Source organism: Festucalex cinctus, chromosome 5 (assembly GCF_051991245.1).
Source record: "Festucalex cinctus isolate MCC-2025b chromosome 5, RoL_Fcin_1.0, whole genome shotgun sequence".
NCBI lineage: Eukaryota > Metazoa > Chordata > Actinopteri > Syngnathiformes > Syngnathidae > Festucalex > Festucalex cinctus.
This window is the reverse complement of record NC_135415.1, coordinates 27,664,913-27,953,270: the sequence shown is the minus strand read 5'-3', so window position 1 is coordinate 27,953,270 and position 288,358 is coordinate 27,664,913. Positions and strand designations below refer to the sequence as shown.

The 288,358-nt window shown below is 40.9% G+C and overlaps 11 protein-coding genes and 4 long non-coding RNA genes across 30 annotated transcripts in view; 8 read left to right on the top strand and 7 right to left on the bottom strand.

Moving 5' to 3' along the window:
• Positions 1-17,072, bottom strand: part of LOC144018664 (breakpoint cluster region protein) — a 33,691-nt gene extending 16,619 nt beyond the window's left edge. Inside the window, exons 1-5 of one of the 3 annotated variants that reach the window (XM_077521095.1) lie at positions 16,656-17,072; positions 14,702-16,440; positions 1,297-1,466; positions 323-427; positions 1-163 (exon numbers count right to left, since the gene is read on the bottom strand). The exon at positions 1-163 is cut by the window's left edge and continues 23 nt beyond it. In XM_077521095.1, the coding sequence (XP_077377221.1) occupies positions 1-163; positions 323-427; positions 1,297-1,466; positions 14,702-16,037 (1,774 nt within the window). In that variant the 5' untranslated portion in view covers positions 16,038-16,440; positions 16,656-17,072. Of the gene's footprint in view, positions 164-322; positions 428-1,296; positions 1,467-14,701 lie in introns of all 3 variants that reach the window. The other 2 variants (XM_077521093.1, XM_077521094.1) reach the window with 2 other exon arrangements.
• On the top strand, positions 16,813-31,535 carry ift81 (intraflagellar transport 81 homolog). Its single transcript, XM_077521096.1, has 18 exons — positions 16,813-17,713; positions 17,786-17,889; positions 17,994-18,174; positions 18,266-18,355; positions 18,545-18,610; positions 18,911-19,021; positions 19,819-19,903; positions 20,142-20,305; positions 20,397-20,492; positions 21,004-21,150; positions 24,786-24,935; positions 27,014-27,142; positions 27,450-27,539; positions 28,123-28,209; positions 28,425-28,496; positions 30,210-30,295; positions 30,554-30,599; positions 30,714-31,535. The coding sequence occupies exons 1-18, from the start codon at positions 17,570-17,572 to the stop codon at positions 30,894-30,896; spliced, it is 2,031 nt and encodes a 676-aa protein (XP_077377222.1). The 5' UTR covers positions 16,813-17,569; the 3' UTR covers positions 30,897-31,535.
• A 680-nt stretch (positions 31,536-32,215) lies between these two features.
• On the top strand, positions 32,216-57,569 carry atp2a2a (ATPase sarcoplasmic/endoplasmic reticulum Ca2+ transporting 2a). The gene is made up of 20 exons (XM_077520983.1): positions 32,216-32,745; positions 33,554-33,571; positions 33,659-33,741; positions 37,336-37,440; positions 38,477-38,615; positions 45,996-46,076; positions 46,224-46,309; positions 46,413-46,877; positions 48,206-48,294; positions 48,387-48,489; positions 49,984-50,115; positions 50,190-50,309; positions 50,386-50,604; positions 51,331-51,666; positions 53,166-53,386; positions 53,456-53,658; positions 53,745-53,830; positions 53,918-54,051; positions 54,150-54,267; positions 54,888-57,569. The coding sequence occupies exons 1-20, from the start codon at positions 32,628-32,630 to the stop codon at positions 55,164-55,166; spliced, it is 3,135 nt and encodes a 1,044-aa protein (XP_077377109.1). The 5' UTR covers positions 32,216-32,627; the 3' UTR covers positions 55,167-57,569.
• Positions 57,570-57,615: 46 nt separating this feature from the next.
• Positions 57,616-64,765, bottom strand: anapc7 (anaphase promoting complex subunit 7). The gene is made up of 11 exons (XM_077520984.1): positions 64,532-64,765; positions 63,684-63,870; positions 63,467-63,586; positions 63,145-63,256; positions 62,901-63,054; positions 61,978-62,120; positions 61,028-61,145; positions 60,634-60,830; positions 59,849-60,073; positions 59,622-59,772; positions 57,616-58,347 (listed from the first exon to the last, which is right to left on the bottom strand). The coding sequence occupies exons 1-11, from the start codon at positions 64,630-64,632 to the stop codon at positions 58,158-58,160; spliced, it is 1,698 nt and encodes a 565-aa protein (XP_077377110.1). The 5' UTR covers positions 64,633-64,765; the 3' UTR covers positions 57,616-58,157.
• Positions 64,766-66,475: 1,710 nt separating this feature from the next.
• On the top strand, positions 66,476-71,769 carry LOC144019538 (ubiquitin-conjugating enzyme E2 G1-like). 2 transcript variants are annotated; one of them, XM_077522673.1, is made up of 6 exons: positions 66,488-66,671; positions 68,264-68,366; positions 68,451-68,548; positions 69,089-69,267; positions 69,337-69,444; positions 70,304-71,769. In XM_077522673.1, exons 1-5 carry the CDS (start codon positions 66,629-66,631, stop codon positions 69,421-69,423), a joined length of 510 nt encoding a protein of 169 aa, XP_077378799.1. In that variant the 5' UTR covers positions 66,488-66,628; the 3' UTR covers positions 69,424-69,444; positions 70,304-71,769. The 2 variants fall into 2 exon arrangements, with proteins under 2 accessions (XP_077378798.1, XP_077378799.1); XM_077522672.1 differs by having other exon boundaries at positions 66,476-66,671; positions 69,089-69,444.
• A 533-nt stretch (positions 71,770-72,302) lies between these two features.
• rad9b (RAD9 checkpoint clamp component B) lies at positions 72,303-79,345 on the top strand. 3 transcript variants are annotated; one of them, XM_077522253.1, is made up of 11 exons: positions 72,303-72,437; positions 73,473-73,543; positions 73,625-73,756; positions 73,847-73,961; positions 74,066-74,165; positions 75,009-75,115; positions 75,243-75,352; positions 76,345-76,409; positions 76,484-76,600; positions 77,469-77,649; positions 78,676-79,345. In XM_077522253.1, exons 2-11 carry the CDS (start codon positions 73,532-73,534, stop codon positions 78,790-78,792), a joined length of 1,056 nt encoding a protein of 351 aa, XP_077378379.1. In that variant the 5' UTR covers positions 72,303-72,437; positions 73,473-73,531; the 3' UTR covers positions 78,793-79,345. The 3 variants fall into 3 exon arrangements, with proteins under 3 accessions (XP_077378379.1, XP_077378380.1, XP_077378378.1); XM_077522254.1 differs by having other exon boundaries at positions 72,311-72,425; XM_077522252.1 differs by lacking the exon at positions 72,303-72,437 and adding an exon at positions 73,039-73,126.
• Positions 79,012-88,475, bottom strand: pptc7a (protein phosphatase targeting COQ7 a). The gene is made up of 6 exons (XM_077522255.1): positions 87,928-88,475; positions 85,605-85,784; positions 83,310-83,508; positions 81,682-81,805; positions 81,462-81,591; positions 79,012-81,148 (listed from the first exon to the last, which is right to left on the bottom strand). Exons 1-6 carry the CDS (start codon positions 88,127-88,129, stop codon positions 81,090-81,092), a joined length of 894 nt encoding a protein of 297 aa, XP_077378381.1. The 5' UTR covers positions 88,130-88,475; the 3' UTR covers positions 79,012-81,089.
• A 1,140-nt stretch (positions 88,476-89,615) lies between these two features.
• On the bottom strand, positions 89,616-93,928 carry LOC144019429 (serine/threonine-protein phosphatase PP1-gamma catalytic subunit A). Its single transcript, XM_077522480.1, has 7 exons — positions 93,513-93,928; positions 93,148-93,279; positions 92,842-93,072; positions 92,606-92,710; positions 91,816-92,039; positions 91,482-91,616; positions 89,616-90,267 (listed from the first exon to the last, which is right to left on the bottom strand). The coding sequence occupies exons 1-7, from the start codon at positions 93,565-93,567 to the stop codon at positions 90,178-90,180; spliced, it is 972 nt and encodes a 323-aa protein (XP_077378606.1). The 5' UTR covers positions 93,568-93,928; the 3' UTR covers positions 89,616-90,177.
• A 2,790-nt stretch (positions 93,929-96,718) lies between these two features.
• cux2b (cut-like homeobox 2b) lies at positions 96,719-213,217 on the top strand. Of its 2 annotated transcripts, none has more exons than XM_077522238.1 (22): positions 96,719-96,908; positions 143,244-143,354; positions 145,392-145,439; positions 177,027-177,105; positions 187,130-187,270; positions 188,935-189,088; positions 190,997-191,073; positions 192,134-192,200; positions 195,738-195,786; positions 196,358-196,462; positions 198,905-199,096; positions 199,194-199,252; positions 199,339-199,387; positions 199,521-199,620; positions 200,524-201,147; positions 202,257-202,358; positions 203,348-204,180; positions 205,213-205,372; positions 206,600-206,905; positions 206,995-207,183; positions 207,808-208,084; positions 209,259-213,217. In XM_077522238.1, exons 1-22 carry the CDS (start codon positions 96,846-96,848, stop codon positions 210,052-210,054), a joined length of 4,581 nt encoding a protein of 1,526 aa, XP_077378364.1. In that variant the 5' UTR covers positions 96,719-96,845; the 3' UTR covers positions 210,055-213,217. The 2 variants fall into 2 exon arrangements, with proteins under 2 accessions (XP_077378364.1, XP_077378366.1); XM_077522240.1 differs by lacking the exon at positions 96,719-96,908 and adding an exon at positions 97,237-97,614.
• Positions 139,660-141,024, top strand: LOC144019386 (uncharacterized). The gene is made up of 3 exons (XR_013283655.1): positions 139,660-139,958; positions 140,397-140,627; positions 140,900-141,024. It is a non-coding gene; the product is annotated as an uncharacterized LOC144019386 (long non-coding RNA).
• LOC144019387 (uncharacterized) lies at positions 140,882-142,688 on the bottom strand. The gene is made up of 3 exons (XR_013283656.1): positions 142,274-142,688; positions 141,820-141,906; positions 140,882-141,738 (listed from the first exon to the last, which is right to left on the bottom strand). It is a non-coding gene; the product is annotated as an uncharacterized LOC144019387 (long non-coding RNA).
• On the bottom strand, positions 205,547-209,812 carry LOC144019282 (uncharacterized). Its single transcript, XR_013283615.1, has 3 exons — positions 209,242-209,812; positions 207,813-207,947; positions 205,547-207,159 (listed from the first exon to the last, which is right to left on the bottom strand). It is a non-coding gene; the product is annotated as an uncharacterized LOC144019282 (long non-coding RNA).
• A 929-nt stretch (positions 213,218-214,146) lies between the features above and the next one.
• Positions 214,147-234,381, top strand: mtmr3 (myotubularin related protein 3). Its single transcript, XM_077520967.1, has 20 exons — positions 214,147-214,318; positions 215,625-215,698; positions 217,604-217,664; positions 219,212-219,301; positions 219,504-219,620; positions 221,919-222,001; positions 222,277-222,443; positions 222,528-222,624; positions 222,917-223,030; positions 223,769-223,959; positions 224,364-224,495; positions 224,604-224,715; positions 224,987-225,182; positions 225,321-225,506; positions 226,353-226,523; positions 227,066-227,211; positions 227,643-229,197; positions 229,285-229,395; positions 229,963-230,051; positions 234,079-234,381. Exons 3-20 carry the CDS (start codon positions 217,662-217,664, stop codon positions 234,236-234,238), a joined length of 3,720 nt encoding a protein of 1,239 aa, XP_077377093.1. The 5' UTR covers positions 214,147-214,318; positions 215,625-215,698; positions 217,604-217,661; the 3' UTR covers positions 234,239-234,381.
• A 2,382-nt stretch (positions 234,382-236,763) lies between these two features.
• citb (citron rho-interacting serine/threonine kinase b) lies at positions 236,764-276,133 on the bottom strand. Of its 10 annotated transcripts, none has more exons than XM_077520959.1 (41): positions 275,828-276,133; positions 272,099-272,185; positions 271,444-271,587; positions 271,161-271,280; positions 265,467-265,637; positions 265,261-265,314; positions 265,128-265,181; positions 261,844-261,984; positions 261,304-261,429; positions 261,052-261,147; positions 260,763-260,879; positions 260,456-260,565; positions 259,599-259,782; positions 259,261-259,458; positions 259,104-259,157; positions 257,824-258,021; positions 253,724-253,917; positions 253,038-253,173; positions 252,839-252,943; positions 252,471-252,611; positions 251,964-252,071; positions 250,990-251,215; positions 250,587-250,745; positions 250,421-250,444; positions 248,927-249,088; positions 247,058-247,238; positions 246,812-246,900; positions 246,211-246,315; positions 245,936-246,105; positions 245,607-245,651; positions 244,440-244,520; positions 243,126-243,261; positions 242,882-243,021; positions 242,704-242,796; positions 241,803-241,911; positions 240,106-240,234; positions 239,762-239,842; positions 239,615-239,693; positions 239,370-239,543; positions 238,363-238,651; positions 236,764-237,564 (listed from the first exon to the last, which is right to left on the bottom strand). In XM_077520959.1, exons 2-41 carry the CDS (start codon positions 272,105-272,107, stop codon positions 237,541-237,543), a joined length of 4,956 nt encoding a protein of 1,651 aa, XP_077377085.1. In that variant the 5' UTR covers positions 272,108-272,185; positions 275,828-276,133; the 3' UTR covers positions 236,764-237,540. The 10 variants fall into 10 exon arrangements, with proteins under 10 accessions (XP_077377085.1, XP_077377083.1, XP_077377086.1 ...); XM_077520957.1 differs by having other exon boundaries at positions 251,964-252,083; positions 275,828-276,132; XM_077520960.1 differs by having other exon boundaries at positions 259,599-259,773; positions 275,828-276,132.
• Positions 237,954-238,782, top strand: LOC144018613 (uncharacterized). The gene is made up of 2 exons (XR_013283481.1): positions 237,954-238,233; positions 238,314-238,782. It is a non-coding gene; the product is annotated as an uncharacterized LOC144018613 (long non-coding RNA).
• Positions 276,134-288,358: the final 12,225 nt, after the last annotated feature.

The window sequence follows — 288,358 nt, the reverse complement described above, 5'->3', positions numbered from 1 at the left end:
CACACTGCTGGTAACTCCAGTCCTGAACACGAGGAAGCAGAGCATCGTAGAAGTCTTTATGGATCTCATGGAGCTCTGGCACTTTGAAGAAAATGGTCTCGATCTGCTGGATGGTCAGCATTGGTTGGGATGTCGTGGCTGCTGCCCTTAGAGGCTTCATGGGCTTTAACAGAACAACCATGAGGAGATAGTTTCAAATTCAAATCACTTGTCATTCAGAAACTGCCAAATCTTTGTTACCAAAAGGATCTGCTAAAAGTAAATAAAGATTGTACATGTACCAGCACAGTATGAGGAAAATGTGTGTGTGTGTTGCACATACAATCAAAAGTGCTTCTAGGTGGCTGAGATAGGACTCCTCACTGGCCAGGATTCCGGACAGAACCCACTTCCTCATCTCCACCTCTTTTTCCTGATCCAGCTCAACCTGACACCAACATGGACATGACCAAGAGAAAACATTGGAACACCGCAGTCTCCTGTTGACGGATGTGTCAAGTCTCATCAACTGACCGCACACGTGTGGCAACAAATATTGTTGTAAGATTAAGGACAAAGCATATTTTATTACACTCTGTAGGAGTTTTACATTCCACAGGGGCTCAGTCAGACATCCGCGCTATCTTCGAGAAGATAAATGCGTTTCAACACCAGGGCTTATTATTTCAACAGGTCAAATACATCAGTCATCTCGGTGCAAGCTATCATGGTGGTGCTACAATCTCAGCCGTTACAATTCCTTCATCAGTGTTGAAGACCACCAAGAAGATAATAACACACATACGAGACGAAGACAGAACCAAGAAGTCGACCGGGGTCTCATAACATGTGTTTGCTGTGTGTTCAATGCCCTGTATTATATTGAGATTCATTGTCATCTATAGGGATAGCATGTTGAAGACTGTATCTGCTCAAGTGCACCTTACAAAGAAAAATGATCTAATATCCCTGTCACAACTGATTAGTCAGACGAAGACTACCAAATATAAAGCCAATTACGAAATCAAGATGGGAAGGGTCCCAGGCAGTCCCAGGTTCTAAGCTCCGAGTGAACAATGGGTGGGTTTGCATCAGAGACTAAAAATGTCATCTGGAATAAAAATTGTGCCAAACAAATGATGCGAGTAGCCTGCAATGACAACCCCTGATTGGACAAACTGAAACTCGCAACACATACGGTACAGTATCCTCATCAATCAATTTTCTATAATGCTTGTCCTGTCAGGAGTCTAGGTTTGAATACGAGTGCGGACACTTTGGCTGGCGACCAGTCCATTGTGCAAGCAGTCAGCTTACCGACAGCGTCGATTCCAAGGAACCAGATGATTGCGTGTCTCGGCTGCATCGACTTTTGGAGCGAAGCTGTGGCGATGAGGACGGAGAGCCGGTGAGGGACAGAGCATCGGGACAAGATTGCTCTTCTGAGTGTTCCATTTCATAATTAAATGATGGAGGGGCCTCATTGTCTGTCAGAAATAAAAACAAACAAACAAACAAACGTAAGCCATGTAGCAATAACAGCAACAATGACATGTTTTAAAAAGTACCGGAAAAGATATTAAGAAAATTGCCTTGGTATGTCTGCCCTTCGGTATAATTGTTCATTTTAATGTTAATATTTATATTATATAAGTAGACACAAGCCGTAATGTAACACTGGTCAATGTGAATGTTTTGTGTCTAGGCTGATTTTATAGCTGGTAAAATTGCTTCACCAACATATCCAGAGAAAAAACACAGTAACTATCCAAAATAGCCAAATCATGTCTCATTATAATGTAAATTATTAAACTGTACTCCAAAAGAAGCAGCATATCACCTCTTTAGACCTTCACAACCCCGTGCCCTGCACAAATCTACCCAAAACCTGTGCCAGGCAATTAAAGCTTGTGCCAGGTGAGTGGATAAACAGACAATACACAAAGGTCTTATTTGCCTTGGATTGCAGTACTTCATCAGATCAAGGGCCACCAAATACAAAATTTGCATACAACATATTGTTGCTATGGTCCCTCAGTATACTTTACTGTAGAAATAGAGAAACAGTCACGCAGGAAAATCCCAAATCCCAACGTTAATGTACCCTAGGATTTGAAGATCAACGGGTATTGCAGCCTGTAATCACTACCACCCGTCCTTGAGTCACCAAGTCACCATCACTTATCTGAATTATCAGCATTATTTATGTCTTATGTCTGAGAGAGGGGGGGAAAAAAATCACAGCATGCATCCAGCAAAAGTAGTGGCAGGCTTGTAAAGAGAAGCTAATAAAAAGCTTGAAAACAGGAAAGAGAGGATTCCGGAAATCGAGGTAGGACAAAGTGTAGTCACCCGGGAGAGGCCAGGGAAACCGAACACATTTAACACAGTGACATCTCCAGAGACCTTGAGACAAAAGACTCCAACAAACAGCGGGAACCCAATAGAGAGGGAGAGAGATGTATTGACTGTGTGAGGAAGAAATGAGTACCGGCCAAGCCGCTAGCTTTAGTACACAGGGGAAGTCCTGTGTGAAAGGCCACTCTGTGTTCCAGCGAGATTATACATCAGCTCTGCCAATGGATGAATAACACAGCAGCCTCAGAGCCAAAAACGATCTCCTCCTATCTCTTATACATACCACACTAAGCACGAGGGGATATTCAATCATCCCCAAACAGAGTACTTTGAGGCTGATTTTCAAAACTTCAGAATCACTCGAATGTGAGAATAGGGGCACATCAAATAAATATATTTTTATTTGCAGTCATGATAACAAGAATTGCTACTGAGGAAGTGTCCAGGCAGCTCTGTCCGGGAAATTCAGCCATTCATCTTCAACATCAAAGCGGAAACAGGCCTTCTGCTCAAGGGCATCTTTTCATAAACACGTTCCACTCCCACCTACGGAGTAGCACGTATCGCATAGGTATAATGTACAATATTTACAGTACAGCTAACTGTGATTAAAAAAAAAAAGCTACCCGGTATGTTAAGCCAATCCCTTGCATGATTACTTGAGAAATGTGTTTCAATAATTTCATCCACAGAGTAGTCCAAAACACAGAAATGTAATTGTTTAGTGTCGGAAATTACCCACAGCATCAGTTCAGTTTTGTTTTCCGTAATACATTTCTCACTGCCATCATTTTTTCTATTATAAGTCACTTATCTGTTCTCCTTTTGTGAACTTTTCCAAAGGAGGAAAAACTCTTTTATTGCTTAACGTAGATACTTACTCATCCCTGAGGAATTTTGTTTACAATCTGTAAAAAGTCTTGACTACCATTACATATTTCAATGTTGATTGATGTGTAGATACCACAGCGAAGATATTACAGTTTTCACTCCCCTGCTATAAAAACAAATGCTTTTGCTGTTTTTATCTTGAAGGGTTCCAATGAGACCAGAACAGCAAAATCAACATACACTCTGAGAACCTATGTTGGTCTGTACTTTTTTTTTTTCCCCACAAACCATCCTGAAGCTGGACAGACATGTCCATGTCATCCCCGTCTCTTCCTACAGAAGCTCATAATGGTTTCAACCGTGCAATAAAACTGTAATAAATACTCTGTAATGACCTTACATAAGCGCTGAGCCCACCAGCTGTGGATCACAGCGAAGCTGTATTTGCTTCGGGCTTTGCCTGAACTCTGTAATTTTGTGTTTTTCAAGAATTTCATTGGCCGGCAATTTGGTTGAAATTATTCCTGGCCTTTCTGTGCTAAATACACAGACTTTGCTGTTTTTCCTTCACTTCCACCTTAAGTAGGCTACGAATAATACACCAAGGCAAAAAAACAGTGACTCAAGTTTCCACTCCCCCGTCTGGATATTGATCAGTCATGAGAAAACAGGGTTGTTTGCTTTATTTTGTGAAAAAGAGAAATGAACGGTGGAATTTTGGGTTATGCTATTGATGACAAAGCAAAGACATAGTCAAATCCCTAATCCTAATCCACGGAGATAAACTATGGTAGCGGCCAGCGACAGATGTACAACTGAGACTGTTACAAAACCAGAGATTAGGTCTCACACAGATAATCATTGGGTCTTATTTTGCCATGCCAACATCATCCTACAGCATTTAGATCCAAAGTGAACATTAGTGCTGATAAATATACAGATAATGCAGGCATCATACTACATACACATTGTTGAGCTAAACCTAAGTAAAAACATCATAATCAGCTATTTTGGATGAAAGCAAAATACATAAAATAGGACTCAACCAGTATGAAACTCAGCAATGAGGTTCATTGATTCAGTTTAGCAGCGAGAATATTGGCCTCCATAAACCCAGCACCAGGACACTGCACTGACAATTAATTGATCAGTGTGTTTATACCTCAGGCAGGGGCTTCTCTTGCATGCATTCAAAAATAAACATTAACTAGACAACATATCGATGGATTCAGCTAAGAACGTACGTACATTTGAATTTTGCGCAGAATTAAAAGAAATTTTAAAAAATTGAAGAAAAAGAATGACAGATGTTATGATTTTGTGTAAAGATCGTTATGATGAGAAAGGTTAAAACTCTGGAAAAAGTCATGTGTGGGTGTGTGATGTTAAAAGCTCAACAACACATTAAGGTCTGAGCTAATGGAGGCGCCACTGCACTTTGTGATCACTCGGAAATCTGTAGCGACTAGAAGAGCAAATGCACAAGCGGGGAAGTGAAGGCACGGAATACAAACGGTATTCTTTGTACTGTAGCTTTACCCACTTCATGGCACGTCCAATCCAAGTGAAGAAAAAGACATATTAAAAAGATCGATTTATGGTTTTATGAATTGTTATCAGGCTATGAAAAGGAAAATCGATTCAAAATGAGTAGCGGTAATCATATTTTCAGCCTTAACTGTGGGTGAGATTATCTCAGGTCATTTTTAGGACACAAGGCTCCACACACAATCATTACTCAAAAGCATTAGTGATCGACCGCTATGTTTTTTTTTCCAAGGCCGATATGACACAGATTATCCGTAATCAAGGAGACCATATAACCGATATTCAAAGTCATCACCATTTTTTTTAGAAGGTAAAAGATTTCAACAAATTCATAAATGAAAAGTTCCCTGTATCTCTGTGAGTGACAAATGCATACAAATGTACCGGTAGCTAATTTGGGGATTTCGTCAGGGTTTGTAAAAGGTATCAAAAGATCTTCACAGACAGTGAAAAATTGTCTGAATATGTTTCAAATGTCTTTGCGACAAGTAAAAACTGTCTGTGAACATCTTACAAATCCTAATGAAAACTCTAAATTCGTGGAAATAGTCGTTTTACGCTCCAGCTCGCTCCTGATCCAAATGAGGAGAGACAGTATCGGAAATGAATTGATGGATTGCTAAAAATTCTAAAGAATTTGTGGAATTTGAGCATTACTGATGCCTTGGATGACTGGTTAGCACGTCTGCCTCCCTGTGCTGGGGGTCAGAACATTGTTAAAAATAAAGATAGAGATACCATTTCGGCCCAAGTTGAGAGCTCACTAATAAACACAAATTTGATCCAAATAAAGCGTGATTAGAAAACAAAATTTCCGTGGTGGAAATAGCAGAGAATTGACTATGAATCCAAAGCATCCCCTGATCATGTGATACAATTACTTGACACTAGTGACAGGGCGGACACAGTCTGAGAAGACATTCGAGATCAACTGTTTTACAAGCTGCGCAAGGCATGCCAAGAGAGTAGTAAAATGGAATCTGACAGAAACTAATTGGAAGGTGCTTGTAACGTCATGTGGCTGGATCTGTAAATGCAATAGTCCCCTTTATGCTGTGGCAAACTGTTAAAATAATAGCCAAAACATCAGTCTGAGGCCTTAAAGCCACATGGCCTGTGGAGGCAAGCTAGGGCCACCCGCACATGCCTCTCATCTGCTGTTATAGGCCTGCCTAAAATTAGTGCCAGTCAGTCAGCGAACAGTATCGGTTAGAAGTAGGCCGCCCAGCCCAGCGCACCTACTAATCAGTATATAGAAATAGCTCAGAGTGGTGAGACCACTGCCTGTAATGTGCTTCATAGGAGAAATAATCAAAACCTGGAAGTTCCAATCTGTAAAAAGGAGGTCTACTAAGTATGACAAGAGGGTTAATGTGACATTAACTAGACAACATTAGAGATGTGGAGTTGATTTTGAAAAGAAAACAAATCTAGTGAAATACAGTCTTCCTTTTAATTGTTCGCTCATTTTCTTCATCCATGACGGACGCTGGTGAGGAGCATATCGTAGCTGACATTGAGTGAGAGGTGGAAAAAAAATTAAATTGAACTGAATTCTTGTGAATCGAAATCGAATCGATACCCAGCCCTAATTAAATAAGACGATAATTAACATTATCATTATCAAACAATCCTACTATTTAATACAAAATTGTCATAGTTGGCTCACGGCAATGGAATCACAAAAGTAGATATAACAGTGTTTTTAGCAACATAACATACTTTCAGGTCAGGGGGGTAAGATCAGGGGATTTAATTGTCAACTGAGGGCTTGGTATGTTCTTCACAAGACTCTTTTGTGATTGAGTGCTATATAAATAAACTGGACTATTCCATCTGACTTACTGCTCATTTTTTGCTAGTTCCCACTATAGTTAAGTTTGTTAGCTGTGAACAATTAGAGTTTCCCTTTTGCTTGTTTCTCAGGCATGCGTTTCCCCATTGCCTCACAGCCTCACATTTGCCTAAAACAAACTCTGTTGACTAGTAAAGCAACAAGCTTCACAGGTCAGGCTGTCGTGAGAGAGGTGAACTCATAGCACACTTAACATTTCATTATCCGTTCCCCGACCCCCCAACACACCCTGGAAGCAGCTGAGACATTCCATTAGCACTTGCCTGCCAGCCCGCAGCACAGAGGGCCCTTTGAGTGTGACCAAGGAGGGGAGCTGAGACGGCAGGACGAGAAACGCTGAGGCTGAGCACGAGGGACGACCACTGAGCCAGGGGACACAGGTCCACACGCTCATAAACATGCCAAAGATTTTTTTCCAATTATCTATGGCGTAAGTGTTTGAGTAAACAAGCTAACTGGGGGAGCTAGCGAGCATTGAGCACCACCTGGCTTAGTTTTTTTTTTCTGCAGTTTTTTTTTTTTTTTTTCAGATGAAGCAACACAAGGTGCCCATTCATATACTTTTGCTGTGAGAGCAGCTGGCAATGCCAGACCTGCTGTCATGATTGCCTGCCAGCTTTTGACTACTGTGCACTGTACTCTGCACAGAGGAACAGGTGTATCGTACTTACACACAGAAGCAGGACTGCCTTAACGTGACTGCTAATGACAGCACTTCCTCCGGTGGGCCAGCGTTTACCCGAGGAAAGGGAGCGGCTGCATTCTTCAACTTCCATGACTACTACTACACTTAAGATGCATGTGTCCTGGTACAATGATGGGTCTGTCTGGATTACTTTATGGGACCTCAAATATGAATGATTCTGTTATTGACTGAAAATAAGGACTTAGTCTAAAACCAGCTGATGGTATTGCTGGAGGGGGCCACATAGGACCACACACTTCCTAACCAGAAGTATGACAAAAATGCTAGGGTGTACCCCGCCTATTGCCCAAAGCCAGCTGAGATAGGCTCCAGCACCCCCCGCGACCCTTGTGAGGAATAAGCGGTCAAGAAAATGGATGGATGGATTTCAAATTTGCAAAACAAAAAATAAAAAATTCAATGTATTAGGCGTACTCATGTAGTATAGGGCAGTATATGAGCCAAAGTAAATGCAACTAAGAAATGTCCAGCATCTAGTGGCTAAAAGTGATATTACAACTTAAAACTAAAGTCAACACAAAAAAAAAAAAAAAGCGTAACAACTTAAACGGCTTAATTCAATGACTAACAGGACCTTGTAATCAGCTGAGTGACTTGGCCCAAGTGTCCAGTGCATGAGCGAAGCACAGAATAAAGACAAGGGAATCCCCAATGCTCGTCATCCCACATCATTTGGAAACAATCCGTTGTAAATTCCTACATTGACAGGAGCTTCTTTGATGCAAACTGAGGCCAAACGTCTGCCCTTGGTCTGCTACTCTACTATAACAGATGCACAAGTCCATGATAATGATCTCCCTTGTAATTTTAGGTATGCAAACACATGGAACTGGAACTGGCACACATCATTTAGTTTCCTCAGTGTATGACTCAGTAATTTATGTTTGTAATGTGCAACCACCTGACCTATGTTAAGACTTCCGCCAAGGTTGACCTGTTGACTGAAGATTAAAAATAAATAAATAAAATACCATGTATTTGTTGATTCTACTACAAACTATTGCAATTCACAAAAACGAGACATCTACTGCTGGCATTGAAAGAACTTGTGAAGTTCTGCATGAAGGAGTGATCTCTGTGACTTTAAATGAGACACAGGGTACACCATCCCTGGACTGGTGACCAGTTGTAGGCAAACACACCTATGGAGGTTTTTGTTTTGTTGTCGGTCCGGATAGAGGGAACGCCCACTTTTCATGTGGATAGAGACTGAGCTCTGCTGGGAGCGGGTAGTAACTGACACACCCACTAAAATGTTTTACATATAGCAAGATGCCAGAAGATGGCGGCAAAGCACGAGCAGAGTCTAAATGAAACTCCTCAACTCACATCAACATAGTTCAATGGCACCAAAATGTTGGCAGTAAAGCAATCATTTTGTCTAAAGAAGCACCTCAATTTACTTCACCATATGGTACCAAAGTAATAGATTACTGTTATTGCTTTTACACGAGTACAAAAACAGCAAATAGGTGACTTTTTCAGCAAATAATAGAGGATAGGATCCAAGGAAAATATGTCAATATGAAGAACTGCAAATATATAATATATATTTATATTCATTATTAGGGGTGTGAATTGCCTAGTACCTGACGATTCGATTCGTATCACGATTCACAGGTCACGATTCGATTCGATACCGATTAATCCCGATACGAATTTATAAGTCGATTGTTGCGATTTTTTTTCATTCAAATTTAGAAAATACTAATACTAATACAGTAAGCTTGTAGAGTGTAATATTTATATGAAAATGTATTATTTATTTATCTGAAATTTCAGTCTTATAGAGGTTGTAATCTGTTTCATGTTTGAACAGCATTAAAATAAAATATTAAGGCTTAATGTTCCGTTCATATAACATTCTTCCATGCTCAAGGTGTGAATCCTAACCCGAAGTCAGACATTTTGTTGAATATTTTTCCATTAAAAATGGAAGTTTAAAAATCGATTCACACACACACACACACACACACAAAAAAGGCAATGATGATAAGACGTTGAATCGGTAAGACTACCGAATGAACAATTCTGAGCTCTTAAAAAAAAAAAAAAAAAAAAAAAAAAAATCGATTTTTTTTTTTTTTATTGAATCGATTCGAGAATCGCGCGATGTAGTATCGCGATATATCGCCGAATCGATTTTTTTTTAACACCCCTATTCATTATGGTTTCTTATTCATATGCTAACCATCCGCAAAGTCTCATGGAAATCGACTGTAATCCCATTAAATAAAAAACAAACAACAAACAATACCTCTTGCATTTGTACATTTGCACTTGGCAGTGCAAGTTATTGTCATTGCCACAAGCTGTGACTATTTCACTTCAAACCTAAAATCGTCCACACGCCCAGACGCTTCTTCAAGCCGCTATACATAAAGCTTTTGCCACCGGCATTTAAGAGTCATGATGATGATGATTAATTATGGCAAAATAGACCCACCCGAAAGCTGGCCTCCTTAAAAGGACTAATAGCTAATCAGAAACGCTGTCTATATCGTAGCTTGACAATTGCCCCACATAACAACAACCCTAAAATCCCCAAAGTAAAATAGCACCAAAACTCTTCCCAACAAACAAATATAATGAATTTGCATGCTATTTTAGTGGGGAAAGAAAATACAATCCAATCAGGTCAAACATCAGCACAAACCAGCAAATCACAATATGATGCAACATTTAAAATCACCCAAGAATAATTCAATTTCCATGACAGAATTTGATACAGTGGATCAAAAACAAATCTACTAACTGTCTTGAATCAATACCATCTGAGTTCATCACAATTCACAACTATGACAAAATTTGTGCTACCGGTAACAACAGCAAACAATCAAAATTCTGTTTCTGCTCTATGAATCAATGAATGGCTTGGGTCCTGAATACACTAAGAAAATGAAAAGTGAATATAAACCCAATATGGCTCTGAGATCTGCAGACTTGGGTCAAATATTGCCACAAATGGAATTAGTTGATAATAGTAGTAGTAGAAGAAGAAGAAGAAGAAGAAGAAGAAGAAGAAGAAGAAGAAGAAGAAGAACTTTATTTCTCATACATTTTATTAAGGCCTTTTAAGCATTTTTAAAAGTCTTTGTTTACATCTTATTTTTGTGAAAATGTGTTATTTTAATAACTTTACTAAGCTACTAAATGTTACTAAATGTTTTAGGTGTTGTGCTTTTTGCTGTGTGAAGCATATTTTGAGTTGCCTTGTATATGAGAAGTACTGCTATATCATAAATCAAGATTCCTAAGAAGCCTGGCATGATGCAGAAAGTGTACATGTACACACAAAACATCCTGGACAGCCGCGTCAAGTAGGCAAACATCAGAAACACAGTGCATTTTATTAGGCTTTACCTAATACTTTCACCATGCTCAACTAAGCAGGGTACAAAACTTCTTTACAACAATGAGATCAAGGAAATATTTTTTTTTGCAGGGTGAAAACCACAATTATTTTTAATAAACAAAACAACACTTAACACTTTGTGACTGCTTTCTACATGTCCATAACCACATCAAAGGCCAGTTTATTGGAAACGTGCTTCAACCAACTCCCTGCCCAAATCTTAATCCAGCAACGTGTGCACAAATGTTATTACAACATCAGAAAGTGAATCCAGACATGTGGTAACTCATTATACAAGACACATGAAACAGCTGTGCCTTTATGTCAGCACTTAAGTCGCCTCTAGAGACAACAAGGGCGCCCACTGAGCCAGTAGCGTGAACATTTTCAACAGTTACTGTCAAACAAGCTGATGTGCATAAGCAGGGAAACTCCACTGATTCTACAGTCACATTATGGTCAAGTAAGTTGCAAGTCACAAGAAGTTCTCTGCCCATGAAAAAACATCTTTGATGAGTGAACAAGCACTCAGTTATACTGTCGCTCTCATGGAAATTGTTTCCGGACAAATAAAACACTCAAATGTCCACTGGAACTTTCAACCACATCGCCACAAGACCAGAGACAACACTCAAGGGAAGGCAGCAGAAAACTTTTAGAAAAGGCAAGAAGGTGGGCCCTTCTGTAATATGCCAATTAAAAACAACACAAATGATGTCTCAGTGATGTAATCAGAGCTGCCCAGACTTGCAGGCTACACATTTAGAAAAGAAACGAACTGAGGGCATGGCTGTAAAAGACTGTTTTCCAGGTGGGGTGGCACATAAGCCACATGGCGCCTTAAGAACATTGTAAAACGTAATGCATTTAAACCACAGATTACAATATTTAATGCTTTTTCTCAAAGAGCCGTGCGAGAAACTGGAAATGTTTTTGAGGGCCCCACCATCATACTAAACTCAATTGCGTTCAATATAAATTGACAGTATCTTTATAAAGGCAGTAAATGGCATTGTTTTGAAAAACTGTTAATTGTGGAGAACTTTATAAAGGGTATATACTGTGATTTGTTACAATTAGAACACAGGAATGTGTTAAATGTTTCAATTGTGAGAATAAAACAAGTATGTCAAATTTAAATTATACATACCGTTCTGTATGTGTATATACTGTATAGGAAAAAAAAACCAAACAAACCATCATTTAAAATTACATGCTTCATGTGTGTGTCGGTTTTTCCACATTTTTAAAATATCCTGACGTTCAGAGCAACAACTACTAACTCATAATCACCATTAATAGATGGGAGGAGTCTCAAATGATTATCATGGCAAATGTCTCTCTTCCCTCACCAATACCGGAAAAAAATGTTGCTAACGTGAGGACACAAGTCATTGCTTCCAAACACACTTTGCTTGCTCATGCTTGCTATTCAAGCTCACACACGGGAACCCTACAAACACACTGAACAAACCTCACGTTACAGCAAGAGAAGAAAACTTTCAAAATAAAAGCACCAAGATCATTTCACACTTCATTTTGACTTAATAACCTTTCAAGAGCCAGTCAGAGATTGGGGGCAGACTGGATGAGACCAAATCTGGGCTATGCTGATGCAAAGTTCCCTCATTATGCAATAATATGTCAATTTAAGATATTACGACTCATTTTGAAGTATTAATTCAAATGGTTTTGCCATCATGAAATTAAAATCATGTTTACAGCACAGACTGACAAATGAGAACGAAGGGAGATATAGAACCAGATTGAATAGATTGCACATTGCAGTCATGCCGGACGCGTGCTCTGCAATCTTACACTTCATACCGATTATATCATGCACGATCTGCCTGTTTGTCACATGCTTTGTGTCCGAAGAGCTTTGGACAGAATCACTTTACATAACACATTCTGTGCATCTGCCTAATCCAACTTGCAATGGATGATTTTGATGAGACAGAGGCAAACAGTTTCCTGTATCCCAATCCATCTTGCAGAATGTTCGACTTTGACTCTGATATACAGTACGGGGAATTACAAAACCACAACAATCAAAGTCTTTAACTATCTCCTGTCCATGACATCCCCAACTTGGTCAAACCACTCTGCTTATCCCACTTAACATTGTTATATTGTTACCATGTCAATACTTGGTCACAATGACAGATTCTACTATAGTGTTCACGCATAACAACAGGAAGCACTGATGGGAAGCATTTCGATCGGAAGCCGCGTGACACGTTTTAAGCCATTCAATCCTCTTTTTTTTTGAGTGAGTAGTCAAGGCTTTTCTCTACCCACCTCCTATGACAAAAGAGACTCTCTAAATTTATCACGCTAGACAAACCCCTTTAGGTTAATTACTCGGCACCAAGGACAACAACACTGATGGTGTGCTGACAGACACAAAAACATTCAGAGTGGACAAGCCGAAGTGACTGGGAAGCCGGGGGGCAGGAGCTGCCTCCGTCGTAGCCTTGCTGTGAGAGCATTCAGGCACTCACTGGGCCATGAGCAGAAGGGGCCGAAAAAGAGTGGAGGTCAGATTAAAAATAAAAATACTGTCAATCGCCATCAGTGATCAATGCATGACAATCCACGCACCTTTTTTTTTGTCCAAGCTATAACAAAGTAAAAAAAAAAAAAAAATCATTTCCCAGTGTTGTGTTGTGTTTAGCAAAAGCTGATTAAAGCTGCAAAGAATTAACATTCATGACCAGGCTTTGGGGAGAATGTGTCTTAATGCTCATTATTGTGTGAAGAATATGCAATTCATTAAACCGAGCCGAGCTTTTGTAGGTCACATCAGTCATCTCATTATATTTCCCTCCTCCGCAGGTTCACAGCATCAAGTGTTAAAAATAAACGGCATAATAATCCTGGCCAGAAAACATTTAGGTCTGGAGTTAGTGTGGTGGAGAGTTTGCAGATGGGTTTTAGACAACATTGTACTGCAACTTATTCTAGTGTAAGGTCATTTGGTGAAAACAGATTTCTTTCATTAGTGTAACTTTAATGTACTCTATCGTCACATTCTTGCCAGTAGCTCTGTTTCCATCCCTGCAGGGCCCCAGGTTAGTTGCTCCACCTTTTATCCTGGATACTTTGAGCACAAGATGACTTGCTCATCATTTGGTTAATTGATAATATACACAGATTTATTGGTGTCAACTAACATGTGATGTGTAAATGTTGCTTCTGTCTGCTTTCTTTTGAACAATTTGTGTTCAAGTTCAAAAACAAAATGAAGAAAAAAACACAAAATGTCTATTTGCCTTTGCCATTATTATTATCATCATCATCATCATTATTATCACGTGTTCTATTACTAGGCTCAGTAAGTTAAGGATTTTATTGAGTAATGTAAGTTTATTGCTTTTTTTCCAGCTTTTGTAGTCCTATTTTAGCAATTTTTCAGACACACTAACGTGTTTAATTCCTGCAAAGTAAAAGACAACATCACTTTCACAATTTGATTTGTAGCCCAGAGGAAGAAATTCGCAGTTAATCATCAAACAATGCCAAATTATAGTACCCATTCATATCTAGTAAAACCTTGCAAAACCAATAATATAGCAGCATGCTAGAAAAAAAAAATCACCTGAATTAGCTTACATTAGCTCTGTCAAAAGTGAACAAAAAAAAAAAAGAATGATTATATTTGCTGTTTTGTTTATTTTAAACGCGTTAACATATGACAACATAAGCAAAGAATAATAGGCTGGAAAAAAAAAGTTATTGTTATTCTATTCTGCAAAATATCAGAATATCACTGGCCTGAAATAACTTTCATTCAAAAAATACTAAATAAACCAGTGCAAGTACTGTGCAACACGTAAGGAGAAAAAAACAAAACAAGTAACATGGGGGAAAAAAATGCATACTTGATGATATACGTCTGTCTACGTATGATAAATGTTTTATTACTATAATGTTTAGAGAAGGGCTTTTGTCTAATGGGGAGGTATTAAGTGCTCCATATTGAACAAACACCCAATTAAGATTATTCACAAATATCTGAATTAGAAACTATATGTTTTACAAGCGAGAGTTTGCTTTGCAGACTTACCCAGATCACCTTGAACACTGTTGTCATGGGAGGTCCTGCTGGATGTGGTGGACTCCCCATCACTGGGCCAAGGTTGGCTTGCTTTATGTACTCTGCTCAGGTCACTCACTCCCACCTGCTGCTTCAGACGCTTTTGGGAGAGAGGCGTGGGTGGGCTGCTGCTGTCAAACGACTGCTGGGAAGGTGAGCGACTTTTGCCCCTGAACATTTGATCGGTTGTGGGACTGGGGGAAACATGGCTGGACTGGCTTGAGGAGAAGTCCTCTTCGCTGGATGTCAAGTTTTCATTGGAGCTGCAGTCTGGTGTGTACCCTCCTCCTTGTTCGTCATCAAAGCTGCCGGGAGAACCGGAGCGGCGAGGCCATGTCAGATGCATGTTCTCCTCGATGCTGTGGTCTCTAATGTGGATCACGCGAGTGTCCCCCTCAGTCATCATTCCACCGACATACACGCTGGTGTATGGTTGACACTCAGCTGGATGTGTCTCAGACTTTCCTCCCGTGGAATGGATCACACTGTCTTTCAGGAAGTGATGGGTGACCTCTGGTTCGTCATACGACCCGTTATAACCGCAGTTCCCCTCAGTGGATCGGCCCCGCTGAACACACTTGTTCATGTCTCCTGCGGTAGCTGATAGGTTACCTGGTACGGAATAAAGAGTCCTCTTGCGTTCCATCTGCATGGCCTGACAGCCAAGCGTGCTGATCTTGTCTGACACCTCCCTGTCGTTAACTTTGACCAGTCCTCGCTCGTAGTGGTACTCCATGTTCACGTAGAAGGGTTTGTCTGGTCCTCCCGTCACCGACAATCCTCTTCCATCTCCGGCTGTGTTTGAGTTGGCTCTCCTGATGCGCTCAAAGTTGGATCTGAGAGCCGCCACCGAACCCGGTCCCACTGGGAATTCGGAAATGTCGGCCTCTCGGCGGACAGGTGTCTCCCCATCCTTCTGTTTAGCACCCTCAACCCCTTCCTCTGAATGTGGTGTCCATTTTTCTCTCTTGTCAGGTGCTGTCAGTGGCTGCACTACTGATACGTCCTCTTTGTGAGGCATCTGGCTGTCTGGACCACTGGAAAGGGTTCCATCGCTTTCCTGAGGAAACCTTTTAAACCCCCATCGCTGGCCATCATAAGACTTTCTCTCTTTTGCAAGAAGAGTCTGCAGGTAAATCATCCTAAAGCGCTCTTTGTTTACTTCCTTCTCCAAGTGTTTGATGGATGTCTTACATTTGTCCAGCTCCTGTTCAATATCACACATAGAGTTCAGCTCCATGCATGGCGGATCAGAATTAGGGAACTGGGCTCTCCAAGCTTCCACAAATCCAACTGGTTCAACCATTGTTATTCTAGACAAATAATATTCACAAAAAAATTACAAGGAAAAATCCCTGCAAATATGCTGACCCTAACTCAGTATTGCCTGCAATCTCCATGGTGCAGTGAAAAGAAGAGGAAATGTGTGGGTCCACCTGATAATGAAGAAAAGCTTAGTTTTTACTTACAGACTCGTGGAAAACAACAAAACAAAAACAGTAATGGTCCAGTTTCTTTACTCCTTAGTGACAAGTCCCCTCCAAAAAAAGTGTATTGTTATCCTCGTGCTCTTTGCTTTAAACGTTTATTCTCCAGAGATCCTCTGTCATCGGTGTTTGCTGTCAAACTGACTCACAACACTGTTGGTATTTTGGCTCCTCGTCGAAAAGCAGCCACAGCAGAAGAGGCGGGGCATCCATGTGTGATTACTGTACCGTGCACACAATCACAATTATCACAGAGCAAATTCAAAAATGTAGATAATGCTAAACTTACTTTTTTTTTTTTTTTTTTAAACAACAGAGACTATTAAGAGAACAGTGAAAACGTCACACAAGTTTCGGAGCAATGGTGGAAGCAAAGAGAGTTGGTTTTGCGGTTGCTTTTGTTACCAGCCGAGGTAGAAAAATAACTTTTCACCTACCGTTTCTCTTCCATAAATTCCTCCCGCGGCTTTCCAAACAATTTGGAAACAACAGCACGTTATGCACGGAGCGGATTACGCTTGGCACTTCAAAGATCATTGTATTGTGTAAAGCTGGACTGAAGGAGGGGGGAAAAAAATCTCCAACATCGCCACCTGACGGTTCAAATTAAAGTTCAGACGGACACGACATGAGTGCTCAAGTACTACTCGTTTAGCGGGGCTAGCTGCCCTACGCAGAAGTGGTAGTTAGCTGTTCTGTGCTACAGTGAACGCGTGGGCGATTTGTTCTTAACTGACAGTTTTAAAAATATAGATACTTTGAGCATTTAAAGCATTTTTAAACTTTTATCCGATTGGCTACCAACCCGGAACACATTTCCTGTATCCAGGGCAACTGCACCAACGCGAAGAGATAGTGATGGATTCACGTTTTACTTAAAAGTCTGGAATTTTAAAAACTACTACCCAGAAAAGGAAACAAGTGCCCGTTCGTTAGCGCATCTGATTTTTTTTAAGAGCTACATATCTTGTATGGAACGTGGCATGTTGTATGCGTATTTTAACGAGCTTATTGGCGTGTTTGTGGATCTGATTAATTGCTCTGCATTTCATGCACCATTGTTTTGGAACAGAAAATAATTTATAAAGAAAAGGAACGCGTACTTTCAACGTATGGTGTTAAGCATGAAAGAAATCTGTGAGGCTTGGTTTAATTTAGCTAAGACAGCTACGGTTAAAAAAAGAAAAGAAAAGAAAAAAAGACTTGAAGTTCCGACGTATTCACTACATTTAAACGCACCATTAGTCTTTGGAGCCTGGTGTTGCATGCTAGCTCGGGTTAGCCAACGAACGAGACATAAATTGTCAGAGGTTTGTAGTAATTATATAGGCTACCTAAGAATCGAGGGACGATGAGTGAGCAACTAAAGTTTATTGTCGAACAACTGAACAAAGATCCGTTTAGGAAAAACTTTAATCTAATCACGTTCGACTCCCTCGAACCGATGCCGCTGCTGCAGATTTTAAATGACGTTTTAGCTGCAATAGACCCAAAGGTAAGCAATGTAACAAAACATTTGTCGTGCCATGCCAGTTAGAAATTTATAAATCGACGTTATTTATTTCAGCAAGCTATTGATATTCGCGAAGAAATGCCGGAACAAACCGCGAAGAGAATGTGTGCTCTGCTTGGAATGCTGAAATACAAACCACCTGGCAACCAATCTGAGCTGTAAGTTGTTGTGTTTACGGTTAAATGAAACAAGTTCAAACAACTAATATAAAAGCACACTTGTGTCTGTGTGGGACATTTTCCGACTCAATGTTTCTCCTCAGGAGCAGCTTCAGACAGGGACTTGTGGTTGGCAGCAAACCTGCAGTCCATCCCATCTTGCACTGGCTTCTGCAGCGGGTCCCAGAACTAAAGAAGAGGGCTTATTTGGCTCGTTTTCTTGTGAAACTTGATGTTCCTTCAGAGTTCATGGCTGATGAAGTCATCAGTGACACATACCATCAGGTTTTCATGCACCAAAATTCACTTCACTTATGAAAGAGGTCAGTGATTGCCTCAACAGCAAATGAGCTAAAGCGTATACATATGTTCTTAGTATGAAGAACTGGTGGAAGGATTTAAGACCAGTCACAAGGAATGCGAGCAGCTCAGGACATCAGGGTTTTCAACAGCAGAAATCAGAAGGGTAAATAACTTTTTCAATTAAATTTGTCTGTAAAAATTATCACCCTCAAATAAATTAATGTATCCTTATTTTCAATTAAAGACAATGAGGAAATAAATTTGCTTTTAGTTTTATGTAATTAGAACACTGTATCTGTTAAACTTTTTTTTTTTTTTTTTTCTAAACAGCATTTTTGTTTTTTCCCAACAGGACATTAGTGCAATGGAGGAGGAGAAGGGCCCACTAATTAAACGTGTGGAAAGGTTGAAGAAGAGGGTGAGTCAATTCCCCCAAGGGGCTATTTGCTCTTGTAATGTTCAGAGGGCTTTAGGCTTTGCAGAGGAATGAAAATATAACCCTTCTCATATATTATCAGCTTCTTAGTAGACGTGACAGGGATGTGACAGCTTATAAAGTTGTTTTGATAAGACAGCAAAGTAATGGGCTGTTGATCTGACACTCAAGTCATTCCAAAAGGTGAAACTTGACTCCGTATGTCGCATGGTTAAATTTGGAAGGTGGTGTCCATATCCAGATACTGTACAATCTTAAAGTGTGCACTCGTCTTTCCACTAGGTGGAGTCAATGTCCAACCATCAACAGATGCTGGAGCAGGCCAGGCAGCTGAGAGTTGAGAAGAAGAGAGAAGAGCATTTGGCCCACCAGAAGCAAGAACAAAAGAACCAAGTAAAGCTTTCTCAGTTATCATCACTATTTTGTCACTTTGGAATCATGCATCAATTAATAGGGGCGATCATCTGCATTTGCTTTATTTCCCTTGAGATTTATACAAAACAAGCACAACAATGTTTGGTATAAATTACATTACAACAACAGCTAAACACTTGACTCACTCGACATTAGTGTTGTAATAAAGCAGGGGTTCTGTGGACTCAGAAAAGTCACTGGTTTTCTGGAATGGATTATCTCGGCAAAAGAGAAGTGCTCACTATCACAGATTTAGACTGATTTGTGAACAATATTCGAGAGAAATTGTGATATTGTGTATGCGGAAGAAGTTTTCTATCTTTGCGTTCATCTCATAAAAAGATAGGAGCAAAAAGAAAAGTATTGCAATTATATTTTTGTTGGGTATATTTTATTGTCCAATGAAACAGCACCTTACATTTTTTCTTCTTCATTTTGTCTCAAAAACAATATTTCTCGGTTACTAGATATGCCTCAATATAATAGAGTGCAGGTTTGCTCCTTCTACTATGATGACTCCACTCATATCAAGAGACATTGGCTAAACCAATTTAAACGGGTGCATACAGTGTTTTTTTTTTTCTTTTTTTTTTTAACAGTGTTGTTTTATATCATTCATTCTTGCTTGGACCTTTAGCACACAAATATTCTTTAAATCCCATTAAATCATGCATGAAATAATATATTTTAGGGTAATTTGTAACAAACTTTGGATAAGAGTTTGATTGTACAATTTTGTCACTGGCCTTTGCTAATAATCACGCACTTGTTTTTAGTTGTTTCAGGCAGAGCAGAGGCTGCAGAGGTTGCAGCAACAGGTAAAAGACATGCGACAGGCTGCAGCTGATGCCAGTCCAGATAGTAAGTATTGTTCTCTGCGTCAGCAGGACAGAGAAGAAATTCACAGAATCATTCATAGAATTGCTATTAAAAAAAAAAAAGATGATCTGGTGCTGAAACGTCTTGTTTTATTCTTGTCCTTGTCACAGTATTTGTTGTGTGTGTATCCGAGTGCCAAAAGTAGCTACTTTCCAATTTGATAAATTGTCCATTTGAAATGCAATCACTTTCCAAACGTATTAAGCGTCATCTTCCCCAGGCTTAATGAAAAGGCTTGAAGAGGAGATCAAGTTCAACTCATACATGGTCACTGAAAAGCTCCCCAAAGAATCAGAGGCCCTCAGGCGTACAGTGCAGTACCTTCAGAAAGTGACATCAGAGCCCGCCATGGGTCACGGTGATCTCCAGGAGCTGCGGGACAAGGTCAGGCACAGGATGCCACTGAAATTAAGTCTGTATTCTTTTAACTTTGCTTAGCACATTTTTTTTTTAAAGTTGCTCTTTGCTTTTGCAGATTAAAGAAGTTGACTCTCAGATAAATCAGCTGATTGAGAAAAAAATGATGAGAAGCGACCCTATAGATGACAAGCTGACCCTCTACAGACAGCAGGTTTGGGACATTTTTGCTGTCTGGAATCTTTTACTCTTTTTGTGTAGTGTGCTGATCCCGGTATGCCAGGTTCTTAATATGTAATTCCAAATATGTGTACGCCAGTTTTGTAGCTGCTCTTTTTATTCATTTAAACATACAGTTGAATTTCAGTGGAGCCTGAAACCTTTCAGAAGCTCAGTGACTCACTTTCACTACAGGGCCCAACTTAAAATCTCTGTTTATGTCAAGGATCGCAAATTATTCTATATTACACCAAACATATCCAGGTGTGACTTAATGGCCCTCAATTTGTACACTGGGGCACAGTCGTGCATGAGTTGCTTTAAATTGCGACATTGATATCTCCAACATATCTTGTTACATGAAAAATTAAGATTCCGAGAAAATCCCTGAATCATTTTAATGATTATGAGATGTCATTACTCCCAATTTCATTCCCCCTGAGTTTTCAAATCAACTTGAAAGCCGCACATTTGATTATATTTCCATTGTAATCTGACTCTCACAGGCCTCCATTATCATCCGTAAGAAGGAAGCAAAAGCTGAAGAGCTGCAGGAAGCGAGGGAGGAGTTAGCGGCTGCGGAGCGGGAGCTGAAACATAGGACCGACGAGGCACTAGCCTCAAACGGAGAAGAGATCGTCCGGAGTGATGAGGTACACTTCTGCGTGTGTTTGCAGCAGGCACAGATTAATATATTTATTTTCTCAAACGAATCCTAATGTTGTGGGGCCTTTTCATGGACACATTTGAGAAGAGTTGGGAGTGAAGAGTTGCACAAGCAGTGGCCAGGAAACAATTACATGTAACTCTTATTTTGTATTTGCAATGACTGATAAGATCACTCATTTCCTTGTACTTTTGTGTATATATATTCAAACCACAGAAAACACAAAGTGCTATTTCTGGTCCTATCCAAACACGGACTGTTCACAGTCTTAACAGTACCCATCCCTTCTCCCCACTCACCCCCACATTCCCATAAAACTCTATTAATAGAATCCAACTGAGAAGAACCAGCACAAGAAACGGGACTGACCAAAATGCCTGGAAGTCACCTTTTCCCTAAATCTTTTGTGTACTCACTTTAAGTCAACAGAACTTTTTAAATAGACGTGGAGGCCAATAAAGTTTGGTCTTTATTTTATCGCACGGCAAGAGACTTCCAAACACGATGTGATGTCCTCTTGATGTTCTGTAAGATTACACAGAAAGGAAGGTACAATATAATTTGGCACATCCACAGCATAAAGCCAAATGTGTTCTCTGCATTGGACCCACACGCATGGTACATACCCATAACGGTGCGGCGGGTCGGCAAGTGGATCCCGACCATGTCAGTACTGTGGTCAAGGGAACTGGCTGGTAATCAAACAAAGATAACGGGGTTTATACACTGTGACAGCTTTGACAGGTCTATCAACTTTATTTATAACACTGTTTATAAATATATATAGAGAGCCACCAACGGATGAAGATTATAGATAATTTTACAGCCTAAAGTCTACAATTGCAGCAACTGTTTCCTGGTCGTCGTGTGCTCTACGCAGGGGAGCCGTAAGGAGGGAGAAAAGGGTCCATGACTAACGGGCCCTCGAATATAGCATTTTCAATTTGCCGCATTGTAGTAGTACGTCCCAAAGTGTTGTTTCTTCAGGTCGCCACAAATCCTTGGCTGTGGCCCTGCCTGAGAGGATGATGTCATTACTTGATGATTGTGCACATATTGTATGTACACTCTTCTGACTCTTGACATCTCTGACCTGCGACTGTGTAGAAGTGGGTGTTTTGTTTTTTGTTTTCCTCTTTCTCTCTCTCTCTGATCAAATCTGCATCACAGATATCTAAATGTAGCATCTAGCATAAGTTCACAAACACATTTGCCTTGGCCTCAACTATGCATTTTTGCAATTTCTGAGACATTACACCACTCAAATTGGATCAAATCAGATGTTTTGGCATTCGGATAAAAACATCTCTGCGTCTGAAAAATAAACAAATACAATTTAAATATCACTGTAACATATCTCCCAGCAGATTTATTCTCCATTCTATGTAAGCAATCATTTGAACAATACGGTGGAGACAATGTCTTTGTGGCCAATTTGATGAACTTATTCATGTACTGTAGTTTCATTTTGAGAGGAGAAATTTATTTACTGGGAAAATATGAATATTTTAATTTTAATTGATTACTCACATTACTTTTCAAGTATGCACGAGTTATTTGTAAACTTCCTTTTTTTGTCTGAAATGCTGAAAAGCAATCTGTTGTCGTAAGGGTCCGTTGGTCCTCTGCATAGGTAAAGTTAATGAAAAATGTGTTGTCCGGCACTGCTTACCAGACTCCCCCATAGTCGGGGCCATCGGCCACAGTGGAGATGATCACTTTATCAGCGGCATTTTCCATTCTGCTTGTTGTGTCATCACCTGCAAGGCTGCCATCCACAAACTGCAGTGAGATGCCTGCATCTGGTCAGCACTGGTTGGCCAGTAGCGTGTAAAGTTTATCAACTGACCACATCACACTGTTTAAATATAGTGGTGTTGTAGTTAAGAGGCGATTACCATTTTGTGTTTGGAATGCGTTCCTGATCTCCGTGTTGCTGGTCGCTTGTACTTTTGTACGATCGTGTACTTCATTATAGAGTGGTGAGCTGCTTCTTTGGTAACAGGATTCCTTTTGGGAACATACTGTCAGGAACACTATGGAGTATTATTCTGCTCTGTTAAGTCCTCTCTCAGCCACGACTGCCCTTGATGTCCTAAAATACACATAGAATATACTCTCTGAACCGTCCCTCCACCCCACTCTATGTCGAGCTTCTCGGGTCCCCAAAGGACATGAAGCACATTCTGTGTTTTCTGGGACTGTTCTCCCGTGTCCTTGTTCATTTATAGCTGCTCTTCATTGTGGAGGAGCTTCACTGTGTCCCGATGGACGGACAGACAGACAGATACTCTGGGTGGGGCCCAACTCCACTTGCAGCGGAGATTCTGCCAGATGGAGCTATTTGTTGGACGTAGCTTGGCTGAACAGATCGAGTGACCATGCCAGATCAGGCACGGGCCCCAGGGGCCCCCCGTCTGCTGTTTACTAAATCCTTTACTCTCCTGACCTTTATCTGGGTATTGGGCAGTATGCATCTACACTATGCGAGAAGTTACCAGGATCCTTTTTGACTAGTACAAAAGTTTGTTGTGTAGCTGCAGTCTGTTGTCTGATTAAAATCAGCCATGGGCAGGGTTTTTCCTGGCTCAAAATGAGGCAGAGGTGGTATCATCGTGACTATGATGGGTGACTAGTAACTACCGATACCAGGTATCAGTGCCAATACCAATCTCATTTTTCAGTTATTGGTACTCGCGGCGGTATCGGCCGTCCTCCTGCAGCCATTTTACAATCAAGGATAGAAATTATAAATTAGATGAATACAAAGTTGCTATTAATTTTAGCTTTTTTTTTAAACTGCAATAATTAAAAAGTCATCCACTAGTACATATTAAATTGTAAATATAGTTCTGCGTTGTTGTAAAACACTATTATGTTCATTGTATATACCAGGGTTCCCCAATTCCGGTCCTCGAGGTTCGGAGTCCTGTAGGTTTTCTATTTTTCCGCCTACCAACACACCTCATTCATATAATGAGCTCATCAGCGTGCCTGATAATGATCCTTAGCTTTAGTATCAGGTGTGTTGGTAGGCGGAAAAATGGAAAGACCTGCAGGACTCCGGCCCTCGAGGACCGGAATTGGGGAAACCTGGTGTATACTGTGTTTTTATGACTTTGGCGGTGGCTGGAGCGCGCCACCTCTGCCTCACAACCAGGAAATGGGCGTGTGCAACGGTTGCTCTATGATCTGTTTCTTCTTCGGTACATTAAAGTTTTTAAAAAAAAAAAGAAAGCTGTTTCTTTTTTGGTTTCAATCTTTAGGACTTTCCTGTGCACTGCTGTTGATATTGCGCCTCCAAAATGCGTTGCTGCCGTGCTCAATCAACACAGCTAGAGCGCTGTGTTGAGTGATATCAGTGGCTCAGGCTGGAGGTGGCCGCCTCCTGAATTTTGTAAACAGGAAAACCCTGGCTATGGGAATAATTAAAAAAAATCAAATCAAAACAATAAAATTCAATACACTCAACTTTTTGACCTCTTGACATTTTCTTGTATCATTCCCAACTAAAAGATGAATTCACAATTACTTTGTGTAATGTTAGCTGTAAAATCAAACAAGTTGACACTTGGCTGGCATCAACTCTACCGACTTGAATTGTCTTTTGTTTCCTTAAAGATGAAACGTTTGGTGGCGAAGCTGCGAAGCAGGGGTACAGTATACAAGAAGAAGCGTCAAGAAATTGCAGAGCTGAAGGCAGAGTATGGAGTTCTACAACGGACAGAGGAGATTCTCAAGCAAAGACATGAGGCTGTCCAAGAGAAACTGGTAAATACAAATTATCTCACGGGGATAAGGAAAATCTAAGCAACTTTTTATTGATAACATCCATCATTTGCTACTGATTAGCCAGTTCGGCACACAGCCTTAGTGGGGAGAAACATTGGGAAAAATGTGAAAGGGGCAGTGCGGGAAATGCTATTTCCCTTGCCCCAATGGCTGAATTGCCCTTGAGCAAGGCACTCAACCCCTAACTGTGGGCTGCCCATTGGCTGCCTCGCTCCAAATGTTCTGCTTGCATTTGATCTCCCCATTCACACTGGCCGTGTTAACACTAGCGTGCTGGAAGCTTCCTGGAAATTGCTTCACACCTCTTTGTGGTCCCAGCGCCTGACTTGTTGATAGGCTGTCTGAAAGAAGCCATGGAGAGTTGCTATTTCTGACAGCTGCATCTGCTGCCCCTGCTCTTTCTGCATCTCTCACTGGGAGTTGAGTTAAGCTAGGACAGTTTTCAATATCATCCTTTGGATCTGACGAGTTAGTAGCTCTGCAAAAGGAAACTGTTCTCTCCTTAAAGAAGACAATCGGGCTGATTTGCTAATGGTTTGCACGTGCAAAAATGGGCACATACTTGATTGCGCATGTAAACAGATGTAGACGCTGGTCTACTAACTGGATGCGCCATGCAACCAGGATCGCATCTGCAAAATGTGTTAAAATGCTGCGCAGTTCGTTTTGCTTTCACTACCAGCCATTTTAGAAAATTTCACAATTTTCAATACCCACGCGGTATTACGCTCAATAATTATATATAAGCCGAATCTACCAAATGACAAAATACTATAGAATGCTTTTTGCCCCGTCCCGTTCTTTTATAATTGACAGTAGAAAAATGTAGGTTTGCCAAAATGCCATTTCTCCCATGGACTCTGAAACTGTGTTTATTTCGTATAAAATGGGGCAATGATGTCATCTACCGGTGGTTGGGCATCAGTAAAGTTGTTTCCAAGTTTGACATTTGCAGTGGAGCATAATCAGATTCTTCCCATCTATCCCCACTCTGAAAAATTACAATTGACAAGTATACTTGTCACCGGGAGTGCATGAGTAATATAATGGATCTACTACTGTACTTGTTTGTTTAATTTCACACCTGGAGGTATTCCAGAGACCTATTTAATGTATTTGAATAGAAGTAATTTAAGTCTGTCAGCTTTTTTTGATATGTCCCCCTTTAATGCCTCCTGTACAATTATTTGTTAAACTGTGCACAGATCACGTAACATTTGCATAATAGTTGATGAGGAATGAAGGAAAGATAATGGACAATCTAGAATTTCACTCAGTAGAAAGCAGACTCCAAAGAAAAAAATTGTTTGTGACCAGTGTACAGTACCTTTTTATTGATTGATTGATTGATTGATTAATGGTTTCATATACTGTATGTTGTATGTATGTATGTATGTTGATTCAAACTATTAAATTAATCACTGTACCTTTTATCCACACATCATACCTTGATCAAAATGTATTATAGTCTTTGACAAAGTTTCAGGAAATTAGAGTGGCGTCATCATGCTACCTAAAAAAAAAAAAATCTACCCAAGAAATCAAAGCTGTTTGGTAATTGCCTTGGGTGATTTTTTCTCTCTCTCTCTCTCTCTCTCTCTCTCTCTCTCTCTCTCTCTCCCTCTCTCTCTCCCTCTCCCTCTCCCTCTCCCTCTCCCTCTCCCTCTCCCTCTCCCTCTCCCTCTCCCTCTCTCTCTCTCTCTCTCTCTCTCTCTCTCTCTCTCTCTCTCTCTCTCTCTCTCTCTCTCTCTCTCTCTCTCTCTCTCCTCTCCCTCTCCCTCTCCCTCTCTCTCTCTCTCAACACTGAGCACTTTATATTTTATCGAGGTTGAATCTTGTAATTAATTCCAAAACCTGCATGGGATGTTCTTTCATGTGGTATTTCTGCTGCCCAGCATGCTTATTCTCATGTCAAATTGACACTAAACAAACGGTAATGAAAATAATGATAATTCTGTCATAGCTGACAGTTGTAAATTATGCGGTCTCTGCCTTTGCTGCCTTGTTTTGTGTCATTAACTTAACTGGCCGCATTTCTCTGCCTTGTGTTTTTGAAGCAAACTCTGGAAGCCGAGAAGGGTATCTCCGGCTACAGCAACACTCAGGAGGAACTAGAGAGGGTGTCTACCATCAAGAGTGAGCTAGATGAAAAGAAGGGCCGCACGCTGGATGACATGTCTGAAATGGTAACATGACTATCGTGGCAACATCAGGATATTTTAGCAGTTTTTACTGCTTTAATGTACTGTATTAATGATGAAAGAACTTTAATTAATATTATATAGTCGGGGTGTCAAAATTAGTTTGTTAATTTGAATCCATTTGTTGATGTTCTCAGTCCAAAGCCATCTCTTAGAAATTTAATATCTCTTTTTTTTTTTTTACCCTGGTTTTGCTGTAATTGTATATTTATTATATACTGTATATTTATATATATATATATATAAAGAGGAGAAAAAAATCCTCTTTGTATTGTCGTCTCTGTTTTCATAGGTGAAGCAATTAAATTCAATGATAGTGGAGAAGAAGTCCACTCTCGCTCCAATTATCAAAGAACTGAGGTCACTGAGGCAGCAGTGCCAGGTGAGCATAAACATTTTAAATGCAACTATATGATGTACACTGTAATTCTTCATAATTATTATGATTGAGAACTTTCATTAAAGGATTTTATACATACAGTATGGTAAATTGCATGTGAAATAAACATTTAACATCAATGAAGCCACTGTGCTAAGCCATGAATCCATCTTAAATTTGGGATCAAATGGCTAAATGTATTAATCTATTACTGATTCCTCCTGGACTTCTGTATCATCTATTATCATGACAGGGTATTTTAACAATCGTTTACATGCTCCAGAAATAAAATGCTTGGTGGGAAAGCCCCCCACATTGCTCCGCTAAAGGCAGAGGATTAATTTTTCCTACACAGCGTTCCATCTTCCTCTTCAGTGGCTAAGGTCTACCAATGAAACACTGCAACCAAAGGACAGAAATAGACTTTGTAAGAGGCCATTGTTAGTTAAGTTGTTAGCTGTGTTTTGAGTGTGCTATAATTGGAAAGTGTTGAAATTGGTGTCTTGCTACGATTTTGTACAGAAAAATGATCTCTTTGTTTGTTTTGTGGGTGGAATAATGATTTCTGTTTGCATAATCATACCAGGTGTTAAATCAGGAATATGAAGAAAAGAAATCCCAGTACGAAAATTGTGCTGCTGGTCTGGAGAGCAACCGATCCAAATTGGAGCAGGTATAATTTCTGTTCTTCTGTACTTAAAAAGTGCCATTCTATTGTTTTTCTTTGTTCAAAAGTCATACTTGTGTTTCTTTGATGGGTGTGATATAGTGAATAATAGTTTGTAGTTGTTTCATATATATACGTTTTTCTATTTACATTAAATTCCTTATTTGTCTTACAGATTATTTTTATTAGATTATTGCAAATAACATTCTGATTCTTCACAGGAGGTGAAAGCATTGAGAGAGGAGACAGCACAGGAGGAAAACCGATATCATTACATCAACTGCAAGTCAGAGGCAAGAATAAGGAGCAAGCAGACACATGAGGCTGAAACCAAGTCAAACATTGCCAATGTAGACTTAAACATTTGATGCTTTTTTTTTGTATGAGGGCTTACCTCACTAGGCCGGGGCATAACCAAATGGTTTAGAAGGAAACCAGCTGTTATTTCTAAATTTTATAAACTTAAATACTGATGCTGACGTATTTGATAATCCTCTGAAGCCTCCCAAAACCTCAAAACAAAAGGACGACAAGTAGGATTAATAATTGTCAAATATATAGTTTTGATAACCAGAGTAAGCGTATGTGAACATGGGGTTTTATCCATCAATCCTTTTTCTATACCGCCTCTGGCCTATCCGGCAACGTAAATATATTACAAAAATGATAGATTTGATATGCAGTATTGCAACCACTCACAACTTTTATTCCTTTTCATTTTTTTATACATAGGAAATATGTGCAAAGCACAAGTGCACTTTATATTGTTGTAGTCTGAAAAAATATGTGCAAAGTTGTGAACACAAATTCCAAGCTGAAACTACAGTACGTAATGGGTTTATTGTTGGCATTAAAATAGCCAGCAAGCAAGCTAAAATACTGTCGATAACAATATAGTACTGCTGCATTAGTCAAGAATCACACTCCTATATTGTTTTCTCACAAGTAGAACAAAAAGTGAGTGATAGCTGCCTCACAGATGAGTTTTTATACATTTACACATACAATGCAGTGGAAAAAGTAAATCGTCCTCTTCTCAAATTCTTACTTTTTTGGCATAGTTTCTCCACTTTTGCATGATTTGCTGTGATCAATGGAATCATGAATTCAGATCTTTACCAGGAAATCCTTAGGGAGAATGTTCAGACATCAGTTCTTGACCTCCAGCTGAACTGCACTTGGATTCTGTAACAGGACTACAATCCAAAACACACCTCCAAGTCAATCTCTGAATGGCTTTAAAACAACGGAAGGTTTGGGAGTAGCATAGTCAATTTCTGGGCCAGAATCTTTTTGAAATGCTGTGGCATAGCCTTTTAAAAAAGTCAGTCCATCCTGAAAACCTTCCATTGTTGCTGAATGAAAGCAATTGTGCACAGAAGATTTTTGCTAAAATATCTCCACATATATGTGAAAGACTCATTGCTGGTTATATTAACACTTGATTTCACTTTCAGTTATTAGGGTTTGGGGTCAAGTACTTTTTCACACAGAGCCAGGTAGCTTTAACTAGTTTTCCCCCTTGATAAATAAAATCATTAATCAACATGTAAAAACTTGCCCTTTGACACTGTAGTGTATTAAAATGGCTGTTAATGATACTCTGCTGGACATCTGAGTCCACTAATATCTGTAGGTGGTCATTTGACCGAATCACTCCACACTATCCCTTATTTGTGTTACCTCTTAATTTGTCATAAAATTTTTACATTAATGAGTAATAGTTAACTTAAATAGATCTTTAGGGGAAAATATCTTGCAAGGTTATTGTCTCTTGGTTTGCTCAAACATTTTAGTTTACTGTGTCTGTGATTGGCCATCTGTGCAGAGACTGTTTACGATGCCTTCAAGGCTAGCTCGGAAAAACATGTTACAACAAGTTAAAAAGGTGTTGAATTGTTTGTGGGTGCGTGGGAATGACAAAGGGGACAGATTCGAAAAGTGTGTCCCCACCCTTCAGATACTGTCCTGCCAGTAAACATGAGCCTCCCATCTCTCTTTCACAGATCATTGAGATGCAAATACAGCGGGCGGCTGAGGAAAAGAAGGCATACGTGTCCTCTGATGTCCAGGAGAAGAAAAAAGCGATCAGGTGAGCGCGCTCAGTCAGGCCAACCAGCTGCTTGCAAGATGAATAACCTTTTATACCCTCCGGGAGCTCCTCTTACATCACAGTTGCGCTGCTGCCCCCTCATTATTTCATTACGCAAAGAGTCATCAGAAATGTCTTATCGCACATGATGGAACCGCTTGTATGGATTAAGGGTGCATGAGAAACCACATTGAAAACAGTGGGTGAGCTCTTTTGAATTTGCTATGGCCTGCATGTGAATTATACCTTTGTTTGTAGGGAAGTATACATGAAGAACATTGCAGATCAGGAGCTTCTTGGCAAGGTGAGATGTTTCACAATTTCTTAGGAAAATCATTTTCAGTAGATTCGTGACGATGTTTGGAAAAGATTAATATGCCATTTTATCTTTTTTTTTTTTTTCCCATGTGAACTGCAGAAGTTACGTGAGAAGCAGAAGCTGGTAAGAGAGAGCCACAGTGCTAACATGGAGCAGATGAAGATGTGGCAAGACTTGGAGCAGCTAATGGAGTGCAAGAGACAGTGCTTCATAAGAGTGCAGAATGAAGCATCTGTTGGTCAGGTCATCCAAGAAGGAGGAGGGGATAGGCTGGTGCTGTGAGGGCTAACATGCTTCCAAATGCATGTAAATCTACTTCCTTTTAAATCCTACTGTGCTATTGTTTATTTAATTTAATTGCTTTATGAAAATGCATTATGAGTGCTGTTTCACTATGAATGGGATATCGAAACCGTAACATTGGATTATTATAGCTTTCTGACATGATGAGCACAATACTCCATTTTATAATATGGTTTAAGATTTGCAGTGTTTTAACTCTCTGTGACCCAGCAGACTTTTTGACACATGCTGCTTATCCTTAATGTACTTTGGATCCAAGTATCCGGCGATAACACCACGCGTAGTGGCGTACCAGTGGCCGTCAACTATTTTTAGCAGGAATAACATGACCTTGGACTGTGTTTCTCGCCAATTTTGGAGATAAATGTTGTCATGTATACAATTAGCTAGTTATTCTTATTTGTAGAAATGGTTTTAAAAAAAAACACACATTTTGGATATACCTGTTGTGTTTTATTGAATGGTATGGGAATGTCATGACTCATGTTTCTTTTGACTGATTTTACATGATTTAAAAATGAATACACAATGTGCAAGAATGTAAACAAATGTTAGATTTTGACTATTGTAATGAGCATATATAATAATGATTTTACAATTAAAATATTAGAAATGGATTAAAAACGGTTTCATGTATTCATCCAGATTATCCGAGCGAGCAAGAACTGAGGTACACCGACACCGAATGATCACCTCATATCGACAAACAGCCATTCACACTGACATTCACTGATTCACAACATGCCACCTATCATTTTAAAGTACTTGCTGGACAAAGATCAGGTGCCCAGCGTTGATATGATTTATTTTTCTTATGCTTCATGTTCCAAGTATTGTCTTGAGCGAGGTTGCACTGCAGGGTATCTTTTTCTAATCTGCTGATGACAGTCTACGGATCAGGCTCTTGTGCCAAACAGACTGCTTGCATGTTGACGTCCAACTGTGGAGTATCATGTTATTTTTAAAGCATCTTCTTCTAAAGGGCCTTATTGAGCTGTGATAACAGGTGATGCACGCCATCCCTGTCAAGTTACATACAATGGTCGCTCCTGAAGAGCACGGCTAGGGCAAAGGGTTATGTAAATGTTCACCAACAAAATGACTGTGTTTTCAGTTTGAATGTATTTATGTTAGAAAAGTGACGTTATGTTTAGCAACACGTCCCATTGCGAATGAAATCGTTAAATGTTTTTAGAAGCTACGTGTTACTTCCGGGGTTTTGTGTTTCCCTGATTTGAGGTCAGGTGACTGCAGCCGTCCAATCAGGCGAGTCCACATGCAGACCCGCGGAGCAGCGCTTTGATAAAGGCAGGCTGTCAGCGACGCAATGGCTCACTCACAGGAAGCTGCGCCAAGCTGAGGCGGGATACAGCCCCGAAACATTCAGGAACAGTCTGGGCGAATGCAGTGCCATACGCAGGACACTCTAGTAGAAAGCCTCCCACCTTTTTTGGACATAACCGGACTCTCAGACTAATCTTCATCCCACCGGGGCAACGAGAATTTCGCTCACCGTAACAATTTTTTTTGTGACAGACTCATACAAGGGCGAAGGGGACGAATACGTTCACACGCTGTCGGTTGCTTCTCACGCGCTCAGTTGATAAACTCGTTATTCCATTATTTCCCAATTGGCTCTATTAGAGACTCCGGGGCACCTTACAGCGGTGTGAAGTGTGAATCTGCACGGGAAGGAGCCGCCAATCCGCCATGGAGAACGCTCACACCAAGAGTGTGGAGGAAGTTTACAGTTATTTCTGCGTCAATGAGAGCACAGGACTCTCTCTGGACGAGGTGAAACGACAGCGGGAGAAATGGGGCCTGAACGGTACGACACTCTAAACTTGTAATGTCACGCTGGTGCTGTGAATGAATGAATTAGCCACGTTAAACACGCGGACTCTCGAGTACGTATGTGGGCTAAAAGTCAACATCAGCCGGTCGGGTTACCGGAGCGACGTCAGCACAGGTGAACCTGAGGGCTTCCCATTTACTTACTTGGTAATGACCGCATTGTGACTTGTGGCCAAGGCCAACGTGTGTCACTGGCCACCGGATGAAAAAGTCCCAATATTCTGGAAGATTTGTTTTAGGTTTGTCATGGCCACATGGAACTATTCGCATACTGTGTGTGATGGTGAAAGATAGTGAATTGCCCACGTGCGTGGGCCCCCAACATGCATCTGAAAGTATTACACTGGTCAAACCATCATTACACTTTAATCTGTCTCATCTAATTCATTTTTTTTTTGTCTCTTTTGGTAATACCTGGTCCAAATCACTTTAGATCCCTGCTTGTCCACAATTTCCATTGTTACAACAGCTGTTATATCATATTTAGAAGTTCATGTAAAAAAGTATGATGTTTTTGTATTGTTTAAAATGTACTGTAGTCTAATTTAATGCATGCCCATGAGATACGATTGAGTAAGTAGTTGGGCTAAATGAGTTTTGACAGCTCACTTTCATTACTCATCGCTGCTGTTTGCCATAATGTCCTGAACTGTACTTGAAGTTCCTGTTTTTTAAGCGGAAGTAAAAGTCACGTGTCCATCTGCCTAAATATTTGACATATTTCTATTTCTTTTTTTTTGTATGTTCTATTCCATTCTTGGCATGCTCCCCTTGACAAATAGAATTACCAGCAGAAGAAGGTAATTTCATTGATATGCTACACTCTCAAGTCGTATTACAAATACCTCACTTTGAATGATTGTTTAATTATGCTGTCTTCCCTGTAGGGAAATCTTTATGGGAGCTTGTCCTTGAACAGTTTGAAGACTTGCTCGTACGAATTCTTCTGTTGGCTGCCTGTATTTCTTTTGTAAGTATATCAGTTCTTTTCCTCATCTCTTTGGGGTTTGAGTCCCATTCATGACCTTCTGGTGTTTATCATCGTAACCCTTGCCTGTTGTTCACACATTTGTGGTCTTAAGCACTTACAGGAGCCAGCCTTATATCCTGAAAATAGCCCCCTCTTTCCATGTCTTACTGAACAGTGTCGATGCGCAAGTGAAAATTGCAGACGGTATTAGCGTTGAGCCCTGTGTGTGATGAATGGCTGGGATATGGTGTAGGCAATGCATGGTGCTGACATGTGAACGTCTTCAGTTTGTGGAACTCGTCTGAAGTTACTTGCACATGTCGGGGAGTTAAAAACACTTGAAGGTTTTGTGATCCTTCTGAGGCAGAGTGACAACAGCTGAGTTGTGTCTGAGCTAACTTGGCAATAGAAAACGTCAAGCTCGAGATGTAATAACAACAATAATGTTAACACATTTAAAAATAATAAATACACAAACGTGAGATCACTGCGATTGGTTTGAAATATCGGGTGTTGGACTGATTTGGGAAGGCCAGTTTCTATTGTAGCATGACTGCTATGAATATGTGTGACCAACTTCACTTGACTCTATTAATATAATAACCTTTTTTAAGATCTACGTATGTGTACCTTGCGATTGGCTGACAACCAGTTCAACGTGTACGCCACCTATTGCCCGTAGACAGGTGGGATAGGCTGTAGCACGCCTGTGACGCTCATGAGGATAAGAGGTTTGGATAATGGATGAATGGTTCATAATTAGCCAAGGTGTTTTTAATTTAACTTTTTAGCTAGCACGTCTTGGGAAACCTGCTTTGAAATAATCCAGAATCCCTCGCCTCTAATGCCATTTCAAATCATTCATAAATGCTCATAGCAACCAATAAAAGTTAAAATACACTCTAACGTGACCCTTCGGCACGAAATTGACCAGAAAACATGTGTCATAACAACAACAACAACAGGGAAACTGGAAAAAAAAACACTGCGAAAAGGTAAGATGGGTTAACCGTCTTACCTTTTTGCAGTTCAGGAGTAGCGACCCGCCATTCCTGATTCCTAATGAAAGCAGTTGGATATAACCGTAGGTCAAGTAATCACTGATTATTTTACATGGCTGTAGTCTCATTATACTAGAAGTTGCCATGTTTCGCCACCATCTTTCTGCTACGGGTGCCCAAAGGACAACTTCGCGAACGTATTTAGCCCTGGTGGTACTTGCATCAAGTGTCGGGCCCAATGGGTCAGCCGCTGCTTACCTTCCACAGCTGGGGCCTGTAGGTGGCCATCGCTGGCTCCAGTGATTCTGGCTCCCTTCTCCCCCACCCTTACTAGCTTCTCCCGCTACCCACTCGTTAGCCACTCCAGCCTATGGCTCAGGCTAACTCCCGCTAGCCGCTCTCGTTTGCCGCGCCGGCTAAATCCGGCTAGCTCTGTCTTTTGGCGTCACTCGCCAGTTTGTCACAAATGTTCTCATGATTAATTCAGCTTTGTTAAACATTACAACCCTACCTGATATTTCTTATAACATGTCGGAACTGTAAATGAAACTGTCACTACGTTATTGTATACAGTGCCAAGGCATCATTTGATTCACTTTAAACTGAAATATAAACAAATATGGTGTCAGTATTTTGTCACTGGAAACTAAAATAAAGACAATACTATATAATGAAATTACTAATTGTTTGTCTGTTGTTTTGGCGGAGACACATGTTCCCGACAAAATATCCAGAATGTTCTTGAGGCAATAATAGGGGTTGGGCATCTATTTGTGAGGAACATGCATTGGTGGGAACAGGGAAGCAGACCTGAGTATGTGGGTTGCACTCTTGAACAATTTGCCAAATCCTCTCTGCAAATGGCAAACATTTATTTTGCTGATTCCATTGATTCTTGTTTGGCATTTGGTGGATTGAATGATTGAAGTTTGAAGAAACTATATTGGTAATTTTAATCATGCATGTATTTAACAGTCAGGAGCCTCAGTAGCATATGGACGAACTCACATACACACTGTGACACACAACAGCCTAGTACTTCTTACTCATGCTGTTCACCCGTGGACACAGTGCTGCGGGATGCCATTCCATTCTTTAACCAGCATTTGTCAAAGTGTTCAGTGGGTTTGAGGTCCTCTCATTTCCCAAATTCTGGTGGTAGTGGCTGCTAAATCCTGCTCCGTGTGGGCTACAGTCACCTTGGAAGATGGACTTCAGTCTCAGACTGTGGTGGCATTGCCACTGGATGCAGAAATTAGTCATCTGGATAGCTCTCTGCATTAAGATTATCTGGAATAAGAAGCCTGGTTTTCCAGTGAGACAGAAGCCACCCCACATCTTACTCTATCGGTCAGAAATCAGCATAGCGCCCTCCACATCTTCACTGTCATCGGTACAATCTGTACTCGTCACTAAACATTACATCGCTCGATATGTAAAGGGCAGATATGGCAGGCTTCGCTGTGTGCAGTCTGTTCTGGCTTGTCTGGCCAGAGAGACTTCGGCCATAGAGTATCCTGTGTGTATATTTAACCAGGGGTGCTCATAACAATTGTGGTACGGTTTTCACATGAGCACCAGAGGTTGTTATCTAGTGCTCAAGTTTTTTGGGGGGGTTTTCCCGACCCATCAACCCATCAACCTTATGGATGAACTTCTGGGAATCGATTGCGGAAATTAGAATCGATAGCCAGCCCTAGTTTTTCCAGGTTTATGTCAATGGAAATTGTCGTGTAAATATAAGCATTATAAACAAGAATATAACAATACCTCATTCATAGGATGGTGTCTATTAGGGAACTCTCAGCTGGTGTGTGTACAGCAGCCAGTCAGGTGATATGGAGGTATCAGTGGTTGCCCTGTGACAAGGGAACAGAGCCCTACTCAAGACCAAATTTGGGCCCTTACTGCTCAGTGTGTTCAGACCTAATATTTAACCTGTCGAGAAGTCAAATTCAAGCTGTAAAACATGAAATTTGCTTAAATAAACTGTTTCTCAAAATAACTAGCTACATTGAACCGAGAGATTGTTCAAGATTTAATGACTGCTTATCGATTCGAGACAATGACATACCGTTTGCAACCCACACAGCTACATGATTGATCAGTCATGCTTGGTTTGCTTGTTACTTTTCAACTTTTAAAACACATGTTGAGACAAGTGATGCCTCTTGGCTCACATTTACACAGCAACGCACTTGATTCCAATATTTTTTTAAATAATCGTGCCATCCATGAGTCAAATCTGGGATAATTTTATTTATGATAGCAATTTGGGTCACTGAATAAAGAGTAGACATTTAATGTTGAATTTCAGGTATTTATAATGTTGGCTGGCAACCAGTTCAGGGTGTACCCCGCCTACTACCGGAAGCCGCCTGGGATAGGCGCCAGCACCCCTCAGAACCTTGTGAAGAGTAAGCGGTTTAAATTAAGAGCATCAGTGATCTTGATACAGCAGAACTGCTTCCATTTACATGGAGTGAAATAATGCGGTCACATTTTCCACCAAAACCTGTTTTTCGAATGTGCTTATCACCTGTTTATGTTTAAAGCTTTTTTTCTTTTTCTTTTTTTCATGTGCTGGTTTTAGGTCCTGGCCTGGTTTGAGGAGGGAGAAGAAACTATTACTGCCTTTGTGGAACCTTTTGTAATTTTACTCATTCTTATTGCCAATGCGATCGTAGGGGTGTGGCAGGTGAGTAGTTTTCACACATTCACTTTTTGAACACGATGCAGTTTGTCCTCACACATCACTAGTGCTGTCACTAATGAATTTATTTTATTTTTTTTTTAGAAACAGTCTCTCCCATCTATGATTCCATCGATTAATTGACTAATCGCTCTCCCCCTATCCCCCCCCCCCAAAAAAAAGTTTTTTTTTTTAAACATTTTTTTTCGAAATTTTAAGTTAGTTTTTTATTTTATTTATCATTATTATTATTATTATTATTGAGTCCACTAAGGTTGAACGTGAGTTCAACGCACTGTATATAAAAAAATATATATAATTGTTAGGGGTGTGCCAAAAAATTGATTCATAAAAGAATCGAAATTCTCAATTATTAATCGAATCGATATTAATATCCAAGAATCGATTTTATTTAAATTAGAAATGAAGAAGAAGGGGAAAAGGCAGTTGTAGCCCACATGCTATTTTTGTGGGGGAAAAAAGTCACTTAGAATACAAAATTAATTAAATGTTTAAACAAAAACAAAAAAGACACTTTAATGTCTCTATTTTGTCTTGCAAAGCAGACTGGAGTCGATCATGACAATGTTGTGCATATCTGTAAATTGAAGCACAAATCATTTGTCAATCAAATAATTTTGAATCGAAAATCGTTTGACTCGAGAATCGAAAATCGATTCTGAATCGAATCGTAGACCCAAAAATCATAATCGAGTCGAATCATGAGACAGTCAAAGATTCCCAGCCCTAATAATTGTTTATTTTAACTCTTTCCAAATTAATTCTTGATTACAATGAAACATAAATATTTGAATAAATTATTGGCAGTGTTCAACGAAATACTTACTTTGTGCCACAGAGTGACAACCACTCACATAAACTGTCTCCACCAACGAAGTCCTTCCTATAACCTCTCCTTATAAGACTAACTTAACATTGCAATGCACTTTGAATGAGTGAAAATGTATGTGCTGGACTCATCACTCACCATTTTGTGAATGAATAAGTGTGTTCGCTAAATTGAGTTCATGCTGATTTTTAGGAACGTAATGCTGAGGATGCCATCGAGGCGCTGAAGGAGTATGAGCCTGAGATGGGCAAAGTTTACCGGCAGGACCGAAAGACAGTCCAGAGGATCAAGGCCAGAGACATCGTTCCTGGAGACATTGTGGAAGTTGCTGGTAGGAAAACCCGCCTTTTCCATGTTCATGTAAATATGGCAAAAGTGCATGCGTTATTAGTTATGTTACAAAGCATTTTCAGACGATCTTACAAGGTATCATGCACATTGTATTAAGGTACACTTTTACTCGTCTGTTTGGGTATAAGCATTCACATCGCATGTTGATGCTGCATGCTCAGTTGTGCTCATGCATGCTGATGTCCAGGCAACCCTCCCACACTTCTTACAAAAGGATCAATTGACTGACGTGTCTGTGGAATGCGGCTGCATTTGAGCGCTGGCATTATCTTGAAACGGTTTAACCCTTCGCCTCTGAAGTGATGCAAAATCTTTGTGTAGTGCTTGCTTTTATTTATAGCTAGTCATAGATGGTTTGGATTATGGAATGCTGTATTTATAGCAGGCACTGGTGAAGATGACAGGTGTCTGGTCTCAACTACGTACTATATGCCCCCTTTGTTTAGTTTTTGGCACACATGGTGGGTTACATGAATCTGTAGTAACCTTGAGAAGGGCAAATGTTTTGTACATTATTGTGCGGTACATGCATACAGTTCATTTGATTTTGTGGTGGCAGTTGTAGTTGCATGTAGAATCTCTTTGCTTTGATGTCAGCCGCTTGAGGTGTGTAAAAAAAAAAAAAAAGAAGAGCTCAACTCACTTCAAGATCTTTACAATATTCATTTTCATTAATTATGACGAATAGTGTTTTCCTGAACCTTCTGATGTGCTTAAGTTTGCTTCTGAGCCGAGGTAGAGGACATTGATGATTGCAGACTAGTTCACACAATGCCAACAATCAAGGATTTTTCCTAATTCGTGAGGATAAGCAGTTCAGATGATGGATGGATGGATTTGTTTCACCAGAGATAAATACTTACTGTCAGTATTTCATCCATATGAGTATTGAAGAAGTAATTTCTCAAGCAATTACAAATTGAAGCCCAATATAAGATAAGCACGCACGCGCACACGCACACTTTATCCAGTTTAGGGTCATGGGTGAGCCAGAGCCTATACCAGCTAAAGATGGTGTACACCCTGGATTATGGTTGAACATTTTTTTAAATATAATCAAATTTTTCAATTTGAATATCGCTGACGTCAGGCTGAAACTTTGTAAAAATAACACGGACACGTACAGAGCTGGTGGGTGAGTGGTTAGCACGTCCGCCTCCCAGTTCTGGGGACTCGGGTTCGAGTCCAGGCTCCGGCCTTCCTGGGTGGAGTTTGCATGTTCTCCCCGTGCCTGCGTGGGTCTTCTCCGGGTACTCCGGTCTCCTCCCACATTCTAAAGAAATGCATGGCAGGTTAATTGGGCGCCCCGAATTCTCCCTCGGTGTGCTTGTGAGTGTGGGTGGTTATTCGTCTGTGTGCCCTGCGATTGGCTGGCAATCAGTTCGGGGCGTACCCCGCCTACTGCCTGAAGCCAGCTGGGATAGGCTGCCTGAAGCCAGCTGGGATAGGCTCCAGCACCCCCGTGATCCTTGTGAGGAATAAGCGGTCAAGAAAATGGATAGATGGATGGACAAGCTCCTTTCCCATGTATTTTTTTTAATCAAACACAATAAAGTGATCTGTATTACCATTAACAAAATCAGATGCATTATACATAAATGTTTTGCTCATGTAGGTTAGATGAAAAAAAAAAACAACCCTGATTAAAACAGAGGTTTTATGCGTAGTTCATGTTTTTGGAGTGTGGGAGGAAACACGAGTACCTGGAGAGAAAATAGTTGATAAATGTTTCTCACTGATTTTAGTCCTGTGTATGTTTCCAGGTTACGCTTTGGTCGCTGGTGGCTTTCTGTCCTTTCCCAGATCTCAGTGGGTTGGTTCTGAGCTGGCTTTGAGGCTGTTGGGCTGGTGGGTGGCACAGCGCTGTGAGGAGGGGGGGCAAGGGGGGAGGCTCTCATCTGCTCCTATTGTGTCCAAGAGAGATGGCCTTATAGGGAAGCACTTTGTGGTGAAGCTCACCCCTCCATGCTCAATGCACAGTGACCCTACCCATCAGCGCTGCACCCTCCACTAGGATTCCAGACACCGTGGATAGTATTTGGCATTTAATGTGGTCTGCCAAGCGTCCAGTGTCACCGAGGGACTGCCTTTTTGGCAAACGTTCATGACTTGTCAGCAAGACTGAGATAAATGGCCTCATCTTGCTGACAGGCGCTGCCGGTTGGCGTTACATGCTCAACTTTTTATGTGTAGGTTTCGTCCAAAACAAGTATATGGAAAGAGAGAGATCACTTTAACGACGTTTGTGCCATAAATGTCATTTGTATATTTCTATTGTTGCCGTATTTTGTGGTTTTGTGTGTAGTCACTTCATTTAAATGTACAGCAGTCCCTCGCTACTTCGCGCTTCACTCATTGCGGATTTACTTTATCACAGATTTTTATTTGGGCTAACATAACGTAGTAAATCAATTCGTCTCTGTGTGGCCTGCGATTGGCTGGCAACCAGTTCAGGGTTTAAGAAAATGGATGGATAACTCTCTCTACTTTGTGGAAATTCACCTATTGAGGGCAGGCGTGGAACGTACATCACCCGCTTCTCCGTAATAGAGTAAATCAAATGTCTGTAGTGCAAATTTCTGAACATTTCTGATACTGGATTACACTTTTCTGTCTGTGAAAAGTGCTATACAAATAAAGCTTACTTACTTAGCACCCTGTTAATTTTGACAAAAGCTTCTGTGGTCTTAGTTTTTTTTTTTTTGCCATGGGAACCACAACACAGTTGCATGCTATGTGAAGGCTGAGCTGGCGGCTGCTTAAGATTCATAACGGCAAAAGGCAAAGCTGAGATCTCAAGGAGACCTTGCTGTTATTGCATAACACAAGTCAGATCAGTCCCAAATGGTTTTGCATCCAAGTCAACACGAGATGGAATTCAGTCATATTCTCAGTTGTACATAAACACTGGATTTTACTGATGAGATTTTTATTTTATTTTTTGGCTTTTTTTTTATTTTTTTTTTATTGCTGTTAGGTTGCTAGAATGATGCCGTTGCTTTGGCAATGAGTGAATCATTCTGCTTACGCTTTCTCATTGCGCACTCTTTATTTCCTGGACACTTGAGTGGAGGCAGGGTCCTGCTTATTCCATGTTGCTCAGTATAACATGAAGCAAAATGTTTGGTGTGCATGAGTTGCCTGGAAGTCCACATTTTTGTGGAGCAGTTAAACGGATCTGCTTATCCTTCATGGTCTTTCAAGGCTGTGAGTCAAAAATTGCTATTTTCACTTGATATAAATTAGAGGTTAATCGATTTATCAAATTCATCAACAATTATAAATTATATTTATAATAGACTACCAGTAGTTGTTTAGAGCCATGTTTTAAGATAAAAAAAAATAAATAAGTGTCCAAATAATGTGACTTTGGCTTCTTAACATTATTTATATTTTGCTTTCTGTAGTCATTCATGAAAGGCGGCTGATTATAATGGTTATGTAATACACTTCAAAACAAATACTCTAAAAACACAATGAAAAACAAAACAGGCGTTTAAGTGGCAACGCGCTTACGTCCCTTACACAGAGGAAGTTGGAGGCGGAAGCGAAGCTATTTGCATTTCAATGGGTGGACTGACACAACACAAGGCAAGCAGCATGACGTGCAATTGTTTTAACATGGACCTTGCTGTCCGCCAAGTTAACCAGGATGAAACTGTGTCGGATCCGCAACAAAGTAAAATTAACTTACTTTAATTAATTAATTTACTTTACTAACATATAGAATGGTCTCAGTCAATTATACCTACCGTCAATTTGTATGTTGTTTGTTTATTACCATGGCCAGAATTACCTTATACAGGCAGGGTGCTTGTAAGTTTTGCTTGTGTAGGGCACTTGGCACTGTGAGACATATGGCCAGTGTAGTACTGTAAGGGTCACATTTTGAGTCATGTGGATGAAGAATGTGACCAACGAACCTAACAGATGAATGGACGCTGCAATTAAATCTGTTCTTGCAGAATTACTCACGTTCCCTTGTTGAAGTTGAACCGCGAAAGAGGCACTTCTTGTAAGGATGTTTGTGTCCCTAAAACGAGACGGAAGATGACATTTTCATCTGTTGTTTTGATTGGTCAAAAAAAAAAAAAAGTGCAAAGATGCCGCATCGTCCAATCAGCTCGAAGTATTATACAGCAACTCCTTCCTTACCCGAACACATCTGCTAAGCTGAGTGAAGTCCCAGATTGATAATGTGAAGAACTCCCTTGAGTGAATCACAATTATCAGTCTGGCTTGTGAGGTTAGTTGATATAGGTCAACCTGCAAAAAAATTACTCCTCAAAATCATGAAGTTACTCCTTTGAGCCACAGATTCCCAGAATGTGTCAAAATGTGTGTTTGTTGCACATGTAAAAGTGAAATTAAAGAAATTGCAGTTAGCTGCCAATGCCAACGTGCATTTTCATTTGGAGAGCAAATTTTCATTGAGGTTGTTGTTGAAGGAAGGCTGCTTCGGAGAGCTGTCATGTCGACTGCTGTGTAATGGCCCTCTTGACTTGACAGAATGTCAACCTTTTGTCCTGCTGCCATCAGCACATGGACCTCAGCGGACCCTCCTGGCTGGCCCTGAGGAAGCCCGGCCGGCTCAACCTCATGCTGCGCCCGAACACACGGCAAGGGCAGGTGACAGTCAAAGCTGCCAGCTTACGTCGTGCCACCGCCTCGCTTGCTGTTGAAAGGTCTATTTAAAAGGCACCTCTGTGAGTCATACTTGGTGCAATGTTTCACCGAGCCTGAACTCTGTGGACCTCATCACCTGTTGGCAAACACAGAGGTGCAAAAGTGTGGATGGCTGATGAGATGCTTGGACCTCTACCAAGCAGGATGTTGACACAAAACGACAGCTGATTTACACACGCACTTACTCAGAGCAGGCCTGCAGTGTAACAAAGACCCGGGACAATCCCAGTGTTTCTTAAAAAACCCAAAACTCAGCTGCAGGAACCGTTATTGCAAAGTCCGTCTAAGCAGTCTTTCGTCAAAAGTCATGACTTGAAGACAGGAAGTGTTGCATAACCACAAGGATAGGCAAAAAAATGGCACGTAAGGTTAGGTCCTGTAACGAACTAAGAAACATTCAGTTTACATTATGGCGACGCCATATGGACAAAAGCAGTAATGCTATGCCTGAAGCAAGACGACATTTCCCATGAGGACAAGCACATTGCGTCGTTTTTGAGGTCACTCCAGCGAGCGTTGACATTCAAATTGACTTCTGTCTTTGTTATGAATGGGGAAAGGGGAAAGTGGCGTACACCATAAAATAAAATAAAAATTGTAGTTTTTTGTGTGGCAGTGTTCCTACCATTCTCCTCAAAGTTGCTTAGTGCCCGTAAAAATGATACAGACCCCCTCAGGCCATAGCAAAGGTACCATTTAACTAGTTGTAAGTCTGTTTCATCAAAGATGTTTTATTAAGGTGGAAATGTTCCTTAGTGCTACTTTAAGGTAACATAAATCAAATTTTAAAGTGGAACTTTGCAACTGACATTGATTGCAACAGTATCCATGCGTGCGTATATATATTATACCCATCCCAACGTGGAGTGTTGGTACAGTAGGCTGACCTATCCATGAGCCAGGATTAGTGACCTTCTCAGAAGTGAGGCTTTTATTGTTCTAGTGGTTCCGTGTTTGGATGCTACTGTGTTAGACGTCAGTCCTTCTGAGAAATGTTGTCTGTCTGGATTGGACAATGGCTGCTGACAGACTAACCTTTCTGGCACCACTGTGAGGACACTTAATGAGTTGCTAGTCGTCTACTTTCTCCAAGGGTCATATGTGGAAGCACCAATCCCTATGTGTTCAAGCGCACGGAACTGTAAAAAGGCTGAAAACAGACAGTGACAACAGTGAAAACAGACACTGGAATGTATTATGATGGTTTGTATTCTAAGTACAGTATCGAGTAAAGGGGCATGTCCTTTTGTCTCTTCTTGTGTTGTCGCATTGATGTGGAGACAGCTGCCATCATACGCCAGCATTTAAACCTGATCAGCGCATTGGGGAAGATATTGGAATACTTTTTCCATTTTTGGCTTTGTACATTGTTGGGCCCTTCCCTTCTCTAAAGGTCACATTGGTTTTATATTACAATAGTGCTTCCCTTGTATAGGCTCAGCGTATACAGTGGGATGAAAAAGTATTTGCCCCCTTTCCGGGGGTTTGTTTGCATTGTTGCATTTTTAGCACATTTTTTTTTTAATCCAAAATGTATATCTCTAATGTAATGTATATCTGTCAGTTAGGTTTGGATTTTTCCAACATTAATGGATTGAATAGTAATTTAAAAATGACATTTTATATTAAGTTGGATTTTTTTTTAGCGGTTGGAATTGATTTCCTGAAAAACCAAAGCATAATAAATGTTGACCCCCACCCCCAAAAAAAGTCTAACGGCAAATAGTTTTTCACTGCACTGTAGGTACTGTCTTGATGTCTACATGCTTACAAGGCATTCCTACAAATGTTTAGGTCTTATATTTGTTGTTGGACCATGGGGTGAGTATAGCCTTACACAGTATATCGTTTGAACTTAAGCCATTTCCCCAGTTTGTTATGCAGCGTTAGGAAGCCAAATTGGGTCGCCACAATCCCAAATTGGTCTTTTCCTTTGAGACAAGCCATTTATGGCTCACAAGTCCTCCATTTCCTCCTTCCTTTGGCTCTCTTTTGCCTTTCCTGCAGTGAAGTCGGCACTGCCCAAGGCCTTGTGACAAGCCCTCTGCAATTAGCTTCCACTTCCTCCATTTAGATTACATGACCACCAAATTACCACCTGCAGATTCTCGCTCATATCTGTTCAATTGGTTCATTTTGTTAGTAAAGACCAGGGGCTGGACTCGCTCCTACAAATTGTGCCAACGGTCAGCCAACGAATTCCGGCTGGATTCGTAACTTTATATGATGTATTTCCAGGGGGAAAGGGATGTTTTGTTTTGTTTTCTGGAAAATAAATGAAATGTGGCCTAAATGGTAAATGGAGACTTGAATTTGTAACTACGGAAAAGTGTTTTGTTTTGTTTTTTTTCTCTCTTTTCTTTTTTTCTCTTCAAATGGTTTAAGTTTCAAGTTTCTACCTTAAGTAGAATCTCACGTGGTATTATGGCCTTCCTGGGTGGAGTTTGCATGTTCTCCCTGTGCCAGCATGGGTCTTCTCCGGGTAAGATTTATATTACCCCCCCTGACCCCTGTGTACAAAGTTGGAGTAGGGTGGATCATTATCAGCAGGTACTGAACTCAAGGTGTCAGTATCAGTGGAAAAAGACAGATCGGAGCATCCCTCGTGGTTTTTATGTTACAGGAAAGTTGTTTTTGCACTCACATTTTATGGTATGATACGTTTTGCTTTCAGTTGGGGACAAAGTGCCTGCTGACATTCGTATATGTTCAATCAAATCAACAACTTTGAGAGTGGACCAGTCCATTTTAACTGGTAAGTGGATCTACTACTTTGATCAAGCCTATTGAAGACCCCTGTCTGAAATGTCCTTGCACATTTTGCAGTCTGAATATCTTCCCTGACTAAAATAGTTATACAATAATAAATACATCTAAAATGATCCCTGTCTTGCCTTTGCAGGAGAGTCCGTCTCTGTCATCAAACATACAGATCCTGTTCCTGACCCTCGTGCTGTCAATCAAGACAAGAAGAACATGCTATTCTCTGTTAGTATACTGCTCCACCAATTATAGAACATCCCGTTGACATTGTTTTGTCAGTCAATGTCAAGGTTGCTGTAGTTGACCCAATATGACTTTGTTTTTTCAGGGTACCAACATTGCGGCCGGGAAGGCTGTGGGTGTGGTGGTGGCCACGGGTGTTAACACAGAGATTGGCAAGATCCGTGATGAGATGGCAGCAACTGAGCAGGAGAAGACCCCCCTGCAACAGAAGCTGGATGAGTTTGGCGAACAACTTTCCAAGGTCATTTCCCTCATCTGCATTGCGGTGTGGATAATCAACATCGGCCATTTCAACGACCCTGTGCACGGGGGCTCCTGGATCCGCGGGGCTGTCTACTACTTCAAGATTGCCGTGGCACTGGCCGTGGCCGCCATCCCGGAAGGCTTGCCTGCCGTCATTACCACGTGTTTGGCTCTGGGCACCCGCCGCATGGCCAAGAAGAACGCCATCGTCCGCAGCTTGCCATCAGTGGAAACTCTAGGCTGCACCTCTGTCATTTGCTCGGACAAGACAGGAACTCTGACCACCAATCAGATGTCTGTCTGCAGAGTAAGTCTCATTACGAGCCGGTGTTTTGTCCTCTGATGCTTGAACAAGATGCTAAGTTGCCTGACCGACCGTTACGGCATGCTCAAGTTACGCTGTGCAAATAAATACTGTTCCGCTTGTGATCATGCTGCAGGTTATTTAGCCATAAGGTGACATGCAGGCACTTGCCTTGCCTCCATTAAACAGTTGGATGACTTTCTTCTCTTATGTAACTGACCTTGCGTCATCAAGCTGAAAAGCAGCCAAACAGTGCTTCCGTTGTCTCTTTGTGATAAGATTGATTTGATATTGTAAAGAACACTTCACTTGCCTGCTCAAGTCATTCATTTGAGCTTAAATGTTGTCATTAGAACTTGTTTTGCGTATTTGATAAAAAACGAAAAAGCCGTTGAAGTGTGCAAATATTTAATAACGTGTTACTGGAAATTATTCATAATGAACGTAATATGAAGGCACTGGAGATGAAATGATATGCCCACACGCACACAACAATCACTCTAAAAGTGTTTTTGCTTATGTACTAGGGCTGGGTTTAAAAAAACAAATCAATTTTCCTTTTCAAGCCCAATATCGACTCTTCTAAAACTATTAATCGATTATTTTAAGATCATATTTCCCCATAATTTCTGAAGAAAATGTAATTTTTAAAGGTCAATGTTTTTCTGTCGTACTGTTTTCTTTAAATTTACTGTTCACTTGAATTTAAGTATATTCTTACACTTATGAAAGACCCGACTTATTGCACTTTAAGATGATTCAGAATCTTTTTAATTTATATTTTAATTGACTTAGAATTATGAAAATGTTTTCATCTCACCCTTGCTAATGTCAATGTTGGTGAAACATTTAAGTGATTTGAACATGCGTTACTTTCATTAATTAACCAGTTACTTTTAAATTTTACATTTGTGGAATTTTTATCATGTCCTTGACATTTAAGAAGAATTGATGTGCCCTAATTAATCTATCAGATTGAGTTGAAGTGAATTGAATCAAACTGGGAAACAATTCGAATCGAATCGAATTGATTGAGGAAATTAGAATCGATACCCAGCCCTATTACATACTACTATTTAATTGGAATATTCTGTTTTACTATTAACCAACCAGAAGTGAGACCAAATTACCTGATGTTGTATTCAAATCTGATTGGAACCTCCCTAAATTTATTTTCCTTTAATTTTAGTGGGTGATTTCCCAGTAGTCATGGTAGATTTTAACTTGACAATCGGGATTAATAGTCAGGCTTGTGCTGCCACCTGCTGTGTGTTCGATGGTGTCTCCCACGTATGTTTATGCGACGTTAATGCAGTCTTTTGAATTTGCAGATGTTCGTTCTCAACAAAGCTGAAGGTGAGAGCTGCTCTTTGTCTGAGTTTACCATCACAGGTTCTACGTATGCACCGGAGGGGAACGTGTGAGTATTTTAAACAAACTGACAATTGATTTCCAGCGATGATTGATTGAATGTGATGCTGACTGAGGTGCATGTACTGCACTTTGCCACAGATACCAGGACGGCAAACAAGTGAAATCCTCTCAGTATGATGCTCTGGTGGAACTGGCCACCATCTGTGCCCTTTGTAATGACTCATCGCTCGACTTCAATGAGGTTTGGACTGCAACAAGCTCACCTAAAAAACGAGACACATGATTTTATTGTTGGGGGACGAGCAAAAAAAAAAAAATTGTTTCCCATTATTGTTCCCGAACTGCAATCTAAGTGTGTGATGTGAGTCGTGACATTCCCTCCCTCCACAGCGACGCTCTTGGTGCAGCAATCAGCTGTCTGCTGATGCGAAACGTGAAGCTGATTGGATGTAAATGAATATGCCACACCTCTACATTTGCATCACTTCTGCCTTTGTCACGACTGTTGCTGCCGGCAATGCAAATTGTTCCCGGATGTTTGTGTAACTGAGCACTTTGGCACACTGCGCCTTGAATTGTCAACGTGATCACACCGAGCGCAACCCTGTACAAAATACAAATAGCAGGGTTAAATTGGCTGTGAGTAAGATTAACAGAGTTCCACATGGACTGCAGTGAGAGCAGTGGTAATTATGGCAACATCTGGAAGTCAAAAAGCTAAACAGTCTTCAATAAGGGTGACATCTAGTGTTCAATTTTCTACACTGCTTATCTTCATGTGGGTCTGAGTTGAGCTCGTTGTGAGTGTGAGCGGGGTACTGGAGAATAATCTGAACCTTATTATATCTTGTCGTGTACCAGACGCGCTCGTGTTGGTTTGTGTGAACATGCTGTGGGTTGCTTAATGCACTACCTGTTGTGAAAGCTCTCATTATATTCAGTATACAGGTATATGTCTGTAATGGAGTTCTGCAGGCCTCTGTCCTAGACCCACTACAATTCTCTCTATATTGTAATTAGCAGAAGTGGGCATAGTCATTGACTGGACTTGATGATTGATGGAAGTGCCCACCTTTTGGCATGTGCTTCAGTACTTTCACAAAAATACACGTATTGAGAAGGGAGCGTGTGTACTCACCGCGATCGACAGAAGTAATCCTGCTTCAGTCAGTTTTTCAAGGCTTTGCATTATCAAGCATATGCTGAAAGTGACACGCCAAAAAGTGGGCACTTCCATCAATCATCAATTCCAGACAATGTCTGGTAATTAGGTTATAGTGCAGATAGGGCCACTTTTCAATTTTATGCAAATGATATTTAAAGTTGAAATTTAGAATTTTATTTCACATATACCATAAGTTGTGTTTTTCTTTCCGACCAGAAGATATCAGGTTACTGCTAAGTTTTTCGCTCTCCTTGATTATGGTAACTTTTTAATGCACTGACCCGTTATCTGGACGTTAGACACTGCATATCGCAGCATGCTTAGTTTACGACAAACTGTAAAACCTAAGCACATCGCGGTTTGTTATAAATCAACATAAGGCAGAAACGGTTCCTAATATTTTGTATGCTCTCTTGGGTAACTGAGGTAATCAAACAACATGTTAGAATTAGACAGAGCTCTAGGATTGTGTGATGCAATACGGTAATTATTGACGTTCTTGGTATAGTTTTTGATTTTTATATACTGGAACATTGAAAAAACTCAATCTGAATATTTTATCCGTTTTAGGTGAAAGGAGTATATGAAAAGGTGGGCGAGGCGACGGAGACTGCACTGACATGTCTGGTGGAGAAGATGAACGTCTTTGACACTGAAGTTCACAACTTGTCTAAGATTGATCGAGCCAATGCCTGCAACTCAGTCAGTGACACCAACTTCCTCCCTGCTCACATGGCACGCCGACGGTTTTCTGACTATCTTTATGGGGGCTTCAGGTGATCAAACAGCTGATGAAGAAAGAGTGCACGCTGGAGTTCTCTCGAGACAGGAAGTCCATGTCCGTCTACTGCACCCCCAACAAGTCTCGTTCTTCCTTGGGGAAAATGTTTGTCAAGGTAAACTTTGACATAGCACACAAGTTAACCGCATTTGTCTTCTTTTGTACGGCAAACATTTGAACCTCTCTTTCAGGGAGCACCCGAGGGTGTTATCGAGAGATGCACCCATGTCAGAGTGGGGAACAGCAAGGTCCCGTTAAGCAAAGCCATCAAGGAAAAGATCATGTCTGTGATTCGTGAATACGGGACCGGTCGGGACACGCTGAGGTGTCTGGCTTTGGCTACACGAGACAGCCCGCCCAAGATGGACGACATGATACTCTCCGAACCCACCAAATTCTCCGAGTATGAGGTGACTGCTACATACATAGCAACTAGGGATGGGCATTGACAACATTGACTGTGGACTAGTGTTTAAGGTGTTTGCCTCAATGTTTGGAGGTTCAGGGTTTGAATCTCTGCACCATTCTTAGCCACGACTGTTAACTCATTTGCTCCCAATAACGTGTAAATACGTTTTTTTTTAATGTTCTAAGTGTCCCAAAGACATATTTATACGTTGTTGTTTTTTTGGGTTTTTATGCTACAGAAGGCTTTGATGCATCTCTCAACTGCAAAGAACGGTTGCAAAAATGGTAGTTATTACACAAACGGCCAGCAGGTGGCAGCAGAGCAAAGGAGATCAACCAGGGCCATCTAGCAAAAAAGCTCAATTCCTTAGAATTTTGAATAGATTTGTGAAAACGGATGAAACTTAGCTCTCTTCTAATGCTAATTGCTGCAAAACGGAAACGGATAGAAACATACTTTTTTTTCCTGATGAAAGAAGAGACTTTAATCTTTCTTTTGATAGGTTCCATGCTTTTATAGCAATAGAACACAATATTCTGTGGGCCTTGCAAAATCTGTCAAAATCCAGTAAAACAGCCGGGAGCGAACGGGATTGCTTCTGTGAAAATGGCTGGGAGTTAATGAGGAATAGTTTCCAAATTATGATAATTATGCCCATCCCTAAGGAAAAATTGGAGTTATTTATTTTTGCTGCATAGTGAAAACATTGTGGTCACCCTGTGTCCAGTCGGACCTGACCTTTGTCGGCTGCGTGGGCATGCTGGACCCTCCCAGACAAGAGGTGGCGGCGTCCATCAAGCTGTGCCGTCAGGCCGGCATCCGCGTCATCATGATCACCGGCGACAACAAAGGCACAGCCGTGGCAATCTGCCGGCGGATCGGCATCTTCTCCGAGGACGACGACGTGGAGCAGATGGCCTTCACCGGGCGAGAGTTTGACGACCTGGCGCCCAACGCCCAGCGGGAGGCCGTCACCCACGCTCGCTGCTTTGCACGCGTGGAGCCTTCGCACAAGTCCAAGATTGTCGAGTTCCTGCAAGGATTTGATGAGATCACGGCTATGGTGTGTCCTCTCAAACGTGTCCGTAGCATGATTTTGTTAGGTTGCCTGCTATAATTGCTTTTAAATTTTTGCCACTAGTTTCTTGTCCGAATGTCCAGAGAGTGAAAATGTAAGGCGCTCAAAATTACCCACAATGCACTCTAAAAAGTAGTGAACATCGATGCTCACTCAACCGGGTTGATATAGACCACAATGCATTGCGAGTATGAAAAAAAAAAAAAAAACATGGGGCGAGCGACAGCACAAGCGCAACAATCAAAACGACGCAATATACTATGGAAACAATATGTTTTGGTTGAAAATATTTCCAACAAAAGAACTAAAGCACAGTTTTAAAACATTTTTAGTCATGATAACTAGTTGGAGATTTGTGCGTCGTAACAGTTACGGTGGTTACGTGCTATACGACGAGGAGAAACTAGTGAGTTGGCTGTCCGGATCTCCAAACAGAATGAGAGCACTTCATATTAAGCCACTATATAGTGCGGGGCTATGTAGTGAATGATGGGTTAAGGGATGAGGGTGGACATTCGAACACAGCCACTGTGATTCTGCCGTACATAAGCTGTTTAATAACACTCTAGTTGGAGTTAACTGTAAAACCAAAACAAAACATGCTTCGCTTTAAACGCATCGCTAGCCTAGCGTTAATGCTAATCCAAGTTAGCATCAACGTCGGGATTAATAATCCTTAAAATAACAAATATTCACACACAAATGCTGTGGAAACACATGCCTACAGGTAAGATAAAAAGACATACATTCTTCCCAATTTGTGAAAAATGAATTATTTTAATCGAATTCGATCACAAGTTTCTTCCGTTCTCATTGTAAGCATGTGCACAAAGGATGCGCGGCACCACACTGCCCCAAAGAGGCCAAAAGTATTTGTTTTACAGTTAGTTTTAGTCTACAGTAGTTTATTTAACTTTTTTAATTGTAACTTTTTTTAATTTAGTTTTTTTAGTTTAAGAATTGACAGAATTTTCTTTTCCTCAAAATTCAACAATAGAAATATCTTTTGTTTTTGGTTTTTCCTGCATACCAACAGTCTTGGTATGTCATGTGAAAATGTGTGTTGGTCCAACACATTTTCACATGACATAGCAGAAAATAGAATCTCTGAGGTGACAGCTTAGCCCACTAAGTACCCAGACATGTGAAAATAGCATAAGATAAGGTAAATATGATAAAGAGGGTAGTGTAATTAATGCTTTAGTTTGAAAACGAAGAACGAAAATGCAAGAAGCTTGAATTTTAATATATTTATATGGTTATACTTGACAAAAAGAATAAAGCATTCATCGTGAAGGGATGAATGGGCGTAAGGCTATGATCATAATTTTGACTAGTTGAGTTTTAGTAGTTAAGTTTCAATCAATAAACTGTTTTATTAATCGTGATTTCATTCTCAATCAAAAATAATCGATTATTATTATCATCCAACCCTAAGTCAATCTAAATGGCGAGTAATGAAACGACGCCGTCTTTGTCCGCAGACAGGAGATGGTGTGAACGATGCCCCCGCCTTAAAGAAGGCGGAGATTGGCATCGCCATGGGCTCTGGCACTGCCGTGGCCAAGTCAGCCTCCGAGATGGTCCTCGCCGATGACAACTTCTCTTCTATTGTGGCAGCTGTTGAGGAAGGCCGCGCCATATACAACAACATGAAGCAGTTCATCCGCTACCTTATATCCTCCAATGTCGGCGAGGTCGTCTGGTAAGTTGCCAGCATCCTATTTCAATTCCGTCATTCAGCCATGTTGACGTTGCCTTCCCTTTCCGCTAGCATCTTCCTGACTGCAGCGCTGGGCTTCCCCGAGGCGCTGATCCCAGTTCAGTTGCTGTGGGTCAACCTGGTGACCGACGGCCTCCCCGCGACCGCCCTCGGCTTCAACCCTCCGGACCTCGACATCATGGAGAAGCCTCCCCGCAACGCCAAAGAGCCGCTCATTTCCGGATGGCTCTTCTTCCGATATCTGGCCATCGGCGGTGAGTGTCGCGACCGGAAGTCTTCCTTTTTGTTTTGGGATGTCGTTTGAGGTTCACGCGAGCGCCTTTGCCGTCTCGGCTCGCAGGCTACGTCGGCGCCGCCACGGTGGGAGCCGCGGCTTGGTGGTTTGCGCTCTCGGATGACGGGCCTCAGGTCACGCTGTACCAGCTGGTAGGCGAGCGCCATCGTCAACAGATGTACCCCCCCCCCCCCCCCCCCCGAACCCGAAGTGTTCATCGTCCTCATCTTTGTCTGCAGAGTCACTTCCTCCAGTGTAGCCCGGACAACCCGGACTTCGACGGCCTGGACTGCGAAGTGTTTGAGTCCCCCTACCCCATGACCATGGCGCTGTCTGTCCTCGTCACCATTGAAATGTGCAACGCTCTCAACAGGTACAGAAGCTTCCAAGGGAGGGTGCAAAAGCAACATTTGCACACAATGACCACCACCTTCTTCGACTTCTTCTTCTACTTTTTACTTCTTTCCAAAGTCTGTCAGAAAACCAGTCCTTGCTGCGGATGCCTCCTTGGGAAAACGTTTGGCTGCTGGGGGCCATCTGCCTCTCCATGTCCCTGCACTTCTTAATCCTCTACGTGGAGCCTCTGCCAGTAAGTGTGAAGTTTAAAAAAAAAAAAAAAAAAAAAAGTTTGAAGATGTTTAACTCATTTGCTCCCAATAACATGTAAATACATATTTTTTTTTATGTTGTAAGTGTCCCAAAGACATATTTATACGTTTTTTTGTTTGTTTGTTTTTTATGCTAGAGCAGATAGAAGGTTTTGATGCAGTCTCTCAACTGCAAAGAACGGTTGCAGAAATGGTAGTTATTACACAAACGGCCAGCAGGTGGCAGCAGAGCAAAGGAGATCAACCAGGGCCATCTAGAAAAAAAGCTAAATTACTCACAAGTTTAAATAGATTTGGGAAAACTGGTGAAACTTAGCTCTCTTCTAATGCTAATTGCTGCAAAACGGAAACAGATAGAAACATACTTTTTTTTTTTTTCTGGTGAAAGAATAGACTTTAATCTTTCTTTTGGTAGTTTCCAGGCTTTTATAGCAATTGAACACAATGTTCTGTGGGCCTTGCAAAATCAGTCAAAATGCAGTAAAATAGGCGGGAGCGAACGGGATTGCGAAATGTGAAAATGGCTGGGAGTGAATGAGTTAAGTGTTCCATATCATCCTCCCAAAAGTGATGTGTTGACGCGGGCGTCCGCGCTCCTCAGGTCATCTTCCAGATCACCCCTCTGGACGTCACCCAGTGGCTGATGGTGCTGAAGATCTCCATGCCCGTCATCCTGCTGGACGAGCTGCTCAAGTTTACGGCCAGGCACCACTTGGACTTGGGTAAAGAGTGGGAGAAGCCGGCGGCGGGCCACAAAGGGCGGCGCGCCCTGTCGGCATGCGCCGAGGGCATCTCGTGGCCCTTTGTGGCCATCTCGCTGCCTCTGGTGCTGTGGATCTACAGCGCTGACACTAACGTGGCTGCCGTGTTGTGGCCCTGACTGACCTCCCGGGCACGGCTGTGGAGTGGACATTAACACGCACACATCTAACGGAAACGTTTAACTTTCCAGTCAACGCTCGCTCCTGCCCTGATGACAGATGCATGTTTGATATTTAGGACATTCTTAGCAATGCGTTTTTTTGGGGGGGAGGGGCTGAAGATCAGAGTTCCATGTTCTTACTTTAACACAAGTTTTTATAATATTATTGTTCTACATATGTGTGTTGATCTAAAGAGAGAATTTAGACGATTTTTATAAAAATGGACGAAAGGGTGTCTGGGGACAAGAAGAATGCTAATTTAGGACTTAGGTGTCTGCGTTTTATTATTTTCTGCGTTAGGCAGAGCACAGCTACCTCACCGCTGTTCTATAACCGTTACTACTCTTATTTGTCTCCATCACCATCCAACACATGATTTGGAGCACCCAAAGTCTTCATACACTGTTTTGTTTTTTCTCATCTTAGTGAAGTGAGGACTTTCTGTGCATTTCATTTGTTGATGATTTTGAAACTATTTATACGTAATGCACATGCTGTACTTGAAAACACTGTATTATGTTACGTCACATGAACAGCCTGGTTTTCACCTCTGCGGGGCTGACGTGTGAATACGTGTACATAGCGCACAAAGTAGAACCTCTAGATTTTATTGTTGCTGTTGAAATATTTGACAAGAGTGCTTTTTTTTTTTTTTTTTTTTTTTGCCACCGAGTGCCATTGAGCTTTTTCCTTGAAGGCCTTCCATGCATTTGCCTGCAGCGTGAGTACACTTTTTGACCTGCATGCCAATAAACGCTTGCCCATTTTTTGCGTGACGGCTTGTACAACAGCTCCTCAGATTTTTTGTTATTTTATTTTAGGTTTTAAAACGGATGTTTTTGAGATGAGAGAGGCAATGAACATGCGTGGGTCTGATTCAACCTGCCTTCAGTGTCACAAAGTGCCAAGTGGATGTTAAATTCGTTCACATTTCAAACTGGCACAGAATGTTTTTGTTTGAAGTCTCGGCCATGATGGAGGACCAAAACTAAAAATAAATAAATGAATAAAAGTGAAAATAAAAATGCATATAAAAAAGAAATATAATTCAAAAATTAAATGGAAAAGTAGATATAAATGGAAATAAAAAAGCAACTATATCTCATTAAATAAATAAACGAGATTCAAAGAAATAATATATACAAAAATAAATATAGAAATGGAATTAAATATCAATCAAATAAAAATGCTCTGCTATCACATTTATTTGATGCTGCAGACGCTCTGTCGAGTGTCGGGTCAAAGTGTCATTCAAATGAGGGGGCGGTCCTAAGCGTGTCTTGGGTTGGGCTCCGCCCTTGCAAACTGGCGTTTATTTCGGCACGTGACGTCTGCAGTATGAAATAAATAAATGTGAGAGCAAAGTGTTTTTATTGATTGATTTGTAATTATATTTTTTTTTATATCGACATTTTTAGATTTTTTTATATTTTTTGAATCTCGTTTTTTATTTTTACTTGTATTTATTTAGGGATAGGTATATATTTTTTTATTTCCATTTATATTAATTTTGTATTTCATTTTTAAATTATATTTTTATATCAGTTTTTATTTTCACTTTTATTCATTTATATTTTATTTTGGCAATTTTGGTCCTCCATACCCCACGCCGTTACAAATATTGTTATTTTGCTTTTTTTTTAAGTACCGGTACTCACAGTGCAGCTTGCCTACATGTTGTTGTATATTAAAATATGTTAACACTTGGAGTGGTAAGCTGATAATATTGACTTAAGCGTGCAATGATTTAATGGTTCTCCTGCCTCTCTTTTTTTCTTCCCAGCAAAAGCCATATAGGCTCAACTCGTCTCCAAATTCCTTGGCTTTGTTTTGTGTTGTGCATGTGTTTTGGGCAGCACACGTACAGTCGAAGAGCTGCGTGTCCTAAAAAGTTGAGTGAAGACAGCGCAGCTCGTTCATTTGTTTTGACAAGAATGGCCATGAATCAAAGTCCTCATCGCTCCTTCCGTCCTTGTGCACGAAGAGCCAAGAATGACAACATCTCTCATGCCATATACTTTACCTGAAGATCTTAGTACTGTTGTGTACATTCAGTTGCATAATATTTCTCGGTGCATGTCTGCTACAGCTGCTGACTTGTGTAATAGAGAACGTCAAGAACTGCTTCAAGGTCATTCAAGTGTTAGATCAGCTTAAAATCAGTTTGTTTTTCCTAAGGAAATGCTTTTTATGGGATGATTACAAATCAAAAGAATTTGGAGCAGGTGTAGTGATGTACGTACAACAGGAGCGTCGGCAAGTGAGTCATTTTGCTTCTGTGCCTGTTTTTTGTTGTTGTCAGATTGTTCAATTTGTCACATGAACTTTGGATTCAGGTAAATAAAAGTAGATTTAATGAATACTCTCTACCTTAAGTGTCTGTCAGTGAACCTTACAAAAACTGGATTGCATCCACATCAAACTTTTATTGAATTTAACTGTCCATTTTTAAAAAATATTTACAAAACAATATAAACATTTTTTTGTAATGTTTGTATTATGCATTCCAACATAACACTGATACAAACGAGCTTTATAGACATCAAAATAAAAACAAACAATGCTTGACACCACACTATATGTGTACAATAATGGCAATGTGTTAATATAGTACATAACATACTCAAATATTTCCACATCTTTCTTCCTCAGCCAAGTCACCAATTACAACAACAAATCTGAGCCCTGTAGTAAAGCAGATTCTAGCTATTCTGACCGCATTTTCAACATTTTTTTTCCCATTTAAATGTTAATTTTCCAGAACAAAATTAAACCCACCAATCTCGCCATGGTGGGAAATATAGACTCATGTCAAAAGAGACGTGAAGGATGAGCAAACAAAACCGAAAACGTGAGGTCAGTGTAATAGTTTAGGCTGATGTGATCTCGACTGGATCAGTCTCGAGCAGCACAACGAGGCGGTTCGGGTACTCGACATGTTGGCCCGGCTACTGCATCCCGAACCACTGCTCCTGGTCAGCCCACTGGGCGGCCTCGCTGTCGCTGCCCTCCAGGTCGCCGTCTTCGCCGCTGCCCTCCATGTCGTCGCCATCCAGCTCCACTGTGGCGTCGGTGGGACTTTCTTCCTTCTCCATCTTCTGCATGCCTTCTAAGGACTTCTGATCATTGGGGTCAAGACTGGGGAGGGATATGACAGGAATACTCTGTGTAACGTGACCAATTTAATATGAAAATATGATTTTGAAACTGCAATTCTGAAACAATATGTCACGTACCGTATGGTCAGACTCTAGGATGCCTTCAAGCATCGGCCAAAATTTTCCCCTTTAAACTTTTTTCGAGAAAAACAAAGTTTCCGACGCAGTGAAAGTACCCTGAATGTACCATTTTGCTTGCATAGCATTAGCAACTAGCAAGTGTGTAGCGTATGTTATTCTGTTGTCCCGAAGCGTCATTTAAGCTTTTTAATGACACCGCAGTTGGTGTTAACTGTAAAATTAGATACACTACGTTAATAATTGCATCCAGTGCATATTTAAATCCAAAACATGCTTCGTTTTTAAAACATTGCTAGCCTAGCGCTAACAGGAAGTTTAGCAGATGCTACTGGGACATTAGCATTGACTTCGGGAGTGTTTTTCCTTCAAACAACGAATATTCACACACAAGTCTTGTGGGAACACCTACCCACACATGATATAACACTACACAAAGGCACAAATTCTTCCCAATGTGTGAAAAACTAGTTATTTTAATAGAATTGAATCGCAACTTTCTTCTGTACTCACTTTAAGTGTGCACGCCGTTGATGTAAGGCACCACACTGCCCCCAAGAGGCCATCAGTTGCTATTATTTTAGTTTATTCTATTATTCCTCTTTCTTATTGTTTTTTTTGTCATTGTCCTTTCAAGTTATTTTATAAAGTTGATATTTCAAGGATTCTAAGACTTTCTTTTCTCAAAATTCAAGGATGCAAACATCCAAGGATTTTTTTTTATTTTAACACGCATTTCCACGACATGGCACAAAATACAATCCCCGAGATCCCAGGTTAGCTCAGTAAGACTTGTGAAAATAACAAGATAAAAACATATAAAAGGTTAATGCTTTACAGCAGTTGTAAACAAATAAGAATGGTTTTATTATTGACACAAAAATCTATGCAATAACCTTGTACACTTCATGATTTTTTTTTTTTGTTATGGACTTGTCATTCAAAGCAGAGAATTTTAATAGCGAAAGTTTGTGCGTAGGTGGCACCCATTGAAAAGGAATTGGGGAAGGGGTGCATATGCATTATATATATATTTGTAAATAATTAGCAGATTAATCGGTATTTTTTTTCTGTCAAAAATCGGCCTAAAAAAAATGCATATTGGTCGGGCCCTAATAAAATGAAAAAAATAAAATAAAATGGGAAGAATGTATCGCTATGCTGCTGGTGTGTTACCTGAGCGCAATGCTGTACTGATCCATGGCCTCCTGGTAGTCGTTGACGGCCACCAGGAAATCTCCCAGCATCCTGTGCAGCACGCAATCGCTCTGATTGGCCAGGGCGTTTCGAAGCAGCGCGATCCCTTCTTCGTGTTTCTGTTCCCGACCTTCACAAAAACGGTTACACGTCACCTTGCGACATCGCCGTCCCGAACGTCTGACTGTTGTGAACGCTGCACGTACTGAGCAGTTCCGCCTTTTTGACCACGGCCTTCGTGTAGTCGGGCCTCTGAGCCAGCGCTTTGTCCAGCAAGGTTTTGGCTTTCTCTTGCGTCACGGGGTCCTCCAGGCACACGGTGGCGAGAATGGTCAGAGTCTGCGCGTTGGCCCCCAGGGTCTTGTAGATGTTATTGGCCATGCCCATTGCCTCTCTGATCCCATTGGATGCCAGGTAGCAGTCAATAAGACCTGTGATGGAAGCGGCTATTAACTCATTCAATCCCAAAAACGTGTAAAAACGTTTTTAAATACTTAGTCCTTGCATCCCAAAAACGTGTTTACACGTTTTTTTTTTTGTTTTTTTTAAATGCAAGAGCATGCAGAGGGCTTTGATGCAGCTTCTGACATGAAGAGGTGGCTTAGAGCAATGGTATTATCAAAAAACGGCCAGCAGGTGGCAGCAGAGTATAAGAGATCAGCCAGAGTCATGCTGCAACAAACCTTTTTTTTGTTTCAGTGTTTTTTTGCCAGCAATGTGAATATTGACGAGACTTAACTATATTCTAATGCTAATTGCTGCAAAATGGAAACGGATAGAAATATACTTTTTTTTTTTCCTGATGGAAAAAAAAAAAGACTAATCTTTCTTTTGGTAGGTTTTATAGCAATACACACAATATTGTGTGGACCTCACAAAATCAGTAAAAATCCAGTAAAACGAAGGAGGTTCTTCAGTCAAAATGGCTGACAATTAATGAGTTAATAACTACCTAATTGAGGAGGTGAGCGGCGGCGGAAAGCGAGCATACCTTCGTAGCAGTCGAGGCGACAGGGCGCCAGACGCATGGCCTCTCGGAAATGGATGATGGCCTCCTGGACCCGGCCCATGTTTCTCAACGCCGCCCCCTTCAGGAGGAGAGCCTGCACACTGTTGCTGTTCAACTGGATGGCCTTGGCTCCCAGGTACAACGCTCTGGAGTAGCGCTTACTGTAGAAGCTGTGACAACTAACGGTGCAAACATGCAGGATGGGTCGTCAACAGTCGAGCACAAACTAGCTTTATCGGGGGGGTTTTGTAAACACTTATTGAGGTGCAATCTTTGCTTAATTTGCCAACAGTGCCACTATAATTTGTTAGTCATTATGGTGGTACTTCTAGTCTATTAAACACTCGGGTGCTCGTCTGGTCACGCACATACTCACCCCGAAATGACCCAAGGTTCCGCGTGCTGGTCTGAGATGTTGAACAGTCGCCCACCCAGGACCTCCACATCCTCCAGGTGTCCTTCTCGGGCCCACAGGTACCCGTACACATCCATCCCTGGCAGGATGCAGAACAGCACTCGCATATTAGCACGAAGGAGAGGGTTGACCAATCTTGTTTAAATAAATAATTATTTTGTTCAACAGTAAATATTTTGTTAGCTGCATCGTTATGAAAATTAAAGTGGAAGTCAACCGAATTTTTTTTTTTTTTACTGACAATAATATGTTCTATGCAGCCCCAATAGTCGAAATATGGTATTTTGATGAGTTAAGCAGCAAAATCCAGCAGTTTTTAATCAATATCAGAAGGCGGCCATTTTGCCACTTGCTGTCAACTGAAGATGACATCAATGTTGCTCGGGTCTCGGGTAACAACCAATCACAGTGCAGCTTCAGAAAACAGGTGAGCTCTGATTGGTCGTTGCCTGAGCCCTGAGCAACATTGATGTCATCTTCAGTGGCAAGTGGCAAAATGGCCGCACCCTGAGATGGATAAAAACAGCTGGATTTTGTTTCATAACTCATATTCCACAAATGTAATTCTAATCAGAAAGTCACGTTTATTAGACTAGTGATGTGACATATAGGATATTATTGTCAAGAAAAACCGAAAAGGTAAACGCAGCCACGGCGCTAGCGCAGATTAGCAGTAGCTGTTACCAAGATGACTGGAATGCTCTGCAAAGTTGTTGACATATGCGAGGAGACGACTTGTGTTTGGCGATGTGTCCACTGCAAGCGCAACAAACGCAGATCGATGACACTAATTGACTAAATGTTAGTTGGTGGCGTGCTGATGTTTGTGCTGCAGTTGGTGAGCGTTTTACTAAAGAGGTCGACGTGTTGTCATATCAAAGGTAGCCTCATCACAAATCGTGCGAATGTACCTTTAATGAGATACGGGTCCAGCATCTGGGCTTGTTCAAATTTGAGGATGGCATTCTTGGTGTCACCTGCCCTGAAGTAGACGTCTGCCAGGCTCACCAGGAGGTCCACGTTGTCCCGCAACAGAGATTTCTTCTCCAGAGAACTGACAGCAGGGCAGCGAGTATTAGAAGGTTATCGAATGAGAGGACAAAGTGAAAAAAGATTCACATGCACAATAGTGTCTCTATATCTGTTTATCTTAGCTGCTGTTGTTAATGGGGACACATTATGGAAAAATGACTTTTGAATTAATTATATACAAATAGTTGTGTGTCAGGAGGGCCTGCCCACCCATCAAGCATTAAAATATTTTCTCTGTCTACAGTTAAGTTCTGTAGAGTAAATTATTTAAAAGGTCACACAAGGTTTGAGGAACAAACCCACAACTTCAGGTTTGGAGACAGCCAATCTACTCCTTGAGCCACGCAGCTCATGCTGTGTCTTTATATATTGGCCATGTCAGCGGATGTGGCATAGCTCAGGTGGTAGAGCGGCAGTCTCCCAAGCTGAAGGCCGCGAGTTTGTTCCTCAAACCTTATGTAACTTTTTTTTTTTTTTTTTTTTAAATAAACAAGTCAAATTTAGTCAAAATCTCTCCTTGCAAAATTTACTTAGAATTTCTGAGTGAAAAATCTTTAAATGGTTTTTTTCATGCGATAGGCAAATTCTCTCATACACTAAAAATACTTTGAATAAAATTTACTCTGAATATTTTACTGTCTTCCAAGTCTAAATTTGACCCAGTTTAGAGTAAAATGTACTCAAAAGAATTTACTGTGTATTTCTGAACATTTACAGTACACAGGAAAACGAGCACTTGAAAAGATTTTGAGTTCTGTGAATGACATGAAATCCTGTCCGCGATGAAACGATATTTGCTTACCAAATGGTGTTGATGGCCCTTTGGTTGTCACCTGCATGTATGAAGGCATACGCCTTTATCCAAACAGAAAGCCAGTCCAGGTTGGGGACGCTTTGGATAACATCCATGGTCATGGATGCCACTTCAGCTCCTTTGACTGATAAAGACAGAAGGCCTGTGGAGACAAACATATCGATTTACACAAACCAAACTTTTGGGATTGGGTGAGCACATGCAGGACGGCAGGTGAAAGCGTCCTGCATACCAATGATTGCATCTAAGGCGAGCGGGCACTGTCGAAGGACTTCTTTGTAGCTCGTCACCGCAGAACGTTCCTGGCCTGCTTTCCTGTACAGGTTCGCTAGCATCATGTTGATCTAGGGTCGAACAAACACGGACAACAATATGAAAAGACTATCCAGAATTAAACTTTTAAAACCTCATCTGCACCACAATTCTTGGCACCATTTTGTCAGGTTAACTGCAGTATTATGGGATGATCATCTCTGTTTACTATATCACGTGTCTCTTTTAAAAAAATTACATGTGTTCTACTTAACACAATCAAGTGCTTCTAACTATCTTACCTTAGGAGTCCTCTGTCGAGATGGAATCCCATCAAGCACTGCAATGGCATCTTTATCCAGTTTCAAAATAGTGTAACATTCAGCTATCTTGTACTTGACTTCAATCTCGGAAGGTAGACTCTGAAAAAGAAAAAGAAATACAAACGGACTGGGTCAGAACCGGAGTGCAGAATTGGAGTTACTGCTGTCTACAAATAATGTTTTTAAATGTCCATACCTGTGCCTGAAGGTTTGCTGCAGCTCCGCCGGCAGAGGTCCGAACTTTGGATGTTTTGCTGAGCACTTTCTTCTGCTGCAGTGCCATGCTGTACTTACAGGCAGCATTACGATACTCTTTATCGTGGAAGATGGCATCGGCGTGGTAAACCAACAGCTGGTACTTTTGAGCAGGTGAAAAAAGCTCCCTTGACGTCAAACAGATACAAATTGAGGTGAACGATCTGAGACTGTAACATTTCTATCTTTCACAACAACAGTGCAAGATGTAAGACAAATGAGTGAAATTTTACTTTAAAGAATACCGACCAACTAACCATAAATGACATTTTCAGGTGAAAATGCATTACTAGTACAAAATAGAAAAGATAGAAATAAGTCACGTGTTGTTCCATGAGACATCAGGCTAATGGTTAAAAAAATAAAAGATAAACTGCGAATTATTACTACTATTATACCCAACAGAGATCACAATAGCCATTTGAAATGAAAACACAGTATTTCATATTGCAGTCAGCGAAAACGCTAAATGGTGTCCCGTAGCACGTTCGTAATGTTTACATTCTAACGCATGTCGTCCATGACATTACATTAAGTACATCGTGTGCCGTTTAACATAATAAGCCAAAATTTGAGTGGATGTCTTATGCACATGTATGTTTACATTTCGCCCCACTGTTATGATACTTCTGTAATTGGCTTCAACCAAAACCGTGAACAATTTTAGAGCATGACCGTATGTTGTTTGATGCTAACCAAAGGGCAACGCACAATAATTTTGGAGACTGAATCGAGGATGCGAAAGCGGAATAATCAGCAAATAGACGGATCCCGATTTTATATACTTACGGGTTGTTATTGCTCATCGTCAACAACAAGCTGCTCAATATACGGACGTTGGAGTGGAGACCAGCGGTGGCCATATCCCGCACATGATCCACTACATTCATTTTCGGGTAGATGAATGTTTGATTTGGGGTAACGACTCGTATTTAAAAGTTTCCGCTTACAAACGGCTAATGCTACCTTGCTAGCTTCAGTTCTTGTGTATTAAAAATGGCGCCCGATGACCCCTCTTCCGGATAATGGCAATGCTGCATTTACGTCCGCTTAAAGTATTCGACTTTCTTTGACTCGAGTAAAACAATTCTACAGAGGTGACATTCACTGAGGTTGCATAATGTTATGATTGATGCGTTTTGATTATTTTGGGTAAAATTAAATACTCGTAAACGATGGCTAAAAATGTATACAGTAGCCTACAGTTACATTCATATTATACTGTGCTGTCTACATAAATTAAGTGCAGTGAATGTCACACGCTCGCGCCAAAGAATTTCGAATCAAATCCAAACAAACTTTATTTATATAGCGCCTTTCATACATAAAATGCAACTCAAGGTTATAAACAATAAAAACATACATAATACAATAAAAAGGAAAATCATCCGTCCATCCCCACCCAACATCCCCCTCCACGCACACCTATACATGGCGGTGCACAGAGAAACTCAGGAAACTCAGGGAACACTTGAGCTAAAAACTAAAAGACGACAAAATAAATACAATTAGAAGCTAAAAGAAAACAGAATAAAAGGCAAAAGCAAAGCTGAAACACAATATGATAGCTGTGAACTAAGAAAACAAATAAAGGGGGTTAAAAAGATCATTTAAATGCCAAATTTTTAAAAAGTGTATCTTAATCTTAAGCATCCTCTTAAAAATATCAATAATCAGTGCGAACCTGATGCCCTCCGGCAGGTGTTCCATAGGTGATGACCATAGTGGCTAAATTTGGGGTTACTTATTTATTAGTGTTCTTACTCCATGTAAACATAATGAGGTTGTCAATGAACAGTTGTTCATCGAGGAAAAAATAATATGGAGCTAGATTCAGTTTATTATTATATTAGTAGTAGTAGTAGTAGTAGTAGTTACAGAGCCAGACATAGTTTTTATTGCTTCGTGATGCCATATTTTCTGAAGAAAATATAGATGACTAACAACGTGCCTTCTTGTATCCTATTTAATTTCATAGCTCTTTTATCCACTCTTTTATTGAGGAAAGCGAATGTACTTGTATTTATGTCATGGGTGATTTTAATGCGGATATCTCTGATTTCAAGTCCATGTTTGGTCAGCACTTGATGCAGTTTTGTCAAGATAGTAAGTTAAATCTATCAAGTCAGGATTTTTTTTTTTGTCAAGTGACAGTTATACATATGTGAGTGAAGCTTGGAGTACAATTTCATGGTTAGATCATTGTTTGAGCTCTGTGGACGCACATGAGGGTATCGAGGATTTTTGAGATCTTGTATGGAATGGCAACAACAGATCATATGCCAGTTTCCATGACGCTAAATGCAGAGAATCTCCCTGATCTAACACACAACAACAATCATACTAGTGATGAAAAAGTGGAATGGTCTAAGCTCACTGATGATGATCCCAGTCATAATGAAAATCTGTGCAAAATGTATGACTTAGTTGTGGCTGGACTAAAGGACTCAAGTGTACCATTTTGTTTGTCTCTTTCATGTTATTTTATGGACCTTTTTTGTGTCTGAAATAAAATGTGATTGATTGATATGTGCAGTATTCACACCGTGATATTAATTCTGTGACTTTGTCCGCTCAGACAGCCAATGTTTGTTGTTGAGTGAATTTCTGAACACGGTCGCATGACTAGCATCTGTAATGTGGAAATGGGCGAAGCTGAAGGTCGAAAGCACCGTTGTCATCTTTTGTGAATGCGATGCGGACTCCCCGTCACAGACGCACTCGCAAGCTGTCGATAATATGCACGCATGCGCACAACTAAAGGCAGCAGCTGAACCTTATGTCAAAACACAGAGGGAAATCGGCAGCAGGCAGCAAATCTGGGCGAGCTTTCATTTTCCTGGGTGTATTTAGGAAAACCGGATTTTTCAATAACGTACACATACCATGACCGAACAATCAGCGTTACTTCTTCGAAAACAACTTGCAGGTAAATGATTCTCACTGTGCAACGGGGGGAAAGTAGTCAAATGTAAAGTTTACGTAGCTATGAGCTACGTTCGTGACTTAGCCACGCAATGCTATCACGTTAAGCCCACAAATGTCAAATTAACACGGTGGCTTCTGGTTGCAGGAACAGATACAGTTGCGGCTAACTGTCGTCTAGTGAGAAACCGAATTTCATCGTTAACATGGGTTGACTAACCATTTAAGAAACTAAAATAGAATCGCCAACGTAGCGTGGCTAACGGGTTAGCGAGTTCCTCACTAGTTAGCTGACAGAACAAAGGAATTATCAGTACATGGACCCAAAACCAGATTTAATCACTTTTCGCTAATGACGGAGCGTTACAAATCACAGCGATTTTCAATGTGAAACTTTGTAGAGTCAAATTACAAACGAACCAAGTGTTTATGGGATTATCTTCAATGTTACTCGTCCGAGTTTTGCTTTTTTTGTGTTGTGTGCGTGGACAAACGCAGGTCGTTGTTGCTGACTCCAAATCGCAAACTAATTGTTGTCCAGGTGGCGTTTTCTGACAGCCATTGACTGTATTGACAGCATTCATCGTGCTGCTCCAACAAATGCACGTCCCACTCATCTATGATGATACAGTGCGGGCACACGATGCCTTCTGCTTACACAATGACTTTCCAGCTCGATCTGATTTTTTTTCCCCAATCCAAAATTATGAGAAATCTGTTATTTGTTTCAAATGCGAATGGTAAAGTAATACAGCATTCTCGAATTAATATTATTTACCATATAATTTAGTATGTTTACGTGCATATGCAGGGTCAATGTTGACTATTTTTAGAATCGATTATGCTATTTTTCTATCGCTGAATCAAATAAGGTAAGAATTTTATTTTGCAAAACCCTTTTTCCTTGATCATTCTTTATTGATCACTTTGTTGTATATTTGGATTAAAAAACTAAACAAACATTACACACATAATAATGATAATAATAATAATAATAACTATTATTATTATTATTATTGTTATTATTATTATTATTTCTGGTATTTCCACAATGCAACTCAATGCAAATGTTTCGGCCACCGAAGACGTATTGGATTGATTTTGCTTGTGACTACTAGCATAATACAAACAAACCAGACGCAAACGGCAGTTCATCACATTTTGAAGTCAAAATAATCCCCACAAATGAAATTAGAATGATCAAGTCTGATGCTTTTCAATGCACGGACCACAGAGAGGTTCTTTTCGCCATCATTACAAGTAGTTGTACCCTGTGGTGGTCATCACGTTATCTATTATTGATTTAGCGTATAGCATTAAACTAGCTAATTAGGTGGCCATTCGGCTAATTTATGCTCAGTTGTTTGTGCTGTATGAGAGCGCTACTACACAACAAAATGATTATAGGTCAGGAATAGAGGACAAACAACACAATTTTACTGGATTCATAACTTTACCTCGCTGTGGAAGTTCATTTTAGTGTGTGTTTGTGAGCAACATTTATTTGCCAACTGTCATAAACGTGCGGCTTAAGGGCCATCAAAGTCTTGAATGTTGTGCTTTCTCATTTAAACCAGCCCTTGTCTCTTCTTTCAGAGCTCAACAAGAACCCTGTGGAGGGATTTTCAGCAGGTCTAATAGATGATGACGACATCTATAAATGGGAAGTTGTGATCATTGGTCCCCAAGATACCCTTTTGTGAGTCAGCACAGTTTCCTATCTTTTTTTTTTTTCTTTCTCCGGTGCAAACTTGGTTAAACTTGGTCATATTTTCTCTTCCAGTGAAGGAGGTTTCTTTAAAGCCTATCTAACCTTCCCATATGATTATCCTCTTCGACCTCCAAAGATGAAGTTCATTACTGAAATCTGGCACCCGAATGGTAAATGCTCAGGAGTCACAAATGCACACTAAGCTTGGATGATATGCAGAAGATCAGATTTTTTATTTTTTTTTATGTCCATCCTTTAATCCGATGTAGTTAACCCTAAAGTTGTTTGAGGAGGTCGGGGCAGTCAAGTTTACGCAAACGCATCCATGCATCCCCCTACAGTAGATGAAGCTTTACACACTCGGCAGAGTCATGCTGAAGCAGATGATAAAAGCATTCTTCAAACTCTTACCTCAAAGCCCGGCGCATATACTTGACCAATAATAATGAAGGAATGAAATTATGGGATTAAATTATTCAGGAATAACAAGAGTAGCGGTTAATTGATAGGCACTCTCAAGAATTTTCTTCATAGTGAGTGAAACTGAATACATTTTTTAATATCTATCAATTATCTGAATTCCGAACCACTTATTGTTCACAAAAAAATTATTTGAGTGGTATTCTTAATTTAGAGTTACAAAATATTTCATGCCATGACCTGTCAATCACCTGAAAAAGACTTTTGCTTTTGCACATGTCTCCAAACAGTTGCAAAAAACGGGGATGTGTGCATCTCCATCCTACACGAGCCCGGAGAGGATAAGTTTGGCTACGAGAAGCCCGAAGAGCGCTGGCTGCCCATCCACACGGTGGAGACAATCATGATTAGCGTTATCTCCATGTTGGCTGACCCCAACAGTGATTCACCAGCTAACGTCGACGCCGCGGTGAGTTCAAGCCATCCTCGTGATGTTGGCGCGTGCGGTGTCATTAAAATCTGCACGTTTCCTTCACAGAAAGAGTGGCGGGAGGACCCGAACGGTGAATTCAAGAGAAAAGTGGCACGTTGTGTAAGAAAAAGTCAAGAGATGGCCTTTGACTAGGAGTGGGTTGCGAGTTCCAGGGTAAGAACGCACACATTTTTATGAAGTTACTTTTTAATGACTTGTTAAATGATTTTTTTTCTGTGATGGTGCCATTTAAAACTAATCAAAATTGTCGTTGTTCGATTGAAAACCACCTGGTCATGCCTCAGGTTTTGTAAAAACATGGTAAAACAATTTTTATTTGACTGACGAAGCACCAGAAGCATGTTCTCACAACAATTTCTATGTGTTGTGCTGTACACGTGTACGTTTTCAAATTTTGATATTTATAACTTCTTAATCAGCTCAAGAACGGCCCTCTATAAAGAAAAAAACAGATTTGTAGACAAGCCAGTTGTGTACCATTTAGTTTCTAATGATGGGTAACTTGCAACACAAAGGAGCATGTTTTCTGGTGCTGGTCTGCAAGGGAAAAAAAACAAAGCAAGGAAAACATTCAATATTTGTATCTGTTTCCGTTTCACAGCAATTAGCATTAGAATATAGCTAAGTTTCATCAATAGTATGAGTCACATTCCTGGTAAAAACATGGACAAAAAGAGCTTGTTGCAACATGGCCCTGGCTGATCTCTTATACTCTGCTGCCACCTGCTAGCCATTTTTTGTAATAACTAGCATTGCTTTAAGAAACCCTTTCATGTTATAAGCTGCATCCAAGCCTTCTGTATGCTTTTGCATGAAAAAAAACAAACATTAATAATAAAACGTGTAAATACGCTTTTAGGCGTGAAGGACAAAGTACTAAAAAAAACGTGTTTACACGTTTTTGGGTTTGAATGAGTTAAAATATTGCATGTAAATTTGTGATGTAATGTAACTTGATGACCCGCTTGTAATAAATAAAACTTTTTATTATTATTTTTTTTTCTCCCCCCAGTTTAGGGAAATGCCTCCAGAGGGAAACATTTCGACTTCCGTGCCCCTTGTTTTGCAAGACGAAAGGAATTGGTTGGCTTGCAACCAGGTTTGCGCAAGCCGTTGTCGTCTGTCACGAGAACAGCAAATTTGAGAACACTACCAGCGAAATTAATTTACTTCCTACCTGGAATTGTATATTTAATTTTATTTATTTTGGAAAACTGATGTAAAATATGTCACTACTGTAAATTAACTTGCTTTTTTTATCTGCTGCTGAACAGTTTCTACTTTATACTACCAGGTTTCTTATGCAATTGAGTGGTCAAGATTGAGTGGAATAAATGGAAGCCTGTTACTTTGACATCATCCGCTGTCGTCTCCACCACATTCTGTACACGTCAGCCCGGCAAATATCCATCAGTGATCAATGATCCCTTCAAACTCTCTCGTGTCTCGTCATTGTGAACGGAATGGCTTCCTGTGCTCAGAGCCATGATCTCCCCGCACACGCATGGCTAACATTAACACTAGGTTTGTGCCAACTTCTCAGGATTCAACTCTTAATGTTGCAATTCGCACTCGGTGGGATAGACTTACCGGTAATATTGCTTATATGACCTTTCTTGATCAATGAAGATTTCTTTCAACTGCCACCACCAAAAAGGATCCGTAGGGGGAGAATTCGACAAGCTGTAATAATTCTGGCTGTGTAGTATGTTACTGCTGTGGCATCTGATGTTACCTCAGTCTGGTTGAGTTCTCAATGTGGGGACGTTTGGGCCTCCATTAGCTGGTTAGTACGTTGTTGCACGTCGGGCTTTCTCTGTGGGTCATACGTTTCACGTTTGCTTGGGTTTAGTTGCTGAAGACTGTCGCGACAGGTCAAACTTTCACCTTCGGTTTTTCCTGGTGCACGTTTAGCCAACATGTATAATGTTAAGGTCAGAATTTGGGTTTTATTTTTGCGCATGAAGTTGACACAAACACTCATTGTTGTTGGAGAAAGAAACAATCCTGCATAAACATTTTTTTGATTTTGTTTTAAAGTACACTGGTTAAAATATAATAATTTCCTCCTTACTAATGACTAAGCCATGGCATGAATACCAATACAGACTGATGACAAAAACAAACCATCTTATGGCACATGCAATCAGGTGTGAGTGAGTTGAACATGTGAAAGACACCGTTTACAATGTACATCCTGGGTGAATGTGATGTGTAGTCTGAGACTTGTCTTGGCTTGACGATCATGTCACTGCTGTCAATGTTTTACGTCACAATTTTCTAACCTACCACGACCTCCTCTGACCGGTGTTCACTGTATTTGCACAGATTCGATGCGATTTTCAAATATCATCAAGCAATATGCTCTGAAAATGGTGTCCAGGTATCCACACTGTAACGTTGCAACTTGTTTTGTTTTCCATTTTGTGTCAATACAATGTATATTGGACATGATGCTCAATAAAGTGTGTAAAATGAGTTTTCTTTGAATATTTAGGTGAGGCTTTGTTCTGCATTCACACATTAGATCTGTTGTTCCACAACCCTCAAGTTTAATAAATTTTGGAAATTGTGTAAAACTTATAACTAAAACAATACAGTGATTTCTGATTTGCAAATCCTTGCATAAGATTACGATTTAATGATGGCACAAAACTTTTAGTGCAAAAAATTCATTATATACATTTGCACAAAAAAACCCCTCAAATTTCTAAAGGTGCAGTGTGAATTTTTTTGTATTTTTCAGTGTTTAAAAAAAAAAAAAAAAAAATGTCAAAGTAATTGCACAAACTTCCATAATCACATTTTTTTTTTTTTTACTTTTACTTCTACTTTTTTTCTTCAAAGTATATTTACAATCAATGACTGTTCTAATAGAATTATTTGAGCCTTAAATAGAATACTTCTGTAAAATACAACTGTTAAAACGATTAAAATGGACTAAAAAATTCTCAGAAATTTTCACTTACATGTTTAGTTCTTCTCACGAGCACTACACTCCAGCAGCATTGGTTTTTGCGAGGCTCCGTGGAAGTAACTTGAGCAGGGAATTTTGCTTAGCGATAATAGCGCTTACAATTAATATACTATTTGAATTTGGCTCTGCAAAGAGTTCTCCAACAAGCTTCAAGCAAGTAAATAAGAAAGTAAAACTGTCTTTATAGTCCATGGGCATGTTCATTCGTCTTCCCGCCCGTGACTCCGCAAAGATTAGCTAGCTAAAAAAAAATAAAAAAATAAAAAATAGCTAGCTGCACTTAATTATTTTTGTTGAGCGCTTTAATGAATTTAAATTACTCTCCAGACTTAACGCTTTAATTTTGACAGCCCTAAAAACAAAATGTATATATTGTTAATTAGTCCTCAAGCAAGCCTTTTTCAAAACTTTAGGTTGGTTAAAGATTGATAAAACAGTACACGTGTGGACGGAAATAATTTCTCATTTATAATAATATAATAAATAGTCCAAGTGTCTTAACTTAGATCATTTAAAAAGTGTTGAATGTGGTTTGTTTTACTAACTTGGATGCCATTGTCTCGGGGCTAAAATATTTGTCTGATTTTGCTAATGCTAATAAATGCTGAAATTGATTTCACAACTGCGTTTAAATAGCAAAATTACATTTTAAAAAATTATATCACAAAATATGTTTAAATGTATTTTCAAATTGTTAATATAAAAGATTATTAAGTAAAACCCTGTAACATATAGACATTAAATTTAGCATGCTTTTACGGTTGTTTTATATTAGCATGCACTTTTGATTGCCGAGTGAGTCTGCAAGCAGCCATTCTATGAAAATGAACTGTACTCTTGAAGGAAACTCTATAAAAGGTAATATTTTGTCAAAAGTAGGAAAATATTAGACTACAGTTGCCAAATGTCGGTTTAATTTAGTTTAACTAATGTTGTACCCACTCACTTTTAAGTACTGTTGTCATGCTAACTTGAACGCTAACTTGCTAACTATCGCTATCCTCAAGTTAGCAAGCTAACACTTTGCTATTAAAAAAAAAAGAAAGAATGAAAGAAAAAAAATACTTTGCTAGTCTTTACATGCTATCATGACACCAATTACTACAAGCTAGCCTTTTCATTCCAATATATGGTGTAAAGCTAGCTACTTAGTAACACACAGAAAATGTGATAAAACCCATCCCTTTATGTATGTATGCTACAGCTTTCGGAAAGGCCATTCATGCACTTTCACGAATTGGTGATGACCTGTGGTTGGATCCCATGGTCAAAGGGGTGAGTGAGGTTCTAGAATAGCTAGCTTGTCTGATTAGTTTCTCCAACTATGAACACTGATTTTCCTTTTCTTCTTTTCAGCTGGCTCTGAGATCAGTTAATTCATCTCAGTCTGCTTATGCCTGCTTCTTCTTCTCACCAATGTTTTTCCACAACTACAACCTGACATCAGGACAGGCCAGTGAATCCATTAAATGCAAGCTGCTCATGAAGGTAACACAAATGTTGATTGAAGATGAATTTTATATAACTACAGTATTCCCACAAAGACTGATAAAAATGTTGTTCTTTTTGCTTTTTTAGTCTTTGCTACCACTTTTCCGATGTTTGGCTTCTATTGAGCGGAATGTGGAGCGATGTCATATATCATTCAGCACTCCCAATGACAGAGTCATGATACAGTTTGCCTGTAGGCACGGTAGGATATCCTCTCTTTGATGCAGTTTGTACACGTTTTCACCACAGGGTGGCAGCGTTTTCTCCAACAATACAACCTACAGTATCTCTTATCCCCCCACCCAGGCATCACAAAAACCCACAAACTGTTTTACCAGGAGAGTGCAGCTTTGCAGGCTGTGTTTGATTCACATCTCTGTCCCAATGTGCTAAAGGGTCCCGCCAGGCAAGCATTTATGTGTTTTACTTTGTATGTGCTAAACAGATCTATCTATCTATCTATCTATCTATCTATCTATCTATCTATCTGTCTATCAGCTAGCTAGATAGATAGCTAGCTAGCTGTACATACACACATATGGAAAAATCACTTCTTTGACTCCAATTTTTACTTAAGTGGAACACACCCTAGTCTCTGTTGCTAATAGGATAAGTCTAATTCACAGTCAATATTTTTTATTAGGGATGTATCATGTACAGTATCTTATACCAGTACGAGTCTTGAAAAATTGGCCTCCAGGTTACGTTTTGGGAAGCGTATATGCAAATAAAGATTAATTAAAGAGATACTCATTTAGCCATTTTCAGGAATAAAAAAATAATTGTAATTGTAAAAAAATGTGATCCCATCTTTTCAATCATTTACAATATTACAATAATAAAGAAATCACACGACGTACCATCACAACAAGTCACAAGTCGACGACTGAGCGAGCCAAATTCCCTGCAGCACAGATAGGCCAAGCAATGTAGCGTGATCACCTGCAGCCAATGATGGCTAAGCGGGCCGTATCATCACAAATCATGAGTTGTCGATCGAACCCAGGTTAAGAACCACTGTTAAAATTAGTATGTAACATGTGTGTGGGTCTCGAAAAATGGCTGAATTTCTAAAATGTTGTAGTGCAGCTCTAAAGCTAACTGAAAATAATTTCTTTGGCCTAAAAATAACAACAACAAAGTGGTAATAATCTCATTATCTGTGGCAGTCAATCGCATCATTCAACAAACTACCCTAAGCTTGTTTTAGCAAGCATTTGTAATAAACTGCTTGCACTCTTCTTTGCAGGCTTCTTGCGAATATGGTGATGCATTTCCAAAGATCTCAGGAGGAAGTCACCCTCTCCATAACTCCTGTGCGAGTCAGTTTGCGGAATTACCACGATGGAAGAAATGGTGAGCTACTGTTACATTGTGGCCTATCTGCGGCCCTCCTTGTCTTTTTGTAAAACGATCGCTTTCTGACGACCTCACGTGAGCGATCAGATTGACGCAAAGCGGCTGGCTGTGCTTTGTGTCACAGATCACGTGAAGATGACGCACACCCAGATGTCCTTACACCCCGACGAGTTTGACTATTTTCTGTCCGGCGGAGGGGACTCGGCCATAACCTTCTGTCTGAAGGAGCTGAGGGTATTTGTGGACGGCCGTCACATGAGAGTCGAATGTTTGGGTGCGGGTGCTGTGTGCTGTGTGCGCATGTGATTGGCTCGCTGCATTTCAGGTTGGCTTCGGGAAATCTGGACACTGTGCTGCCTGCTCGCTTCGACATTGAAGTTATTGTAGCCTGAGTCATATCATTGCACGCGTTCATCCATTTTCTATACTGCTTGACCTCATTCGCTGAGCTGATTTTGGGTGAGACTGGATGCAGGGCACATGCATTGTAGAGCAGTGAATCCCAAAAATATTTTGCACCACTATAAAAAAAAAAAAAAAAAAGAACACTAGTGTCCACCAAGGTTATTTTAGTTAACTAAAACTAAAATCCAAAAAACAATTTTGTCAACGGAATAACCTAAAAACGAAAATGCTTTTTAAAAATAAATAAATAAAAAAAAATTAAAAAAAAAAACTGAAAATACATTTTATGTTTAATTAATTAATTTAATTAATGTAACTAATTACAACTAACACATGTCCTAATGCATGAGCCTTCGGGGTTGATTTCAAATGTGATTTTAAGTAGATTTATTTTTATATTAACCGAAATAAGGACGTTTGAAAGTGTGTCACACAGAAGTGATGTCATCTACCAGCAGCCAATAGAAAAGCACCTTCAAATGACACCACTCCCAAGGTGTTTTTTGAATATTGCGCACAAGTAATACGCAAAAAACTAAAACCAATACTGAAACTAAACTAAAACTAAGCATTTATTCAATAAAAACACAAGACAAAATAAAAAACAACTAAAATGAAAAATGGCTTTGAAAATACAAAAGCGCTTGATTGGCCTTGTGGAAATTTAGATAAACGACCACAGCGTTAGTCCAATTAGATGGCCTTGACCTGCATTAGCGCCCACAAACTTTCCTTGGAACGTGTCGGCGGTGGCCAGCCCGCCACTGCCAGCCTTTGTAACCGGGCGCTCTTCAATGACATTTATCGCTTGTCTTTTGAAGGGTTTGCTGTCCTTTGCGGAAATGCACTGCTTACCAGTTTCAGTCCAGTTTGGTGCTGCGGGAACGTGAGTGCGATTTGGTGACATTTTGGTTTGACCGACAACCCAAGTCAAAATAATGATTATGATGATGTTTCTAGGCCCGTGTGCTTTTCTGTGGAGGACCCGGCCCTGGAGGCCACTGTGGTGCTGGCGACTCTGACTGACAGCGGAGCCGCCTCCCAACCAACAAATACACCAGACCCACCGTCACTTGGGTATGACGCTTCCAGCATCACGCCGCCATGAAAATCGGTAGCGATGACGCGCTTGTCACGTCAAGCTCGGTCCGGCTCTTGCTGTGCTTGCGTATTATAGCAGGTTTTAGCCAACCTGAGCCTCTCTGCTGGCACTCGGTCTGGCTACTTGGCTCTCATTGGCTGCTTTTAGATTCTTAAGCGGGTGTAGCGTTACAGCCAGTCTGTGACGGAGACAAGTAGGGCACATTGAGGGAGCTGCGTGGGTGCAAGGTTCACTGCATGTCATCCGCTTTCAGATGGATTCCCATCCAGAAGTATTGGAATAGCAAGCTCACGTCTTTTGTTTGAATATCAGACAAAAAAAAAAAGTTGTTGGGGGAATGTTGAAAGCATCCCACGTTTTTCGGATTTTTATTCTTACTGACTTTTTTTTTTGCCGAGAAAGAACTCCCACATAATACGTCTGATTTACACCGTTCAAATTCCAACTTGCTTAAAAAATGTGCGCATTCCGGGTTATATATATCGTCTGATTCCACATTACTTACAGTACTCGCACAATTTGATGTTAAATATCAACTTTTCCCCATTCATTTTCAATGGGACTGACATATAACTTTTTCTAAGTCCCACTTTTCATGCCCACTTCCATACACACAACTGATCATCATTACCAGCTCTGTGATACTGCTCAGTTCTTTGTATTTATTTATTTATTATTCAACTTCAATTAAAACTTTCTAATTTTCACATATTTTATCTTTCAATTGACTTCATAAGCATTCCGTTTAGCCTTCAACTCGCATTCAGCTTTCAGCATTCCCACGCAATTTCTCCAGAAATCGCACTTAGTCGAGTTTAAGAAGAAACCCGTTTGAGTTGACAGGTGTCCAGATGCCGCAGCCAGAGATCAACCCGCCAGTCGTGGTGGTGGTGGTGGCATGGAAGTGGTCGCATCCAGCCAGGGCAGCCCCACCTGCCCGTCAACCTCTCTGCAGGAGCTTCACAATCGCAGCCTTCTTTTGCTTGGCATCCCCGCTGTGACTGCGAGTGGCGCCTCCTCCACGGTAAACAGTACATTTTACTTGGAAAAACAGTCTACTTGGTCCTGCGTTAAACACTTGGATAAAATATTCAGTAAATTTTACTTGTAGTATTTTTACTGTGTACCAAAGGATTGGCTTATTCCATGACAAAAACCTAGTAATTATTTTTTTTTCACTCAGAAATTCAAAGTAAATTTTAGAAGGGATTTTTTTTTTTTTAGTCCATTTTGGTTACACAAGACTTGAGGAACAAACTCCCGACATCAGCTTGGTAGCCGGGCTGATTAGGGATGTAACGATAAGCGCAATATCGTGATATCATGATATTAAAACTGCCGCGATATCGTCGTCGTCATGTTCATGATATAAATGCAACATCTGTTAAAAAAAAAAAAAAAAAAAAAAGTCAGGTTGATTTCCATTTGTGCAGTTCTAGCACCCTCTGGTGGCTATTTTTTTTTTTAGTGCAACTTAATTTTTATTAGGGATGTTTTGGCCCTTCTGTTTTTAAAATCTACACTAATTGTCAGATGAAGCAAGTCAATATGTGGAGGACCTCAATGTGCGCATGCATTAAAATAACATTAATAAAATAATATTAATAATAACATAACGATGTTATGGACAAAAGCACAATATTGTGCTTTTTTTTTTTTTTTTTTTTTTTTTTTTTTTTTTTTTTAGCGCTGATATCCAAAAGGAGACCAAAAACATTCTGTTGTATAAAAAATATTTTTACTCTCATACAAGTGTAAATTTTACTTTAAGAGTGGGACCATATACACTTTTTTTTTTTTTTGAAGAAGAAGAAAACTCTACAAAATTTACTGCAAATGTTCCAAAAATCACATGAGGAAATGTGCAGCAAATTTCATCACCCACTAAAAATCAAATGTAAACCAGTCAAGTGAGTCACATCCAGTTTTGACTCACGTCATGATTAGTGAATGACATGTCACATATGAATTCATTTTGTTCCAAACCAAATTAGATTTGAATCCTTACATCGAGATGTGAGACAAATTAAGACACACTTTGTTTCCAAAGGTCTGCTCCCTCCTGTTCCGGGCTGTGTCGTCAGAGCAGGATGACGCTGCAACTATTTTGGCTTATGACACTGATATAGAGGACGATGAAGATTCTGGAAAATGCCCCCAGTACTGAAAAGTGTTTATACATTTAAATGAATTTCTCTTATTTATGCATGTTGTTCACATCACCTTGTTCACTCAATTAAGATGATGTATTTATTAACGTTTGCGTGGGTTATTTATTGCATTATTATAATTCAAATTACTTGACACTAAAATGAGCCATTTGATCTTTAAGCGTACGTGTTGGCCTGCGATTGAAATCACATCACAGTCATGTCTTACAAGAGAATAATAAATAGCATAATCTTTATTTAAACATTGTACAGCAGATCAGCATTGACACGTACACCCAAAATATACAGACATACTCGAGTTTGTCTGGAGGATGAAGTTTGAAGTTCTTCTGGGCGGGAGGCGCCAACTGTTGCAGAGGCCGGAACAGCCACACCACCCAACCGGGAAAATTGCTGAGTCAGTTTGTTAAGGCTGCTTAAGATTGCCCTCAGACTTGTCAGAATGCTTTAAACGTGGAATTTACTGCTTGACTTTAATCTGCCTCCCTTTCTTGTCTTCCAATGTCATCTCAATAATAATAAAACAGTACTTGTACTAGTGCACTCTTAATCGGGATGGCTTTTATCATTCTTCCTCATAGCTTGTGACTGAATTGAGCTAAATTCATTTCAAGAGTACATATACAGGTAAGACCTCGGTGTTTTTTGACAGTGGGGCAAGATGAGGACAATTGAACTTGATGGCTACTTGCAGCTTGAGGCTTTGTGCTCACTAACTGGCACATCGTCGGGACTTTAAGGAATTATGTTTGCCAGTATCAACGTCTGATACAAGGCACGTCATCATCACACTACACAAAATTAACTAGACTAAAAAGGTGCAGTAATGCTGCATTCGAGGATGGTCGGAAGTCGGATATATCAGAGTTGTTTTTTCCCAGTTGCGACCTGAAAGCGTTCGAGGCGAACGTAAACAACCAAAATGGTGGACAGTGATAAATTGTTTATTTTGGTCCTCAAAACTCATTTTGACCTCTAGGAAACTTACTTTTTTGCAGTTTTGCTTCATTTATAGTTTTAATCTTATTTCATACGCATTCCATACAGTTTAGTAGTTGACCGTATAATTTCATGCAGGGAGACAGCGGCAATACTATCACGTACGTTGCGTTACGTGGAGTTATGTCGAATATTTATGAATGAAGAAAGCTATCTAGTTTTATACTCGAGTAAATTGTGTTTTGCCATTCTGAGTGACGTCACATTGTAGTCCGCCGGTGAAGTCGGGGTCCATTTTTTTTCCCCCCCGACTTCGCAAGTGAAATTTCCGAGTTCCCTTACACACTTCCGGGTTTGAACTCGGAATAGTCCGACTTCCGACCATCCTCGAATGCAGCAAAAATTCATGATGCAAAATATGTAACATTTAAAACCAAACTAGCAACTTATGGTGCCCCGGAAACAAAAAAAGCAAACACAGATTGATGTTTTGAGTCTGCTTAAGGTCAACTATCCGCTTAAAAAAAAAAAATATATATATATATATATATATATATATATATATATATATATATATATATATATATATATATACTTGCTCTTTCCCATTTCAGTCTTGTGCGTTTAAAGCCACCACACCGTTTCAGCCCAGTGTGGCACCTTCACGGTTCACATCCTCTTCATTACACATTTGTCACAATTTCTCCTCATACAAACAATCACAGCAGCAAGTGAGATTAAAGGGAGACCACCTGTTTGATGGAATAGAACCTCGCAGTATTAAATATTACGTCCATCTACAAATGGCAGCTGCTTCTTCACAAAATCAGATTGTTTCAACCACACCCGGGAAGGTTCCGCCCACCCCTCACCCAAACATTTACAAGAACAACCAACTATAAAAACACCTGCTCCCTGCATCCAGACACAAAGTTTGCTAATAACCACTATTAAAAAAACAAAACATATTCATTCATCCAGTCTGAAGAGCGCCACATCCTGTGCAAGCTCCTTTCTCAACACGACCAATGAAGTGTCTCCTTCCCTTTGGCAGCCCGGTATGGGTTGCTCTAACCTTTACAAGAGTCCAGCAACACTTGCCTGAGTGGACACGTGTCCTCCCTGTCTGCCCAAACACTCAAAGATGCTTCATCATGGGACTGCTTTTACCACTGGTGCAAGGATTACCCGGGGAGCATTTTTATTTTTTATTTTTTATTTTTTTTTGGGGGGGTGTGCTGTTTTGACATCCATCAGGGGGAAAAAAAAACAAAACATCCAACACCATCCTGAGTCCTTCATCCTGTCCAGCAGGAGTCAAAGCAGTCCATCCATTCACAGCCTCGTGTTGAACCTAGTCAGTGTATTCTGCTACTATGGACAACAGCACTGTGATGTCATCTGGCTTCCCTCCTGGATAGATGCAAAACAAAAACAGTCACATGAAAAACTAATGGCGGAGAAATTTCATAATAACTCAAAATTGAGTTAAAACTAAAAAAAAAAAAGTTGTACTGTACTGTAAAAACAAAAAAACGAGTGATACTGATTTATGTTGAGGTCATTTTGTGCCACTAGATGGCATAACTGCATTTGTGAAACGGTTACAGCGAAGTCTATTCTTGAATTCTTCTTCTTTAACACACTAATTTTGACACCCCAACTTCACATACTCCATTTTGTGCCGTGATACGAGTATGACCATTCTGTTTTTGGAAGCACCCACCTCGAACATTGAGTCCGTTGTCACAGGCGAACTGCGCAAAAGGTGACATGTAGTTGGGGTCATAGGCCAGGTCGTGGGCCTGCTCTGCAATACTGCGGGCAGTCTTCTGAATGCTCTCGTAGTTGGCGCTCTGAACACGGAAAGGAAAACCGTCAAAAAAAAAAAAAAAAGGAGCGCGGCCTCTTATCGCGACCCCGCGCGTTTGTTTATGCTTCTCCACCTTGAGCTTCTTCAGCTCCTGCAGGATCATGTAGTCGGGCATGTTGTCAAACAGGCCGTCGGTGGCGGTGAGGATGATGTCACCCAGTTGGACGTCAAAGGAAGAGCTGTCGGCTGCGTCCGGGCTGCGGGTGTGCAAACGGACAAACATAATACATTCGTGTCAATCAGCCTGCCGTAAGACTGGATTGGCTGTGGACAGACTTTGACCCCGTGAGAGGGAAAGCTTTGGCACGCCACCAAAGCCTGCTCTGACGTGCAGCACAGTGCAGCGCCGCTGCTGCTGCTGCTTGGCACGCCAAGTGCACCCGATACATTGACTAAACACTGCGTGAGGAACAAATTGTTTTGCTAAGTAACACAGCAACCAGAATGGAATGCATTTCTTCGGTTCAGTCTGAACCTGGCGCAAACTTTAATGGCGTTTGCTCAGATTAGAAATCAATCAGCAAAAAAAATAATCTCAGACGTACTAGTTCGGCTAGTTTTGACTGACTATGGTATAGTACTAAGTTAGCCTTAAGCCTGCAGATCGCGTTTATTTCGGCTTCCTGAATGAATTGAGATTGACGATTGTCATGGTGATTTGTCACGCGAGTGCATCTCTGTGTGCGTTATCAAAAAAAAAAAAACATCCCTGACAGTGCCAGTCCATTCCCAGCAGCTTCACTCATCTTTCAAGGCATTATTGTGTGCTATGACCACATAAACATGGTGGATACCATATGAAAGATTGGATTCCATTTTTTCTAAGGATGGAACGATATTCAAACATTACGATTCGATATCACAGTATGAAGGTCACGAGACGATAATTATCATGATATTGTGGGGAGGTTGGCAAAAAAAAAAAAAAAAAAAAAAAAAGGTCACAATATTGTAAAAATGAACTCATACTTAAAAAAAAAAAAGAAAAAAAAAAAGAAAAAAGAACATAATATTGTGCATCAATGCATATAAGCAACCTACAATCTAATAAGGGCCAAAACATGCCTTGTGAAAATTAAATACACTAAAAAGCTACCCACCAGAGGGTGCTAGAACTGCACAAATGGTAATCAACCTGACTTTTTTTTTTTTATTTTTTTTTTTTTTTAACAGATGTGCTGCGTTTAATATTGTGACTTAACAACAATGATATTGTGGCAGTTTAAAATCGCAATATCACAATATAGCCATTGTTGTTGTATCCCCAATTCTTTCATTCGGAAAAAAAAAGTAAGATTCTACGTTATTCCATTCTTTAGTTAGTAATCACCATTTGAAAAGAGGTAATTTGAGTGACACCAAGCGAAAATGGATAACATAAGGAGAAAACAAGCTTTTCGTGAAACGATAGATTTTCTGCGCAACAGAGACTGACACTAATTTTTTGTTTAGTGACACTCTGTGACAAAGGCTTTAATCATCATCCTAAAAACGTATTTCCTAAAATCCGCCATGTTTTCATGCAATTTAATACACGGGATCCCATTGAAAAAAAGATACAATGTGACCATATGCTGGCCATAGCTAGTGGCTGTTTTTTTTTTTTTTTTCCTACCCCATTCACAAACCAGAGCTGCACAAGACGTTGCACTGCCCATTGAGAAAAAACAAAACAAAGTTGACGTCAATTAAAAGAGTTACCTGTCACTGAGGACAGCCCCCTCGGCCTCAGGAGGAGCAATGGAGAGTTGGAAGGGCGTGTTGAAGTAATGCTGCTGCTCATCCGAGCGGTGGACCACCTCGCCCCCGCGGACCACCAGGAAGCCCGAGTCGCCCAAGTTGGCCGTGTGCAGCTGGTGACTCTGGCGGTCCAGCACCACGATGCAAGCCGTGCTGCTGCCTGCAGGCATGCACAGCAACAAAACGCAAATATGAAAAACAATCAACATCATGGGCTGTATGAAGACGTCATTTTGATCCTTTTTAGATGATTTTTTTTTTATTGCTACCACCAGCGAGCTCTCTCATTTGTCAGCCAAACACTGCTTGGCAGTTGCCCTTTTCTTAGGAGCCATTCTGACTGTTCAGTGGGTTGTTTACTTGTTTAACAGAAGTTCAACATGTCAACATGACGGGACACACATCCGCATTCATTCTTAACACAGCTGCTCCTGGCATTGCGTGAATGTATTGTACAAATTGCCTTAATTACAAGAGAGGCTATATAGTTCAATATAGCGCTGTCACTATCGAATATATTTTAAATCAATTTAACAATTAATCGACTAATCAGATTATTTTTAATTTTGCATTAAAGGGACAGAAACATTAAAAAAAAGCTACTTTTTAGAGCTTTTGGCCGTGTTAAATACTCTCCAAGCACCAGCCCCACCCAACCTGAGAAAACGAGCGAGTTCTCACTTTATGACATCATAAAGTGCGGACCCACCCCCGCAGCGTCTGTGCGGACTAAACGCACGCCCACTTTCTCTGAGACCTCCATGCGATAGCGACAAAAGTAGCCTTTATCGGTAAACATTCTGTTCAAATGAATTCAAAGCAATCAATTATCCTTCACATTTGCAACGCCAAAGTACAATGACAATTGGCTGTCTTAAAATCCCACAGGTTCTGGCCGACACTTGTGTAAACTACAAGTGAAACATTTCCACTTTTGAACCTAACTGACTCTCTGATTACCAGTTCAGCCCCAACGTAATCATTAAACATTTTGTTTTGGAAACAAAAGTACGCGTCGAGAATGAACTTTCCACGCGCTACTCCGCAATGTGTGAGATGTTGTTGTTCCGCCTTCCTTAAGTCCAACGCAACGCGAGTCTGCGGCGGGGCCAGCGGACCACACCCACCTGGTGACTCATTGGCAGCCACACCGAAATGTGTTCTCTGGGACCAACTTTGAAAAAGTCCCGCTTATGACTCACTCGCTCACTTCTGCATTCTCAGTCTAACCACAACAGAACGCATACTGTCACCCAAAAAATGTCCAGTCAATTAGCTGGGAAGGAACAGCACAACGCTGTACGGTGTTGTTTGCCTGCTGCACATGTGAGATAGTTCTGCTCCTCAGCATCTGATATTGCATGTTTTAGCACGAATATATTTGTCAAGAAGAGCTGATTATGATCTAAATATTTAGTTTGGTGAGGTTTTTTTTTTTTTTTTTTTTTTTTTGTCTCACAAGACCAAAATCATGAGAAAAATATCACGGTAAGAAAATTCAGAGATAGACCGAAATGTGAATTTCAGGGCTGATTAGGACAGATTAGTAGTCAAGGATGCAGAAAACCAATATTTGGAGCAGATATTCATTTTTACTAAAAAAGGGAAAATATTGGCATCAAAAATGAAAAAAAACAAAAAACAACTCCAGCTCTTAAAAATAGATAAATAAACAAATAAATAAATAAATAAATATTATATAAATATTAGAGTTTAAGAAAAACAATTTTTGTCAATAGACATCCCTTTTTTTGCAAATACAACAAAAAGTGCAAGGATCCTCCAGGGGCAGGAGCATCTGTCTTCAAAAGTTAAATAAAAACTTAACTCATTGACTGCCATTGACGGAAAAAAAGACGTCAAATAATGCATTTTTGCTGGGCTGGCAGTGACTGTGTTAAACACAATGTGCCAATATATTTTGTGATTATATTGCAGCATCCTTTTTTCAAGGCAAATTTTGCTTAAAAATCCATCAATTCTGGTTACATCTCATCTTAACTCATTGACTGCCATTGACGGAAAAAGACGTCAAATAATGCATTTTTGCTGGGCTGGCAGTGAATGTGTTAAGTAAATAGCTCCCTATTGTTTGCTACAGTAATTATATATTTTTTTTAGATTTCAAAATATCTGAATTATTAACATTTTATTTACCTTAGTTTTACTTTTAAACAAAGACAGAAAGGTGCAGAGAGTTCCCAGGGTCAATAGTATCTATGAAAATTTAAATAATTTGTAATGCTGCTCGCTCACCCAGCAGCGGCACTTTGTTCTGCAGCAGCTCATAGTAGCTGGTGGTGAGGACACCAACGGGGTTGCTGGGAACGAAGCGGCCCTCCTTCACCAGGCGCTCGCACGTCTTCATCAGGGTGCCGGAAAATTGGGACGGGTCCACGCCGTAGTCTCGCCAGCCTCCTACTCCGTCTGCCACGCCTGCAGTCAACACAGCGAGGTCAAAGACGCCATCATGGCGTCGCGCAAGATTGGATTGTTTGATACCTCATCATCCTTTCACTTTTATCACAAATAATCCTTAGCGGGATACTTCACTTATTTAGCCCATTATCGCAATAAGAAGTTCATATTTTGTCTGTAAATAATTTGATACTTTCATTATTTTTCACGTACAATGAGTACCTTTAAAAACACATTTTGCTACTTGCTGTCGACTGAGAAAATGACATCACAAAGGCTCAGGTAACCAATCACAGCTCAGCTTGTGAATGTCACATGACCAAACCTAGAAAACAGGCCTTGTGATGTCATTTTCAGTCGACAGCAAGTTGCAAAATGTATTTTTAAAGTTACTAATTGTACATGAAAAATAATGAAAATATCAAATTTATGATAGGCAAAATATTCATGTTTGACTGCCAAAAATGGCTCAATAAATCCCTTTAAACTATCACCGGAATGATTAATAGGGAAGTAACGATAAGGGCAATATCGTGATATTAAAACTGCCACAATATCGTCGTCATCATGTTCACATTATTTAAAAGGACCACATGTTTAAAAAGTCAGGTTGATTTCCATGTGTGCAGTTCTATCACCCTCTAGTGGTTAGTTTATTAGTGCAATTTAATTTTCACGAGGGATCTTTTGGCCTTCTATGTTTAAAATCTATGCTAATTGTCAGATGAAGGAGAACCTAATTTGCTTGTGAAGCGATCAATGTGTGCTTGCGTTAGCAAGTAAGTGCCTCAATATTGTTATTAGAGCTTGTAGGTGGTTTTATTATATTTGAACCTGGAACAGATCAATTGAGTTTCCATTTCTTATAAATTAATCCAAAATTTGAACAAAGGAACAGCATCACGCAACAAATTGAACTTCAGAGGCGCCAATGTATTGTGATTCCTAAAACGGACTTCTCGGACCATACATGGAAGACCCTCGAGACTGCTCAGCCTTTGCCAGAAACAAAAATAAATAAAATAACATCTTGCTGAGCGGCTCTACTCATTCCCAACTTCCCTTGTGTAGCGAACAACTGATTGTTTAACGCAAGACGACCGATTTTGCAGGCTGGAGCCGCCGTACTTTCAGATTAAAGCCAAGGTTCACAAAAGGTGGTTATCCATTTACATCTGTCAGGTTGTAGACACGCTCAGTATCAAGACGGAATAATCCTTTGACCGAGCGAGCGCACTAATCTTTTTTTTTTTTTTTTTTAAACAATCTGCGGCGGCTTCAAGTGCAAATCTCCCATTGCACGACTGTTTAGTGTGAAACTAGGTCCAATGTACACAATATAGTTGGCACTTTTTTTTTTTAACTATATACCTGGATTTTTGTTCCAAATGGTTATACCCGTTTGTTGAGAATCCACACAATAAGATGTGATAAACAACAGGAAAACAACTCACAAATGTTTTAAAAGTTTTTACGTACAACTGTTGAAGGTCACTACAGTTGTTGGTGTGGCCATTGTTCTCTCTGCCCTCCCCTACAAGTTCAAACCCTTTATGCTGTTTACTCCATCCACCTCATCCCTCAACTCATTTTTTCATCTCAACCCAACCAGCCGAGAGAGCGTTCTGTTGGAGGTTTCTTCCTTAAAGGGAATTTTTCTTTGCCTCAGTGCTTGTGGGGGGTCAGTTTTTTTTTTTTTTTTTAAATACACACACAGTTCAGAAGAGTATATCTGGGGGGAAAATGGTTCTTGACCTAACTTTCATCTTTAGCTTTCATCGAGAATTGGTGCTACATTAATAAAACTAAAAATATGCTAATTAAATTCGAATATAACCATTATTATTATCATTATTATTTCACGTCATTGGGTTGAATAGTATTACTCTAATACCAATAATGTATCTTTATCAATCTATAACAGAGGCGTATAGTGACAGGAGGATCAATTATTGTCCTTCTACTATAAACACATATTTTGGTATATGGACTTTTTTTGTGACATTTCTATTTGGCGGACTGACATGAGTCTTTTAACTAATCTGAATTGTAATTGCAATTTCAAAGTCACAAGCAAGGTGACAAATGCTCAGTGGGTGAGTGCTCTTGTTTTTCCACGTGGATTTTGACAACTTCAACATTCAACATTCATGTGGCTCACCCAAAACATCGGCCGATTTGTGTCGGGCGATGAAGCACGCGTCGTCCCCATAGCACATTCCTTTCTTCAGGATGCCTTTACGGAAATCCTTGCCGAAGCCGCAGCTCGCGGTCACCAGGCTGTAGTCGCGGCCGTCCGTCTGAGAGAGTCCGCCGATGACAGCTCTGGCAACCAGTCTCCCGTACGACAGCACGGACAACATTCCCCACCAAGCAGCTGCCAAACCTCCAAGGCGGGAGGCGGCCAAGCTAGCGGTCGCGCTAGCTTAGCTTCGACGTTAGCTCACTAATGTTGACTTGCCGCGCGCGTTATGTTAACAAAACGGAGCCGGAAGGTGTTGGCGGCGCTGTCCTCCCGCGACGAAGGGCGAACGGAATCACAGGCAAGCGCTGTCCTTTCCGCCCCAGGAGTGCTATCCGTGTCGGTCGTCGTCCACCGCGGCCATGGTGCTGCTCGTGCCTTTGAAGACGTTCTGTTTGAGCAGCTGCTTTGTGGCCTCGCGCGCAGCACACAGCTCAGCTCGCGCGGTCTTGTGACTTCTTTGACGTCATCAGTCCTTACGCAACCATCCATGCCATATAAGGAGTCATTACTAGCTTAGCCCATCCTGGGATGTCCAAAGGGGGACATGTGCAGCACGCGGCACATTCCAATAATATAATTAAACGCTGTTGAGATTCTTTTAAAATTTTATCTTTTAGAAAAACTAAAATTGTAATTTATTTTAAATATAAAAGAAAAGGTCAGCTAAAGTAAGAGTTGTTCCATTTTATTAAATTATAAATGTGAGTTTAATATTACCATGTCACACTTAAATTTGATATTTTTTAATGTACAAATAAGTTTAATGAAAATATGATTTTTCTTTAATGTTGCAATATATCACACTTCATTCTCTGTACCGTTCGTCGCTCACATGCATGTTTTTGGATTGTGGGAAGAAACTGGAGTGTTTGGACAACATGCAAACTCCACACAAGGTCATAAAAAGATGTTTCATAAACACTGTGTAAAGGGGAAAATTGGGAGTGGTCTGAATTTACCACATCACTCGATGTGTCCGTTGTAGGTCCGCTTGAAGTGTAATGTTCTATTGCTGCTTTATCAGTTGTCAGATCAGGGCAAGCACATAAACATGATCAGAAGCACTAACTTCCATTTACAAACTAAATTCTAATATTTGTTTCTTGAAATTATACATTCCCAACTATCTACTCCCCTCATTTCATAGCGTTTCTCTTGGCTTGCACTGCTTCAGTACTATTGTGGATTGTTGTTTTTGCCCAATCAGGTTCAAGTTCATCATTTATGTGTTGCCATGGCAATCTAATCTGTCCAGAGCCTTGAGAATCAGTAGTGGAGGCTGATGTAACCTAAATTATACATTATTATTAATGGCACTGTTTCTTTAACCAATAAAATTTCCTACTTGAATTCCATTTTACCATCCTCTGACTGGTTGATCAGAATAATAGTACATAATAGTTTAATTAACTAGCAAAACACACCTATTAACATTTAACAATCAGCATCTCTGGTGAATATTAAGTTTTAAAATGTTTATTAAATATTGATTTTGAGCTGCTCCACATGGCATATGAGGCGCTTGTCTGTGTATTGCATTTTGTAACGTGACAGTAATAACATAATAACAGCAGATGCAAAAAAAAAATCACTAAAACATCCTCTTTCATACACTCAAAGTTTATCAGAAAGATTTAGACATTAAAAGAGAGATTGTTTAGTCATTTCAATGAGCACAAGACTTGAATAAAAATGTGAAGAGCGGATACAATGAGTCAGTTCCAAGACACTGACTTTAAATGAACTTAGTATTGAACAGTAAAGTGGTATTTGTGACTGTCTCTATTGTTTGTGGTCATTAATGTCCATTACTGGAAAGGAATGGAAAAACATGACATGAAAAAAGAAGAAAAAAAAAAAAACTACTGAAATTGTGCACAGCTCTAAACAAGGCATTCCTGTGCATAAGTAGCATTATTGTTACGATTTTTATGGTTAAACAGTCATATGTGGCAAAGAGTAGCTGCAAAATGGAGTGCAAAACACCTGAGGTCTTTATGGTGACATAGCAATTTACCCCTGTGGACAAAACAACATATTTTGCTTTCAAAGGGTGGGAGTGGACATCTTTACAGTACTGGCAACATTAAGGTCAACCGATCCCTCAAATGCAAAGGACAAAAGACGTGGTGACAATAGTGACTGGCCCACGCCCAGCCCGCACTTTTATTTCTTTGCTTGCTTGGTGACCATATTGCGAGGAGGAGTGACCGGACGGCTGCCGTTGGGCTTCTTCTTCTCAGCCGGTTTCAAAATCTACGAGTTAAATACAGAAATATGAGGCCAAGTGAAATACCGCATGGTACGGCAGTTAAAAGAGCACTACTTAAGTTGTTGACGGATGTACATTCATAGATTAACTCTTTTACTGCCACACGTTATCAAAAAGAAAAACAACCCCGACAGTGCCAGCTGATTTTGAGCATTTGCCCTCATCTTTCAAGGCAAACAGAATATTACCAAATAGTACCCAATGAAAGATCGCATTCCATTCTTTCATTAGCAAAAAAGTATGTTTCTACCTTATTCCGTTCTTTAGTAACCATTTGAAAATAATAAACTGAAAAGATAACAAGCTTTTTGCGAAAAGATATATTTTCTCCACAACAGTGACTTTGACACTAAATTTTTTTGTTTAGTGACGCTCTGTGAATTAGGTTTAATGTGACATAGGCTTTGATCATTCAAGTCATCCTTGAAAACGTCCTATTTCATTAGATTCCGCCATGTTTCATAATTGTAATTCCAGACATCGGCAGCCCATTGAAAAGAGATAAAATGGTGCCATCTGCTGGCCATAGTTAGTGGGTATTTTTGATTCCACAACCCATGGACCAGGCAGCACTGCACTTAGATGTTAAAGGCGACATACATTGTGATTTTACTAATCGTTTTAAACGTTTTTTGGTGGTCAAAGAGTTAAGCGTCAGTATCACTGACATCATCAATGATGAATAATCATCTGATTTAAGTTGAAATATAGAGTGTGCTCGGCCTATAAAATGCTGCTCTATATATATATATATATATATATATATATATATATATATATATATACACACATTAATTCTAATATATATATATATATATATATATATATATATTATAATATATATATATATATATATATATGTATGTTCAACATCTAAAACGGTACCTTGACTTATGAATTTAATTCATTCCGAGACATAGCTCGTTACTCAATTTGTCTGTATATCAAATTGGTATTCACCACTGATATGAATTTAAATTCCATTCATCCTCTCCAGCCCACCGAAAACACCACAACTGGAGCAAGAACCCCACTGCTGCTTCCAAGTAAATTAATCAAATGAATCAACCAAGTGAAAGCCCCTAACTCATACTTTGAGATACTCATAAGTCAAGGTACCACTGCACACGTGGTATTTGTGAACAATTTGGCTGAACAACAATAAATGAATAAAATACAAAATGCCAAAGGACCTTACCTGAAAAGAACACATGAGGGTCTCATCCACACTCATCATTGCGCCAGCATTGTCAAATTCCCCACAATAATTTGGTGCAGAGAACAGAGTGACAAGCTGCCTTTTGGCAAAAAACTCATAGCCATCCTCCACAACCTGCAGCATGGACAGACAGAAATTGCAAACTATTCAGAGTTCTATACAGTATGCAAATCCCTTTTAAATCCATATTAGGGAATATCTATAGACAAAACACTGAAGCAAAAGAAGTGCAGTATTTACCAGGCGATATAACAGTGAATACTCATCCCTAGGAAATGTAAACACAGTCTCAGTTATATGGTGCTAAAATTACCTGATGGGCACGACAGATCAGATCCAGGTCATGCTTATGCAGAAACTTGGCCACCACCTCTGAGCCAAAGGTGAATGAGACACCTCGGTCATTCTCCCCCCAACCTAACACATCCTTGTCTGGATCAGACCAGAGCAAGTCGCAGAGCAGGCCCTGGTCGGGGACGTCAGTGGGGCGCATGATGCGTCTGATCTGCTCCATGGACTGCAGGTCAGGAGAAAGTCCTGTACAAAAAGTACAAATAAACATTGCGATACGAGTGATGTTCGCTTCACTTCAGTTGACAAACTGCACAGAGCTCTGTCAAGGACAAATGGGAAAAGACTGACGTCAAAGTCACTACTGAGTATGCTTGTTTTAAAACCAAACTTTTTTTTATTTTTATATCCGAATCTTGCTTTAAACTTTTCTACAACTTTATCACTTGCCTGATGTGTCCTTTGGGCTTAACGATTGTTTTTTTTTGCTCAACATTATTTTAACAGACCTCTGTAACCATTACAGAGCAGGTGCATTTATACTAATATACCTTAATCGAACAGAGAAGCCTGTTTTTTTTACAGTATTTGTTCAAATAACATTTTGTTGATAACTACCGTTTGTTGCTGTGCGTCTGACGGAGTTGGAGTGCTCCCAACGCACAAAATAAAAGTACTAGTATTTGTAAATGAACACATTATTTTTGCTAACTGTCACAAGATGGAAAAAATTTTTTATTATATATTTTTTTTAAATAAAAATAATCCTAGTCTCTGAATATTTTCTTATGGTCCCGACAACAAAAGCTCACCTCCATGACAGCAAAAGATTTTCTCATCAACAATGGCGGCAATCGGGAGGCAGTTAAAACAATCTGTAAAAGTCTTCCAGAGCTTGATGTTGTACCTTCTTTTACCTACAACATGTACAAAAACCAAGCAAACTCAATTAAGTTATAGCAGTAAATCAGAAGGCAAACTTTCACTGAGCATGACATTCCACATTGAGGAAAGACAGGTTCACCAAACATATACAAGATTGACTCACACTCATCATAAAAGCCGTATATTCTGTTGATTGAAGCACACTCATGGTTCCCCCTCAACAGGAAGAAGTTCTCAGGGTATTTGATTTTGTAGGCAAGCAGAAGACAGATGGTTTCCAGAGACTGCTTGCCCCTGTCCACATAGTCTCCCAAAAATAGGTAGTTGCTTTCTGGAGGGAAGCCCCCATACTCAAACAGCCTCAGCAAATCATAATATTGCCCGTGGATGTCACCTGCCATAGAAATAGAGAGTGATTAGTTAATAGTCATACACAACATGTTGAAACAAATAAATTTGCTCATCTTACCGCAGATCTTAAGAGGGGCCTCAAGTTCCAGAAGAATGGGTTGACTCAGGAAGATTTCCCTAGATTTCAGGCACAATCCACGAATCTCATTCTCCTGCAGTTGAACATTCTTACCAGGTTTAGCACCTCTCACTGCAAAACACAAAATATACCACAAACGTCATGTAACGCGCTTAACTTTAAAAATCGGACGCATCAAAAGTTAGAAAAAAAAAAGTGTGTGGCACTGGCAGTTTACATTTGAACGTCGCAAATCAACATCGGCCCGTTTTGGAAGGCTCCTAAAAACTGTTGACAAACAGCTAGCCGAATGTGCGCCTCCATTGTCGAGTAGGTTAAATACATTTGGTATAAAAATGTCTTACCTTCTAAGAGACGTTGAATTATGCTGTCTATGTTGAGTTTGTCAACATCAGCCATCGTGGCGTTGCTGTTAAAAATATCAACGAAGTCGAATGTCGGTGTCAGCGGTAACTGCTAGCTCTTCTAGCATTAGCACCCAACGTTAGCCGTCTGTGTGTTTTCCGGAGTAGGACAAATATGTAGGTTGGAGCCTGTATCAATGTAGCCACTCGGTTGCCCTCGAACAACCTAATACATTTCAGATGTACGTACCATAAAAAATAAAAAAAAAGGCTACATGTAAATATTAGATTTTACTGTACTCGGAAAGGTGGAATAAAGTGTACGGTCATTCGATTACACAAAGATCCCTTCACTGTTTTTCACTGCCGCACCTTGGCTTGAGAAATGAAATGGCAGTTGATTCGGCAGACACTAGAGAGCGGTTTTCGGGAATCAGCCTTGCTACTGCCCCCTACTGTATGGAGGCCATAAAACAAAGACATGATTATGCAATGACGGACCACTGCTTCTCACATATGCCAATCAAGATTGGCTGAAGGTTAGAACACAAACAGCTGGCAGAGAAATCAGAAATGATAGTTTTATGACTACTTGGGTGAAACGGATGTTATAGGTTTTATATTTCTCTGGTTGTGAACTTGTGACCTTCCAACACTTCAACAATTCTATTGTGTTCATTGCGCTAACCACAGACAGTAAATGCAGTTCACATAAATAAATATTTTTTGTTAAAGTATTAAAGTATTTTTTATTTTATTTTACAGAGAACAGAACAGAGTCAGTATGTGAACTTTTTATTATTTTATTTACAGGCAGAATTTCATTTTTTTTTTTTTTTTGCAAATGAATGCATTTACTTATAGTGTCCACTAGATAGCGCCAGCCAATATATATTCAACACCAGCTGAGAAAGAGCTCAAAACTACACACGCTTTCTACATCATTCCTTTATTTGGCAAGAAATAAATGCTGTTTTTTTTAAATGTACTTTTTTTTATATATATATATCCCGTTGCATTAAATTATTTGGATATAATTGTATAGTTATATGTGAACAAATCTGTGAGACGTAGAGAATTACATTTCCCCCCTCAGCACGTCATAAAGTACTACCGGGTAAACAAGCAACAATTGCTTCTCTAGAACAGACATGGACAAACATTTACAAATAGGAAGCTCATGTTATTGTATATCTTGCTGGTACAAATAAATAAATAAATAAATAAATAAATAAATAAATACATAAATAAATACAGAAATAAAGAAATAAAGAAATAAAGAAATAAAGAAATAAAGAAATAAAGAAATAAAGAAATAAAGAAATAAAGAAATAAATTCTTATGCAATTCAAACCAGAGTAGATTGAAACCATACCGTGCCGTGGGGTCCTTAGCAGACAACAGAAAACTTCAACAAGTGCATAGAACAATACAACAATTATGTGTGGCTGCAGTGCTTTTTAATTAATGGCGGTAGAGGTTGGAAGAATTTTAATGATGCTGAATGTGGTGTTGTGTCCTCTACAAACAGATAAAGTTGAACTTGAATTTGCTCTATGCTCCACTTCAGAACAGAACGTTCCTAAGAGGTGTGCGTCCATGTTGTTGACAACAGCCACTTTGCTGAAGAGGGTGTTTTTGGTGCGTTCCAAACAGAGACAGCGAGAGGAGTCAAAGGAGACAGTACGGAATGTCCTAGAATAGCGTGTTCTTGTGCGCTTCACTCTCATCTGACATGAACCCTTCACTCCTCTGATGAACTGATGTTTTGCACAACGCTTCTATACAGGAAACACTACGCGTGTTTCTGTTTACACAAATTATTTCATGTCATTTTCTGAAGAAGACAAATACTATTCATGCTTAATTCTGAATGACAGCTGTTTCCTGGAGAACCAAAGCAAGCTACTGGACTGTGAGCATCGATAATTCTAGTCTTCTTTGGCAAATTGCTGACAGTCATTTATAGTGCAACTATTCAGCTTCCCAGATGCATCAATTCCTTATTTGTTTTAAGCAATATACTCTAGCTTCACCCCGGAGTCATAAATAATAATAATAATAATAATAATAATAATAATAATAATAATAATAATAATAATAATAATAATAATAATAATAATAATAATAATGACAATTCCCATTACTTTTGCCTTCGATGTTGTCTGAAGCAGAATGTGCCCTGAGGACGAAGTACTTCAAAGGTTTTCAAATGGCATATCAAGCAGAAGGGTTAAAGGTGAGGCTAGTGATCACAACATGGGCAGGAAGTGTAAATCATTAAAACTAACTTTACTATGGTCTCTAGAAGTTATAATGAAAGTAATGGCACTAAACATGGGTGATCGCCTTGCCCACCAGGGGGAGCACCTGTCACCTGATTTGTGCAGCGCATGTCCAGAGCAATATTTTATTTGAAGGAAGAACATCCCTGTGCTTGAATAATTTGACACAACGCTAGCTGTCCGGCAATATGCTAATAAAACAACATAATCCGAAATGCAAGCATTTTATCCATTAATATTAATACACATAAAATAAGTGATCAATAAAACAGCAAACATCACAACCTTCGACATACGAGATGTTTATTTTATTTTATTTTGCAAGAAACATTCTCTGCTATATTTTACATGATATTCGAATAAGACGATTTTAAGAATGAAAACTCACAGTAAAGTGCTTACTTGAAAATGTGTTATGTGTCAGTTTATATTGGGAGGGGTGTAATATTGGGGACGATAGGTGTAATTAAATTTATGTGTAAAGTAAAAACTTTTTTGAGGGAGTTATACTCTAAATATAGGCTATTACTTAAGACAACGGGCCAGTAATGTATTTTATTGGCTACTCCCTGATAGAAAGTGAGCTCCTCAAGAAACAAGTAAGTGGGCTTGGCTAAATTCCCTGAACTGCACTGATCTACTCATCATCTCCTTCTCTCCTTTTTTTTTTTTTCCCAGACACGATCGATTAGCCACGAGTTTCACGTCAATATTGATAACTTTGCCAAAAAAAATAAAATAATCAAGTGCAATTGTCCAGTTAATGTGGACGTAAGCTCGGACCCAATCAGTCGGCGTTTACTTTTAAAGTGGTGTTGCCAAACCTACTTTTTTTTTTTTTTTTTTTTTTTAAATCTTTTTTCTTTTTTTTGTACTTCTACCAAACATCCGAATCAGACGTGATGACAAACATATCGGCGGAGCCGTGTTGTAAGTGTGTTTTTGTCAAAGTGGCATCCCTGCCCATAAATGCGCTTTAACTGGGGGGAATCCAGCCCACATATTTATTGCAGCCACTGAAAAAAAAATCTCCTCAATATCCCCCAAGATGGCCGCCGATGTAGGATCGATGTTTCAATATTGGAAGAAATTTGATCTACGGCGGCTTCAGGTTAGTGCTTTTCTCCTCATTTTGGCTTTATTTTTCTAGCGGCAAGTGTTCTGTTTGTGCTCGGAGTGTTTCGGGTCTTTTTTGGGTGACCGTGAGAGTGAAAGCGGCGTGCTTTGCATCGCTACTTATTAGAAATTGATCCGTGTTCTGCCTTTGTTCGGTTCAATCATTGATCAGCGTGGAGCGACCGCGGAGCAGCACAAGCCTCCACGAGCCACACCGATCTGGGATCAGCACCGCGGACAGCACTGTTATTTTGTGCTTTTTTTTTTTTTTTTGCTCAAATCTCCACCGCGAACAACTCGCGCCGCTGTGCTCACATGCACGGAAACTTTTAATGCGCCGTCGAGTCGCTCGTCTTGCATGGTAACTTTTCACGCAGCTTCGTGTTTTTATGCGGTTTGTGTCGACGGACGTCGTGATGCTACTGGCTGCACCGGGGCTTTAGCTTGAAACCCAATTTTAATGTCGTTTTAGATGTTTGCGGCATACAAGCTGACAAGTTTGTGCAAGTTTTTTTTTTTTTTTTTTTTTTTTTTTTAAACGAACGTATTTGCTAGTGTTTGTACGTTTGACGGAAGCTCGTTGGTCGCAACGAGTGGACTGGACAAGCGAGCTCGTCGCCTTTGAAGCCTCCAAACGATCATCTGGTGGACTTTTGTGGTACAGAAATGTGTCTTAACGGCTAGCGTGAGGAATGTGGCAGGTGAGCGCTTTGGTTTTTTTTTTTTTTTTTTTTTTTTGCACACGAACATTACACATGCAGTATCGTTTCTTGTAGCTTGACCACACCGTTAGCCACAAAGTTGAATTGGTGAATCACACTACAAGGCGTTTTTGTTATTTTATGCTGTATATTTTTTTTTTTCAAGAAAGCAGTGTTGGTTGAAATCATCTGTGGTTTCCGCTCCCCTCCCTCTCGAGCCCCTCTCCCCCCCCTGAAGCCGCATAGGGCTGCTCGACCGGGGGAGGCGGTGGGGGCTTGTGTAATTGTATTCCCCGCTAATGTTTGTAAATCAGCCTCGGCCGGCGCAAGGGCACCATCTCCGCCGTCTGACTGATGTCGCGCATCATGACAAATGACAGGAGCATGGCAAGCCCGCCCCCCTCGCCAAAGCCAACCGAGCAGGAACAATCACATCTGGTGTCGAGTGTTATTGCAGCTCCTGGCCGCTGGACCGCCCTGTCATCCGGGCCACCGGCACACGGTTGGAGCTGGCTCTCTCACGGAACGCGACCTAGAAATAGTCTTGAGCATTCAATGAGCTTTTTCGTCCATTTGCACCGGGTAGCCTCGTCGAGACATTCCCAGCTGCCCCCAAGCCATCAACCCATCGTTACAGCCTGCAAAATAAGTGTGACCTTATCTTAGGGTATTGGGATCCAATACAGGAACTACATCTGTCTTATAATCATTTGCACGTGACCCATCTAATTAGATTCAGTAGAAAACCGCATAAGAAATCTGCCTTGCCTATGCTAATAATGCTCATTTATTTTATATTGTGTTATTCTTGGTGTAGTTTGCCGTAACTGCACTGCATCATACTGAGAGATGTGTTAAATGTTTTGTCTCATGTGGCGAAACCAAAATTAGAAACACTGCACTGTAAACCACAATAATTAACATTGATAAATACTTCTCCAACTCTGGAAAAAATGGCATAGTTCTTGCAAAAGCAATTTTTGATGCAAGTCTACTAATATGTATGTGCACCTAATGTGCTTATACATATTAAAAAAAAAAAAAAAAAAGTCTGATAGCATTGCACTGTATATATTTAAGATGCAAATTACTGAAGCAGGTTGTTTCAGTGGTAGAGCTATGTTGCATGGTAGATACTGTGACACGCTTGTCATTTCTCCCTTCAATCATATGTCAGTTTTGGTGCTGATGTGCTTCACAAAATATCTACTAAAGCGGTAACTTAGAGTGCAAAAGAATCACAGTATATAATGTCCTTATAAAATTTGGTAAAAAAAAAAAAATCACCCTTGTAAAACTAGTTGTATCCAGATTTACTAATATTTCTGATGTCATTGTTGCCAAATAAGAAAATATAATAATTAATATGGTTAATGCAATACTACAATATACCACCGTAGTCACTTTTAATGAGTGACATTAAATGTAACACTGAATTGTGCAGTTTCACTGTTGTTGACATTTATTAGTCATCTTTTGATTCAGTAAAGTTTCAAATTTAGATTGTAGTCCATGTTTGGATGTATAGTATAAGCTTTAGTACAATGCATACAAACACTCTTTGCTAATGGCTGCCCTTGCCACAATAATGTTCATAAGGTTTGTTAAAGTCAAATTCATGGCTGAGCTGTTGTCTTGCATTTAAAACAATTTGAGTACTTTATACTCACAAATGTGTTTGTGAACAAGATGCAATTTTTCAGACACATAGCTTTAATATAGCTCAGGTGATTACGATTTGAGAACATTGTTTTATTGCTGCTAAATTTTAGTCTAACATTATTATTTTTCCCCACCACATGCCTGACACTTGCAGCGTGGCTTAAAGTGACACCCATAGCGGCAAGTGATTTCACTTTGAGAGAATGAATAATCATTACAGCAGACGCGCGACCCAAAATGCCATTCTAGCGTTTATCGTGTGACAGTGGGGGCTATTTATAACGGCAGTTAACACCGCAACATTTATTTTCTCATTACACACTATTATGAGTATATGAAGTGTTGGCGCAGTCGAGTTGTGCCTCTGAGTTGTCTAAGGATGAATAATTCACCTGCAGGCTGATGAAAAGAGGGCACGGAGAGTGTGAAGCGCTGAGGTGGGGTGACCTTGGTTCCTGCTGGCTGCAGGTCACCCGGCCGTTGCTGTGGTAATCATTCACACCGGCCAGATGGCATTTCTGTGGGCGGGCGTGAAAAGGACGGGTCAGGGTCTCTCCTGCCAGGCCCAGTGAAGAACCCCGGGCCGGTGCGGTGCCAGCCAGGGGAAGCGACTAGTTTCTGTAGATGACTTTTGATTACGCTTTGCTTTCATGTTCACTTCAGTATGTACCTTTTCCCTGTTTGTGATAGTAAAAAAGATTTGTAATGAAACAAATTGTATCTGGTCGGACTTGTAAAGCTTGCGCTCGGTTGTCTGTCCGCATGGTCACTCAAATCCGGCAGTCTGTTGTTTCGTCTGTTGTTTTCTTGTGATGTTGCAACGCTGTGCTCATTTGGCGAAATAATGCCTCAGTGATTTGTTAGGATTCCTTGACCCTGTTTTCCGCTCTTCTCTTCCACGAATTTAAGAGGCGGTGGGGTTTTTAGATCACAAACAAAAGCGGCACTACATTCAGCATGACTCAGTTGCTCTGGTGTCAGCTCTAATCCACACACATAGACAACAGTATTGCCAAACAGTGAAATTGCTTTGCAGCCTGTGAGCCGGGATGCCTCGGCTGCCAGCCCGCTCTGTGTGCTGTTTGCCAGCAGAATCCACACACACACACGCACGCACACACACGCACGCTAACCTCCCAATCTCAAATTGGCTGTGAAAATCGCTGTCTGTCTCTCATTCATTCACGCTTTAAATGTTTGTTTGCTGATACTGTTAATGTCACATGTCTCAGTGTAATCTCATTGTAGTGGGGAGTAAGTCTGTCTGAGCGCCTCCAATCTCGTATTATTTATCCTAATGACTGTATCGTTTCATTCCAAAGCCGCGCTGGCTCGAAAAGGCTTCAAAGTTGCCCTTCACTGTGGGTACTGACTGCACTCTGTGTTGTTCATTATTCCATCTTTCGCAACTCGTCTCATGTTGGCAGCTCTTTTTAAATGTGTTGCAGATTAAGCGCTGCGTTGAAATGTAAAAGCGCTGGCTCGAGTCGTCATATAAACGTATGCCCCCTCTAACGCTACCTGTTTGACTCCAAGGGAGGGCCGTGCCTGTCACAATCTGGCATCCTTTGGGCTGGCCCTCTTTTTTTTCATTTGACAGTAGCAACAAAGAAAAACGAGGAAGTGGAGTTTTACACAACCATCTGGGGCAAATTGAGATGTGAAATCCAGGAGCAATAACCCAAGTATATATAACCAGGGAACATTAGAGCGTGAGAGGAGTGAAACAGACTTTAGCGTTAAGCTGTTTAACCTCACTGTGTAGCATTAGTGGTAGAGACTTCAAAGCAGATGCTTGAGCGTTGGAAGACGAATGACAAATGGGTTTAGAGAGAGCTACGTTCAGCATTCACACTTGAAGACTAGGCCTGTCATTAATGTCAGCTTAATCACTCTGACCTTCCTTCAAGTAGATTTCCATACCTATCCATTTTTTTTTTTTGCCGTGCTTGTGCTCCCGTCTTCACGCTGCCGCATGTGCGGTGTTTTGATAAGCGCTGCTGTGATGACATTGTTTCTAAAGTCGTACTTGCCACATTTCGAAGATGTACTGTCGTATGCTCATTTGTCATTTTTAGACACAAGACCTCAGTGGAGCAGATGGTAAAACATGTCGTTACCTCGTTGTAATACAGTATAAAATACTGTACAGTGAATTTCATGAATTCATCTACAGCGGGTTCCGCAAATACGGGGCACTGTCTGGGGCCCTGCCTGACTACGAGTGGTGAATTTGCGCAAATAATTGACACTCCCCTAAAAGCGAGAAACTGCGGTGCGCCGATCGCGATTAGCCAATTTGTGTGGAAAAGTGCGTTAGCAGCACACGTCGATCACTGCTGATCACAAAACACGATCACCCGCAACTTGTACTTGGACCAGCCTGTGTGTCTCCTCTAGGGCTGTGTCTAAATCGTCGATTAACACTGAGTACTCAATTACCAAATTATTTTGAAATTATTTTTACACTTGAACTGTTATGTTCTGGATTTGGATCACAAACACTTTATTCGCATAACATCAAGAGGCGTAGAACAAACTTGACAATGAGAAGGTATCGAGAATCACGAGAAGCTAAGCTAACTTGGGCGGTGGAGTTGCACAGAGGAACAGAGGTAATAATCGGACAAAAACACACACTCATCAGACAGGCTTATATAGAATCGATCTGATTGGCTGTGGCTAGCACATGTTGGTCACAGGACTGACATGGAATTATCTGATTGGCTGTTGACCAGATAAAGAGATTAAAGATCCCTGACATCACATAGCTTCTGACATCACATAGCGTCTTACTTACTGGTTACATCAGTTCAAAACAGACACTTGACCACACGGTCATGACCCAAACATAACCCTTGCATGACCCAGTCATGACATGAACAGCCTTCACTACCTTCATACAAAGATATTCAGTTGAGAAATATATCACAAATGTCCAATTATACGTAGAAAATTACCTCTGAATGGTGAATAGATGGAAACAATGGCTGTCATGTACAGTCGTTGCTTTCAAGGATCATGGTGGACACGTCAACTGATCAGCTGTTTTTTTATTTTTTATTTCCTAAATTCCGAAATGCCTGGATCTGAGCCCTGTCAAATCGTGCTCACTCGCGCTCAAGAATGCCCACAAAAAAAAAAAAAAAAAATGCAGGCCACTAGCGTGAAAATAATGTATCCATCTATTTTATTGTACAGTCACTTATAATCAAACAGGCCACCATGCTCGACAGTAAACTACTCTGCCGTCGCGGAATAAATACAAATTTGGAAAGTTGGTAGCATCATATTTTAATGTTAACACAATTCTAAAACTTCCGGTTTTAGTTTCTCCGGTATTTCCAACGGATAATATTAACCTTTTATGTTATTAATCGTCACAGCTTACCTTGTGGACTCAAAATGAAATGACCGTCACAGAATTATTTTCTGCTGAGGTACTGTGAAATTATCGACAGCGTGGAAGTCAGTTAAATAGTGTTGTGTTGTAATTTCATTCTGCCAGCTTATTGGGAACAACTGTTTTTGAATTGGATGCATTTTGAGGCTATAAAGGGCTCGAGTTTACATGCGGCTGTCGGCATCTCAAGGACCGAAATGCATTCACGCACAAACGGCACAAATCTCAGTAAGGTTTGTTTATTTTATTTCTGCAATATATATATGCAATATTGGAAACAGTCAAATCGAGTGATTGATTTTAAAGGGGAAAAAAAAATATTGACTCTCAAACTGGGTCACCATATGCAGACCACCATTTCTGAGGACAGACCACCACCACACACTGAAAATTTAATTTTTGTTGCATTCACAAATGTTAGGGACAATGTGGCTTAACAGTGTTTTGTAGGATTCATAAAGATTGTGAAAGTTTTTTGGCGATTCCTTAACTCTTTGACCGCCAAAAACGTTTAATGACGTATTCTAAAATCCTAATGAATGCCGCTAAAAACGTTAATTTACATTTATTACGTTTTTTTTTTTTCTCTCTCAATGGGCAGCGCAACGTCTTGCGCAGTGCTGCCTTGTCACTAAACAAAAAATATTAGTGTCAAAGTCACTGTTGTGCAAAAAAATGTGTCTTTTCCCAAAAAGCTTGTTTTTCTCTTAATATTTTTGTATTTTCGCTTATGTCACTCAAATGACCTAATTTCAAATGGTGATTACTAAAGAACGGAATAAGGTACAAACATACTTTTTCTTTCTCATGAAAGAATGGAATCCAATCTTTCATATGGTATCCACCATATTTATGTCGTTATACCGCGCAATATTCTGTTTGCTTTGAAAGATGAGTGAAAACGCTCCAAATCGACTGGCACCGTTTGGCAGTCAAAGAGTTAAAAAGTCCTACTGGCAAATAGCCAAATCTGCATGACTTAAAACCACCAATAGGTTTATATTTCAGTCATTAAAGTGTAAATATATATTTCTAGGCATGCTCTCGTCTCACATACCATATTATTGATTTGAATATATTGATGATCTGCTTTGAATGGTGTGCTATATTTCCCCCTGTCTCAAAGCTGTAGCTCAATTTTTTTTTATTTTTTTTTCCAGCTCAAGCGCACCCTCGGTACATGACGGTGCTTCACAGAGATGCCTAATTTTTTATAGCAGTCTTCTGCTGCCCTGAGGCTGAAGCAATTGCTCTACAGGAGTAAATAACCAGCTTTAACAAAACTTAGGGGACACATTAGTCTGCAGGAGGACTGCTTCGTAGTGGTAGGGGCGGCCTCTTCTTCCCTCACACACGGCCAGTACGAAGCATCAGCAGAGAGGTAATGGCTCATCGGCATGAGTATAAAGCTGTGGCCTCTCTCCCTGTTGACAGCCGGCCCCCCCCTGCCCGGCGAGTTCATATCGAGCTGTGTTTCTCCGCCGCGGCCTTGGCTTTATTTGTTTTTACCAGCTGACGCCACTGCACACATATTGAGCACCGGTCCTTTCTTGTTCATATCACAGGCTTTTCACCAAAAAAAAAAAAAAAAAAAGACCCCCCACCCCCACCCCCCCCCTCCCCGCCCGCATTATGTCGCTGCATCACGGCCTACCGTGCCTCATCTGACCGGAGCCATGTTCCACTTTATTCTCATTTCGGCCATTTCATTCTTCATGACTTAAAAACGGGAGCAGTGTGCGCCGTGTGTTCTTGTGTTGCTTGTCATGTAGCGCATGATAGCATAGTGTGATGGGGACTCCTGGGCCCAGTTGCACTCATGAGATCAATGCTTCTCTAACCCTCTCCCGGTTGTCTTTGGGGACCTCGGCTGCTCTCATTATGTGCCGGTGCTTGGAGTGCGTTTTCCCATACGGGAGAAGTAGACCGGTGCATGCCAGCCATTTATGGAAGATGCATGGTGGTCTTTTGAGTGTAGTCCACTTTTTTTATTAGCGCTACAAAGCTGCATTTCTACAGTATAATAAAGAAAGCGTGCCGTGGCGAGAAACTGATGGATGGGTCTGGTTGTGTCAGTTTTTTTTTCTCCCACCGCCACACTGCTAATTACTCTTTTATTTATCCCCAACAATGGGAGGGCATAGAATAAATCTGAGTCATGCACTCGTGCTGCTTCACCAGAAAGGTGTAGACTAGGGCTCTAAAGCGAGCGAGTGGCTTCAAGAGGTATAGTTTATCATTTTTAATGGAGAGGAAGAGGAAGTAAAGACGTGAAGCGGTGCTTTGTGATTTATATGTCGACGCATTCGGTGGAGAAAAGAGCAAGTCCACACTATCTCCCTTGTCCTTGCAGTCTGTTCTGAGGCACTCCCACTCACATCCGAGCCCTTTCCACATTCTTGGCTCCTCTTTACCAAAGCACACCTTCCTTTCGTCTCAAAACCTCCAGGGAAGAATGTGAGGATTTACCATGTAGGATTGAGCAAAAATGCTCACATATATTATGCAGCAATTCTGTTGGTGATCACTTGAAACTAGGGTGACCACATTTGAAAATTAAAAACTGGGATACTACAATTGATCTGAAAATCAAGTACACGTTAAATTCTCACCAAATTTAATCACTTACCAATCTTCGTCAGGGAGTTGAGTGGGGATTAGGGCACATTCTATCGTCAATGCACTCACCATTACAATGGCAGCTATTGGAAGCTGGCTGTGCCGTTTGCCACACCCCGGTCCCGCATTGTAACTCAGTAGAAATATGCCACCAGAAAAGCTCAGCTTGCTTTGGCTCTCTCCAGCGACCGCAGCAGTATGACTACATTTCCCATGATTCTTAGGATACAGAAACAGGAAGTAGTTCCAGTTCCGGTGTCGGTGTCAGATGTGATTGGGCTGCCAGATTGTATCGGGGTCGCACGCAGATGGCGTCACGCTACAGGATTGTCTGGATATTGTCTGTTTACAATTGTTCAAAATAACAAAATTGATGGACTAAAATTGTAAAAACGTAAAAAAAGCAAAAAATATAAAAGCATGATACTTTAAGAGTGAAAAGAAAAATAGATTGAAGCGTCTTCGCGCTTGCCGGTGACGTCAGTACAGCAGCGCTAACGAAGTTAGCTTCGGTTTCTTTTTTTTGCTCTGTTCACAAATCAATCACAATAACAAAAACAGTCTTAATGATAATAGGAACATTAATAATCTAAACTGACAATATTTGTCACATCTGAGTCAATTATTTTATGTATTTATCATTTATTCAATCTATTTGATTGTTTATTCAATATATTTTGTGGTTATATCCTTAGCTTTATTTACGTTTTTACAATTTCAGTCTGGATATTTTGTTATTTAAATTGCTTCTTTAATATTTTCTTTCCAATGTTTGACGTCAATCCTGTAGCGGGACGTGTTCGTTAACTGATTCGTAACTCACCTGTTACCGATTCGATGAGAATGTGGAAGTAAATTGGAAGGAATTTAACAGTGAAATTCCCTTTGGGTTTATCGTATGAATTTTTTAAATTTTTTTTGTATCAATCAATCAATCAATCAATCAACTTTATTTGTATAGCACATTTAAAAATCCACAATGGAACCAAAGTGCTGCACATAAAATAAGATAATAAAACCAGATAAAATATAAAAACATACTTAGAAATCACAAAACACATAAAATAATATAAACAAATTAATGCCAGTCTACTGCTTGTAAATATCAGTAATACTATGTGTAATTTATTTATTTATTTTATTGTTACATGGCAAAACACGGGATGCCGGGACGACACCGCCATAATATCGAGACAAAACAAGAAGGTTGGCAAAATACACCAAGAATCAATCGGGACATCTGGTCACCCTATTGTAGACAAATAACACGGTATGCAAGGAGCATAAAGCATAAATCTCCTCCCCTGCCTTTCAGCTGAATGAATTTTGTTGTTTTTTTCAAATCTGCCAATGTCATGTCTCCATTTTCAACTGTACGCTTAGTTCGGAAGTGGATGGCATTGGAGTATTGACGAGGGTTTGAAACGGTTAGCTTTGCCGGTGTGTAATATAGACCTCGAGGCTATTCTTTATTTCCGCTCAGTCTCATGAGTGCTTTCTAGACCTTGTAAGCTTAATTAAATATGCAGCTGAAGACTGTAAGCGGGTCACTGTTTTTGTCTTTTAAGTGTGGTAATAGAGGCTCGCATCAACATAGACAAAATAACGACTGTTAAGGCATTTTATGTTATATCTTTATGTCAAAAGGTGAAGAGGGAACAAAGAACTGAATTCAAGGAGCTTCCACCCCCCCACAATTTCCCTCGTTAGCCTCCTACTGCAATCCTCCTGTAGTGTCTTTTCCAGATGAATTTTATGATATTTTCTCCGCTCTCCCATTTCTTCGCTCTCTCTCACTCCTCAGCAGTTTTCCCCAGACAGGTTCCACAGTGTTTTAGAGGGGATGGATTTAATTGCTCTGTGGGGATTGGTTGGCTGTGCCGGGCTCGGCTGTTTAATTAGTGTACCCTGCCGGGATTGGTTTAATGCTTCATGATCTTGAAATTGTCTGATTGTTCAGCCCTCTGGGGACTCTGCCTGCCTACATAGACAGCAGGTTTAGCTAAACATTGCTTCAGGCTTGCGGCAGTGTGCCTGAGGACCTAAACAGCTGAAATTTGGGAGAGGGTCAACTTTTAAGACAAACCACAGGTCATACATTTGTAGTAGAAAGTCTTGCACATTCACCAGAATTGAATATATCTCACTGGAATGCTTCCTGTATTTAATTCAAACGTGATATTATATAGGGAAATACTCAATTTACTATTTCCAATATTTAGACTATGATACAGTGTTTTTGTATGATAAGTAGACACTTTTGCTCCATCCAGCAAAAGTAATATTCATGTGAATTTATGCTTCCTCACAACTTTCTGAACATTTTTTTTTTTTTTTACTTGGCGGTCTGAATGGATGTCGTCGCTTGTGCCGTCTTTTTAAACATGGGCGGCATCGCCTCATGACGATCTGTGAATTATGTGCGTGGTCACCTTGAGTTAGGGGAGCTGCGGAGATTACATTTCTGTAAAAGGTTTGGGGCGTGTCTGTGTCCCTTCAGTGGCCTTCCGCGGGGATGCCCTTGATTTTGTTCAATCACGGCAGTGTTTTTGACCTTAAGAGTAAATGCGCTTGGCATCAGATCACACGGATAAGGAAGAGTGTGGCAGTTCAGTCCAGCACAGATAGTACTTATTGAAGGCTAAACTCATTCCGCTTCATCAAACTTATCGAGCCTTCGCTTTCAAAGAAGTCAACCTTGAAGTGCATAAATCTCCATTGGCTGGTAATAAGAATATGGTGCTTCCTCTGCCGCTATTTGTCCTCTTGGACAATGATGACTGGATGTTCTTGTACAGTTAAGCCCTGGTATACGCGCACAATGATTCTTCAAATCTTAAAAGACTGTTCATCAGTGAGAGATCCCACACACGAAGAATAGATAAAAAGTCAGGAATTTAACTGTTTGGCCATATTGTGTGTGTGGTGTGCTCTGATAATCTCAACAGAGTACTACACACATTAAGATTCTCTTCCAACACCGATCTAGAAAGAGGCAAAAGTATCGCATGGCCACGCGGGATCTTTCAAAAACAGTCGGTCCGGGATATGCGCCGATATTACCCGAGTGTTTCCAAAATGGACCGGAGGTGAGAGAGCGTTGTAAAATGTCCAGGCATTCTGATTAATATTGCTTTTGCGGAATATGAATTAAGAAGCAAAAGCCCACTACTTTTTATCCATCTCGTGGGACGGCCATTTTGCCACTTGCTGTCAACTGAAAACGACATCACAGTTGCTCAGGGCTCAGGTCACAACCAATCACAGCTCAGCTTCAGAAAACAGTTGATTATATTCCACAAATGCAGTATTAATCATAATGTAGTGTTAGTGCTTAATTGTGTGGTTGCATAGCACATAATACAGGGAGTCCTCGAGTTAAGGCGCACTTGACATAAGATGTCTTGACTTCACAACGGTTATGCCTGGGCCGCCATTTTGGCTCCTCGTCCGCCATATAGCCCGCAGTTTTTTCCCCTCGCCCGCTATTTAGAAGATTTTTGGTTGCAAATATTAAAAGCTAAAGTACCAATATCGGTGCCGTTAGCAGCCTGATAATAGAAAATTGCCATTGATTCCATTTAATTTTAAGGAAAAATGCTATCTTGGGATATATAGGTGTCATTGTGTTTTTTGGGTAATTTTATGTGAGAATAATATCAGTATTTGGTATCAGTATCAAAGTGTTGAGCACTTGAGTTTTACAGCCAAATTGTCATACGTCTGTAAACGGCAAAAGTGTGATTTATTTCAATATGAGTTTACTCTATGAGGAGTCCTTCAGGTAGACATCCAAGTCTGTGCATTCTGCTTCTGTTGACTAAATCGCGCTAAACCCTGGGGGTACATTTTTATTTTCCCCCTCTTCTGTGTTTCCTATGGTGTTTACATCATTAGAGACCTCGGGCGGATGCGCATGATCACCAAGGCGATTGAACACATGGTAACTGAGCTGCTCCCAAATGAGTCCCACCCTGATTTCCATCCCCTCTCTCTCTCTCTCTCTCTCTCTCTCTGGGGGAGATGCCCTGATTACTGAGTGACTTTGTGCTGGAGTTGAGGGCCCTCTCCAGCTGTTTGGATTATTGTTGTGCGATGGTGATGAGGAATCAAAGTTGTTCTGAATAGACAATCTTGTTCCTATGAATGTTGCTTAGCTATGTTAGAGCTTTTTTTTTATTCGGCCGTCAGAGTATAAAGCTGTAGCACTGGCTATTTATGTATTTATTTTAGGGAGGATTGTCAGGTCAATTTCGGATCACGACCAAAGGCAATACTGTTGGTCTTTGATAAAGCCTTCAAACGTAATAACACAGAGCTGGTTCTCATTCAAAAAATGATATTGCTCTCCCCCCACTGCCTCTTGGCCACGGCTGTGTGTCCAGCGCCAGTCTAGACGTGCGGCATCATTAACCCGCTGCGACCTCGACCACTGTTGAATTGGCTGTCGCATCCCCCTGCAGTCTAGCCTCAGAAGCTTCTCCTGTCCCACAGGGAGCTGGGGGCTCCTCTGGACCGTCCATTAGAGCCACTAGCCTCGACTGCAGGCTGTAATAGGCCAAGTGGCCGGAGCGTCTCTCAGACTGCTGAATAATTCAGAACGTCTGGGCGGTGTCTAGTCCCAGGGCACAAGGGTGTGTGGGGGGGGGGGGGGGGGGGGGGTGAACTGGGGTGCAGGGGCTGCGTCGAGGCACAGGGGTTAATAACAGGTCCGTCGGTAGCTTCTCAACCCCCCCCCGACAATACACCCAACCCCTCCCCACGTACGAAACAATCCTATTCAGTTGATTAGATTTTTCAAAATGGATCAATTTTTAATCAGCGGAGCATCTGACTATGGTCAATACGAACGTGGCTGGGAAGACAGTTGCTGGACAGCTGTCTTTATTTGTTGGAATGTTTGCTCTTTTTTTTTTTTTTTTTTAACACTACACAAGGGCATGGTAAGAAACTATTGGCTCAGACCATGGAAGTCATACCTTCGTCCTATTATGTAATTTGCATGTTATTGCTACTTAGCTTTATTTGACATCACATCCACCAATTCCAGTCATGATATCATGATATTTATAAGTCAAGTCATGGTATTTTCCTGCGCAATTGTGCAAGAGATATGCTTGAGCGCTATCTAAATAAAGATGACTTGACTTGACTTCTCCATTTGCATCCACATCTGTAGTATGAATAAAGCGCTAAACCAGCTGTAGTCCAAACGTTACATTTTCATTCTGCTGTGGGAATGAATACCCTTTCGCTGTTAATAGAGACGGGCACCTGAATTTATCTACACATTTTCTGTAATAGCAGATGTGCCCAGTTAGGAAGACATTTGTGCAGTACATTCTCCCATTGTAATGAACAATTCCAAGTAATGTGTTTGTGTGGTACTACATTATCAACTCTAAATTGTCACACTCTCACATATATCATTTTCTATGTATTTGCATATATATCTATATACTACACATAGGCCTATCTAAAGAAATATGTTGCCCTTTTAAGCAATAATATGTTTTAGTAAGCAAGGTCAAATAATGCAACATGGTGTAAAATCAATACTGTTCTGTCCTGATGGGAGTAAATCATTTATCAAAGTCAAAAGGATAGATCAATAACATCACAACACGTAACACAAACACATTACGTAAATAATAAAATAAAAAAACAAGCCATGCTATTTAAAAATATTACCACGTTACCCACACGTCAAATCAGTCCAAAAATGTTATTGTTAGACTCAACATGACAACTAAGTTGGGTTTTGGTTGACCAAAATTGCAATACAACCACATTGTGTTGCAATAAAAAGGCATTATACATGACATTTTGCATAACAGTTGCTATAGCTTTCACGGAATGTTAATACTCACCCATAAATGCTATTTTTAACTTTTAACTTTGACGTTGTTGTACAGAAGTCCAGAACTACATTTGATCATTTAAATTTGTCTGCTACTTGGAGGACCTTCCTTCAATTAAGACAAGTTTTAGTGAAAAATATCCACAAATAAATCCACGGGAAGAAATTCCTAGTGTGTGCCAAGTGGGCTTCTTAAAATTGTGACGGTTCAATCTGTGTCACTTGCCCTTAAAAAACACGATTTATTAAATAGTACAACTTTAAACATTATTCCTGTTATTAGCTGGTAACCAGTTCAGGGTGTACCCCGCTTACTGGGCGAAGCCAGCTTGGATAGGCTCCAGCAACCCCCACGAACCTTGTGAGGAGCAAGCGGTAAAGAAAATGGATGGATGAATAAACATTATTCATGAGAAGAGCAAAGTAGGCCGCAGTATAGACCCCTTCAAAGTTTGTAAACAATGTGACGCAATTTAAAGGGCGGGGCTTAGCTGGAGGCAAAAACACCTCAGTGGCGTGTGGTTCTAACACCGGTCAGCATATTTTCACAGAAAGTTCACGTCGGAAAGGACGCGGAAAATGGCCATTTGAGTTAATATCTGAGTAAACTGATGAAAATAGAATAGAATAAACAGACAACCAGCGTTGTTTACTTCTAGCCGCACTTCGCTGCCTCCAGCGGTTGTTTTTGCCTCCAGTAAACACCGTGACGTCATTGTGACGTAGGCCATGAAGCGGTCCATCGGTCATATATTTTACTGAAAAATTGTTTATTCGTGAATTTCGTATAGATTTTAGAAGCTTTTGAAGAGCAGACAATTCCACCAAGATGGCGACCCCTTGTCAGTTGGCTAGTAATCGTACTAAGTACAGTTCTATGGACACAAATTATACCCAAAATGATAACTATGCTAAATTAAGACCCCTTTGACAGACAAATGAGCTTTATTATGCACGTAAAGACACTTTGATATGCTCTTGGATGTCATTTGATCATGTAAGTGGTCATAATTAATCGTGGATTGAGCACTGGTCCTTCTATTTACAAGTTCCTCAGTGCAAGCGAGGTTTTCACTATGAGCTATCACGACACTGCTGGTGTGTCACTGCTCTTACGTCCTCTAACCTTGTGTGCCCCGATTTGTCTGTTGGTCTATTCATTATGCAAAGGTGGTCATTCAGGGAGTCATTCTGGACCAGTGTAAACGAATCAGCCGCAATGATTAGCTGCCGCTTCTGCGAAAGTGTCCATCATTTTGTCAGTACAGATTTGAAGAACGGAGGATACGCCCCCCCCCACCCCTCCACACACCCACGGCCCAAGTCTTGCTCACATCTTGTCGATGAGTGACTCTGAACAGCGCCCAAAACAACAACCGGAGTAAATACACTGTAAGTGGAGTTACTTAATGGGAGGGTTTTGCATGCTTAATTGCAAGTATGGATTGAAGGTCCATTAAAAGACATCAGCGTCTTGGAGTACAGCATACAGTTTGAAGATATGTGAGATGGATTGATCTGATAACTTCTTGGCTTTCCTGTCTGGATGAAGTAATTGGAAACACGGAGAGCACCAAAGTTTAAAAAAAACAACTACAATATTGTTTCTAACCTGACTTTCCTCTTCCTATAATTCTGTACAATTTTGTTTGATCGGTTGATGCAAGCATGACTCTGGGTGGCACCGTATCTGCCCTGAGGGAAATATTAGAGTTATTTATGAGAACCTTTTTAACCCTAGCTCAATAGCAGCAGTCTGATGGTCAGTGTACAGAGGGACTCTCTGGCAGAGGAGGGGGTGGACCTGGCGTCAGCCACACTGACAAGCTCTTATTTACCGTCTAGATCTATGAGTCATTTTATGTACCTAATCGTAAAGCACTGAGATTTATCGAAGGTAACGGGACAGTGGGGAATACCCCATGAGACTGGCAGATTCACTCCACACCCACCCCGGAGCCTGGGTTCACTTCACCTGGCCCTCGACATATTTCTGAGTGGAGGGAAGGCTTGGGGTCCAGGTCCAGATGAAGAAGTATATATTTCAGGCTGGTATAGACAGCTGATTCGTTTCTCTCATAAAATAAGCACAATAAAAAAAATTGCACGGGCTAATGGATGACTCTGTAAGGATTAATAGCAGCTTATTGGTCAGCTGCTGTGACCTTCTGCGGGCTAAAAGAACACCAGCTGGGGTCTCCTGCTAGTCGCAGTAGATTTGTACAGCCACCAATAAGCAGCATCAGTAACTCATCTTCAAAACCTTCATGTCAAATACTGTTGAATTTTGCTTGGATTAGAATATAATGTTGGGGGTGGGAGGGATGTTGACATGCTCAGTGAGCATTATGTATGCCCTGTCCCATTAATATCAATGGGAAGCGCAAAAACAAAAAGGTATTGTAATGCTCCCTTTGTTCTTGACAGGATTGCTATCAGCCACCGCTGAATATTAGAATTAAACTTTCATTGTTGTGGAAACAGTTTAATCCAATCATGATCTGATGTAACAAAGTGCCATAATATCTCTCCGCATACATAATTGTAGCCGACTTAGCCCTGTCACTTTAAATTAACCTCTGCTGCAACAGGAGACGGGCTTCACTAATCTGCCATTGTTAGGTTTGGCAGTGTGTAGCAAGTGCAAAACAGATCTGGCAGTTAGTGGCAAAGTAAAGAGTTTAGAATGACAGCGGGACTTGTATGCTGCTTGAGCTAATATTGTCTAAATGTAATGATGCCGTGGTTCTTGGAATTAGTCGGAGGCCAATGGGTGGCACGAGTGGATGTGTGGATAAGGGATTTTTTCGGCATGGACTTCTCATTATGTCGCTTACTTTTTCAACTCCAAATTGGCAAACGGTTTAATCCCGAAAGACTTGACGTGACTGTGCCCATATGCCCACACTATGGCTTGTTGTTTAGTCTTGTGTTGCGGGCTGTTAAAATGTGTAGCGGTCCGGCAGCAAGCGTCGAAGGAGGCGACCTGAGAGGAAACTCTGCCAAGCGACTGACCCCACACAGCTCACTCAGCATGGCAGCATCAAAGCACTTGAGTCCTGCCCCCCCCCCCCCCCCATCCCCCGCTGAACGCACGTTTGTAACTTAAAACAAAAAGCTGATTGGTCCTTCTGTCAACTTCGCCTCATCCCCGCCGCTGTGGATGAGGTCTCAGCCCGGGAGATAAAATAGCTCAAATTTCTCATGTGCTATGCCATTTTGTCAGTTTGCCTGTTCCACTTATTCAGTGTTTTTTGACTTGCTGAGCTTGAGGGGATGTGAGTGCCATTTCGCACCCAGATCTGAGTTGTGTTGATTGAATTAGACAAAGTCGGGAGATAATTAAGAACCGCAAGGCACTGCAAAACTGTCTGCTTGGTGAAAATGAGATGCTGCCACATCAATGAGCTAGCTGGCTCTGCTTGATGTCAGTGGTGGGTTATATCAGTTGACACCCTTTACCTCCCTTTCCCTTTAATGTTTCTCCAAATATGATTAATCACACACCGTAAAACCATTGCTTCTGACACAGTACCGCATTTCCACAGCTTTGTTTGTTTCAATCATGATTCAAAGCTGCCAAGTGCAGTTTATGGTATAAGCACAACCTCAAAAGAGGTATGTCTGAGATACACGTTAAATAAAATAAAACGGAGTGTCGTAGCAACAGTTTTCTTCTAAGTTACTTGAATAGGACAAAGGTATAATTCCTGACCCAGTCCAAGGTTCTTATATTTTTAATGGGCTCAGCTCAACTACTTCCTGAACTGAATACTACGTTTTTGTTTCCTGTCTTTCATGAGTGGACAAACTGATTAATCCAGGTGTGTCTGGCCAATGTTGTTGTAGTTACTGAGATCAGGCACACCTGGATTCATCAGCTTGTCCACTCATGAAAGACAGGAAATGAAGGACTGGTGTTGAGTTCAGCAAGTAGTGGATTTGTGCAAAGAGTCCATTACACCCAATCAGTAAGACATGCCATCCATCCCTCCATTTACTTCCGGTTATCCGAGGTCGGGTCGCGGGGGCAGCAGCTTTACGAGGGAAACCCAGACCTCCCTCTCCCCAGCCACTTCAACCAGCTCCACCGGCGGGATCCCAAGGCGTTCCCAGGCCAACCGAGAGACATAGTCTCTCCAGCGTGTCCTGGGTCGTCCCCGGGGCCTCCCGCCGGTGGGACATGCCCGGAACACCTCCCCAGGGAGGCGTCCAGGAGGCATCCGAACCAGATGCCCGAGCCACCTCAGCTGGCTCCTCTCAACGCGGAGGAGCAGCGGCTCGACTTTTGAGTCCCTCCCGGATGACCGAGCTTCTCACCCTATCTCTAAGGGAGAGCCCCGACACCCTTGCAGAGGTAACTCATTTCGGTCGCTTGTATCTGGGATCTCGTTCTTTCGGTCACGAGCTGTGGATCGTGACCGAAAGAACGAGATCCCAGATACCAGACAATCCCGTAGATCGACCGGTAAATCGAGAGCTTCGCCTTTTGGCTCAGCTCTTTCTTCACCACGACGGACCGATACAGAGTCCGCATCAGTGCAGAAGCTGCACCGATCCGCCTGTCGATCTCCCGCTCCATCCTGCCCTCACTCGTGACCAAGACACCAAGATACTTGAACTCCTCCAGTAAGACGTGAAGAACTGAATATAACGTAAAGTCCTTGTTCCTTCCTTATTCTATTTTGCCAATATGTGTGGGCCATGAGCGAGTCTCCTCTGCCAGTGTCGGATAGGTAACATTTCTGTGAGATTGATGTTGAGATGAGGCCCAATAAATTTGACACTCCGGGACTCAGAAAGATATTTTTATGCAATAGTCTGGCTGTGTGTCTGCCTTTGTGTTTGTGTAGGCCAGAATGTGAAACAGGGCTGTGAATGTTCTGAGGGCCCCCAAAGGGGCTGGACTGTAGGCAAGGAGGGTGGAAGAGCATAGGAACAGTGTGTCAAAGGCTAATTTTCAAAGCCACTCACGGCGCTCATCTCTCACTGTGAAGTGGCAAGCGTGGCAAGTGGCTTGCACGTTGTCATGGATACTAAAGCATGGGACCCCGGAGATTGGGAGCGGGGGGGACGAATGGCTGCCCTGCCTATAGGATTCCTGTCAGCTCTGACCTGATAGATGGCAATGACGGATCATTTGTCATATTGTAATTGTTCTCAGCAAACATACAATACCTGCTGGCATAAACTGTAATGTGCCGTTAGGCTAATTAAGTGGGGAAAAGGAAGGAATTCACTGATCCACTACTTCTTCCGCTTACAGAGACAATGGCTCTGTTGTCCAAGCTCGGCGCTCTGATTAGAGCTATGAGAGGAGAAGAAGCGCGGAGAATAAACCAAGACAATCATAAAGCAAACGGCAGCCACTTCTATGTATCTATGTGACCGGGTTTAAGTCTGTAAGGAGTGTTGACAGCAGACAGAACAGCGGGAGTGTAGGACTAGCAGTGAGTGAATTTTCCCGTATCGCATCTGTGGCCTATGAAATGGCGAAGGTGAATGCTTGTCCATGATATTAAATACAGAAGATGCATAGCTGGGATTAGGACTTTTATCTGCCGGGTTCTGAGATGGCCAGAAGAGTCTGAGCTGAGTACAAATGACTCTGGGTACACAAAGGTGGCATTTGTTCTCTCTTGTTTTGGTATGGGCTCTGTATCCTTGCCATTACTACCGGGATTGGCTCCCATACTATACACGCTTTTCACTGTGGATTTTTTTTTATTTTTTATGTGCAAGTCGTTGAGACGTGTGTGACTGTCAGGATACATAGGAAATGACCCAAGGATTTACTTGTGTACCCACTTTTAGTGTACCTATGAGTTAGGGATACCATTAACTCATTCACCGCCAGCCCAGTAAAAATGGATTTTTGACGTGTATAGCCGTCAATGGCACTGAATGAGTTAATCCCATCTTAGAATTTTGATTTATTACCTAATCAAAAAGGCTCTTTCAACATTTTTTTGAAAAACACCTGTTGTGTGTCCATTCTTTCTACATCTATGAGCACATCTTGAACATTTTTTGATCCACTGCACACTTGCCCATCTCCTCTTATTTTAATCAAGTAATTACTTTAATTTTTTTTATACATTTCCTCCATAAAACAATAATAGATCATTTTAAATGAAAACATATATCCCAATATAGTATTTTACCTTAAAATTGCATGAACTTAATAGCAATTTTCTGCTTCTAATTCATATTTCCTGTAAAACGGCCACAAGGGGGGGTAAGAGTACATATACTTAGATTTTTTTTTATTTTTTTTTTACAAAAATTAGAGCTGTCCAGTGATTATTTTTTTTATAACCATTAACTCACTCACTGCCAGCCCAGTAAAAATGGATCTTTGACGTGTATAGCCGTTAATGGCACTGAATGAGTTAATGGCCGAGTGCCAGCCATGAATATGCAGAATTCTCAGCAGAGTTTCATCGTTCAGTCATCTCATAGTTGCCATTTTGTCAAATTGGATCAAACTCATCCACTGCCCATATTCTCTCTATTGTGGCCTATTATTAACTCATTCAATCCCAAAAACGTATAAATACGTTTTTAATACTTTCTCATTCACAACCAAAAATATATTTATACGGTTTTGTTTTGTTTTTAATGATTTTTATGCTATAGCAAACAGTAGGCTTTAATATAGCTTCTGACCTGAAGAAGTCGCTTAAAGCAATGGTAGTATTACAAAAAACGGCTATCAAGTGACAGAAGAGTATAAGAGATCAGCCATGTTCCAACAAGCTTTTTTTTCCCCCAATATTTTTTTTTCCCTGATGACAATCTAATCTTTCTTTTAGTAGGTGTCCATGTTTTTATAGCACTAGAACATAATATTCTGTGGGCCTTGCAAAATCAGTCCAAATCCAGTCAAACAGCCAGTATTGTTTCAGTCAAAATGGCTGGGAGTGAAAGAGTTAAAGAGAAAGAAGCGGATAGATATTGTCTATTGCATTGTTTCTCAGTGTCTGTAACTTAGTGACTGGCATTTTTCATTACGTGAACTGAAGGTTGCTCAGTAAAATAATAAATACAAATACATAAAGTGGTTATTTGTTTCAACACATGCCATTGCCACATGAGCTGCGATACAATTCAAGGATGGTTTAGATTTAAAATTTGAGCAATTCGGTTTGATTAAGTGGGATTACGATTCTATTCTATGTGGTACGGCTCAGTTTGAGAGGATATGGTGCAATGAGTTTCTTGTTATTTAAATCTTACAATATGAACGGCCCTCGGATAATGGATGGATGGCTGAATGAACTTGCCAGTAGGTTGCTGTGTGGCATTTCATTCAAAGATGTATCTTTCCTATTTAAAAAACAAAACAAAACTGACTCGATAAATTTGTCTCTATATTTTAATATAGAACAATTCTATTCAGTTTGATTCAATGCGCTCATATCTTTTAAATCACAACACATTTTCACATTCAAATCCCTTTTTTTACATGCCTAGTTTTACCAGTTGATATGTTGACAAAAAGCTTCTGAAAGTTCAGAATTGTTTCGAACTAGTGAAGTTTTGATGTTATTTTTTTAATGATTAAGTGATACTTTTGCTGAAAAAGTTTGACATTTTTGTAACATAGTCCGTGTCCTGCAGCCTGCTTACATTGAGTGCTGAAGTACTGATGCAACTTTTTACCCTCCTGACTGGATGCTTACAAACTGCAATGCCTTTAGGCTGACTTGAGTTCTCACCTCCACAACTGATGGACAGATTAAGAGACGGTTAAGTATAATTGCTGTTTCAGTTGGAAAGGCCAACTCTCCCTGTCAGAAATTGTTAGAAATAACTATACTTACAGTTGGAATATTATTGTGTGTGTATTTTCCTTTCACATACGATTTAACACCACTGAAAAATCAAGTGTAAAAAAAATGTTGGAATTGGGCAGTAAGTTTTAATTTTATTTTGTTTGTTTTTCTGAAGCGGTGTCTCGAAGCCAGTCAGAGTTCAGTTTGATGGCTGTGCAAAGGACTGTGACAGGTAGTTGAAGTGTTCTGTATGTGTATCAGTTTTACATGTGAATATGCAGCAATGCAATATAATATTCTCATCTCTGTATCCATAAGAAATCCCCCACGGCTCCTCTTGGGAAAATGTTCAATACCATCAACTCAGCTGGAGCCTCAAACAGCAGATGGAGTTTTGATGCTTTTACGTCAACACCAATGTGTAACGCGTGATGATCTGTTTTTACCGTAACCTGCCCCTCTCGTGCCGTGCTCCTCATTTGGCCAATTATTGCACCCAGGGTGAGAACAAACAGTTTCTCTACTTAATAATTCACATCACATTCATCTGATACTCGGTTACCATGGGCAATTTAGTAGTTGAATAATTTTCTGAAAAATTATTTTATTATCGCCATGTGTTAGGAATCTGGAGCGATGGAGAGTGGAGTGGAGGATTTTTAAATTGCATCTGCGGAGTGAGGGAACCAAGGGTAGGTAATGTGTTCTAATGTTCTCAGCCATATGCATTGTTTTCAGGGCTCATCGGTTTTACATCGATTCCCACTGAAGTGTTTAATTGCATCATGAATATGATCTAATTCCGCACTTTTTCTCTAAAAGTGGAGCATGCTCTGCAAATGATGTACAGCCTTGACAGCCCCACATCAGGATGCATTTTATATGGAATGTAAATTATAGTGTTAAATTAGCCTGGAAAGATAACTAGCTGGCACGGGGGAATGGACTCAACAGTTTAATTTAGTGTCAAAAGGCCGTGAAGGGATAAATCACCTCTCTCCCCTCTTGCTATACTATGCCATATTAGGCTTTAATCATTCTCTTTTTTTCTAGTAATATCACTTTCTTTTCTCACCACTGCTCAAGGAGTTCTTTAGAAGTACAGTGCATTTCTTGCGGCATCAGTTTGACTGATTATGAATGTTTCAGTTCGAACATATGTGAGATATTATTCACCTGTTTCACGTTGGCACTCTTTCACTTTTCTCTCTTTCTCCAAATGGAGACTTCACTTAATTCACCTTTTGGTAGCTTTAAAAGGGTAAAAGTAGACAAAGTTGTACAGTCTGATGTAGGGGCGTTAAAAAAAAAAAATCGATTCGGCAATATATCGCGATACTACAGCACGCAATTCTTGAATCGATTCAATAGGCAGCCGAATCGATGGAAAACATCCATTTTTGATGGAAAAATATTCAACAAAACGTCTAACTTTCACACCTTAAGTATGGAAGAATGTTATATTAATGGAACATTAAGCCTTAATATTTTATTTCAATGCTGTTCTAACATGAAAAAAAGGTTACAACCTGTTTGTTAAATACAGTGGCTCAGTTATAAAACTGAAGTTTCAGATCAATAAATAATGCATTTTCATACAAATCTTACAGTGTACATTGTACAAGTTTACTGAATGGTATTTTCTAAATTTGAGTAAAAAAAATCGTAACAATCGACTTGTGAATTCATACCGGGATTAATCGGTATCGAATCGAATTGTGACCTATGAATCGTAGGGGCGTGCTCAAAAAATCGATACGGAAATATATCGTTGCGGGCCTCATTACAATACACGTATCGATACGCAGGCGTCAGAATCGATATTGCTCGTTAACTTTAAATAGGCAGTTAACGTTTGCCTTTGCAGGTTGCATTGCACCTAAAAAATAAAAACCAGCAGCGTCTTTGAAGTTAATTGCCTCCAATTAATGCAAAAATAGCTCACCAGTGATTGGACACTGTGCCTTACTAAGAAAAATTAAAGCAGAGGAAGAATATCAACATTTATGTACTTATAAACTTAACATGGCACGTGTCTTAATGTACCAATTTTCCTACATTTTGTTAAAAAAACAACTACAAATAAATAAATAAAATGTCTTATGTGGGATACATATGTATCGCAATACGTATCGTATCGTGGCCCCTGTATCGTGATACGTATCGTATCGTGAGGTTGGCGGCACTACCCAGCCCTAATGAATGGTGATACGGATCGAATCGTCAGGTACGAGGCAATTCACACCCCTAGTCTGATGGACGAAATACACTTCATACACTTTTTCGTAGACTGAGCCAATGATACTATTGTTTGTCTGTCTGTCCGTCCATCTATTCCACTGTTCACCGCTCGAGCTGGTCACCACTCAATCCCCAGGGCAAGTGACCACACCAGTACTGGGAATTAACCTCTATGACCCCCGAAAGGCAACATTACCCCAGATGAAGCCCACTCTCGCCTCTCATGTGTAGTTTTTGTCTTTGAATTGACATGCAATTTGATTGGATGACTGAAAGGCTAAATGCTATTTATTTGTTTTTGTGCACGTCATACTGTAGCTGGATAGTGATATTTGGACTGAAACTCACCACTTAACACATTCACTGCCAGCCCAGCAAAAATGCATTATTTGACGTCTTTTTCCGTCAATGGCAGTCAATGAGTTAAGATGAGATGTAACCAAAATTGACGGATTTTTAAGCAAAATTTGCCTTAAAAAAAGAAAAAAGGAAAAAAGGATGCTGCAATATAATCACAAAATATATTGGCACATTGTGTTAAACACATTCACTGCCCGCCCAGCAAAAATGCATTATTTGACGTCTTTTTCCGTCAATGGCAGTCAATGAGTTAACTACTACACAAACTCCTCGTTCTTTGAATTCTTCCCACTGTACTACCGATTTTGACACCTCTCTGGAGGAAAAAGGCCCTTAAATCATCAAGTGAGACTGTAGTTGTTTTCCTTGCTGTTTTCGTCTCCCAGGGTAAGCTTTTGGGAGGAATTGGTATGTTAAATGAGCTAGGGGAGGTCTGCTAAGGATTTTTTTTTTTTTTTTTTTTGGAGGGGCGAGTCAGTCAGTCGAGAATCGCGCTGCTCGGCGTTTTGAGGCAGCTGTGTGAAGTCATTTTCCGGGAGTGCAAGCGGGAGAGGGGTGCGGATTAGGCAGCGCCTCTGAGCCGGAACAAGTCTGTCTGGGAAGGGATGAAGGCTGCAAACCATAGATCTAATTCCCGCTCACACTGCTCGACAGCAGAGACACTCGCAACACCGCCCGTGTGAATTAGGCCCATTTGCTCGCCTCAGTCTGAAACACACGAGCAGAAAGGGAGATGTTGACAAGCCCGCGCACATCTTTACCCATCTCCCGACTCGCAAGCTGTTTATAGCCCTTCTCCAAATGCTGTCTTAAAACTTCTCTTTGTTCCTCCCATTGTTTTTGTGCTGCTGGTCTTTATTTTTGTTGACATTTACTTGAACGCAGTTCAAAAACAGGTCCCCGTGTAATCGCGGAAAGGGAATTCTTCGTGCTGAGCAAGAAAAATCAGCACCTGTGGCCTTCATGATTGCGTTCCCTCCTTCCTCTCTTTAGTTTTTCCTCTGGTCTCTTGAGATCTCGCTAAATTTGCTGGAATTTAGAGGCTTCCGGGGTTGGCGTAAGACTTTGATTTTGTAATCATGGGGAAGGCAGGAAGTGTTTGGTCGGTGCTGGATTTCACTTTGATTTATCTTTCTTTTCTCTTTATTTTTTTCTGACCTTTTCTCTGGTCTCCTGACCATTTAAACTTCACGACTCTGGCAAGATTCTGAAGTACCTGGTTAAGGCGAAGGGTAATGGGATATTTATAAGGCTTTAGGTGAATTAATGAGTATAAATTTATACGTATTTGCACGCGCACGCACGCACGCACGCAAACGCACGCACGCAAACGCACGCACACACACGCACAAAAAAAAAAAAAGCAATGATGATATGACGTTGAATCGGTAAACTACCGAATTCTGAGCTCTTTAAAAAAAAAAAAAAATGATTGCGTGCTTGAAACTCAAGTTCATGTCTTTTTAATGTGTGAAATGCTTTGCCTTTAGCAATGTGATTGCCCTACAGTTAAGGAAGGGTTCGTAAGGCCACTTGCGGCGGCCGGTTAGCTTGATTTTTCTGTCCCTGTTTCCTCCCCTAAAATACAAACACAGAACCCCCACCCACTCTTTTCTCCAGAACCAAACAGAACCCAGTGGTCAATGTCAATACATAAAACATGTGACCTCAGAGCGACGCTGTACAGGTCAGGAACCAAGATCAATGTGAGTGACCCAGATACATTCGCCTCCCTCGCTTCAGTGATTTAGCCACAGTTTGCTAGTGGGCCGACAACAATTTCTAGAACAGCAGGAGGAGAAATTTCAGGGAAGACATCAATTAGTTTCTGAATGCTATCAATCATAAGTAGTGATATCGTTGGGAAGATTCAAGGCCGTTTCAGATCAATGTGTTAATGGTGTGTTTTGTTTTCTCTTCAATTCTACCATAAGAGGATTTATAAGGGAACCCTCAAAAATCAATTGCTTTGCTTTAGTTTTAAGGCTGGTTTTAGAGCGCTGCTGGTTGGAAGGGATGATTGAGATGTTTGTGTAGTACCCCCCCCACACCCCACCCCCCCTTATGCTCGGTCTGTTGTGCTTGTCACTCCTATCGCAGCCCTCTGCACCCTCCAAGCCCAGTAATGAGTTGTATTACACGCTCTGTGGTGGGAACGTCTTGTGTTCGGAGGCTGTGTTCAATCTTTGTGCTATGAATAGAGGGAAAGGGGGAATGCACTTTGTGTGTCTTGAAAGGCACTGAACTGAAACGGGGTGCACAGAGTGAAGCTGATGAGAGGAGCGAGCCGAGCCGCCAGACAAACTTGTTGACGGTACGTTTGCAGGTTCTCATGCGGACGTGTACTTTCGCTGCAAATGGGTGAGCTTCGAGGAAATATTTCACTGAGCTCGGACAGAATTGGCTTCGCTTGTTCACTGAAATTGAAGCAATTATTCACAGTATTCAGTATTACACAGTAACAGTATTCAGAAGCTATTTGAAATTAGACACAATCCTTATGCAATAAGGCAAGGCAAGGCAAGTTTATTTGTATAGCACTTTCCATACACAAGGCAACTCAATGTGCTTTACACAAGGAAAGACAACACATAAGCATCAAGAAACAGTGGTTAACATTCAGAGGAAGAAAAATAAATGAAAATAGGTTACAAAATTTACTAAAAAAAAAACATACAATAACAATCTTAAAACATTATTCAACAAACTTTAAAACATTTAACATAAGGAAGTTTAAAATAATTAAAAAAAAAACTTGATTAAAGCTGTTTAAAAGTCCCTAATCAAAGGTATAAGAAAAAAGCAAAGTTTTTAACCTGGATTTGAAAGCATTTACACTCGGGGCTGACTTCACTTCTGTTGGCAGCCTATTCCATCTGTGTGCAGCATAATAGCTAAATGCAGCGTCACCATGTTTGCTTCGAACTCTGGGTTCCACTAGTTGGCCCAAGTCTGTGGATCTCAGAACCCTGCTGGGTTTGTACTCAATCACCATTTCTTGGATATATTCAGGACTCAAACCATTTAGTGATTTATAGACGAATAGCAGAACTTTAAAATCGATTCTACAGCTGACTGGGAGCCAGTGTAAATCCTTAAGTACTGCAGTAATATGTTCTGATCTTTTTGTTTTGGTCAAAACTCGAGCTGCAGCGTTCTGAATGAGCTGCAATTGTCTCATGTTCTTTTGAGAGAGTCCAGTCAGAAGACCGTTACAGTAATCTAGTCTGCTAGAGATAAAAGCATGGATAAACTTCTCTTGGTCTGCTTGAAGCATGCAGTCCTTCTGTCTGGATATGTTTTTAAGGGGTACAAGTGTCTATAAAAAACCCAAAACAAGACCAAATATGAAGCAAAGGTGTGTTTCTGTAAGAGGTGTTCATTTGTGGAATAGTTTTGGTAATGACCTGAAAGGATGCAAGTCAATCGTTGAGTTTAAAAAAAAAATGTTCAAAAATAAAGTTGAAGAGTATTATTTGGATGATCAGACGTGAATCGGTACAATTGCAGAAATGAAATGAAATGTTGTTTTGATTCCACTGTGAGGGTGATGATGGTTGAACGTGCGAGTACGATGATGTATTGTTGCGGTGTGCGCCGAGGGGGTTCATGCACACGCGCTATTGGCAATTGTGCGTGTGTTGAAGTGGGGTTGTCCACATGAGTATAATTGTACGTTTTCTTTTGTCGTGATGTGTTAATTTACTGTTGAAATAAGATGTAAAGAATAAGGGGTAGGATTAGATAAGTTTTTAACTTCTTCCTACTCCCTTTGGACATGTAAACTATTCCTAATGATTGTTATGAGTTTTTTTTTCTTTTTCTTTCTCTCAATTTTTTACTTTCTATTTGTTTATGTTTATATGTTGTGTTTACATGTTCAATAAACTTCAAACTTCAACTTCCAAAACTTCAATTAATCAAAATTCAATTGTGATTTTGGCTTCTCACAATCATAAAGACATTTGAATGTACCGAATGATGGTAATTTTGAGTAGTTTGAGTTTTGGTAATTTGAATAAATATTAAGTTTTGAAATCAGTGAATAATAGTTTTTAACTAATGATTCTAAGATCAATAAAAAAATAATTGTGATTATTATTTTTTTTCCATTATCGCCCAGGCCTACAAGATGCTGTATGAATGAAAATCAATTTTGGTCAGCTCATTCATCACTTGAGCTTCTCATTGTGACCCTTCATAAAACCTTGCAAGGTGCATAGCTATGGGCCAAGTGATTTTAGGAGGCTCAGGTCTTATTCCCAAAAATGTTGGAATGTATTTTGCACTAAAATGGCAACAAACTCCATTTGCTCTTAAAACAAAGTCTGTAATCTTCTGTTATTTTACATACAAATTGCATTCTGGGCGATGCATTCATCATTGCTCATATTCAGCCCACTCTTAAATGAAAAATGTTTCTGAGATGAATAATGGATCCCCTCCATGGTATAATTGTGTGTGTCTTGAATGTAGTTGAGTCCCTCCTCTGCTCTTCTCTGAATTTCTTTTTGCTTGCTTGGATGGCGTTTGAGAGAAGGAAATTTTCTTGTTTACCTTGGAGCACCGTACTACACTTTAGGTTGTACAGTATGTGCGGTAGTCACTTTGCATAGCAGGAAAAGTACAAGTCCTTTAACCGTCTGCATTATCTAATGGCCTACTTTTAAGTTCAAATCCAGTTTAAACGTAGAGTATTGCAAATGATTGTTGTTGTCTGCACGATTTATTGATTAGGCCTAAACTTCACAACTGAAATGTACAATTCTAGTTAGCAATTGAAATATTACGGTTCTGTTGCTGTGTGAATGGTCGTCTGTGTCTATCTGAACCCTGTGACTGACGGCCGTTTGATCCAGGGTAGAGTCTACCTTTTGCAGGTATAGAAAATGAATGGATCGTTAATCTCGCTGATTCTTTTTTGGGTCGTCACATTTTCTGGGTGGTTCATGCTCCCGTGTTGTACCTTTTAAGGGTACAAAGTAGGGGTGTGAATTGCCTCGTGCCTGACGATTCGATTCTTATCACGATTCATAGGTCATGATTTGATTCGATACCGATTAATCCCAATACAAATTTACAAATCGATTGTTGCGATTTTTTTATTTTTTTTTATTTTTTTTTACTCAAATTTAGAAAATACCATTCAGTAAACTTGTACATGTACACTGTAAGATTTGTATGAAATTATTTATTTATCTGAAACTTCAGTCATAACTGTGAGGCACTGAATTTAACAAACAGGTTGTAATCAGTTACATGTTTGAACAGCATTGAAATGAAATATTCGGGCTTAATGTTCCATTCTTCCATACTTAAGGTGTGAATTCTAACCCAAAGTAAGACATTTTGTTGAATATTTTTCCATCAAAAATGGATCTTTAAAAATCGATTCGGCTGCCTATTGAATTGATTCAAGAATTGCAAGCTGTAATATTGCGATATATTGCCGAATCAATTTTGTGTTTATTTATTTTTATTTTTATTATTATTATTTTTTTACAAAGATGGAGCAGGGAGCAGATGAACGATGGATGACGGATTAGCAAAATTTTGTAAATTGCCCACCTCTGCGTATTTTTGCTCAAGGCATAGCAGGGAAACACCGTAGTACAGTCAAACCTCGGTTTTCGAACGCTTCTGTTCTCGACCAAATCGGTTTTCGACCAGAAAATTTCAGAATTTTATGTCTCAGAACTCGTCCAAAAAAATCGGCTCTCGAACTGAAAAAAGCCAAGCGTACCGGAATGCGACTCACTCGCAGAGTGTAGAAAAGGCTCCAAAGCTGTCTATTCCTCAAGTCTGGTATGTCTGGTCAACTTTAACTGCGTAACTGAGACGAATCCTAATTTGCTTTGTTTATTAATGTGAGTGCCTTAACTTACGTTTATACATTTACTTATTGTCTCATTTTCTGTCTTTCTTTAGGACACCACACACTCACACTCACACACACACACGCATACAGACACAAACAACTTAAACCAAAAGCTGCAAACAATGAACATATGTATGAAGATTGAAGAAATACGTTAAGTGCAGTTTTTTTTCATCATTTTAGATAGGATATCTTCTATTAAAATAAAACTGTCTATTTCTACCCTTTTCTATTTATGGTAAAAAGTATACAGTGCATTTTATGGTGTAAAATAGTAAAAAAAAAAAACAACTTAGAAACATTTTTTTTTTTAGACTTGGAACGGATTAAAATTATTTACATTAATCATAATGGGAAAAATTGTTTTGGATTTCGAACAATTCGCTTTTGGAACAGGCTTCTGGAACGGATTATGTTCGAAAACCGAGGTTTGACTGTACATTAAAGTAATAATAACACAAAAGGGCCTGAAGGTTTTAAAACAAACACGGGTTTCTCCCTCGGAAACCCTGCATGTTCATTCCAGTGCATGGCTGCAATGCAATCTGCCACACTCCAACCTGCTGCTGGGGTAAAGCGTGCAGTCGTGCTCTACTTGCTCCTGACGGTTTTTGTCGTCCCTGCGGTTTCCAAAGCTTGTCCTGGGAGACACCCTGACACCAGAGTTACAGATGGGAGGCATTGGACCGAGGAAACCAGTGTCACAACATGGATTGGAATTCACAGTTGGGATGAAAAATGAAACAAATATGCCATCGTTCGTATGCTTTTCACACTTTGTTCACCCAGCTGTTTCCGAGCTTAGTCCCCCTTGTCTCGTCATGAAAGGCTGGCTGGGGGTTGGCTCGTAATAATCTGCGATTTTTTTCCGTGTGACTCCATGTTTCTCTGACTGGGTGCTCTTCCTTAGAAGATTTTTTCTGCGCTTCCCAGCCTTGGATCCAAATATTTATGTACTGTTTTGTTTTTGATGATACGAGGCAGCACTATCAAAGAGAGCACAGGATGTACTTCTCTACAAATGAAGAAGGCAGAATTATTCCCAGTCAGTTAAGTGTCCTTTGATTCCTCTGCAAGTTTAATCTGCAGAAATCGATAAAAGGATGCTTGTTGGGACTGAGACTCAACAGCGGCCCTGTTTGATGGGTAAACGGACAATCAAATGAATGATGCGGGGGAGCATTCATCTTTCTTTAGGCAAATTGGGCTGCGAGGTCTCGACTAATTGATTGATCGCCCGACTTGCTGATACAATCAAAGCCCGGCCTGATTTATGGCGATAAATCGATTGATTGATACGGTTTTCTGCAGCAGGCTAGGTGGGCGATTGTGGCGCGAGGTGGGGGGAAGGACACCTCCTAGTCACTCATCCATCTCGGTGCCGTCACCCTTGTTGGTTTAGTGCGGTATTAAGGGATGCCTGCACGTCCCTTTGCTGACATTTCCGATGAGCGGACCGGCAATGACCTGCTCCAGATTAACCTCCACTTGTTCTCATAAGCACCACTGATAGTAAAAAAATGGGGAGCGGCGGCGGTCGGGGGACGAAAAGATGAAGTGTGACTTTTCTGCTCTGCCGTTTGCATAGGTCATTAAGGAGGAATAACAAAAATCAATGGCACATTCCGGAGTGAATCAAAACAAATATCTTTGAAGCAGCGTGAAGCGAGGCGGCTTGTTGACTCTTCACCAGATTGCATTTCGCCGAGTGTTTAAATGCTGATTTACAGTACGATGGACTCCAATCCCTCCGCCCGTTTGCCCGTCCGCCTGCCTGTTCAGAATATGAAATGAAAGTTAAACACCGACTCTCCAGCATGGGGAGGAGGCTTGTGAACGCGTGGGCAGTGTAGCATCAAATAGATTTTGTTTCCTCTTGTGTAAACGCCTAATGTGCGCCGAGTGCCCTGACACAGATGAATGTAAGGAATTTGCTGTAAAGACTTAACGGCCCTTTTGAGAGACAAGGATATGAATCGGTAGTGTGGAACGTGCACGAGTAACACCGTCCTCTCTATTTGTTTGTCTTAAATACACACACACACACACACATTTGCACATGCGTCGAAATTAGGGATGTAACGATAAGGGCAATATCGTTATATCGTGATATTAAAACTGCCACAATATCGGCGTCGTCATGTTCACAATATTTAAAAGGAACACATCTGTTAAAAAAAAGTCAGGTTGATTTCCATTTGTGCAGTTCTGGCACACTAGTGGCTAGTTTATTAATGCAGTTTAATTTTTATTAGGGATGTTTTGGCCTTCTATGTTTCAAATCTATGCTAATTATCAGATGAAGGGGAACCTAATTTGCTTGTGAAGCGATCAATGTGTGTTTGCGTTAGCAAGTAAGTGCCTCAATATTGTTATTAGAGATTGTAGGTGCTTTATATGAATTATGTACAAAAGCACAATATTGTGCTTTTTTTAGTGTGAGCTCTTTTTTTTTTTTTTTTTTTTTTTAATTTTATTTTTTTACAATATTGTGATCTCATTTAGTTTTTAGCTCCGGTGTTTCCTCATTGGCTCCGTACTGGGAGCGGTGGCTGTTGTTCTCCTGTGGGCTCGCCCTGGGGGGGGCGGTGACGCTCCTCCCACACTCTGTATTGGGTCAATCTGGGCGGGTGTCTCTGGGGTGAAGCCACTCCCTCTGGTTGTGGACCGTCATCACCTCTCAGTGTGTATGAGCTCCTCCCGGGTGCTTTTCCTTACATGGTTTCTCTGTGCCTCTCCTATTGTTGTTGTGTTGGGGTGTGTGTGGGTGTGTGTGTGTGTGTGTGTGTGGGTGGGGGGGGGGGGTGGGGGGGGGGGGTCATGGGGACGTTGGGGGATAGGTGAGTTTTCTTTTTATTATACTATGGATGTTTTAATTGTTCATCACCTTGAGTTGCATTTAAATTAGTGTTGTTCCGATACTGATACTGGTATCGGCAGAGGTGCCGATACTGCATTAAAACAGCGGTATCGGATTAAAACAGTGGTATCGGTGAGTACTCACAAGTACCATGCCGATACCATTAATGACCTTGTCGGAGTATCCTTGAGCAATATACTGAACCCCCAGTTGCTCCTGATGCTGTGTCATCAGTAGGTGAATGGGTAGTCAAAAATGTAAAGTGCTTTGAGGGCCTAGCAAGGTGGAAAAGCGCTATATAAATTGCCATTACCGTTTGCCATTCATTGCTGTAATCCCTTCACACTAACCGTCAAGCAAAAAAAGAAAGCGGTCGGACGAATATGTGCAATATGAATTCATCTGTGTAATCATCATGGATGGTATGGTGTTCCATAGGGTTCAATTTTGGGGCCTCTGCTGTTTTCTTGTATGTGCGGCCCCGGGGTTCAATTTATGAAAAACAGCGCTTTTAAAGTGCTTAATAAATAATGAGTTGAGTTGAGTGATGGGAGTCAGAATCCCAACTGCATGATTTGCAATAAATTCTAGTCGAGCATAACTAGCTACCGAGCAAAACTGAAGGAACACTTGCATAAGCTGCATGTAGATGGGGAATGCAAGAACACAACACTTTCTGAATTCAAGGTGAAGAGAGCCAGAGTGGATGCAAAGGTTATTCGCCCTGTTCATTTTGTTCACCAGTAAACCCCTTGCCTGTGTCTTGACTTTGAAAAAGATCATATTTTATTTTTCAATAAAGAAGCCAGGGTTCTGTGAATGCACATTGGAAACTGGTGGTGTTCATTTCCGCCAACAAGGTTACAAACCACTGCGCTAGTACTTTTAATACATTAAAAAAAAGAAATTCAATGTTGAATTTTTTTTCTTAAAATGACATGAAATGAATGACAATTTTTTATATATTTTTTTCCGTTTGTTCATAAAATCCATATTTTGTATAGAATGCACAATTATATATATTTTTTTAATTAATAAGTGAAATTAATAATCCAATAGCCAGAAAAAGTCCCAATCAAAATACAGTATCTGGTTGAAGATATTAATGGGCGTCTGTCAGACATGTATGCCTTAACTTAAGTTCCTAAATTGTAAAACAGGCGCAAGAGAGCGGTCGATACTAGTATTGGCAAAGTACTGATACTTTGAAATAAATATGTATACCTGGTATCTAGACTAACCCATCCTTAATTTTTACAAATCTTTACTGCCCACTTTTGTCAAATATTATAACGTATTCTCTGACCGGGCCCCATTTCTGAAATATAACGAAACCGAGTGCCGCAGAACAGCGTTCCAAAATGATTCATGTATAAACTGCCCTTTTAAGTGTCTGCTCCCATTCTGCTGCACTAGTACAGATCTTGGAGTCTTTGTGACAGGACTCCAAAGCGCCGAGCTGCTTGTTGTCAGCACTAGTTTTATTCCCACTCTCACCGCTCTATTTAGATTCATTTTATTTTTGGTTCAAATGCTGTAAAATGAAAGCACCGCAGAGAGTTTCAGGGTAAAGTAGCATTCCCTCTCTCTCAGACAGGTGGCCTCGGTTTTATGTCGCCGGGCCCCAAGGGCCCTATAACCGAGTCTGAGTGAGAGGAGGGACCTCTCTCGGCGCTACACAGGTGGTGCGAAACGTGGCCGCCTCTCCATACCTGAAATATTCAGATTCTTCCAGCAGTGGAGCTTTGATCTCGCTGCAATCAACAGGGGAAAAGCCAGAGTACGGGGGGGGGGGGGGAAACAACAAAAACAAGAGGAAGAGCAGCACACCTGAGAGTGAACAGATTGACATTTCTTAAGAGAGAATAAACAATTGCAGGTTAGTTGCGTCGCAGTGCTCCAAGCTCACCGTTTCTGCTGAAAGTGGGCCATCGCAGTGACAACAGCGTTTGCGGGGCCTCCTGCCGCTCTTACCAACTGACCTGAATGGTGCCGCTTTACCCCAATTTACTGTTCTACACTTTAACTCATTCACTGCCAATGACGACTATAGACGTCAAAAATCCAAGCAAACAGCCAGTGCAAATTTTGACAAGAAATTTGAATTTAGTTTTAGTTATACATTGTTTTCATTCAGAGTTATTAACCCCAATTGTTATTTATAACAACAATGACAACAATTTCATTACTAAGTGCGACCATCGTGCATAGTGATTGGTCTTGGTCTTACTGAGACCACAAACTGGGTCTCGACCTCCAGAAGTCAATTTAGTCGACTAAAATTGCTCTTTATTTTTTTCGACTAAAGTTGGATTAAAACTCAAATACAATCAGGTAACTAAGTTATGACTAAGGCTTTAATTATATTTAGTCAGAAGACTATAACTAAAACTAAATTGAAATTTCTTTTTTTTGAATTAAAATTTTTATTTAATTTTATTTAATTTTATTTTTGACGTCTATAGTCGTCATTGGCAGTGAATGAGTTAAAAGGAAATAGGAAAACAAACCTTGTCTTTAGTTTAATTGTTCAAGTTGATCACCATCCACGCACTTTCTTTCAACTGTCCCCTTAAGCGACCAGCTTTACAAAATTTTATTGGTGCAGGAAATAATATGGTGAGTCAATAGTGTTTGACCTACAATAAGGTGGTGTGTTGCATCACGGTGGCTTGGTGTTTAGTGAACCGCCCCCTGGGTATTTCTCTGCTGTCTCTTGCTTCGCTCCCATCAACAGAAGAAAAGAAACAAAAACAAAAAACAAAGTGGCGTTAATGCAAGTTTTGCAATGTGTGCTCATGCGATGGAAGCGCGAACTGGAGCAGCTCGAGCCAAATTGACAGAGACTGAAATTGAAGGAACAGCAGCGCGGGCTAAACAGATGGAGGGAGATGCCGGGTGATAGCAGCGCCCCAGTCCTTCCCTATCAGAAGCCGCATGCTCAGCTCGCGTCGTGAGCACGAGGTCACGGAGGTCAGAGACTCCTCCTCCCTGTCTGCACACACACCCACGCACACTGTTGACCTTTTTTTTTTCCTCAAAATGGGCGTGCGTCCCCAACAGGACTGATAAGAGTTAATTATGGTTCTGTCATACAGCCGCAAATGTATGCACTTTTTCCACAAAGCCCTGACAACAAAAAATGCGGGGAGGGGTGGCGAGATGCTGCGTTTGCCTGCAATAACGTCGAGGCCGGGCTAGACTGCAGTGATTGGGCCCATCGATTTTGGCAATTTGATTTATTGATCAGTCCTCCTTCTAAAATTGGCGCCCGAGATGCACGGCTAATCTCGTTCAGCTATGGACAATCTTGTCTGACAGAGGATGGCTGGCGATAAGGCTCATATGAAAAGAAAGGACACTTATCTAAATCACGTACTGGCAACCCCCCAATGTGCTGCGCGCGCAGATGCCGGCGCACGAATTCTCGTTTGCTCGCCACTGTTTTTGAAGCGAGACCTTCCGTGCAAGTTGCGCGCGCGTTTCTGTGTTCAGTCTGGGTGCGGTGGGGGGTGGGGGGGGTGGGGGGTGGGGGGGGTGGGGGGGGTGGGGGGGGGGGGGCGGTGAAGCGGTACAGTCGCCAGGCAGAACAGAGTGGATCTATAAATTGATGGAATTCAAAGCCTCCAGCATCGATTACCATTATAACAAACAGCGCCACACAGAATGTCTGATTATTTTTAGACAAAGATTCTGTGCTCTCAGCAGCAATTCTGCTGATGCTGTCACACTTTCCAACATCTGCCTATGATTGCAATTAGATGGGATACAAAAAGAAAAATAATACCCCCATCTGCGCTTTCCTCTCTTCTCCTCCTCCTCCCCTTTTTCTTTCTTTAATTTGTGCTGTCCAAGCCGTGCATACAATAGTGATTTTTAACTCAGCCCACCTCAGCGCAGTACCTTGGTAGTTTTTTTTTCTTCTTTTTTCTTTTTCTCACTTGTCAACATTTTCCACCATGCTTTTGTCTCTGTGAGAGGCCCAAAAAAAAAAAAAAAAAGCTTACGACTACAGATGTAATCAAGGCGAACCTACTTTAATGAATCAATGTCAAACCCTCTCTATGCAATTCATTAGTGAATCCCCTAATTTGACTAAAACTCTTCCACTTACAGAAAACAAAACTGTCCTGTGCCTTATTTTAAATTGGATTATTACCGGAAATAAAACCTATATCCTTATACCAGGTGAAAGCTACTACTAAGGATGCTCGATGACGCTTTTTTTTTTTTTTTTTTTCCCCCCCAGACCAATACCAGTCACTTATACCGATTGGGGATGTAACGGCAATATCGTGATATCACGATATTAAAACTGCCACAATATATCGTCGTCATGTCACGATATTAAAAGCAGAACATCTGTTAAAAAAGCTGGGATGATTTCAATTTCTGCATTTCTTGGTGGCTAGTTTTTTTTTTTAGTGCATTTAATTTTCACAAGGCATGTTTTGGCTCTTCTATGTTTAAAATCCACACTTATGGTCAGATGAAGAGGAACGTAATATGCTCGTGAACAGAGTCAATATGTGTAGGAAGTCAATGTGTGCCTCAATATATATATATATTATCTTTATATATTTTTTATTATCTTTATTTGTTATATATAATATTTATATATATATATTTTCATTGCTGCAATGTACAAATGCACAATATTTTTTTTTTAGTGTAACTTTATTTATTTTTACAATATTGTGACCTTTTTTTGTTTCATCAACCTCCCCACAATATTGTGATAATTATCGTATGATGACCTTAATATCATGATATCATATCATGAAGTTTTGATATCGTTACATCCCTAATACTGATATCAAGTACTGTATTTTCCGCACTATAAGGCGCACCTAAAAGCCTTCAATTTTTTCAAAAGCTGACCATGCGCCTTATAATCCGGTGCGCCTTATATATGGATCAATATTGAGCCGCAACAGGTCTCGCTGTCAAGACGCTATCGGTGACGCGCACGCGCAGAAGATCCCGCCATCTTGGATCGCTAGCTAATACTAATACTTTACCTCAGAGAAAATAATAAAACGGCTGTTTATTCATTTTGGGAGTGAATGGAGTTGTCAGAAAGCTGCTTTGTAATCTATTAATAAAATTTGACTGACCTATCTGACTGTTTTGTTGACATTCCCTTTAGCGCAGCACCATCTAATGGATGCATAACGTAATCCCAGCCTCTACTGTAGCGCCTTATATATGGAAAAAGTATTAAAATATGTCATTCATCGAAGGTGCGCCTTATAATCCGGTGCGCCTTATATATGGATCAGTATTGAGTCGCAACGGGTCTCGCTGTCAAGACGCTATCGGTGAACCTGCACGATCGGTGACCCTGCTCATGCGCAGAAGATCCCGCCATCTTGGATCGCTAGCTAATACTAATACTTTACCTCAGAGAAAATATTAAAACAGCTGTTTATTCATTTTGGGAGTGAATGGAGTTGTCAGAAAGCTGGTTTGTAATCTATTAATAAAGTTTGACTGACCTATCTGACTGTTTTGTTGACATTCCCTTTAGCGCAGCACCATCTAGTGGATGCATAACGTAACCCCAGCCTCTATTGTAGCGCCTTATATATGGAAAAAGTTTTAAAATGTGTCATACATTGAATGTGCGCCTCATGGATTTTCTAAACTTGCGCTCCCTTAATGCAGCTCTGTCAGTTCGTGCTGGTTGGTGCAGATTGCGTCCATATTTGTGCAGTCTTCGAGGAACACCTTCCTTTTTAAGGCAAAGGACACATGGCTCATAGTTAAACGTAATAGTTTGCTACATGGCACGCAGCGACACATTGCTCTTCAAGACCATTTCCGGACTTGCAATGGGTTCCAGGTCAATCTTACTAAAGCCAATAAGCTTCTGGCTTCTTGGTCTTTGTTTCGGAGTCAGAAGTCACTGAAGCTATCCCCCTCACAGATTGACTTGAGGACACAAGCACTGAATCCGTGCACAAACTCCCTCTTTCCTTCCTGTCCCTTCAAGCCCTGATGACAGCTTTTCCTCTCCCAGGGGGACATTCATCAATTATGGCTGGTTGTTTGACTGGCACAGGCTTAATGACAGGATCTCTGTATTGACCCAAATGTCACACGCTCCAAATTTGGTCCCTCGTGCCCTTTTTTTTCTTTAAAAAAAAAGCTGTCAAATGATTAAAGAGAAACTCTTAATTTTTTGGCAAGTTGAATTTCTGTTTTCATCCTAAAAGTCATTGGAAGCATGCGTGTATCTTTTCAAACTGCAAGTGTTTGAGTTGCTCTATATAAGTCGAAGCTATTATTCTTATTAAGTGTTTTTTCTCAACAATTATTGTTAATGTCTTAACTTTTAATCTTTGTGTTTTCTTTGTGTTTGTTACTTGTATGTGCCAATAATAATCATGGACAATGACTGAAAAGTTCTGACCAGATTTTGTGACATATTATCATCTGAAATTGTAATGTACTGTAATACATTATTCTTGTTTCTTTTAATGTATTTTTATTATTTATTTATATTACAGTATCCAATTACTCAGTGGTAATCAATAAAGACATAATTTAAAGGGTTTTCTTAATTAAAACATAATATGATAAGAATATGATAATATGCAGGTAACATAACTACTAGGGGTGTTAAAAAAAATCGATTCGGCGATATATCGCGATACTACATCGCGCGATTCTCGAATCGATTCAATAAGGGCAGAATCGATTTTTATTTTATTTTTTTTTATTTTTATTTTTTTATTTTTTTTAGGATTCACACCTTGAGCATGGAAGAATGTTATATGAACGGAACATTAAGCCTTAATATTTTATTTTAATGATGTTCAAACATGAAACAGATTACAACCTCTATAAGACTGAAATTTCAGATAAATAAATAATAAATTTTCATATAAATCTTACACTCTACAAGCTTACTGATTAGTATTTTCTAAATTTGAATGAAAAAAATCGCAACAATCGACTTATAAATTCGTATCGGGATTAATCGGTATCGAATCGAATCGTGACCTGTGAATCGTGATACGAATCGAATCGTCAGGTACTAGGCAATTCACACCCCTAATAACTACTATTGTTGCATATTTATTATTATTATTTGTGATTCCTGACTTAGACTGCTCTCTTGAATAGAAAGTAGAGTAAGAAACAGTTCTGCTTCTTCTTTTATTTGATTGGCTCCCTTTCTTTTTTTTTTTATGATTAACAAAACTATACTCAGCTTCCCAAAAAGTCATACTATTGTCATTGCTCACATTTTTTTTTTTGACAATTCATTGTGACTATCATCATAAACTTCAATACAGCAAAGCCATTGAACTAAAATACTAATGAGGCCACTGAAGCACTGGTGAACTAAAATCATCAGAATATTCTATCTAAAGTGCTTTATAAAATCCACTCAGTCATTTTCTCGAGGAATTTACATTTGGCAAGATTAGTTGGTCTGGGGGCACTTGAATCCAGAGGAGGTTGGCTACTTTCTGAAAGACTCTAATCTTCAGTCAAGCTCATCCCCGATGGGCCGCAAGCTTGGGGAGTAACAAATACATGCACCAGCGTTACGTACTAATAATACAAATAAAGTAACTGCATTCCATTAGTTACAGAAAAAAAAAACATTTAATCAGATTACAGGTACATTTATTAAAAAAATGGAGATTCCCCCCACAGGATTACAACTTCCATGCGGTCAGACAGATGCTATTGTTTATTTGAATTCTGAGTGCAACAAGTGGCTAAATTGTAAATAAACTGACTCCGCTCATTCGGGTTGGGCGGTATTAAGATTTTGACACCGTTTCACCGTCTCCTCATTAGACCGCGGTATACGGTAATATTGTCACATTTTTCCTCTTTAGTTTTCTGGGGTTTACATTTTCTTGGGATTTGGGTGCTCCAATTATTTTTTTTCCCCGTTTTGTAAGCTTTACTTTACCACACAAACAACACAAAACCCCCCAAAATATATATTAGTGACAGTAATTAGTGAACTATCCGGATGTTCGGACTTGTCAATACTGATAGTTTCAACGAATATGACAAACGCTTTTTTATGTTTTTTATTTATTTTTATTTTGTATTTATTTTTTATTTTTTTTAAGCAACATTAAACTGTCCAACAAGTGTAAAACGATGTCAGTCAACATGTTAAAACATCACAGAACTTCCAGTTATTGGCTTTATCGTCCTGAACTCGACCACTTCAGGCTCAATGATCCAGCAATAAAATCATCCTTTAATTCTGACCACTCATGACCATGTGGCTATAATATTGCACAACACTAATGGATAGTTAGGTTGTTAATTGCATTATTGATGGCTGTTGAACTTCAATGTGTATATTTGTGTAAAAAAAAAAAAAAAAAAAATCAGAGTCCAGACATTCTACATGTTGCTTTTTAAATCTTGTATAATTTTGTCTCTTAAAATATGTAAATTATTGGATTGGCAGCAAATTTAGCATGTTGGAAAACATAGCACTATGCTCAATACTACATCAGAAGTTATTTACCAGCAAAAAAAATAAAAAATAAAAATCCACAAAATGGCATCGTACACTGTGCTTGCTTGAGGCCTCAAAAAACTCTCTTGACAAGTTGTAAAAAGTGACAACTTGAGTTAAATGCTGCAGTGATATATAGTAGTGCAGACTGTAGTCCTCCCGGTTTGCTCAATGACTTTTCAGTCCAGGGACTTGAACCAGTAGCCCTTCAATTAACAGCTCTGACCGACAGTCTGCCATCATCCCACGAGGCAGCGGAGGTTCAAGTCTCATCCCGTCCTTTTCTTCCCCTTTTCCTTGTGTGATGATTTATTAAATTGCCTTTTAAGTAAGACTGCAGATTTATTAATTAAAATACAGTCAATTTATTACCCTGGCTTTATATATACATTCAATGTTAATCCCTTACTTCACTTTTCTATTGTACCCAAGCAGTCACAAGAAAAGTTCCTCATCAAGTTATAATGAATTGCAGTCATAAATGAAGAAAAGGCGAACGGACATACAGCTGTCTGTAGTGTTCACTCGATACTCAGTATAGGAGAGTAGACTTTAGAATCCCCCCTTTTTTTTCTTTTCTTTCTTTTTATACTTTACTGAAAGAGCCGGGAATTGGATGAGCGATCGATAATATTGGATTTGCGGCTGGCGTGTGGGGCAGCCGAGTCCAGCATGAATGCAAGGTTCTGATGAAGGGCCTGCTGCACAGACGGCGCTGAATAGTGGATCAGACGCGTTGCCCGGGTGGAGCGCTCATTTCCTATCACACTGACGTGTAAACAAGGAATGTGCGGAGGCAATAATGAAATATCTACTGTATTGCATATCTATCGTAGCTAAAGGGTAAGCTGGTAGAGCAAATGGGAGGGGCTACCGGGTATAGGTCGCTTGCACATGTCGTCACTTCCGCCTCGGATTTCTCGTAGTCGCCATGCTGGGTGGCCTCCATTTACGTAGCGATTCGGTCTAACACGTATCTATCACGTTTGTTTTCTGCGTTTAAAATGGTACATTGTTGCTGCATCGTTGGCTGTTCGAACAAAGCCAAGGGGGAAAATGGTCGGTCTTTTTTCCGAATTCCGAAAATAATTAGGAACCAGGGCCTGGAGACAGAGGAGTGCGGACTCCGGAGGGAAGTCGTTACTTTGGGCTCGTGTGTGCAGCGATCACTTTGTGAGCGGTAAGCTTGTTTACCTTTATTTAATGCATGAGGATTAATAACGTTTCGACCGCCCATATATGGGCAAGTTGCTTATGTTTTGGATTCATGAGCAAGCAAGTTCGGTAGTACAAGCTGGCTAGCGGACGTTAGCCGAAAGCTAACATCGAACATTTTCACCCAAGTAGTGCCAGTGCAAAGTGTTTACTGCTGAAATTGGATTGATTAGTCTTGGGCTTTTAATGCCGATAACATGTTTTTTGGTGGCAAAATGTAAACTTGGAAAAAAAAGAGACAGAAGGGGCTGATGCAAGAAAACAGACCCCCGGGGGTGATGCAAGAAAAGACCCCCGGTAGCCTACACATCATGCTAAAGAACTTATTCACGGCCACCCTACTGCGGTAAAATAACCAGTCTTTCCATATTTTATTTGTTTATATATTTGTTTATTTTAACAGGTCGCCCTGCGCCCGTTTTTCTGTCCAATCATCCCGACTGGGCTCCAACATTAAAGTTGGGTCCCAAGTTACAACATCTATGTCTCAGCCCAGTCGGTGCCAAGATATGAACGTGCACAGGAGAGACAAGCAAAGAAAAGACAACTCGAAGTGGCAGAGATTGTTGCAGTTATGCAGCCAGATGGCTCCAGTAACCTGTACCCTCAAGTACTGCTGACATCATTGACTCTGGTATGCCACTCAGAATTCATTACATGATATATTGTATGCATGAGTGAATGTATGTGTTTGTTTGTGTGTGTACACGCACCTTATATTTTTGAGACATTTGGAAGTGTTTATAGAAATAAGTATTTGCCTGTAGCAATGTTCATACATTAAAACATGCAACAAAATGTGTACATTTCTTTTACACTGACAAAAAAACTATACTACTTTACTATATTAAACCTATTACTGGTACCGTATTTTTTTGTGATTTTTTTCTTTATTTTTTTCTTTAGGGATCTCATGCCACACCGACTTGATTGCCAATGACATGATGGTAACGAAGGCGAGCATCAAAGCATTGGAGGAGGACAACATGCGACTGTTTGTTTGGCGCTAATAAAGGCAGCGTTTATACAAATTCTATTGTTGGGTTTGTTTACAAAGCTATACATAATACAAATGACAGGATTTGACTCAATGTGCAATATGGTCCCTCTTAAAGTAATGGCATAAATCTCTATTATTTCTAAAAGCACAAAAAATGAAGTGAATAATGATTAGATGTAGTAATTTCAGGGTTAAAAATTGAACTGTTAATTAATGTAGTTTATTTTAGCACAGGTGCCTACCATCCTGAGATGACGGTATGATGTAATGTTGATGGGGTACGCAATGACTTTCATTATGCTATGTACAGAGGAAAAAGTTGCTCTCTTTTAAATTTGTTTAATGTAAGACAAGTACCAGTACTGTGTTACAGTTTTCCCAATAATCCTTGTTTCACACTTGTCACAAAACCACTGTCCTTTTGGCAGTCTAGATTGGCACACTTCAAGTGATATCATTTGATTTTACAATCTGCTGCAGCACAAAAAACTACTTTATTCCGCATCTTTGAAGTACATGAGCAAGTGGTAGGTGACAGCGGCTGAGCAGGAACACTGGAAGTCCACTGCTGATCTAGTAAATGCTCTCCCGAGCAGTTCAGGTAAGGAGGGGATTTTGGGGGGAAAAAAACTCTGGCTTTTCCAACTGGCCAAAACGAGCGATCTGGGTGGACTCGCTCAATCACACTTTGTCCACACCACAAAGTCGCAGAAGTCCGTCCAGTTAAACTCATCTGTGCCTGAATCTGAAAATATTACAAACATTGTAATGAAAATATGAAACATAGAATTAAATAAGAAACTACAAAAAGTAAAGCCATACATACCTGGTAATACTATTGGTGTTGTCGTGACAAGTGATGGGAATTGTTGCCATCTGGCACCAGACAGAAATTGGGTGTTGTGACAGCCTCCTTAACCGTGAGATCATAAGAAAAGCTGTCAGTATGCTCAGTAGTTACCATGAACACGTTTTATTGTACTGGAAACTGAAACTAAAAATACGTCCTCTGAGAGTGGTTAACCTTAACCATTTAGAATAAGTTGATTAAGTAACATGTAACTAGTGAAAGGGTAGCATTAAATTTAATTAAGCCACGGGGAGGCTGTGTAGTTACTTTTTATTCTTATACGCTCTGCCATATTTGCCTGTTATAAAATTATTAGAAAAACCACATCAGGTAAAGCCAGCTGTGCATGTAAACACAATGATAACAGGAAGCCTGAGAACAAATCAACATTTTTGTGTGCAGAATTACCAACACCACGTGGTTTACTTACGTGCAACAGCAACCGTTTCTTCTGATGCGATGTTAAAGTTTACACTCTGTATCCACCCGCTTACAAAATATTTGTAAGCCTCCAGGGATTTGTTGGCGTGTTATGGAGCATGTTGTCAACACGAGGTAGGGAAAGATGTCCAGAGATGTCACATTTGGCCAGCAAGCTTTCTCCGTCAAAAAAAAAAATCACCCTTGGTCAGGACGTAATTAGGATCAATCCCGCCACACAGAGACACCTTCTGCCTGTATCGTTGTTTTTGATCTTCCGGTAAATCGTGAAAATACTGCGAAAATTACATCAGGTTGATAAGCTCTACCGTGTAACTCGCGAGTGTACCTTGTGAACCGGCGGACACCCAATATGGCGCCCGAAGGAAAAACTCCCATGATGCATTACGATGTGCAAGCGACCTATTGAAAATCTGCTCACGATCAATATAAAGATTGATGGGTATGAGCTTTTTTTTTATTTATTTTTTTTTATTGGTATTTGAGTTGCGTTAGCATGTTGGTATATTGTGAATTCATTCTTGGTTGTGCTCCGAAACAGTCCTTCAGTTGAGGAGGAAGCTTTATTTCTTGATAAGCGTATTTTGTCAGGTTATTGGGTTTCTACACGTGACTCGACCAACCCTCCCCACTCTTTTTCTGCCCAACCCCTCCCACCCTGGCGCTTGCTCTGTAGTGGTTGCAAGTATATTGATTATTTCAAATACTGATTATCTAAAAGGCCTTGTGCTACAGTAGGCATTGGATTTATTTTGGTTAATTATTTATAGTCCAGGGCTGCCTGTAAGTATTCGTGCTGCTATACGATCATTATTACAATAGTAATATTCACTCTCTTTTCATATTGCATTGCAGATTTATGCACGCTCTTCACTGGGCGAGGGTTGGCGGGCTACATCGCCGTCTCGTTCCACTTTGTTCCGTCTCACCATTGCGCTTGTCTTTTTGTCTGTTTGCAGAGGGAGCTCAACTCTGTGGCGTCTGAGCTGGCGGGTCGACAAGAGGAGAGCGAACATTCTCATAAGCATCTGCTAGAACTGAGCAGGGAGTTCAGGAGAAATGTACCTGAGGTGAGATACACACAAAAAGTAGATGTCAGAGACACCCAGCCCCTTTTGTACAGGGAGCTTTTCTTTTGTAAAAGCTGCATTAATATAGTATATAGTGGCACTTAGCAGTGAGGGTCAAGCCAACCCCTACATCGCCTTCCTATTCCATGGCTACAATCATGTCTTCTACCAGGCAGCACTGACATTTAAACAAAGAACAAAGGATGCTAACATATAACATAAGTTTTTTGTTTACATAGTCCAATCCAGAGTTGCAGTTGTTTTATACATGGGTTTCTACATCACAATGAAAGCTGTGGAAGGTCACTTTAAACATTCACCTCAAACCTGAAACCTGACATTGGAGATGATGTCAGTAAGTTGGTCGCTCTGTTTTTATTGCTTAACTCATTCACTGGCAGCCATTTTCACATTTCGCAATCCCGTTCCCTCCCGGCTGTTTTACTGGATTTTGACTGATTTTGCAAGGCCCACAGAATATTGTGTTCAATTGCTATAAAAGCACGGAACCTATCAAAAGAAAGATTAAAGTCTCTTCTTTCATCAGGAAAAAAAAAAAGTCTGTTTTTATCTGTTTCCGTTTTGCAGCAATTAGCATTAGAAGAGAGCTAAGTTTAATCAGTTTTCACAAATCTATTTAAAATTGTGAATAATTGAGCTTTTTTTCAACATGGCCCTGGTTGATCTCCTTTGCTCTGCTGCCACCTGCTGGCCGTTTGTGTAATAACTACCATTTCTGCAACCGTTCTTCGCAGTTGAGAGGCTGCATCAAAGCCTTCTCTGTATGCTCTAGCATAACCCCCCCCCCCAAAAAACGTGATATATAGTAATATAGTGATCTTTTTTAAATATCGCCAACCCCCCACAATATTGTGATAATTATCGTATCGTGATATTTGGATATCGTTACATCCCTAGTTACCAGTTATAAGTAGTCAACTTGTCTGAATGTGAACATATTTTAGTTGTTCCCTCACCTTTTTCTTTCTCTCTTCTGAATGGCTTTTGATGGTAGAAGGTGGCATTTCATGTCTCCGTCTTTTGCATAAAAACACATCTATGGGGAACCAAAACAAGTCAAGTCAAGTCAAGTCATTTATATAAGCGCTTTCAAACAGGCTCACACCATCCCCCCATCGGTTTGGACAAAAACCAGCAATGCAACGAGACTGTATAATGCAAATTAATTTACAGAGGTGGGCATTCCGTCAATATTGACGGCCATTTTGTTGACGAAATTTCAAAAAATTGACAAACTAAGCATTGACGGAAGGGGTTTTTCAGCTATGATGGATTGATGGTTACAATGCGGTTCGGCTTGAAATATTGACGATGACAAAAAGGTGTCCTGACTGTTGACGATTGTCGAATGGTGGATGCTCAAAATTCATTGACATGCACACCTCTGTTAATTTAAAAATGAGACCAATCAGGAGGAGAAAAAAAAAAAAACACATGCACACAACACATACAGCTAGCAGGTAATAACATGACTCGGCTACGTCATATCCAGTTTCGCTGCTGTGATCGCCCTGCTAGAAAAGTTTTCTAACTCAAAAATCATGAAATACTCGGTTAATATGTATTAATTCGAGGAACCGTTCATTTTGGCGAATATCCTACAATGTTTAATAACAACATATAAAATGTGTCCCAACGTGTTTTTGTTTGTTGTTTTTATATAAATGGACCTTGCAGCCAAATGATGTGGCTCCGCTCAGCCGCATGTCCCTTTTTTCAGCCCAAATGCGCAGCGCTGTAATCTCGTCAGTAAAATACAGGCATTTAAGACGGGATCAGGCTGTCATCACTGGCAGCCCCAATCCCCTTACCTGGGGTAGTGGGAGCTCACACAGTCTGGATCCTGAGCTTTAACGCAAGCTACTGGAAAGCCCCGCTTTTGAAACATGCCTGCTGAAACCCTGTAGCTTTAGCCACAAATACACACTTGCACACTTGCACATGTAGTGAGGTGAAATATAGAGAACAACCAATATACCGTGACACCAAGTCTTGAATTTTTTTTTCTTCACGTAGGAAGTCCGGGAGATGGTGGCACCAGTTCTCAAGAGTTTCCAAGCCCAGGTGAGTCGACTTTTCCATTTTACAAAACAAATATTTAGGTTAAAAAAAAATGTGTTTAAACAGATTATCAATCTCCACTGAATGCCATCATCATCTTCACCAAGACAACTGTGCTCCTATCTAGAGTAGGAATGATTTCATAGATAGGATGGAGGAATCCACGGCATACTTTTCATGTTCCTGCTCATTGGGTGCTCTTATTGACTGATGCCTTTTCTGTCAAAGTGAAGTAGCATCTATCTGCCATTAGATGATCAGATAACTTGCTTCTCATATTTTCTGGCCGAGACAAGCCCTCATTTCCTGTTGTGATGGTGCATTCACTGTGCCCCCTGTCTGACGGTGCCATATTGAAAAAGTCATCTGATACCTACCATGTCTCTGCTCCAGCCATTAAACCAAGGTCATAAATCACATTTGTGTGCCGCGTTATGGTCCGCAAAGCAGACACTTATGGAAATGATACCACAAATATGCTTCCAGTCTTGTTCTACCCTGGAAACTCCAGCTGGTTGCTAAACCTGAGAGCCCCATCACCGAGAACGTTCTGCGCCGATTGTTCGCCTCTCTTGGAAGAGATTATTGGCAGTTTCTTTTTAATTCTTCATAATCGGCTATGTCCAATCAACCAGGTTTCCCTGGCGACAGCTAGGGATGTAACGATAAGGGCAATATCGTGATATCCTGATATTAAAACTGCCACAATATCGTCGTCGTCATGTTCACAATTTTTAAAAGGAACACATCTGTTAAAAAAAAAAAAGTCAGGTTGATTTACATTTCTGCAGTTGTAGCACCATCTAGTGGCTAGTTTATTAGTGCAATTAAATTTTTATTAGGGATGTTTTGGCCTTCTATGTTAAAAATCTATGCTAATTGCCAGATGAAGGGGAACCTAATTTGCTTGTGAAGCGATCAATATGTGCTTGCATTAGCAAGTAAGTGCCTCAATATTGTTATTAGAGATTGTAGGTGGTTTATATGCGTTGCTGTTATGTACAAAAGCACACATGTACTATTTTATTTTTTTTTTTAATATGAGCTCTTTTTTTTTCAATATTGTGATCTTTTTTAAATATCGCCAGCCCCCCCACAATATTGTGATAATTATCGTATCGTGACTTTCATATCGTGATAATATCGTATCGTGCTGTTTGGATATCGTTACATCCCTAGCGACAGCTAACACGTTCAATACTGAACTTTTCGATGTTGGCTGGTTCGCGTGCTAATTCAATTACCACAACTGTAAAGTTGCACAAATATCAGAAGCAGCCTTCCATATCTTTTTTTTTTTTTTTTTTTTTTTGTGCAAACAGGAACCCATAGGATTAATTTAAGCACCATTGATGTCTGACAACTGGGACCCTAGTGATGTTCCATAGTAGATAAAGTAGATGGCTGATAATGAGCCACGATTCCCCCTACGCCAGCCCCCACCCCACCCCTCTCTTTTTTTGTGCTTGTTCGCTGCAGGACTCTTTTCCTACCTTTCTACATCTGTTTAACTCTTTGCAATCCGCGGACGAAAAAGTTCGTCACGTGACACCCGGTGGGCGTCACCCGCAGACGAGAAAGTTCGTCAACTATGTTTTTTGTTTTTTTTAATGAATGGGTGGATGAGAGAGTTTATCAAATGTGAAAATGGAGCTGTTATTTCCATGTATAGTACGTAAATAGCGCACACACACGAGCACGCACGCACATACGAACACGCACGCCCACACACATGCACAAAAATTCCTGTAAATGATCAACATTTTGTAAATAGTTTGTGAAATGTGAAAATATCAGATATGTAAATAAATCCTTATTTTGCTATCAAAAACACATTTTCATATTTTTTTTTCATGTTTTATGGAAGGCAAGGACTGTTGAGATATTTGAGATGTCACTAAACCAAAAAATATTACTGTAAAAGTCACTGTTTTGCAGAAAATGCATCATTTCACAAAAAGCTTCATTTCTCCTTATTTTGCCAGAGATTCTTGAATTATGTCAAATCAAGCCATTTTCAAATGATGATTACTAAAGAACAGAATGAGGTAGAATCATACTTTTTTTTTCTAATGAAAGTGGAGAACCCAATCTTTCAAACAACACCCACCATGTCTATTCAGTCCTAGCACACAATATTCTAATAAGCATTGAAAATGGGTGAAAATATGCGAAAAATCTGGTGGGATTCTGGAGTTACCTTGTCAGAAAATGCGTGGGATTTAAAGAGTTAACTTCCACTGGCTTACATTCTGCTTGTTGACATCGGTGCCATGAGCTTCTCCGCTACCATAATAATATAATCCTCTCCTGTTGTCTGATACACTTTGACCTTCTTGCTAATGTCAAACAGCTTGCAGAGGCTTGTGAACTTTACCCAGCGGTAGTCTGCAACCTCGGCGTAAGCTCGGGGACCTCGACCTGCTGCTGCAGGGGCAGAGTGTGGCGACAGGGTGGAGCTGGATGGGCTTGTTTGGCTCTGCGGTTTGGGACCGACTGCAGCTGCACCGTGCAGGTGGTACAGGACATAAAAGTCCTGGAATGTTTGTGGAAATGGAATCTAGAACTGGGCCCTGGCTTCTACACCCTCTACCCTTCAACACATCCCAGTTGGGAGGCCCAGAAGGAGGCCTCGTGGTATTTGGACCCTCATCATGCCACATCTAAAGGAAAAGTCAACTCCTTTGAAGTGTTTGCGACATGACAGGTTTCGCTCTCTTTTCTTATTCATTTCAGCGTTCCCCACCCACTTTCTCTCTCTCTGCTCTCGTCCAATCTCGCCGTCTAATTATCGCTAACCAGGCGACTGATTAGAAACCCGACCTAGTTTTTCTGCGGAGGAGGAGAAAGGGTTAATCCCAGAGCTGGTGACTGTCATTGGTCGCTTCCCTCCTTTTTCTCCTCTTTTCATTCTGCTATTCTTTCTTTCCCTGGAAGTTTGCTAATGAGGTCCCGTCAGAGCTGAGGAGAGGTGTTAATTTGGCCTTGTGAAGTAGGAAGGAGATTAAGGACAGTGAGGAGCTGAGTTTACGGCTTAAAATACACCGCTGTCCTTATTAATCCACAGGGCCCTCAGAGGCCGGCGTTTTTTGGTTTTATATTGAACACTGTTTTATAATTAAGGTAAGTTTTAATACAAATTTACGGAGAAGAAGGAGTACATGGTGCTTGTCTCTCTAGTGTGAGGCATGTGGGATATGACAGTTACTGTACTTCTCAAATAGCTGATGGCGGGAGAGCGGAGCCTGCTGGACCCCTCCATGTTGACAACTTTCACGCGAGCTGCTGCCGTCGGAATGCACGAAGAGCCGTCTCGCACAAGACTCACCAAGAACATGTGGGCTTCTCAGTGCAATTTACACCTCCCTCTCACTTTAGAGTGTAAACTCCCCTCAGGAAAGATCTTCGTTAGGTGTAGAAACGGAACACTGACACATTTCTTATATGTGGATTTCATTTTTTTTTTTTTTTTTTGCCAACAATGTATGAGCCCCACACAAGTGTTTTTTGGTGCTGTTTGGTTTTCCAATACCAAGCTAAAAACTCCACAAGGTTTTGTTGATCACGATGGTGTATGTCAGACTACCGGATAAATTAATCTGTGCCTTTGATGGGGCAAGGTACCACACTACAAATCTGATTTGGCCCCAGACCCCGCTCGATCGTCACGTGCTGTTGCCAAGACGGTCTAACGCAAGTTGTCGGGGAAGCTGGCCATAAAGAAAAGAAGCAACAGGGAAACGCGCGCTCGTGGTTCTTGCGGAGCCAAACTCCTATGAGATATCTCGGGTACTATTAGTCAATGCAGAACGTAGAACGACGTATGACCTGCCACACAATATCTGGAAAGACAAACAAAATTCTCACTTACGAGACTTTCTGCATTGTGGTCGTGAACAATCCCAAACGACCAATCACTGAGTATTAGGGATGTCACGATAAGGGCAATATCTCGATATCGTTATATTAACTCTTTACAACCCGCAGATGAGAAAACTCGTCACGTGACACCCGGAAGTTGTCACCCGCAGACGAGAAGACTCGTCAGCTATGTTTTTTTTTTTTTTTTAATGAATGGGTGGATGAGACTCTTGGGCAACTTCCCTCTGAGTAGTGAGCCCGTGAAGCACTGCAGTGACGAACTGTGCCCTCTTGATGGCAGTGATGGTCTCTTTACATGAGAAGGACGTGATTTTCCTAGCAAAGAAGAAAAGCGGAGTGTTGTGGACTGGTGGAGGCTGGTGGGTGGGGGAGAAAAGACGAGTGCTAACGGCTAACCGGAGGCCGCTAAAGGCCTTGAAAATGGGTGAAAATTTGTGAAATCTGGTGGGATTCTGGAGTTATCTTGTCAGAAAATGTGTGGGATTTAAAGAGTTAAAACTGCTACAATATCGTCGTCGTCATGTTTACAATATTTAAAAGGAACACATTTGTTAAAAAAAAGTCAGGTTGATTTCCATTTGTGCAGTTGTAGCACCCTCTAGTGGCTAGTTTGTTAGTGCAATTTAATTTTCATGAGGGATGTTTTGGCCTTCTATGTTTAAAATCTATGCTAATTGTCAGATGAAGGGGAACCTAATTTGCTTGCATTAGCAAGTAAGTGCCTCAATATTGGTATTAGAGATTGTAGGTGGTTTATATGCATTGCTGTTATGTACAATATTGTGCTTTTTTTTTTCTTTTTTTTTTTTAGTATGAGCTCTTTTTCTTTTCTTTTTTTACAATAGTGTGATCTTTTTCTAAATATTGCCAACCCCCCACAATATCGTGATAATTATCATATTGTGATGTTTGGATATCGTTACATCCCGACTGAGTATATCACACTACACGGGGCTACGACGTGTCAAGACAACTCAAAAACAGCCACGACAGTGAACGTTTGTCAGCGACACATCTGTCGGGTCATTCTCGAGCTACATTCGTGTCGTCTGACCTCGGCATAAGAAAAACAGCCGTATATGGACCCGTCATTTCAGAAACCTGCTTTACAATGACAGCCCACGTGAAGTAATTTCGAGCTCGCAAAGAGAGTTGTGCAGATGGAGAGTCCGATAAATAGTTTGTAACATGTAATTAGCAGCTCTATTTGTTTCATGCCATTAACCCCTGAAGCTCCGGAATCATTATTGGCCCTCATTATCTACCAGCAAGGTACACTGGAGCTGAGTACACATCAAAAACATCAAAGCACTATTAAAGCTGAGCGACCAGAGGCGGTGGCCGGTGGACACCTGTTGATGCGTCTAACTGTGCCATTTCTTCCCCTGGGGTATGGAGAGGGATGGGGGGGGGGGGTGTTTTTCCGCATTTTGTTGTTGCTTGTCTTCCACGAGAGCCACTTAGTAACTTCACTAAATTACCTGTGTCCATCTTACGGTTGTGGTTAGAAAGACGAAAATTAGGTTAGCCAAACTTTTTTTTTTTTTTTTTTTTTTTGCTATTAGACTTTTTCAGACTATGGTGTGAAAGGACACTGGTCAGCAGTCGTAATCAGTCTTGAATATTTTGTGTAGGTTTGATATTAATAATTGATCAAGAACTATGCCTGTGTGTAACTGTATGTTGATCATTTGTGTCTAAAAACAGTTTAGGTCAAATGTACTGTATGTATCACTTGGTTGTCAGTGTCAGTCAATAAGCTACCTTAATGTTTGTTTTGAAAATGCCGTAAAATTAGTGCAAGAGTCCAGACACACTGTGTGCATATGTGCCATCTGTGTACCTTCGGATTAAAAAAAAATAAATAAAAAATGAAAAATATGTCCATATACAGTGTATAATGTACAATGTGTAATGAAGTATCAGGTTTAGTAGCCTTGTATGATTGTATGAATGCTGGTGAAGTCGGGCTGGACGATTAATTGAAATCTTATCAATTTCGATTTTAGCTTCTCTCGATCTTTAAAATGTAATAATCGAAGAAAAACAATTAATATGCAGAACAATGCAGTGCATTTACAAGTTTCCTATGTTGTGAAAGTACCCTGAATGCACCATGTTGCTTTTAGCAAGCCCGGAGCAATTCAATATGATTCTGCTATCCCGAAGTGTCTTTTAAGCTGTTTAAAGACACCCTAGTTGGAGTTAACTGTAAACCCTAAACACACGACAATAAGATTACACCTACTGTATATTTAAATACAAACTATGCTTCATTTTAAAAACATTGCTAGCTTAGCGCTATTGGTCAAGTGAATGGAGGATCCCATTCAAATGGTAACGGGAAGTTAGCATAGACTTCGAGATTGTCAAATAACGAATATTCATACAAAAATGTTGTGCTAACGCATATCCATGGCTGAGATACCCAAGGCACAAATTAGACTTAATTAGAATTCAATTGCCACTTTCTTCTGTTCTCATTGTAAGCGTGTACACCATGGATTGCAGTCGACACTGCCCCCAAGAGGCCAAAATGCGCAGGAACACCCAGTTTTTGTTTTCAATTGCTATTTTAATTTTAGTATACAGTAATCTTATTTTACTTTCTTAGTTATGTAATTCCCCGCTGTCCTTTTAAGTCATATTTAAAGCTGAGTTTTCAAGGATGCACAGATTATTCCTTTCCTCAAATTTCAAGGATACAAATATCCTAGTACTTTTTTTTTTTTTTTTGTCATACCACATTTCGACATAATATAGCACAAAATACAACCCCTGAGGTCCCAGGTTAGCCTATTAAGTCCCCAGACTTGTGAAAATAACATAAGATAAATAAAATAAATATGATATGAGGGTAATATAATGCTTAAGTTTGGAAAAAGAAGAACGGAAATGCAAGTGGCTTTAATTTAATATATTTACAAGGTTATGTTATGCTAGAGTGCTAGACAAAAAGAATAGTGTTTAAGAATAAAGCGTCCAACATGAAGGGGTGAATGGGCGTAAGGCTATGATCATAGTTTTGACTAGTTGAGTTTTAGTAGTTGAAAAAACATTACCGTATTTTCCGCACTATAAGGCGCACCTAAAAGCCTTCAATTTTTTCAAAAGCTGACCATGCGCCTTATATATGGATCAATGTTGAGCAACAGGTCTCGCTGTCAAGACGCTATCGGTGACCCTGCACGATCGGTGACGCGCATGCGCAGAAGATCCCGCCATCTTGGATCGCTAACTAATACTAATACTTTACCTCAGAGAAAATAATAAAACAGCTGTTTAGTCATTTTGGGAGTGAATGGAGTTGTCAGAAAGCTGGTTTGTAATCTATTAATAAAGTTTGACTGACCTATCTGACTGTTTTGTTGACATTCCCTTTAGCGCAGCACCATCTAATGGATGCATAACGTAACCCCAGCCTCTACCGTAGCGCCGTATATGTGGAAAAAGTTTTCAAATATGTCTTTCATTGAAGGTGCGCCTTATAATGCAGTGCGCCTTATATATGGAAAAAGTTTTCAGATATGTCATTCATTGAAGGTGCGCCTTATAATGCGGAAAATACGCAGTTTCAATCAATAAATAATCGTTTTATTAATCGTGATTTCAGTCTCAATCAAAATAATCGTGATTATTATTTTTCTCATTTTTCTCGTCAAACCCTATGGTGAATCATTATCACAAATGTCACGACATTGCTGTCCAAGGATCAGAATAATAATCGGGGGATTATTATTGCCCCTTAAACATGGAAATAACAATGCTGTGATTTTGAAAAAATTATAATTTGTGACCCGTTTTCATTATGCTTGGGGTTGGTTATGCTGCAAAATGCCGATGCCATCGGCTTTAAAAAAAAAAAAAAAAACAGCCAGTTTTCATTTCAAAAGGTATAGTGGGTGTGTGTGTTTGAGTTTTAGGCATGTAATGGCCTGATGATCAGGTCAGGGTGTACACCTGGGAAATGCTGCGGCTTCCCCATGACCCGGACCAGGATGAGCAGTGTAGGAAATGGATGGCTGATGGATGATTCCCGTTATGGAAAGTGCAGATTATTGACCTGACCTGAGTCTTGATGTCGGAAAGTGTTTCAGAGAACGGCCGTTGCATTGCCCCGAGCTTGCCCCACCGTGCGGAGCGGCGCGCTGAGCTAGACAAACACCATCTTTGATCATCCATCGAGAGATGAACATTTCGTCCTTCTTTTTTTGATTAATTCCTGAAGGAAATGATAATCCCTTCTTGAATGTATGAATACGTTATGAACGGTGGAATGAATCCAAGTGCGGAGGAATGATAATTAATTACAGCGCTATGATAAAAGGCTGTGGGTGTTATGACGCAAGCTTCCGCCGTGTCATTACGAGAGGCTCCGTAATTACCTTTCTGTACAAGCCGGCGCTCCTGGCGATGCTGGCGGTGAGAGTGGCGCTCACTGAGCGAGTCCAACGGTCATAAAGCTTTTTCCGTGCCTAATTGTCTGATGGGGGGGGGCTCTATGGCACTTTCATAGATGAGGGACTGCGCCGTTAGGTAAAACGCTTGGCGACGCACCAGCTTTTCCAGCTCAATGAAGACAGATCTTCATTATGGGCTAAACATTGCGCTTATTAGCTTCAGATTGCTCAAGTGGATGGCTAACTTGGGAAGGCGGGGTCGGAATGCGCGAGCATCAAAATCCATTTCAAAGCGGACGTTTCGCTGGATTCATCAGCATTTTAATGCCATATTTTTGCGCCACTAAACCACATCCTTGCCTTAATGCCCCTTTTATGTTTTTTTTTATGCATATCATATCATATCCTTATAAGGGCCATTTCCGCCACCTCTCCCATTCCTCTCTCAGGCGAAGACGGGTATGCTTCATACTGGGCTGACCAAGTAGAGCCAATGCTTGTGTCTTGACCGACTGTCTCGCGCTCGATGAGCAGCGAGCCACTTCCAGGTTCTTCAGCTCATTACGTAATCAAAGCACGCTCAGGCACCCCAGCCGATTGTGGGCAACATAATGGGCTCCTGGGCCATGTAAACCACCGTCTCTCCGCTTCAGCTTTATCATGAGCGCCCTCTTCGTAGTGTGGACGATGGAGAGGGAGAGAGCAGAGGAGGTTAATTGGACTTTAGGTAATACCTTCCTTGAGCCGTTTACATCTTCTCCAGAGGGTGAATGTCTTCATCTGTTATTAACTTGTACTGAAAGCTTAATGTTTCTTTCAGTTGTATTTATTCAAGAGATTGTAGCTAAACAAATATACATGCATGCAGTTAATGACTGAGAAGCTACACAGACACTTGCACGTACAGTCGTTGTCGCCAAAAGATTTGACAATCTGTCAATGCCTTGGTTACTTTCCTATTGAAGAATATCAATCCATTTATTTTCTCCAACACTTGTCCTCATTAGGCTAGTAGTGGGTGAGTTGTAGTCTTTCCCAACTGACTTAGGGCGATGGGCAGCGTGCACCCTGGACTGGTTGCCAGTCAGTCGCAGAGCACATACAAACGACCATTTATGCTCACATTCACACCTATTGGCAATTTTCAGTTTTCAATTAACTCATTTACTCCCAATAACGTATAAATACGTTTTTTTAATGTTCTAAGTGTCCCAAAGACGTATTTATACGTTTTTGTTATTTTTTTATTTTTTATGCTAGAGCATACAGAAGGCTTTGATGCAGCCTCTCAACTGCAAAGAACGGTTTGCCCGAAATGGTAGTTATTACACAAACGGCCAGCAGGTGGCAGCAGAGCAAAGGAGATCGACCAGGGCCATGTAGAAAAAAAGCTCAATTACTTACAATTTGAAATAGATTTGTGAAAACTGATGAAACTTAGCTCCCTTCTAATGCTAATTGCTGCAAAACGGAAACAGATAGAAACATGCTTTTTTTTCCTGATGAAAGAAGACTTTAATCTTTCTTTTGATAGATTCCATGCTTTTATAGCAATATAACACAATATTCTGTAGGCCTTGCAAAATCAGTCAAAATCCAGTAAAACAGCCGGGAGCGAACGGGATTGCGAAATGTGAAAATGGCGGCGAGTGAATGAGTTAATTAAATGCAATTTTTTGGAATTCGGAAGGAAAATCACAGGGGGAAAACCTAACTATTATTTAATTGTTATAATTAGGGATGTTCGATACCACTTTTTTTCAGACCGATACCGATACTCAGACCCTCAGTACTCACCGATACCGATACCAACTGCCTATACCAGTAGTACATTTTGACAAATAAAAAAAATCCACTAAAAGATATTTTTAAACAAATATATTTCCTATAATTTTGACAAAAAAAAAAAAACAGCACAGTCACTCTTCAATAGTCTTAACGCTCCAAATAAAACACAAAAATGCTGTTTTAGTTTAAGATTCACAATTTTGAAGTATTTCCAAACCGGTGAAGTTTTGGTGAAAAACTGCTGCAAGCTATAGCGCCACTTACAGGCAAGGAGGACTCACTTAATGTCTTCCCCCTCTGCCATCGGTCGCTTGTACTCGTCTGCGTCACGAGTACTCGAGTACTTGAAAAAAGGCTGGTATCGGTCCGATACCGATACCTGGTATCGGTACTCGCCCATCCCTACTAATTATTTTTCACTTTACAAGAGCGTCTCACGGGCCGTTTGACACGTCTGATGTAAACCAACACATTTGAGAAAAAGCCTTTCATTCATTTTTTTTTTTTGCTACAGATAAAGGACAACCCCAAAATGTAATGGCTTCATTCCCAGCCAATGCAGCACTAGTGGCAGTTGTGTGAAAATCAGATGACGCCAACGTTTTGTGTCATCCATCTGGCAGACTGATGCCAGTCATTTTTCACCTTCAGAATGGGCCTGATATGTCGTAGTTTATTATTTCAGATTGGCCTTTTTTTTTTTTCTTTTTTTTTTTCTTTTTTTTTTTTAACCTGTGGTGTCTGATTGTTGTCATTTGGATGGAGGTGGGGGTTGTGCTAGGATTTCTCAACCTTTACATCAGCTTTCCCAGTATTGTCTTATCCCCCCCCCCCATCTGCAGAGCTGTGATCTGATGGTGTGCGCGCGCGCATTTGTTTTCCTGTCCTGAGCGATGCCCCGTCGAAGCGTCCCAGTTTGGCGTGTTCATCATTACGGACGCATGTTTCGAGCCAGGTAAAGAAGAGTGGGGGTGTGTACCGTAAGGCAAACAATATTCTTTTTGCCTTTGAAAGATGAGTTAAAATGCTCAAAAGCGGCTGGCACTGTGGATTTTTTTGTTTTTTTTTATAACGCCTGGCAGTCAAAGAGTTAATGTTCTAAGTGTCCCAAAGACGTATTTATACGTTTTTTTTGTTTTTGTTTTTTATGCTAGAGCATACAGAAGGCTTTGATGCAGCCTCTCAACTGCAAAGAACGGTTGCAGAAATGGTAGTTATTACACAAACGGCCAGCAGGTGGCAGCAGAGCAAAGGAGATCAACCAGGGCCATGTAGAAAAAAAGCTCAATTACTTACAATTTTGAATAGATTTGTGAAAACTGATGAAACTTAGCTCTCTTCTAATGCTAATTGCTGCAAAACGGAAACAGATAGAAACATAGCCAGGTAAAGAAGAGTGGGGGTGTGTACCGTGGTATAAATAGGCATTTGGCTCTCAAGCCATGTGGAATTGATGAGTTTCAGCACTTTGTGCTCCGCAGTGCCAGGTTTAATTTCGACCGTCCTGACAGCACAAACCTCAGAGCCCGGAGACGTCACGCCTGACTGCCACTGCTGTGCAAATGTTAGCCGTGTTTGAGGACGGACGCACGCACGGCGCCGGCCGCCGATTGGCTCTCGGATTTGTTTTACATCTGCTTCCCTAAAGCCCCTGTCACCTTAAGAGACATGCAATCACGTCCCGCTTTCTGACCTCTCACCAAACACCTGCAGACATCAGACAGGAACTAATCTCAGAGGCGCTTTCGAGACGAGACGGAGCTCACCTCCGTCTACCGTTAGTCGACTGCTCGCTACGAGCCGCGGGAGAGTCGCCATCCGTGCAAGCGGCACTCGTCACTCGCGCTGTTCCTCACTTTCCACTGCTGGCAAGAGCGCAGTCAAATTACCCACTAAAAATGTGTGAAATCGGTGGCTGGGTGCCGGCGAAAGACATGCCAGAAGAAATAAACGTCAGCGCTCCTAAAATCAGGAAAAAACTCATGCGAGGAGGATGAGACGGGAGAGCTGATTGGTCAATTCTCCAGCGCTGTTGTCTGATTTCAAAGTAGAATACAGTGCTACCTCTACTTCTAATTAATTGGTTCTGGAAGAAAGTTCTTAAGTTGAAAATTTTGTAAGTAGAGACGCATTTTCCATGTAAATGCCCTAATCCGTTCCAAGCCTCCCAAAATTCGGGCATAAATGTATTATAAAGCATAAAAATGCATCAAAACATGTAACAAATACATGTTACAATTAGATTATTGCACATTAAATGAGAGTTGTGCATAATGTAAAAAACAAAGAAAAGAGTAAAGAATAAAAATGATGGTCATTTACCTTTTTAACTGCTGTCCTCGTCCTTTTTTTGCCCTCTTTGGTTCATGTTCTCTCTCAGACGTGTTTTATTTTTTTTGCCTGGTGTTTTGTAAAGAACTGAGCCAAGGATGTTTTTTTTTTTTTTTTTTCTTTTTTTTTCGAAAATGTCCAAGGCAAACATCATCTTAGTGAACAAACGGCCGACTGGTGAACACTTTTTTTGGGTGATTCTTTTAAACAAATACCAAAAGTTCATGGAAACTTCCGGTATGGCGAGGCATCTTTTTCCAAAAAAGGTCCGTCTCGTCGCAATTAAAAACTTACTGTGCCTTCATCTTTTTTTTTTTTTTTTTTTTTTATTATTTTTTATTTTATTTTTTTTATTGTATTTATTTTATTTTTTATTTTTTGTGCCTTCATCAATCACCAATTGTTTGAATTTTTGCACAAATTCGTCGGCCGTTAGTTAATACATTTACGGAAAAACTATCGGAACACCTCATGGGCCGCGGGATGAATGATGAGGATGCTGTATAGACACCAATCTATTATCTAGGCTCATAGATACCTATGGTAAGTAATAGCCATAGCTGAAAGTATGTTGAGTTCGGTAATGTATTTTTCCCTTTCGTATCTAGAAATTTCTTTCGTAACAAGAGGCAATATTTTCCCGTTGAGGCGTAACTCGAAAATTTCGTATGAAGAGACGTTCGTAAGTAGAGGTACCACTGTACAAAGAATTTTGGTGCTGAAGTCAGAGGATACGTAGTCCCTCATGCAGGGACGTAATTGGCGCCGTTCATCCAGCCGTAACCCGGGACTACTTCATTCTTGGCTATGAAGTTTTTCATTGTAGTGAAATCGAAACATGCTAATTAAATATCCAAACTTTCCGAAGAAAGCTCTCATAAAAATACCTGAAATTGTAATTTAGACTTCAATAGAGCGACTTTAAAGCAAATCTATTGTCTTTCATTGAGACTTGCAATTTTTTTTTTTTTTTTTTTTTTTCTGCTGAGCTGCAGTATGTGGTTATGATTGATCTGGTAATTAAAAATATGCAGCGAGTGAAATTAACTGCCCGCTTTCTCTTTCTTTTTGTTTTAGAAAACAGTCTGCTATTTTTCTCCTCTTTCCAGGATAGATAATTTAATTGTGCACATCTGTGTTTTTGCACCACATTCATCGGCCTCATTATTTTTCCATTTTCATCTTTCTTGTGGGTGATCGATGAATTGATAAAACGATGGAGCCTGTCTTAAATAATGCAAGGCAAAAAGTTACACTCGCTCCTGGCTAAGTCTCTGAACTTTTGTTCTTCTTTCAAATTGTATTTATTAGGCCGTGAAGGCAGGTCTTGCATCTTACATACGGCAGTAATTGTCAGATTTTGCTGTTCGCCCTGCAAAAAAAAAAAGAAAAAAAAAGATGCAGCTTCTCCCGTCTGTGAGTCTATGCTCTATGGGGAGGATGCTTGTCAAGGCTAATATCCTAAATAATAAAGAAACTGTGAATTCAAGTAAAGACAGCTTGAAATAGGCCAGCCTACCTAGGGAACATTTTGCTTGAAGAGATAGCGGCTCCAAATGTCACGCGCGCCAACATTAAGGGACGATTGTTTATAATTTGACCTGACAGTTTGGGTCTCTTCTAATATGGGATTAACTACAATATCTAATTAACACGCGCCGCCATTATAACAAGATGCCGCAAGAGCGAGAAAAAAAACTCACTGAAGTTTTACATTCTCTTTAAATCCTCTTGTTTTTTATTCTCGTTTTACACCGGACATATGATGCCCTAAATCACACCCGACCCTTTTAAGATCTAACGCCACTGATCAGAGTATGCTTTGCTTTTTAGTCACAAATGCGAGTGCCCACCGCTGAGCTCTGTTTTTATCAGAGCCATAAAGTGGCCACGGTGGCCTGAGGAGAGTGTTAAACACGTCCTCAATTAAAGCAGGAACTTTACATCTGTGCTCGTTGAAGTCCCTGTAATTGGGTCTCGCCGGATTTGGCGGGAGGACTGTGGCTCTGAATCGAAAGGGCCCAGTTCGGAAGAGGGAGTGGTGGGCACCCTGCAAGCTTAAAGGCGTCGAGTTGTGTGGATGCTAACAGTTAGCAGGAAGGTGCAAAGGTCAGCCGCAGCCAAACAGGACAATGAGGAGATAACAACATTGAATCTTGCTACAAAGTGCTTTGGGTCTATTAGTCTATTTGAACTGAGTCAAATGCCTTTTTTAGCATAGGTCGCGGGCCACTGAAAAATGGACGGCGGGCCGCACATGGCCCCCGGGCCGTAGTTTGGACACCACTGAGCTAAAGTGCTAATCTTTAAATGAGATGTTTCAATCGTAAATGGTCATATAAAAATGCTATTGTAAAGTTATTTTGGGCCAAATTGTCACAAAGAGCAGCTTTAAATTGTTTTCAAATTGGTATTTTGTCTGTTTTTTTTCACACTCTTGTTTTGATTCTCACCAATACATCAAACTGTATTCATTTTTTGGATAATAGGTATTTATGACTTTTATTAAAATAACAATGCTGGATTTTTCTTCAATCTTCAGTCCTCCTTGAGCTTTGCGCGTGCGCGTGTACGCAAGAATTTGTGAGCATGTGTCTCCCACTGGGTGACATATGAAGGACATCTGAAGGTGCGATGAGCTCCAGCGACGGGCTTGTTTTATTACATCTAATATTGAGACCAATCTCTGCCCATTCACCTGAAGGACAGGCAGCAATTCCCTAACTAAATCAGCCGGCGACGGCGGCAAGCATGCGCACAAAACCGCACCATCCCCAAAGGCGGTCACGCATTCATGTGTACTTTTTTGGCCTCTTCTCTCATACGCGCATCCGCCGTATGTGCAGTAGCGTGTTGGCCAACCACGATGTTTTTTTTTGCCCTAAAATTGCTAATGCGTTGGGTTTCGGGCCGCGATGCATTGTTCCTGGATGAACGTTCTTTCCATGCCTCGTAAATGAAATGTCGTTTGTTATTTTTTTTTTTTTTTTCCCCGGCTTTCTACAGCGGATGTTCTAACGAGGTAAAGCCTTTAAATAGCACAGGGGCTAACGCTGCAGAACCATGACATCCCATGTGAGACGTGGTTCAAACCACAGTGGCTGCAGCAGTGCGTCAGGTTTCTTTATTTATAACCCTCGCGGAATTGTCCTACACTCCGTGCATATGGTGGGTTATGTAACCGCCGGCAGCCAATAGATAAAGTCAGATCCTATATATAAAGTGTGCTGAAAAATTGTTTCTAAAGCCGCGTTGTATTGATTTAATAAAAAAAAAAAAGTGTTCTTCATGAGCTTGGCAGCATTGCATTTCTTAAAATAAAAAAAAGAGGAAATTTGCCAGTGAGTCTTACGTCGTTTCGATTATCAAATTTATCGATAATCATTTTTGATCATGATTAATTATTTTGATACCTTTTAGAATGTAACATTGTCCACATATTTTACGATTTCTGTGGTCCTCCATGTAGCTGGACTGTTTATATTTGTGTTGAATCAAAATTAACACTTGCTTTTACTTTGGAGAACAATTAACATTTTTTTTGGCCCATTTTCCACCATGTTACGGACCAAATCAGTAACTAAATCATAATTGTTTCTATTTTTAAATGAAGAGACATGGAAATTAAAAGGTGTTTTTTAAAATCCAATTATCAACAAAATTGACAAATTAATTGATGATTAAAATCATCAGTTTTAGTGCTAGTCTATATGTACAAGTATATGTACCGTATTTTCCACATTATAAGGCGCACCTTCAATGAATGACATATTTGAAAACTTTTTCCATATATAAGGCGCTACAGTAGAGGCTGGGGTTACGTTATGCATCCATTAGATGGTGCTGCGCTAAAGGGAATGTCAACAAAACAGTCAGATAGGTCAGTCAAACTTTATTAATAGATCTTTCTGACAACTCCATTCACTCCCAAAATGAATAAACAGCAATTTTATTATTTTCTCTGAGGTAAAGTATTAGCATTAGCTAGCGATCCAAGATGGCGGGATCTTCTGCGCGTGCGCGTCACCGATCGTGCAGGGTCACCGATAGCGTCTTGACAGCGAGACCTGTTGCGGCTCAATATTGATCCATATATAAGGCGCACTGGATTATAAGGCGCGTGGTTAGCTTTTGAAAAAATTGAAGGCTTTTAGGTGCGTCTTATAGTGCAGAAAATAAGGTATATAGTGTGCATGTGTGTAAATATATGTGTACAGTATTATGTACTATATATATACTATAAACTTCCTGAATCTCAACGTTTGAGGGCCGGAGTCCTGCAGTTTTGAGATGTTTCTGTCCTTCAACAGACCTGATTCCTATAATTAGCTAATCAGCAAGCTCTGCAGAAGCCTGATGATGATGATGATCTTGATCTTTAGAATCAGGTGCATTGGAGTACAGAAACATCTAAAACATGCAGGACTCCTGCACTCGAGGTCCAGGATTGAGGAAGCCAGGTATACACCTACATGTTAAAATGCAAGTGTTTTGTGAGGAAAAAACGTTTTCTAAATCAAATCTTTTGATTTATTTCCAACAACACAACTAGAAATTTTGAATTTCATACAAAAGACAAAGAAAATGTTCTATATTATCGGTCACATAGCATAATTGCCCAAGTCATTGAATACTGAAATATGACTTAGGCAATTATGCTATGTGGCTGTTAACTCATTTACTCACAATAACGTATAAATCCGTTTTTTTTATGTTCTAAGTGTCCCAAAGACGTATTTATACATTTTGTTTTGTTTTTTTTTTGGGGGGGGGGGGGTTATGCTCGAGCATACAGAAGGCTTTGATGCAGCCTCTCAACTGCAAAGAACGGTTGCAGAAATGGTAGTTATTACACAAACGGCCAGCAGGTGGCAGCAGAGCAAAGGAGATCAACCAGGGACATCTAGAAAAAAAAAGCGAAATTACTTACAATTTTAAATAGATTTGTGAAAACTGATCAAACTTAGCTCTGTTCTAATGCTCATTGCTGCAAAATGGAAACAGATAGAAACATGTTTTTTTTCCTGATGAAAGAAGATACTTTAATCTTTCTTTTGATAGGTTCCATGCTTTTATAGCAATAGAACACAATATTCTGTGGGCCTTGCAAAATCAGTCAAAATCCAGTAAAACAGCCGGCAGCAAACGGGATTGCTTCTGTGAAAATGGCTGGGAGTGAATGAGTTAATATGGTATATAAATAGATTTCTGTATACTCGTACTAGATAGTGAGACTAGGGGGAAGAAAAAAAACATTTGACATACAGTACAAGCGGATCCTTTTAATGATTGATAATCTGAGCTCTCCGGAGCTACACTTAAGTCTCGTACCGCATGCTTGTCTTCCGTAACGGGAAGCGTGATGGCAATTCTAACTCCCCTTAAATTGGTGGCCTGATTCCAAATTGTACAACCTTGTATCGTATTTCCTTAACAGAATGCATTCAGCCATAACTGGAATTGAAATAGCCCTCGCATCTGTCACTTTGCATAGTCGCCATGAAGGGCTGGTCGTTACAATCATGCCAGCAAATGCCTGGCAGCAGAGGTCAATCAGTGTACATTAACCAAACAGAGCTCATTTGTTTTACAGCCTTAGTGGCGTGTTGGCAGCAGCGTACATCAGCTTCAGGCTGGCATCCAGCGGGCATGGAAGGCCTCCCAGCAGACTGCATATCGAGATGGGACTTGGCCAGACCTCGAAGAGAGGGATAAGGAGACTCACTATGGGGTGTCCCCGTGTCCCTTCCTTCGTTTTCCTCACGCTGAACTGAAATGTACTCCAGCCCTTTAAAAAAAAAAAAAAAAAAAAAAAGGTTTAATGCACATCTGCTTCAAAGTTCCGAGATTCTGAGTTGGAAATTTTGTGCAGGCGATTTTATATGTGCTCCCTGTTCTTGCGTGGGTTTTCTTTGGGTAGTCTGGCTTCCAGCCACATTACAACAGTATGCATTTTTGATAACAAGCGTGCTCGGTTATTTGAAAAATCAAAATCAGGGGTGTCCAAACTTTTTCATTTGAGGGCCACATACAGAAACTCAGAAGGACGCAAGGGCCACATCATGTTATGAAGAGAAATTGTGTTTAGTCCTAAAAAATTGTACAAATAATTTATTTGTGGTTTTGCATATTTACAAAAATGCTACAGTATATAAACCAATTTATTTGTAATATAGCAGTTGGCTTATTATAGTTTTGGAATTTTTCATTTTGTTTTTTATTTGAGTTTTGCTTTTTTAAATTTAGTTAGTTTTAATTAGTTTTCAGGTTCTGTTAGTTTTAGTTCTTTAATAAATGCTTAGTTAATTAGTTTCAGTATTAGTTTATTTATTTATTTATTTATTTATTTATTTATTTATTTATTTATTTTTTATTTTTAATGTGTATTACTTGTGCGCAATATCTAAAAAACACCATTGGCGCAACGTCATTATTCCGGTTTATATCAAAATTAATCTACTAAAAATCACATTTGAAATCATCCCCAAAGCCTCATGCATTAAATTACCAAAGACTAAAACGAAGGACATTTTTTTTCATAGTTTTATTTTAGTTAGCTTTGTATTGAATTTTAGTTATTGGAACTGAACTGGGAACCCTCAATTAAAAGATAATAGACTGTCTTTTGCTCCAAAAATGATGTCGGTAGATTGAAGTGAATACACACACTCAGACGATCCTTCTCACTCACCTGGCCTTAAAAAAAATTGGATGAGGTCCCATTTCGCTGCACCCTGACCTGTCAGTGACATCGAGCCTGACTGGGAGTGATATATTTCTCTAAAATATGCATGACATCAAAAAGCCTTAAAGGTTATTACAAATTAATAATGAGTAGTGGGCTAAGAGCAGTAAAAAATAGCCTTCCCTTGGTGCTGTGTTTAAATGTTTAATTTTCCACGCTCCAGTATAAATATGGACTGCCTCCCAGCAATATGCCAGGCTCCAAAGCCTAACTTAGACGATCATCCGTCTGGAACATCCAAACCCGGACCACCGAGCTCGCGCATTAAGATCGACATTTTGATTCACGCAGACGTGAATGATCATCTGGAGCCGTCAGCTGTTATCTTGAAAAGACGAAGCGCTTCGCTCTTTTGTGTCTCCAACAACATACAGAATCCTAAAAACGCATTAAAGAAGCCGTTTTAACTGGCATCAAGCGCAAAAAAAAAAAGTCTCTGTAGACTCCAAGACACTGAAAAGCTCTTTCTGAGCGTTTTTTTTTTTTTTTTTTTTTTTTTTTTCTAACGCGAGTGAAATCATTGGCCCTGAACCCCCCTTCTCGGTAATGTCTGAGGACACCGTACAAAATTGCCTTATTCATGTTTGAAATGTAAGATGTCTGTTCCTGTGTCGCTCATTCTCCTTGGAGAAACCGCCCCCCCCCCCCCCGTGCCGGTGGCAGCCGACTCCGGAGTGAATTTGCCGGGCGACTACCTGGAAAACATCAACAGTCATTAATTATGTAAAAAGTCTCCTCGCAGTTGGAGCGGGCTGAGCCGCGTACGACTGCGGCGCCCGCTCTTATTAGACTCAATGTACTCTACAACGAGCCCCCACTGGCTGGAGGCGTGGAGGGATTATCAGCCTACTGCCATGACCCCCCCCCCCCCCCCCCCCTCCCCCTCAAACAGAAAGACACACTCAAGCATACGCTGCTAATGCAATGTTGTGTTGGGCCCTCCACAATGCATGCTTGTGTTTTACTGCGGGGAGAATAACGGGAATATCTGCTGTCTCTCCTCCCTGGTTAGCTCATCATTCACTCGCCTCTTTCGCAGGTCTTTTTTTTCCTTTTTTTTTCTTCGCTCTCCCGCTCCACAATGAATGAAAATCGGCAAATCTGACAGGACAAATGATACGCCGTGTTTGTCAGTGAGGCCGCGTCGGGGAAGTTTGCCGTTGTTGATGCTGCTGCCACCGGAGACGTTCGGGTCTGTGATGTGTGATCCAAAACCAGGCGCGACTGAGAGTGCCGCAATCGACGATAACATATTTATCAAGGAATTATTGACCTCATTACTTTTGCCTCCTCTCTCGGCATAAGGCGGCGATTGTTTGGCAGACGCCGCGTTCTAGTCGCGGTTCAAGAATCGTTCGTCGGCGCCGTTCCGTTTTGCGTATGCGTCTTCGGAATGATGTTCCTCCTGGCTGAAACAAAAGGCAGCGCTGACACCTGTAATTAATTAGGCTATTATGCATTCACAATGATAATTGCCTCACTGGAAAGTCACCAGGCTTGTAAGGAAAGGAGGATGGAGAGAGTTATCCATCACTGCTCATGTCACGCTGCCTCACCTTGACTAGTATGAGGAAGAGCGGTGTCAACACGTGTCTGCGGCTGAGATACGGATCCGCGCTTGCCAGGGTCCGACCACTCCAGAGGGCTTTGACTCACTCTGGCACAGTTACCCATGACACCCCATCTGTCGGGAGGTTCGCTCACTTGCGTTGTACGGCGCCGAGGTAACGGGGACGTTTTATTTTTATAATTAGCCCTTTACCTACACTTCTCCTTTTAATGCTTCTCCCAGCTATGAAATCTAGTACAGGTGTTCTCATTACTACACTTCTCACTACACTCTCTTTCAGCTCATCAGCTCGTCGTGCCTTTATCTCGGTTTCAGTCCGCCCTCATTCCTTCCCATCCCGCCAAGCGAGATATGTATGAAAGACGCACTTTCCTCAAGGTATAGGTCATTTGCTGCATCAAACACTTGAAAGTCTGCGCTCAAATAAAATGACAACTTTTGTCTTTTCAACTACAAAGACATTCGGGAAAGATTTGTTTTACTCCCTCCATTTGTCTCTTCTCAGCTGTTGACTTTGCTGTGACTTTGGCGCGTTTTAGTTTTTTTATTGAAAGAGAGTATCACAGCATTTCTGAAGCCTCTTCATATGAAAGGTGTACCCAGAAACCTCGTATGCTTGATGGAGATACCAATGTAGTACAACTCTTAAGGTTGAATGTGATCCAATTATGTTTTAATCAGTATAGTGCAAGATATTAGGCGATGATGTATCACAATATCTACGTAAGTGCTGTCAACTGAAAATGACCTGACAATTGCTCAGGGCTCAGATAACGACCAATCACGGCTGACCTGTTATCTGAAGCTGATCTGTGATTGGTTGTTACTTGAGCCCTGAGCAACTATGATGTCATTTTCAGTCGACATTAAGTGGCAAAATGGCTGCCCCCTGAGATGGATTAAAAGCAGTGTTTTAAGGGGGCCGGAACGCACCGGTAACGGAGCCCCGGCACTAAAAATCCCCGTTGAGCGTTCAGGTACTTCACCACGTGCAAAGAACGTACTGTCAACGTTCCGGTACGCTTATGGGGATAGTTCAGATTTTTTGACATGAATCTCTATTTCATCTTCAGCTCCAGTGGTGTGCGATCATCACTGACTTACCCCTGACAGCGTCCCGTGACACAAGCTCTGGTCCAGTTTTCGTCGATAGGAAAATAGTCCGGCAAGTTGGCTGGGATCAAGTAAATAAAGCGTTTTTCTTCTGAAAACAATTTTTGTTCAAAAGAGTGATACATTTGCATCACAAAATTTCGCCCTAAAAAAAAAAGTTAGACGCCATTACCGTCGGGCACTTTTTTTTTTTTTATGTTCGTTCGTATCACTGCTGCATACAGCTGATAGACACGCACTAATCCACAAGTTGTTTGTCTTTTCGAAGTTATAATTACGGCGGAAGGCTATTAGCTGTATGCGCGTCTGTTTTTAGAAGAAAAAACTCTTTATTTCCGTGTTCCCAGCCAACTTGCTGGACTACTTTCCTCTCGACCAAAACCGGACAAGAACTTGTGTCGCGGAACGCTGTCAGGGGTGAGTCAGTGCTGATCGCACACCACACCCTTTAAGAAACAACAAGAAAATGTTAAGTGCGAGCAGCAATTACTATTCTTTTAGCCGCCATGTGAATTGTGCGAGGTGGCTGGCGGTATTTGTTGACGTCATCTTTTTCTCTATCCGTCTGAAGTACTGCTGTGTGCTGCACTCCCCTCCCCCCTCCCCTCCAGACTCGAAGGAGTGGGCGGGCCACCGCTGCTAAATGAACGTAGAGGAAACAGTCCTCGCTCCTCTGTACTCTACGATACGATGGTTGGAGGAGCTAATATGTAAACAGCGGAGCGAGCCTTGAGGGCAGAGATTGCAGATAAGATTCCACCATGGTATCATGGCACTATGTGTTTGCATTCGAGCCGATTGGTATTATTCCACAAAGGAATAATGGCGTGGTCAGCGTTGCCGTTTGTCTGAGGGGGCCACTTCTCCAGTGACTGAGTGGAAGTGGCGTCAGCCATTTGCGAGAGCGGGGCTTTGATTGGCAGGCGGCGCTGATCCGAATTGACGCGGTGACGAGATGTGTGTCAGTGTGCTGACTGCTCATCTCACTTTGCACCCAGAGATGGGCACAGCCACCGCCATGTTGCTACTGCTGCTCTGAGATGCGTGTCACCATGATTAAATCTCCCCTCAAACACAGTCTGTGTGCTGTGTGGGTGTGTATACTCTCAGGTTCAAGTGTGCGTGCAGTGGGACACGTGGCTCTCTCACCATCTAGACTACTGTATATTGCAACGGTGTTTACCGGTGGCCCTCTCCTCCACCCACATTACAGTCACTCCACACCAACTCATCGTTCGCCTTTGAACCTACAGTCAAACAAACAAAAGCCAGGGGCGACAGTCTGTTGTACACATTTTGAAGTGCTGATGCGTTTCCTTCTTGTGAAGGACATTTTAGACATCAAATGTATGAGTAGCCTACGGGAAGTTTTTTTTTGTTTTTGTTTTGCTTTTTGTTGTTTTAAAGGGACAGCAATGCAAAAAAAAAAAAAAAAAATGTTGGCACTTTTAGCCGTTTTAAATGCTAAATCCTCACCAAAAAACGTCACCGAAGCGATGTTTTCCTCCATTTGCCCCTCTCTGAGAAATTCTAGGTCCTTCTGCTCTCTAAGCACTAGCCCCTCCCAACCTGAGAAAACAAGCTGTTGGCACTTTTTGACATCATTAGGTGCGGACGCACCGCCTCTGTGGACTACATGCACGCCCACTTTTTCTGAGACCACCGTGGGATGGTGACAAAAGTAACCAAAAAAAAAAGTAGTAAACATTGTCCAAATGAATTCAAAGCAATCCTTCACATTTGCAATGCCAAAGTGCAATGACAATTGGCTGTCTTAAAATCCAACAAAAATTCTGGCTGACACTACAAATAAACTACAAGTAAAACCTTTGCTCTGCTGAATCTAACTGAACGAATAGTATAGTGGTTACAGTGCTTGCACTGTAAGCAGCAGGAACCTGGTTTGAGACCCGGTCAAGTTTGTTTGTTTTCTCTCCTCGCCTCCTCCTCAACAATTTATTTCGGCAAGGATGACGTTTTGTTTCAAATGTTTATTGAAGAATTGATAGCTTGCCATTCAGAGGAGTGCTCAAACGCAGAGACTGCAGTCAGCTCGCCTGGGGAGTGGCAACCACATGGGGAGAGGCGGGGTTTAACTGATTCGGGCGTTTTTACTTCCGTGTTAGAAAAATAACCAGCAAAACACCAAATATTTCCATCCATCCATCCTTCCATCCATCTTCTTCCGCTTATCCGAGGTCGGGTCGCGGGGGCAGCAGCTTTAGGTGGGAAACCCAGACCTCCCTCTCCCAAGCCACTTCAACCAGCTCCGCCGGCGGAATCCCAAGGCGTTCCCAGGCCAGCCGAGAGACATAGTCTCGCCAGCGTGTCCTGGGTCGTCCCCGGGGCCTTCCACCGGTGGGACATGCCCGGAACACCTCCCCAGGGAGGCATCCAGGAAGCATCCAAACCAGATGCCCGAGCCACCTCAACTGTCGAGCTTCTCACCCTATCTCTAAGGGAGAGCTCGGACACCCTGCGGAGGAAGCTCATTTCGGCCGCTTGTATCCGGGATCTCGTTCTTTCGGGTCACGACCCACAGCTCGTGACCATTAGGTGAGGGTCGGAACGTAGATCGACCGGTAAATCGAGAGCTTCGCCTTTTGGCTCAGCTCTTTCTTCACCACGACGGACCGATACAGAGTCCGCATCAGTGCAGAAGCTGCACCGATCCGCCTGTCGATCTCCCGCTCCATCCTGCCCTCACTCGTGAACAAGACCCCAAGATACTTGAACTCCTCCACTTGGGGCAGGATCTCATCCCCGACCCGGAGAGGACACGCCCCCATTTTCCGACTGAGGACCATGGTCTCGGATTTGGAGGTGCTGATCATCATCCCAACCGCTTCGGTCCCCTGAGGACCTAATATTTCATTAAAAAATAAATAAAAATACATCTGTAGAAGGGCTAACTTTTTTTTTTTTTGGATGCCTTTGGTTGCATTATCACAATGAGAAATGTGTGCCTCTTTAATTATAGGCAGATTTTGTGTGTTTGTGTAGTTAGGGGAAGGGGCTAAGTCTTAAAATCTAAGCCATTTTACAATGATGGTGCAATGACATTTTGAAAATAATAGGTCCATGACAATTCTGTATTATTGTGCTTGGTGACATTCATGCTTCCTTTGAGATCTTGTAATGTTAAAAAAAATGGACTACAGAGGGTTATATATTTTCTTATTTAGTTCTATTCATTGTCAACATATAATTCAGAACCACAGTGTCCCTAGATGTATAAGCTTGTCCCATGCTAACCTGAATCCAAACAAAACTGCATGAATGTTTTGATACATTGTTGACAGAAAAAAAAAAAGACAATTTTTTGTTCACATTGGTTCTGCATGATAAAGGTTGTTTTTAACATGCACCAGCAAAGGTCCAGTTGATTGTCTTGCTAAGATGTTTTGACAAGAGGTAGTAGTAGACTTCGCACAGTTTTTGTCTAATAAGCATGGAGTGCGACGGGGGCTGTTGTGACACGCTGTCAGCCCTGTGGGCTGGAACGACGCTCGGTAAGCTCCACAGTAGGATGGACTCCCAATGATTGTGCACTGACCTTTGCATCATGGGGAAGATGACAGGTAATTTAGAGACCCCGGGGAATGTGGAACTATACAATTGCGGTCCCCATTCCATCCACAACAACCACATTCACCTTGAGATGTACAGTATGTCTGTGTGCTCACTGCACAGGTGTGAATGTACCCACACTTGCAACAAATGAAGCATTACACCGAGGCTTCTATTTAACTCATTCACTCCCAGCCATTTTCACAGAAGCAATCCCGTTCGCTCCCGGCTGTTTTACTGGATTTTGACTGATTTTGCAAGGCCCAAAGAATATTATGTTCTATTGCTATAAAAGCATGGAACCTATCAAAAGAAAGATGAAAGTCTCTTCTTTCATCAGGAAAAAGTAAGTTTCTATCTGTTTCCGTTTTGCAGCAATTAGCATTAGAAGAGAGCTAAGTTTCATCAATTTTCACAAATCATTTAAAATTGAAAGTAATTTAGCTTTTTCTCGAGATGGCCCTGGTTGATCTCCTTTGCTCTGCTGCCACCTGCTGGCCGTTTGTGTAATAACTACAATTTCTGCAACCGTTCTTTGCAGTTGAGAGGCTGCATCAAAGCCTTCTGTATGCTCTTCTAGCATAAAAAAACCCAAAAAAAACCCATAAATACGTCTTTGGGACACTTTGAACATTAAAAAAAAAACGTATTTACACGTTATTGGGACCAAATGAGTTCCCAGCACAAGTTGAGCGCAAAGCGCAGTCTAAGTATACGCGATACACACGGGTGGAATTTTCTTTCTTTTGGTATTTTTGCTTGACTTGCACAGATAGAATACAGCATTTTGCGCTGCTGTGGGATGGAATGCAGCCGACTCCCAGCTAATTGAAGCGGCTACCCTCATCCCTACAATGTTCGCGACCTGTAGTTTGTTCGCAGACATGGAGACGGAGAGTAACGCATGGAGGACTCATTTGTGGGTGGTGTCCTGAAAGGCCCATAATAAGTATTTCCCGGCAGCCTTGTCCCAAAGGGCTTCGACACTGCCCACTTGGTAGCTGTGAGAAGAGTTATGGGGGAGTGCTAACAGGTTTTCTTTGGCGCTCTCTCTTGCTGCGCTACCCCAGGCTTCACTCCGGCTTGTAAACTCAAACTGTGGCCAAGCCCGTTCCCTTGGTGGCCGTATCCTTTATCACAAACCGGGTGAAAAAAAAAAAAAAAAACACAGAATGTGCTCTGAGCTGTATTGTGCAGCCAAAACGGCAGACGCGCTTTGCCAACATCGGAGGTCCTCGAGCCGTGGCTCTCTTTACAACAAGCATATGTGCTTGTGTCTGCCAGTGTGTGAGACTTCTGTCTTTGGGAGTCCCATGTTCTTGGCAGGCGCCGTGGATTATCGCGCCGTTGACGACGACGGCTCTCTGATCAAGCCATATTAATGCAGCGCCTCTCGGAGTGCTTTGATGACAGCAAGGGTGGGGTGTCCATACGCGTCACGGGTGCTGATGCGCGATGCGCCAGGCCCGCGTGTGATTGATGTGTCTGCTTGCTTCTCCAGGCAGGTTAATGGTGTGATTGCTGGGGTAATCTCTGTGTTCTCTTGTTAAAGGATGATGGAGGGCCTGGAGTCTAGTTGTTGCCTTTCACGTCTTCTTTGGCTTTTTTATGCGCTTTGGAATCGCAGCGTCAAAATGTTGGTTCTTCACAGGGCCATCAAGCAAATCTTGTCCTTGATATGTGGATGGTTGGTGAAGGCTTTAGTTGCTCATCGAGATCAACCATGTTGCCCAGGTGTCAAAATTAGCTCATTGACTGCCATTGACAGCTATAGACGTCAAACTATTCATTTGAACTGGGCTGGCGTTGCATGAGTTAGGGATGTTTGCTATCATTTTTTTTTCTCCAGACTGATACCAGTGGAAGTCAAGTCAACTCTTAAGTAGTCACCAAGTACCGATACCACTAGTACTTTTGTTACATAAAATTTCCTACAAAAAACAATGGCAGATAATTTTAAAGACCTTGCACATTACAATTTTGGAATATTTGTGTTTCAACCGGCCACATCGACACTTTGGAAGGAATCGGTTGGTGGAGTTAGATTTAAATGGAGGTAAAGCAGAGAGAAACAACAACACAATGTTGCAGGGAGTTGGCTGAGCGTACAGACTATTGCATCTGTATTGATTGGGCGCCAGCCTTTTACATTTTCCATGAACTCCTCTGAGCATCTCCTAGTGGCAGTGATGGGGAGGAGTGGTTTGCTTGATCTTTATGATATTTCTTTAAACATGATGCTGTCGTTATGCCTCCCCGGAGAAGACGGCAGCCATTTCCAGTAAATCAAAGGCTCTCCATGCCTGCTTTTTTTCCCCCGCACACCTTATTTATGACCTCACTAAACAGTCTCAATACACCATCACCATGTCTTCAAATTATTATTTTTCAATTGTGATCATGCCAATGAGGTGTGGAAGGTCAGAAATGGCAACTACAGGTGGATAGCAATTTGAATTGAAGATATTGAGAAGCACCTTCTGCTTTTCCTTACCGTATTTTTCGGATTATAAGTCGCAGTTTTTTTCATAGTTTGGCCGGGGTGCGACTTTGTGTGATTAACATATTATTATATCATTTCACTTGTTATTTTCACACTAAACCGCAAGAGGGCGCTCTAGGCCTGTGTTGATAATTTCAACATTGCCGGTAGAAGAGGAAGCGGCGCATCGTCTACCTCCCGAGTTGGGGGAGTTGTTTAAAAGTGACACCGAGGATGAAGATTTCATTGGATTTAGTGATTTGGAGTGAAACTGATAGTTTGGTAAACTTGTTAGCATGTTCTTTATGCTAGAGTTATATGAATAACTTGTAGTGATGGGAACATAATTCACCCACGGAATGTTGGGACGAAGGGAGAGTTCCGGGTGGGAAGGTTTTGTTATGTGGAAAAGGGGAGTTAGCCTGTTAGCTTCTAGCTGAGTGGGGAGTTGCTGTTAAGACCTCAGAAGCTGATGTCAATAAAACGCCAGCCTTTGGCTCCGCCCTTCAACACTCCCGTCACTGCTCGCTACAAACTCTTAATATGTTGCGTCGTTACTGACATTACCAGGCATGTCAGTCATGTAACGTTAGTATACCGTACACTTATTCAGCCTGTTGTTCTCTCTTTTATTTTTATTTTAAATTGCCTTTCAAGATGACATGTATGTTTTTGGTGTTGGATTTTACCAAATAAATTTCCCCAAAAATGTGATTTATACTCCAGTGCGACTTATATATGTTTTTTTCCTTCTTAATTATGCATTTTTTGGCTGGTTCGATTTATAATCCGGAGCGACGTATATTCCGAAAAATACGGTAAACAGTTCATATAGGTCTAAGCTGGTGCTAGACTCAAATGAAACCCACATTATTCGCGACTCGAGTGCAGGTGCGCTTTCCACTGAGCCAGGTGGCAGCTAATTCACTTTTTTTTTTTTTTTTGTCCCTCCTAATGAATTGTTAATTGTTTTGCGTCACCCACCGAGCTGAGGATGGCAGGTGCTGCTGTTGACGATGGCCACTGTCACTCGCGAGCAGCCTTGGATGACAATAACCAGGCCAAATGTCACCTCGCATAGTGTATCTTAGCAGAAAGGAGTGATGAAGCTTAATAGTTGATTATCAGATATACTTTCCATTGGTCGTAAGAATAGAAAAACACTAATCCCCCATTCGTCGCAGCAGTTGCATACTCGATACATCGGACATAAGAGAATTAAAAAAATAACGTTTTACCCCTCCCACATGCCTTTAACATCCATCCATTTTCTTGACCGGTTATTCCTCACAAGGGTCACGGGGGTGCTGGCGCCTATCTTAGCTGGCTTTGCGCAGTAGGCGCAGTAGGTACATCCTGAACTGGTTGCCAGCCAATCGCAGGGCACACAGAGACGAATAACCATCCACGCGCACAAGCACACCTTGGGACAATTCGGAGCGCCCAATCAACCTGCCATGCATGTCTTTGGAATGTGGGAGAAGACCCACGCAGGCACTGGGAAGAACGTGCAAACTCCACCCAGGAAGGCCGGAGCCTGGACTCGAACCGGAATCCTCAGAACTGGGAGGCGGACGTGCTAACTAGTAGGAATGTAACGATAAGGGCAGTATCGTGATATTAAAACTGCCACAATATCGTCACCGTCATGTTCACAATATTTAAAAGGAACACATTTGTTAAAAAAAAAAAAAAAGTCATGTTGATTTCCATTTGTGCAGTTCTAGCACCCTCTAGTGGCTAGTTTATTAGTGCAATTGAATTTTCATTAGGGATGTTTTGGCCTTCTATGTTTAAATTCTATACTAATTGTCAGATGAAGGGGAAACTAATTTGCTCAATGTGTGCTTGCATTAGCAAGTAAATGCCTCATTATTGGTATTAGAGATTGTAGCTGGTTTATATGCATTGCTCTTATGGAACAAAGCACAATATTGTGCTTTTTTTTCTTTTTTTTTTCTTTTTTAAACAATATTGTGATCTTTTTTAAACAGTGCCAACCCCAGCCACAATATCGTGATAATTATCGTATTGTGACGTTCATATCGTGATGTTTGGATATCGTTACATCCTTACTAACCAGTCAGCCACTTTTAACATATTTAAACTTCTTGAAACCCACTTTCTAAACACAAATAAGCCGCAACTTAAAATGTATAGAAAATCAAATCATCACTCCCTGTTGAAATTTACTGTGAAACTGACATATATATAACAAAAGGGAATATAATAGTATACTGTTTAGCTGTATATGAATACTACTAGTAATGGGATAAATAACATAAAAAGGTGTCATAGCTAGCATTAGAATACCCTTCTCACATTCTGTATTGTATTGAAACTTAAACACACTTTGCATGCATATTGATGAGGTCATTAACAGCTTATTGAAGCCTATCAGCCTGATTGCCTCGTCTACTGCCGATTGCCCAATGAAACATTTCGTCAAGAGAGAAAACTGTTTGTAGCCGTGGACCAATTCTGGTCACAACTTTTTCCAACAGGCAGTTTTTCCTTCCTCATCTCATTTGTTGCCTTATGGACATTTTGGAAGTGCATTGCAAATGTGTACTCTCACCAGAAACTGTTTTGGGTCAAGTTTCCATGGGAATCTGTTGCCTTGATGAGGGAGATATTTTGTATAGAAACATCTGTGATATAGCAGGATTGCAATCGGTGAACTCGTCTGCGATGTTGTGGTGGATTCTGTAGTCCAAATCATTTGCGGGTCCAACAGTCAGTATCATAAACTTAACTGCAAAGACAATGTAGTTTTTTTTCATGGTCAAACAGATGTAATTTGTCATTTGTAGGCGTTAATTTTTTTTAATCGCCATTAATTGCATGACTTCAATAGTTTACTCATGTAAATTTTATCTGTTCTAAATGTGCAATAAAATGTGCAATAAGTTTTCGTAAAAATGGGGGGAAAAAAGTTAAACTAATAGAAATATGGCTGCATCTTTTAGTCATTGATACAGTAATTTCATAATTCATAATTTTCCACATTTTCATAATTTCATAATTCATAAAAGTAAGTTAAAATGAAAAAGATGTACTGTAAAAAAAAACAGTGTGATAATTGATTTGTGTTGGTCATTATTCTGCCACTAGATGGCATAATTACATTTGTAAGACATTGCTGACAGCACAGTGCATTTTTCTCTTCATAATTACAGCTATCCAATATTTAACATGAAGTAACTTGTGAAATTCTGCACATTTTTAAAATTGTAAAAATAGACCACAGTCTCCGACAAATGTATACATTACAGTGGCAAGCTGCAAAGGCAAACGTTAACTGCAATATTTAAAGTTAACGAGCAATATCGATTTTGACGCCTGCGTATCGATACGTGTATTGTAATGAGGCCAGCAACGATATATTTCCGTATCGATTTTTTGAGCACACCCCTAATTGAGGTCTCGTGAGATGTGCGAATTTTCTATGTGTCAAACTGCACGATGCAAGTTCCAACGCTGAAGTTCCGTGCGATTTGAGCGATATATTTTTCAGATCGTTTTGGTTGCATTTTGCTTTGGGTCATAGATGTTTGAAATTTTTTATAGAAACTGCTCTGCAAAGCGTTGCTCTTCTTCTCTTTGTGAAAGTATTTAAAGTCCGCACGTGCTTGTTTATCATGCGCCGCAAATGTACACATTATGTCCACCAATACTTTCCTTAATGGCGTTTTTTTTGTCCCTGCAGGTGGTCGCTCTGAACAAGCGGAGTAAAGAGGCTGAGTCCGCATTCCTAGGAATCTACAAACAGCTTATTGAGGCCCCAGGTGAGTCTCCCACCAAGACCGTAGATGTTTATCTTCCGAAACAATACCAGCAGAAACGGTCGGCCCACATTGAAATGGTTCACTTCTGCAAATATACATTTTTTCTTCTATCCGTATCAATTCATTCCCCATCTGTTATCCCGAATGCGGCAGGCTGTCCACTACGGTTACAGGCAGGGACGCCTCGTATCAACAAATCCAAAAATCTTGCTCTTACCATTGATATGATATGGTAAGCTCGCGCATTGATATGAGATGCATAAAGCCGCGCACCCTGTGGCTTCCATCTATTTTTTAGAGGTCCGTGATCTGAGTGGTTTCCAAAACTCTGCGTGAGGCCACTTCAAAACCCAGCCTAGGTCCTTGAGACTGCTTAACATGGCTGAGGAGCGAACACATCCTTGAAGAGCTTGGATGTTGATTGTAGAGGGCCAATTAAAATCCCCACTGAAGTCTGGCTTCATGTGGAACGCGGGCCTGATGAGGCCAATTGGGGGGAAAACAAGAGAGGGACGAAAACTTGGAGAAGAGGAAAGACTTTTGTTGTTGTTGTTGTTGCAGTGCTCAACAATTTCAATGCCCATCCATCCATACACCATCGCTGTGATGCAGGAGACTGCGGCAAAGCATGGCCCAATCTCATTCCAGATCAGAGAAACACTTGTGGCAGGAGTAGAGAAAGCTGTTCACTAATCCAATGAATGCAAGATAAAAGTCTGCGACAGAGAAATAGCAAAAGCAGCAGCTGACTTTTAAAGGTCTCCTTTTGCCTTGAAGTCACCTACTTGATATTGTCGCTCTTTCTTTCCCTTTGTCTGTCACACAAATTCATTCACCAGCCATATGCTTAACATAGCGGCTGTTTTTTTTTTTTTAAATGTAAAAAAAAAAATTCTGAAATAAAATTATGAAAGTCAAACCTCCACATTTAACATAGGAACATATTTTACAAAGTAACCTAATAAAAGCAAGTAAACAAGGTTAATTTGAGATAACTCATTTGCTCCCAAAAACATATAAATACGTTCTGTTTTAAATGTTTTAGGTGTCCCAAAGACGTATTTATACGTGTTTTTTTTTTTTTTTTTTTTTTTTTTTTTTGCTGCTCATCCCATTCAGCTCGTCAATCACAGGGCACAGCATGCCAAAGTATAAAGTTAAACCGTGCGATCCTACTGGACGGCCAATCAGAAGCCAGAGCAGTTTCTTTCCACGGGGAGCGCTTCCTGTTTTTGCAGCTTGTGGCATCAGCTCCATTATTCCGTGCCCGTTTGTCACTGTACATCTTGCTGCAGGTGTCCAAGGTCACAACTCCCATCCTACTTGAGAATGGATGGCTCCAGGTTTACCGCAGGGCAGTCATTTGGCTATGGCCTCGCTTCATTTCTCCGCGCCTCTCAAAAACAACACGCCTTTCTCTTACCCCGACGCCGTACAGCGCGTGGATTTCTGATTCTTTGACAGATGTAATCATTCATTACCCGACATGCTCGTTAATCTTAATGCAGTTATTACTATTCATTGCTGTTTTTTTTCCCCACTTTCTTATTATTTCATTTGACAGTGTTTCTCCCGTAGAGGGCACTTGCCCGCGTGCTGTTGATCCAATCAGAGCAGGCCACCGTTAATGAACAACACGGCGGTGGGTCGCGACATGCGTTCAATATGTGACCTGTTGCACACGGCTATCATTAACAATTAGTCACATATTAGTGATCCACTCTGTTTTTTTTTTTAAGACGGATCCCGTACATTTGTTCAGCGCAGGTATGGTTGGGAGGACCAAAAAATGCCAATAATAAATAAATAAATAAATAAATAAAAAAATAAAAGTGAAAATAAAACTAATATAAAATATAATTAAATAATTAAAGAAAACAATGAATATAAAAAGGACAAAAATATATATACTCACATAAATAAATAGAAAACTAAAAAAAGACATTAAAAAAATAAATAAAAAATAAATGTTGAAATAAATGCAACAAAAATATATAATAGATTTAAATGATAACCAATAAATAAAAAACACTGCTGTAATTTCAATTCATTTCAATCATTTATTACATTAATTTGTAAAAGAAAAAAAAAAGACGATATAAAGCAACATTCTTCATCATTGAATGAAAAGAAGCAGAAAGAAGACCTGCTCTCATGTTTATTTCATACTGCAGATGCTGTAAGCATGACATGGCATCATGAAATGTTATTCAAATGAGGGGGAGGTCCTAAGTCTGTCTTGGGTTGAAACTATTCACTTTTGTTTATTTATTTTCACTTTTATTTATTTATTTATTTATTTATTTATTTATTATTTGGGGGTATTTTTGGTCCTCCATAGCGTGGTAATAATTTGGAAATAACGCTGCAGTTCAATCACGCGTTGAATGAGGCAGTAAAAGCAAAGTAAGAAATCAACTCCTCTTGAAATGAAAACTTCTTGAAGGAAGTTATTGAGTGGTGTTTTTGTTCTCTCCCATTCCTGCCTTTTATGAGGCCCCTAAGCCGAGATGTCAATCCACTGGAGTTGTTTCATTAGTGCGCTCCATTTTGATTTGCCTGTGACATCTTCTCAAGCGGCGCACGCCGAGCCAGTCTTCGTCTTGAAAGGGGCCCGTTAACCGTGTTTCCCAAACAATGTTTATCTCACCTCCGCAACTGTTTTTGATCAGGCCCGATAAACGCGTTGTGATCAGCCGGCGCTGGAAAAGAATTGTGGCAGCTTCTGCCGGAGTTCATCAGTTTCCCAGAGATGCGCCCAACTTTTCCCACGTCTTTTCTCTGCCTCTCCTTCTTGCTGTCTCATTCTTCTCTTCCCTCCCGGAATGTGCGCGAGTTGTTTGAACGTCAGCGTTTGTTGCCGCCTCTGTGAGATCAGCGAGGCCCTGTCGCCAGGGGCGTAGCCCAGAGACTGACGCTCCAGGTGTTTGCTCTTCCTCGCCTCCTCTCGCTACATGCACGCACACGCGCGCGTACCTCCCTCAGGGTCCAGCCCACTCCGTCTCTCTTTTAGAACAGAGCTGCTTTCATCTGAGCGGGGAGCTCATCAGACTTTGCGCGGATTCTGTTCTCAATACACCCCACTAAGTGCGGAAATGTGTGTACGGGTGTGCGCTCAAACAGAAGTCGAAAATGTTATGGCAACAGCGCTCGCTAGTGGTGGCGAATGGAACTGCGCGGCAGAGTAAAAGCGGAATTTTGTTTGAGCCTCTTTTGGGTGCACTGAGCAAAATTTAGTTTGGGGCTCCCCTCCCACTATGTTTAGATGTTTCATGTGTTAAAAAAATAAAATCATCACGCTTTTTTGGGGGTGGGCCTCGAGTGGCCTGGGTGCCCCAAGCCGCCGCTTTTAGTTCTCTGTTCCGTCGCGTGTCGTTTTCTGTTACACGAGGCCTGTAAATCTCGTCCATATTCACAGTGAAAACTCCCTCCAGCTATGAAATGATCAAATCAGTAAGCACTGACCTCAGTAGTTCAAAGCCATTCAAATGCATTAAGAATGGTTGTCCTTCTTCAACCCCCACCAAACATAAACAGGCGCGCACGGAGAGAGGCCTGCAAGGCACAGCAAGCTGCCTTTATTGTAATTGTGCAGCTGAGTACCTACAGTCGGGGTAAAAAGGGGTGGAGGAGGAGGAGGAGGAATGCTGTAAATGTTTGTGGCAGTCTGTTGGAAAATAAGGGCATATAAAAGCTGATGGGGAATGAAAGCTCTCTGGGTGGGACGTGATTATGCACAAGTGATTAATAAGAGCAGTAATAAACAAAGGCCCAGGAGATGTTTGAGGTGCTTAATAATGCATTATGTTCATAAAAGAGCCGGGCCTTTCCAACTGATCCCTGTGGAGTAGGACACCCCAGAGGGACCGGCAGTGAGAACGAGTGTGTGCGCGCGTGTAGGAATTCAGGTTTGTGTGCACATTCAATTCCAAAATGTGAAGACAAACGAATTACCGTCGATGATCCTCATTCCTTCTGACTTCACTGCATGCCGCATAAATAGCAATGAACAGCATTGTTTTCCGTCAAGTTTACTTTGCGTCATGATATATTTCTTCTGGCTGCCGTGTTTGTTGTAGGGTTTTAAACAGGAAGTCAACCCCAAAAATGCCTTTACAGTAATATTTTCTGTGCGCCCACATTAGTATATACCGTATTTTTCGGATTATAAGTCGCAGATTTTTTCAGTTTGGCCGGGGGTGCGACTTATGTGTGAAATTAACACATTATTATACCAATTCACATGTTATTTTCACACTAAACCGCAAGAGGGCGCTCTAGGCCTGTGTTGATAATTTCAACATTGCCGGTAGAAGAGGAAGCGGCGCATCGTCTACCTCCCGAGTTGGGGGAGTTGTTTAAAAGTGACACCGAAGATGAAGATTTCATTGGATTTAGTGATTTGGAGTAAAACTGATAGTTTGCGAAACATGTTCTTTATGCTAGAGTTATATGAATAACTTGTAGTGATGGGAACATAATTCACCCACGGAACGTTGGGACGAAGGGAGAGTTCCGGGTGGGAAGGTTTTGTTATGTGGAAAAGGGGAGTTAGCCTGTTAGCTTCTAGCTGAGTGGGGAGTTGCTGTGAAGACCTCAGAAGCTGATGTCAATAAAACGCCAGCCTTTGGCTCCGCCCTTCAACACTCCGCCTCTGACTCCCGTCACTGCTCGCTACAAACTCTTAATATGTTACGTCGTTACTGACATTAGCAGGCATGTCAGTCATGTATCGTTAGTATACCGTACGCTTATTCAGCCTGTTGTTCTCTCTTTTATTTTTATTTTAAATTGCCTTTCAAGATGACATATATGTTTTTGGTGTTGGATTTTACCAAATAAATTTCCGCCAAAAATGCGACTTATACGCCAGTGCGACTTATATATGTTTAATTATGCATTTTTTGGCTGGTTCGATTTATAATCCGGAACGACGTATAATCCGAAAAATACGGTACACGCTATTCTGGTTAATATCGCATTTGGAATATGAATTAAGCAGAAAAATCCATCCGTTTTTATCGATTGGGGTGGCCATTTTTCCACTTGCTGTCGACTGGAAATGACATCATAGTTACTCAAGTACCAACCAATCACGGCTCACCTGTTTTCTGAGTTTGTTCATAATATGCTGTGATAGGTTACCTTAGCCCTGAGCAACGGTTGTGTGAATTTCAGTCAGCCGAAATTTAAGGCCCAGATACACTAATCCGACGTCGGGTGTCGGACAGCGTGCGCTGCCTTAACAAAATGTCCAAATAAAAACGGATGAGTTTTGCTGCTTAATTAAAGGTGGGTTCAAGAATATTTCTGTGGCTGCGTCTTCCAGGTGGATCATCTTAACGATTTGTTTCTCGATCCTGTCAATCAGTCTGCGTAACGACGTTGCTCGTTCCTAGCTGCGCATCCGCAGTTAGTGTTTGTAGCATTGTAGCTAGCTTCGTGTAGTGAGCTTCGGATTCGGCCATCCATCGTTGTGGCCCCACCGAGCTGACCGCGTACTTTGAAAATAGCCGAGAGCCGCAAGAGGACGTCCGTATGAAGCGAGGCCGGCTGCTGAGACTGATGAAGATGATGATGAAGATGAGCTCGGACGTTAGCGACATTTGATAGGCTTCCACTTTTTGAGAACATAATTGAATACACCTTTAACATACCACAAACATACATGCAAGAATTCCTTGTTTAGACTAGTTGGGGCGCATAGATCATATTGTCAAGAATATATTTGGTTTGACTATCTCTCGATTTCTGACTGTGTACTTCTGTGGAAAACGAATTTCACGTCAATGCACAAATGTTGTTGCTTTCCTTGTGTTTCCCACTTTTATAGCCTATCTTTCCGCATATCAAATTAATTTAAACTATGTCCATGTTATGCATGTTAGCTCCAATTGCACCACAGAAAGTCCTCTTTGTGAATATGCTGGGATATTACAAAGGCGGCAATTATTGTAAATGCTGAACATCAATTTACATTTATGAAGGTGAAAATTGAGCTCCAAAATCGTGTCAGCCTAGTTTTGGTCCTTGATAGCAGTATTACTGCACTGTTACTGTTTGTTGCAGCAGCAGCAGAAGAACATGTTTATGGACCTTGAAGTCCACTCCGAGAGAAAAAACAAAAACACTGTTTTGAATGAAAAGAAAAAAAAACCCTTGAGCACAGCCTTGTAAATTAATTTGTTCGTGTTGTATGATGGGAACACAGCTGGCCTCATTAACATGTGCACAACAAATAATTATAGTTACCCCCCTCCCCCCTCCCCCTCTTCTCTTCAGCCAGCCACTGCTTGGCTAATGGGCTTGCTGGGTTAATTATGTCAGAGCGTAATTACACAGGGCCCAGAGAGACATAATGGTGCACCCTACTGCGCCCACGCCACCTAATGCTACTATATCGCTGACGTGGCAAAGACGGACCAACCGACACACCTGCTTGTCTTGCAGCCCCTCCCTTACCCAGCAATACTCTACCTGTGCGCTTTTCTCGCCAGTGCCACCCACAGATGACGGAACCGTCCGGCCTCTGACTTGACTTGGGCTTCCGCTCTCTTGATTGCTCCGAAATCCTTTTTCTTCAGTCAGTGACCACGGGGAAGCAGCGACGACACCATGGCAGCCTCATTACTGCGCAGCCAAAAATGATGAAACTCCGTATCAATGCAGCTGCAATTGTGCAAAAACATAATTAACTCATTCAATCCCAGCCATTTTCATAGAAGCAATCCCGTTCGCTCCCGGCTGTTTTACTGAATTTTGACTGATTTTGCAAGGCCCACAGAATATTGTGTTCTATTGCTATAAAAGTATGGAACCTATGAAAAGAAAGATGAAAGTCTCTTCTTCCATCAGGAAAAAAAGTATGTTTCTATCTGTTTCTGTTTTGCAGCAATTGGCATTAGAAGAGAGCTAAGTTTCATCAGTTTACACAAATCTATTTAAAATTGTAAGTAATTTAGCTTTTTTTTCTACATGGCCCTGGTTGATCTCGTTTGCTCTGCTGCCACCTGCTGGCCGTTTGTGTAATAACTACCATTTCTGTAACCGTTCTTTGCAGTTGAGAGGCTGCATCAAAGCCTTTTGTATGCTCTAGCATAAAAACAAACCAAACAAAAAAAAAACGTATAAATACGTCTTTGGGACACTTAAAACATAAAAAAAACATATTTACACATCATTGGGAGCAAATGAGTTAAAAGAGTGAGTTACCTACATAAGATGGAAGCGTTACAGAGATGGAACATATCAAGACACAAGCTACTTTAACGCCTTTTGCGATAATACAACACGGGTGGGGTGGGGGTTGGGGGTAATAAAATATTTATATTTATATATATTTATATATATTCCATGTGTCGGTAATTATAACCTCTAATCAGGAATGCAATCAACCTCAACTAAGATAAGTGTTAACAAAAAAAAACAAAAAACAAAAAAAAACACATTAGAAAATGCTGTGTTTTTAAGGTTGAGCCCCTTATACAGTAAACTGTACTTTACACGGCTTCTTGACGTTCATTAATGGATATGCAAACTGTGAGCTTGTTTTAATGTGAATTTTTTTTTTTATGTATTTTTTTTTTTTCACCATCAGAGCCACATTGTTGCCCATAAATACCACCAATTAGTAGGCGCATTTTGCAAAGTTAGCCACTGACTTTCTGGTCTCTCCCTCAGTAAGTGTAAATCTCTCTGCCCTTTGAGAGGGATTCCTTCATCTCTACTTTAACTGAAGCCACTTACGCATGCAGACTTCGGTTATTTCCCATGTCTTTAGATTTGACTTGACTCTCCCATGCCAATGATTGATAATCCTGATTTATCCATGTACGGGTATAATCTCTGTCCTTTGATCGCTAAAAGTTGAAAGAATATATGGGAAAGAGGCAGATAAAGTGATTTCTGTGACAGTGGGTCGATGGCGTAGCAGTGCTTCCTGTTTGTCTTAGAAGAGCTTTTCCCTTAATAGTGATGTCCCTTGTGACTGATGCAATATCTCCACAGTTGCTGCAACAATGAATGCAGACAATGTTTGACTGTAAACGGTCCTGGGAAAAAAAAAAATAGCTCGATCAATTAAATGGTGCAAAATGTTTGTCTGATGAAAAAGCGGATAAGACGCCCTGCAATGCGCCGGCAAGATTTCCAAACAATTGCACGCCGCAAAAGAAGTTTGGGCTCTGTGATTAGTGTTTTTTTTGTTTTTGTTTTTTTTTGCTGGGAGTTTATGGCAAAAAGTTGCGCCTGTCTTTGGCTCCATCGCATCAGGAAATGTCACGGCAGTCCGGGCCCACACTAGACACACAAGTATAAGATGTGAGGATGAAAGCTGCCAGAAAAAAAAAAGTTTGTGTAGAGTAAAGAAGCGATTTTCCTCTTTTAGAGTTTTTTAAAGGCGTGCGTGCGAGTGTGTGAGCATTGCCCCCCCCCCTCCTCCCCCTCCTTGTCAAGGAGCTCCCCTGAGCTTCCTTCTCTGTGCTTTGGCACTAGAAGTCACCTCCTTTGGTGTTCAGCAGGCAGGTACACAACAAGAGCAGCTCACTCTCTCTGAGCTGTTGAACTTTTCGGGAGGGGAAGAAAGGGAAGGCGAAGATTAAAAACAGCCCTGTGATGTGGAGTGCCGAGCTGCCTCCTGAGAATTCCTGGCATAATAATTTAAATGATCAAATGATACAGAGGAGACTTGTTAGCTGAGAAGCAGCCTCCTAGTTGGCCCCATGGGCCCACTGCTGCCGCGCATGCATTGCAAAATAGCTCCTCTGTTGTGCTAAAGAATCCTGTTCCCCCCCCCCCCCCCCCCCCCCTTCTCTTTTTACACCCTTTTCAGGAGCATACTTTTTCAACACTTTGTTTAGGTGTATATTTGGCACTTACGGCTGTCACCTTTTTCATGACAATCTCCCTTTTTACTTATCATTTACAAGCTTATGAGCATACTCATTAGAAGGTGAAACTTTCGAACGCCACTTTTAGCGTTATGTCCAGCTTGCCCGTTTTTCAAAGGCAGTCTAGTGTGGGAAGTCGAATGCTTTTTTTTATTTTTTTTATTTATTTATTTATTTATTTATTTATTTTTTTGGTTCCGCGGGCAAAGACTATAAAAAAAAACTTTTGATTCTTGTATCTTTTTCTTTTTCTAACTTTTTTATTTGTTTTTTTTTTCGCAGAAATTGCACAGCCATGAGCATCTATAACAACATAAAATAAAATAAAAACTGTACAACTCTGTATAAAACAACACAAAACAGCCTCCAATCACATTCAAATGTAAACATAAAGCCTTTTCAAACAGAAATTAATTTTGTACCCGCACAGTCAAATGTGTATAGTAAGAAAAATAACACAACATACACATATATAAATAAAATTTACACACAGAAAAGGACCTCCAGAAGAAAAGGGGCGGGGAAGTAAATAAAATAAACTAGTCTTGCACAGAAGGAAAGTCTATTTGTCTAGCCAGTTGTTGTAGCCGTCGCCAAGTTTTTGTAAATTTATTGGAGAAGCCCCGTTGTACCATCCTAATTTTCTCAAGTTTTAAAAAATAAAGGACATCCCTAAGCCAGTGAATAAAAGCAGGTGGTAGGGGTCATTTCCATTTAAGTAAAATCAACCTCCTTGCTATAATAGTCATAAAAGAAACAAAATTTTGGAGGAATTGGACCTGAAAAAAACCCAAATAGAGCACTTAGGGGATTACGGAAAATCCTTCTACCAACCACCTTTGATATTATGACAAACACTTCAGTCCAAAAACTATTGAGCTGAGGGCACAACCAAAACATATGCACAAGATTTACAGGTGATTGTTGGCACCGGTCACAGGCAGGTGAAATTGTACTATAGATTTTAGAGAGACGAGCTTTGGTGAAATAAACACATCTTACATTGGATAAGCGAATGTCTTGCACATATGGCTGACTTGTGTACCCGTGTTAAAATATGTGACCCAGAGGGTCTTAATCGAGTTTAAAGAGTTTGAGCGGATCGATTGTCTTACTTTTTTTTTTTTTTTTTACAGATCCAGCTCCTGTACTGGAGGCCTCACACACACTGGAAGAGAGGCTGCAGCAGCTTCAAACTTCGGCCCCTGACAGCGGGGCCCTGGCGAGGGAGATCAGCAGGCACTGGAAGAAACACCTGGAGTGCCTTAAAAAGACAGGTCGGACCAAAAAGCATGTACAGCTAGGATTTATCTTCTCTGTCTTGTTTGTTTGTTTGTTTGTTTTTAAATAGCGTTCTAGTCAGTTACATCTTGTAAAGTTCTGACAAATGACACTAATGATGAAAATGTGCTACGCCGATGGCAAACCTTTTTGCATATAGAAGGGTTATTGTTGACTTAATTAACCAGATTCTCTATAGACAAAATTATATTATGCCTGCTGCAGGCTGTCAGGATGTAACGATAAGCGCAATATCGTGATATCGTGATATTAAAACGTTCACAATATCATCGTCGTAATGCTCATGATATTTAAATGCAACACATTTGTAAAAAAAAAAAAAAAAAAAGTCAGGTTGATTTCCATTCGTGCAGTTCTAGCACCCTCTGTTTTTTTTTGTTATGCAATTTAATTTTCATTAGGGATGTTGTGGCCCTTCTATGTTTAAAATCTACGTTAATTGTCAGATAATGGGGAACGTAATATGCCCGTGAAGCAAGCCATTTTGTGGAGGAACTCAATGTGTGCGTGCATTAACAACATAACATAATAATAATAATAGCATAAAACATAACAATAATAATAACAAAGCATTGATGTAATGTACAAAAGCACAATGTACAAAAGCACAATATTGTGATTTTTTATTTATTTTTTATTTTTTTTGTGACTGGTTCCAAGTCAGCTTCGAGCCTCCAGAAGCTCTCAAATTAAATCGCTGAATCGAGAATAGGTCTTGATCATTTCTGTTTCCGTCATCTTTTCAGGAACAGAAAAGATCTGTTTCTCTCGGCCACCTCTCATTTCGCTTTATTAAAAGTTGCAACATCAGCCACTTTGCAATTTGTCTCAGGGTTATTAAATTACAATCTATAGGCTGTACTGCTCCCATAATGAGCAAAATGAACTGGGCGGCAATTGTGCCTGTTAGGCAAATGCAATCCGCTGTGCACCCGGTTAATAAATCTGTTTCCACATCTGTTTTTGTGAACGATCAAAGCAAAGATTTTGCCCATTTTTACACATGCAAACCTTGACTAATTCAGGCCCTTTGCATGCTTCTAGGAAGGGTGTGGTTACATGTATGATTAATCTGATACACCTGCTTGTGAAAGCTACATTTGCTCCCAATAACGTGTAAATATGTTTTTTTAAATGTTCTAGACGTATTTATACGTTTTTTTTATGCTAGAGCATACAGAAGGATTTGATGCAGCCTCTCAACTGCAAAGAACGGTTGCAGAAATGGTAGTTATTACACAAACGGCCAGCAGGTGGCAGCAGAGCAAAGGAGATCAACCAGAGCCATGTAGAAAAAAAGCTCAATTACTTCGAATTTTGAATAGATTTGTGAAAACTGATGAAACTTAGCTGTCTTCTAATGCTAGTTGCTGCAAAATGGAAACAGACAGAAACATACTTTTTTTCCTGATGAAAGAAGAGACTTTAATCTTTCTTTTGATAGGTTCCATGCTTTTATAGCAATTGAACACAATATTCTGTGGGCCTTGCAAAATCAGTCAAAATCCAGTAAAACAGCCGGGAGCGAACGGGATTGCTTCTGTGAAAATGGCGGCGAGTGAATGAGTTAATGTACTTTTATTTCTATTGAGTAAATCTCTTTGTCCCATTTTCTTTGCATCTGCATTCATTCACGCAGAGCCCGCAGACAACGGTTTTGCAGACGCAGCAGAGACCGGAGACCGCTTTGAGTCAAGCTCTCCAGCCCCTGACATGACCCCCAATAGCACGCCAGCTCCTGGAGCCCCAGGCTCTCCGCAGGAGCTCTACCAGGACCAAACTGAGGGACAAGGGTGAGGACTACCTTTTGAGTCATCATCATCATTGTCACTCGAGGTTGTTGCTGCCGGTCAAGGCAAGGTGGGAAGGAGCAGCAGGTGATACGGAACTTACCGTATTTTCCGCACTATAAGGCGCACCTAAAAGCCTTCAATATTTTCAAAAGCTGACCATGCGCCTTATAATCCGGTGCGCCTTATATATGGATCAATATTGAGCCGCAACAGGTCTCGCTGTCAAGGCGCTATCGGTGACCCCGCACGATCGGTGACGCGCATGCGCAGAAGATCCCGCCATCTTGGATCGCTAGCTAATGCAAATACTTTACCTCATAGAAAATAATAAAACAGCTGTTAATTCATTTTGGGAGTGAATGGAGTTGTCAGAAAGCTGCTTTGTAATCTAGTAATAAAGTTTGACTGACCTATCTGACTGTTTTGTTGACATTCCCTTTAGCGCAGCACCATCTAATGGCTGCATAACGTAATCCCAGCCTCTACTGTAGTGCCTTTTATATGGAAAAAGTTTTAAAATATGTCATTCATTGAAGGTGCGCCTTATAATGCGGAAAATACGCTCATCTGTTGAGAAGCAGTTCAGTTGATTAGCCCTGTTCAGTGTACCTCTGTGGCCTGTGATTTGCCTTGATGTCCTTCTACTAGATCTCCATCGTACCGCAATAAGAGTCCTTGAGCTCCCTCAATCTCTCCTTGAGTTTCTGTTGTATCCTAAACCAGATAATGTCCTTTTTTTTTTTTTCCCCCTGATTGAGAAAGTCCTTCAAGTCACTGGCCAGGGTTTGTTGTTGGGGTAAAAGCGTGCACTCCTGGTTGGAATGATGGTGTGGTCCCACAAGTTAATGTGACCGGTGATGCAGTACGTGAGGTCATCAATGTTGTCCCCATGTGGATCGCAAGAGTACCTCCCAGCCTGCGCACTCGAAGCAGCCTCTTTAGTGCGACGCTAGAGTCCCAATTCCACCTCCTACTGACCCTTGTGGTTGCAGGAAGCCTTGGAACATACTGAGGAGTTAAACAGCACAAGATTGTGGTCTGATAATCCAAGTGGAAATGTGGGTGAAGTGATGTGTCGCTGGTGTTTTCATACATCAAATCCTTACTGTCATTTTTTTTTTTTTTTGTGCAGTGGACAAAATGGTGAAAAGTGACGTTTGCCTTTTCCTGCCTTCTTATCATGCTTAGACTGATTGCCAGAATCCTGAAAACGGATCTAGGCATGGCAGGGCTTGGCAAAATGCAGAATTTCAGAATGCAATTCAATGCAGTGGATGAATCTAAATTTGAATTGACCCCACAGGATGCTGAATTGAATTTGAATTCGCTGGCTGACATCCAGCGATGATTCCTAATCCTCACCAGTTCCTCAAACGTTTTGTCATTGAGGCAGGATCATCATAAACAGTTTCAAAGTTTTTCCATTTTAATCATCTTGTTTTATCTGAGTAGACTTTTACTGTTAATAAAAAGCAACTACTGCACTTTATTTACTAAAAAGTAAGTATTGTGTTTGTGTACATAAAGTACTTACAATATTTGTTTGAAATTCGTGTTGTTTGTTCATATTTGAACGGGCGCAAATACTTTTGGTTATGTTGTACAATAAATAAATAAATAAACAAACAAACCTAGCCCACTCAGAAATTCGGGAAGGGTTGACTGTACATATGTTCGTAATCCTGTGGAAATTTTAGATATATCAAACCAGAAATTAATGGAACTGAAATGGTTCTTGGAAGGTTCTCTTAAAATGCTCGCAGAGTGCTTAAACTTCCATTTGTCTATAAAGCCTGCAGTGCGATGGAACTAGGCTGGGATTAACATTTTACATGTCAAAGGCGTACAGTTGTGTACTATCTGCACTGAAGTGAGAATGTGTACGACTGACGTGGTTTCTTCTCTCAGGGAGGAGCAGAATGCCAGCGCTAGTTTGGCTGATAAACTGTCAGAGGCGGAGGAGAAAATCAAGCTTCTGCATTCATGTGAGTACTTGAAACACTGACATTAGACTTTAACTTTAATTACATCTTATGAAACATGAATATTAATATTTACATAACTCTTCATTAATTAACTCATTCACTCTCAGCCATTTTCACAGAAGCAATGCCCTTCATTGCCAGCTGAATTTTGACGGATTTTGCAAGGCCCACAAAATATTGTGTTCTATTGCTATAAAACATGGAACATACCAAAAGAAAGATTAAAATCCCTTCTTTTATCAGGAAAAAAAATATTACATCAGTTTCTGTTTTGCAGCAATTAGTATTTGAATATAGCTAAGTTTCATCATAGAATTTTGAGTAATGAATCTTTTTTTCTACGTGGCCCTGGTTGATCTCCTTTGCTCTGCTGCCACCCGTTGGCTGTTTGAGAAATAACTACCATTTCATCAACCGTTCTTTGCAGTTGAGAGGCTGCATCAAAGCCTTCTTTATGCTATAGCATAAAAAAACAAAAACAAAACATAAATACGTCTTTGGGACACATAAAACATTTCAAATAGAACGTATTTATACGTTTTTGGGAGCAAATGAATTAAAACCAGTCATCTAAAATAGTAATTACACTCACCAGCCACAACATGAAGAACACCTACACAACATTTTAGTAAGCTTTATCACATCTTTTCCAATCCCTTAACTCTTTAAATGCCACACGTAATCAAAACAACTTTGATATGACAACGGCTTTGCTCATTCACAAAAAGAGATAAATGCTGCCATCTGCTGGCCATAGTTACTGAGCGTTTTTGATTCCACAACCCATTCTCCAGGCAGCGCTGCAATTAGACGTTGCACTGAGACGCCATTTAACATTTATGGCGGCATACATTGTGATTTTACTAATCATTATTGGACGTTTTTGGCGGTCAAAGAGTTAATAAGAACTGTCAATATGCAATGGACACTGTAATTCTATACTTCTTCCATTTTTGTGCACTGCTTAGACATTATCAGTCAAAACATTAGCATAAGTTCACATATTGATGTCTAAACAATTGAAGTTAACATCCCCTTGCCACTCTTTGCCTCTGAACAGCTTTGGACACTTCACAGACTGAGCTTCTCGACCTGCGGTGTAAATACAACCAAGAGATGACAAACAAGTAAGAACCTCCCCTCGCATCCGTACATCTCGGGCCCGACAACACTGCCATTTCTGTGTCCTTGGCGACTGCAGGTTATTGAAGCAATTTAAGCGCTGAAACGGTTGGACTTTATTTTGCCGACATAAATTCACGTCGTGTGTAAAGCTGAGGAATGCCATTGTAACAGCGGCGCAAGAGAGTGACTCAGCCATTAAGGCAGGTCGATGAGAGAGAGCTCTGCGTTTGCCTTCACTGGCAGTTGGGGCCTTGACAGCCCCTCAAGAAGAATTGCTCCATTTAAAGATTGCTTCAGAAAAGCGCGCTACAATGTCCTGGTTTTTGAATGCTACGTATACAGCGCATGCCTGAAAAGCATCTGAGCCTGTATGAAAGATGTCGATAGACATTCAAAGTAAACACTCTTTTGTTCAGGTTGTGCTCCAGAGCACAGTCAGCCACTGCTAATGGATTTTTCTCCAAGGCTTAATCCATGGCACAATTGTACTGATGTTTCAAGACCGCTGCCATCCATTTTGTTGGACCGGACACTTTTTTTTTTTCATTATGGCGTGCAGCAGGTAGTTGGTAGTATTTTATGTGCGTGGTCATAGTGCGGCTGTTATCCTGGTCCACATTCCTTTCACATGACAGCAGCTTTACTGACCCGCAGCAAGCAGCAGTTACCCTTACATGACCCAAAGCCTCTGAACTCCGGCCCCGCCTCGATTACTCTCACTGCCACTTTCCCCGGCGAACGTGCAAGACGCTATTCGTCTGCTCGGACTTGAATCATTGAGCAGCTAATCAATACAAAATATTTTCTGCACTGCACGAGTTCATTAAATGTAGAGTTGACACCTGTTAGATAGGGATGTCACGATAAGGGCAATATCGTGATATCGCGATATTAAAACTGCCACGTCGTCATGTTCACAATATTTAAAAGGAACACATTTGTTCAAAAAGTCAGGTTGATTTCCATTTGTGCAGTTCTAGCACCCTCTAGTGGCTAGTTTATTCGTGCAATTTAATTTTACTTAGGGATGTTTTGGCCTTCTATGTTTCAAATCTATGCTAATTGTCAGATAAAGGGGAACCTAATTTGCTTGTGAAGCGATCAATGCGAAAGCTTGTATACAGTTTTATTTGTCGCTTGAATAGGACTATGAATGAAGTTGTGCTGTCTTTGACTGATATTAAGTGTAGTGCTGTACGGTATCAGTCTAGGATGTGGAAACATTGGTGTGACTGCCTGATGACTGTATAACCGTCCCCCTGTTTTTATTGTTTTTTATTGTTTTTATTGTTCTTTTATTGTTTTTTGATGGTGTATATTTTGTTATTTGTTTGTATTGGACTTAGAGTCTGGAATAAAGTTCAATTGAATTGAATTGAATTGAAATGTGTGCTTGCATTAGCAAGTAAGTGCCTCAATATTATTATTAGAGATTGTAGGTGGTTTATATGCATTGCTGTTATGTACAAAAGCACAATGTTGTGCTGTTTTTTTTTTTTAGTATGAGCTCACTTTTTTTTTTTTTTTTTTTTTTTTTTTTTTTTACAATATTGTGATGTATTTTTTTTAAATATCGCCAACGCCCCCACAATAACGTGATAATTATCGCATTGTGAACTTCATATTGTGATAATATCGTATCGTGATGTTTGGATATCATTACATCCCTACTGTTAGCGTGTGCGGTCAGTTGAGTGGTTTTTTGCTAGCCTTGTTCTTGAACCCACACAAAACCTTCTCAAACCAGGGTTTTGCCTCATAATACAGGGTGTTCCAAAATGGTTGACCCCGTTCTAAATTGCCCATATCTCGGAAACTGCTTGATTGATCTTAATGAAACTAAATACACTTTATGTTGAAGGTCATAAGTTTTATTGGTTAAATTTACAAAGAAAAGTACAAATATTTGTTGGTTCTATGACAGATTTTCGAGTCGGTATTCGAGCTCATGCCAAAAAGGGCCCTTTTCTTGACATTTTTGGTGCCAGGTCCTAATTTGTTTTGTAGTTGGTGCGTTCTTTGCAAAATTTGTGACGAAGGTCTGAGTCCGCGCATACTCAAACATGCAAAATGCCTTTTCTTTTGAAGTGAACGGCATTTCTTAACCTGAAAAGATGGAAATACCAAACGTTACACTCAAAAACTTTTCTACACAAGCTGTGAAAATTTGAGGACATTCCACCGAAAATTGTCAAAATTATTGGCCTACGAAATGGGGTTAACCATTTTGGAACACCATGTACTTACTGTTTGTGGCAATTTTTGCTTGAACTGACTATTTCCACATCACAATGTTGTTGTTGTTTTTTTTTTGGTACTTCCTACCCAAGTCCTATTTAGCTATTAATTGCACTGGCTTTAAGAACATTTTAGGCAAGACATTTTAGGGTCCTTAAAGGATAAAATCAAATTAATAAATGCAAACATTCAATTGGGTAAAAAAATGTGTGGCTAAGAATTCATTTCAGGTCAATTAATTTTAGTTTCTATCTTTGGCTAGCAGGACCATCGTGCGTTGGGACGTGTGTTTGTGTATCTTTAATTCCCTAGCAATATCCTTGATATAAATCCATCCCTATCTACCTTTTGAAAATCAGGTTCCAAAGAAACCCTTGAACTTCAAACAAACCTCGTGAATAATCCTGCGTAGATTCTGCTTAAATTAGACTAATTACAAGTTGGAGGTTAAATTTTTGTTGCATGTGACATGCAATTAAAATCTCTCTAATCACTTGAGTGCTGAAGGTAAAGAAAATCATCCATCCCAAAGTCATCAGTTTGTTTGATGCTGTAATAAAACACTGGAATGCAGCCATTGTTAAAAAGCCAATTAGATACACTTGACTTCTGTTACTTTTTAGGGATGTCACGATAAGGGCAATATTGTGATATCGTGATATTAAAACTGATATTAAAAATATCGTTGTCATCATGTTCACATGTTAAAAAAAGTCAGGTTGATTTCCATTTGTGCAGTTCTAGCACCCACTAGTGGCTAGTTTATTAGTGCAATTTAATTTTCATTAGGGATGTTTTGGCCTTCTATGTTTCAAATCTATGCTAATTGTCAGATGAAGGGGAACCGAATTTGCTTGTGAAGCGATCAATGTGTGCTTGCATTAGCAAGTAAGTGCCTCAATATTGGTATTAGAGATTGTAGGTGGTTTATATGCATTGCTGTTATGTACAATATTGTGCTTTTTTTTAATTATTATTATTAGTATGAGCTCTTTTTTTTTTCTTTTTTTTTACAATATTGTGATCTGTTTTTAAATCCCCCCCCACACCCACACCCACACACACACACACACACACACACACACACACACACACACACACACACACACACACACACACACACACACAATATCGTGATACCATGGGTTGAGAAACATTGAGCTACATTACTCGATTCGATAATAAAATGTCACTCTTTCCACATTTACTGTAACAATATGAGTCGTGTCAAAGTTGAGTGTGTTTCTTTATTGTTATTTATCCTAACCACATGCGTGCATGTGCGTGTTTTTGTTTCCCAGGATAGAAGAAGTCGGCATCATCATGGCCAAACTTGAGAAGGCAAACCAGGTGAGTCTTTTCTCTTCCCTGATTGAGATGTTCCTTTGTTAGGGTAATCACTCCTGTAATCGTGCCTTGGCTTTAATTAAGACACCCTCTGTCCTGTTCTCCCCCCCTCTTAAATCCTCCTCCCTTCCCCCAAGTGTGTGATTAGAGAGTGTAATCCTGAGCCCCCGTTGGTGGGCGCTCTGCAGTAGCATGGCTGCACTCCGCAGAGCTCGATTGATGCCACAGCTCTGAACGCCGGGGTTCTTAGCTACTGTATTTCATTGCCTGGGTTTCCTGGTGATGCAGTCTTTCTTCGACTGCCCGGGCTTCTGTTGCATGTCTTCACTCATTGCGTTGTCAAAATGAATCCATAATTTGAAAGGTGTGACAAAGCAGGTAAACGCTTGGTGGAAATAGTCAGCTGACTCAACAGCTGCGTGAGCAGAATAAGCCAATGATTGGTACACTGCACTGTACTTGGCAGTAATTTCAGCAGATGGCTCCTCTCCCCCCCCCCCCCCCCCCCCCTTTATCATGATGTTATTATTATACAGATGCCTGACAATTGTAACCAAGCCAAATGTTTCCACAGAAAGCAGAAATGGCCCAGAAGGAAGTGCAGAGGCTAAAGGAGCAGCTCGTCAATGGGCCAAGTGCCTCTGCAGGGAGCTGTCAACTGGTGGATGGCAATAGTAAGGTATGAATGCTTGGACATCAGGATGCTTAAAGATATAAGGTGCGTTTCCATTACCCTGAGTTTTGCGCAAAAGGCACATTTCGCAAAAGTAAGCTGGTAATGGAAACACCGGATTTGCGAAAAAAAACTCTCAAATATCGCAAAAAGGTTTTTGCGCTCCCATGAGGTGGTTTTTGAGACGTATGGAAAAAGAAGTATTTCGCAAAAGTGTAATGGAAACACTTTTTGCGCATTAGTAGTCATTAGGGGTGGGACAAAAAACCGATTCGACCGAACCATCGGTCGTCAAGGGGAGCTAAACGGCCGTATCGGTAGCAGACTTGTCAACCGATACACAATCCGCCGGGAATCCTTAGATACATTGCTTGTAAAGCTGTGGACCGGATATCGCGTGGCTGTGAATCAGTTGCGAGTGAGGCTTTATGGTTTTCATAACAATAGCAAGAGTTCTGCACCGTGCTCTACTTGTTTTGTTTACATTTCAGTAGCATCAGTATTCAAGCTACTTCCGTGTTTACAGAGAGCTAGCAAAGTAGCGCTCAGAGACGCTTCATTCCCCGGATGTTGTAAACATAATGCAAAGACGTTACGCACCTTTTTTGGGGGGGAGGGGGGCCGCCTACTGTCAACGCCGTGCTCGCGACACGGCACGCGCGCTCGCGCGCAGTCGCGCACAACGAGTGACAACATTAAAATGGAGACAGTTAGCAGAAGCCGGTGCCGTACATCTCGGTATTTCCCATGGCTATCGAGTCCTCTCGGTGCACTTGTATGTCCCGGGCCGGCGTTGGTACTGCGCGCGACCAAAAAAGAATAACTCCCGTGATGATCCAAAGCATGGATTCAAACGACACAGGTATGTCCCACAGCCAACACACCAGCTATGCTAAAAGTACACTGCAAGTATCTCATTTCTCAGTTTGTGGCTCCCTGTCAATGTACACAACTAGCATGAGCAGCAGGGAACTGAGACGTGCCCGCAATTACGTCATCAAACTCAAAATGAACGACAGCCCAGAAAACAAAACAAACAGTAGTGATTCCGTGGTCATCATCGTGTCTCAGATTAAAAAAACAAAAAAGATATCATACATTAACCAAAAATGAATGTGATGGCAAAGAAAAACAAAAATTGTTAAAAACAAAAATTGTTGATAAAAAGGTTAGGGCACTTTTGGAAATATTTTTGGATATATTAAGTTGTTAAAATGTGTGATAGATTTATTGTTCCATAAGGTGGCTTCATATTTCTTTTGGCTGGACGGTAGGTTTATTTCATGTTTCTGAAATACTTCACAATGTGGGTGCACATATTCTGTTTAATTGTGTTGGTGTCTGTCTAAAGGTTAAATATTTATATTTCAAATTGAATTATCAGCCTTTTGTTTTCCTGATCCTTATTTTGAATAAAAACAAAACAAACAAAAAACAATTATAACTGTCAATAACAACTAATAAATATTTAAACTGATACATTTTTCAGTCATATCGCCCAGCCCTTTGTTGCGGTCCATTTAAATAATTGATTCAATATAGAAAAATATAGAAGACATTGTTGTTGTTCTTTTTTAACACATTTGTAGATACTGTAAAAATTTGTGGTGTTTTAAGATTAATGTTTACAAGCAACAAATGTCACTATAAGTTTTGAATATTGAAATTAATCGTATCGAATCGAAAATTGTATCGTTCCCAAACTTAATCGAATCGTATCGAACCGTTCTGTTCTGAAAGATAATCGTTTTTCAATCGAATCGCAACTTGTGTATCGAGATACATATCGAATCGGCCTCATGTCAGAGATTCCCACCCCTAGTAGTCATGTGACACCCGCCCGGTCACGGAGGAAAAGGAATGTAACACGTTGTTTATGTGTATTTTTATTAAACTTGCAATTACTATTTGTTTTGAGAATGATTCATTTCGGTTTTGTATTTTAGTTTTACATGCTGAAGTCATTTGTATCGGCTACTGCACGTCATGAGCGCAAAAGAGAGAGAGGTGTAATCGAGCGAGCCCCCTTGCTTGAAATCTTGTCCTGCCATGTCTGGTTAATTTCGCAGAATACATCAGAAACTTTTAACTATTTGTAACCCGCCTTTTACCCAGTTTCTGCATGCATCGTCAATGGAAACACCGACAATTCGAAGTTGTACTTTATCGAAATAGTACAATATCGCTTTTATTTTTGCGAAAAAGGGTCATGGAGACGCACCTATGGAGAAAGAAATAATAATAAAGATACAATTTGGAAGGGGACAAAATGTATCCATTTTAGAACCAAAATGTGGAAAAAGAGCATCGTTGTGAATCCAGCTCCACTTGAACTCAAACAGTATTTCCCTGATTTCCACTGCCGTGTAAATGCTCGACTCTGGAGATTGTTATTCTCAATCTTGCATGTCCCTCTCCTCTTTTATTCCATGGCCGACGAATTGGCAGGAGAACAATGAGAGGGGTGACGTGTTGCCCGCCAAACTGGAGGCCACTCTGCTAGCGAAAGACCGCGAAATCATCCGTCTTCTTGAAAATATCCAGCGGCTTCAGTTCACACTGCAGGAGGTTCAAGAGACCTCAGCCAATCAAATTTTAGAGCTAGAACGACAGTTGGCCTACAAGACAGAAGCCACTGAGGTGAGTGGTCGCTGACTTTTCTTAAATAATTGTCCCGCTGATTACTTTTTATTTACATTTAATGTAATAAAAACAATGTTTCCTTTTTTCATTTCAGAGATTAGAAGCTAAACTGAAATCCCAAAAGGATTACGAAGAGATTAAAACTGAACTCAGGTGATAATTTGCTGTGGAGCAAATTTCTATAATTGCTTGTTAGAATGAAAATATATTTTTTTCCCCCGCTATGTCTCTGTCCATAGTATCTTAAAGGTAATGAAGTTGGCCTCCGCAAATGGCAGTTCATCCCAGGTATGTCTTCTTTTACAGGCGTCAGTCTTACCAAGAAGCTTTTGTTTTCTTCCTAACGTTATTTTAAAAAGAACGTCAACAATTACTATAATTGATTTAATCCAACATTTCCGCCATGTGTTTGCGTGCACAGGATTCTGTGAAGGCCACAGAGGCACTTCTGCTGGACAAAGAGGCATTTCTTCCATCTCACAAATATCTGATGGAAAAGGCCAGACTCTTACACAGCACTGGTAAAGTACCTTTTTTTTTTTGGTTTAAAATAATGTGTATAAAGTGTGTGGACGAACTCCTCCTGGGTGCCTTTCCTTACAGGGTTCTTCTGTGCCCCGCCATGTTGTGGTTTGCGTGTGTCTATGGGTGGGGTGGCTTTTTCTTTTTATTGTATTATGGATGTTTTAATTGCTCAGCACTTTTGAGTTGCATTTGAATGTATGAAAGAAAGGTGCTATATAAATAAAGTTTGATTTGATTTGAAATCCCACATGGGCACAACAAATGATAAATTTAGAAATAGTCATAAATATTTTTTTTCTTTAAAGATTTTATTTAATATATGGTTATCACTGTGTGTGATCAATGTGTGGATTTTCCTTTCCTCCCACTTTTTAAATTGATTATGTTATTATTATTATTATTATTATTATTATTATTATTATTATTATTATTATTATTATTATATTATATTTTTACAGCTTGTCGATTCCCAAAGGTCACAATTTACAAGAATTACATAATAATGTAGGGAACTATAAATATCAAAATATAATTGAGAGCAGATATTATAATAGACTCAAATTTAGGATTCAAAGAAAATGCAATAACCCATTCAATAAGTAAAACCCAATAATGTGTTAGTTCTCTTTGCTGTAATATGTAAGTGACTAACTTGGCAAAAAAAAAAAGTCGCAAACGAATTTGTTTGTAAAAAAAAAATGACCTAGTGAATTCCGCTGTTCAATAAAAATACATAACGATATAAATACTTGCAGGTCAAGTAGATGTTGGAGTCATTTTTTTGAAAACTTAAACTATGTTTAACATTTTTTTAAATTAGATTATTGTGATGAAATGTACATACTACTGTACTGTATATACATAGATTAAAAGTAGAACATGTCAATGTCTATGTGTAGATGATGACCAGTCAGAGGATGGAGGCCGCGAGACAGGCAGGCCACCTGGTTCCAACTCGTCGTCCTCTCAAGTGGATGGCGGTCACGCCACCCCCAGTCCCGGTCCTCCCACGCTGGACGGCTTATCCTCCAGCCACGATCTCCCCCGTCCTTTCTCTGTGTCGCCATGCTCTGGAGACCGACTATCAGCGGACCACCTCCTCCACAAGCATCTCCTCTCGCCGCATTTTAAAAAAGAGGGCCATATGGCTTTTCCCACTGCACTCTACGCCGCCAAGGTGGCCCTCATGTCGGCCACTCAAGGGTCAGGCGGCAGCGACACGGGCTTGCCCAGTGACCAGTCTGAAAGCGGCGGCTCGACCGCAGGCGACGACGACCAAGTCGACACGGCGGAGATCGCGTTCCAGGTGAAGGAGCAGCTGCTGAAACACAACATTGGCCAGCGCGTGTTTGGCCACTACGTGCTTGGCCTCTCGCAAGGCTCGGTCAGTGAGATCCTGGCCAGGCCCAAACCCTGGCGGAAGTTGACTGTGAAAGGCAAAGAGCCCTTCATTAAAATGAAGCAGTTCCTCTCTGATGAGCAGAACATCCTGGCACTTAGGACCATCCAGGTCCGTCAAAGAGGTGAGTGGATGACGGCAGACAGAATTGTTCAGGTGGGAAGAACCATCTTGAAGATTTTATTTATTTATTTTTCCGCAATGCATTTCAATGGGCATCAGTTACAAAATTAATTGACAAGTACCGTATTTTCCGCACCTTCAATGAATGACATATTTGATAACTTTTTCCATATATAAGGCGCTACAGTAGAGGCTGGGGTTACGCTATGCATCCATTAGATGGTGCTGCGCTAAAGGGAATGTCAACAAAACAGTAAGATAGGTCAGTCAAACTTTATTAATAGATTACAAACCAGCTTTCTGACAACTCCATTCACTCCCAAAATGAATAAACAGCTGTTTTATTATTTTCCCTGAGGTAAAGTATTATTATTAGCTAGCGATCCAAGATGGCGGGATCTTCTGCGCATGCGCGTCACCGATCGTGCAGCGTCACCGATAGCGGCTTGACAGCGAGACCTGTTGCGGCTCAATATTGATCCATATATAAGGCGCACTGGATTATAAGGCGCATGGTCAGCTTTTGAAAAAATTGAAGGCTTTTAGGTGCGCCTTATAGTGTGGCACCACAATTGTGGCTCGCGACTAACGGAAATCTCTGCATAATGGAACAGTTGACACCTATTGTAATTGCAGTGTTTGTTTTGTTATCAGCATTACCATTCGTTGCTGATTGTCTGGTGGAAATCCTCTGAATCAGTAGAAATTCGGCGTCCGTTTCAGCTCTATAAAGGGCTACATTGAACAATGAATTTCAGCCCCTGTGTACAGTAGCCACTACTACTGTCTTTACATCCAAAATACGCGCGTCATCAATTGGTGGCTAATTTCCTGGACACGTCTCCGTTCAAAACGAACTTGGACCTCATCCTTGACTTCTTCTCGCCTTCCTGTGCCATGTTTGTAGTCTTTGCTTTTCAACTTTGTTTTCTCCCTAGATTCATAGCTTTTGAAAGTTGAGCTTCCCGTATACAGCAACCTCAGACAAGACGCACTCAAAGGCAGCCATTGATCTAGCAGTCAAAAGTAAAGCCTTGAAACTGCTCTCTGATCAACCATCCCACTCACCCCCCTCCTTTCTTCTCCCGCTCTGTCTCCCCTTTTTGGCAGGGAGCATCACTCCACGCATCCGAACTCCAGAAACTGGGTCAGACGACGCCATCAGGAATATCCTGGAGCAGGCCAAGAAGGAGATCCAGTCCCAGAGGGGAGGTGAGTCTGGAGCTCATAAACCGAAGTCATGTCTTTGTATGTATTCACGTAAGGCAGGTGTGTCCAAACTTTTTCATTTGAGGGCCACATACAGAAAATCAGAAGGACGCAAGGGCCACATAATGTTATGAAGAGAAATTGTGTTTAGTCCTAAAAATTGTACAAATAATTTATTTGTGCTTTTGCATATTTAGGAAAATGCTGCAGTATATAAACCAATTTATTTGTAATATGGCAGTAGGGTTATTATAGTTTGTGAATTTTTCATTTTAGTTTTTATTAGATTTCAGGGTGGTTCTGTTAGGTTTAGGTTCTTAAAAAAATGCTTAGTTTTAGTTTAGCTAGTTTCAGTATTATTAGTATTAAGTTTTGTTTTTTTTAAATGTGTATTACTTGTGCGCAATATTTAAAAAAATACCATGGACGCAATGTCATCTGAAGGTGCTTTTCTATTGGCTGCTGTTAGATGACGTCACTTCTGTGTGACATACTTTCAAACATTATTCCAGTTTATATCAAAATACATCTACTAAAAATAACATTTAAAATCAACTCCAAAGGCTCATGCATTGAATTAATTGCCAAAGACTAAAACAAAGGACATGTATACATATTTATTATGATTATAGTTAGTTTTGTAAACATAAAATGTAGTTTCGGCTAGTTTTCGTTTTTTTAAAAGCATTTTCGTTTTATTTTGGTAACAATATTGTTTTTTGAATTTTTGTTTTAGTTTTTTCATTAGTTTTAGTTAACTAAAATAACCTTTAATGGCACCTGTTTTTCGATGCCCTCCCTTCTTACTTTGACCGTCTCCAAACATTTTTGTTTTGTTTATTTTATTTGAACTGAGTCAAATACAATTTTTAGCATATGTCGCGGGCCACTGAAAAATGGACGGCGGGCCGCAAATGGCCCCCGGGCCGTAGTTTGGACACCACTCATGTAAGGTGTGTATCATTGTCTGAATGGTTGCCTCTCTTCTTTAGGGGACTGCAAGACACCTGTGAACACCTCCTTGGGCAGAAGCAGTAACGGGACAGGCAACAGCTCTGACGAAACCATTAAGAACATCCTACAAAAGGCCAGGAGGGAGATGGAGTCCCAGCAACAGGTCCTGATGGATATGGAAGGCTGTGGAAGAGCCTCAACAGTTGGCGCCGGAGCCCAAGTGGAACATCTGGGGCCCCATGAGCGATCCAGGGGCCTACCCTTGCCCATCTCCATTAAACAAGAGGAGGGCGGCTGCGTTACCGTTTGCATGGCCAATTCCGTCAGCAGCCCCCAGACACCCCTCGGCGTCCTCTCTCCAGCTGCCTTCGTTCAGAACATCATCCGCAAAGTCAAATCGGAGATCGGCGAGGTTGGCTCTTACTTCGACCAGCACTGGTCCCAAGAGCGGGGCTCCATTGGGCTTTCCGTGGGAAACTCCCAGCCCTTTAATTCCATTTCCCCCTCCGTGTCATCCTCCTCCTCCGGTCCCTCTGTGTTGCCCCGGCCCTGGCCCCGCCTGGAGAACGGCGAGTGTCTCAGCGAAGAGGCCTCTGCTGCCGAAGAAGAGCAGGGACTTTGCCCCCGGCCCACCGAGGTGAAGGTGGAGTCGGACACCTCGGTTAGCGGCGAGTCCCCGGGCCCCAGTCCCGGCCGCCTTTCTTACTATCCAGCGTACATTCCCCGAGCTTTGAAGCCCACTGTCCCGCCACTGACTCCAGAGCAGTACGAGTTGTACATGTACCGAGAGGTGGACACCATCGAGTTGACCAGGCAGGTGAAGGAGAAGCTGGCAAAGAATGGCATCTGCCAGAGGATCTTTGGCGAAAAGGTCAGTTTGCATGAATCCTCGCGTTTTAAGAAATACCAAAAATATTGGACTCCAATTGAAATCATTGATCTTCTACAGCTGTCCTGATCATTTTAATCATTTGCTGAATAGTATGACATTATTTTTGAGCTGTCTTAAAGATGCAAAGCAGCAGTGCCTTACTTTCAAACAACAACAACAAAAATCTCTCTTTGTGGTCCCCCACATCATTTTGAAATTGAAAATAATATTTTCTTGAGCCCCTGTCAATGCACATATCTTTTTACCAGTTATGGATACTAAATCATGTGCCACAATCACCATGACTTAGCGTCAACAATCACAGAAATACGCTGCTAACGCACCAAAAGTACAGATGTTTGCGCTACAACGATTCAGTTATAAACAGTGTTGTGATTTGCTTTCTTGAACGTGTCTAATTCGAGTCAACACTTGTGCTTCTAAACAAGGTGTTGCTGCAAACTTGGACTGATTTTTTGAAAGTAGGCCAGAGGGATGCTAGTCACACTTTGTTGTTGGTTCCACGTGAATGAATCAAATTTACAATGAGAAATTAATTTTTCTAAATTCTTTTACCGTCTCCGAATTCTTTACTTTAAATGAAAATGCACACTTTGTTCGCTCAGCTGGACCCCCCCCCAACACTAATCAAATATGTTATTCAGTTGTTGATTAGAAAGTGGCAAATTAATTGGGATGATTAAAAGACAATTCTGTCATTACAAAATCTAGTCTCAGCGCTTCTTGTATAATTTGGCCGATCATTCTGAAGACCTTTAATGCTGCTCTCATTATAAATCTTTGATAATGTTTAGAAAAAAAAAAAAAAAGCTTCCTACCTTCCTTCTACTGTGCTGCCAAGTTTCATGGCCTAATTAGAATGGACTTTTTTTTCGAAGACTCATGGTGTTCTGCTCTCCTCTAGTGGCGGTTTTTGGAACTGCATAACATTCATTTGTTTCACTATTGGCACAGTATATCTCATTCATAAAGTGTCTTCAGTGATATGTGAAATAAGTGCGTGTTGCGCAGGTTCTTGGGCTTTCTCAGGGGAGCGTGAGCGACATGCTGTCACGGCCCAAACCCTGGAGCAAGCTGACTCAGAAAGGCAGGGAACCCTTCATCCGCATGCAGCTCTGGTTACTTGACCAACTAGGCCAGACCCTCAACCAGGCCCCGCACCAGGGGCAAGGTGAGTCTGCTGCAGTGAAAGATTGTTTTCACTCAACTCTTCTGCATGCTATCATTTTCAAGCGTAAGCAGAGATTCCAGCCCTTATCATCATCTTATCAGGAACATTCTGAATATTTTGTCAGGAACATTTTAATTTTGGAACATTTGTATCTTAGCCAAAACAAAAAAAACACCACAAAAAGACCCCAAACAACACTTACAAATATGTTTGTCTTGATATTTTTATCATGTTTTCTTTCAAGATTCCAAGTGCAAGATGCATCCATTTTCTGTACCGCTTATCCTCACTAGGGTCTCACTAAGGTGTGTTGGATCCTGTTCTAACTGACTTTGGACGAGAGGCGGGGTTACACCCTGATTTGGTCATCACCAGCCAATCGCAGGCCACATGTATCCAGATTTTAAAATAATGCTTCACATTTAATAGGGCAAAAAATATCTTTTATGAATAAAACAAACAATTAACAATGCTGATATTATAAATATTTAATATAGCATACTTTAAACATTACAGGCCCCTCTTGCTGGCTGGCATGTGATAATGTATGAATTCATTTCCGGTTTTCGGAGTGTTGTTTTTAAACCCCTTAGCATAGCACCCAGCACTTATCGTGCTGATTTGAGGCTACATTCAGCAATGTAGCTTAGTGGTTTAGCGTGACTTAGCGGCAGAGATGGGAATACCAGGTCCAGAAAGTGAAAACATTTTGGCTTTAGCTACAGTTGCTTGTACTCTACCGGCAGGTAAACAAGGTCATTACGAGAAACACCTGCGGCTAATGTCAAACTCTGGCAGGGTATTTTACTTTCTTGACCTGGTTTCCCAATCTCTGCTTAGCGGTCCTCTACTCACCTTACTTTCGTGATAACGATACTTGTTAGGACTGTAGCTTATTCGCCACCATAAGGTCGATGATTCGTGACTTTTAGAAGAGTGGTTGCGCACTATTAGCCATGCTAGCTAGCCCGTTGCAGAACTGAAGGAGCTGCCTGCACTGTAGTCAGACTTGCTTGAAAACATTGTCAACAAACGTGATTGTTTGGCCAAACAATCGTTAGCCACGGTATTTAAGCAACATGAGCACTATGTGAAGCCTTCTTGCTCGCATTGTTCCGGAACATTTTCGACTTTTACGTAACAGAGGAACATATGACAAATGGCTGGAGCAAATCAAACCCTTTTGCCATAAGGGCTCTTTTTAAGTCTGCTGTCTATCACCCTCAGATAAAAGCCCGGTCACCACGCAGTCTTCGCCGTCCCCACCCCTGAGTCCAGCAGAGGGTCAGCCGAGTCCACTGGTTGAACCAGTGAGCCTCTCGCTGGAGAGCAGCAAGGAGAACCAGCAGCCTGAGAGTCTGGTTCTGGGGTTACCTCCCCAGCCCGAGGGAGGGAAGTCCACCTCCAGCCTCATGGCTCTACATCACCCCGCTAACCCGCTTGGCATCCACGAGCTGGTTGCCATGTCGTCAGAGCTGGACACCTACGCCATCACCAAAAAAGTAAAAGAGGTGTTGACAGACAATAATCTAGGTGAGTCGATTAAATGTTAGTAGTAGTAGTGCAGCTTATAAATAGAAAATAGTAAGTACTGCAGTCATCAAGCATCCAATTCCCTACAGGCCAGCGTCTCTTTGGGGAGACAATTCTGGGTCTGACCCAAGGCTCCGTGTCTGACCTGCTGTCCCGGCCCAAACCCTGGCACAAACTTAGCCTGAAAGGCAGGGAGCCATTTGTGCGCATGCAGTTGTGGCTCAATGATCCTCACAATGTGGAAAAGTTGAGGGCTATGAAGAAGATGGAAAAGAAAGGTAAACTATATCTTGCGTTATTTTCTAGCACATCAATTAACTCATTCACTCCCAGCCATTTTCACAGAAGCAGTCCCGTTCGCTCCCGGCTGTTTTACTGGATTTTGACTGATTTTGCAAGGCCCACAGAATATTGTGTTCTATTGCTATAAAAGCATGGAACCTATCAAAAGAAAGATTACAATCTCTTCTTTTATCAGGAAAAAAAAGTATGTTTCTATCTGTTTCCGTTTTGCAGCAATTAGCATTAGAAGAGAGCTAAGTTTCATCAGTTTTCACAAATCTATTTAAAATTGTAAGTAATTGAGCTTTTTTTCTAGATGGCCCTGGTTGATCTCCTTTGCTCTGCTGCCACCTGCTGGCCATTTGTGTAATAACTACCATTTCTGCAACCGTTCTTTGCAGTTGAGAGGTTGCATCGAAGCCTTCTGTGTGCTCTAGCATAAAAAAAACAAAAAAACGTATAAATACGTCTTCGGGACACTTAGGACATTAAAAAGAAATATTTATACGTTATTGGGAGTAAATGAGTTAAGATGGCTCTTTAAAAAATAAATAAATAAATAAATAAAAAAAAAAAATAATAATAATAATAATAATGTTCTCTGTCTGTTTCCATTGCAGCTTACCTGAAGAGGCGTTATGGGCTCCTGAGCACAGGCTCAGACAGTGACTCGCCCAGTACTCGCTCCGAGTGTGTGAGTCCAGCCTTAGCCTCGCTGGACCTGTGTTCCTACGGTCAGGTGAAGAAGCCTCGCGTGGTGCTGGGGGCAGAGGAGAAAGAAGCCCTGAGGAAGGTCTACCTCTTGGAGCCATACCCCTCTCAGAATACCATTGAGATGCTAGCTGCCCAGCTCCACCTCAAAACCAACACCGTTATCAACTGGTTCCACAACTACAGGCCAGTCTTGATGCAACGCTTACTGTTGATTTATGCTGTTTTCGTTCACTTTTCACAACTATACATAAGTTAAGTTTTTTTTCACTCAGAAATTCTAGGATTTTTATTTTTTATTTTTAATCTAGTTTCAATAACACGTTAGTGTTTAATCATAGTCAGTCAACCTCATCCCATTTTAATCCATTTTTAGTTGACTATAAGGCCAGAATTTTAGTCTTTATTTTAGTCCAAGAAAACAATAATACTCTTCTCGTTTTAGTAAAAAAAAATAAAATAAAAATAAAAAGTTTGTCTAATTTTAGGACAATCATTTTTCCCCTTTTACATTGAAAATTTCTATCTAATCTAAAACTATTTCACATAAAATGTTTTTTTTGTTTTTTTTTTAATTGTAGAAAAACAACTTCACATACAATTTCAGTATATCAACAAGTGGCTATGAATGCTCCATGCTGCGAGCTAGTAAATTCAGATTAACGTTATTGTTAGAATGGTATAGACGTTGGATTCATGTTACGGTATAAACAACCACCACTATAATTTTTGTTACAAATACATATAATTTTTGTCTTGTCTTTGTTAATTAACTAAAATGTCCTTAGATTTTAGTCCAGTCTTTAATTAAGTGGATGACATTTTCGGCTCATCTTCATTAGTCAACGGAAATGCATACTGATTTAGTCCCAGCTAATATTTATTAATGGGGGCTTTAGTCAAGTCTAGTTTCGTTTTCGTCTGGTGAAAAATGTGAGTTGACGAAAATATTGTTTAGTTTTTGTTAATGAAATGAAGTGACTTTTTATTTGAATATTTTACTCCTCCAAGAACACTTAATACTCTATAGAACTTACTCTCTCTAGAATTTACTGTCTATACATACAGTACAAACATGATTTTGAATATTTTGGACTGTTGGATTTTATTTTCTCCGCTGTTCCCGAAAAGTGTTTTCATGAGTCAAATGCAGGTTCTTCCCCAGTGCTTTTTAGGCAAGGCCGCTAGACTTTTCTGATCACTGAATATTTTTCAGGGCAGAATTTTATTTCCCTGTCCATCCCTGACCAGGCTTAGCAAGTTTCCTGGGGAAAGCCCTGAAATATGTACATAAAATGTCAATAAGAAAAATATTGTTTTGTTTTTTTTAAGTCTATACTAACAACAGCGTTATGTGCAGGTCCAGGATGAGACGTGAAGTGCTGATGGAAGGTCTGCCAGACAACGACACTGACGCCGAGCACCACAGTTACTCGCCTTCGTTAACGAGGAGTCCCCACTCTGACGGAGAGGAGAGGAGACTGCAGCAGCCCTCAGGACACAACCACTCTGGCCTTCCCCTCAGCAATGCTGCCCTTCCTTATGTCAAACAGGAGGCAGTGGACGGCGCGAACACTGGGGAGGCGGGGGAAGAGGGCTCCATGAGACAAACGAGAGCTCAGTGTTTTTCCACCGCAGTGCAGTTCCCACAGTTTAAAAGTGAACGTGAGGACCCCACCGTTGGCTGTCATGAGCCCCTCTCGGCGGGGCAGGAAGAAGGGATGAGCAGTCAGGCTGCCGCGTACACTAGCGCCACCTCGATAGATGCCCCCCAGAGAGTGAATCAGTCCAGGCACGAGGGGGAAGACTCTGGAAAGTCGCCCATTGACCCGGTCAGCTTCAAGGCCTCGTCAGAAGCCTGCCGCAGCAGCTTGGAGGTCTCCCTCAACTCCCCCTCCGCTGCATCCTCACCAGGTCTCATGATGTCAGTCTCCCCCGTGCCCTCGTCCTCGGCTCCAATATCCCCGTCACTGCCAAACCCGCCCTCAGCAAGCACCAATCACAGCCTGGACCCGAACGCGCCCCCTCCTTTCCAAAGCCCCAAGCTCAACAGAAGCACTCAGAGACGCAATGAGAAAATGGCAAACCTCAATAATATCATCCACAGGTTGGAAAGAGCGGCCAATCGGGAAGAAACGCTGGAATGGGAGTTTTAAGTCTGTGCTTAATTACTTGTTTGTAGTGCTGTTGAGCTTCTCGGTGTACTGCGGCAGAGCAAATAAGATCTTCCTGAATGGAGCCTGGCTCCCGAAAAGGCCCGCCCTTCCAAAGTGAAAACTTGTCGAAATTGGGCACACAGAGCAAACACGATGCTGAATTCCCCACAAGGGGTGAAAAGTTTATAAATATGTGTTTGTTTCCTTCTTTTTTTTTTTAAAATGCGTACTACTTTGAGCTATGTATGACAGCAAGCTGTCCTTTTACCTTCTGGACTTGACATGGAGACTTTTGCAGCTATGGTGTCATAAAGATGTACACTGAAATCCTGTAGATTGCCACTGGGTGAGATTAAAAAGACCCCTGTCTTAAAGCCATTAAAAAGCACTATGACTATTTGAAAAGAGACACTGACCAAATTTGCTACTTTTTGAATAGCATTTTTTTTCTTCCAGATTTTGTCTTTAAGACGGGACTGAGAAGTCAAGCAACATGTAATCCTTTCACCGACTGAGAAATAGTCCCTTAAGACTCTAAATATTCAACATCTTGTAATTAATTCCTTGGTGACATGTTTTAAACTATTTGTAACACGCGTATAAAATGTGGTTGTACATGTTGTAGGATTGTTTGCAATAGCCTTCTGGAAACCTGATGTAGCATGGTACTCACTTGACCCTGTTATCCTCTGTAGTTAGTCTCCTGTGCTTATACTTGAGTGAAAATGAGAGAAAAAATGTTGAAAACCTCACAAAAAATATCAAAGGAAGTGATAAATATAATGAGTGGAGAACTTTGACAATTTTGTTTTCCCCTTTTCCTTCAAACAGTTGTTGAGATTTACTGTTGAGGACACTTGTGCTGAGGGTTAGCCAGTTTTGACATACGCTACACAAAAGCACAGTTTACACAATTTCGTCTTTCACAATTCCCTCTAAGACACCGTTTGTCACACTTGGTGACCACGACACACTAGACAAGGTTGACCTCAGATTATCTAAATGCACACCATGTTAGGTAGGACCATGTGATTAATTCTTATACAAGCTGGGTTAAAACAGTTCCAGGACTGGTGTTGCAAAATGATATATTTCACATCCAAAATCCACACAATGAGTTTTTGCCTTCATTGTGGGCCAGATCGACCAGCTATGATGAGGACCTGTGGCGTTTGCCTCGTTCAGTGCACGAGAACGCACCTGCTCACAATGCGCTGAGCATCTGGCGATTCCTGTCTAAGTCGTCAAGGGGACCCGATTTGATGCTGTGGTCAACATCAAGGCTGAACAGAAGTCTGATAGTAAAGGCTGAAATAAATTTTCACCAGTCCTGGAACTTTTATGACACACTTGACCCACACTTGTATGAATAAAGGGAGCGGAACAACTCATTTGACATGTAATCAAGGTTTTTTTTGTGTGTGTGTGTGTGTGTGTTTTTTTTTTTTAATGAAAGTTTATTTACCTGTAGGTGATGCTCACAAACAACACCTGACTGAGTGCACTTTCTCAAAATGGATCTTGTACTGTAGCTAGAATAATAATGTATACTTGATGAAACACCTCAACCTCTAAAACATTGACATTGTGATTAACGCATGTTATGACACTACAGAGAGCATGATCATTTCGGTATGACCTCATTAACCTGGTGGGGGGAAAAAAAACAAATAGAACATTTTATTCTGGGGTGCACACGGTTACAGTTACAGTATGTTATATTTGACCACTTGTGTTTTGTGTGTCAAACTTTTTTTTTGTCATGCTTGCAAAATGTTCCTTTATGTATTTTATACTCTGAACCACGATTAGATATTCACTACCTTGTGTATGAACTACTTACAGCACTTAGATTTTGATAATTGTGAGGACTTGAGAAAAATGTCAAATATCAACATTATCCTTAGTGTCCACAAGTCTTTGCCTCGACTGTATTGTTGAAGTTGGTAGTAAACACTTGCACACGTCTTCGTAGGTGAGAAGACTTGGATTGTATTATGTAGAGAACTGATATAACAATTACTCCGAGTAACATTTTAAATTCTTGGGACAAAGCGTGCTGATTCTATTGAAATAGAGTGTACAGATTTAATAAACCAAACTCATCCATGCCAGTGCTGGTCTAACAAGCTCGCCCATGTTTAAGACATTCTCTCAGGGTAGTCTTTCCTCAAACTGTTTCTCTCCTCTGCAGCAGTGGTTATGACAAACAAATACAATATGTGTTTTTGGGGGAATAACTCTGATATAATCTGACCTGTTAAAGTTGTAAGAATATGCGAACGGCAACTTTCTCAGGAAGCAGTTGTTGCTGTTTGAATTCTGTACACACCGATGTGTCAAAGATCATAGAGTGAAACTACCAGTGTGAAGTGAATGGATTGTGATTTTCAAAACAGTAGACTTTGTTCTCGACATTATTTTTCTTTGAGCCACTGGAATGCTTTTTTTTTTTTTTTTTTTTTCCCCTGGTCTTCATGTATAATTACTCTGAGGGATTTTTGTGGTGAAACATGGGCAAGTGGCAGAAAAAGAAATATATTTACCAAGGCTGTTATTCTCATGAAAATCTCATTGTTTTGCATGCAAGTATTTCATTTAGATCACATAACAAGGGGTAGACTGTGTACTTTGTGTTGTTCTTGCACAGCAACAATTTCAGTCATTTTTGCTATAGTGAAGTTCATGCATGGTGCAGCTGACACATTTGGCTCACAATTTCATCATCATGAATCCACTCGAACAATAAGTCATTAAAATACGCTGTTAACATTGCTAACATATAAATAGTTACATCTTTTTTGTGACATATCATATACCCCATGCATTATCCTCAGAGGAGTAATGCCTTGTAATAAGGTTTGATGAAAGACCGTTTGGGCTTCTAACCATGTTACTTACAAAAGCAAAGCTTTTTGTAAAACAAGATGCAAAAATGTTTTTTTTATATTATTAACTGACAATAGTCACTAAAAATAGATAATTGGTCCTGAAAAAATGTAATAATTTCATACCCGCTGTGGACATGGAGATGTGAATGACAAGACGTTGAAGGTTTGTTGGAAAATCCCTTGAAAGTCAACCATAATGTTAAGGAGTGGATGAGTACTTTCTTGCAAATGAAGTTGTAAGCCATCATTCAATACATAATTGTTTTAAGACATTGCTGTGTCGTGTTTTTATTCCTTTTAAGAATAGTGATGTAAGTGGTAGAAATGCACTGCATCATCCTAGAGCCAAAGATGGCCCAAGCCTCCATATGGCTCTTGGCAAAAATTTGATTTAGGGGCACTCTTATTTTTGCCTGTAATATTATTAATAATTTATTGTTGAATTCCCACAAAGTGGGATCATGTATTATCTAGGTTAAACTGCAATAAAGTTTAAAATTAAATACAATCACTTAGTCTATGTGAAAACTATAACTAAAACTGAAATAAGCAAAGTTTCAAGCAAATAATTGATGAACTGAACAGTGGCAACTGAAACATTGTGGGGAAAATGGTTCAAAAAGAAATCTGACGAATAATTGGGTACTAAATATATGTAAAAATTGACCAGGCTTTTAAAGTAAACAAACTACTTTAGCCAATGTTTATTATGTTACGTCTCCAGCACACCTGGACCTAAGGACAGTTCAGAAAATAGATCCATAACATGGATTTTCTATTCTGTTCAATTGACTGTTCTTGGGGGCCCCCTAGTGGTCTCGAGGCCCTAAGACGCTCATTTAGTTTATGCTTTAGGGCTTGGCCTATTATACGTACGAACTTCATTTAGTTACGAAAATTAGTTACGAAAATCAAAATACATTTTTGAATGTCGTAGCTTAATTGGGGTAGCCAAGTTAGGGACAGTTGTCACTACAATGCATCTCCATCCTTGTAAACTGAAGTACAACGGAAACTAAATACTAAACTAAAACACCTGTGTCATCGTCAGCCAAAACCGAACATTATCTTTGTCTCGTTAAACAGAATATTTTGTCCATGTTTACATGATTGCACCACATGGTGCGAGAGCGTGCCCCAGCCCCGCCCATTGCAAATGCTTTGGCATGATGACGTCACAAACAAGTACAGTTGGGCTTGGAGAATTTGCGATAATGGCGACGATGGCTCGGCGCTAGAAAGGGACACAGTCAAGCTAGGCTCGGCTCGGACATGACTCATGTTTATTCCCTGCGGGTTTATTTTCTGCTCATCAACTGCACGGGTTTCGGATGATTCTGTGGCATTGAAGCGTCTCGTGACTTGTTTCACTGGTGAGTGTGCCGGCTTGTGGTCGTTCGGTGGTGTGTTTTGACGGAGGCCTCGGGTTTGGGGTCCGCCCTCCATCTCACAACAACAAAAACAGTTGCACGGAGCTGCGTTAGCTCGAGTAGTTTTTTGAAGCTAAGCAACCGCTGGCGGACCCCAGCCGCGTGTAAGGAAAACAACGCTGGCCAATGCGACATAATGTTGTTGTTTGCAAAGTTGTCTTTGCGCCTGTTCTGTTAGATTCCGGGGGTAGCCAGATGGGCGTTAGCATTAGCCTGTTAGCATGAGCAATTCTTCGGACATATTTAAGGGGCGACGGCCCCTTTCCGAACAAAATGAACGTGAACGTCAGCCACCGAATGTGAAGATTTGCAGCATTGGTAATGTTGCTCAATTTACGGAATTAGTTTTTGAATGAACTGTGAACACAACCTGTTACCACAATCAAGATTAGCGATTTCCTTTTGCCGACAAATAGGTTTCGTTTCCCGTTTAATGGTAATGTTACGCTACAGTGCATTGGACTTGTAATTGAAATATAAGTGTTTTGTTGACTTACAATATGACTCTTTGGGTGAATTTTACTTAATGTTCGTGATTTAATCCCGCCCCCTCGACGCTAACTGAGGCGAGCTGTCAACGTTGCAATGCAAAACTGCGTGGCCGCGGGTTCTTGCATCCAGTCGCCAACAGTTCTTCCGAAAGTTCGCCAACAGCGAGTTAGTATATTTGGCCTGTTTGTTGTCTAATGTTGCAGCCTGTGATGCACTGTGGCATGTCACGGGACAGCAGCACCGTTAAGGCTCTAAGGGGCTTATAGCGGTGTGACTCTGAACTCCGGGCCGCACTGAGCCGCAGCCACGGGTCATGAGCCCATGCGGTAAACAAAGTCGTGTGTGTTGGGAGTGGGGCGGACAGATAGGCTTTATCAGGTAGAGCCAGCAGCACTGACCGGCCTGCGTTGGCCACCTCACACCACCAGGCCTGTATCTGCTGCTAAAGGGGCGTGCTCCTCCTCCTCGCGCTATATAGATGGTCTGATCTACTCACTCACCTCTTCAGATCACATTTAGTGCCTTTAATTTTTTGGTAAAGATTGCATGGTTAATATTATCAGGAAAAAAAAAATGTTTGTGTTGATAATGTGAGTCTTCAACAATAAAACTGATGCCATCCAACTACCACATCTCATTTTGCATGTGTGTGAATGAAAAGAAACTCGTTTATATTTAAAAGGGAGGGATATTAAAAAGATAAGTTGGTTAAGTGTTTTGTCCTAATTGATTTGAATGGTTGCCTTTATTTCCATAGATTTCCATGTCTTACTTGTGAACTTCTGAACAGGATCATCTGGACAACTCACTGTCCATCGTTGATTCTCTGTGGTAAGACTAAACATCTAATAGTATGTAATTATAAATTGTAGCCGAATTTTAAAAGTTTTTTAGTTGTTTTATTTAGCCATCATCTAGGGGTAGAATGATTTTTCGCAATGTTGCATTTGCAATTTAATGTGATTATTTTATCGCGGTTGTCTTTCCATGTCTTTTTTTTTTAAATAATAAACATAAGCAATACATTAATGTATTTGATTAGTACAATGGACAATATCAGATTTATTATGCAGAAATGTTTTGGTTTTATAGGTGAAGTTTGCACTAAAATAAAAGCAAATGGACCATGAATTAATATGAAAGACAGTTTATCTAGTTTAATTGGAGTTTTTAATTTACCAACACTTTCACTTGTCGTCTTTTACTACGACAGCTTCACAAAATTTCACCTAATGTCAGTAATCATTAGTCAGATTACAACAGTAATTCAAACAAATCTGTGGCTTTATCACTTGAGCTTTCCATGTTTCATAAAACAATATGTGAACATGTGGACTGCAATTCTTAAGCACTGACACAAGGGCTGAATGATTTTCAGGAAGAACATTTCTGGCAGATGTTACGATTTTGATTCAATTCATGATTTTCTTCATATTAAGCTTCTGTAGTAATCACTCTATACAGTAACATTTAAAAACATGACAGAAATTTACATTATACCAACAAAACCTTAAACGCTATTACTTGCATAATGCACAGACACTAAAGAGGCTGTTTGAAGGAGGCAGTCCTTTTTCAAAGATTTTAAAATGGTTCAATAAATACATTAGTATACTGTATATAAAAAAAATACAATTTTTAACCAAAAATGTTTAAAATTTTAGACTGCTGTAAAAAAAATATGCCGCTTTGTCAATCACGAAATTGCCTTGCCAAGATCATGATTTTGATTGCCGAATTGTTCAGCCCTACTAGACACTATATAAACAAACAAACAAGCATAAATAAATCCAAGCAACTGACTGAAATGATGCAGTTATTCTCCCCAAATTACAGCCTTTGTAATTTGGACATTAAAGGTTGATGAAGGAATATATAACTGACAAGACAAAGACAAAATTGCCCATTGAATATTATTAAACATTTATATGTACACTATTTTATTTCAATTTCTATGTTAAAAAGACTAAATCATAATGTTTACAAAGGGGAACCCAGTCACCTTACATTTTAAAGCTGCTGTATACAGAAAATTCCATTTTGAATCGCTGCTGCCACCTGTGGCTGAAAAATGAAACTACACACACCCGTCTTCACGTACACAATGCGCGTATGACGTCACATCCACAGACAACTATTGGCCAGAGCCTTGCGGGAGTACACATTGTGAACAGCTAATCTACTAATTAGAAGATGTTTCAATCATAAATGGTCAAAAGGCTGTTGTAAAGATATTTTTAGACAAATTGTTACAAAGACCATGTTTAAGTCTCTTGTTGGTGAGCCAATCACATTTGTTTATGGCACAGCTTATACTGTATTAAGTTAGCAAGTTTACAGTACACGTTCATCCACAAAGTAAACAGTTTTAAGTTAAAGCACATTGCTTGTTTGCTTCAAAACGAATGCTGTCAAAGACTAAATCTTGAGGTGGAGCTTTTCCCTCCAACCTTACTCGGGCTGAGAGGTGGGGTGCACCCTGAATTCTGATCCCAGGACTGACACACACAAACATCCGTTCACGATAATGAGAGTTTCCACATGCTCTTTTATCCCAGCGTTGAGTGAATTTAGTCATTTACACTCTCAATTTTCCCTGTTAACATGAATCACAACATGATGCAAGATAATGAATAAATACACATTCGGCACTGAGGACTTTTACAAATCTGCTGTTTTGATTTCTTATTGTTTGTTCTATACTGTTTAATGACGTGCCGTCTTTGCTTTTCACAGGCTTTCTCCAGGCCAGGATTCCTACTCGTTGGGTGACCCGCACTCCTTCACAGGGGCCATGGTACGCTTTCTTTTCCTCGCTGCTTTGTGGCAGATCCTGCATGCAGTCTGTAGAATTGGAAACTCTATTGATTTCAAATACTTACCAGCTCTTTACCAGGAAGCAGACAGTCATGTCAGCTATGACTGTGTCAAAGGTTGCCTCAGGCTGTATGTCAAAATAGGGCAACTTTCAGTTTTGTTGATTGCAGTTATTTGTGATCCTGTTGAGAATTTGACTCGTTATTGGCCAAACACAGAATGGGTTTGTCTGTGGTAGTTTGAGCCACTGTAGTACTACAGCAGGAAACAACGAGACCAAAATAAACTTTTAGGACCAAACAAACACGTACAGAGATGTTAAGCAATGTAAAGTGACCAGTAGTGCAGTGATTAAGATACAGACAGTTATGCAAATGAATTGCAACGGAGAGTCCTTGAGCAATTTAACGTGTCCAGTACAGTAATGTGGAATATTGATCAACAACATATAAGCAGATAAACGCAGAGTGCCAAAGCTACACTTGTGAATATGGTAATACTGTAAGAACAGGAATGTGCAAAATGCCACTACGGAATCACGAGTCAGCTGTTGAGGAAGTTTGGTAAGCGGGATGAAGCCATTGGAATGTTTGCTGGCTTTTGTGTGCATAGTTGCATCAACGTCATGACCACAAGAACATACATGTGTGATGAACAGCTTAGCGGGAATCTCAAGCTCCTGTTTTCTCTCCAGTTACTCTATTCTCAGCATGCTTGGTCCTCCAGCTGCAGTATGGTTTGAATGTGGTGACATTTAATGCTGAGACGGCAAACTGATCTGTTTACCTTTTTGACTACTTTCATCTTGGATTGCCCGACAAGACGCTGTGGATTCTTTTAGCAGCAGGGCGCTTTTTCTCCCCCACCTTTTATGTCCTTGAGCGAGAGAAGGTAGCTTATTTTCTACATCTGTACGCCCACCTGGCAGCTTATTTGAAAATGTACATCTGAATTAGGACCACTGAGTGATCACAAACGTTCAACTCAGATGTACAAGCTGAAGGAAACATCCCTTCGATGAAAAATCTCTATAAAGACCCAACAAAATATGATTTAACCTAAAAAGCATTAGTTTTTGGTCATCTGAAATTTTCATTGAATTCTTATTTGTAAATCACCTTAAGTGGTTTCCAAGTAGAGTAGGTTTCAGCCACTTTAAAAGCAGGATAAATGCAACTTTGCAATGACTTCTGTTCCAGCAGCAAGGTCGAGCCACTTTGCAAGTGTTAGATCACAAAACAGTCACATTTAGCTGCATCTTGAAAAATCAAAGCCAAAGAAGGTGGTGGAATAAAGTTCCTCTTTCCTTTCAAAATTACAGATGATACCAAAGTAGTCCTGAGTAAGCCTTATGACCCCCAACAGTTTAGGCAAACCAGCTGTGAATGTGTTTGTCAGTGTGTCTGCCAAGAGTCCGATGGGAAGCCTTTCAAAAGCCACATTAAAATCCAATAAATACCTAAAAAAAAATTGTTGCTGTTATCTAGATTGTGGCTTAGTAAACGTAACAGATCCTTTTGTGTGCAGGAGGAGGACGGGCAGAAGAGCTTGGAGTGTATTCAGGCCAATCAAATTTTCCCAAAGAAATCCCCTGTCCTGGAGGAAGAAAACATGCAGGTGAGGAGCTTTATGGAGTTTTACAGAATCCACCTGAAAGTAAAATACGATTCTGCTTCCATGAATCTTGGTTCATTTCATGTGTGGGATATTTAATTTGGATGTGAGACACAATTGTGGCAAAATAATCAAATGGTAGCCCACATGCTGTGTGCATTATGATCCGCAATCTATGTAATGTTGCATCTCCTGCTGTTGCTAGGTGCCCTTTCCTGAGCTGCATGGGGAGTTTACAGAGTATGTGGGGAGGGCAGAAGATGCCATCATTGCAATGTCCAACTACCGCCTGCACATCAAGTTCAAACAGTCTGTCGTCAACGTAAGTGCCTCCACAAAAGTCATGTCCGTGTTGTTCATTTACTCGCTGTTTCCGTGGCTGAAGTTCTGCCAGAGGGGATGTGTAACGGTCATACTTTGTCTCTTGCTCCCATTTCAACAGTGACAAAGGAAGCTAAGTTGTTACCAAATAACAGACACTTTCTACAACATCCTCTTGTGCCACTACAAAGATGTATTTCGACATTATAAACAAGCCCTTTCATTTTCTGCGATTTGACTGGCAGAAGCTTTCATTTCAGTTCGCTTCTCTGGCAGACATATAACGCACATTTTTATAAATACCGTCAATGCTTGTTGTGTGAAGCAAGTGACAAGATAAGCATACATGCTCCATTCAGATAACCCCACTGCCTTCCCGCCAACTTGTCACAGAAGGAAAGTTGTGCAAGGACATATGTTTTGTTTTTTTGTTTTTTTCTCCCGAGTTTCGCTTCCCCCTCTCAATATCATGAATACTAGTTCCCGATTAAAGACAACACAAGACATCTTACAACCAGACGCTGATTTACTCAAGTGTTGCTTCTCTTGTAGCATTATAACATCAGCGGTAAGATATGGTGAAGTTTATTTGCTTAATACACATTGGAGGTTGTAACCCACTTACACAATCTTGCAACTGCTACTGTACTTATCTACTATGCAGCTACTGCCCAACACTATGAGATAAATGCATTTATCTAAAAAAAAAAAAAAAAAAAGTATTTTTGATTGAGCTCGGTTAAAAAAATATCTGCTTAACTATATGAACTCATCTGATGGTAACTATTTTTGTAGTTGAAAGATCGCAAATCTTTTATAAAACAGATCCTAAAGACGGGTAGAAGCCAAGCCCTGCCGCAAATAGTGATAATCCGAGAATAATTTGTGCCCCTCCAAAGGAAATTTTTGGGGAATTTCACTTGCAATAAAGACGATTCTAAATCATCAACGCCTTGCTTCTAGCATGTGCACAAACATGAACCTATGTTCCATAAACAACTGTACTCAGCAGTTAAATTATTCAACACAAACATGCTGAATGCCTGCAATGCTAAAGCAAAGACAAAATGATTTTTTTTTTTTTTGGCCAGCCCTGTTGATTTGCAGAACAGTCGTGGGTTGGCTTTTACCAGAAGCTGCACATCCATCTGCGTGTTTTATGTTGCTGTTTATTGGTATGTTCTCGGGTCTCTCGGGTCGTAATGAACCTTTGGTTTCCACTGCCCGTCTTTGCTCACATCAGACAAATAATGTTCTCTCACATATTCGGACGGGCTGGCAAAGCAATTGTGCATCACATGGCACATTCTCCCACATGGGAGGTGGAAAGTGCTGGAAGAGAGCAAGCATTCTAGGAATCTTGATGACGTCCAGATTAGCGATTTAGATTAGTGTTGGAATTAAATTGTGGCTTCATGATGCAAGGACATCCGGAATGTGGTGTGATTACAACCCTTTGTAGATGGTGAATAGCCACCGACCAAGTCAATCGAGCAGTGCTTACATTATTTTTTTCTGTCTTGTCTCGGATCAGAGTTGTTGTTGTGAGGCGTCAGTAAGTATCAAACCGAGATGCACGGCGTGGAGTGGTTGTGGCATTTTTGTGTGCCTTCTATGAAATACGGTGACTAGTGCTACCTAGAAAACTTTCTTGTTGGCCACGTTTAGCTCTTAAGAGTTAAGGAGACAATTGATGTGTGGGAAGACTAACCATGCAAGTTTGGAACAATACGTTTACGTCAACAAACCCTCCATCAGACAGAAAGCCTGTCAACATAGTGCAGTAGCAGAAACTTGGCTGACTGATGGCTGCCTGTCGATCATGCATGCAAGCAAACAGCAGCCTGAGCCTGTTGTGTCCATGAAAAGTACTTTTAGTTAATTAGCAAAGCTTATTTCAAAGCAGGTAATTATATTTCCATACAGTATTCAAAGCATGTGCCACAGTTACTGGCAACAATTGTGTATTTCTGTATTCTAATCTATTCTAATTCTGCGTAAGAGTCGATGCTAAAACAGAAATCAAGATACAGGGTTGTCAGGGTACGCTATTTGATTGCCTCGATTTACCGGTAAGTACCGGCAGATTGTGTTTTAACACAACTTTGGGAACTGCTATGTGAAATATTAATGCAAAGTATCAACTAATCTATTAGTTTTTCGAATGCAAGTGGATGAATTACTTTGCAGCTGATTGTTTGCATGAAGCTGTTTTTCTGTCCTGAGCATTGCCAATATTCTTTATGCATTAGTTGCAGGCGTCTACGTGTACTCTTTCTGACTACACGTGTTTCTATAGGTGCCTCTGCAGCTCATTGAGAGTGTGGAGTGTCGTGATATGTTCCAGCTGCATGTCACCTGTAAGGACTGTAAAGTTGTTAGGTAAGACTAACACGACACACCCATACAGTATGTAATCCAAAGCCAGTGTGAACAGTGCCACTTCCTTCTCAAATAAATAGTTGATCACATAGGGCAATATTTGCCCAAATTTATTGCATTATCAACATCAAAGACTTGTAGTGTCTGACATTAACATCTTATTGTCCTTTGTGCAGTTATTTTAAAGCTCACCAAAGCATCAAACACATTTGTTGCGCAATTACCATAATTAAAACCAGCGGAAATGTTTACTTTGACTGTGTTTTAATTCTCAGGTGTCAGTTCTCCACTTTCGAGCAATGTCAGGAATGGCTGAAGCGTCTCAATGCAGTCGTGCGCCCGCCCTCTCGCTTGGAGGATCTCTTCTCCTTCGCCTTCCATGCCTGGTGCATGGATGTGTACGCTGGTGAGAAGGAGCAGCATGGAGAGCTCTGCAGACCAGGTAGCCCAGACTCGAAACGTAAATCGTCGAAATGACCTCATTGGTCCAGCCACTCTTCTCATATCGGACTTCTCTGGTCTTCAGGTGAACATGTGACCTCCTGGTTCAAGAATGAGGTGGAGAGGATGGGCTTCGACACTCAAAATGCTTGGAGGATATCTGACATCAACAGCAAGTTTAGGTGAAGTCGGCTTGCTTTGCAGATACCGTTCTGCTACGCGTGCCTTACTGATTCGAGCTTTTGCTTTCATTGGCATACAGTGCAGATGAGTGAATGTGTGAGAGACATTTTGTGGTTGTTGTTTTGTTCTCCACTGGTGCTGCGCCCGGGGCACAAAAAGGCCCAGCCCAGGATTAGATGTCTGTCGACAAGAGACTTTTGTTGAGCCTTCACTAATACAGTCAGTCAGGTCTGATGCCTTCTTTTATGCTATGTGTTATTCACCTCTCTCTGTGCCCCTCGCTGTTTCCAGGCTTTGCCCCAGCTATCCCCAGCAGCTTCTTGTACCAGCCTGGATCACCGACAAGGAGCTGGAAAATGTGGCAGCATTCCGTTCCTGGAAGAGGTTTCCTGCAGTGATATATAGGTCGGTTGCTTTGCTTCTCTTTGAATGAGAAACTTCACACTCTAGCTTCCTCTTATGTGTACTATTGAGCTACTGCATTTGCCACAACCACAACTGCCACTGAGGTGGGGGAGCGCATTCCCCAAAAAGTGCACATTTTCCAGTAACGATTGATTTAACCCATTACTTTTTTTCAGTCAAATAAACATGCTGATTACCCTTCAAATATCATAAAACGTTACATATTAGAACACATTTACGTCTACTTAAGGTGACATCGATGTTTTATTTTAAACAGGAGCACCTTTCACCATCAACGGCAGTTGCAGCAGTGAGAATTGACAACACTTTAAATAAACAGCACATACTTCCTAGCCACAGTGCCTCCCTCACACACACCTATTGTGCATCCACAAAAACTAAGTGGGAAAAAAAAAAGGAGGACACATGATTCCTAACACCATAGTACTCATTCAAGGTAGTCAACAAATAACTACATTATGGAAGACGTAATGAAAGGGAATCTCTGGTATTTACAGCGTGAACATCTTGAGGCATTGTAGGAGACTTCAATTGAACATTCCCATCTGAGGGAGGGACATGTATGCGTCATGTCACGTTTTCAGTGCTTTGACGACTCATGTCAATTGTAGTTGACATGACTCAATTATAGTACAGTAATACAGCATTGATCAATTTGGGGTTTAGCTTCTCGGAGTTGTTGATATAATTTTATTATTCATACATACATACATACAGGCACCTGAGCACAGGAGCAGTGATCGCCCGTTGCGGCCAGCCAGAGGTCAGCTGGTGGGGCTGGCGGAATGCTGATGACGAGCACTTAGTTCAGTCCATTGCCAAGGCCTGTGCTGTGGATAGCAGTTCTCACAAACACCTGTCCAATGGAACCTACATCAACGGCTCTGAACTGCCGGATACTGATTTTGGTGAGGACTCATTGACTCTGCCTGCGACAATTTTTTGCTTCAATCTAAGTCTAGACACAAAACACACACATTGACTTTCATCTGAACCGACAGATTGTTTGAGGTCAGTGAGTTTGCAGTAGATAAGGTTGCACAATCCAACCTGTCTGGGCCTGAAGCAGCAGGCTTAAAAACATTTAAAACAAAATCTTAAGACTGATTTAGGACATTGACATTATACATTCTAAGAAGGGATTTTTTTTTCAAGAATGTCCACCTATTTAGACTAGGAAACTATACCTTCATAATGTGCCTCGACAACAGTACTGAAACGATACCATGGGTAAAACTTTCAGTCCGGAAAATGTTTAATATATCCTGAATTGTCCAGAGATGTAACGCTCATGTGTTTATGACTGTATCAGAGTCGTCAATAACCAACAGCTCAGAGGTGGAGACGTTGGCCATCCAGCCTCACAAGTTGCTGATTCTAGATGCCAGGTCCTACGCAGCGGCAGTTGCCAACAGGGCAAAGGGCGGCGGCTGTGAATGTCCCGGTAGGCTTTCCTTTTTTGCATACTGTGAATGTAGTAGCTCATCTTGAAGCGTGATTCTAAGTTTTTGTTTTCCTAATTTTGCAAACGTTCTATCCCCTGTGTTTGTAGAATACTATCCCAACTGTGAGGTGGTGTTCATGGGCATGGCCAACATCCACTCCATACGCAAAAGTTTCCAGTCCCTGCGTTTCCTCTGCACTCAGATGCCGGATCCAGCAAAGTACGTTTATCCTTGTCACATTTTTTGTTATCCTGTGGCTTAAAACACCCAAACCCAACTTCATCTAGGAATATCAGCTATGCTTCAACCTTAGTACACTTATATCTCTCCAATCTTTCTGACTTCTCAGATTCAGTGATACTGTACTTCAATCAGTATTTTAATCAGACTGAAATGTGTTCAGGTTCAAATTAATTGGATGTTATGTTTACGTGGGTTGTCTTTGTCTTGTGTGTGTATTTGTTTGACGACGACGTCTGTTTTCCTGCAGCTGGCTATCTGCACTGGAGAGCACAAAGTGGTTGCAGCACCTTTCCCTGCTGCTGAAGGCGGCCCTGCTGGTGGTCAATGCAGTGGACAGGGATCAAAGGCCTGTTTTGGTGCATTGCTCTGACGGCTGGGACCGGACACCTCAAATTGTTGCGCTGTCCAAGTTGCTGCTGGACCCGTATTACCGCACTATAGAGGTACAACTGGAAATGTTCTTGCTACAGAGAGGCCTCAATTTTCTCCAGGGTCATTTTCTTTTAAGACTAACGTCATTCAAATGACAGCTTGTGTGCAGAAGTTCCAATGATAGATTATCTATCGTTATCTTTGTTTAGGGCTTCCAAGTTTTGGTTGAGACGGACTGGTTGGACTTCGGCCACAAGTTTGCTGACCGATGTGGCCATGGAGAAAACTCTGAGGACGTGAATGAACGCTGTCCTGTCTTCCTGCAATGGCTGGACTGTGTTCACCAGCTGCAGAGGCAGTTTCCATGCTCCTTTGAGTTTAACGAGGCCTTTCTGGTGGGTACAATGTCAAACTAAACTATGCCAGTCCGGTTCCATAGATAGCTGGTTGAGTTTTGTGGAGATTCAATAATTTCATTCCCAGTATAGGTTTACTTTTGTTTGCATATTTTAAAGGGATGCCTGATGCATTCGGCCATTTTCAGCAGTAGAAAGTTACTTTTTTATAGAATTAATTTGATAACTTCATTGAGTTTTCATGTACAGTTCATACCATTAAAAACTCATATTACCACTTGCTGTCGACTGAAAATGACATCACAGGTGCTCAGGAAACCGGTAATGACCAATTGCGGCTCACCTGTTTTTCAGGATTTGGTCAAACTGAGCATAGTTGTCGTTAACTGTTTCCTGAGCATGCCTGATGTCATTTTCAGTCGACAGCTTGGGATGAAATGTGTTTTTTAAAGGTATTAATTGTACATGAAAAGTAATGAAGTTATAACATTAATTCTAGACAAAATACTCTTCTTACTGCGGAAAATGTTTAAATGAGTCAAGTATCCCTTTAAGACTGGCTGACAATCAAAAGGTTGTACTACTACTAAGGCGGGGACAATTAACTCATTCACTCCCAGCCATTTTCACTGAAGCAACCCCTGCTTGACTGGATTTTGACTGACTTTGCAAGGCCCACCGAATATTATGTTCTATTGGTATAAAAACGTGGAACCTACCAAAAGAAAGATTAGTTAAAGTATATTTCTATCTGTTTCCGTTAAAATTTTGTCTCCTGTTCAATGTAATTGTTGCTATTTAAAACAGATTTATGTTGTAGTATGTTAAAAGTTTTGATAGATTATTAAAAAGTGAAAGTAAGAACAATTGTTTGTGTGTGTGCAGGTGAAACTGGTGCAACACACATACTCCTGTTTGTTCGGCACCTTCCTGTGCAACAGCGGCAAAGAGAGGGAAGATCGACATGTTCAAGAGAGGACCTGCTCAGTGTGGTCCCTGCTGAGACCCGCCAACCGCACACTGAGGAACATGCTGTACTCCTCACACTCTGAGACTGTACGTACACTACCTGCCACACCTCACAGTCTTTGTCTTTAAACTCGATGAACTTGGCTAGCCTTTAAATAAAACATCAAATGTTTTTGTTTTGTTTTTCTCACAAAAATCTGATTTCCGATTATCTCCCATCACTTACTGAAAATGTCAGTGACATTGGTCAAAAACAAGTTCTACTTTTACACTACGCCTGCATTTTGCTTTATTTCTCATGATTCCAAATATGCTTTTTTTTGTATTCTTTTTTTTCCTGTGTAAATACTTGTAGCAACTTCAACAAAAATATACTTTAAAGTCGCGAAATATAGCGTCCAAATTGCAAAGTTAGCATCATTGACACATTTTAAACCACGAAAGCCCCTCCAAACAACATCCTGACAAACTCAAATTGATTACTTAAAAATATTAACACAATAAAGTCAATGTTTATTTACAAATACTGATTTGAATTGCAGCCGCTCCATATTCAAAAGCACTCTTTGCATTTTGTAACTATTATATTATTTCTATTTCTAACCAGACGTGTTTATTGGTTATTGCAGGTTCTCCACCCAGTGTGTCATGTCCGGAATCTGATGCTATGGACCGCAGTCTACCTGCCCAGCTCCTCCCCCACGACCCCTTCTGATGATTCCTGTGCACCGTATCCTTTGCCTGGCAGCAGTCCTGAGGAGGCGCCTCTGAGCAGGTATGCCTGGCACGCTGCCACAGAACCCCCCCCACTTCCTCTGTTGCTCTGTTCTGAGTTGTTCAACACATCTTGATGTAAATACCGTGAAATAATAGCGGTAATTCTGAACTTTGGTCTCATATTTGAGTGTAATCCAAATTAATTGGCTTTTTTCTTGCAATACTTTTGGAGGGAATTGTATGCCGAGATTTCAGAGTTGTGGAAAGACTACAAGAAGTTGATGGCCTTTCAAAAACTTAAATCTTTAATAAATTTCACTTGTCTTTCTTTTTTTAATCCCACTTTTTTTTTGGTTGGCTCCTTGCTTGTGGTTTGAGCACTGCATGATGATGTACATGGATTAAAAAAGAAAGTTTTATCAGGAATCATAATACAGTTATGTTAAAAAAATAAATAAAAATGCTTTTCTTTGCATATTTCCTTTTTAGATGTACGAAGACGCGCTCCTTCGATAATTTGCCCAGTGCTTGTGAGCTGGGAAGCTCGCTGGCTCCGAACCGCCGCTCCAGTGACCCAAGCCTCAATGAGAAGTGGCAGGACCACCGGCGCTCTCTGGACCTCAACATGGCAGTCGGGCCAGAAGACGGCGGCGACCAGGAGCACGAGGTGCAGTGTAATGGATTGGGCCTTTACCCAAACGGCGTGGAATCTGAGCTGGATGCCACGCCGCATCCCGTGGACTCGCACTCTGAGATGGCAGAAGAAGCCGTCGCGCGCTCTGCGACAAGTGAGGAGGAAGCCGGGGAGGCGGAATTGTCTGTGGCGGTGGGTGTGGCTGAGGGCCAGATGGAGAACATTCTTCAAGAAGCTACCAAGGAGGACGTGGGAGCAGATGCGGCGAGAGTTGGAAGTACTGCTGTCACCCACGTCATTAACTCAGCTGTTGTGGAGGTGGAGACGGCCTCTGATGATATTGCTGATGAAAATGATGATGATGCTGGTGGTGATCAGTCTGTCACCAAGAACGACATACATGAAGTGCTTGCCAATGGTCACCATTTGGAAAATGGTTATGCAGAGGCGGAAGAGAATAGTGACTCTTCTGCAATGGCTGCACAGACAGTAGAAGAGTTGGAGCACTTGAGAGACGAGGAAGCACAAAAACCCAAACATGTGATGGAGCATATTCTGGAGAACTGTTCTGAAGTGCCGGAACCCGCTCAGGAGTACTTGGAATCGAGTTCAGGCGAGCCGGAGCCGCCTGCAGCTCAAAGAACTCTGATGAATGGCTTTGCTCACCCGCCACCTGAGCAAACTGATGCAGATGAGGAGATCTGCTCTGCTTGTGACCCTGACAGGGGGTTGTCGGATTCGGGGGAACAGGCAGATAAGAGGGCATCCCTGATGGAAAGCTCCACAGAGACGTTGACAGAAGAGGCCTGCAGCAGGTTCGAACTCCCTGCACAGTTTCCTGTCTGTCCGAGTCGTCCGGCCTGCAGTAATGGCAAAGGGCCCCCGCTGTCCTGCAGGAAGGACAAAGTGCTGGAGACTGACGAGCACAGCTTTATCAGAACTTTGAACGGGGGCGGCAAGCGACCCTCTGTCAGTGCCTTTCAGTATGCAAGTGCTGACCTCATCCGCGACGGACTTTGCAACAGCGACAGTTCCGACGGGGAACCTTGCGGAGGACCCCACTGGGTCCAAGCCAATGGCGAGCGGGCGCCGCTGAGCCGTCAGGTGTCCCTGGCAAGCTGCAACTCGCTCATTCTCCACCACCGAGGCAGCTGCTCGCAACAACGTTTGTGCCACGCCCAACTGGGCCGGGCGGCCGCCAGCCCCGAGCAGCCGTCGCGCAGCCACCTGGACGACGACGGGCTCATGCTGCACACGGATGCCATCCAGCAAAGGCTGAGGCAGATTGAAGCTGGGCACCAGATGGAAGTGGAGACCCTGAAGAAGCAGGTACAGGAACTGTGGAGCCGCCTGGAAAATCAGCGGCGTGCCAGCTCCCATCGTGTCAACGGAAACGGGGGAGATGAAGTGGTAAGGAGCTCGTGCTTGGACCATCAGGTGGTGATTGTCCAACCAGTTTAAAAACAACAACAAAAAGGGCTGTATTCTTTTTCACAGACCTTGATGACCGACTCGGAATACAACGTGGACCCCAACTGTTTATCACGCTGCAGCACAGAGCTCTTCTCCGAAGCCAGCTGGGAGCAGGTGGACAAGCAGGACACTGAGGTGGGTCTCATTCATGCCACATTCTTGATTGGTGGACTAGCAAGCCTAAGTCAGTTATTTATTTTAAGTCAAAAAGTTTGGATTCTATTCCTAAAGTCAGCCGACCACCGAGCGACTTGACCAAACCAGGCTGAACTAACAGTTGCGTCACCATGTGGATGGGATGCTCAAATCCATTCAAAATGGCGCGCGGGAGAGACGGTAGTTTGTTTCCTTCGGCATTAAACTCAACGCTTAAAATGACCAGAAACAAATAGTCATTAAAAATTACCACAGCAGGTGACGGAACAGTGATGAGTTTGATTTTTTATTTTTTTTTAAATATATAGTACCTTTTCATACTTTTAACCCCCCCCCCCCCCCCCCCCCCCCCCCCAAAAAAAAAAAACAGCAAGTGCATCACAAAGCAAGCGAAAAGACAAATAATCCCTCCCACCGCCCCTGTGGTATCGCGACGCCCTCCATTTGCGATTCAAATTTCGAATTGTAGCAAAACTGGTTGCCGGCAGTCGACCATGAAAACTGGTTCTTATCCACAAAATAAAAATGTGACGTGCCTCTTCTTAGGTTACCCGCTGGTACCCGGATCATTTGGCTGCCCAGTGTTACGGCTGCGAGAGCAGATTCTGGCTCGCCACCAGGAAGCATCACTGCAGGTAAAAACACCGAGAAGGACAAATCTGCTTCAACCTTCTTTCACGTATTGCCGCCATTAGCGTCCCCGTCGCAGATGTCCTTCTCAGCTTGATAAGTTCCTGTCCGGCCTCGGTGGTGTTTAACCACAGACGTGCAGACTAAAACTAGATTTAGCTGAGGCGGCTTTTGGTAACCACGTCGAAGTTTTGTTTTTGTGAGTGTGATGTTTCAGCAGCATTTCCACAACTTGATAAGAAAGAGACTTTTCTGTTAAGTTTTTTTTTTTTGAGTTCGTGGTTAGAGCCACATAATGAAATCAAGTCCACATGACCATTGCAATTAAATTATTGCTAAGTGATTAATCAGGTCAATCCTGCTCACATTTGGTAATATTTGAAAAGGTAACTTGTTTTGTTGTTGTTGTTGTTGTACCGCTAATTGGACTCAATTATTGTCACGTGGTTATTACGAAGGTGAGCATCAGTTTCATTTTCATCCTTCCCCCTCTTTTCCCCATTGAGCCCTCTTCACTGTCCTTAAGATGCCCTCAGTCAGAATTTGAATTGTAGTCAGCAGTAAGTAAAGAAACGCGGGTGTGAGGTGACAGTGGCGTCTGGACACGCTGGTTGAAAATGGTTTTCTGTTCCAAAACGCTCCATGTTGTCTTGCAATGTTTGTGGCAAGTGGTTGAAGCGTGAGTCAAAGTTGTACTTTTTAGTGTGCCATGTTGTCCTCCCTGTTCAGGCAGCTCTTTTCTATTGTCTGCCCTTTTCCTCTACAGTGGCAGGGAGCCTGTCCAGGAGGTCTGGTGAGATCCGGCCCCTCCACCCCCCTCCCCCACCCCACCCTAGCCTGCCATTGCTGCACATTCCCTTCTACAGTGAACCCCCATTTTATCGCGAGGGACATTTATTTTAAAACATTTTAGGTTCACTCATTTAACTCTTTTACTGCCACACATTATTAAAAAAAAAAAACAGGCCAGCCAATTTCGAGCATTTTAACTCATCCCTAAAGGCAAACAGAATATTGTGTGCTTCTACTACATATGCAATGTGGGCACCAAATAAAAGATTCCATTCTATTCTTTCATTAGAAAAACAAAAAATGTGTTTACCTTATTCTGTTGTTTAGTAATCACCATTTGAAAAGAGGTTATTTGAGTGACACTGAGCAAAAATTGAAAAGGAGAAAACAAGCTTTTTGTGAAAAGATACATTTTCTCCACAACAGTGACTTTGACACTAATATTTTTTGTTTAGTGACGCTCTGTGAATTCGATTTAATGTGACAAAGGCTTTGATAATTCTCGCCATCTTTGAAAACGTTCCATTTCATCAGATTTCATCAGATTCTGTCATGTTTCATTGTAATTCCAATACACTGGCAGTCCATTGAAAAGAGATACAATGCTGCCATCTGCTGGCCATAGTTAGTTGGTGTTTTGATTCCACAACCCATTGAGCAGGCTGCACTTAGATGTTGCTCTTCCCATTAATTAAAAAATAAAATAAAATTATTAACGTTGTTGACGTCATTTAACGTTTATGGCAGCATACATCTTGATTTTACTGATCGTTATTAAACGTTTTTGGCCGTCAAAGAGTTAAATTTACTTGAAAACACTTTTTTTTTTCTCTCTCTCTCTCTCTTTAAACGTATTCCTTAGTGGTGGGTCCAGAAGTTGGTGTGTGTGTGTGTTTTATTTTATTTTTTTCAAGTTTATTTCAAACACGTGTAAAAACAAAGTAATTCTAAGAGTACATATAGAAAGGACAAATACAAGACACATAAAGCAACAAACACAACATTAGAGCAACAGAAATAAATAACAATTTTTCAATAATTCACCAATAATTTTGCAATAATTTTTGTGTGTGAATGGAGCGATTTGGGCTGGTACAAATGTCATGTTCGCAAGGTAAGCCGTTCAGCAATGTGATGTCATTATTAGCTAACAGCAGGTGGCAGTATCAGAAAAAATGGAAGCTCTCTGAAATGGATCAAAACTTGGATTTTTCTGCTTAATTCATATTCTACAAAAACAATATGAATCAGAAAACCAAACTTATACTAGTGGAGGCACATAGAACGTAACAGTGTAAAGAAAATGTTTGACTTGATTTCCGTCAGGCTAATTACTAAAAAAAAAAATGCTACTTTAACGCACATGCAGAAGCATCACATGAAACAGCCAAACCACCACACCTCAATAAAGTGGGGCTTCCCTGTAGTCCTAATCCGTCCCTCACCCTTCAACCCCAACCACCCCTCCCTGCATCCGTTTGCCCTTTTGTTCTGTCCTTGTGTGCAGAAATATCTCACTTCATTTCCAAGATTAACTTGAGTGTGACTTCTGCCACTGAAATGGTCTTTTTTTTTTTCTTTTTTTTTTCTTTTTTTTATTCATTGGCTGCGAGCGTAAGCGATTGTGCTGTCAGTGAGCTATGATTGGCAGAGAGCTGCCACCCTTACCACCATCCTCATTGCGGACCTCCCTGGCAGCATGCTGCCCCCACCTGCCACTCGGACAGCAGTGGGCGCTGTGCTCGAACCGCAATCCGATCACAAAATAGGTTTGTTGTCGCGCCGAGGCCGAGCGGCGGGCGCAGTCAAGAGGCCCGGCGTGAGCATGGCCTTCCATCCGGACCTCAGCATGTTAAACCCGTCCGGTGTTCCGCCGTGTGTCTTCTTCAGTGGACAAAATGCTACCTGTGGGTGTTATAATGGCGTTATGACTCACAGACGCTTACGTGTGTGAATGAGAGTTAAAAAAAAAAATTAAATCAAAATCCGTGCGTTCTTTCAAATTGCCGCGGGACGTCACGTCACCCAGCCGGCAAATTCGCCCGGCCCCGTTTGCGACGCGCCACCCTCCCGCTCTGCGATTGGCTGGAGGGGTGTAAACACTGTCTGTCCACAGAAACGGCCAGCTGTTTACAAAATGGCAAAATACAGGCATGGTTAGGACAAAATCACCACCAGAAATGAAGACAATCCCTGATCTGTAAATTGAGAAGTAGTTTGTTTAAATCCTGTATTTAAAAAGTGCCTTTTACAGAGTGAAACCGGCAGACTGGACATTTAAGATTTGTGTTCACCATTTCTATACTACACAAAATATTCCTTGCTTTTTCACGCCCATGCATATTTACTGTATATGTAGAATATTCCTGATACATTTGGTACACAGTGTTCAATAGGAGATTGAATACAAGAGCTGTATCAAAATGTCTGCCTTGGCAAAGGTAGAAATGTCACTCAGGCAGGAGAGAGAAACAAGAAGCAACTATTAGACAGTAAAAAATCACATTCTTGGCATATGTTGTATGAAGATACTGGAACTGTCCAATGATTACATTTTTTTTTTAAATCAGATTTGCCTGAAAATGATGGGTTATTAACTCATTCACTCCCAGCCATTTTCACATTTCGCAATCCCGTTCGCTCCCGGCTGTTTTACTGGATTTTGACTGATTTTGCAAGGCCCACAGAATATTGTGTTCCATTGCTATAAAAGCACGGAATCTATCAAAAGAAAGATTAAAGTCTCTTCTTTCATCAGGAAAAAAAAAAAAAAGTATGTTTCTGTTTCCGTTTTGCAGCAATTAGCATTAGAAGAGAGCTAAGTTTCATCAGTTTTCACAAATCTATTTAAAATTGTAAGTAGTTGAGCTTTTTTTCTGCATGGCCCTGGTTGATGTCCTTTGCTCTGCTGCCACCTGCTGGCCGTTTGTGTAATAACTACCATTTCTGCAACCGTTCTTTGCAGCTGAGAGGCTGCATCAAAGCCTTATGTATGCTTTAGCATAAAAAACAAACAAACAAAAAAACGTATACGTCTTTGGGACACTTAACATAAAAAAAAACATATTTACACGTTATTGGGAGCAAATGAGTTAATTACTAATATATTGTTGCTAAATGATCTTCTACAAATCCTCCTACACAAGGCACAATAACCTGTTGCCACTGATGTGAAAGGTGTAGAATTGTGTGCGTACGTTTACCTCCTTTTTTTTTTTTTTTTAATATTCCCCCTCACAGGAATTGCGGTAACGTGTTCTGCGCCAGCTGCTGCGACCAGAAGATCCCGGTGCCGAGCCAGCAGCTGTTCGAGCCCAGCCGCGTGTGCAAGAGCTGTTACGGAAGCCTCCGTCTCGGCCCCTCCCCACTGGACAAACCCATCGCGGCCAGCTCCAACTGAGCCTCGGAAAGCGGGCGGACGTCGGCGAAGAGCAGGAGCGGTCACCACGACGACAGGAAACTCCACAGAATGTCCCGTTTTAGACTGTTGTGTGTATGTGTGTGTATATGCTGCACAAGCGGACTCGAACGCGCCCTTTCGCCGGCGCGTTTGGCTCAGCGCGCTTTAGCTTTGCGCCAGGAAGGGAGCGCGCGGGAGGAGTTCTCCCCGCCGGCCACACGGCGGCGCTGGCGAGATGGCCGTGCGGCTGAGGAGCGAGAATGGACGATGGTGGAGGAAGCAGGAGGACCGAGCAGGAGTCTTGCTGCATGTTCTCTCGTCAAGGGGCTTCAATCGTGACCCGTACGAGTCAAGAACCATCAGACATGTTGAGTGGATTTTTATTTTATTTTATTTTTTTCAAATGACAATGTGTGGCTGAAGATGAAGGATCCGCGTCACAGCCGTCACTCCCATCGCCGGCCTCGCTCCCGAACGCACCTTTCAATGGACAAATTGAAGACGTCGGTTTTTTGTTTTTAAGGATCTTTTTTTCTTCTCCTGTTTTTGACTCTGAGCTCACAGAACGGTCCTCGCTACCTGTCACTCATTCAATGACCTCCTCGTGCTCACGGTCGTTATTTTGTAAAATAGAAGAATACAATAATATATTCAGATACAGCTATAGCATTTAAGTACAAAATGTATAGAAACTGAGACTAGTTTCTCACTAAATTAGTCACCAAAAAGTTTTTTTTGTTTTGTTTTGTTTTTTGTTTTTTACTTTTATGTGGATTACATAAATGAACCTATATTTTGTTTGTTTTTTTGTTTTTTTTTTGTTTTTTTTAATAAATTATAGAGCCGCAGGCTATCCTGTTAGGATGCTGTAATGTTTGATTTGGGTTTTTTCTCCTTTTTTTTTTTTTTTTTTTAAATATGATTTTATTTATTTCATTTAAGGAGTGCTTTGTTTTTGGATTCTGACAATTGCGCTGCCCTTGATAATCAGTGTTGATTACATGCTTGTGGTGGTGGAGTGACGAGTCTATGCACGCACGCGCACACAGACGCAAGACAGAAGTCCAAAACAAGCACCGGCGATCCAAACTCACAGTCCCTCCACACACACACACACACACACACACACACAAAGATACACCATGTACCTACAAGCACTACCTCTACTTATTAGATACTCGTTACGCACACTTGAGTATAGTTGCTTTGAGATTTTGGCTTTCAGGGTTCCCTTTTGTTCCTCAATGAAAACCATTGTTCATTATTATGACTCATTATAATTCATAGTGACGCTTTCAGTTGTTAAAGACGAACAAAACAAAAAAAGGACTATCACTGAAGACACAAACCGTGCTTTTTTTTTTTTTTTTTTTTCTATCAAGTTTGTTGTTTGTAAACAGCTGTGATGTTCCCTTTCCTATTCACAACAGTTTCCTACTGCATTAAAAGTAGATCCGCGTGTTAAATCGGAGTTGACCGGCATCCGTCATTTCAGTTCTGCTGTTGGACACGGCTCGTTATTGTTAAGCGAGCGGCGCGACATCTCATGTGACGCGCACACGACACGCTTCTCGCGAAGCGTCACCGGAAATGCTGCGAGGCGGAAGCGGAAGCGCTTTGCCTGACATCCACAAGATGGTGCCACGCACGAGACCAAAAAAGCTGAAGCTGCTTGTCAGTGCGACAGCGTGGCGGCTCATCGCTTTGCATCTTGTGGGTTCACTTGTTGAGGTCACCGCAACAGCGCCAGCGTTTGTGTGTACATGAGAATGTAGCGAGCATTGGTGGCTGTGTGCGTGTGGTGCCAAGCTGTTTGATTTCAGGTCTCTCATAAGGGGATCACTTGTGCTTTTGTTGATTTCCCCCCTCATCTGTTTCATATGGAAGAGGATTAGGGTGAGTGAAGAGGGGGGGCTTTATTCTCAGCATTCTGATTTAAAAGTGAGAATTCACATAATTCCGACTATAAAATGAGAATTCCGACTTTATTCTCAGAATTCTCAGTTTGTGACGTAGAGCTATGAATTGTGGCGGGAAGTCAGAATTTTGAAATTAAAGTGATAGTCGGAATTTTTAGATTAAAGTTGTAAAATCGGAATTGTTAGATTAGCTTGTGAGATTAAATTGATAAAGTAGGAATTTTGAGGTTAAATTGATAAAGTAGGAATTTTGAGGTTAAGTTCACAAAGTCGGAATTTTGAGATTAAAGTGATAAAGTCGGAATTCTGAGAACAAATTGAGAATCCTCGTAAAACCCCGCCCCCACCGACACTGGCCCTAATCCTCTTTTGTAGTTTTGCTCCTGTTGGAAAAGCACTTTGAAGCTGTTTGTCAGGCGAGTTTTTGTAGCTGTACATAGAGCCATTTCCTGTCATGATAAATGCTCCTTGTTCAGTATGATTTTTTTTTTATTTTTATTTTTTTTCAAGAGCGTTTTGTTGTTGTAGAATCTAAGGAGAAATAAACTAGACAAACCAGCCGTGTTTTGTGTGCGTCACCTGCTCTGAAAAGATACAAAGGAGAAGCAGACTTCAATCATGTTTTAATGATGTCTTGTGCAGAGATCTAAAAATCAGGAAACTCTTTTGTTTGCGTAAACATCAACATCTAGTTACTGAACGCAAAGTTTGAGAGAAAATAAGCAGGAGAAAGAACCGAGCTGCTGTTAAATACTGAATGTCATGCTCGCCGATGAGATGGTCGAACAGGCACTAAAGAAACGACACCGACCTTTGACATCCATCACATGTCACTGCACAGACACGAGATGCTGTGGACTAACGAGAGCAGGATGAGGTGGCACTCGGAGCTTTGGAAACAACACAACAAGGCAACATTGTCGTCAATGAAGCACTTCTCGATGCAATGAGTGAATATCAAAGTCAAGAAAGAGGACCTCACGTTTGGTGTGGAAAACAAAACTTTTTACATCCGGTTCAAATCCAATTGATTCATGTGCAAATTGCTTCAACCCGCTCCTCACTACCATGAATAAAGTCATATTCATGGCGCGAGTCTCCCTGCAAACATCGATAGAAACTCTTGTTTTACAAAAAATAGACATGGCTTTACTGGCCGACTTTTCCCTTTATAAAAACTCTCAACGCTATTTACATGTACGCCGATGCTCGACGTGTGTTCCCTGCCACCGATTCTACTGTGGGATCCACCCCCGCAAAAAAAGCACGTCTCGGATTTGTGTGGTCAAATGAAGATGCGTGACTGACTGTTACAGGCAATATGGCCGTCTGGCAGTCAAGTGTGAGGCACTGGCCTGTCCAAGGGGGGGCGCCAGCGACCGCTCACACCGACGACTGATCCCACACCTGTAAGACAAATGACAGGCCACGTAAGAGGGATTGTACGGAGCCCCTAGGTGACATGGTAGGAAAAAAAAAACACACACACACACACACAAAAACACCTTTGCGTTCCCTCAGAAATATCTTTTCAAAGATTGTGTTTGCGAGGGAGCGCAAAGTTGTTTTTTTCGCCTACCATGTCACCTTAGCTGCGCCGTAAACACTTCCGGGTCACCTTCCATGTGAACAAAAGCGACGAGAATGGAACGTTTGTAAACATGAAACAAAACAGTGGGAAAGCTTTCCCAAAGCGACTAGGCTGGAGCATGTATTTTTCCACTGCTTTGTTTACACGTCGCTTTTGGTCACATGGAAGACCCGGAAGTGTTTACGGCGCAGCTAAGGTGACATGCTAGGCGAAAAAAACAACTTTGCGAGAGAACGCAGTGTTTTTGCGAGGGCACGCAATCTTTGTGTTCATATTTGCGAGGGAACGCAAAGTTGTTGTTTTTTTTTTTCTACCATGTCACCTTCGGGTCTCCGTAGGATTGTGGTATTACTTGAGTAAAATAAACTCCTACCCTGTGTCTAACTACAGTGGGAAAAGATCATTTCGGAACAGTAGTGTTAAGTGCTGTCAAGTTTGTTTGTTTTTTCTTATTAAAGTTCAAAGTTAAAGTACATCAAGATAAAGTAAATATAAAATAAAGTAAATCAAGTCAATTTGTGTTCAACTGAAGTTTGAATGAAACTCGATTGACCTTATCTTTCAGGTGCTGTTCTAAATGGCCCCTATCCCACAAAAAGAATCTGCAAGAGGACCTTGTTAACAGGAGCCAACTGCGTCCGCACGGACCCTGCGATGAGTCGATTGTTGTCCCCGAATCGCGCCGGAGATCTCTCCCTGCGGCTGTCCAGCACCCTGCCGGGTGACTTCTCCCTGTCCAAGGGGCGGGCCGGTGACTTGTCCCGCCGGAACTCGGTGCGGCCCTCTCGGTAGCGGTGCGGGGTGCTCGGCTCGCGATGCAGACCGTCATGACTGCCGGGGCCCGACGTCAAGCGCTTGGTGATGTGCTCCGAGTAGGTGGGAGGGCCTCGCTTGCTGGGACTCCTGGACCGGGGAAACGTCGCAAAGGCTATCAGACGTCTGCTTTCCCTGACACGATTGAACTGTTACGTACCCGTGAGACTATCCGGCGCCACTTTCAAGCAATAGCTCAATTAAAACTACTATTACTACTACTACTACGACTACGACTACGACTACTAATAATAATACATTCATTAACGCATAAAAAAAAAACAAAAAAACTCAGTTACCTCAGTGTGCAGCCAAACTTGGAGGAGTCACTGGCGGGTTAAGTTTTATGAGGAGACTAAAGTTGTGCTTCTGACAAGCAACATACTCGATTGCTCTGTGAAGCGGGTAGCGTGGGAGCGTTTTTTGAGTTTGGCGATGTCTTCTGCACTTGCTACACATACTGCACACAGTAATTGGCAAGCGCAATTCGGTGGCGTGGTGCCGACCCCGTGAGGGAATCTCAAATCTATGTTGCCTTTATCGAGGCTCACGTGCGCTTCGCAGTTCACAGTTGTTTTTTTAATTCAGTGCTCCAAGTGCAGCCACTCCAAAATCTGCTCCTAGTTGTCATGGTAACCAAATCCATACTGCCATAGCATCAGCAGTACATAACAGGATGGCTGACTTACGAGCATAGCCTTTAGGATTTTGTTTTTGTTTGAGCAAACGTGCGCTTTCATGCCGACGCGTCTCATTTTAAACACGCCCGAGCAAAATGTCACCACCGGGCAAGCGAGAAGGCGCTGACCCCCTGCTGGATCCGGTCCTCTGCAGCTCTCCCGACTCTCGGATCAGGCTGCCCTTGCAGCAGATGACCCGCAGTTTGTTCTGGTAGGACGAAGCCAGGTAAATGGCTCCAGAGGAGATGGCTGGGCCCAGATAGCGAGGACTGGGGATGTCCAGGTGGGCCAGCACTGAAGGACTGCAAACAACAACAATGTTTAGGTCATAAATAATAATAAATGGCATCCAGTAGCATCCGGTGAGGCTCACCCCAAAGCGGCGTGACCCTGAACCTCAATGACGTCCAGTGAGTTGAAGTAGGTGACAAATAGGTAGGGCTCTCTGTAGGCTGCACAACCGAACACACACAATTACGAGAGATAATAATAATCGCGCGGGTTTGTCAAGCGTATTCACCAAAGGACAAAGGCAGGCGACTCCACTTGATGTCCTCGGTGCGACTCCTCCGTCCGTACGTGTCCACAAACACACCAAACTCTGCAAGACCAAGACACGCCACAAATTTCAACTCAAGAGTTTTGTGTGCATACGTTTAAGGTCACGTCTAATCCCATTCAAAAATATGGGCTGGGTTAAAAAAAAAAAAAAAAAATTCTAGTTGTTCTATTAATAGTATTTGTTCAAGGTCTCAGTAATTCATTAGAAACAAGAGGGCCAATCGAGGCTCACTTTCCCCACACTTCAAAAATGTGTTGTTTTTTTTCCATATATGTTTATGTGTCCAATCTGTGCGGCCTCACCATGAAAACACAGCAGGTACTCCTCCTTCTGCATGCTGCTGGCCACCTGCATGATGGCGATGGGGAAGCTGTGGGACGAGGCGGCAAACACGGCCGACGCCAGCGACATGTCGTTCTTGTCCAGGAACTCTGCGGCAGACCAGACACGGACGGGAACGATGGCTTCAATACCATCTCTGCATTTGCTTGAACGGTTCATGCATACAGAGTAACTTGTGATGAACAGTAAACAATACACAAAAACTAAACTATTAATATATTATTTCGCGTCATCAATTATGGGCAGCACAACGATATGTCGACATTAAAATCTCAGCATTTCTTGTGTGCTTGTAGCTTGGATTGTCTGGTTTCCTTGGCAATGGTTGTGGTCTGTTTTAACTCCTATTTTGACAGTGAAGGCCATTAACCAATAAACTGTGTGTTTTTTGTTTTTTTTTATCTACTCTGCTCCCAAAGAAACAGGACTGGCAGCCTAACTCATCCGCCTAAACTGGTGGTAGCAGGAAGCTCACGTTTCAAAACAGAGACAAAGACCATTTTGTTCCCTTTCATTCTTAATTTTGTTCAATCATCTGTTTAATGTGATGGTAATTGTATCATATCAATCATTAATTGTGATATGAAAAAGGGGGTCTTTGCATGAAAACTATGGGATGTTTTGATTTGATGTGAAACTGAATTTATATTTTAATCTTATGTAGGGAAAATGAACTACTGATTTGTAATTGTCATTTGTTTGTTGACTGTACATTCAGATGAAAGTTTAGAGCAGGGGTCATCAACGTGTAGGCCCTAAGGATCACATGCTCACATTCTTTCAAAATAAATAAATAAAAAGAATGAATTATTTATTATTTTTTTGTATTTTTTTATTTTAACCCACAGTAAATTTTGTACAGTAAATTTTACTCTGAAAAAGATTATATTATATCATTATAAACTTTATACTTGGAAGAGAGTAAAATATTCAAAAAAAACAAAAAACTATCAAGTGTAAAGTTTAGAGTGGGACAGAATATTGTCTTTTTTTCTTTTTTTTTTAAGAGTAAAATACATCTGTCATGACTGGTCATGCCAGGGTTAAGTTTGGGTCATGACCGTGAGGTCAAGTGTCTGTTTTGAACTGATGTAATCGGCATCTAGTTTCAACTTGTTTTAAGATCTGTGATGTCATGAGCCTTGTCATGATCTTGTTGGTGTCAAGAATCTTTCATCTCTTTTTATGGCCAACAGCCATTCAGATAATTCCATGTCAGTCCTGTTATCCACATGTCTAGCCACAGCCAATCCGATCAATTCACTGTCTATTTAAGCCAAACCGAGAAGTGTGTATTTGTCGGATTATTACCTCTGTTCCTCTGTGCATCTCCACAGCTCAAGGGCTCTCGTGATTCTCGATGCGTTCTCGTTGTTTTTCGTTCAGTCAAGTTGTGTGAATAAAGAGTTAAATCCTATTTGTGTCTGCGTTTTTGGGATCCAACCCCAGAACGTAACAATATCTAAGAAATTTACTGTGCAGATAAAATGTAATCTGAGCAGATATATTTCAGAAGTGTGCATCAAACTGGAAGCCTTTCACATTAATCAGTAGCCAAGAAGTAGATTTCAGTTTGAGGCTTTTCAAGCCGACTAATGACAGTATAAATTAAACGTAGACATGTGAAGAAGGTGACGACGAGTGACGACGAGCACACCTTCGAGTACAAATTGCTTCATCTCAATCTCATAGAACTTGTTGGTGCCAAGGATGATGCTGTAGCTCGTCAGGTGGATGCAGCTGCAAGGCTCCAGAGTTTCAATTTCCTGAGAAATGAAGATATTTCATAATTTTACAGTTTGGAGACCAAAATATGACATATTCTCTATTTTTTCCAATCATGACGAAAATGGTTGTCTTTATAACACAATTGTTAGTGGTGCACTTCACAATGATGATATGAATCATTTGGAAATTGCTCTGAAAAATTGTGACTCAATGCTGGAGTTTAAAAAAATGTTTAAAAGTAAAGTTCAAAAAAATTATCTATGTCAGACCAGAATATGAAAAATGTACATGTGAGTATGTGTAAATGATCTAGATAGGTATTATGGTATATGTTTAGTAAATTTATGTATATATGTTTTTGGTAAATGTGAATATGTTAAGTGCACTTGTGTATATGTGTGTATATGTATGTATGTATATATGTATATGTATATATATATATATATGTGTGTATGTATGTATATATGTATATATATATATATATAACTTGGATTATATATATCATTTATTATTATTATTATTTTTTTATTTTTTTTTTAATTAGTAAATTAAAATTGTATTAATAATGAAATAAGTTTAAATATATTGAGTAAAAGGGGTAGGACTAGATAAGTTTTTAACTTCTTCCTACTCCCTTTTGAACATGTAAGTTATGATTGATTGAATGATTATTTTATTGGGATTTTCTTCTCTTTTGATTGTTGCTGTTTTCTGTTTTATCTCTGCTGTTCATCTGTTTATATGTTCAAAAAAAAAAAATAATAATAATAATAAAAGGAAAAGGAATGTATAGTTCAGCGTGGATATGAAAGCAAGGGAAGGTACATCACCTTCCGAATGCAGTATTTGCTGAGATTGTCATTGTAACGTAGAATGGTGATCTTGTTGGGCATCGCAGCACAAATGCACGAGCCGTTGTCTATCTGCGAAGACGACGCAAGCACACGATTGCCGTCAACTGGTCCAGTCTCATTGCTCCGACTCATCCTCTCGTTATACAAGACGTACTCTGCCGGCAGCGAACAGATGGCATCCTTTCACCGTCTCAAAGATGTACGGCGCCAGCTCGGACTGGCTGGGCAGGTGGCACTGGGTCAAAGACTGCTTGACTCGCTTGATCTCCACCAGGCACAAGGCCCTCTCGTCCCCTGCGGCACAACGTCTCCGTGTTACATGCCAGCTGATGCAAAGCTTTATTAGCGAGTGGCGCTTGCTAATGGATGCGGCGGTGAGCACGGGCCCAAACTCTCACCGACAATCATCAGCAGTTTCTCCATCTCCTTGACGATGTGGATCTGAAAGACCGATCCCAGGCCAGGAATGTGAGTCAGGGAGTTCTTGATCACGTTGAGGGCGTACAGACCTTCCTCCGAGCCCACCAGGACGATCTGCAAGCATAGGCAACCAGTTCAGGGTGTGCCCCGCCTAATGTCCGAAGCCAGCTTGGGATAGGCTCCAACGCCCCCGCAGCCCTTGTGAGGAGTAGGGATGTAACGATATTGACGATATCGTGATATCGCAATATTAAAACTGACACAATATATCGTCGTCATCATGTAACGATATTAAAAGCAGCACATCTGTTAAAAAAAAGTCAGGTTGATTTTCATTTGTGCAGTTCTATCACCCTCTGGTGGATAGTTTTTTTTAGTGCAGTTTAATTTTCACAAGCCATGTTTTGGCCCTTCGACGTTTAAAGTCCACAATAATGGTCAGATGAAGGGGAACGTAATTTGCTTGTGAACCGAGTCAATATGTGTGCTTGCATTAGAAAGTGCCTCAATGTACAGATATTATATTTATATATTATTAATAATACAATAATATTTTGTGTTTTGTTTTTTTAGTATGAGCTCTTTTTTTTTTCTTACACTATTGTGACCTTTTTTTTGTACCGCCAACCTCCCCACAATATCGTGATAATTATCGTGTCATGACCTTCATATCGTGATCATATCCAATTGTTATGTTTGGATATCGTTACATCCCTAGTGAGGAGTAAGCGGTTAAGAAAATGGATAGATGGATGGATGTAACCATATATGTGACAATTAACTAATTTGCACTGAAAAACTTACAAAAACATTCTATTTTTAATATTACCATACCATGCTCCCAAAGACATATTTATACTTTTTTTCCCCATGTTTTTTTTTTATACTAGAGCATACATAAGGCTTTGATGTGGCCTCTGAACTGAAGAGAATGCTAGAAGCATTGGTAGTTATTACAAAAGCGGCCAGTAGTTGGCAACGGAGTATAAGAGATCAACCAGGGCCATGTTGCAATAAGCTGTTTTCCCCGCTGTTTTAATCAGATTTGTGAATAATGATGAAACTTAGCTATATTCTAATGCTGATTGCTGCAAAATGGAAACAAATAGAAACATACTTTTTTTTCCCTGATGAAAGAAGAGACTTTAATCTTTCTTTTGGTAGGTTCCATGTTTTTATAGCAATAGAACACAATATCCTAAGGGCCTTTCAAAATCAGTCAAAATCCAGTAAAACGGCTGGGAGCGAAAATGCAGTGAAAATGGCTGCCGCCAGTGAACGAGTTAAGGTACCTGATCTGTAAGTGGAAGGGTGCAGTTGATATCAAGCCGGTCGTCTCCTTCCAGCTTCAGGAGAGAGTTTCCTAGGAGCTTCTAAAATCGAAAAGACGTTGACGGTCAACAACATGCGCTCAGCAGATGCAACGGAAAGAACGCGACGCCTGCAGGAGGGTGTGGAAGTGAGGACAGGTCAGGAGTCACATGCAAGTTCACAGTAGACTTTTTACTGTACAAATATCCGTTAGATGCTATCATTGAAAGCTATAACTAGGGTGACCAGATTTTCAAAATCGAAAAGCAAACCTTCACTCTCTCCTTTTAGTGCTAGAAATTCCTCCAGCTCAATTACTTGATAGTATGTAAAGGATTGCCAAGATATTTGATAGATTACCCGGTTCTCCAACACTTGACGTGTGTGCGCAAATGAATTGGTTACCGCAAAAAACAAAAATAATAAGTCTTATGTAGTATTACAGTATCACTTTAAACACGGCATTCTGATTAATATTGCGGAATATGAGTTAATCCACTCGGTTTGTTTGTTTTTGTTTTGTTTTTTCTCCTCAGGGGGCAGCCATTTTGCCACATGCTGTCGACTGAAAATGATATTACAGTTGCTCAGGGCTTAGGTAACAGCCAATCAATCACGGCTTAGCTTCGGAAAACAGGTGAGCCATGATTGGTCGTTACTCGAGCAACTATGATGTCATTTTCAGTCGACAGCAAGTGGCAAAATGGCCGCCCCTCAAATGGATAAAAATGGGTAGTTGGGCTGCATAGAACATATTCTTAAGAATGGTGTGGGGATGACTTCCCCTTTTATGAACAAAATGTGATCATCAACATGCAACAGGAGAGTGTAGGGAGTGAAATTGGGGTAAATTCATAACTCAGGAGTGCCTTAGTAAAAAGAAAAAAAAGAAAAAAAAGAAAAAACTAATAATAATAATAATAAAAATTTTTTTTATCACAACGATGGTTTTCAAAAGAAATAATAGTGCTGCAGTCAGACGACAGTGAGTGTGAGGGGGGATGTCAGTGGGACAGGTGGTAGCTTGCGTGGGAGTGCGGGTGGGTTAGTCAACATTAACCAATAGAATGCGAGGCTGGTGCATCACTGTGAGCTCGGAAAGGAAAGTCTTGTGTCTGCACTTTTTTATTTTTTTTTTATTTTTTTACCTGGACCAGAGGAGACAGAAGCATTTGTCTTTTGGACACAGCAGCCTATGTATGCAAAGATACTCAAATGAAATGGGTAGAATCCAGCAAATCAACAAAACACGCCCATATAGCGGATATATAATGAGGCAGGATGGAAACGCAACAAATCGGGTTGTGAGAGACAAAGAAAGAAACAGTGGAGGAGAGAGAGAGAGAGACGGAAAAGAAGATGACAATTAACGACATAGAAAAGTGAAACAAAAAGACAAATTCACTTCTGAATAATCCCCCGTTGAACTGATTACATCCGTCCTTTTTACAAGTCAGCAGAGTGCCGAGATACTCACTGCGTCCGCCTCAGCCTTCTCCCGCGAGACACGCCCCCCAGCGACGACAGATTCCATCACTGCCACCCAGCGCTGCTTGTCTGGGAAACTGGGAGCCATGAAGTAAATGGACTGCCCGGGCCAGCAAGGGGCGTGACAGCGAGACTCCAGTTTCAGCACGTATGGAACATCTGATCTCCAACAAAAAAATAAATAAATAAAAGACAACCGACATCAGCGAATCATCAATACTTGACTTCTTGCTGGTGTTATTTATGTGAAGGATTACATCATACCTGATTTGGCTGTGTTGGGTAGCTCGGTGGCCCCGACCGCTCCGTGAACTTCGACCTCTCCATCAGACATGCACAAGTCGAACTCCTCTAGTGGCTTAATTGAATCTGAGTTAAATCACAAGGCATCCAGAATCAAACACAATTAATGCTGTCACCATCGATTATTTTTAGAATCAATTAATCAACTAATCGGATTCATTTTAATTTTGCATTTCCCCCCTAATTACTTTATTTTGATTATTTTATCCACACTCACAAGCACACCGAGGGACAATTCGGAGCGCCCAATTAACCTGCCATGCATGTCTTTGGAATGTGGGAGGAGACCGGAGTACCCGGAGAAGACCCACGCTGGGACGGGGAGAACATGCAAACTCCACCCAGAAAGGCCGGAGCCTGGACTCGAACCCGAGTCCTCAGAACTGGGAGGCAGACGTGCTAACCGGTCATCCACTATGCCGCCTCATACATTTATTCGATTATTAAAATAGTTGTTGTTTAATTTGGTAAACCTGGCGATTAATCGGTTAATTTTGACAGCTCTAAACACAATGAATGAAAGTCATCAGCTCTCAAAAGGTAAGATGATTGCTCAAGTAACCTTCTCTGGGTTCGATCTCGTAGATGGACACTTTAGTCCCGTCAAGCACCACATACTTCCTCTCCCAGCCTTGACCTCGCTTTCCATTTCTGCAATAGCGGAAGCACATAGTTTTCATGTGAAAACAGGACACAATTAATACACCTTTCTCACACAAATTGGCTGGCAGCTTAAGACCAAAACTTTACAGAAGAATCTTCATGAAGGTATTTGTTTGGCTATTATGAGTGAGCGAGCATAGTTAACCTGGGCTGCTTCATCCATCCCTCCATGTGCATGTGTCCGCTGGCGTCTTTGAGCGGCTGGCCCGAAGAGTTGCCCTTCTCCCGACACAAGCCGTCGGACAGATGCAGGGAGCAGTCGCTCGACATGCCACACGTCGCTGGAAGGCACGGGGAGCATTTCGGATGGCACAGAGCGTGACATTCTGAGGGAGGGAAAATATCACAAAAAAGAGCAATGGCATACAACGTTGGGGCTCCTCAACACAAAAGTGCATTGCGCAACAGTGATAACAGGCACTCAGAAATAATTAGACAGAACATTATAAGGTCGATACAGTAATTTATAAACACGGGCGGAATTATGGCTTAGCTGTGGATTTTGAGCAGATAGAGTTACTATTCTCCAAGATTGGGCTAATTAGTTTGAACCAGCAGGTTGGCTTGAAGATTGGATTTGGGCAGGCTGAAGAGCTAATTATGACCACCTTTTCTGACAGTTGTGTACTGACGTAAAAAAAAAAAAAAAAAAAAAAAAAAAAAAAACATGTTGTTTGCAAACTACAGCTATACTGATAGCCTGGTAACTAATTCCTTGGTAGCTTTAACTCATCAGTATGGGTAGTTTTTACCTCTTGTTGGATTAAAAATGTTGACCCATTGTGCTTGGCAGGGAGATGATAATGTCAGGATTACCTGTTTGACATTTATTAAACACGACACAAAAAGGAGAGACGGGAAACTCGCGAGGAGAGAGGAGAGGAGCTGACTGATACAATTCACTAATCCTCTCCTCACCCTCTCTTTTTATTTGGTTTTCACGCCCCTAGTTACATTGGTGAGCCACCCCTAAAAATGCAAATGGATCACAGTGTACTTGTTTGTCTATGTGTGTGTGTACATGTGAGTGGAAGATTGCTGAGTACATGTGTGGTCAAGTTTGCAATCATTTCTTAACAGACAACAGGCAGAATCAGCAGACTGGCTCTAACCATTCTGCTGCGTTAGATGTTCTGGTTCTTGTGCAGAAGAGTCATCTTCTGTTAAGATATCATTCTGTAGCCTAGCTAGGCTATGTGAATGTGAGTGTGGAGCAGAGAAAAGCATTCTCCATTGCAAGCAGAAGCAATTGTTCATTGCAGCAAATGTATGATAAATTATATTGACAATTATTCCCACAACTTTTTTTTTTAATTCAGTTAAATTATTTTTAGATGTTTTTTTTTATTTAATTTTTATTAATTATTTTTCGAAAATGTCTAGCTTCAGTTTATAGTAGTTTTAATTTTTATTAGTTTTAGAATTATTGTTAACCCTTTCACTATATATATAATATTTATCGAATGCAATAAAAAAAAAAAAAGGGTTACTAAATATTGTGTACCAAAGTAAAATATAATTCTCAAATGACTGACATTCCTTCTGGATGGACATACAAAAATACCAAAATAAACACAAAAAGGACATTTTTGCTATAATTATTATCAGTTGTAGTTAGTTTTAAAAAACATATGTATTTTCATTTTTATTCTATTTCATTAATGATTTTTTTTTCAAGTTTCATTTGAGTTGTTTCATGAACTACAATAAACTTTTTGCTCGGTCAAATCCTCAACCCATTACACCGGGTATAAATAACCAAGCATTGGTGGTGGGTTAACCATTTCGTTTTCGCCCAATTTAGGTTACTTTTGACACAGCAGTTTTAAGGGTGTTGTTTTCCTGTGACATTACACACCGCCACGTTGGAGGTCGACACATTTTTTTAAATTTTGTGCTTATTGAGTCTTCATCGCGAGTAGAACAGAATAAAGAATCCTCCCGATCTCAACATGGCCCACAAACAAATGCTGCACATGCTGCACGTGATGGAAAACTCTTAAGTGTCACTCACCGAGACAGGTGGCAGCTTGTCGACCAAAGTGCACTGTATCCAGGCAAACGGTACACTTGGCGGCGCGCATGTTGAGTCCCACCGTGAAGCGGTGAGCCGTGTGGTGGTGCGCCCTCTCCCTCTCTCTTTCCCTCTGGCTGTCTTTCATTCGGCGGCTATATTCTGAATACAATCACGCCAGGGTCACATTGAGAGCGGGTTGCTTCGTTATATCGGGTCCCGCCGAAGCCTCAATACATCATGCCATACCAAGTATGAAGTCCGTTCAACGAAAAAGTGCTTTCAAAAGATGTCGAGGACATGAGCAGCTTAAAAACGGAAACTAAAGCATTAAAAGGCTGTATTTATCCCGATGCTTGTGCATTTAAAGGCATTATGCAGTCAATATTATACTGTTAAAGGTGCCTCAAATTTTGCATACCTTGGTCAGGACATGATTCAAACTACTCAAATTTACTTTACCGGGAGTCCTTTCTTGGATTATTGTACTTTCAACAATATAGACCCTTTCATGGCCTACGTCACGATGACGTCACGGTGTTTAGTGGAGGCAAAAACAACCGCAACAAGGCAACGAAGTGCAGCTCGAAGTAAACAACACTGGTTGTCTGTAGAAAATGTCGTATTATGTTTTTGGTTGCCAGAACCGTTGTTATATTACAAATTTTGAACATGTGCATTCAAGTTGTAGTAGTAGTTCTAGTTGTAGACATGTAATGATTTATAGGCCTTCAGTTTATCTTTAGTATAAACTGCTCAGTTTTCTATAAGGTAGATTTAAATGTCCGGCCATTGCACGGTGGATAGTCCCGTTAAATCGTCTATCCAGTGCGTGAGTGCGTACGGGTCAGTAAATATCAGCCCATCAGTCAGAGTTAACTCTTTAAAGTAACATTCACGGTCGTGGGGAGTCAGTTTACACACATATGAACTCAAATGGCCGTTTTCCGCGTCCTTTCCGACGTGAACTTTCTGCGAAAATATGCTGACCGGTGTTAGAACCACACGCCACTGAGGTGTTTTTGCCTCCAGCTAAGCCCCGCCCTTTAAATTGCGTCACATTGTTTACAAACTTTGAAGGGGTCTATAATGACAGCCACATTTGCAATTTTGATGCAACTTTGACATCATTATACAGTCATTTTCCCAATAATATGACTGAATAATACCTTTAGATTGGAATTCATTATGTGCATTACAGTGTTTATCAACCGCTTTATCCCGCTAAGCGCACGAGGTGATCGTAATGGGTTGATAAACACAGTGAGTGGGGTTCCGCGAATCACACGGGCTCAGCTTCAGCAAACGAAGAAAGAAAACGATGCTTCAGATTTCGAAAGCTGTGCACTGCAAAACTGAAAATGTACATTTGACCTGCTGGGGGACATGCACAACTTTGAAAAATCTGGCCTTCTGAGGAATGGGTAAGGCAAAAGGAGACGGGGGGTACGAGACCAAACTGCGGCAACTGTCCGAGAGTTTGGGGAAACTTACTTTCAAAAGTCACCCTCCTTCTTTCTGAAAGGTGTGTGAAAGAGAAAGGATCGTAAGAGAGCATTCTTTTTTGTGGGATTTATATTTGTGGGCCTGTATTTTGAATATCACGTTTGTAGTCTGTTATTGGCTTCTTGAATGAAGACGTCATCATGTCCTCACTCACCTTCAGGTGTTGCGACCTCCTTCCTGCGGCCCGAGTTGGCTGGAACCAGGCTCGGTGGGACTTGCTGGTGATCGGGAGACTTCACCATGGCCGACATCATCATCTGTTGCCGTGCTGTCGCTGGGTTTGTGGAGCTGCTGTGATCCTTGTATTGGAGTGCTGGCATTGAAATCAGTTCTTGTTCATATCATTGCTTATCAACTTGGAGCAGAAAACCGAACCGACAGTTGTTGTTTTTTTTTTTTTGCATGTTGACTCGCCTCTTTGGCCTTGTTAATATGAAAACAATCATTTCAGTGTCAGTTGCTATGACAACAGTGTGTGACGCAAAAACAAATGACCTTTAAACATCGACTGGACTTTTTGTGCTTTTCCAAAATAAGAGCGGATGAAGTGTTTGTACCTTCCTCTCTCAGGGACCGCAGTTCTGCTCTCATTTTCTGAAGCGCATCCTCCAGCTCAGAACAGCGAGTTCGCTCTTTGTCCAGTGCTACCTTCATGTCGCTGTACTGCAGGGGAACTGGCTGGATGGAGGACACAGGGGAGACCTGGCCCTGGCTTTGGCCCTGGGCCTGCGCCTGAGCAGCCATGGCAGCCAACAGGTCCTCGCGTCGACGTCCAAAAAGACCCTGAAGGAGAAACGCAGCGAATGGGCATGTCCAATGAGAACAAAGAGTAGGTTCTGTCCAAGCTGTTGATTAATAGTAGAAGTTATTGTGAATGTGCAGAGAATTTTAGTAGGAGTTTTAATGACAATTCATGCATGAAGTGACTCATCCACCACCTTTATAATCAAGCAGTTACCCGTTTTTGGCGTTCATCATTTAAAAGATTTCTTTTGTTGTTTTGCGCAGTGCTTCTCAATTATTTTCTGTTAGGCCCCCCCCAGTAAGAAGAAAACATAACTATAAATAGTATTATTTGTCTATAAAATTGTTATAAGAACATCTCTGCATAACACTGTATCCGTATTAACGTATAAGAGAATAAAAAAAGAATCAAATATGGACCAACTTACAACAAATAATAGCTTAATTTAACTGTAACAGAAAAGATTTAAATTGCATCTGAAATTCAAAAATAAAATAAAATCCTTAATTAAACTATTAATTTTTTTTGACTGGCCACGTCAAACCATATGATACGGAAAAATAAGATTACATAAAATCAATAAATAATAATGCATTCAAACTGATCACCAACATTAACTCAGGAGCACAATATTAAAAAAATGTTAACCTGCAAAACAAAAATATGTAAAATAATTTTTGCTGATTATTTTTTTTATATATATAAAATAAGTACACTATGTTTTGAAGGGGTTATACAATTCACATTGATTCACGCCAATTAAATGAATAAGAGATGCCGTCTGACCTTTTTCTTCTTCGAACCGCCATGGGCCTGCGCTTGGAGGAAGTCGATGAGCTTGGTCTGCTGAGTGATAGTGCCCTCCATTTTCACCTTCTCATGAGAGTATACAGCCTGCAGGTGGAGCTAAGTGAACATCACTACTGTTGTGAATTTCTCCTCAAATACTTGGCGTCATACAGAGAAATAATGCAAAGTGTGGGGGCGAAGACCAAAATTTGAGTGCATGTATGTGTGTGACACAGAACACACTTTTTAACGTGCAAATGAAAAGGAAACAATAGAAATCGGGTTATAATGCTTCAATCACCTGTGCTGTAAACAATAATTATAATAAAAACAATAATCATGTGGGGGGGAAAAAAATTGCAAAGTATATGGAAGGAAAGAACTCAAAATGCTGGATTTTGTTCCTTCATGTATGAATGCTACTTTCCAATATATATATATATATATATGCATATACTGTATAGTAAAAGTGTGTACAGTACAATCCGGTATATGTAGCAGCACCTGTATGTTCTCCAGCTGATATTCCAGGTCAGTTCGCTCAGTTTTCAGCAGGTCAGTCTGGTCCAGGGCCTCTTGAAGGCCCTGGGTCAGACGAAAGATGTGGGCCTTCTGACCATCCATCTGCTGCTGAAGCTTCTCTTGCTGCAAAACAACAACAACAGGTGCCACATTATCCCATTCTGATTCTTTTAACAAGCTTGGACACGTAACACAAGGACTTTACAGACTTCAAGGTGTGTTTTGTCAATTCGTATGCAGCAAAATGAAAGAAAACACACCACCTGCATGCAATTAAAATATGTTATGGTAATAACTTCATAATGTCGTCAAAGAGCTGTGATTATAAGGTGCGAAAATAGTAAATGGACCTCTTCCAACAGCCGCTGTTTCAGATCTCTCTCACTCTCCAGCTTTTGCTGCAAACTACGAGCATTCATCTCCAACATGGCGTGCTTCTTCTCCAAATCGTTCAGCTGAAGGACGGGAAAAACGCGACGCGCTCATTGTAACATATGCTTAATCACAGAGGGTGTTAAAATACTTGCGCTTTGGTGCCGAAACACTCACAGTGTCTGCGAGGCTCTCGGCTTTGAGTTTCTGGTCTTTGAGAATCTGCTGTAGCGCCAACATCTCGGCTTTGTGCTCCTTCACGGCCAGTTCCACAGCCTGACGGGACTCGGAGCTGCGCTGCTCAGCGCGAAGTCTGATGGACACAACAAACTTTTTGTCTTGATGTTTGAGTTGCATTCTTCTTGATCAAACTACGATGTATTTACAAACAAGTTCACAATGAATGTTCCAGCTCCGCCACACAAATGACATAAACGTCTCTTTCAGGGTTGTGTGAGGGTGTTTTAATTTGTGCAGCAAATTCGCCTGGCCTTGCCCACATTTTTATATACATACTGCTTAGATCCAGAACACCAAGTGATGATCCCTTGAGAGAATAAGCCTTTTGCATCCAGTGAGTGTAGGTGGAGGCAAGCAACAACATTAATAGCAAACACTACCTACCAATGTGGAGAAGGTCACTTATTATTCTCTCTGAATATGTAACAGCGACTACATTGGATCATGGCCTATTGAAGCTGGTGTGACAAATTAAACCGATTTCTAAATAATGGATGCACCAAACATGTCTTAATATGCTTTCTGTTTATCAGAAAAACGGTTAAAAATGGGCATATGTAAATATAATATATATAAACTTGGAGTACATCATGCGGATTACTGTCAACGTGTTTTCTATTAACCTGTTCTGTTTCTCAGTGTCCAGCATTCTTTGGACCTCCCGAGTCCTCCTCTCGGCCTGGTTCTTCTCCTCTTCCAGAGTTGCCCTCCAGGCATCCCACTGTCTCTCCTTCTCCAGAAGTTCATCATTTAAAGTCTCAAGTTCCATGACTTGCTCCTCCAACATGGTGCATGTGGTCTTCAGTGTTTCAAGATTCTAAAGAAAAAAAGACAAAAGATAATGCTGAGTTTGGACTAATACTGTCAGATGGATATTATCGTAAATTCAGTCAGCTGTAGCCACAAAATTGAAAATAAAAATCTGGAATTTCTTCACACATAAGTCAGTCTACTTTTGTGCATGGGTGGAGTTTTCTTTCTTGGGATTTTACTCGATTAGTGCAGATAGAATAGGACATTTTGCGGCATTGTGGGATGGAACGCAGCCGACTCCTGGTCAATCGAAGCAGCTCCCCTCATTCCCAGTAAAATTAGGGTGTTGGAAGTGCTCGACATTGTAAAAGCAGAAATTGGCCCACTCAAGTCCGTGCATGAAATTAGCACACGTAAAGTGTGTTTATACAGGTTTACTGTAAGATATCTCCTTGTGAATTGACCGCACATATGATGTGTTTTCTTGTCTAAAAGTTGACAAAAACAAAACAAAAAAACAGGATGAGGTTGAATAATTGTGATTTTTAAAAACTACCAAACGTGACTGAAACTGTACTATAACTGAGACTACATTTTAAAATTTCTGATAAAATTAACACTATTGCATGATAAGGGTTTCTGATAAAGTCTATTGTTAACGTAATGCTTTCCTACAGACAGCAATACAATACCGAAGCGACATTGAAAGCTACAATAAAAATAATAAACATTTAATTTAAGTTTTCGAAAGGTCCAGCAAAAGGAATCAAGTCCAGTTGTGCCATGCTGATGCCGAATCTGCCGTGATAGCAGCAAAACTGTGTACTCAGAGGGATCCTGCACCTTAACATTTTCAAGATTATTCAACAAAATGATGGAGGAATTTTTCCATATTATTCAGTTAAAAAAAAAAAGGGCACTGGGCCTAAAATAAACTAAATGACTTAAGTCGATTAACACGTAGGACCCAAACTGCTGTCATAAATAGTGTTCTAAATATCATCAATACCTGTGTGGTGTCTTAAATTACACTTTTTGACACAGGCCATTTTTCTTTTTACATCACAAGGCCTACACAAAGAGCTGATCCTAAACGTTGAGGGATAAATATAGCCCATGCTGGTCTTGCAGCATCACCGCAGCTCTCTGAAGTCCAACGCTTCCACAGCTGACACGACCTGGGAGTGATGGGGATGACACATCCCTCCCTTCCCACACAGCACCACATCCCTCGTCTCTTCCTCCCATTGCTGGTTACACAACCGGCAGGACTGAGAGGAGCGCGCTACTGGACGCCCACACACACCCTCCCACAGGAGCAGTGCTCACATCGCGCAGCCTCCTCGCTCTCTCAGCTCGAAACGGAACGGCACACATTCAAATTACGAATTATTCCGAGAGTTTCTGCTGCCTGGTTTACACTTTGCACTGTCAGTGCTGGGAGAGATGTCTTGGTCTCCTGTCACAGGTTGTGGAGATATCACATAATGTATGTTAGTGAAAACCTAGCGTCTGGCTGGCTATGAGTGGGAGGTGGAAAGGGAAAGCAGACTGTACTGAAAAAAAATTAGCGGTGGCTGATATAAATACATGCGCACATTTGTGGGGAGGTTTTTTGGCAACTGGGTGCCGAATATTCAAAACCAGCAGACTAAAACGCTACCTGACAACATAACAGTCTTCTGTTTACAGCAAGCTATGAGATTGTCGATGCAATTATTGCATTTTGATACATTAGAGAATGTGGGTGGAATGCTTGGAGAAATGGTGAGAAAGCTCACTAAAACTGCTTTCCGTGAAATCCCAGGAGGAGCAGACAAGTAAAAATAATAGCAGCACTTCACGAGGAGTAGAGAAGCAAAACTAAAAGTTTCAACACTGGTCTTCAGGAGATTATTTCACCGTTGCCAATAAATGTTGCACACTTTGAAAACCGGTTTGTTTTGCTTGAAATAACCGTCCCATTTATAAGGACAGAAAACCCGCACACAAACCGGGATAACAAAGACTAACAAAAAGAGCTTGCAACAAAGAGCAAGGAACTACAAAAATACAAGTATATTTTCAAATCCGAGGGAGGCAAGAAAAGGTTAAAAACAAAACGAGGTGACGTCATGGAACAGGATCAGGGAATCAAGATAAACAACTGGAAGACGGTGGTGAGCAAGCAAATAGTTTGACAACCAACAAGTGGTTTAAGCTGCCTTTTAAAGCCGCTAATTACAAATCAGCACGCAGCAGGTGCGTAGCTGGAGGATCTGCCCACCGTCAAGCAGGCAGGGCTGAAAAAAAAAAAAAAAAAAAAAAAAACATGCCTGAGAGCAGAGAAATCTAATGTTCTTTTTTTTTTTTTGTGCAGTGAGGACCAGAGAAATAATTTCTTAACTAAAGTAAAATAAATATCCTTGAACCCCACATCTAAAGTTATTTTAGACTGTCTGCTCACTTTTTTTTTTTAATCACGTGAAGAATAAAACCAGAGTCCGCTCCTTTCTCTCCTGGGCCAATATGGAAAAAAACGAATGCATGCTTTTATCACCATTCGGATGTATACTGTAATGCCCTGTTTTCTGGTCTTCCCCCGCTCAAAAAAAAAAAAAAAAAAGTCATCCAAAATGCTACCTTACAAATAATGATAACAGAACTCGGTGTTCTGATGAAGACCAGAAGGCGATTCCACCGATTTTAAAAATCATTGCATTGTTTTCCCGTGTGTTTCAGGGTCATTTTAAATGACTGGTTTTTAGATGTCCTAATGGTCTTAATGGTGTCAGGTCCTCTTGTCTCTCTAAACTCCTTTTAACCTTTCGTGAGCTCTGAGGTGTTTGCTTCCTGAGATGCTCTGTACTCTGTCCTTAGGTCACCCAATGCTCTTTATCTTTTATCTTGTGTTTACATGTGTTTGTGTCCTTGCGGGTGTTGAGTAGAAAGGGAGTTTTTGTAATCATTTTGAGTTGCATTTTTTGTAACTAGTTTAATTGATTGATTGAGCAATAACCATGACCTCAACTCAACTGAGCCTGTCATGACTCGGGTCATGCAAGGGTTATGTTTGGGTCATGACCGTGTGGACAAGTATCTGTTTTGAACTGATGTAACCAGCATCACGATTCAACTGGTAAGACGCTATGTGATGTAGAAGCTACGTGATGTCAAGAACCTTTAATCTCTTTATCTGGTCAACAGCCAATCAGATAATACCATGTCAGTCCTGTTACCCACATGACTAGCCACAGCCAATCAGATCAATTCGCTGTCTATGTAACCCTGACTGAGAGGTGTGTGTTTTTGTCGGATTATTACCTCTGTCCCTCTGTGCAACTCTCGTTGTGTCTCGTCTAGTCTAGTTTGTTCCACGCCTCTTGATGTAAATAAATAGTTAAGGTCTTATTTGTGTCTGCGTTTTTTGGGATCCAACCTCAACACATAACAGAGCCGTTTAAAAATGCTAAGTTGCACCATACCAGTGTCAGTCACCCTTTAGTTGAGGTGCTAACCACAGAGCGACGGTACATAAAGGATGGAGCTAGACTGACTCTGCACTCCAATGACCCAAAAAACTACATGTCCTTCTCAAACTTTGTCTCACTGAAATTAACAACAACCTTCCATGAAGGCAGAACACAAAAAGGCCTCCTTTGCTATCCTTTATTGAATTTGTTGCTGGGTTACGCTGTGTCGCAAAGCTTCTTCACAAGTGAAAATAAAAGCCGGATCAGAGTTTACCAATCTCATCTGTAATGTGGTCAACTAAAATGAATTGTGACTGTAAACTGGAAATGTGGTGTATTTGCTACAAATAAATTCAAATGAAAACTACATCACACATTATGCAGTGCAATATGTCATGTCTGCACAACATCAAAATGTATTTAGTGAATTATTTGTGAAGGACAATCAGTGAGATTTACCAATAATTATTGCACTCAAATGGGGTTACAGAGAAACACAACCAACTGCAGCACCTTACCTGTTTTTGGTTGTTAAGGTGCATCTCGCGGTCAGCCACCTCTCGACGCAGTTGGTCCACATCCTGGCTGAGCTGCAGTCGGTCCTCTCGCTCGTCAGATGCTTCGTCCAGCTGCTTCGACAGGTAGAAGTTCTGGCGATTCAGCTCAGCATTCTCTTGGGTCAGTGAGGTCAGCTGTTCCTCCAGGTCAGTGATCACCTGTAAGAAGTTATGTCGAAGACTGAGATTACAAGTAACACAAGAACATACAGAGTAGCCAGGTTTTAAGTTGAAAATATAATAGCATAATAATATCCATAATCATTTCATCATTTCGTAGGGTAATCATTTCTTCCTACTCTAGTAATCATCCATGCTCACTATGCTCGCTCTTGACACAGTTGGAGTCTGATGAGAGGCTATTTACAACCCCCCCATTGTTCACTCTAAGGAGAACATGTACAATACATAACTCAAGCGGGTGGGGGAAGGGCATAAGAAGTAAATCTTTTATGTACATAAATCTGTTGTGTGTTGAATCAGAACGTCTTTTCCCCTGAGGCAGGAGCTTGACAGCAGCATCAGAATATTTCAGTCTTGGTACAGAAGTCGACAGTGAATTGGATGCCGTGGTGATCATCAGTAGAGTTTTGACATGGCTGTCATTCAAATCATTCAACTCCCCTCCCCTGCCATACGTCCTCAACTGTGCTGATTCCATACTACTGTAAACTCTGGGAGTACATAAATTAACAGTAAGAGGGAATACAGTGGAGGCGTGCTAGACTCATTGCAGATATCCGTCTAGTGCCGTAGCATCTGGAACTGTGTATCACTTGTTCTTTCCATCTTTAGCATAGTAGTAGTAATTACAGACTCTTCACTTTATCAGTTTCATTGTGGTGAATGACACCATATAGTATTGCACAGCGGATATAAATAATCTACACACGTCGATTCAAATGTGGGTTTTTGTTCTATCATATGACATAATAACCTTGTCTGTTCCCACTGAGCAAAAACAGCCCCAAAGCCTGATGCTGCCACGACCATGTTCCACCCTTATACAGGTTATCAGCGATAACGTATCGTTAACAATGATGACGGGAAAAGTTTGGAAGAGATTGATCTTTATCCCATTTTTTTAAATCACACAAACCCGGCATTTAAACAGCGCATTAAAGGCTTTTTGTATCCACTGTATAGCATTTTATACACATAAACATGCAAAACAACAACCACGATCACTAAATGGCAACCAGTATATTCATGGAAAGACTGAAATATAATGTGCTACTCACCGCACAGCTGTCCCTCAAAGCATCATACTTTCGTTGTATCTCATCTCTGTGTGCCTGACAGATTTGACAAGAGAGACAGTCACATTTCAGCACCTGCGTAACACGGCATCAAAGAACACTTGATCTCTAGTTTCCTCCTTTTCCATCCATGTCTCACTCTCAGCACAGTGATCTCCTCCTCAGCCTCGGCAGTGGTCTCTTCTAGCTCAGTCTTGGCATGCTGCAGTTGGCTTTCCAAAGCGCGTCGAGCCGCCTGGAGGTTGGTGATCTGGGCTTCGCGCTCCTGCAAAGACAGTGTCACTTCTGTCACCTGCCGCTTGATCTCCAGCTTCTGTTCCTCATGCTCCAGTCCAATCTGGGAAGACAGATGCGGGGGAGAATCCACATTTAGGGGAGGAGCATCCATCACAATATTTATTTTATTTGTTGCAAATCTTAAAGACTGAAGTTCAATCCACTGCGAAACGTGATGATGATACAGAATTCAAGATGAACCTCTCTGAGCCTGGTTTCCAGTTCTAAGACCCGACTCTTATGGGTATGCTCTTGGTGACTTGTTTTCTCGAGATGCTCCTCAAGTTTGGCATTCTGGGCTTCCAACTTTCCAGCCTGAGACTCCAAGTAGAACTTCTGCTGGCGAAGCTCTGAGATCATTTCTTCCTGGGCTTTCCTGCCATTACCACACATCCAAAGGTGTACAAAGCTCAGTAAGAGGAGAGGCTGCTCAAAGATTTTATTTCATGCACATATCCTCCTGACTACCAGCAATTCAAATTTGTCCTCTGTAGTGGACCTTTTTAAACCTGAATATCTCCCACCCAATGCATACGATTGTATCAACTCCTTTTGTGCCCTATAGAGGACATTCAGAGCTTTCCAATGATACCAAATGTGTAGGGGTGGGGCTTTGCTACCTTGGATTGCATCATAAAAGAAAATGGCTTCCCTCAGTGCAAGAACTTTTTAGAGAAGAGGAAAAGTAAGTGCATAACACTTTTTATTGAACAAGTTTAGGCTTTAATGTTGTTAGCATATTTTCTATACGACTCTTAAGAATACATTATAGTATTGTTGAATTATTTTAACTATATTTGAGCCTAGCATTTAAGTTTAAAAAAAATGTCCTCTGTAGTGGACACATCATAGCTTAAAAGTAAAAACTTCTTTAAAAAAAAAAAAAAAAAAAAAAAAAAATCTTTTGCAATATTCCAGTTACTTCACAAAGATTGGGGAATATCAAAATAAACATGATTGGACAACATTTTTTTCCTGGTAGTCAGGAGGATATAATGCCGAAAAGGGTGGACTTAACAGAGCGGAGTTAAAAGATACAGACAGCAATCACTACTTACATATTTTTCTGGGTGTAGATGCTGCTGTTGGCTGCTAGCTTGTTGGCCTCAGACAACTCAGCAATTCTTTGCTCCAGACTGTTCATCTTAGATTCCATTGCATTTATGGTCTAAATGAAAAATTTTACCAGTTAGAACTTGAAATAATAACGGTGTCGCAAAAATGTATACATGGATCGAAGGACTAGGGTGTTTTGCGCCTCTACATAGAACAAACCCAGATAATCTAAACAAGAAATCCATGTCAGTGTGATAAATGTGAAAATATGCCCGGAATAGTGTCACTTCCTCGCTAGTCAGCTCTTACCGCCTTCTGTTCACTGATGATGCTGCACTTCTCCTGCACCTCCTCCTCATATTTGCCCTGACTGGACTCCAACATTTCTTTATCAGCCATGTCCGCCTTCATCTGAGACTCCAATACCTGCCAGGCAACCCACCAAAGCAGTATATCACTTCACGGGACAAAGAATGGTGAAAAGATGTACACCTACAGCTCAACTGACGAAAGCAAGACTCGCTCGCAAAAATTAGGCCTGCATTCTATTGTTGTTTTATTATTCATTTCACAGTGAGCATACATTAACGTATTGAACCTTAATCTTATCTTCATAGAGCTTCTCCTTCTGTTTGAGATGGGTTTCCAACCGCTGTGCTGTGGCTTGGGAATCTCGCAGACTTTCCTCAAGTTCCTGCACAAAATGAATGTATTAGACAGTGCATATTATCGCAAAAACACAGATAATAGCTATACACATACTGTACATACATACATACAGACTGCAAGTGTGAGATTTTGCCAAACCATACCGTATATTTACAAAGAGTAAGTATGAAAGGTGGCTTACCAGAATTTTATCTGCCATCTGTTGAATTTGCTGGCCCTTGCTCTGAATGTCATCCTTCATTTTGGTTTCACGACGCTCAACAATCTCGAGTCTTTTCACCTGGTTCTCGAGTGTCTTTCTGCCATCCTGTACACGCCCACACAAATGCAAACATTTCACTTTATTGGCAATTTGGCATGAAGGTTCGGGCAGTCTTCTCGATTTGGCTGCATACTTAACTGCACACCGTTAATATATGAGCCTGCTTTAATAACCCTTTCACGGACCGTGGTCAACAGCCATTCAAAAGTTGCTTTCTATATGAATGAATCTTATAAGATAAAAAATGTTTTTTTTTGTCTAAAATTAAAGACTTGACTACAGTTTGAATATGGAGTGGTGTGTTGCTCAGTTGTTTTTATAGATAACTAAGCCACTTCTTAACAATATGAGCAAAAATGTTCTTATCCAGTACTGCAAAGTAATGTGACATGATTAAAAAAAAAAAAAAAAACAGGAAAACCAGATGAGCTCCCACAGGTGGTTTGTTTGTTTGTGTACCTCAGTCTCACGGAGACGCCTTCTCAGACTGTCACTGGAGTCCTCCTTGTTCTGTAGCCTCTCTAAATCTCGCTCCATGCGCTCTTTGGCCATCTTCATGCTATGAAGATGGTCTGTAGCTTCAGAACTGGATTTTAATGCCTAAAAATGTTCAATGTCAATTAATTTAGGTTCCTAATGGTAACTGGAGTTTGCTCGCCACAAACAATTTTATCACACAGTACACCTAGTAACCAGAAAAGTCCCCATGGAAATTTTAAATGGGCCTGCTAACTTTTGCAAGTTCAAAACCCGCATTTGTGAAGAATGTGCAGTATTGCGGGTTGGGCTTTCCTGGTGGAACCTTTTAGACTTCGGTGTCAACAAAAAGTAAGTCTTACAATGGTCCAATTATGAATAACTGTTGCTAAAATGCTAACATTGGCAAGCTAACAGAACAAAAACAACAGTACAGAACACAATGACATACAGATAAGGAATTGTTCCCTTTGGTGAGGTACTATTGTGAAAGAGAATAGATCAAATGCTAACAGTTATGTTAACATTTAACAAGATAGCAATCTCATCTGAGAAACCCTTTAGGCATAAAGATCAGGATTTTAACATTTTCTTGTGCTATTTCCATTAACAATTGACACAATGCTAACATGCTAACGGCTGTTATGCTATTATATATAGGAAGACAGCAATCTGAGCACAGAAAGTGGTGAAGCAGAATGGTAAGGACTTCACGCTGGGTCCTGTGGTCAGGTAGAAATTAGAATAAAAAATAAATAAATAAATAAAATAAAAAAAAATAAAAATAAAAATAAAAAAAATAAAATAATAATAATAATAATAATAATAATAATAATAATAATAATAATAATAATAATAATAATAATAATAATAAAGCAATCCACGTGGCAAAAATCCTGATGCACATTGATGCGTAAGCATTTTCATTCTGCCTTGTGGTCAGCTGCTATTTTAAAAGCAAATAGCTCAAATGCTAATATGCTAAAAGCATGTATCATGTGGCACAGAAGTACACATGTCGTTTTTACATAACTCTGACACACAAGGCCAATTAGTGCTAATCCACCCAGAGCGCATAGCTTTCACGATGATGCGTAAACGACAGACTAAAGTCACCGGCAGAATCTGCCGGATTTTGTGCATCCAGAAAAGCACCGAGCTGAAACGCCTTTTTCCCTCTTACGCTGTGGGACAATATGGCCCAGAATGACTGGGCATTTTCTACGTATTTAGCTGAGAACGTTCCCCTCAAACAAACTGCTCTCGCACACTATTGATTTCATGTGACACTTGTGAGCACACAGAGGCTTGGAGAACGCACAGATGTGCTCATTTTCAATATCGGTTAGCTGATGGAATTAGAGTAGGTATACACAGCAAGATATTGATTGTGGTGGAGAAATGAGCAAAACTATGAAATTGTGGTCAGTGGCGGAGTTGATCGATTTTCCCTTGCATCAAAAAAACAAAAACAAAAAAATAGATGTTTGTTTTTGAAAAAGATACTTACTGTATGTGTACAAAGTAGATTCAGATTATCCACATCTTAGAATTTTGATTAATCACGATTAGTCACTTAATTAAAAAAGGCTTTTTATCAACATTTTTTGCCCACCAAATTTGAAAAGCACCTGTTATGGATTAATTCTTTTGACATTTAATGTTATGAGGATGTCTTCAATATTCTTTTTGATCCACTGCACACTCTCATCCTCTTTTTCAAACAAGTTAATTACTTGCATAATTTAAAATGGGGGAAAAAAAAGACCCCAGTAGATGCACATGAACAAATATTCTGATTGTCATGCGCAAACATTTATTAAATGCTTCACTTTAAAGCATGTAGTTATGTTTATTTTTCAAACACAACCTCTGATACCTTTAACATAACCATCCGCTGTCAAGCTAAAAGATCATCTGCGGTCAAAATTAATAGTGCGATTAAGTTGCATTATTACATGATTAATGCCATTTTTTTTTTTGTGATTAATCAATGAGTTAACGCTTTAACTTTGTCAGCACTAGCAGTACAAAGTCACCAAAGTTAAGACAACAGGAGGTAGGCCTAATTGTCTAGCCAGGGTGATTAGGTGACAGTTAAGTAAAAAAACAAAAAACAAAAAAAAAAGCAGATTATAATCAAGAATAATATGATATATATAATGCATATGAGCAGTGTTATTATGGGGTGCTGAGTTCTGCTAAGCACTGCCACTGCTGCTTAGAACAGGGATGGACAAAAACAAAAATCAAATGTTTTTAAATTGGCGTGAATTCTATGCAGTTTCATTATTTGTGGGCCTACCCAGTATTTGATGACCCCAAATCTCTGCAGCTAAACCCCATTCCCTGGACCATGGGAACTGTATGTCTGGATTATATAGTATGGCTTCCTGCAATCCTTGCAACTGGTCAGCAGGACCACCGGACACCGTAGTGGCAGAAATGAAATTGGAAAAGAATCATTTCCAGAAATTGTGGCTACCAAGGGAAATAATTTACCATCGACCTGCCTTGAGGTGTTTATTTGATGTTAGCCGTTTATGCTCAATGATCCAGACGAGAGCTGAAGCTTGAAACGCTGAACAGGGGTGCTTTAATATTTGTTGTTTACCTGCTCATCACAACTTGCTAGTGCTGTTCTTCATCCTATCTGATCCAAATGTCCGTTAACCAACAGATCTCTGCAATTCAACACTATTTCCAGAATCCCTGGCCACCAGTAATCAGATAAGTGTTCAACAAGCCACAGTCTTTGACATTTCAGTGCATGGACCTGCGAAAATACCTAAACTAAGTCTATAAGTGGCCCCTGCGCTGGCTTACACTGTGCACCATGCTAGAATTCTATTGGGGCTTAAAATAGAGCACTGAGTCTCAAAAATCTGAAACGATGTGGGGAGCTGTGAGTCGCAGGTCAGTAACTAATTCGGATAAGAATCTAACCAAAACCTGATCTTAGGTGGTCTTGTGTATCTGAAACATACTGTACAGTCAAACCATTCAAAAAGGATGTTAAGTTGGAATATTTATCTGGAGAAAAAGACCATTCAGAACAAATGATGTTTTCCAATGAGGAGAGTTTTTTGATTGCAAAAATGGGCCAAATCTGACATAAAGGCCACATTATAAGGGAAAGAAAGAGAAAGAATGAGGTCAGAGATGGTAAACAAAGCTTGTGTGAAAGACTATCAGGGTGTTTTCTTTCTTTTGTTTTTAGCAATTACAGTATATGTATTATTAATTTACAAACAAGACTGTTCTACCTTGGCAAGTTTCTCTTGAAGATCATGGAGCTTTGCCTGCTGCTCTGAATTGGTCTAAAAAAAAAAAAAAAATCAAATTTTTCAATATGCAAATTAAAGTAGCCCACAATAGTAAACATGCTCGATAAAATACCTTTTCCAGCTTAGTGATAAGCTCATCTGCTTCTGCTTTTCCTTGTTCTTTTGCCTGTGAAAATATATAGTATTCATAAATGTGTGACAGTGAGCTTCTCTTCAAATAATGACTACCGTTGAGAAAAAGAAAATGACAGCCGTAACAGCATTCTCAACCTCACACTACGGCATAAAATAAAAAGGTCCAAATTGAAAATGAAACACCTTCTGCAACCGATGCTGATAGTCTCCAGCCTTCCTCTTCAATTCTTCACTGCTCTGACGAGACTCTTTCAACTCGGCCTCATACAGGTCGCTACGACGACGAGCAGCTGACAGGTCCTCCTCCAGCTGTCGGATGGAAACTCGCATCTCCTCCAACTGGGCATGATATTCCTGGACAGAAAACAAGTCATCAGTGGCCGAAATGTAGAAAATGTTTAAAGAAATACAGCAAAAAAGGGCAAAATAGAAGCTGATTATACACAATTTGATAGTTGCCCAGTCAGGTTACTTATAAAACATCGTCAAATTAACATAGTTATACAAGTTGTGTAACTACCACGTGAAATAGAAATGGAAAAGAAGTTACTGTTCGTCCCAGTGTTTTTTGACCTGAATCCATCCAGAGAAAAAAAGTTCTTGTTCGATGCTTCTACATCATTCATGTGAGCAGTTACATACATAAGTGATGATGCTAACTACGCTCAAACTGAATAGGATGAAAAAAACATGATGCAATTTTGCAGACAGTACAATTCAAGACTGTTCTCAGACAATTTGATAGCAAGTAATGTTTGGTAGTAAACATGAAGCGCCATAGTCACTTAATTCACGTGTCTGTCAAAAAGTGATTGGTCACAGCCTTGATCTAATTACGAGTACAGAGCAGCCGCCTTATCGGGTTACATGGCGCATCCATACATTTATCCCACTAATAAAAAGTAGCATCTCCTGACTCAGAGGCTCAACACGGAAAAGGGCAAAGTGAAGCTGGCAACAGCCGATGATAAAATTGCTAATATAGTTGAGGAGGGGATTCAATTTGGGGGAAGAAATTATTACTAGTTTCAATAATATGGTTAACCCCGAAAGGGCCTCTTGGTAGCCATTTTTACGACCTGATTCTGTATCTTATGCTATTGTCAACATGATGCCATCTGATTATTCTTGGGCTACATTTAATAGCTATATTTTCTCTTTCTGTCATGATATTACTCATTTAGTATCCCGTGAGAATTCATCTTTAAGTAACTCATTCGCTCCCAGCCATTTTCACAGAAGCAATCCCGTTCACTTCCGGCTGTTTTACTGGATTTTGACTGATTTTCCAACGCCCACAGAATCAAATTGTGCTCTGTTGAAATAAAAACATGGAACCTAGCAAAAGAAGGATTAAAGTCTATTCTTTCATCAGGGGAAAAAAAAAGTACATTTCTATCCGTTTCCGTTTTGCAGCAATCTCCTTTGCTCTGCTGCCACCTACTGGCCCTTTGTGTAATAACTACCATTTCTGCAACCGTTCTTAGCAGTTGAGAGGCTGCATCAAAGCCTTCTGTATGCTCTAGCATAAAAAAAAATAAATAAAAAAAAACATAAATACGTCTTTGGGACACTTAAAACATTAAAAAAAAACATATTTACACGTTCTTGGGAGCAAATGAGGCAATGGTATTTGATAAACCACACAAGCTCATACAGACTTTTGCAATAAAAACAAATGCAATACTATTCACACATGATGGACCTTCTGAATATGTGCCCGGAATGAAACCGTTGTTTGTCTTGCATAAGTTACAAATCTATCCTCACTAGTTACTATTTGTTGTTCAAATTCTGGCTGGCTTCTGCATGAAAATGCCAAACACTGCAGTCAAATGATGTGCGTGGGAGACAGATGCTTTTCAAGATGAAATGCTGAATTTAGCTGGTGTAAATACCGGTCTCAGAGCCCCCAAATGGGTACATGTATGAACCGAAAACTTGACTCATAAATTTGAAGACACACATAATTGTTTGTTCTAACTTCTAAGATCCTATTTTGTTCAGCCACAGTTTTGCTGATGACGTGACACTTATCATCACCCGCCTTGTGCAGAAGACGAGATAACAAAAGCATAGAGAATGTGTTTTTTACGATTGATGGCAGTTTAAGGACTTTGAGATTATTATTTTTTATTTTAAAAACTGCAAATCATGAGTGTGGAAACTTTTGATTAGATGTCCTCTTCCTCTACAACTTTTCTTTCAGATAATCATAAGGGACACTTCAACTTTAGTCCCATGTGGAAGATAACCCAATAACAAAGAGACACAAAACCCCTCTCAGTATTTTCAGTTACAGTATATGTTGGGCAATTTCCTGGGAGATGTTTTATTTATTTATTTATGTATTTATTTATTTATTTTAGAAAATGTCTGAATTCAACTGGCCATAAGTAACCTCTGTTATTCAAAATCTGACACGAAGGAATTTCCAAATGGCCAGACTGGTCTAAATAAAGTTATTTTAGTACCAACACTATCAAACATATCAGCACAACAATGGCGGCAAGGAAAAATCAACACCTCAGCTGCCAAATCTGCAAACCTATTCAGTGGGGTCTCAGTATCTCTAGAAACTGATATAAGGTTTGAGCCATAACATTTTGATCATCACCAGTTTAGCAATTTTAGAATCTCAGAACAAAATCAAAGACGATATGTCGGATTTAGTCCGTTGGGGCCTGAACGCGTCTTCGTGGTGGCAAGAAAACATTTTTTTTGCAGTTTGTTACATGTTTTTCAAAGGTGTCGCAACTCACCTGCATACACAGCGGTATAGTGCGGATTACCAACACCCACAGATAAGGAAGTATTTAGCCGCCTGATCCATGAACCATTTTAGAACTTGCTGTCACTCCTACATGTCCCAATTTAAACCTCTTGAGCCGTTTGCAAACATATTTATGCTTTACAATTAGTCTTTAAACATCTATCCAAACAATATGAGAAGTGACACTGGACTTTTTTGGTAATTTATTTTCACCATTGCTCGTCAGACACAATATGCAGTAGGGATGTAACGATAATGGCAATATCGTGATATTGTGTTATTAAAACTGCCACAATATCGTCGTCGTTGTCATGTTCACAATATTTAAACGGAACACATCTGTTAAAAAAAAGTCAGTTTGATTTCCATTTGTGCAGTTCTAGCACCCTCTGGTGGCTAATTGATTAGTGACAATTAATTTTCATTAGGGATGTTTTGGCCTTTTATTTTTAAAATCTGTGCTAATTGTGCAAAAGTACAATACAGTATTGTACTTTTTTTGTTATGAGCTTTTTTTTTCTTTTTTTTTTTTACAATATTGTGACCTTTTTTAAATATCGCCAATACCTACACACACACACACACACACACACACAATATCGTGATAATTATCGTATCGTGACCTTCACATCGTGATAATATCGTATCGTGATGTTTGGATATCGTTACATCCCTAATATGCAGGACATCAGCACCAAATTTAAAGATATCATTTAATTCTAAAAATCCCTCATTTATGTGCATGACAAGACTACAGGTAAATGTGTCAACAGTAGAACAAAAACACATGCAAATGTTGCTAATGAAGCTTCAATTGGTACAGTGATATATGCACAGCACAAGAGATGAAATGCAGACATAGTTTATCAATCAAATCAGAGACTATCTTGTCTGATTTCAGGATGAAGAAGTGGATGAAATTTATGTTTCTGAAAGCGTATGAACTAAGACCCAGCATCTCATCACGACCGGCCTGCCCACTGCATCAGAGCTCTCTTCACTCGGAGGTATAGTGCTCTCATCACCATAGCAACCACTGCACAATGTATTCCGTGCTTGGTAACCAGCGCTAGAGTTGGATGGGAAAAGGCTGCTTTTTGGAAAATCATTGATTCTAATAAAAATAATAAAATAGTAGGGATTTCTTCATATTCTTATATTATCATTTTGACAACTACATTTAAAGAGATACATAAACCTACATATATGTACATGACACAGATTGAAGACGGTTGATTTTGTTAATTAAAATGCTGCAAGCATGTTAAATTTACAGTGCATCATACAGTGATGTTTTCATGATTTGCACACTGAGTGGACCAACGCATAAATACTTGATGCCGTGTGTGCCACAACTTGTATAAGCAGTTGGAAAAGTGCTGCAGTCAGTCTATTTTCCTGGGTTGATATTCTATTTCAACCTTCAAAAATTCTTTGAATTCAGTAACCCAACACATTTACCAATTCACCTCATCACTTCTCTCACAATTAGTACAGTATTAATAAACTTCGGTGAAACTGCCAACCCAGAAGACAAAAGAGAAGGAAACCAAACCCCACAGACAAGCAGCAGGCTTCTGCAGACAAACTTCAGAATTTGATCTCCAGGGCCCAATATTTCAAACATAATCCATCAGGATTAAACCCAGATCTGATCCAAATTTGGGCATTTTAAACCACATTTAATCTGGAAAATTCCTTCAATGCAGATTGGAGCCAGTGTTTGGACATTTCAAAACTTCCCTCCCAAAACTGGATCAGTTTGATCCTGAAAAATAGCAAAGATAGCATATTTCTATAAATAAATATTTTTGTTCTTGTTCTTTTGTGAATATTTAGAAGTCCTACTTACATTTTTCTCTTGACTGTAGTTTTTATCAGTTTTGTTTTTTTGTAAAGTGTCTTTGAGTCTTCTGAAAAGTGCTACGCAAATAAAATGCATTATTATTATTATTAAATTAATCCCACGTCGGGGTCGGATTAGACTGTGATCCATTGTACTGTATTAGTTTTACATGTCGCTGAAACCACATAAATCATGACTGAGCAAATTTAATATTTTTCCAAAAAGCTATACTTTTGGTCATTCCTCATTGGTGCATGTAATTTTTTTTTACAAATTGATGTCCAATCTAAGGTGTTGAAAAGTGGCTTGTGCTCTTTGATGATGCAATGTTAGTCGAAACAAAATGCAGTTTTGGGGTCTCCTGAAAAGTGACGATTTAGCAAGTACAAGGTTTTGGTCCGACGTCAGCGATATACTCATCAATAAATATCTGGCCCTTCCCAGGATTAATATTATAAAAGAGAAATTCTTAAGAAATGAAAGCTCATTATGTACTTTTTCTAAAAACTGGAAAAATCAAAATTCCCCAAATGTCAATAAAATAAAACAAGATAAATAAATAAATAAATAAATAAATAATCCAATTAATTTAAATTAAAAAAAAAAAGAGAAGAAGTTGCCTCAACCCCAAATTTAACAGCAACCAATCTAAAGGAGAAGTCAACCCAAAAAGTTTCCTACTATGTCGTATGTGTCTCCACTAGTCTAAACACGGCATTCAGAGTAATATTGCGTTTTCCCTGAGCAATTGGACTGCAAGTGGGAAAATGGCCGCCCCTTTAGCATTTGGTATATTGACTTCACTGCCCTCTGTCTGTGATCCTATAGTGGTGGGATGGATTTGGAAGTCTCAATCCAAGAGGATTGGGATTATTCTGATCCAAATGCAGCAAAATTTTGAAATATTGTGATCGAAAATCTGGATCAGTTTAAATTTTAGAAAATTCTGGGTCCATGGGATCCAGATTTCCAGCAGTCATTGACACTTTTTCTAAATACAATTGAAACCCTGGACATGGCAGTCATCTGCATAAATTGGCTGTAAATTACTCCAAAATGATAAATGCGATAATATTACAAAATGTGAATTTGACAAGTCTACACTTTAGTCACGTGACAGTTTTTTTCCAAATATATTTTGGAGATATATAAATGTCAATTCACAAAATCTCTCCTGCTCCTTCTGGACCTTACTGGATATAAAAGCCACAATCGTATATAAACATTGAAAAAATGACCAGATATTATACTATCTTACCTGTTCTTTGATTTCCTGAAGCTTGTTACTCTGCTCGCGAATGTCGTGGAGGAGCTGTAATGCTTTGTCATCCTCCTGTGTCACTTCCGTACGAGCCTGTTCCAAACTACGCTTCAGGCTCTGAAAGCAGTACACAATAAGATAGACACACAGATATAAACAGAGGAAGAAAAAAAAAGACTCACCAAATGTTGCTCTGAACATTTTATGAAAAGGCCTACACTAAATAAAAATGCCATACATATTGACATATAGTTTATGCAATGCCGCTGAATCTACTTACACTGCATTCTGTAATGTAGGTGGCCAGGTCCTGTTCGAGAATAGTCCTTTGGGTCTCTGAGGCCTTCAACTCTATGTCCTTCTGCTGCAGTACTGACTCAAGGTCAGACATCTTCCTTTGTACAAGTAAGATCTCCTGCTCAACCTGGAAAGATGAAAACGACACTTTAAATAATCTATCATGAGAGTTTTACCGCATTTAACGATTTTGACTCCCACAGGTTCCTGCAGATATATTATTAACATTACGGCGACAGCAAATCCACAGATTCATTATAGGCAGCATGTATATTTCACAATATTCCACCCATTATGTCCATTATCAAATATTTAAAGAAGAAGTTGAGGGCAGTTGAATCTATGTAGATGTAGTATGTGCTTGATGCAAATCATTTAAAATCACTTCAGTGTCAATAAAGTTGCATTTATAATCCCATTCAGTCTAATGCCTTAAATGTTTTAAATTATGCAGTTTTGTATAGGTGGGTAGAAATGTGCTACATTTACTTTGCATTATTTTTTTATTTTTTTTTAGTCCTATTATTCTAAAGTAACAGTACTCTTACTTGAGTATAATTTTGGCCTACTCTGCCCACTTCTGGTTTGTATCACTGTAGAATTGTGTTCTCTGAAAGAAGCAAACAAAGAAACTCTACCTGTGACATGTGTCCAGCAATTGTGACAATTTTGTTTAGAGATGGTCCCAAATGGGGTGTTGTTACAGAGGACTGGTGGTTGTTGTTCTGATGGAGAGAAACATGACACATTATCACAAAAAGAGGAACATTTGGAATAAGTGACCTAGACTACTACAAAGACCTGTTAGAATTCCAGTTGTTAATATTGGGTGGAGATTTCAACTTGCACACCATAAAATCTGCACGAGACCAATGACACCTTAATGAGGTGAACTTGAATTTTTTTAAGCAAGTTGGAAGTATTATGTGGGAGTTGTTACACGGCAAAAAAAAGTGTGAAGAATAAAAATCACAATAATGCTTCAGCATTCCCACAACAAAGCCATTTTTTTTTTTTTTTTTACAAAATGTTCTAATGGTTCATTAATTGACATTTAAAAAAATGCAGTATGTCAAATAATTTCATCAATTAGGTTGTTCACATTGGTTAGTGAATGCTTAGTGTGCTTTAAGAGATCCTTATTGAGTTGGCAAAACAAACAAGCTCCTATTTTTAGCTGAGAACTGCTCGAAATAGGTTGCTCATGTTGATATAACAGTGTTTTACACCACCACCGGCTATATTTAGCAGGATGCGTGATCAAGAGCAAGGCAGAGGAATGATGAACAGAATATTAAAAGCGAGCGCTCTCCACCCACTTTCCCCAACAGTAACATGCTCGTCTCAGTCTTAAGTAGAAGGACATTGTGGAACTGGACTGACGCGGTCGTTCTTTGTGTTGCTGGCTGCTCCAAAACATTCTGTTTTTGACTGTGTTCTTTTTAGTGCAAGTGTTCAGTCTTCTGTGCGCCGTCTGTGACCAGCAGGGGATAAACAACATGCGGTCCAAAAGATCACAGGCAGTGGCCTCCGTGTCAAAACAAAAGACTAGATGCACTTTTTAGATGCAAAATAGATCAATAAATCACTTTGACTTCTTCTGTGAATAATTTTCCATATATGGGGATGATGTAACTGCGCTTAGGGATCACTAGGTACAGGGTGATACATGTGCGTGACAAGATATGTCAGGAAAGCAAACATTCACCTCTGCAAACATTTTTGACAGACACTTTTCTTGCGATCTGGCCTGATAACTTTCTGCCCATAATGTGCATGCCCTCTTTTCAGTTGATACCTGATAACCTATAAGGCCATACTCCTCCTTGTTCACCATAACGTGATGTCTTGATGATATGGAGAATTGAAAACTCCAAGATATATAACACAGATGTTGCTTGGCTCAGAATTTCAGCTCCATTTCATCTCAAAGGTGTTAGATGGTGTTGAAGTTAGTCCTGTGTGCACAAACCAATCATATCTTTATGGACCTTGCTTTATTTTATTTTATTTTTTTATTTTTTTTAGCAGGGGCACAGCCATGCTGGAACAGAAAATAGCTTTCCCCGAACTGTTCAAGTACCGGTAAGAAGCATAGACTTGTCAAAACTGTCTTGATAAATTGAGGAATTATCATAACCCCTCTTTGAATAATTGATAAATATGTGTTTCTCATTACATAACACTTTAAGACAGTGGTGTCCAAACTATGGCCCGGGGGCCATTTGTGGCCCGCCAACCATTTTTCAGTGGCCTCTATTTGTACAGTTGGTGGAGACTACCATTAATAGTATTTATTTTCATTTTAGATTTTCTATGAAAAGATACAATTGAACTTGTTACAAGAAAAATGGGAACATTTGTTTACCTAACGCTCAGGTGAATAGTTGGTAATTCATTTTTAGACGCAAAAATTGTTTCTACGAATTGTGAACATATTAGATTAACTGCTTTAAAAATGTTTAAAATATTTATCTCATCTCATTTTACAATATATGTTTTCAAACTAACTGTAATATATAAACAATAGACAATTGCTTGATTGATTTTGGCGCAATTTAATGAACTAAAGTTGAAAATTTTTTAAAGCGGCCCTTCCATCCTTCGATTTTTCCAAATGTGGCCCTCAGAGTAAAAAGTTTGGACATCCCTGCTTTAAAAGGAGTGAAATTAATTGCTGATTGACGATGGTTCGAAGATTATGGCATTTTAGGTTTGCCAGAAATGCAGTTCACATTTTGACTGTTAACGGCGGCCCATTAATCATTTTTGGTTTTGCTTGGCAGTGATGAAACAGCAATGCTTAAAATGTTCCTCAAACATAGTTTATTTATGAGATGCCATCAACAACGGAACAAAAACATTCACCATAGTCACCGCTGAGGAGGTTCTTTTTGGTGGGTTGAATAATGTGTTGGCGTGTGAGTCAGAGATTTCGAGGAGGAGGAAAGTAGAAAAGGGTTACATCCCGTTCTGCTGTGTGGCCCAAGTTCTGTATTGCTGTTTGGGCTGTAAAGGGAACAGCCAATCAAAAAATTCACTGTTGTTGCTGTTGCACAGATAACTCTCAAAGGCTGTCCGAGCAGTCCCACTACTGGATACTCAAGTTTGAGCTTTCACTTCGCCCTCTGCACATGCCATCGAGTTTACTGCTGAGATAGGCTCCAGCACCCATTTTCTGAACCACTTGCTCCTCACAAGGGTCACGGGGGGTGCTGGAGCCTATCTCACCTGGCTATGGGCAGTAGGCGGGGTACACCCTGAACTGGTTGCCAGCCAATCGCATTATTATTATTATTATTATTATTATTATTATTATTATTATTATTATTATTATCATCCTCACCTTTCTGTCAATTACAATATGGACACTAATCAAGTGTCCCATGATTGTACTTCCACAGCCATCATCAATTCCAATGGAAAACAGGACAGGTGTGGGTTTCTAAAAGAAGCCCTGGACAGAACAACACTTGAGAACATAGAATGTTCCATTTTTCTTCTCTGTCATCTCGTCACATGATATAACCTGATCCATAATGCGTACACAACAATTATGGATGTGGAGTTGGCAATTTCTCGCACCACTAACATGGAATGAAACATCAAAACAAGACACAAGCAAATAATTATAATTTAATAAATAAAATACAGTAACTCCAACTCCATGTGTCAATTGTACAGTATCACCTCATTATTACATCAACAAGTGTCTCTTTCCCGCACTCACACTATCACTGCCATTTTTTAGTTGATTGAAAATGTACAGTCATTTGTGATCAAGCTGAATAAGCACCAGCGAAGTCGCAAGCTATCTCTCCACTACCCTTTGCAATCCCGCTGTTACCATAGTAACCGCAGTCTTCAGCTTGTCACTTTTTCCTTCGGACTTTTCAAGCCTAACTGGATTACTGACCATCATCACTTATTTTGAATCTTCCGGTGTGAGGGTCAAAGCCCGTATTGACTTCATAATCAAAACTTCTTCAACCTTGTCATTGATGGATGGGTGTAATTTGAGCTCAAACGGACAGAGTGGAAGCAGTCTAAACGCCACCTCCGGGAGTGATGGCAATCTGTGTAAGTGTACGCAACAGTAAGCTGAGCAGTGAGCTAAGAAGCAAACCAAGACGAAACGTCTCTGTCGTGACCAAAAAGGAAAGCTCACTCTTCAAACAACAGGGCTGCTGCAGAGGACTGCTGCAACAACACTATGTGATCATTATACAGTGGTGTCAATCAATCAATCAATCCGCCAGGCAATAGATACAGCAAACTGGGATGGCGCACAAAACAATACTATGCAGTTAAATTCAAGGATCTGATCCTGTTTCCAGCTATTTTAAGTAAACCAGTACAGCACTTACTCAGGCTGCTGCAGCTTGAAACCTTTTTCCCCGGTTGCTCCTTAAACACGGTACCTCCTTGTCCGGTACACCCGTTCATGTGGGGTCTCTGACAGAAGCCACCAGCTAGACTGAGAGCTTCGCTGGTTCATCAGATTTGAGGATGACATCCTCACTGAGGAGAGAGAAGAGAGCAGATGAGAGGAGCGGAGAAGAGAGTGAGCTCAACCGGTGAGCTCTGTTTACAGAGAGATAGAGAGGAGGAGAGGGGGGTGGCATTGTGGAGAAATGCAGCAGATCCGTGATCACACGGAGGTGGCTCTCGCTCTCTCTCCTGTCACTGGCAAACCCTTCACCACACCTCCCACCGCCCCCTGTCAAACTATTTGGTCGTGCGCCGTGCTGCAGCAGCTGTCACTAATCGCATTCATGTATGCAGCTTGAAACTCTGAGAAAGCAGGAAGCTACCAGCACGTGTAAACTAGTGTCAGGTGTCTCCTCATAACTGACTTGTATAAAATGCTCCCTATAAAACCTCACAATCATGGCAGCACAATCCAGTGCTGAAGATTTATACTTTGCAGAAAACTGTAAATAGTAAAAGTATTAACAATACAGCACAGTTTATTTTAAGAATGTTCTCGTTATTTTCCTTCCATATGTGCTACATTTGTGCTTGAAGATGCCATTGAGAGGTTTTCTGACCATAAATGTACAAAAGCATTCACATGCACATCTCTACTCATGTCACCTTCAACCTCCGAAAAATCATGTTATGGGGGGCCGGGGTAGCCGGCGAGAGTGGATCCCAGAATACGCAGACCAGAGGAAGGATGATAAGGAATTTATTCCGCTGAGATGCGCGGAAACAAACAACCGAAAAAGCTGGTCAGACAACCAGTACAAAAACAACTCAACCGAAAACACTTGCAAAAGGCAAGGAGAAAAATAGTGATTAACGAAAAACACTTGCTTACAAAAAGCAAGGATTCACAACAAACATCATACAACACGAAATAGAAAGTTCAACTTAAGAAAACGTGGCCAACAGCGCACACGTAAAAGGTAACACTACAAGTCTAGGTGAGAGAACGGAAACTAAAATCCAAACATTTTACAAAGTACAACAAAGGGCGACGTAGTAATACATGACACGTGAAAAACTATGAAAGACTATGAAAACGCTCGAATAAACACTTGGCAGCACAGCAGTGAGCAAGATGAATAATCTGGCAGTCAGCAGTAGTGGCGCAGTGGCTTTTAAAGTCCATTGATTGTCCACGAGGAACAGGTGCGGTCATTAAGGTGGGAAACTCCCACCAATCACTTGGGTGCTGGAAAGAAAACAAACAGACGCCTGAGAGCCAAACCATGACAGTACCCCCCCTTTAACGGACGCCCCCTGGCGGACCACCTGGTTTCGAGGGGTGAGCTGAATGGAAGTCCCGCAGGAGGGACGGATCCAAGATCCAGGAGCGGGGGACCCACTGCCGCTCCTCCGGCCCGTAGCCCTCCCAGTCGACCAGATACTGGACACCCCTGCCGCGAGGTCTGGAGTCCAGGATTTCTCTGACTGTGTAGATAGGGTCACCGTCGAGCAGTCGTGGAGGCGGCGGAGTCACTGGAGCGGGAGCTAACTCACTGGAGACAACAGGCTTGAGCTGGGAGACATGGAAGACTGGATGGACCCTCATGGATGGCGGGAGACAAAGTTTCATGGCCACGGGATTAACCACAGTCACAATTTCGTAAGGGCCAACATACCGCTGCCCCAGCTTTTTGGCCCCGCCTGCTAGCCGTAAGTTTCGGGTGGATAGCCATACCTTGTCTCCCGGGGCATATGTCGGTGCTGGGCGGCGGCGCCGATCAGCGATGGCCCGGTTCCGGGCAGCAGTACGGGACAAGGCCGCTCTGGTCTCCCGCCAGACTCTGTGGGCTCGGCGAAGGTGCATTTGCACGGACGGGAGGTTTACTTGTCCCTCTTGGGATGGAAACAGCGGGGGTTGGTAACCGTAAGCAGCCTCGAACGGAGATCGACCTGTCGCTGAGGAGACCAACGTGTTGTGTGCGTACTCAACCCAGGCTAGGTGTGATGACCATGATGCGGGGGACTGCAGGCACACACAGCGAAGCGCCGCTTCCAGTTCCTGGTTCAGGCGTTCCGTTTGGCCGTTGGTTTGCGGGTGGTAGCCCGATGACAGGCTCGTGGTGGCTCCCAATGCCCTGCAGAACCGCTTCCAGACTTGGGACACGAACTGTGGTCCTCTGTCAGAGACCAAGTCGAGGGGGATGCCATGGAGCCGAACCACGTGCTTGATCAACAGTTTTGCCGTCTCCAATGCAGACGGCAACTTTGATAAGGCCACGAAATGGCCAAGCTTTGAAAATCTGTCTGTTACGGTCAGAATCACAGTGTTACCTCTTGACACCGGCAGCCCCGTGATGAAGTCCATGGCAATGTGGGACCAAGGGCGAGAGGGTACCGGTAGGGGCCGTAGTAGCCCAGCAGGGGCTTGGTGGGACGCCTTTCCACAGGCACATGCGACACAAGCCCTCACAAAGTCTGAGACGTCTTTACTGAGTTCCGGCCACCAGAACCGTTGTTCCACCAGGTATTGCGTGCGGTGGACTCCAGGATGGCACGCGAGGTTGGACTCATGTCCCCATTGTAGAACATCCGGGCGTACCTGAGGGGGCACAAACAATTTCCCAGGAGGAACCTCTTCCGGTACTTGGATACCGGCCAGTGCGTCGGTAACTTTCCGTTCGATAGTCCATTGCAATGCTCCCATGATGCAGCGTTCGGGCAGAATAGGTTCAGGAACCATGGCTTCTGTGGCGTGGTCATAGATGCGTGAAAGGGCATCTGGCTTCTGATTCAAAGTTCCCCTGCGATAAGTCAGCACAAAGTCAAAACGAGTAAAAAACAGAGCCCATCTTGCCTGCCGTGGGTTCTTTCTTTTGGCTGCACGAATATATTCCAGGTTCTTGTGGTCTGTGTAGATTATGAATTGTTCCTTCGCTCCCTCCAGCCAGTGTCTCCACTCCCGTAGAGCCAGTACGATGGCCAGAAGTTCGCGGTTCCCAACGTCATAGTTGACCTCTGCAGGGCTAAGCCTCCTTGAGAAGAACGCGCAGGGGTGCAGCCTCTGGTCATCCGGGGAGCGTTGGGAAAGGACCCCCCCCACTCCTGAACTGGATGCGTCGACCTCGACCACAAAAGGAAGTTCTGGGTTAGCATGCTTCAACACTGGTGCAGTAGAAAACAATTGTTTTAATTCAGAAAAAGCTAATTCCGCTTCCGGAGTCCACTGGAATGGAACTTTATCAGATGTAAGCCGTGTAAGTGGTTGTGCCCTTTGACTATAGTTTCGGATAAAGCGCCTATAGAAATTAGCAAACCCTAGGAACCTTTGCAGCTGTTTCCTAGACGATGGAGAGGGCCAATCCACCACAGCCTGAATCTTAGCTGGGTCTGCTCTAAGTTGTCCTCTCTCCACTATGAAGCCCAGAAACTGGACCGAGTCTAAGTGAAATTCGCATTTCTCAGCTTTTACATACAACCGGTTCTCCAGTAATCGCTGGAGTACTTTGCGTACGTGAATCCTATGCTCTTTGAGATCGCGTGAAAAAATCAGGATGTCGTCAAGATAAACAAAACAGAACTGATCCAGCATATCTCGTAAGACGTCGTTAATTAAACACTGAAACACGGATGGTGCGTTAGTTAGTCCGAACGGCATTACTAGGTATTCGAAATGTCCCAGCGGGGTCTTGAAAGCAGTTTTCCACTCATCCCCCTCCCGAATCCGAACCAAGTGGTATGCACTCCTAAGATCAAGTTTTGTAAAAACTGTGGCGGCTTGCAGTGGCGCAAACGCTGAATCAAGCAAGGGCAAGGGGTATTTATTCTTTATAGTAATATCATTGAGACCCTTGTAATCAACACAGGGCCGTAACGACTTATCTTTCTTCTCGACGAAAAAAAACCCTGATCCTACCGGTGAAGTCGACGGACGGATTAAGCCGGCGGCCAAGGAGGAAGAGATATAGTCATGCAAGGCCGCCTGTTCCGGTTGCGAAACCCTGTACAATCTGGAGGAAGGAAGTGGCGCATTGGGAATCAAGTCGATTGCGCAATCGTAGGGTCTATGGGGTGGCAACGACTGGGCTCGGTCCTTACTGAAAACCTTACTAAGATCATGATATTCTCTCGGTACATTGTCAAGGCAGATTGCCTCCAGAAACATAGGCGGAGAGGTAGGTTTATCGCGGTCGGCGGATACTAGACAGTTAGCATGACAGAATTCGCTCCAGTTTTCCAAGGCCGGCTTGGACCAGTCGATCTCTGGGTTATGTTTCTTAAGCCACGGAAGTCCCAAAATAATGGGTACCGAACGGGACGGCATAACAAAAAAACGAAGACGCTCCACGTGGTTACCTGACAACCTTAACTCAACCGGAGCCGTAACGTTTTCAATAGCGGCCAGGAGGCGTTCGTCAAGATCCAGCACCTCTTTACATTCCCTAAGGGGTTCTAAGGAACAACCCAACTGTTCAACAATACCAGGATCCATGAAACACTCATCGGCCCCAGAGTCAATAAGCGCTATAACTGTAACAGTATTTCCTGGCCCCGTTACCTCCCCTGGAAGTTCGAGCCTAGTGTGGCTGACAGTTCTAGAACCCACCATACTCTTCTCTACCCCCGTCCGAATGCACTCACGCTGTGGTGTAGATGACGAGACCGGGGTATCAGCCGGGGCTTGTAGAGAGCGGAGCAGCGTTGTTCCTTGTTGCCCCCGTGAAGCTCTGGCTGGACAGCCGGCGACGCGGTGTCCCACTTGACCGCAGTAGTAGCAGGCCCCACTCCGAGATCGGCGCAGCCGCTCTGCTGGGTGAAGTCGACCACTCCCCAGTTGCATGGGTTCGTCCGCTACGGCGTCAGTCACGGATCCTGACATGTCTCTGCGTTGGCTGCTTTGCTCGCAGCCCCGTTCTCGGCGTCTTTCCCGGATACGATTATCCAGTCTAATACTCAGGGCTATGAGTTCTTCCAAGTTCGTGGTTTCGTCGCGAACTGCCAACTCGTCCTTCAATACGGGTGAAAGTCCTCGCCGGAATATACAACAAAGCGCTCGATTGTCAAACCCGCTTTCTGCGGCCAGGATTCTAAATCCAATAGAATAGTTTGCGACTGATTGCCGGCCCTGCACATAGTCAAGTAACTGGCCTCCGGCCTCCTTCCCCGTCACAGGATGATCAAACACGCATCTGAATTCACGAACAAAATCGGGGAAGGAAGACCGGAGCTCAGGTGCTGAATTGCTCACGGCCATACTCCAAGAGGCTGCTTGGCCAGTCAAAAGGCTCATAACAAATGCTACCTTGGAGCGATCAAGGGCATACGTAAGCGGTTGTTGGTCAAAAATCAGGGAACAGTGGTGCAAAAAGGTACTGCACGTACCGGGTTCTCCTCCGTAACGTGACGGATGTGGCAGAGAAGGCTCGCTAATAGCAACATTAGAAGGCAGCGCTTGCTCTAAGTCAGGAGTCGAGCTAGCTCGGGGAGAAGCGTATGCTTCTGCTTGACCGACCCGGGTCAAAAGCTCCCCAAATTGGCGGGCCAGCGTGGAAATCGCCTCCTGCATATCACGCAGCGATTTGTCATGCTGCCCCACCAACTTCCTTTGACTGGCCAAAGCGTGACGTACCTCTTCCGGGCCTGCGGGATCCATGGCCAGATTATTCTGTTATGGGGGGCCGGGGTAGCCGGCGAGAGTGGATCCCAGAATACGCAGACCAGAGGAAGGATGATAAGGAATTTATTCCGCTGAGATGCGCGGAAACAAACAACCGAAAAAGCTGGTCAGACAACCAGTACAAAAACAACTCAACCGAAAACACTTGCAAAAGGCAAGGAGAAAAATAGTGATTAACGAAAAACACTTGCTTACAAAAAGCAAGGATTCACAACAAACATCATACAACACGAAATAGAAAGTTCAACTTAAGAAAACGTGGCCAACAGCGCACACGTAAAAGGTAACACTACAAGTCTAGGTGAGAGAACGGAAACTAAAATCCAAACATTTTACAAAGTACAACAAAGGGCGACGTAGTAATACATGACACGTGAAAAACTATGAAAGACTATGAAAACGCTCGAATAAACACTTGGCAGCACAGCAGTGAGCAAGATGAATAATCTGGCAGTCAGCAGTAGTGGCGCAGTGGCTTTTAAAGTCCATTGATTGTCCACGAGGAACAGGTGCGGTCATTAAGGTGGGAAACTCCCACCAATCACTTGGGTGCTGGAAAGAAAACAAACAGACGCCTGAGAGCCAAACCATGACAAATCAAAACACTTGCTACAGTATTTTGGATTTTAAGGACACTAATACTGCATTCGAGGATTGTCGGAAGTCGGAAAAATCCGAGTTGAAACATCCCAGTTCCGACCTCATAGCGTTCGAGGTGAAAGTAAACAACCAAAATGGCGGATAGTGATAAATTGTTTTTTTATTTTGGTCCTCAAATCTCAATTTGACCTCCAGAAAACTTACCTTTTTGCAATTTAGTTTCATTTATTGTTTTAATCGTATTTTATAAGCATTCAATACAGTTAAGTAGTTTACCGTATAATTTCATGCAGGGATAGAGCGGCAATGGGGTACCGGTATATGCCACGGAAGAGGCGGGACGTGATTTTACACGTCAGTTTATTTCCGGTCCAGGTTACGAACGCGCAAACGAGGGGCACAAAGTCGGAAGCGCAATTATTTTTGACGCAGCCCACACGTCGCAAAACGAACCGGAAACAAACTGATGTGCAAAAAAAAACAGTCCCGCCTCTTCCGTGGCATATACTCCATACTGTCGCGTACGTTGCGTTACATTAAGTTATGGTGAATATTTATGAATGAAGAAAGCTATCTAGTTTTATACTCGAGTAAATTGTGTTTTGCCATTCAGAGTGACGTCACATTGTAGTCCGCCGGTGATGTCGGGGTCCTTGTTTTTTACCGACTTCGCAAGTGGAATTTCCGAGTTCGGAACACTTCCTGGTTTGAACTCGGATATTTCCGACTTCCGACCATCCTAGAATGCAGTCAGTAAAGTAAATTTAATTGAAAATCGGACTCTGTCGGAGGTGCTCTGTCAACCTGTTCTGTTCATTACTTTTGTGAACAGAATTCCTATAGGCAAGGTGTTGAGAGTGCTGTTAGCTTTACGAAAGCATGTTTGACATTTGCAGATGACGTGATTCTTGTGGCCTCATAAAGCTGTGACCTTCCGTGTTTGCTGGGACGGATCACAGCTGAGCTTGAGGCAGCCGGAATGAAAATTGAGGCCACTATAAATCGGCGCCACGGTCCTCGGTTGCAAAAGAATGTTTTCACGGCCTTTGGGTTAGAAGTACAGTATAGGCTAATCATGTTTTAGGTAAAGGCAGTGTCGAGGTTAGCATGGGGTATTAATGACGTCACTAAAATTATGTAAATTAAAACTCAAACAAATTGCTTGGTAGTTTAAAGCGAATGGTTTGAACCCGTATCTCAGTCATAAATGTGAGAAAAATAATAAAACTCACCTAATATCATTATCAATGTTGAATGTAGCAATAAAGGAAAAGTAATTAATTTTGTAACTCACAAGAAGACCATATTTCAAGCTGGCTTACGAACAGAACACACCTCCACCATCACACCTAAAATTTATTTTAATAATAATGTATGTTTGTTTTGTTTTTGTTTTTTTCAGCCATCCATTTGCTACCGCTTATACAGATCTGGCGATAATCGAATCTGAGAGCGAGGTACAACCTGGACTTTGTGTATATGTGCCCTACGATTGGGTGCTGACCAATTCAGCTAGGGATAGGTCCCAGATCACCTGTGATTCTAATGAGGACAAGCAACACAGTGGACGGACAGATGGACGGACAGACGGATATAGGCTACGGCTGTTGTTAGCACAAATTGTTACCTGGCCTGCAAAACTAAACACACACATTATCTGCAGTTGGATAAAAAGCTATTGTATGATAAATGATACAACGGCCACGATCATGCTTGACTCACTCACTCAGCCGCCCACTGCCACAGTTGATCATGTGGTCAGCTCAGCTGTCTTATGCTGATACTTGTATACTTGTAACTATTTAGTTAAGAAATGATAGATCCTAACTTGTGGTGAGGTTATAATTAGTGGAGCAGGATACTCTATTTCTCAATTGAGCCTGTGTAAGGGCTATGAGGTAGATGTGCTTTCTTACGCATTTGATTTTACAAAGTTTGGGCCAGCTCAGTTTGTCATATTTTGGTTTCATATTGTATGAGAGATGAATAAATCTCATACAGAAAGAGCTGCATATCATGGAATCATTATAACCTGATGATGATGATGAGTCAAAATGTCTGTGTAACAAAAAGGCACTTGCACAAGATCGAGTGCAGGAGCTCAAGCGAGTGCCCCTTTTTACTTGGTTGAGCTGATGTGGGGTCTTTTTGCTGCAGTCCATATTTTTTTCTACATTTAGCAATATTTAAAACAATAATAATGACAATGACCCTCTCTGTCACCATTATCGATTTCCCCTGTAAAGGAGTTTGATACCTGAAGGGCATTTAATTGAATTCTTGTGAGAATTCGGCCCCTCGCTCATCTAGGGCCGCTGGCCCCTCCCCATCTCCTCCTCCGCCTCCACATTGCTCTCACTGAAAACACTTGACTTTTCAAATAAAGGCCACCCATGCATAACACATAGCCTGCAGGTTTTGTACTAATGAAATCCGTAATTTCAAATCCTTGTCCAGCCCTTTATTGACATTTGACATGTTTAATGAAGAGGTGGAGGGAAATAAACACAGCTGCAGACCGACCAACAAACACACGGACGGAGACTTTCAAAACTGTTTTACAAATGAGACAAGTTTACTAGTTTTTGTTTTCACTGAAAATCTTTATTTTGATATCAAGCCTGAAGGGGAAAAGAGTGACCCCAAACATGTTGCAGTGGAATGTCAAGTAACTCACAGAATAAAATATTGGAAACAATAATTTATAACTAAAGCGTTCTGGTCAAACCTCTGTTCTGTGTGTATTAAGGGAGATATGAAAATACCAAGCATTTATGTAAATGGTGAAGTTTGCTTGTTAATATTATAAACTAATACAGTATACACTAGTATGTAAAAGTAAAAATATGATACTTAGAAGCATATGAAAATGATAATAAATGGGAAAACATTGGCAGAATAATAGGTCAGTTGTTAACTACCTCAAGTGGGTTTCTAATTTGTGAACGACTACTGTTCATTGAGGAGACATACAAATTAACCAGAGTGGATTCACCTTCCAAGAGATATGTTAAGAAGCTGCACTGTCCTACTCCGTTCGCCTCCTTTTGAATAGTTGTGATTTACAAGGCAGTTTCTCGTCATTGTCTGGAATTCATTTATTCATTTTAATTGAGTCATGAAGAGTAATCTGTGAATTCAAGTGAATGTCATATCACTAGAAACCACACCTTGTGTCTCATGTATTCTGTAGGAACTTAGAATCACGTTTAGATAGATTCAAATGGTTTTAATTTTAAATATAAAATTACTTTTGAATGAATGAATGATGTTGGCTATGAATGTTCTCCGTTTTTGCAAATGTGCTACTTACTGTTTTTCTATGAAAAGGCTCATTTGGGGGGTTTTTTGTGTGTTTTTTTTGTGGGTTTTTTTTTTTTTTTTTTTTTTTTTTTTTTTTTTTTTTTTTTTTTAAAGGCTCATTTGTAAGCGTCCCATCCAGCAAGGTCGCGGCGCCACCTAAAATACTAATATGGAAACACTGCCACCTAATGGCAAGATACTGACATACATCAACAAATCAAAACAACCAATATACATGTATATTGGTTGTTTTGATTTGTTGTCCAGTCACATAAAAATCGTAGAGGCTTTGTCATACAAAAGACAAACAACCACAACAAGGAAATTGTGTTTACGGGACTGGCTTTTAAATAAGCACAGAACACTCTGGGACACTAACTGCTCTACGTAAATTGGACGTTACTTGTGCTCAATGTCATATCAGTCGCGAGGTTGTAAAAAAAAATATTTTTGGTATTGCAGATAAGCTAACACAGACAGCCACTTGCCTTTTTATGGTTTAAAAAAGTTTTTTATTTTATTTTTTTTATTTATTTTATTTTTTTAAATAAGGTAGGAAAACTGACTTAAATAGTACTAGTCCATCTTGCACAAGTTCTCAAATAGCAAACAGTTAACGGACCTTTAGTAGTATACCCTGCCAGTGTTCTGGCAGCTTTCTTCTTGAAGGCAGTAGCTTGTTGCCCCACAGAGGGTGCTACAGTCCCTGTGATAGGTCAGTGTACAGGTACACGGAGGCAAGATAACAACTATATGAACTGGATTGCAATTGCATTTCTGATAAAAAAAAATAAAAAAAAAAGCGGCCCAAAATGAGACCAGATTCCTCACATTCACAGTACAACGGCAGTTTTCTTCAACAATGCCTCACAAACAATTATATATGTTTCCATGTTCCTCGTGCAATGCCGGGTGGATAATGTATGTAAACCTTTCGTGTTCTTTTAATAACTGGTTGGCCTTCAAACAAACACTTTTTCAGATCAGACCTGCACAACATAAGGAAATGTTTCGGCAAAATAATATTCTTGGGATTTCTGGTGTGAAATGCTTTCATGCGATCAGATGATGGTGTCTAATTGTCATTTGCCTTGTTTACTGTTGATAGAAATCTGCTCGGATTAAAATGCAACAATGTATGTTTTTGTGGACATTTTCCCACTTAATTTGAATCTACATAACACATAAAGCATTAAACTAATGAGGATAATGTGTGCTTCAGATGAGCTCAGAGGAAATCACCCATTATGTGTCTATCCCCCACAGGAGAGCAGCAGGCAGTGACCCACTTCTTTTGTGTGATCTTCATCGGCTCAAGAGGCTTTGTTTGTAATCATTCATCAGTGCCCACCCGCCACATTCTGACCTCATCGCTACCCCTTCATCTTTCACCCATGCACACGTTGCCATGTCTGAGCGAACCATTAGTGCTTTCATCATCCATCCATTTTCCTAACCGCTTATTCCTCACAAGGGTCGCGGGGGTGCTGGAGCCTATCTCAGCTGGCTTCGGGCAGGGCTTTCACCGTTTTTCCGTCAAAGAATTTAGCAGCCTATGTAACCTATAATTCAATGATTTTTATTAACCTGCCGTTATTCTATATTTCTCGTCTAACCCCACCAGAGACTTCCTTCCAAAAGTTGGAACAGTGAAGCCATACCTTTTATATTTGTTGTAGACTGAAGACAAATGTTTGACATCAGTTTCTTTCAGATTTTCTTTAAAAAAAAAAAAAAAAATCCAGTAGAACAGATGCATCTTTTATGTTTTTTTTTTTTTTGGGGGGGGGGGGGGGTTGCACCAAAGTTTTTGGTTTGTGTGTTGTTGTTTTTTGTTTTTGTTTTTTTGCTTGTGCTTTTTTTTTTTTTTTTTTTTTGCTCCAGTTTTTGCTATTCTTTAATGTAACCATTTTACTTGTTGCTGTAGTTTTTTTTTTTTTTTACCTGTTAAATCAGGCTACTCTATTTCTCATATGCACTCTGAAATTTAAAAGGGAGAAAATCATACACATCAGATTAAGGTATTGCAAGCACTGTTCCAATTTAAAGTACAAATAACCCAGATACCGTTCTCACCTGCTATAGCTCGCCAAGGATGCATTGGTTGGATACTTGTGAAGCCTTTTCTAGGAAAATATCTCAAGAAGCTTTTCGTGCTGCTATCACAGAAACATGTCAGTTGAGGGGAATGTTACAAGTACACCGCCGTTCCAATTGGCAAAGAGACTCATATTCTATATGGAGTACGTTCACAAGTAGACTACTTTCTTCGGAAGACCTACTTGGCGAATAAGACCGTAGACTCACATTGAGAAATGGCCTGTGTTTTGTGTAGCTACTCCTAAAAAAATTGCATCGCTTGGGTGCCTAATTTGGACAATAAAACAAAACAGCAGCAGCCCTGGTGGGTGTGTGACCACTGAGTGACATGGTGAAATGTCCTATTTTTATGTAAACTGAATGTGATCTTCAAAGTTGAGGCTCATTTCATCTCTTGAGAGGTCAAACTTCCACAACGTTTAAAAGGTTCAAATCTTGGACGATGGCCTTGCCTGCTATTGGAATTGACTTTCTACTGATATTTTAACAGTTCCTGAAAATTTCAGTTTCATATCTTTTTCCTAAGATACTGGTTGCTATGGACATTTGAAAGATGCAAGTACCAAAACTTTATACCTTTATTCTCAAAACCTTCCAACATTAAAATTGCTATAACTTTGTCAATTTTTGAGGTATGTCCATGTATTATATATAATTTTAAAGGGAATTAAGTGCAGAATTCGGATGTCAATATCTCAATTTTGATTTTTATGTATTTTTTGGCACATGAGGACCCTTTGGCCAGAGCCAGTTACATATATGTAGTATGTTTTTCTTATTAAAAAAA

Excerpts from the sequence above, each read along its gene's own strand:
- rad9b (XM_077522252.1), top strand. The coding sequence starts at position 73,087 with ATGAAAATGAACTGTACTCTTGAAGGAAACTCTATAAAAG. Across the intron at positions 73,127-73,472 it reads TGAAGGAAACTCTATAAAAG|CTTTCGGAAAGGCCATTCAT; the intron begins GTAATATTTTGT and ends TGTATGCTACAG. Across the intron at positions 77,650-78,675 it reads CGAGTGGCGCCTCCTCCACG|GTCTGCTCCCTCCTGTTCCG; the intron begins GTAAACAGTACA and ends TTGTTTCCAAAG.
- LOC144019429 (XM_077522480.1), bottom strand. The coding sequence starts at position 93,567 with ATGGCTGATGTTGACAAACTCAACATAGACAGCATAATTCAACGTCTC. Across the intron at positions 92,040-92,605 it reads AATCTTTTGCTGTCATGGAG|GACTTTCTCCTGACCTGCAG; the intron begins GTGAGCTTTTGT and ends CTTTTTGTACAG. Across the intron at positions 91,617-91,815 it reads TGATCTGTCGTGCCCATCAG|GTTGTGGAGGATGGCTATGA; the intron begins GTAATTTTAGCA and ends TCCATGCTGCAG.
- atp2a2a (XM_077520983.1), top strand. The coding sequence starts at position 32,628 with ATGGAGAACGCTCACACCAAGAGTGTGGAGGAAGTTTACAGTTATTTC. Across the intron at positions 37,441-38,476 it reads CGATCGTAGGGGTGTGGCAG|GAACGTAATGCTGAGGATGC; the intron begins GTGAGTAGTTTT and ends GCTGATTTTTAG. Across the intron at positions 53,387-53,455 it reads AATGTCGGCGAGGTCGTCTG|CATCTTCCTGACTGCAGCGC; the intron begins GTAAGTTGCCAG and ends CCTTTCCGCTAG.
- pptc7a (XM_077522255.1), bottom strand. The coding sequence starts at position 88,129 with ATGTTGTCCGTGCTGTCGTACGGGAGACTGGTTGCCAGAGCTGTCATC. Across the intron at positions 83,509-85,604 it reads GAACAAAGTGCCGCTGCTGG|GCAGCAGCACGGCTTGCATC; the intron begins GTGAGCGAGCAG and ends GCATGCCTGCAG. Across the intron at positions 81,592-81,681 it reads AGGAGCTGAAGAAGCTCAAG|AGCGCCAACTACGAGAGCAT; the intron begins GTGGAGAAGCAT and ends TTCCGTGTTCAG.
- anapc7 (XM_077520984.1), bottom strand. The coding sequence starts at position 64,632 with ATGAATGTAGTGGATCATGTGCGGGATATGGCCACCGCTGGTCTCCAC. Across the intron at positions 62,121-62,900 it reads AGGGCCATCAACACCATTTG|TTCTCTGGAGAAGAAATCTC; the intron begins GTAAGCAAATAT and ends CCCTGCTGTCAG. Across the intron at positions 59,773-59,848 it reads CAAAAAGGCGGAACTGCTCA|GTCGGGAACAGAAACACGAA; the intron begins GTACGTGCAGCG and ends GTTTTTGTGAAG.
- cux2b (XM_077522238.1), top strand. The coding sequence starts at position 96,846 with ATGGCCGCCGATGTAGGATCGATGTTTCAATATTGGAAGAAATTTGAT. Across the intron at positions 196,463-198,904 it reads TGGTGGATGGCAATAGTAAG|GAGAACAATGAGAGGGGTGA; the intron begins GTATGAATGCTT and ends ACGAATTGGCAG. Across the intron at positions 208,085-209,258 it reads AACTGGTTCCACAACTACAG|GTCCAGGATGAGACGTGAAG; the intron begins GCCAGTCTTGAT and ends CGTTATGTGCAG.
- LOC144019538 (XM_077522672.1), top strand. The coding sequence starts at position 66,629 with ATGACCGAACAATCAGCGTTACTTCTTCGAAAACAACTTGCAG. Across the intron at positions 66,672-68,263 it reads TCTTCGAAAACAACTTGCAG|AGCTCAACAAGAACCCTGTG; the intron begins GTAAATGATTCT and ends CTCTTCTTTCAG. Across the intron at positions 68,549-69,088 it reads TGAAATCTGGCACCCGAATG|TTGCAAAAAACGGGGATGTG; the intron begins GTAAATGCTCAG and ends GTCTCCAAACAG.
- mtmr3 (XM_077520967.1), top strand. Across the intron at positions 222,625-222,916 it reads GACATCAACAGCAAGTTTAG|GCTTTGCCCCAGCTATCCCC; the intron begins GTGAAGTCGGCT and ends CGCTGTTTCCAG. Across the intron at positions 229,198-229,284 it reads GAAACGGGGGAGATGAAGTG|ACCTTGATGACCGACTCGGA; the intron begins GTAAGGAGCTCG and ends TCTTTTTCACAG.
- ift81 (XM_077521096.1), top strand. The coding sequence starts at position 17,570 with ATGAGTGAGCAACTAAAGTTTATTGTCGAACAACTGAACAAAGATCCG. Across the intron at positions 18,175-18,265 it reads TCAGTGACACATACCATCAG|TATGAAGAACTGGTGGAAGG; the intron begins GTTTTCATGCAC and ends ATATGTTCTTAG. Across the intron at positions 27,540-28,122 it reads CACTGAGGCAGCAGTGCCAG|GTGTTAAATCAGGAATATGA; the intron begins GTGAGCATAAAC and ends TAATCATACCAG.
- citb (XM_077520957.1), bottom strand. Across the intron at positions 259,783-260,455 it reads ATCTACACCCAGAAAAATAT|TAATGGCAGGAAAGCCCAGG; the intron begins GTAAGTAGTGAT and ends TTGGATGTGTGG. Across the intron at positions 252,084-252,470 it reads ATCAGCTGGAGAACATACAG|CTCCACCTGCAGGCTGTATA; the intron begins GTGCTGCTACAT and ends ATGTTCACTTAG.